At 40.5% G+C, this 288,358-nt stretch overlaps 9 protein-coding genes and 2 long non-coding RNA genes across 24 annotated transcripts; 7 read left to right on the forward strand and 4 right to left on the reverse strand.

The window, feature by feature from the left end:
- Positions 1–5,255: 5,255 nt before the first annotated feature.
- Positions 5,256–11,834, reverse strand: PSMG1 (proteasome assembly chaperone 1). The gene is made up of 7 exons (XM_040577684.1): positions 11,654–11,834; positions 11,450–11,559; positions 10,068–10,219; positions 9,614–9,676; positions 7,420–7,618; positions 6,432–6,568; positions 5,256–5,440 (listed from the first exon to the last, which is right to left on the reverse strand). Exons 1-7 carry the CDS (start codon positions 11,830–11,832, stop codon positions 5,366–5,368), a joined length of 915 nt encoding a protein of 304 aa, XP_040433618.1. The 5' UTR covers positions 11,833–11,834; the 3' UTR covers positions 5,256–5,365.
- A 2,693-nt stretch (positions 11,835–14,527) lies between these two features.
- Positions 14,528–71,238, reverse strand: BRWD1 (bromodomain and WD repeat domain containing 1). 6 transcript variants are annotated; one of them, XM_040577596.1, is made up of 41 exons: positions 71,034–71,238; positions 70,840–70,898; positions 70,582–70,611; positions 70,344–70,403; positions 67,130–67,280; positions 65,790–65,888; positions 65,057–65,217; positions 64,240–64,461; positions 61,135–61,235; positions 60,256–60,326; positions 59,171–59,271; positions 57,565–57,605; positions 55,004–55,102; positions 53,794–53,944; positions 53,034–53,168; positions 51,574–51,702; positions 50,073–50,298; positions 49,443–49,625; positions 47,940–48,123; positions 46,956–47,049; positions 46,024–46,164; positions 43,777–43,862; positions 42,705–42,900; positions 41,705–41,821; positions 41,496–41,603; positions 40,989–41,113; positions 40,802–40,884; positions 40,238–40,349; positions 36,025–36,086; positions 32,215–32,370; positions 31,810–31,930; positions 30,085–30,210; positions 29,610–29,688; positions 28,332–28,376; positions 27,604–27,747; positions 26,077–26,229; positions 25,615–25,784; positions 24,213–24,451; positions 23,041–23,232; positions 21,612–22,583; positions 14,528–15,950 (listed from the first exon to the last, which is right to left on the reverse strand). In XM_040577596.1, exons 1-41 carry the CDS (start codon positions 71,092–71,094, stop codon positions 14,806–14,808), a joined length of 6,930 nt encoding a protein of 2,309 aa, XP_040433530.1. In that variant the 5' UTR covers positions 71,095–71,238; the 3' UTR covers positions 14,528–14,805. The 6 variants fall into 6 exon arrangements, 5 of the variants coding, with proteins under 5 accessions (XP_040433530.1, XP_040433540.1, XP_040433550.1 ...); XM_040577606.1 differs by having other exon boundaries at positions 24,213–24,448; positions 71,034–71,224; XM_040577616.1 differs by lacking the exon at positions 70,582–70,611 and having other exon boundaries at positions 71,034–71,204.
- LOC121079919 lies at positions 71,180–74,692 on the forward strand. The gene is made up of 2 exons (XR_005825217.1): positions 71,180–71,401; positions 71,849–74,692. It is a non-coding gene; the product is annotated as an uncharacterized LOC121079919 (long non-coding RNA).
- HMGN1 (high mobility group nucleosome binding domain 1) lies at positions 74,084–80,725 on the reverse strand. 3 transcript variants are annotated; one of them, XM_040577751.1, is made up of 6 exons: positions 80,636–80,725; positions 80,075–80,107; positions 79,951–79,980; positions 79,803–79,853; positions 77,189–77,320; positions 74,084–75,059 (listed from the first exon to the last, which is right to left on the reverse strand). In XM_040577751.1, the coding sequence occupies exons 1-6, from the start codon at positions 80,708–80,710 to the stop codon at positions 75,012–75,014; spliced, it is 369 nt and encodes a 122-aa protein (XP_040433685.1). In that variant the 5' UTR covers positions 80,711–80,725; the 3' UTR covers positions 74,084–75,011. The 3 variants fall into 3 exon arrangements, with proteins under 3 accessions (XP_040433685.1, XP_040433693.1, XP_040433687.1); XM_040577759.1 differs by lacking the exon at positions 80,636–80,725 and adding an exon at positions 80,372–80,621 and having other exon boundaries at positions 80,075–80,103; XM_040577753.1 differs by lacking the exon at positions 80,636–80,725 and adding an exon at positions 80,376–80,620.
- Positions 80,726–80,748: 23 nt separating this feature from the next.
- On the forward strand, positions 80,749–88,220 carry GET1 (guided entry of tail-anchored proteins factor 1). The gene is made up of 5 exons (XM_040577739.1): positions 80,749–80,908; positions 82,337–82,502; positions 83,953–84,020; positions 84,902–85,016; positions 86,557–88,220. Exons 1-5 carry the CDS (start codon positions 80,819–80,821, stop codon positions 86,628–86,630), a joined length of 513 nt encoding a protein of 170 aa, XP_040433673.1. The 5' UTR covers positions 80,749–80,818; the 3' UTR covers positions 86,631–88,220.
- A 14-nt stretch (positions 88,221–88,234) lies between these two features.
- Positions 88,235–103,586, reverse strand: LCA5L (lebercilin LCA5 like). Of its 3 annotated transcripts, XM_040577665.1 has the most exons (8): positions 103,030–103,115; positions 102,804–102,935; positions 99,384–99,898; positions 97,720–97,857; positions 96,243–96,336; positions 92,319–92,428; positions 91,911–92,043; positions 88,235–90,381 (listed from the first exon to the last, which is right to left on the reverse strand). In XM_040577665.1, the coding sequence occupies exons 3-8, from the start codon at positions 99,828–99,830 to the stop codon at positions 89,804–89,806; spliced, it is 1,500 nt and encodes a 499-aa protein (XP_040433599.1). In that variant the 5' UTR covers positions 99,831–99,898; positions 102,804–102,935; positions 103,030–103,115; the 3' UTR covers positions 88,235–89,803. The 3 variants fall into 3 exon arrangements, 2 of the variants coding, with proteins under 2 accessions (XP_040433599.1, XP_040433590.1); XM_040577656.1 differs by having other exon boundaries at positions 102,804–103,586; XR_005825197.1 differs by lacking the exons at positions 88,235–90,381; positions 96,243–96,336; positions 97,720–97,857; positions 103,030–103,115 and having other exon boundaries at positions 102,804–103,026.
- LOC121079912 lies at positions 90,420–94,243 on the forward strand. The gene is made up of 2 exons (XR_005825214.1): positions 90,420–90,874; positions 93,637–94,243. It is a non-coding gene; the product is annotated as an uncharacterized LOC121079912 (long non-coding RNA).
- Positions 103,065–135,140, forward strand: LOC121079872 (SH3 domain-binding glutamic acid-rich protein-like). 4 transcript variants are annotated; one of them, XM_040577723.1, is made up of 8 exons: positions 103,065–103,179; positions 106,033–106,123; positions 112,956–113,141; positions 119,005–119,085; positions 126,782–126,895; positions 131,553–131,582; positions 133,579–133,698; positions 134,636–135,140. In XM_040577723.1, the coding sequence occupies exons 2-7, from the start codon at positions 106,121–106,123 to the stop codon at positions 133,654–133,656; spliced, it is 492 nt and encodes a 163-aa protein (XP_040433657.1). In that variant the 5' UTR covers positions 103,065–103,179; positions 106,033–106,120; the 3' UTR covers positions 133,657–133,698; positions 134,636–135,140. The 4 variants fall into 4 exon arrangements, with proteins under 4 accessions (XP_040433657.1, XP_040433642.1, XP_040433650.1 ...); XM_040577708.1 differs by lacking the exon at positions 103,065–103,179 and adding an exon at positions 104,660–105,481 and having other exon boundaries at positions 106,033–107,574; XM_040577716.1 differs by lacking the exon at positions 103,065–103,179 and adding an exon at positions 104,660–105,481.
- A 14,194-nt stretch (positions 135,141–149,334) lies between these two features.
- On the forward strand, positions 149,335–160,650 carry B3GALT5 (beta-1,3-galactosyltransferase 5). 2 transcript variants are annotated; one of them, XM_040577787.1, is made up of 4 exons: positions 149,335–149,582; positions 156,623–156,706; positions 158,034–158,223; positions 158,602–160,650. In XM_040577787.1, the coding sequence occupies exons 3-4, from the start codon at positions 158,131–158,133 to the stop codon at positions 159,556–159,558; spliced, it is 1,050 nt and encodes a 349-aa protein (XP_040433721.1). In that variant the 5' UTR covers positions 149,335–149,582; positions 156,623–156,706; positions 158,034–158,130; the 3' UTR covers positions 159,559–160,650. The 2 variants fall into 2 exon arrangements, with proteins under 2 accessions (XP_040433721.1, XP_040433731.1); XM_040577797.1 differs by lacking the exon at positions 149,335–149,582 and adding an exon at positions 155,199–155,280.
- A 13,859-nt stretch (positions 160,651–174,509) lies between these two features.
- On the forward strand, positions 174,510–205,213 carry IGSF5 (immunoglobulin superfamily member 5). Its single transcript, XM_040577806.1, has 9 exons — positions 174,510–174,648; positions 176,895–177,097; positions 184,176–184,496; positions 185,552–185,860; positions 190,209–190,337; positions 190,827–190,851; positions 193,451–193,563; positions 195,959–196,035; positions 203,759–205,213. Exons 2-9 carry the CDS (start codon positions 177,040–177,042, stop codon positions 203,825–203,827), a joined length of 1,101 nt encoding a protein of 366 aa, XP_040433740.1. The 5' UTR covers positions 174,510–174,648; positions 176,895–177,039; the 3' UTR covers positions 203,828–205,213.
- A 15,441-nt stretch (positions 205,214–220,654) lies between these two features.
- On the forward strand, positions 220,655–274,778 carry PCP4 (Purkinje cell protein 4). The gene is made up of 3 exons (XM_040530038.1): positions 220,655–220,756; positions 240,593–240,644; positions 272,339–274,778. Exons 1-3 carry the CDS (start codon positions 220,748–220,750, stop codon positions 272,461–272,463), a joined length of 186 nt encoding a protein of 61 aa, XP_040385972.1. The 5' UTR covers positions 220,655–220,747; the 3' UTR covers positions 272,464–274,778.
- The last annotated feature ends 13,580 nt before the right edge of the window (positions 274,779–288,358 follow it).

Genomic DNA, 288,358 nt, shown 5'->3' on the forward strand with positions numbered 1-288,358 from the left:
TTTCTATTTCTCAGAAGCCGCCCCAAACCCCGGTTTTATAGGATGATCAGCATGAAGTTTTTTTCAGCTGTGCCATCACCTTCCTTTTCCATACTGGCTGCCTCTGCTCTCACACAACTGCAGCTCTTCTACCCAAAGATGTTTAAGCAAGGCCGTGCACTCACCACTCATCTGTTCGGCTGTGACACTGCTGCCCATGGTGGTGGTCACACTTTTGCCTTCATTCCCCTGACTGTTAATTCTCTACAAAGCAGTAGATGGCTTCAAAGAGCTGGTGGAAAAAATACATATGTTTTTCGGTAGATCATGAAAAAAGGATACGAGTCTGAATCAGACCTAACAGAAGAATTCAAATATCAATCCCAAACACAAGAAATATAGTGCATTTAGCATATGAAAGCATTCTGTAATCCTCTATCAGAGGGGAAGAACCCAAGTTTTTTTCAGGAAATGCCTATATTTAGAAGCTGCCCTTTGAAGGTACACCACCATTCTTACAAAACACTTGCTGCTTTAAAGCAATTATACAAGCAAGTATATAACCTCCCATATAAAGAATATTTTTAGCATTTTATTATACCATTATTTGAAAGTTTTAAAAAAAAAAAAAAAGGTAAAACAAAAGAAACTATAGCCTGCCATTCAATCTTTAATTTTCTTTGCACATACACACTGTTTGGGGTCTATGGTTTTCTCCCCTCACTGAAGACATCTCAGGACACCCTGCTAAAAAGTGAAAGCAGTGCTTTATATTTTTATCCTGGCTGGTTAATTGCTTCCCACAGTATTTACTGTATGAAATTCAAGCCATTTTGATCATAAACTATTCTAGGCTATTTATCAACAGCATCTGTTTCCTGTAAAGTAAGAAAATCCGACCTCAAAGCTCTGAGCTAGGCAAGAGTGCCCATTACTGCTAGCAAAGATTTTAGTCTACAATTCTTAAAGAAAAAAAAAAAAAACACCACCTAAGGTTGTACAAAATGTTTTTTTTTTTTTTAAATTGTTTTCATTACCTGCAACGTTTCAACCATTTCCAAGTTTCACTACAATAATTCTGTTTCTACTTTCAGCATCCTGATCCAGATTTATTCCCACAGCTCATCTTGCAAGCGCTCAGGACACTGGCAAACCAGGTCCCAGGTAGCTCTGCTTGGCCACCCTCAAGAGAGGCAGACACCAGCCGCATGCCAGGCACCATTCACGAGACTCGCCCAGCATTACGTGGAAAACTTGCCTGAAGTGGAAGAAGAAACAAATTCCTCCTCCTTCAGCCTTGCCCATCTTTGACATTGGACCTTTAGAGTACTCACTTGCCTCAGTTATCGCTCCCTCCAACATGGAGAAAAAATGAAGCCAGGAGGGGAGGACCCCCACAGTGTTTTAGTTGAGCATCGCCCTTTGGTAGAGCAAGTTAATGCAGGGAAAAAGTGCTTAACTTTGTAATTAAAGACACAAATGTGTGATATGGTTTAGTGGGGGACTTGTTAGTGTTAGGTCAGAGGTTGGACTAGGTGATTTTGGAGGTCTCTTCCAACCTAAATGATTCTGTGATCGGGGCTGAACAAGAGTTTGCACAGGCAACCTTCTAGGATTTTTCTGTATTTTGCCTCCTCCACTACCCCCAACAAGGTTCAGGAGCACGTTAAAGGACAGGAGACAGGCAGGCACTGAAAGCAGCCCTCAGAAGGTAAGCACCAAGAGCACTGCCTTAGTGCCACTAAAGGCTTGGGCTCATTTCTACTGATGAGCCACATGAAGGAGAACTTGTACACTATGTCAAATGAAAAAGGAATAACGAGATAGAGAAAAGGTCAAGGAGAGCACAATTTTTTCATGCTGCACTTTCAAAAGACTGCAGGCATTTTATTACTGGAGAGCCACTGCATTGTACATCACAAAAAAAAAAAAAGGAAAATGAAAGCAGATTAATAGCTGTATTGCTACTTAGGGCTTTCAAATATGGAGGTTTCATAATATATTTGAATAAAATCCAGATTTCTTGTATTGAAGACTACATTCTTAGTGTGTGTGTACAGTCCTGTACTCTCCATCTGTTCTCTGAACTGCACAGACACCAAGGAGTTACCGCCAAGAGCAAGGAGCCTCACTAAATATCCCTGCAGCTCCAAGAATCATGAATTAAGTCAGGCACATCACCTTTGTGTCAGACAGAGCCTTCGAGGAAATAAAGAACATTTCTGTCTACCAAACGTATTTGCAGCGTGATAAAGCAGACCAGACTTGAGAAAAGGCTGTGACCTTTGCTTGGAAGACAACATTCATCAGCAGAAGAGAGGTTGATGTTTACCTGAAAAAATATTGTCAGCAAGTGGCTTAGATGATGTGAAAAGTGGAAAAAGAAAACTCTTCCAGTCTAACAGTTTGCCCTATCTGATTTGATCACTTGCATTTAGCTCAATGCCCTAAGGAAACAAGTCTTCAGCAGTCGCATTTCAGACTTGCAGGCAAGAATCCACAAGACACTTCTTCCCCCAAAGCTTCTGAAGCCATCAGCAACATTTGATAAAAGAGTTTAATGTTCATACATTCTTGCATATATTACAAAAGCCAGTACCTGTTATAAACAACAAAAACTTATTGCAGGCTCTTATTTTACCAGAAAACATATTCAAATATGAGAAAAACTTTAGTCATTACTCACACCTTAGGAGATACTTGAATCACTAGCTCTGATGCTTCTAGGTGACTTAAGGGGGAAAAGCTCAGCTACTTCATACATATGGAAAAAAATAGAATTTTTAAATCAAAATATCTTCTTGCATTGCCCTATACTACTTATCATGTACCAGAAAAGGTTTCAAATTCACAGTGCAATCCAGTCCGCACAGATAAGGGACCACTATTACTTAGTGTCTTTGCTGTCTATGTGGACACTGGGATTAATTGCAGCCCTGGAGGTGCTCAAGGCCAGGCTGGACGGGGCTTTGGGCAACCTGCTCTGGTGGGAGGTGTCCCTGCCCACGGCAGGGGGCTGGAACCAGGTGGTCTTTAATGGCCAATTCCAACCCCAATTGTTCTATGATTCTAAGGGAGAGAGTGTGACTTACCATATGGTGTGCACGTGCCCAGACCAACAGATTCACACCAGAGAGAACTACCCCTGCACAAAGCTTGACCTCACCTGCAAGGTCATTCACAGAAACATACCCGGATGCAGAGTGAAACCACTAGCCAAAAGGTATCTTAACAGAAAAAGCATCACATCCCAGGTAAACATTCCCACCTATGGAGAGTGATCATAGCCTTGGGCAGAATGCTCCAAAAGTGTAATTATTCTAGCTTCAAAGTATACAAACTTTTCAGTCTTTTAATTGTCAAACTGCTAGAGTTTTGTTTGCCACTTTTGTTCAAGAGTGTTCTCACATCTCAGCATAAGCCCCAGTAGTAAAAACTGTATTCTACTTCAAAGGATAACATTTTTAAACATTGCAAATTGCATAAAAATATATTTACAGTTCTATAAGAGCCTGCATATTTTTATTAAAGATTTTTCTTGTTCTGTACTTTATTTTTAACCAAACACGTTCAGTATGCAAGAAAACAGCTCATCCAACATGCAACTCTTTCAGAGCAACAGAATTCTCAACTTATATTACGTGTACAAACAGATTTTAATTAAAACGCTGTGCAGAAATGGAGAGAACAGCAGGAACCATGTCCTGCACTTCATGCTTCAAGAGCTTATTTGAAAGTACAGTACCATTTAAAGCAACAGTTTCTTCATTAACTAGTTATATTAACTGAAGTCGAAATCATGTTGTAAGTAATAATCTTTATATCCATAACAAGAATATCCTACTACAGTGGAAACTGATACAGTGTGCAGTTAAAAGTTTCAAAAAAAAAAACAGAATTCATAGTGGGCCTGCTGAAGCCAGGAGTGGACATTCAGTGTACATCGACTAGTGGACATTGACTTCAGCTTCAGAGGACATTGACTAAGCTGACCATTTTCAAACCAGAAGGGATGACAGCCCCACGAAGGGAACATGCTCCGTTCCAAAATTTCCACTGGACATCCAGTGTAAGTCGAAGTTAAATGAAGCAGAGAACTCTGAAGCTGCTACCCGTATTGCCCAAAAGGACAGGCTATGTGCAATTTGAAGACCTCTGTTCAGTGACTACGCCAGTGACGCACCTGGTAGCAACAGAAATATTTTCTTAAGCACCACATACTTAAATAAAATGTTGAGTTAAATACCATTTTCACGAGTCAGAAATACATGCCAATCCTAATAAACATCTTAAATACATTGTTGAAATCGTCAGGAACTTTCAGGGTTTTTGGAACACTTTAGAATTTGAACTTCTACTTTCCTCTGAAAATCACACATTCAGCATAGAAGACTTTGTACACTTCCTACTATTGACAGCAACTAAAATTATTAAAGTCAAAAGATGAAATTTAAAATTTTCAAGTTCGCCCTGGTGAATCCAGATGAAGCAGTTTGCAAGCCCACCACCCAGTTTCACCAGAAGTTCCTGTCTCTGTCAGAGGTCTGGCACAAGGGATTGCCTGCTCCTGCACCTCTGCGGCTCCAGCTCAAGGTCTGAAGCTGAAACTGCCAACAAAGGTGAGCCTGCGGCGAGATACTGCAAACAGGAACAGCAGCAGCTGAATGCAGGCACGCACCTCTTCCTGCCAGACTTGTAGGCAGTGTCATCCTCCTAAACTGCAGTGGTGATTTACTCAGTGAATCCAAGTCACAACCCTTCCACACAGGTCAAAAGAGCTCTGTGTTCCTGTCTCTTCTCATCTGTAAAGCAAGCTTGTTGTCCACTAGCAAGTCTTTAACAGGTATTTACCATACTTTACTTACTGTATTTTGTATCACTATATATAAAGTCTGTATATGCACATGTACATATATATATATATCTTTTATATATATACACACAATATACGTGTAGAAAGATGCAGAGAATATTTGCTTCACCATAGACAAATCTTTAAAGAGGATATTAAAAAAACTTGTTTCAAACTGAAGTAAAAAAAAAATAGGTGCCCTCATTAGATACAGACAGAATATCTTAATTGCATTTCCTCTTTTGTACATAGGGGATACATTTAGATAAGACAATTCCTTCAGGAAGAGAAAAAGATTGCTTTTTATATACCAGATATCTTTCCTACATAAAATTGCTCCTGAAGAAAGTCTCCCATCCCCTGCAGAAGAAATATACATTTGTACTGATGAATTAGAAAGTACCAAAAATGAATTCAGAAGTACAAATTGAGCAGAATTTATTCCACTTTTAAGGAAAAACTACAATTCCAAGATGTCCTCTGCAGAAGAAACAGGAGTTTAAAAAAGTGCAGTCTGTGTTGTAAGCGTCCTCTTTAGATATAGATATTATTGTGATTTTCATTGGTTGTCAGCAACTTCTTCAAACTCTTCGTGCTTTCAGATACATCCTAGGAAAAGGAAGAGATGATCAGCATTAGCTACGTTACTGTTAACGACAAAAGCAAACCAAACAAAAAAAACCCAAGCCCTCACTATCACCCATTCCAATTTTCAATACCATGAATAACAGTTTGGTTAACGTGTTAACTGTAAGCAAAGCTCATGTCTTCTGAATGAAGGTATCCAGAAAACTGCTAAAAGGCTCCAAAGGAATTTGTAATTTAACAATGCAATGGGATTCCTCAATTTGCGTTCCCTCTCTCTCGTATAGTGGAGGGCCCGCATTTCCGTTGTTTTCCTCCAAAGCTTAAACTACACACTAGCCTGGTAGGCTTATTTAGCAGACCTATAACTCCAATTCCTGCACTTAAAGCCGAAGTACTTCAGTACCTATAAACCTCTTCTGTCACTGAAATAGAAGACCAAGTGGCAAAACTGAGGAATAGATTTTGAATCAACTATACTTCAATTAAAAACACTTCAGAAAGCAGCAAGACATTTGCTTTAGTAGGCAGAATGCCACAATTTCAGAGCTGTTTGGTTAGTGCAAAACTGCAAAATCATCTTTATAGATTCAGTCTTGTAAGTCTAGTAAAAAGTTGTAGGTTAAAAATTTCTTAAGCAGCTTTCGTGCATCACAAAAGGCAGTTAGTTCCGTTTTCGCTCTGTATCTATCTTCCATACGCATGTAGAATGTCAAAAAGATACATATACTGAGACATTTTAGACACTTCCAAAGGAAGCTGTAGCTTGAATAATCACAAGAAATTACTCCTTGATACACCAATACCACTGCAAGAGCCTGAAAAGTTGCAGCGAGTACTATTCCAGAAATCACTTCCTACATTAAGGAATTCTGTCAGTAAAGCCTGTACCTTTCTGCACAGTACACACACTCAACTCTTTACTGGTGGGTCACATCACCAGCCAAATACAAGAAATGACAGACTGAACAAGACAGACCAAATCTCCCATTAATTTTACAATATGGGATCTTACCTTGACTAAATTCTTCAGGGTCTCAGAAGAAAGCAGAGGCTTGAACGCTTCAATTGTAACCGTGTCCAGTTTGATGACATCAGTGTAACACTGGTACAATACTGCAGGAATCTGCCATACTTGACAGTAACTCAGAACTAAATACAAGTGAAAAGAAAATGCGTATTACATCCAGCAGCGAAGAAGCCTTACTTCTAAGTATAAAATCACATTTGATCTTGCCAGAACTTTAAAAGCATGAAAATTTATAAATCAACTACTCAGGATCCTGACTGCTAGGGAAGCCATCCCTCATTCCCCAGTTACACAAGAAAATAAACTAACAAAAAGCAGTAAAATGCAGTTCATCTTTCTTTCTGGTAAATACCTTCACTGGAAATCACATATTATTAGTAAACAAAAGTAATATGAGTTTCTGTTAAAACATAATCAAAATGCAAATGAGATAAATTTTCTTTTTCTAGAAAAATCATCTGCTTTCAGCTCTTGCAATGCAAATTTTTTCCTCGTGATGCTTCCATTACTTTGGTACTCCATAATGAGTACATAATAGAACTAAATTTAACTTTTTCATGAGGTCAATCAGTAGCATTGAGGAACCTATTTTAACTTTAAAAAGGAGAAAGGAGTTTATAAGCCTCAAATTGGACACTCCCAGAGGGAAATAACTTACCGGAACATGTTTATTTCACAAGAAACTAAGATACTCCAAAAAACAATATACAGTACACTTCGCATAGTTATACTGAATAATTTGCTAGTACTGATGTCATGCACATAAGTGGTAAAAGGAATTGCATGTGTTTTTTAGATCTGTCCTTATTTTATGAGGCAACAAAAGATGTTGAATAGTTAAGAATTAACTTTCAAAAAGATAATTATATGAAGTGTCTAGCAAGTTAACTAAAAATTCTAATTGCAATGGGATGCTCTTCAAAAAAATTTATATATTGCTACCAGCAGCACAATAAGTGAGATTGCAAAATACCAGCAGCAGGAAGATCTCGCACTATGTTTGGTTGTTCCAGCAATGGGCAGCAGACCTGCTCTTTGAATTCTTTCGTCTTTAAGGCTTTCAGAAATGGAGATGGAAGTGTCAAAGTGGATTCCTGAGTTTTATAGTCAGCTACAGGACACGTTGAAAGAATGGTTACTTGCAAGCCTTCCTTTCGTATATGGCCAAAAACCTGAAAAAAAAAAAAATGTTAATACATCAGCCAAATTTATCTGCTCACAGTAACTGTGTAAAAACACAAAGACGAATTTCATTTTCAGTTCAGGTAGCAAACAGCTGCCTCTGCTCCAGACACTCTCCTCTCCAGGATCGTGCTCAGCAATGAAACCAAGGGGAGTTGGCAGAAGGGCTGCCGCTGCTCAGAGACAGGCTGGGCATTGGTTGGCTGGTGGTGAGCAACTCTGTTGTGTACCACGTGCTTTGTATAGTGTTTTTGTATTTTTTTTTCCTGTTTCTCTTCCCCCCCCCCTTCCCCCCCTTCTTATTAAATTGACCTTATCTCAAGCCACGAGTTCTTGCACTTTTCAACTTTCTCCTCCATCCTGCTGCAGAAGAATAAGGGGTGTGAGGAAATGGCTGTATAGCGTTTTGCTGTCTGCCAGATTAAACCACAATGGTTTATTTTGTTGGAAACACCAGCTAGTACACACTTCTGCAAAACTTCACTTTCTGCGTTCTTACTTCGTCTGTGATCGCTTACTGAGAAAGCACAGGAATGAAAAGATCTGATTCATGGAGACTGTGAGGATGCACAGTTAATGAGAATTTACACAGCATACAGAACAGGTCTGTAACTCACGCTGAAAGCTAAAGCACGACACTTCAGCTGTACGTTTAAAACTAACAATAACCATAAGTTCTAAAAATACGCAGTAACACTGGCTCGGTAAAAACTGTGTAATTCTTCTGTTCAAAACCACCTATGCTTGTAATAATACACATGCAAACAGCTGCAAAAAACAGCAGCGGAGAAGACAATGAAGCCACAATAATCTTTCTTTTCTTATACCAATTTAAATGAAGGGGAATATAGCAAAACAAAAACGTTTAAGGTCCTAAGGTTTCTAAACTTTGAAGTCAACCACTAACCCCCAAAAGTGAATTAAACTTTTCACTGAGCCACGGAACGAAAAAAAGCTCGTTTTCCACAAACCTCGGCCTGAAATCTCTAAATCACTCAACGAAGTTACCCCAGCTTTTCATCCTCTTTGCCCTCCCATAATCTCTCTGGCTGCCTCACAGCGACAGCCTCCTACAGCTCTACCCTGCTCCCAAGGTAATCCTTCTCTGGTGCCAGCTGCCCCAGCTGGCAGGCTGGACAAAGCAGGCATCGCTTAGCTTGGGCTGAGGCCTTGGCAGACACACTGCTCTGATCTCACACCACAGACCTGCACAACTTCGGCATGATGTAATGGCTTTCAAATCAAAATGCTTACTCATCGGATCAGTACAGATTCAAAGGAAGGCAGGTTAGCAAACAAGCAGCAATACAAAATAAGTCCTTCTTGCCTGAGGCTAAGATGTGACCCAAATTCACACAGAAAATCAACAGCCAGAAAATTCCCCCTGGTTTTATGTTATTAAAATCAACGTGGTGTTATCTGGGGCGATCTGAACAACCAGCAGCATTCGTGTACTTGAATTTGTGTACGTGGGACAGCCCACGTAGCAAACAATATATGAAAAGAATGGGATAGGTACTGCTTTGGAGGCAGCTTCCTTTAGAGTTCCACCTTGTGAATGAAACAGATCACACCCATTAGTAAGGACACTTTCTACCACGAGTTTCACAACATGTTTATCTTGGAACTGTACATATTAGGTTGTTATTTTTTAGGGAAGCATTCTCCCACAGCTGCAATACAGTTGAAACAAGCCATGGAAAGAGATCGGAAAACAGAAAGGGAACAAAATTGGAACTCTCCAAAAGATGTAACTGCACAGTGAGTTACAGCAGATATAACTGGCAGCACTAAAAAATTAAATCAAAGGATTTGCAAACAGATTTGTTCATTTATTGAGTACTCAAGAAAGAAAGCCACAGTAGAAAGTTACTTACAATACTGTTGTGTTTAGAAGAGTAGAGAGAAAAGAAGCAAATGCAGTAACTTAAAGACCCCCCAGTCCTAAGATTTCCTTGCTCTATAAATTGTTTTGACAATCATACCTTTTCAAGCCACTGGAACTGTTGATCCTCAGCAACGTAGCAACTACACTGACACAACAAAACCTGAAGGGAAAAAAAAAAAGGTTGTGTGAGCAAATGGTTTAAAGAACACAACAGCTCATGATCGCATATAAAGGTGGTACGACTGCAGCCAACAACTTGTTAAATATTCTTGGGCTTCTTCACCTTTATTTCAACATGACCTTTTCATTCATAACTGGTGTTAGAACATTCAGCCGTGCAATGCATCATCTTTGTACTGAACTTCCTAGGACAGAACTTCAGGTGATTTCAGCAAGTGTAACAACCCTTCAAACCTTCTGTGAGTTTAATCCAAATACAGCACCATAATCCTTTGTGCTCAGTTTGCTCCTGGCAGGGTGGGGGTTGCAAGGAGGCTGCTCTCTTTTTCAGAAAGCTAAAATACAGAAGAATTCACGCATAAGTCACTTACTGTTGGATCTGATATTAATCGATAGAACAGGCAGAAAGAATCTGTTGGGAGGACGTTTGTTGTATTGGATGTTCGACACCATTCATTCCACAGTTTCACAGTTCCAACTACTTCCCAACACGTAGGATCCAGAATAAAAGACGACAGGAAAGCTGCAAAATAAATTATGTTAATTTATAAAGAATAAAATCTCTGTTCTACAAGTAAGTAGCTGAACTAGAGTATTTCTTTACAACCTCCTCAAATTAAAATGTAACAATAGCGTATTTATTGATCACATCTAGCAAAGATCAAGAACATGAGCAATCTGAACGATAAATGTATCGAAAACTTAAAAAGAAAACTACAAAAAACTTTCTTTATATCTACAGGGAAAGAGCTACTCAGAAGCTCAAGACCATGGTGTGGGGAGGAAGGGGGAAGGGAGAGGTTACCTTAAGACTCTGGACCTAATGAGTAAATAGCCACCTCAAACAGGACATTATGAACAATCGTAGAATTAAAAGGTAAAAAAAAAAAGGACTGATGAAGAAAAAAAGATGTGCAAAACGATCATTGTTCATTAGTAAAGAAAGAAGGTGAGGAAGAACTAAAGTCAGAAGTATTCACATTTAAGCTAGACTGTGCCAAGGATATTAAAAAAATGAAATGGACTTTACAGGAGGACATGGAAAATTTCCAAAATTCGGACGATAAAACCTCAGAGATATTCTTATACTCACATAGGAAGAGTTAATGCACATCCAAGAACTTTAAAAGAAAGTGGTGAGTGAAAGAACATTTGCAATTCTAAGAACGCTAACCAAAATATTTGGTTTAGTCAGTTCTAAGCGATCTGAGGACAGCAGGGATGAAGGCAAGTTCATGTAACTCCAGGCCATCTCACATTTATTTTGAAGTATGGACAGAAACGTTACGGCTTACTGACATGCAATTTTATAATGTTGATAGTCACCTAACTTGTAAACATTAGACTGCACTGAGCAACCTGTCATCACTGGAAGGAAACTTTTCCAAATTAACAAACTATCCAGAAGAGCTTACCAGACACAAATCAGTTGAAAGAAAAGGGGCACTGTCCCCATTAAGGTCCAGAGAGAAAACAATCTCTGCTTTCTCCCTCTTTACTAAGAAGAGATTGTTTTTCCACGTAAGCTGCTGGAACAAGAACCGTGCTTTATAGGCACAGCCTAACTCCGGCTTTCTCTGGACAGCTCAGCAGCCTCGGGGTTAAACCTGTGCTTCCTAAACAACGGGCTGGACACCCGTGAGGGCCGCAGCACGCAGAGAAACACCTTCCCCAACTCCTCGCTTTGTGAAGCTCACACCACACGCCACCCCGTGAGGACCGACCGGCCGGCTTCCCGGCGCGCACCGCCTACCTGCGGCGTTGTGTCCCACGGCGACGACGAACCTGGAGCAGGGCAGGGGCTCCGGGTCGGCTCCCGGCGCGGCTTCTCCCGCGGGCAGCGCCCAGCGCACGGCCACCTCCCTGCGACACAGCCGGAGGGGCCCTGCAGCAGCCCGGACACCGCCGCCGCGGACCCCTCCCTCCCCCCCCCCGCCCTGCCTCCCCTCACTGCTACCTCTTCTCCTCCACCCTCCTGCGGATCTCCCGGTCCTCCGGCGTCTCCTCCAGGGCCTCCCCCGCCGCCTCCTCCTCGTCGTCGTCCACGCCGGCCCGGGACGGCGCCGCCACCACCTCCCCGAAGAACGTCGCCATGGCCGCCCGCCCCCAGCCTCTCCCCCTCACCGCCCCGCGCATGCGCGCCGCGCCCGCAGGGCTCCCCTCAGCGCCACCGAGCGGGCGGCCGTTAGGGCCGTTACCGCCGTTAGGGCCGTTACCCCCCTCAGCCGCCCCCCCCCCCCACCCGCACACCCCCTCAGCCCGTTACCAAGGGTGGGGGGGAGTGGAGGTGCCAAGCGTTCGCAAATAATACAGTGAGGTTAGGGTTGAGACGTATAGCTTTACTTTGGTCCGCGTCTACATGTACAGCGCAAGTCTTCGGGACTAAGAGTGATTTTCGCCTAACGCTTTTGGCCTGCGCTTTTAGTATTGCCCGCTGTTGGTGCTGTTAGCCTAGTCAGGTCCTGCTCTAAAAAGCAAAAAACAAAACAAAACAAAAAAACACCCAAAACACAGAAAACCGGCATCACACATTAAGCAGCTTTAAATAAAGATACTACTTTTTTTTTTTCAGGTCTACTTAAATCACTTTACTTCCCTGAGTACAGCTAGACCAAATAAATAGTGTTGAATGATTGCGGTCACCAGGAAGAGGGCAAGGGGGGCTCTCTGCAAGACTCGGGAGACCCAGTTCTCAGAGTAACCGTGCCCCATTCACAAATAAATAAATAAATACATCCAAACTCATAGGGGGTGAAAGAGCAACAAAAATCCCTTTACCGTTTAATTGTCTCCCCTCCTCCTGGCTCCGCAATCTGGGTATAAAAACAAGAAATACAAAACAGTATTTGCTTTGCTTACAAAAGAAAGTGTTACGACCCCTAAGCTAGTAATTTGCTCTCGGACAGACAAATACAGAGGCCAGAATCTGCTCTCAGCGGTCTGGGATCATCACGAACATACAGTGCATGAGTGCAGTATGACAGAGAATACAGCATCTGAATGGCAAGAAAGAAAAACTTCTTTTTAAATCTAAGGCTGAATTATAAATACAAACCTAGCAGCCCAATTTTAGCTGTTTGAACTTAATAAAAATTGTGATGATCACTTATAAAAGCTCTTATACCAGTTTTTATCCCTATATTGGAAGTTATATTTCATAGAACATTACTCATAAGCAGCTGCTAAACAAAGTACTCAATTTATGGATAACACAAAAATACCAGTTGACTTGTTCTTTTTAACAGAGATGCTGATAAGAGATAAAACACACAAAGCCACTTTGAAGAGTCAGGTTTCATCACTAAACACAACTGTGTTCATATTTTATAAACCAACTTAAAGATTTCAAATAAACATGTACGTTGAATGTACAAAATTCTGCTATTATATTAAAGACTATGCACTAAATAAAGAAAATTCCTGGGGCAAGAATGACAAACTAGGTTAATCTTGGACTTCATACAGAAGTTTTAAGGAAAAAAAATAGTACTTCTCTATACCGAGATGACATTCTAGATCCAAAATGCTGTGATGGTCAATGCACCTTTTGGCACAATGTCAGCACAACTGCTGGAGACGTGGTTCTCAATAACTGCTGATAGGCAGCACTTGGTCCTCCTTTTTCCATTACTTCACTGCCATTTGCATAAGCACTTGTTAATAAGTCTGATTATAAAGCTGCACTAACATTTTTTTTTTCCCCCAAAGCCCTTCCAGATACTATCACCTGTCCAATCTGCTAGAAAACTGACTCACAAGCTTGCTAGTTCAGTTAAAATGAGCTGAGCTAGGACAGATCTAACACTACCGTATCCCCTATTGAACAAGGAGATCAGGAATTGCATACATCAGCTGTGTGAGAAACTGAACCAGCAGAGGAGAGGCAGGAAAACCTATAGCAGAGTGGGACAGGAGCTGAGATTGCCAAGCACCTCATGTTGGATTGAAGGCAGTGACCTGGTGGCTTCAGCCAGCACAGCTCCAGGAAAAAGCAAGGGAAGAATTTAGAGGTGCTACACATTCTCGTTTGATACACAGGCCAACCAAGAATTTATACATTTTTTCCCTGGAGAAATTTTCTCTGATCTCCTATGCAACAATTATTTCTTGACAACAGGAGCCACCTCAAGCATTTCAAAAATCGGTAGATATACTGCAACAGTCCAAACTGGTATGTTTAATCAACGCAAAAATCTAACATTAAAGCACTTAGAAGTTTAAATATGGAAGAACAGAGATATAGCAAAAAGGTCTGGAATGTAAGAATCCTGCACCTCAAACTTTTCACGCATAAAAAAAACAGAACAAGTGTTTTGTTGGTTTTTCTATTTTATAAAGAAAACACACAAAAACCCTTAGGCCCAAGAGTTCACCTGCATTTCATATTCTTAAGTTTAGTTTACAGGATAGAAGTCACATTAATGATAGTACTACCTGTCAGCATAAACTCTCTTCACCAGCACCAATATGCCTTTTTAATTGGCAAATACACTTTTTCACTGGTAACTGGTTCTAGTTGTATGTTTTCAATTACGAATGTACAGAACATTTAGCATCTGTACTAATACAAGCTGTAATGTTGTTACCTTAGTGACTGCTCATTATGCTTTTGATGCAACACTAGCATCCACCGGATTTTTATAGTGTACATTATTATTTATAAGCCTGTTAATATTGTATATGATTTCATACAGCATTAGAGATGTTTGAAATCTGTTCTTGAATGTTGTATGACCTAGGTAGTATTCCATTGCAGCACCCATAACAATAATACTCAACATACTGCTATTAACCTGTTGCGCAGTGTTTTAACTTTGTTTTTTTTAAACTCTTGTTATATGTAATAAAATACCAGTAAAGACAAAAAAATTGCCCCTATAATGAGGCACATTTTGGCATCTGTGCTAAATGCTGCTACATGGGCAGGCAAGTGCAAGTCAAAATATGAAAAGGAGAAAGTCATGATCTAATCACATTCATAACTTTTTCATAGAAAAATATAAATATATTCCCTGAAATGTAGGACAAGGAAGAGCCAGCATCCGTCGTGAGTTCTAGTGCTATTACCATAATAAAAAAAAAAAAGTGGGCTGGCTTTTCCTCTTAAGGTTACGTTTCACGAACTACGTCACCTAAACCTCTGTCATCGTCGTCGTCATCGTCACAATCGTCGTATCTCACAGTCCGTCTACCCCTATTTCGAGTTCTTATCTTAGAACGCCGGTTAGCTCTTCTATATTTGGTGTAATCCAAATCTTCAGAGTCATTTTCTTGATTAGGTTTCCAACGTTTCCTTCGCTGGGGTCTTCTGGAAGGCTTAGACAAATTGGAAGTTTCTTTTCTAATGACGTCTGTTTTTCTTTTTCTCTTTTTTGTTTCTGTGGCATCACTGTAGATACTGTTATCAGTTCCAGAGTCTGAATCAGAAGAACAATTGAAACTGGCTTTTGAGCTTCCTGCAGTCTCAGGTGTTTCCATGTTCTCCGATACTGAGCTTTTTTCATCTTTCTTCCCCCCCGTTTCAGATTCTGGTGTTTCTTTTAAGTCATTTGATAATTTTGATCTTTTGAAGCGAGCTCTAGACTTTCTTTTTGGTACTTGTCTCATATTTTTAGTTTCACGTTTACCTAACTCAGAATCCACCTCCTCCTCAGAGTTGCTCATATGATGGTTGTGAGCTGAAGTTGACTGACCAGAAGTTCTCCAGTTTCTCCCGTTTTCTACCTTGTGGTTTGTGGAATCCTCCCCTGAAGAGTGGCACGTGTTTTTAAGAGCTGCAGCACGGACAGTTCTGTGCGTCTGCTTGTTGTTACCATCATTCTGCTTCTGAGTCACTTCTACCTCCACCTCAGATTCCGATTTTTCGTTTTCAGACTCACTAATATATTTTCTCTTAGGAGCAGATGATTCAGGGCAAGAAAGCTTTTTTCTGCCAGAACACTGTTCTTTCTCATTTTCAGACATTAAGCTAACATCTACCTCCGAGCTGCTGATCGGTTTCTTCCTGGACGCTGCAGATACACCGCCATGAAGCTGCCTCCTGTTCTTTTTCACTGTGTAAACACTTTCTGAGCTTGATAACTCTTCCTTTGTATCACTCATTATCTTTATCTTATTAGCTGCCAAAGTGGCACACCTTCGTGGATTTTTTTTCTCCATCACATTAGACAGCTTTGTATGTTTCTTGTAGTTAATGATACACGTCCGGCTCCTGAGCACTTTTCCACTTTGTCCAGTCTTCTCAGACGTTGATTCTACAAAAAAGATTTAAAAATGCCTTTTAATAACTTACATTCCTGCAACAGCTAGTTCATTAAGCACAAACACTCCCATGTTTAATGAAATACACAAAAGCATTTTTTGATTTCAACTGTTACGTGCAATTTACCTTAAGCCTTTATTAAAAATACAGCCACCGAGTCCCGAGCATATTTTTAACTCTCAGGATTAGTCTTTTGCTTTGAGATGATGAAAGGGTTGTAAATTAACATTCTTTAGCATCCCTCTAGAAATTAGCTTACAAATTACCTAGCTTAGCAAACACCTGCTTTCACACTACTAATACTTCCATCATTAAAGCTGTAATTTTCATACCAAAATTACTTTTTAAAATGCATTATTACACTTTTTAGACTCTCTGTTCAAAAAAGAGATTGTTTCATGCAGATACAAGCCCTGGATAGATTTCACAATTTTAAGTGCTTTCACATACAGAGAAAGCACTTAAACCGTTCAGTTCCTTAGAGACTGAAACTGCAAGATTGTTTCTAACAGGGAATCTTCCAATCAGTATTTTTACTTTTAATACAGCACTTGCTTCTTAAGCTGGGCTTTAAAACAGATATTCGATCAGTAAATACCATGAATGATGCTACCAAAATAAATGCTTTAGACATTTTGCATTCTAATGAAAACAGAATTGTTGATAAGATACTGCCAAAAATTAACACCAGAAGTTCTTAAAATAGATTTGCATAGATTTGATTTTTTTTAAAATCGCTGTTTTGGTAGAAGTGTCTTTTGCAAAGTTCACTTTCCTCAAAATTGATGTCCATCTCCTATTTCTTTGGAGCCATTACTGATTTTTTCACCAAGATGGGTAAACATGGGCACCACAAAATCATCTACATTACATTATTTCCTGATAACAGGACGAACAGCCAATTTTGTTCTAGCTCGGTCTCATTGCTTTTCATGATTCTCTACCTGTACTCTGCAAACAGAGGGAAAAATCACAGCAGCTCCTGTGTATTCCTTTGCAGAAAGGTAGGCAACTAAACATTTTTTCAAGCAAACGTTTAGGGAAGAGGAGGTTTTAAAGGGAATGCTCTACTTTCACAGCAGATGAAAAAAGCTCGTCTTGCTAATGCTGTTCAGCTGTTGGAACTAGTGGCCCAATGTCTTTTGAGAATGACGGCTCCTCAGGCACTGGAACACCGGCCCGAGACAAACCTGAGCAAGGTTCAGTTCCTTGCTCCTGGCCAGCTTACTGTGTTCAGCACTGGTGAGGCATTTGGTCTTTTTGTTCCCCAATATATCACCTGTCAAGCTAGGATAGGGCAACATTTTCCCTAAATTCTGTCAAGGATACATGCAATGAAGATGTATTCTAAGAGACTGGGAAATTATTTAAGTTAAAAAAGAAGCAATAGGACAAATCCAATATGTCCAACTTGAATGCCAATATTAAAAATCCGTTCAGATGCCAAACCTGGTCTTTATGTGAAGGTTGATCCTCTTATTTACTGCTCACATACAGTATTCCTCTTTTGGTATTTCCAAAAGTTAATTCATTTACTGCCTGTTTTAACAGCTTCCAGAAATTACACATGAATGTTACTATTATTTGTACTGTGTGATTTTATGGCCGAAATGTAACACGCTGCTGAATACTGCATAAAAGCTGAATTAATTCACATAAAAGAAAGTGAAGAGCTGAAACTTAAATTATACACTTTCTTCCAATACTATCACATAGACAAATGGCTGCTGCTCATAGCAGTTATTATATGAAGTAAGGCTGAACAGGCAGATGCAAGACATTTAATGTGGTAAGTTATACCTAAACAGGAAAAGTATTGTAAATACTTGTAACAGTATATCATAACATACTAGTGGCACACAGGTTACTGGTTCAAACTGATCATTTTGACCAGTTATTAAGTGTGGATGAAATTGCATAACCCAACCTTAGGATTAAGATCCCCCTTTAACTGCTTTGACACACTCGCATTCTAGAAGGGCAATACGGAAAGGTGCAAAGGACAGCATTCAGCATTAAGGTTGAGCAAAACTTAATCCCCTTTGGCCACCTGAAGAAATGACTGTTTAAAAACTTAGATATCATCTGGAAATATCCCAATAGAATCAGCTTTAAAAGAAAAAAACTGCACACAAAGATTTTAGCCATTTTTCCACATAGAGAGGTGTTTATAGGTTCATTCTTTTAAAACAAAACAACTTTACCATAACAGATTATGCATATTTTCAAAGTTTCAGCAGCTCATTCATAAAACCAAATGCAAGACTAAAGGATAGAGCAGCATTGCAATCTACTCAAGAGAGGAGTCCAGCCTTTCTGCAACACCCTACGAGAATATTAAACCTATACTTTGTACACAAATTGGCAGTAAAATAGTGGAAAGCTCTTCCCCCTCCCCATTCTTTTTCTTTTAAATTAAAGCTTCTTACTAGAATTAAAATCTGCTCTGGAATAACTTCAACATCCCCCCACGCCACAGTACTAAAAGAAACAAGCTCGCATCAGCTTAATGAAACTTAAAAACAAATATCCGGAATTACATGCTGCAAAGGCATAAACAGATTGCATGGGCAGGAAGAGGGAGGATCAAATAAAAAACTCCATTTATCACATGAACTGGGAGAGCATTTACAAGAAAGGCACCAAGATATGAAGGCCTTGTCCATCAAGTTTACTACTGTGACAAGGAAGGCTGGTGTTCGTGCTACCAGACTCCAAACCTGGTAGTGTGGGCTGCAGCACTGGACAGAAATATCCAGCCATCAGTCATATATTCAAATATATATACAGTCATATATTCAAATAAATGTATTATATACATACGTAAGTATTTAAATAAAAGCATGCATGTACTCCAGCAGCACCTAATGAGTAACTTTCACAGGTACAAACAGGTTTAGCTTCTTATTTACAAGCAACTATCAGCCTCTCCAGAAAGAGGAATGCACACACCAGTTTGGCAAACCACAGTAAACTAGGCTGTGCTAGCAGCATGCCTGTTGTACCTATTATCTGTTGAGGATTAAAATGGGCATCTGCTAATATAACAATAGTTATTTGACTACCTGTGGTAGTATCCCAAAATAAGGATGAGATAAACGGAAATGGAAAATAAATGTGGTTTAGTGTAGATATCCAAGTCTATGTATCAGTTCGCACAAAGGACAACAGTTCAACACCACCACGCAGGGAACATCTCCCAAAGTAAAGTAAATGCCCAGAAGTTGCTTGTACAGACAATGACACGTTCCTCTTTCACATGAGAGGTCTTCATTTCAGCCCGTTGTCTTTAACCATCCTGATTCTGCACATATTGGAAACAATGGTGTGTTTTTTTTTTTCTTTTCCCCCCTAAGCAAACAGTTCACTGAGCCCTCTTTTCAAATAACCATTCTTACTTAACAGTGATACCCAAACAATGCAAGTATTCATCACTGTATTTCATCCTTATTTAAAGAACATATTTCATTGCCTTGTAGAAGTTTAATGATACTTGCTCTTGCCCCATATTTATCTTACATATAAGAATTTTGTAACTTTAGATGGGGCCTCTTAATTTAATGTAAGAGTTTTAAAAGGGCTTCACCTTAAAAATGTTGTTGAAAATGACAAAAGAATAGTCTACTGCATGTGCACCTCACCATTTGGAAGGTTCGACATGGCAGAGAAGTTAAACATTTCTGTAGAAAATAAGACTGCTCTATAAAAAATGCAAAAATATTAAAGTATGTCATCTATGCGCTAATTCTTATATAAAAGCCATTAGTAATTTTATTATAATCATGTAACAGATGCAGCTCATTAACTACTAATACATCCTTGACAGTGGCACCAGTTACAGACTGAAAATAATGCTGTGTTTTTATGATTGGTAGTTTTACCTAATAGATGAACATTGACTACTAATGAAGCTAAAGCATAAAGTAGAAAGAAAGCATTCGTCATCCAAAGGAACAGGATATTCACTCTAACCTGAAAACTGATGGAAGAGGAAATCATCGAGGAAGTTTAAGAAAATAATAATGTGAGTAAGAGGAGTTCTGCTCCAAGTTATAGCTAGAAGACAATATAACATCACACCCCCAGCCGTAAATGGTACAATACAAGAGAAGCTACAATTTAACCAGTGTTAAAAAGCTGGCAGGAAAAAAAAAAATAAAAAAATCACATTTTCAGCAAGCTTTAACCACTCCAATAAAAACAGTTAAGACACCCACGTTACATTCAAGGGACAACCTAAAGAGACCAAACCCTGCAGTTCAGACACTGGCTACTCAGTGTGGCAGTTTCTACATATTTCATGGAGAAACGTTTACATTAAAAAAAAAAAGTGTAATGAAAGATTTGTAAGTTGACCAGTGCTGATTTCCCCTTAGAAATGCTGTGTTGGACAAATTTGGTATGGAAAATGTTACTGACTACCCACTTTTAAAAAATACAAATCTCCACTACATGAAGTATTTGAACAGAAATACCTTCTCTCTTTGCCATATTAAAAATCTCTTCAACCTCAAAGTAAGGATGCACGTTTAAAAAAACTAGTTAGAACAGTGTCGTATGCTTCAGTTAGTTACAACATTGCAAAGACATCTATAAACCCATGAAACTAGAGAAAGCAAGGAACAGAAGAGTCACCCCTGTATTTGGTAACAGAACCCCATCCACACGCTCTCCAAAAAAAACCACCCAAACCTCAAATACTCCTAATCTTAAATGGGGGAAAAGCCAGACAAGCATCAGAACATTACCATCACAGCATCAAAACATCTCTACCTTGAAAAGGAGACTACGCATCACTGACAATAAATTCCAAAAGGCAAATTAAGTTAGAAATTCCAGTATATGCCATGGAAGTAAAAAAAAAATAATTAAAACATCTATCAATTTTATTTTGAAAGATTACAAAGGTACTTCAGATGAAAATAACGTCTGTACATCTGCTTTCGCACGGAAGTTTGTCAACAGAAAAAGGCAACAATCTAAACAAAGAACTACTATCTTGAGTTTGTGGGTGAAGTAACAGAACTACAACTCAGATTTTCATTACTGAAATTCTCCAAACAAGCAGCAGGCTGATGAAAGAGAATGAACTTTTCCTTTTGAGATTTTCTGGTGCCTTGACCTACATACGATAGCAATATTCTGAAGGTTGCTGTGAATATGACTTTAGTTTTGTGCCAACACCCTGAAAGCCAGTGCTTCTTTAATTTATCTGTCAACACACACAAAGTAATGCTACTTCAACAGAGGTATTTTAGCATCACTTAATATATACTGCTACATAGGTAAGGAAGTGCAGATTAAATATGAAAACAACAATCATGATTTAATGACAACTTTTACACAGAAAAATGTATTCCCTGTATTGCTCGAGAACTGCCAGAACCCCTCATGAATTCTAAATACCAAAAAACTGTCACCATAGAACTGTAATACTTTTCTCTCAGTGCTGTTTGGTAACTCCCCAGTTCTCCTGTCAGCATCACCATACCTTATAATTCACCCTCCCCGATATCTAGTTCGGATTTTAGAACAGCAAGAAACGCTATTACACTGTACAGTTCAAATCCCCCCAGTCATTACCCATTTTAATCCTATTTTGTTTTCTCCTAGTCACCATTAGAATCAGATGCATTAGCTTTAGTAATTTTACCTTTTCTGAAGATTTTTGTTTTTCCTTTCCTTCTCCTCTTTCTTGTTTTTGTAGAAGTGTCACAATAATTACTGTTATTGGAATTTGTTTCAGATTCTGTATCAGAAGAGTTGTAACTGGTACCAGGTCCAGATTTTGAATTCTCTGCAATTCTAGATGGCACCAAAGTCTCCGAAATAAAACTTCTCCCATTCTCTCTGCCTTCTGCTTCAGATTCTGCTGTGTCCTCTAAATCACTCAAGACTTTTGCTTTCTTTAAGGGAGCAACAATCTGCAGACTAGTCATTTTTTTGTCATTCCACCTATCTGATTCAGAATACACTTCATCCTCAGAGTTGCTCACTGCAAGCTTATGTGCAGACGTTGACTCATCAGCTTTTCGACTGCTCCCACCCTCTGAATTATGGCTTTTGGAATCATCTTCCGAAGAGTCTTGCGTGGGACTTCTCACTTTAGGAGATGCAGAATGGAGTGTCCCACGTAACTGTCTGTGGCCATTGCTTTGCCAGGTTTTCTGTTTCACCTGCATGTCTATCTCAGAATCCGAACTTCCATTTTCAGATTCACTAACAAATTTTCTTCGTGGAGCAGATGAACCAGGGAGAGAAAGATTTTTCCTCTTGGTAAGCTGCTCTTCATTTTCTTTTTCACTTTCAGACTTCACACCTACGTCATCCTCAGACCCCTCCAGTAACATTCGCCTGGCTGCAGCTGAGGCATTTCGGTGAGGCAGTTTCCTGTTTTTGCACCCAATACCAATACTTTCTGAGCTTGAAACCTCTTCTTCCACATCACTCATTAGCCTTAACTTATTAGCAGCCACAGTAGCACTTCTGCGTGGAATTTTTCTGTGTCTACCAGTACTATTACTCAGAGACTCAGATGTCACCACTGAAGTATTTTCAGAATCACTTCCATATAACCTTTTCCTGACAGTTTTTCTTGTATTCCCATTCTCTGGCAGAAGTGTTCCTGTAAAGTAGAGAAGGGATTAAAATCTTAAAAGAGTAGAAGCTTATTAAGCCTTGTCAAATCTGGAACAGATTCAACCTACAGACATGACAAATGCAATACACCCCTAGTAGTAGTTACATGTTTTTGTTCTCTGGCAAGAAAAAAAATGTCAAATTTTGGATTCATTCTAGCTCTGTGAAAACCAGAACTGCTTTATGAACTACTGCTTTTACTTTAAGATATAAAAAGTTGCAAGACATATCCTCTCAGCAGGCTCTTGGCTTCTGCCCTCCTACCCTAAGTACTGAAAAGGATCTTCTGAAAAGTTCAGAAAGTAGTATTTTGAGAGCAACAGAACTACTACTAATCAAACAATACCACATATACAACAATTAAAAAAATACTGATTACATTTAGTTTTATACATACACGCCTGGATTACTGGCCATTTGGAAGAAGACTGTTTGAATCATACCTGTTTGTTTTCTTTGAGCAGCTCGATTCCTAGTTATCCTACAGTTGATGTTCTTTCTCCTACATACGCCGTTGTGTAGTGGAGGTGACACAAGAGCAACAGAGCTTTCTTTGCTCTCTTCCGAGCTACTTGTAGAGGATGAAGATGAAGAGGATGTAGATGAAGAAGCTAAAGAACCTTCTATTTCACTTTCTGTTAAAAAAAAATAATTGTCAATCAGAATTCTAACCATGCAGTTAGCTTGCAGTTAAGGGCTACATTTTGCTCATCCAGGAAATCTTCATGTTTCCTCACAATATTATCTTACAGTACACTGGTTATCATACTGTAATGTTTTGCACATATGAAATTGATAGTTCTACAAAATATACCACTCCACATTTATGAGATTTCTGGTGGTAAGTTTCTTTGAGCTGCATTTAAGTTTCAAGTAAAATAGCAGAGCTGCTCCCAAATAGCAGATTTAAGAGAAGAGCATGTTAAAAAATCCTGAATCTGATAAATCCCTTCTTTTACCAGGACTTGCATCCTTGTTCTTTGAAAGGAGATGAAGTTTTGCCAAGGTAAAGTGTAGGGGGAGAAAAAAAAAAAAGAGACAGGAAACATTTTATGACTCCGGGAACTTTTGCCATTTGCTAATTTTGGATTTTAATTTTTGTGACACGCATGGGTGTATAACCTGTATTTTATATCAAATACAACACATTTTCCTCTCAGATAAGAGGCATCCATTCCCCACAACAATTTTCCTAGAAGATCCACTTGAAGAAATTCTATTACTGTATTTGGTAAGAGTTAAGAACATCAAGTAATCATGCAGTTTGTATGTCAGTTTATGCTTATCATTAGTCTTACTCAATTCAGCTTTGCTGTGAATTCCCACACAAAGCTGTAGAAAAGTACACTTGACTGCAAAATGGATATATAACCAAGACAGCTCTGCCTCCATGTAAATTATGCTAGTGATAAATTTCTGCTTCGGAGCAGGCTTTATCATTAACAACATTAAGCTAATTGCATTCTATGTTAAAGAATGTTAAAGCAGAGCATTCTTTAGTACACAGAACTTTTTATAATATCCACATACATATATAAACAAACATTAGTAGATAACTCACAGATAAAACAGATGAAAATCCTCATCCGAAACAGATTTTTCAAACATTTCTTACCTGATGACAGTGCAGAACAGTTTGTTAGTGTTGTAGATCTAGCTTTTCCATTCCTTTCAAAAGATGCTAGGCATACAGAATCAGAGGATTCACCAGAGGAACTATGGTTGTAATTACTAGCATTTGTTTTATGGCTTGCAACACAGGCTGCTCTGCTTGAGGTAGGTTGACTAAAAACATCTTCCTGCTCAGATTCAATTTTTGCCTGAGACTTTAATGGTTTCTGCTTCACATTTCTGCTGAAAGGGGAAAGAAGTAAAAGCAGCATGGGTTGTAAACTATGAAAAAATATCGGCAATTAAGTATTTCAAAAACGACGTTCTCTGAAAGCTTAATTAACCATATACCATATGATTTTACATTTATGGAATGGTAGTTAGGTTTGTGAGATAACATGGTATGGGACAATTTTGACAAGGATAAGCATTAACTACTTTCATTAAAATAACAGTCTACAGTCCTAGCAAAGTTCCACAAGGAGAGACTTTCTATCTCTAATGAAAACCAAAAAAAGGTAACACTGAATACCTTTTAGGTCTATGTCCTCTTATTGTTTACCAAGATATTGCAACAACAGCCTCAACTTCTGCTGAATTCAGTCTCTTGTTAATTGCACATAAGCCTCAAAGCACAAATTAACATTATTCCATGATAAACTGAGTTCTAAAGACATGAAGGTAGCACATTTTTCAACAAAGTCTACGGTCTAAAATAAAATGCACATTTGGAGAGGAACTCACTGATTTGATCCTTCCTTTAAATGCATGCTATATGTAATCCTGACATATTTGACTAAAGTAAAATAATAGTGATCTAGATGGGATTATTCCTATCCCTTCACTATCAGACAAAAAATCTGGACAGCAGCAGAAAAGTATACGCTCAGTTCCAACAATTTAGCATGTTTAGTTTTTGTATTTTATCTCACTTAACCCCATATGCAAATTAACAATAACAGTTAATCATGTCAACCAACAGTGGTGTCAAGTGTGTGTTTTCCTTCAAAAGAGGAGATGCATACTAAATTACCAACAGAATGCCACAGTAAGTTAAAATCCACAAGACTACCTTTCTTCTGCTCATAGTAAAATAACTGCAATACATGCAGCAAGTTTTGCTAATTATTACAGTCAGATTAAACACTGATTTTCCTCACTGAAGTATTTAAAACAAAGCAAACAAAACAAAGCCTATTCTATTTTTCAGTCCTTCCACTGTTCCATGGGCAGTTTTACATTACAAAGAACTTTTTAAGCATGTCTGTCCTACTGAAAAAGAATTCTAAAAATTCTCACCGAAATTAGCTAACCACTTAATAAAACAATTGTTTTCTTCTTATATGTCAGTGAATATGAATATTAGTCAGCTGTGATAAGCCTCCACATCTTCATAATTTTGGTACCTGAGCATTTTGGTAGGTTGCTGCGTCGAGCTTTGATTCTGAAATCTTCTAGTATACCTCTGGTTTCTTCTTAGTTTTTCATTCTGTTTTTGACCATTTTTGAAATCTGAAACAATTCTTCTTATTTTCTCTTCAAATAATGCTGACAATCTCAAGGTCATACTGTAAATCTAGGCAAGAAAGTGGCTTACATTAACAACCAAAATTTTCATGCAAGACTAGCATTTCTAAAATGTAAAAATGTACAGAAAAAAGATAGAAAAAGTCTGGCACATGATGGACTGTAGCACTAGATAAACAAGACATGCCATGCGCAAACTAATGTTTAATATAATTTATTGCACTTCTCACCTGTATCTAATCAACCAGAAACTTTATTCAAAATATCGATAAGGAAGCTAATTCCAAAATAATACCTAATTGCATTACAAAAAAACATAAAAAAACAATATTAACAGCTACCTTTGACTTTTTGTTTGGAGTATAAGACTTGGCATTACTAAATATTAGTCTTATATCTTTGCACAGTTCCATTGGAGTGTCATAATTTCCAGCTTCCAGAGTTTCTTTCACTGTACCGAAGTCCATTGGAGTGTCTATAATATGTCTGTAATCCTAGATAAAATATGAAAAGAAATAGTTCAAGAAGTTAGAGGAAAAACACTTTTGAATTTTACTTCTAGAATTTAAGAGGAGCTCAGATTATCTTAACCATCAGCGCTCAAGACACATCAGACACCTACCACAGCAGAGAGCTAAGCTGTTGCAGAAACTACTTGACTTAAAGTCTCCACTACGTTACCCCCTATAAGACCTCGTTTATTTTCAGTGTCACCTTCAGAATTTATTAAAGATCACGGTTTAATACAACGTCATGTGCTTGTACATGCAGTTTTGCTGTTTTGTTTCTCCTGATTTACCTCAATATCTACCGACTAACAATACCATGCAGGTTGACCTTTTTATTGGTAATCAAAAAGGGAAAGAAGATTCACTGCAGTCTTAATTTACTCACTTCATTGATGCATTTTACAATGAGAAACTGATCTGGCTTTAAAAAAATTATAATAATTAAGAAAGCACTATAACACTGTTATATAACCTCTTCTCCCCTGTAAATGAGTTTTAGAGAACCCCCAACATGTTCTTAAAACCTGATGTGAAACCCAAACTCAAGACGTGAAGCCACAGGAAAACAGCCGCATGCTTATGCTTGTTAAAAAGTTTTTTCCCCCCTTAAGTTTCTTTTTCTTTTGGTCTAAATGCCCAATAAAGGGCTTGAAACCACTACTGTAGCAAAGAATAGCAAATTTTACGGAAGAGAGAAATGAAATTCTGATATCAGATAAATTGCTGAAGAAAGTACACCATGAGGCTGCAGAAGGCCTTCAGCAACAAAATATTTTATTGATATGGAAGAGGAGCCATTAGAGCACAAAGATGTTCTGAGATGCATTTTAAACAGAATTTAAAAGAATATGCAAACCAGATTGGACAGAATCCATACTTCAGAAGTATATATGAACCAATGCCTACATTCTATCTAAATGTGAAGCTTCAAAGTGGGGACAGATTCCTAAAAACATACAGTGAGCTGAAGAGCAGAAAAAATAATAATGGCAGCAGTGAAAACAGGAAAACTAGAAAGTCATGGGACTACAAATAAGTTCACGTTTGACTGCAGTCTATTCTTTTTTTTTTTTTTTAATTTTATTGTCAGAGTTAATAATTAGAGGCAAAACAAAGAACTCATGTAATGTATCAGGACCTTTGTAGACATTATACTGCTGCTCTACAATTGTTTTGTGCTGTCTCAATACTTTGATGGATCTTACCTTGATGCAGTCAAGCATCAATGGTTGGGAACTGAAACCCTAAAGAGAACAAATAGCTCCAAGAGAAATTTGGAGATCTTATCACGATACCAAATGCTAAAAGAAAGAAACAAATTAACCTTGTAAGATATAAATAATTATAAGAACAACTTACAGGATATTGATCCAAATCAACTGGCTGCCTAAAAGGTTCAGAATCTTCACACTGGAAAATTAAGTTCACAAGTTCCATACACTGCTTTTTCCAACAGTTTTCATCATAGCCGTTTTTAATGCCTTTTCCTTTTTTCCCCCGTCCCTTGAAAAAAAAAGTCAAAAAACATTACTGAAACCCAGCCTGAAAAACTAAACCTAATAGTCTTTCTGGAATTATTTTCGTATTAGAAAAATGTGCTTCCAAAAATACTGTTTTGTAACAAAACTTTGCAACTCTACTACTAGAAGACTTTTTTACTGATGTTTATTAATAACACTAACAAATCACACAACTTTTTTCAATTTGTTTTTAAATACTAAATAAAGCACACAAAAAGATACCTCCTGATTTCTTCCACATTATTCTTAAGAGATCTGAATAATATCTATCGCGCAAAATACTTTTTCCTCACATCTCAGCTGAATAATGCTTTTACTTCAATATCATACATATAATTGAAACCTGTTAAACTGAACAGTATTGGTATCAAATTTGTAAGTACAGAAGCATTAAAATAACAATGAACTATTTAGGCAAAGTGTATAATTCCTTTTTATCATCAAAAAAATCTGTTCTATCTATGACTATTAAAAAACAAAGCATCACTCCCACAGAATTTCAACAGTCTGCTAACCAATCCCTCCAGACCTGAACTGGGTATATATGGTAAAGATTAGCCAACTCACTCTTCTCCTCCTGTATGACGTTCTTGGACGACATTTTTCATCATCCTGCATAAAATAAAATTTATGAAACAATAGGCAATGTTTGCTCAAAGCACCATTGAATTTTACACCACAGTTAAAACAGACTTTTATTCTAATTTCTCTCAATGAAACAGAACATGAGCGTATCAAAAACTACAGCACAATGATTGAAAAACTAGGAAAGTAAGATCCTAAAGATGTCCCATCACTGAAGACTCTTCACTCCAACTCTTGACCTTAATACAAAGGAAAAACCACCATAAGAAGTTGCAAGTTCTCTTTTTGATAAGAATTGAGAAGACATCCACTAGCTTTGAATCTCAATGACTAAAGACCATCAGTAATTCAATTAACATATAATAGAAGTCAAAGAACTCTTTGAATTTTGCTTGTCCTGAGTTTAGGAAAAAGAAATCTTTGTGATCAATTTACTTCTGATAAAAGAACATTACAATATGAAAGTAATAAGATAATGCTGAAGTAGAGCGACTGCTCAATGTAATTTCTTCCCTAAATATTACTCTGAAAGAGAATGCTGCCACTGTGATTTTCAGAAGTCTTGCTGCTGAATTAGAAATCAAAATGTGTAAAAGACATTCAGATTAGGTAGTTTGGGGTACATTGTTAATAAATGTAAGATATTGTAGACAACATGCACTGTTATGCAGTGAATGCTACCTCTCTCAGATTTAAGATAAATATACTTCATTATATTCTCAATGAGGCATGCAAAACTGATGCATGATCATAGCTGGGTATACAAAGAAACTGCAGTGTTTGTTACTGCAAAGCACCACTGCAGTAATCATAACTTGCCAACTTTTAGCATTTACCACTGCATGCCAATTTTACCCTTAGCAATAACCAAGGGTGCATATAATTAAAAATATAATGAAAGATATATTCATACACTCTTGAAATATTACATTACTGCATATTAATATGCTTCAGAAATGTATCACTCACAAAACATCAAAGTATTGTTCTATTTGATGGCAAATAGTCACAGTAGAAAATGCATGTTTGTTGTACTTCTGAACAAGTATTGACAACTCAAATGTTTTCATTAAAGCATCTCCCCATATCACTTCTCACATTCCTAGTATATTAAATGTTTGTATTAGCTACATAAGTAGCTAAGTACATGCAAGGATCTTTATTAAAAAAAGAACAATTTTACTATAAATACTTGAAGATGGGCGTTATTTTCTTAACGCTGCTAATGCATTATTGCAGTTATTCACAAGAAAAGCTTACCAGATCATCGTCATCAAGACGATCTTGTTCATCATCTGTTGTGCTACATAGTTCAAAAATGTTTGTACAGTCTTGATCACTGTAATGCAATTAGATCTGTTACTGGAATAGCAAAAACATACCTATCACTTCCTAGATTAAATCCAGACATGACCAAAAGCTACATATAAACTTAAAGACAGTAACAAAGAACTAACTGAAATATAAATTCACAAGGTGATTATAGTAATCTTTGTACTATAAATACCAGTGAATGCTACTATGAGAAAGTCAAAATGTCTCTTTGCAGAACATTTCAGTATTTTCCCAGTTAAAATAATACTCAAGAAGAATTATACAACTGTCCTGCAGTGCATAGAAAAGAGTAGGAAATCAAAGGAAGCAGGATTTTCAAAGGGATCTTAAGATGTTCATGCTCCCCCACAGTTTAAGATCACAAACATTCAAGCACTATTTAGATTAAAAAGCCACTCACTTGATAAATTTTAAGAGCTGCGTAGTGATCTTTTTTGCAGCTCTAGCAATAGCACTCCCAGGTTCATTGAAGGTCCTGGCATTGCTTTCAATGTATCTTACTTCCCAAACCAATGCAGAGATTCTCCTTAAAATTAAAAATAAAAATGCACCTTTAAACTAAGCTGAAAAACTGTAAAGTTATTCTCTTAGTAATTATATGTCTATTTTATATATATATATATATATATACACATATATATATATATATATATATCCTAGTTCAATGTCCTTTGTTTTAATTGAAGTTTTATTACACTAGACTCAAACTTCTCATTCACATGGAAAACTGAAGTGTATTCACATATACACAAGCACACACAATTCAAGATAGTGAAATCAACAATGGACACCTTTGTTAACTCATTTTCCAACTAATCACTGATAATTCATCTTCAGAAAGGTTGCGAAATTCTAACCGTCTTTGATTTCATTCCTAAAATTCTGTTAATACAACTAGCCCAGTAAAGCACTGGCTTTTGATACCACTGAATTATGAGATACCACTGAAATAATTTAACTAGTGAGGAATTCCTTGGGTCTTTAAAAATCCATGCATTTTTATAAAGCTTATATTTGACCCTAATCAAAATGGGAAGAAAAACAGAAGTAGTATTTAACCACTACTTTAATTTACAACATTTGTTCTGGAAACATCTAACAGCAGTTGCCTGTGGAATTGTCCTCTCAAATGGAACACAAGTTGTGTAGTACACTAATAATTCTTAAGAACAAATAAACACAAGACACAAGCAATTAAAAAAGCAGTGAGAAAAGGCCTGACCTAAATACATTTTTATATACACCTATGATGATCTTTTCCATCTCCCCTCAAATACTTTTCTTTGAGACCAACTGATCAGTCATGAAGTAGTTGTCCTCTGTAAGACAGACTTGTAGAAACTGCTACAAGCTAACACTACGGAAGTGAGCTAGCACAACTGCATAGCTTTTCTATCATTTCAGTTTCCAATTCCTTGTAATTTTGAAGCCATAATACCCCAGGTTTGCAGCTCTTCATCTAAAAAATTTCAAACCATTTCCCAAGTCATTATTTCAGGCTCGCTGAGGAGGAAAACAACCATAAATATATTTTCATTTTATTTACAGACACTCTGAACACAAGTCCAGATAAGGAACACCCTTTAATTTCTATTATCAAAATTGATAAGCTGCACATCCAACAAATCAGAACTTTATCAACTCCACACTGAAGCTTTTTCCCCCTTTCTTTGTGGTGTTTTTATCATTTAAAGTGTTGGTGGTAATATTTAACATTTCACCTCTGTGTTTAGACTTGTTTCTGCAAGTACTAAGTGTCTAAGAGCTGAACCCTCTTCAAGTTCAAACTAAGTACAGCACCTCAAAACCTGAATGAAATTGAAAAAAATAAGACAATCATTGAAGTACTTACTCATTTCAAATAGCAAATTTCACAAAGAAAATGTCAACGTTCATTGTAACTCTGAAAACAGTATCAATATAGGCTGAAATCAATTTCCTTGAGAACTAAGAAACTTAATAAAATGTATATTAATGTTGCTACAGAGTACTAGTAATGCTGAATTCAGGTACTGGACTGCTGGTTTTCAAAAATGTTTATTAAAGGAAAAAGAAAAGTTTAGATCTTCTCATAAGGTACAAACCTAAGACCATATTCTCTCTGGTTTCTGCTGCTAGTACTTACCTGTAAAATCGGTTAGCCAGTCTTGTTCGAATAGTGTTCAGGTCTGTTGGGTAAGCAATCACTGTACAGTACTTGGGATATGTACACAGGTCAACTGGACCAGCAAAAGCTGCTGAAATGTCTGTTAAGAAACAACAAGATTAACTGAACTATTTTGAAGCTTGTATGCATACGAAAATTGAGTCAGACATTCAATTGCTATGCATAATTATTCTTGATAAAACCAATGATGTACAAAAACAAATCTGAGCACAGAGACAGTGAGAGAATTGCACATAAAAGTGTGTAAACATTTACAGTACTTTATTATAGGACATTTTTAAAGGATGCCATGTATATTCTGGAGACCTGTTTATAAATTTAATGCAAGGAGAAAACTCTCTAAAGCTTAGAGGACATGCTTACCGAGAGTCAGAAGCTGATCAATACCGCTGATAATCCGTTCACAAGCTTCATCACGAGACCGCATCCCCCACTCCCCTTCTTGGGGTTTGTATAGTAGCTTCTCCATTTCTTCAAAAGTCACGGAAACACTAGCTCCTAATTCTTCGGGCTGGTCAACTGAAGAGTGACAGCAAATAGGAAAAAGTGTGAGCAGGGAGAACATGAAACAAGACAAATTGTTAAATATTCATGATCGTGTGAGTATTTAACAAGCATAACCAAGAAAAAATATCTTGCCTTAAGTGAAGTTTGACACTAATACCATGGGGAAAAGGAAATACACAAAGAAAATACAACAACGATATCCCTTATTCTCCTTTTGTGCAGTTCTGAATTTCCTGAAGACTTTTTACTCTTTTGATTTAATTACTAGCCTGAAAAGAAGACTTCAACTCTGAGTTAATCACACACTTTTGTTTTAAAATGCATGCCTCAGACTTCACAGTATCATAACTTAGTTTAATGAGTCCATTTGTGCCCTCAACCATTAAACACGTGCAAGATAGACAATACACTGTGTGATGTCCTTCCCAGAATTACTGTGACCTTTAGGGCATTTTTAAAAAATGTGTGCTTTGAATATGGCAGATCAATTGAATTTCAAAGCAAAAATTACTAGTACACACGTAAAGCTGTGATGGATGGTTCCACAGAAAGTCACGCTTCCAAAGATTAATGCAACCCAGCTAATGCAGAATGACTGAGTAGATAAGGTTTTACCTCTGGGTATCTTTCCCCTCAATTCCACAGACTGTTTTTAGTACATCTTCAGTCTCAGTTTCTGTACTTTATTTTTGAAAAGCCAAGTTCCTCATTTCGTTTGAGCACTTGAAAAGGAACAAGATCATGAAGGCTCCTGATCAGACACAGTAGGTAAGTCCTTCAGTACATCTTTGTACTGATTAGGGCAACTGGAATAGCAGATTAAATTCAGCAGTCTAAAGCATATAGGCTTACAGCTAGAAACTAACAGTAGGAGCTTCTATTAGCATCTGAGGGTCTGTCCATTAAAATGAAAGCAAGAAAGATGATAGGGTACTTGCTAGCATTATGAAGACTGCAATCCACAAATAGGTTACAAATTCTAAAACATTTCTGCTCCAACTGTTGTAGAGACCAAACCAAAACAAAAAGATCTAAACAAGTTTACCGGGGATCTTCTAAATTTATGAAAAGGACTGTTTTTTCCTTTGGCTGAACATGTATTAATAACCCAAAGTCTTTTCTAGTTCTTTGTTCATTACTGCATTGACAGAGCCCTAACAACATTTGTTATCCATTCAATACCAAAGATGAAGCAGGTCTTCAAAAAACAAATGGATAAATAACAAAAAGGCACTACGAAAAGCTGAAGAGAAAGAGGTGACTCACTTGTATTCCTTCTAACTCATCTTTGAGCTGAAACACTTCTGCAATCAGACTTCCTGAAGACAACACTAATAGAAAGCAGCAAGTAATTCTTCTACGCTTACACTTGTATCAAGAAGAACTCTACATCGTACGTGGTACTCCACTGCATAAGCGCTCAAGAGGGACATTCTCCTGCAGGAGTAACATCTAAAGGAGAATGACAGACTAAAACAAATCTCTGTCCTACTCAAGAGGCACGGGAAGATCACTGCTTTGTGTTTTTTTGCAGCACCCTGGTACATGCGACAGAAGACTTGTCATAATTTGTAGCACATTATATACATAGGGTGACCATATGGTCCACTCTTCAGGAGTAAATGGGTCACAGATAGCTGAACCCTCCAAAGGAGGGTTACAGTGCTCACTGTACAGATCGGTAGTACAGACTACAGACAGTCCACACCAGTAACAGTTTAGTAAGCAGGCTGCTGAAAACTGAGTTTTCATATGCACATTTATCCTGGTCTTGACAATGTTGTGCTTGCCAAGACAAGGGTTGGACATCTCATACTCTATCTCGATAATCATGAGACAGAATTTATGCCTGCAGGTTAAAAAAGGTAATAAATTAAAGTTGTGACCTGCTAGTCAATCCAACTTCAGTGTTGCTCTTGTCCCACACATTTATCTTAGTAAACCGAATAAAGAAAATTTTGAGAGAAGAGTGGCAAATGTAAGATGCAATTTCAATTCAATTTGTAAGTCATTCAATTGAAGAAGGAACAAAAAGCAAAGGAGAAGGGGTGTAACCTGTTTTATATTATATTACTAATATAATAATGCTTTCTAGGAAAGCATAAAACTTTTCCGTAAGAGCCTTATTTCCCTACTAAATCAAAGACAGAAGTTGCAATTTGCCTCTGATATAGCCAGTAAATGACAATGTACATACATAATACTACCCAGATTTAGATAAGTGTCTGTAGGATGTCTCTATCGTTACATTGTCACTGTAGCAATTTCAGAAATTCTGGTTCCTTATCAAACTTAAGTGGTTAGGAACGCTACATTTTATATTTCAAACCACAGGAGGGAGAACTTCATCATTAATACTCTCATAAAAAGCAACTTAAACCACTGTATAGAATATTCAGAAGAAATTGATGCTGTTTGTCCTGTTAGCAAAACATAAATATTCTGACCAGTTCACATGTAAGGCTTGTTATAGAGCCTCTAACAATCATATATGGTAAGCATTAACCAGATCATGATGAATAAGAAGAAAACGGAGCTTTATGTTTGAAGGAGACGGATGTTGGTGATGATAAAATGGAGTGTTTCAATTAAATTTGTGGGGAAAAGAGAACACAATCCTGCTGATTCCTTGTTTTATATGAACTGAAATGTATAAAAATTTTAATTCCATATTTTGAATCCAGACTGTTTTGCGGCATTCCTCATCACAAGATGCAACTGAAGCAGCCAGCTCATACTTCAAACATTGGATGGTCAGGTGGCTACTGAGAACATCAAAATGTGTGCAACATAATGGTACTTTATTTATATATGTATGTATGTGTGTATATATATATATATATATATGTATATAAATAAATGTATATATATAAATATCATAAGCCTTCATATAATACTATCATATATAAATAATTATCATAAGCCTTTCTGGCATTTGGGAAACAAGCTAACTCCTGGCAAAGGTGATTAGGAAAATGAATAAACATCCTTTTGACAGCTTATTCAATGATTACTCTCTCAGTATTTCACAAACTTTCCTCCCTTCTCCCAGCTCTTATCACTATCAACAAGCATTAGAAAACTGAATTGAGTAAGAAACTAGGAATCCAGTAATTTCATTTAGAATTAATTTGGGTTTGACCAGTAAACCTTGCAAACCGCTGTTTTTAAAGTAACAGTTAAAATTTGCTGACTGGAAATTATTTCATATATATTCTTTCCTCCTCCTCCCTCCTATACTGTACCATATTATAGCTAACTATTTTTTTGTTACTTGGGACATTTGCAAAACTTTGCTTTTAGAAATATCAGGCTTTATTGTATTTCAACTATTTCCTTCAAAACTACTTAGGAAGATGGAAAGTTTCAGGGGAAAAAAATAGAGATATATTCAAGATATTTCACCAAACCTGAAGTGAGACTATCTTAATGAGCATTCTTGACTAAACACACATAAAAAACCTGCTGATGTTCTTGACATTTCAAAGATAACTACTGCAATACCAGTTCCACCTGTTACATAGACGTGCAAAATGGATACTGTACTCAGATGATTCAGTGGCAAGAGTTGCAAGAAAGTTAAGAATCATCTAAGGTCCACTACCCACATATAACGAAGGGTCTGGAAAGAGAGAGAAGCATATAATTAAGTGAATTTCTACCTACCATTCTCAGATATTGGTTCCATGTCCCATGGACTAAGCTTTTCAACTTCACCGTTGTCCCATCTGATTCACCAAGTTAAAAAAAAAAAACATACAAGTTAACATTACCTTGAGTTAGAAGTATTTCCTCTGAGCATATTTAATGAAATTCTCCATCACTGCTATTTTTAGGCATTAATAAAAATAAACTGTATGAGTGTACATAAAAAAGCATTAGTTAGTAACCAATTGTGACATAAAAAGGAAATACTCTTCATAATGAATTTCCAACTAAAATTGTACTCCTGATTTTGGCTTTGCACAACTTATCCAATATAAAAAATCAGTATTACAAATGCTATATCAAGAAGTGTAAGAAAAAATAAGCCATACACTTGGAAAAAATGAAAACAAGCAGAAGACACCAGGAAAACAAAAGGGGAGCAGACTTTTTTCCCAACCACAACAGTAGTTGTGTAAGTCTGTGGAATGTTTCAGAGAAAGGAAGAATAAGAATTGAGGTATTAGGCGTATTAATATTTCATTATCTAAGGCATATCACATTAAGACAAAGAAGAATAAAACGTAGAAACTAAAGTTAAGAAACAGGAAGCAAAAGCAGAGTTAATATTAACAGAGCAACTGCATATTCACTCCAGTCTGATCCAGGTACAAGTGCATTCTACTCATACATTCAATATTCACTATCACTGCATTCCTCTAGGCATGTTATTGAATACGTTCCACATTATTTCCTTTAGTATCTATTTTTTGTCTAATACCTTTACCAGCCTGCTAACACTGCCTGTTTCTGTCAATGAGTACCTCAACACTTCCTTCCTCAGCTGTAGCTACTACGAAGAAAAAAGTCACAAGCATAAACAAGACTACTGTTCCCCTCAGATGTCCCATCTAACATACCTGTGCTGAAAATTACGTGGAACTTTTTTAACTAGTCATTCATTTTTATCAGGTCTTTGTTAGTCCTTTCTTTTAGCATTTTGTCTGTCTTCCTTGAAATGACTTGCATCTTCTAGAGACTTGGGTAGTTCACTATTCATGCTCTACAACAGGCTTATGAGGACTCTGGGTAAAGCTGGTCCCAACTCTGATTTGTGGGGGAGCCCATTACCATTGCTCTAGCTTTAAACATAATTGTTAAGAACCATTCTTTTGCTCCCTATCATTTAACCAGTTTTCAACACAAAAAAAAACATTTGCTCCAATGCCATATCATCATAGTTTCTTTAACATCTCTTGGAGAGAAATCCTTCCAAGGGCTTCTCTTAAAACAAACAGAAACCAACAAAAAATGAACATACAAATACTATGCAATAAAGTTGATAATGTAAGTATATACTTACTAAAAAGTCACAGAGTTGCAAAAGGGCCAGAGGCAGAACCTCCCTATAGAGATGCAATGCTAACTCTCTCCTACATCTGGGTTTAACCTTACGCTCAATGGTATTATCATACACATTCTGTATATTATATGCATATACCAGAAACTGCAGTCAAATACATCAGTCTATAGTTCACTGATTTCCCTCCAGACCCTTTTCTGCTGGCAGGAGCTACAATCTGCTTGCGTACCAGTGCACGATCCAACGGTAGCATAGGTTGCAACTTTGCCAGGAGTTTCAAATTAGAGTTCTTCACATGCCTGGTTACATGCCATCTACTTTTGATGACTTAATACATCTAATTTAGTATTGGTCTAATACTTCTTGCATATTTATTTCAAACAGAAACTGGAAATTTAGATGATAATCTTCATAATATTTATTAACTGAAAACTCTGCTCATGTAAGAAAACCTCTCCACTATTTTGGACAGTCCATTGATTCAGGAAAACTTTGCTGCATCTACATTCAGCCTGTTTGATTATTCATGAACTAACAGACTTCTGAAAGCTTGTCTACTGAGTTCTACTCTCAATTAATTCACAACACCTCAAAAGTTATTGTCATAAATAAATGTATACACTACTTCATAATATTTTATGAAAGACCTGTTCAGTTCCGCTTAAGCGCCATTCATCCAGACAACACAACTTACATAATACACGGAGCTACTTCTATATAAATACCTATTTTTATGGGGCCAATAAAACAAAACGTTCAATTTATACAACTTCTATTTATTAACTATACTACAGTGGTGATGATAATTTGAGATGACGCCTGTGTGTGATGACCTGGTTACTGAGAAGACTGACTTTAAATCTGTTCAGAAGAATAAATCAGGAGTAAGCAATTTGAAGGTATGCGTCAAGTACTCCCTTTCATCTCATTCAAATGAGGTTTCCAACATTCCTTGTCATTGACTGTTCTGAAGCCATCTTTTGAAGGTTGTTTTTGGTATAAAATAAAAAGCACTTCTATTGTAATAAAGCTCTGACTCAGAAGCAGTGAACAACTGCAGATGCCCAAAATCTGCTGGATTATCAAAATTATGCCAGTTTAGGAAGCACCTTAACCCAAATCCTGCATGACAAAGACAGACAACTGATTGCAGTTTTTCCAAGACGGAGTTGCCCCCCGCCCCCCACTTTAAATAGATGTAAAATGAAGTCAATTAAAAAATTTCTTTGCATCCAATTTTAAAAGCCTGTGAATGCAAATTAGGAAGCCACTGTTACTGAACCAGATGCAGATACTTTGACAGACAAGACATAAGATTCTCTAATAAAGGATCATATTTACAAAAAGAGCCAAGAATCCAGCCAAGTTACAAAATCTATCTACACCTGCAAAACACTCCAGACATTTTCATACAGTGTTTACCTATACAAATGTTAGAAATCTTTTCTAGACAAGTTGTTTGAGAGTCACATTCTTGACAGAAGTACCACAAATTTTGGAAGAGCTCTCTTTTGAGAATGATCTTTAAACACCACCGAATTTCTTAACTATTAAATTTTTAAGCCAACTTCAAAGCAGCTCTGGACTTTGCTCTGTTAAAAGCTAGTCCATTGAAAATACTGAAATATCCTTCAGCACTCAAAGAAGAAAGGAGTCTAGGAAGTTGGCTATAGGCTCTTTTTCCACAACTAAAAATGTTATTTTGAACTAGCCAAAAAAGAATCCAAAAACTCATCTGAACTTACTTATAAGGAACAACTGTAATAATATAACAAAACACATGAAAGGTTTACTGCATGTTCCCCACTGCAACATATCAAAGGGTTTGAGCTATCTTGTAACAGGTAAAAATCCTCTGAGTTCAGATACCAGAATGAAAAGTATCACTACTACCTTTTATTTCAGAGTACTATTTTTTGTTTTTATTTTTTAATTATTTTGGAGTACTTTTCCATACTGGGGCCTAGTAGGGAGCCATTTTTCAGCACATGCCTACGTCCAAGTATCTTGCTACCAGTTTGAATCTGATGTTCTAGCCTTTCCTGTTCAAGCAGGTTTTTATCCCTACTCTAATATCCCCATATTTGCCATATTTTGAACAATGCATTTGACACTATATGCCTTCACCTATGCAGTATTATCTCTTGACAAGCAGACCAGTCAAATGGATTTCTCTGTCAGACAGTAGCAGGGGGCTACTTTACCTGCAAGTTCTCCTGCTAAATATAACCCAAAGAGGAAAATGCAGGAGAAACCACAAGCAGAATCTGCATAATAGCAAATATGATGGAAAACCAGTAGGCAGTGAAAGGACAAGTTCTGTCTTCATATTCATTTAGCAAGCATGAGGATAGAGCAACACTTAGAATCATCCTTTACACGAGACTCAAATGATGGCTTGAAATAAAGTTACAGTTATACTTGTTCCTGTAGACTCACAGTGCTAATAGTTCACATAATACACGAAAGACAGAAGTGGGAGAACTTGAAGTGTAAGAATCATGATGTTAATAACAGGAAAGATTCAACATGTCCCATCCAAAACCAATTATCAATGAAGAATAATAATTTATATACGTTGGAAATTGCATGGCTTGCTTCATGGAAGATATTCAACAGTAGTTGTTACAGATCGTTTGCAGTTGTGAGAGGTCAATAACTTGTTCTATCCTGTTATTCTTCATTTAAAAAGTTGCTTCAAATTATTACAAATTCACATTATGCTAGATTAGCAACTTTAAACCATTAAGAAGTGATAATATGGCCAGTAAAATCATTAAACAACTTTCATATTCTTATACCAATAGTCTAGCTACATAAAAGGCAATCCACACTACTAATATCAGAAGTCCAAAACCCTTTTATACTTACTTTACACTGTAACACTGAAAATGACTATCTGGATATTGATGCTGATACGGTTCTTGACCCAGCACTGTTCCAAACCACCATGCATCATCAATAATGGATCGGAACCTGTCAGCTAGAACAACACCAACAAAAAAGTCTGATCCTGTATTCTATTAACAATAGTTACTTAAATACACTTCTTCTGTTTGTAATTAAAACCTTTTTAACAATGTATTTCAGTTTAAAGTCCTAAAAATACTGATACTCAGTAAATATGAGACAACATATTATGCCACAAAATGTTACGTTAAAACTGCTTGCTACTTACCTACAAAACAAGAAAAGACAACACTAGAACCTCATTTTATGTTTTAAAGACTTTATCTTAGATCTGTGGTAACCGCTCCAAAATACTTAGTACTAGCAGTAGTAGTTTCATAGTTCAAACAGGCAGAGGAAACTTACCTAACAGAGAACCCTTTGAAATTACAAGCAAATAACTAGCATATCCAGTAATTAGACAAGAATAATTTTATTTTTATTTATTTCAGAGTTCTTTTGTCAAACATCAGAGAACAGACTTACAGGCTTGCCAGTTCCTTTGCCGTGCTTCATCATAGAACTGACGTAATATAAGGAAGTCAATAACATCTGGCATATCATGGTATCTAGGTTAAAAAGAAATTGCTTTCAGATGTGTACCTAGGGGTTTTAGGAAGAAGCTTAAAGAAATATTTTTGAATACTTTTCAGGAAAATAAAGATGCACATACTTGATGGAGAATGATTTGTCCGTATGTTTTCCAGTGGCATGATCTATAAAGGCAAGCTTGAGGCAACACAATGTGGGAGGACCAACCTCGTATCTAATTCCAACAATTTTTACCAACTCCTGATCCTACAGGCAAGAACGAACAGTTTCAGAACGTATTACCCTCTGGTCTATGCACAGAACTATTAATTTAATAATAGTTTAACCAAACACATGATTTATACCCACATCCAAAATGGCAAAAATATTGACACAATTTTTGAGATTAATGGAACACGCCTATCAGATTCAGAAATATTAGAAGAACTATTTATAGTCAGGCTTCCCACGTGTAACTCCAAAGCTATTCTGGTAACTGAAGACAATTCTCCCTCTTGCTTTCATAGGAAAGCATTATAAGGCAAATGGCATAACCTCAGAAATGAATATTTTGAAACAAATTTAACACAACACTTTTCATTCACAGACTACTAGTACTGAACTCACAACATCTTCAATGCAGACCTACCCTAAGGACTACTTTTCTCCAAGGCTCCTTGTGGGGATTCAGTTCATAAATGTTATTTCTTCTAACTGCTTCAATGTAAGCTTCATGTCCTTGTCGAAAATATATTACCTTAAAAACACAACACAACAAAACAATAGTAAATGTTTCTCCATATTTGGCAACAATAGTAATATGTGAATAGCATAGGAGATTTTAATAAATATTCTTACCTCATCACCCATCTGAGGGACAAATGGAGATCTCCGAAGAGCTGTGTCTGTTATCCAAACTGGAGGATGCCAGTCATATGACAGTTCCGAGTTTACTGGTTCTGATGGAGCATTAGCCTTCACATTTAAGAGACAGCAAAGTTAGACATGAAACCTTGCTGACAGGACATCAAAAACAACAATTTGGCAGATAAAAGCTTAAGTTATGAAAGACAGATGTACACTTCTGAAACTTATCAAAATTCCTTCAAGGCTTTCCTCAAATTGTAACTGTATTTGTAGTACTCACACCACGTAGAAGATTTGAGTGAGCAAGATAACTATTTTGTAGCTCTCAAAAGAATCAAAGCCTTATAATTTAGATGGCATTCTTGGTGCCCAATAAAAATCTTATCAAGCTGCAAGAAACTATCTGAAGATGGAAAATTATGAGAGAGATCACAAAGTCATTTTAAAGGCCTTGTATACTTACAATACTTGACAATATACATCTTCAATTCATTCAGTTCTGGGGGCAAATAAGTTACTTCTGCCCACCCAGAGCATCTTAAAATAGAGATATAACCAGATTCTTTTGAAGCAGCATTAGCCTAACATCAGAAGCAGCAGCGTAATTAAATAAACCAAGTACTTATTCAGTAAATATTAATATTAAAACAGTTGCAAATAATTTAGGGAAATATCTTGAAGAAAGTGAAAGGATTGAGAGAAAATGGCCAAAAATAATTGTTTCAAATTGAAAAAAAGAACAACTATTTAACTTAAAAACTTAAGGAACTTGAAAAAAAAAAGTAATTTTTGTAGTTCACAAAAAATAAAAATTCAACTCAATCAGTAAGTATCCTGGATTTTGAACGTTATCAGATTAATCAAGAGCACACTATTTAGTGATAACAACATTCTTGTCTAATGGCAAAAGCCATTACTTCACAAGTTTCCAGTGATAAAGTCTAAAACCTAACAGAAATCTATTAAAAAATAGAAGAAATCTGTCGCATACCCCCTCCTGCTTTTTTGGTCTGGGCTTTTTTCTCCTTTTTCTTCTTCTTCTCTTTGGAGGAGATGATTTCTCTGCTGACACTTCATCTTCTGAAGTACTGCAGTATCTGATAGCTTTCCGCCGAGAAGTCCGTACAGGAGGTTGCAGGTTAATCCCTGCATCAGCGATCCAGTCAGAGTACCTGCTTGAAGAATCACTGAGAACAGTGGACAGGATCAGGGAAGAATACAAACGCAGAATTGAGTTGTCAACGCTTTAGAACACTAAATTCTCTCAGACAAATATCTGCCAATACAGATTATTTTAGAATGTAATATCAGAAGAATTATCAAATTTCTTTGAACTTTTTAAAATTATTTGATGTTTTACTTAATTTTCTGTGAAAACAAATTTAAAGCATGTTTTCCACAGTAAAGTCACCCAGTAAATTCTAAAATTAGAAATTTATTCAAGAAAGTTGTGCATTGACAGTTTCGGGGACTAGTTAAACGCCATCCCTACAGAAACATTAAAGCCAAGAGTTACTCGAATTTTTCAAAGACAGTTCAGTTATACAAATCTCACAGGTTCACGTTTGTGTTTACCAGTATTTTTTAATTCTACTACTACACAGTTCTAGAAAGAATACTTAGAAAGCCATATTAAAACCATTAAAAATGCATCTGCTACTTCAGTTCTAAATAAAATTATAACCTGAAACAAAAAGAAAAATTTTGGTTTTGATGAATATTTTCAACCAACCATTTTCTTAAGCACAAGCAACTGACTGTTACTAGGTTCTTCAAAAACAAAAAAATAAAACCAAAATCCCACAACATTAGAAACATGCTAGTTCATCACCATTTGCCTTGCCATCTAGCAAGAAAATCCAGCAAGTGAAAGGATTAGAAATTACATTAATAGACAGAAGTGTTTGGGCAAAACAGAAGACTAAATAATGACAACAGTGACACTGCAATATTGTAACCTAGAAGTATTACATATGAATCACACTAGAACTTCATACAACTTTAACTTGACAAAATCCATGTGAAATTTGTGACAGTAAAAGCTAGAATTTGTTTGCTTTTACCTAGAGCTATTAGTGTTGCTTTTCTTGTCACTTCTCCATTCTTCCTCTTCATCAGATGAGCCAGAGCCCTCACTTTCTTCAGCTTCCTGAATTTAAAAATAGACATCTGAGTCAAACACAACTTTCTCACAGCACGTTTTAGTGGTTAAACATAAAACAAGTTCTCCACTCATGTCTGACTATTATCAGGTTAGGAAGAAATCTAGTAAAAAAGCTGTTAAAATGGAAACAAAAGTACTTCCTTCTTGTAACTTACTCTACTTCAACTTAACCTATTAACCTCAAGACTGCACTATTAATCATTAACTTCTATACATTCACTCATATTTTATTAGCCAAGAGAGGATCTACCTGCTGTAACCTGTTTCACAAAGCAATGCTTTCATCCCCCTACCATATGATAGGCCTATTTTTTACTAATCTAAGTTCACACTGTTTATCAGAATGAACTAGATCGTGATTTTGATTGTTTTGAATTGCAGACTGACGCCGCCACCAGGTCATGTAAAACATACAATAAAATCTAACTCCCTAGAATGCAAAGGAAGAATTTAACAATTGCAACAGGAACAAGTCAAGGAAAGCTGTCATGTCTCCCATCCAAACACAGCCTGGGTATATTCTGTTACAGGAGAAACATTTGTATATTTTTCTTTAATTCAGGTGTTTTTTTTCTCATTTTAGTATTAACTGATTGGTTATTTTCATGCATACATTTAAATGCAAAACTAAGTAGTCCAGATATAGTAAAATATATGACAACATAAGCAATATCCTGACTGTTGTTAAACATCTACATTAACTTCACGTTTAAATAGTTTCCATAACTGAAGTGACTAAATATAATGCATTGCTCATGTCTCCAGCTGTATACTGTCAAGAAAAAAAAAAAAACAAAAAAACAACAAGATCTGACTTGCAAGTTCAAGTTCAATACTGTTTGAACTAGTCCAACATGACAGTTTGTTCAGTTTGTCAGAGTAACTGAGTCAACAGTTTCCCCCGTAAAACCAATGCTGTTCATACAGCATATAGGATCTTTTATCCTACAAATAGCAGGATTTAAAAAGCAACCCTTTTTCCTACATTTACCAAAGCTCATTTTTGTATCGTTCATTCTTTTCTTTTTTTTTTATAGACATTATTTTCATAACGTAAGAGATTTCAAAAATCGATTTCTCTGCCATAAGAAGGTTGTATAATAATCATGTTACAAATTGGAAAACTAAAAGCACAGAAGACTGGATGTCAGAAGTTTTAACTAACATCACTTCAAATATACTTAAGTGTATGTAGTATTTACATGACAGTGCATATTGCTCACTTACTTGTTTGCAGTTTGAGTGCTTAAAATTGGTCAGGTGCCAGAAGTCTCCTGTCAACTCCCCTTCCACCCACTTCCCAAATTAAATAAATTTAATGAAAAGTTCAAGTTTCCCTTAATGTTATTTTTGTTTGTTTGTTTTTAAACACACTGGAGTTCTTCATTAAGAGGCCAAGAAAAGAGTCTTTTTCCAAATAAAAACATCTTTCTTACAGCATTATCTTATCTCCTGAATGGCCCTGCTTCATTCACCATTCTCCGCCACAACAGAGACTAGCCAAAAAAATCTGTCCTTGTCAACTCCTTCCCTCTTTTCCAGTTTGAGACTATTTCCTTGTGTGCAAGGCAAAACAACTGCAGTGCAAGCAGCCATAGCACTCATTGACAGCATCTGATACCATAACAGTCAAAACCTCCTGTTATTCACAGCAAAGCTGTGCTTCATCCCTTAAACTCTGAGCCAGGACTCAGCCAATATAAACAGACTCTGCAGAAGAATTCCTAGACCATAAAAATTCTTTAAATTTAAAACTTTGCAGTTTTAGGTATGCACACAAATTTAGAAGGTTTTCACAACGAAAAAGAAAAAAATTTAAAATCCAAATCTCAGCTTAAGCCAACCTCAGCACTGTACACTGGGTTTTTTTGCATTGGTCTGTAGATTTGACTTAGAAGGTTCTCAGCAAAAATAGCTTAGCCATTTCTGAAGTGACGTGAAAGATTATCACTATTAAGGCAACAAAGAACTAGGTTCGAGAAATATTACAGTTTACATTAACAATAATGTTGCTTACAAAAATTATTTCCCTAAAATAAGAGGAGGTTTTGTTACTTCTTTGTCTTAAGAGAGAAATGACATTTTTATGAAACCTCACTTATTAAGAAACTTGAGTTCACAATACAGAAGTCAAAATAGAACTTACCTGCTCCATCAAACCAAGGCAGTCCTCTCTCTCCTCATCAGAAGAGTCAAGTTGTTCAATGTTATTCCGCGTTCGGTAATTTGGATATTTCCGTCTATGCAGTCTACGCTTAGACTGTATTAATGAAGACTCGGAGTCACTCTAATTTATGTAGAAAGTACAAAAAAAGTTACACAAAAATATATACTTGGCAAACATCTTATGGGGGTCAAAGGGTGTATAAAAAGCACTGATTAACATAAAAACTAAAATGGCCTCATTGCATCACAGCCTTATCACATCACAATTCTTTTTCACAAGAAATAATTTTACTGTAAGCCATTTGTTTTAAATTCCCAGCTCCCAATTTAAGATTTGAAAGCTCTTCTAAGAAATTGCTCTTTCTAGACTACTGCAAGCAACAGGTCAATTCGCATCACTTGACAAATATCAAGAATCAAGATCAGAAATCCTCAGCTCCTCCCAACTACGGGAATCACGCAGTACAGTTCTCGTATCAAGCTGTTCTGTACTGCAAGACACGGTGAATCAGGCCACAACCTTATAAAGCCAGGCCAGTAACCAATTTTTCCTTCTTATTGAAATCTTCCAAAAAATAGAAAATGAAAAAATTCTTCAAAGTAGGGCAACTCTGATAAAAATTAACCATACACAAAACATGGTAATCTAAAGTAAAACTGCATAGAGCATCACAATATAGCCTATAATTCTTCTTCAAACATAGGATCTTGAACACTCTCGCTTGCATGTCAATGCTTTAGCGTGGACCTGCACAATTGGAAGCAAACCTTGACCTGTAATGAGTGGAAGATGATTCAGCAGGAACCTTTGAAGACTATACCTTCAGGAAGTGTCTGCTTTCATTTTTTTTAAGAGCATGATTTGTCCTAATCCCATGCAGAACACCTGTTTTCCTAGAAGATGCTGCATACCTTTTCGAATGACTGGAATGACTTTCTTTTCTTCTCTGCCGCATAAAGATCTCTCTCTTCTTCCCCTTTTGCAGTTCGATATTCTTCCTGCTTCCTACAAGGATGTCAAGAAAATCTAATTCTTTATCTCTTTTAAAAATATTGAACTTAAGCAGTCCATTCTCTTAAAAAAGAGCTATGTAAAAATAAAAAGCCCTAACACCTAATTCCATTACATTAATTCCAGCCATTAATTATTGTTCGAGTGCCTAAAACATAACATAAATCCTCTCACTTCCAGATAGGGTAAAGAAGTTGGATATTAAAAAAAAATTCTTCCTCACAAATATCAGAATATAATTAACTTCTGCAACCCCATTTTGAATCTATATTCTTCCTTTTGTAATCTTTCTACCTCCAAGTATTCAACACTGGGAAGGCTTTTTAAAAACTTCAGCATTGTTGGAACACGTGGTTGTATCATTAAGAAGAATTGTTTACATATCAATATTATTTCTCCTTTTTCACAGATGTGGACTGATAGTACTTTTGAAATCAACCTAACTTCTTTTCCATTGAAGAACCTGTGCTGTTCTGAATTTCACAGTACACCTCTTGGCTTTAGCATATCAAGTGTGCAATGTTGCTTCCGGTCATAACACATTGTGCTTTTCTGAGACTTAGCAATGGCAATCTCTCCAAACTCCTCCACGTATATGAATTTAACCTATACCCCTTTCCTCTGAAAAAAGCAAGAATCTTGGATATCTGTCCTCTGAGATGACTCAAAATATTGAAATGTTGGCGAATCACTCTTTAATAAACTAATTTCCATTCTTTTTGAATGGACTTCACAGTTAAGAGCTTTAATCACAGCTGTCCATTAAATTATTTTAATTCATACCATATGCCTACTTCAATTTAGTTAATAACACTAGATTTAAAAATAATAGCATGATACATTCTCTCTAGTCATGTCAGCAGCTTAGTCAGCTGTCTACAGACCTGAGTAAGCTTGGTGGTATTTCTGGTACAACAACTCTTCGTCTCCAAGCCTGAAGGTCTCGCTCAGTAGCCATCTGGCTTCGTGGAGCATTTTGATGCATCTGACGCACACCTTCAACTTGCCCACTACGGCGCAGACCGATATTGGGAGGAGACTGGATGTCCAGACTTGGTCTTCTAAAAACTAAAATGCACAAGCAAAAAACATTTCTTTTAGACTACACAGAATGGGAACCTTAGTTTTTATCTCTAGTAAGAACAAACAACACTTTACTTTTTTTTTTTTTAACCTCCATGATCCTAGAGCATAGGGATCATATTTAGGAAGTTATCTGTCTTGTAGAACATGCAGTGAGTGTACACATATGCTTTTTAAATGGTTGTTTCTACTACTACTTTAAAACAAGTGAAAGTAAGCATAATGTGACAGGTGTTTTTCTGAACTATTTCAGGCAGTGACATTCAAAGAAGCAATCTTCCTGTAGTTGACCGTATGTAATTAAAAGTACATGGACACGCATCATTAAGTTTCCAGTTTAAATTTGCAAAGATGGAAGAAGAGACCTCAGTTTGAATAATAGTAAAATACTGGTTCTCTTTTAAAGTTTTCAGAATAAATGTAGTTCTTGTAAATGACATCTGCATACTCTACGCATATTGCTAAAAGCACAGCACTCTACAATAAATATAATTAATGTTTTTTAAAAGGAACAGTGAAAGGCTTTGTTTTGCAATTTAATCACAGGAATAACAGTGTTTTAGAGAAGAAAAAACATCTTAACCAGACATCACTGTTAAGGGAAAGTTGGTCACCAAAACAATATCCAAGTTAAAGTCCTTTGGAAATAGAACAGAATAATTCAGTTGGAAGGGACCTACAAAGATCATCAAGTGCAACTGCCTGAGCACCTCAGGGCTACCCAGAAGTTAAAGTATATGAATGAGGGTACTGTCCAAACATCTCTCGAACACTGAGAAGCATGGAGCAACCACCACCACTCTAGGCAGCCTGTTCCAGTGTTTGACCACACTCACAGTAGAGAAATGTTTCCTAATGTTCATCCTGAGCCTCCCCTGGTGCAGCTTGGTGCTGTCACCACGTGTCCTACTGTTGGTTCCCAGGGAGCCAAAGCAAGCAGCTCCCTCTCTGCTTCCCCCCTCAGGGAGCTGCCGAGAGCAACGAGATCACCTCTCAGCCTCCTTTCCCCCAGACTGGACAATCTGTGTCCTCAGCCTCTCCTCACAGGACATGCCTTCAAGCCCTTCTAACAACTTTTCTGCACTCCTCAGGACACATTCAAGTATCTTAACATCCTTTTTATATTGCAGAGCCCTGAGCTACACACAATATCCAAGGTGAAGCCACACCAACATTAAATACAGTGGGAGGATCATCTCATGATTTACCTGTCCAGAAAACTCTAGTGGATTTCTAATCCATTTCACACAGTAATAAAAATGGAGATAAAACAAGCAGCTAAGAACATATCAGCAAGTACTAACCTCTTCTAGGCGTTCCTTCATTCTGTGGGCCACCTGAAGCAGATTCTTGATCTGCTCCAATTCTTTGATCTTGCTGTAGCTGTAATTGTCTAATCATGCCATCAAGAATGCTGGGCTCCATGCCTTGTTCATCCTGATCAACCGTCTGTTGGCCTATAACTTGTTCAACCACTTCTCCATCACCTTTCAAGTGTAACAGAATGACAAAATGAATGGGTTACCTGACTGATGATGGCAAATGATTTAATCTTTGTTCACATCACAGTGAGACACGTTCTGCAACTAAACACAACAAGAACAACTCTGGAAATGATTCAACTTACTTATTCTCAAATGAGACATTTATGGAGCCTAAAACTCAAACACAGTTTATGCATGCCAGCTCCAGGAGAAAAAAAAAAAAAAAAAAAGACATTCACTTGAGTTCCTTTTTTTTTTTTTGGTTGTTTAAAGTAGTATTCACTTTGGGATCCTTCAGCATCCCTAGTGAACAAAAATACACGTGATAGTTGTAAACATGCAAGAAAAACACCGTTTTTATATCACGTGTCATATCTACTCTCTTCCCACGCAGAATTACTGCGGCACGACTAAGTTTTGGATGTACATCTTTAGCAAGAACGTTCTTACTTGTTGCTACATATCCAAGTTGAGGAATCAAATGTTCATCTGCACAATTCTCTCTTCCTGGCACCAATCTTTGATATCTTGTTGGATGAGGGTTTCCATCCACATCTACTAAGAAGGGAGGGGGCATGAGATGAGGAGCCTGTTGAGTCTGCTCATCTAGGACATAATTGTTAGAGTCTCGAATAAGTGGCCGATAGTCAGTGTGGAAGAACATCTGATCAGGAATCTAGAAAGAAATGAAGGTTTTATGTTGTCAGTTGGAAAGAAAAAAAAAAGAGGTGTGCTAGAGAACATAAAAGAACAAGTGACACTAATTGAAATATCTAAAGCCACCTTAAAAGGTAAAAGGGTAAGTTCCAAATTAGAAGAGTTATGCATCACTACTATAACCTGTGTGTTGCAGTACTCTCATTTTTGATAATGCAAACGCTTTTAGAACACGATAAACTGTGGTAACTTTAAACGGCACTTAAAACCTCTACACTTTAAACTCAAAATATTTTACAACCCATTCTAATTTTTTCCACGGAATTAAGAAAGCTTCCTTGATTTCCATGCAAGGAAATCATCATCTCAAGTTCAACATAAGTTCTCAAAGTAAAGTTCTTTCTTAATCATGCAACGTCCACCAGAAAAGTTTTCTGCAACTGAACAGTCTGTTAAGTCCATGCAGCTGAAGGAAAACAGTTACACAAGTATTAGATCATAGTCAAAATCTTTGCTCCCAGAGATGACAAGCAAGATGAAGAGAGTAAGTTTCAATTTCAGCTAAGAATGTAAAACAAGAAAAAAAAAATCTTTAGAATGACAAACATAGAATTACCATTGCAACTTTAAAAAAATTGAGGGGGAAGTGAAGAAAAGCATAGGCCAGAACTGCACTTTTGAGAGCTATTTCAAGAGAACAGAAACACATGTTGATACATTCAAAAAAGCAAAGCATTCGATCCTATATACATTTTCCTAGTATTTCAAAGTCAGCAGCGTTGGCTGCGTATTTACTTTTGCTTAGACTGCTACAGTGAATTTGGGTTTGAGTAATAAAAGGTCTAAAGAACTGCAAGTTCTAATAATGAAAACAAAACAGCACATTATTCTTAACATAGAAACATTCTGCTTTTTGTTAATTTGGTAGGAGTGCGGTAAACTTTGTGATACATTCCAGTCTTCAAACATTATCCTATTTTGAGAAATCAGAAATAACAGTAATACGTCCTCAAACAATTAACATGCAAATTAGGTGGCTGGAAGATGAATAGATTTATTTCAGGAAAAGTTTACTAGCTACTCCCCAGAGGAATGTTATGACACTGGTTGTTTCTGCCATGCCAGGACCGTATATATAAGAGAACTCACAGACATCAAGAAACATGTTATATTTAGATCCACTACACATATAAAACTTTTTTTTTTACACGCGATGTTTTAGAGAAATTAACATAACTAATCTAATTTCAGTTAGAAGCTTAAATAAACAGTTCTAATAAAAAGCTGAACTTACCTTTTCATAAGGCCTGCTACAGCCAAAACCAAATATCAACAGATGCCCATGAGAATCTGTACATGCAAAATGTTGCCCATCTGGTGAAAATTTACAGTCAAAAACAGCACCGTGTCCTTGGCCTTCAATCTAGATTGAAGGAAAGAAACTCAAGACGATTTTATCAAATTTTTTGAGCAAACAATAATGCAGCATCAAAAGTTAGTTATTCTATCAAAAGCAGCCAAGCACTTCTCAGATACCTCCATTAAAGCACAGATAACGCTCTGTCACTTCAGTTTATTTCGTCTCCCTGGTATATCAAGTTCTGAATTATACAATTTTAAAAGATGTGCACTAAAGGGTATGGAAAACCTACTGTTTAAAAAAAAAAATAATCTTTTTGAGGCTTTTTAGCTGTTAGTATACTACTGAAGAGTAAATTGTAGCTAATATAAACTGATTGTTAAACCACTTTGAAGAAAAGTACAGGGAATCTTAAAGCTTAAGAAAAAATCCCTTCCTATTGACAGTAACCAGAAAAAAAGATTAAAAAAATTAATACGAACACTGGATCGTACTGAAGCCTCGGAGACGATAACCTACTTATAAGTGTTAATCATAAAGCTGTTAAATACAGTGAATATCACAGGAGCTCTCCAAAAGCACTAAGGTTTATGGTAATAACATTATCATTTTTAGAACAGTTGAGGATACCAATACATGTCTGTATGACTCCTGAAATGATGGTCTGAAACAGGACCCTTTCAGTCTTTTTGTGGAATCCACCTCATCTCCATTAACAACAGTTACTATGAATGAGGCACAAAAAGGTCTCTAGGTCAGTAGTAACAAGGAATGGAAGAGTCCCAGTGTTAACTATCTGCAGCACTCACAGATTGGGAAGTGCTGAAGAACAGGTAAAATCAGAATAGCTGAGACCTCAACTATGATGAGAGCAGTATCTTACTTTGCTCCCTCATGCCTCACGTTCTTCCCACCTGACTACAAATTCTCACAATTCATCTTCCTTGACTCAGAAGCTTATCAGAGCACCCTGACCTGACTCAACTCAGAAGCCCTAGAGTAAAGAGGTAGTACAAGAAAGAGGGAAATACTTTTCTAGATTAGTGAACTGACTCAACTTACTAAATGGTCCAGTGATAGGCATCTTATTCAAGGTAGAAACTGGAAGTTGGGAGCAGACAACGGAGGCTACATCAGCCTCCTTTTCTGCCACATTATACTATTAGAACTGGCTTTTTTTTTTTACACTGCACCTGTAGTTACAGTAGCCACGGAATTCAAAGGTAAAAGTTCTACAAACAAACTGAACTGAATTTTTGCTGGTGTTGCTTTCTGTTTGATTGTTTTCTAAAACGGTCCAGCAGGTATGCCTGTTGATGACGATTAATTCTCTAACTAGTAACCGAACACAATGCTGTGTGCTGAGAAAAAGTGGAGTTAAAAAAATGTCTTACCATGTTAAAATAATGCTTTGTTTTTGTGCCTTTTGTAATGTCCCATATGAAGATGTTGCCGTCGTGACCTGCAGATAACATTATCCTGGAATCAAAAGGATGGGTCTCCAAGACAAATACTTCATCCGCATGCCCCTAAAATTCAAAATTGCAAGTCACATGCAAACAAAAGGACAAATCCAAATCAACAGGATATTTACAGTAGAGCCTAAAACACTGTACTATCCCCCCCTCACGCTCAGCCTTTTTGAAAGTGAAATCCCTACAAGCTGCCTCCAAAAAATATATGGACTTTTAGAAACTTCACAGCAATTCCACAGTATCTGGATCTCTACCTGTATGATTAGAGTAGCATGCAGAAAGCAGGGCAGAACTCCTGGCAGCCAGAAACTTATCATCATTTGAAATTTAATCATTTCCTAGATTCAAACAAACTCTGGAAATATGGAGCTTCTGCCAAATCAATGTGAATTACTAAAAATAGGCAAGGCTTTTTATTTGTCTGCCTGTTTTTTTTTTTTTACTCATTTTAATGGAGAGGCAAGTTCAACACAGCACCTAGGGAAGTCTTGTTCAAAAGCAGGAGAGAGCAGTTAGTTTTGGTTAAAAAAAAAAAACAGCTCCAAGAAACAATACACTTGCCTTACCATTCATATAGAGCTTTCAAGACAAATCAGACTTAATAATGAACTCAGCATGCACATGCCATTCTAAGTACGGAAAGACCATCTACTTCAAAAAAGCAAGTAAAATTACATACCACCAAATCATGAAGCAGTTGCCCTGTAGAGGAATTCCAAACTTTGAGCAGATGATTATTTACAGCCGTAACAACATAGTTATCATTTTGGTTCCAAGCTATCATGGTTACTTTTGGCTTCATAAATTTGTCCTCTTCTGAACATGTGTCACTATTTTAAAGAGTTACACAGGTATGAGATATTTTTATTAGCCTATCTCAATCTCAAGCTAGAGAAAAATAACCTATTTTTCAGTGTTAACAATCAGGCAAACTATTGTTTCCTTATTTTTCTCACCAAACTACATGTATAGGATACCAGGCAGTTCCTCTCAGCATCTTAATTATCTGAAGGAATAGGCTGTCTTTGAAACATACTTTCACACAGAATATTTATATTCCGCATCAGCTAAGTAGCCTACCTTACAAAGACTCTCTCAGTCATACACAACTATAATTTTACCTACTATGCCAGAAAGATGCCAGTCAAGTCTCAAATACTAATAACTCTATTTCTACCAAAACCACTTTTTTTTTGTCTGCATGACAACAAAATCTTACGTTTATCCTCCAATTACCTAGGAAAACCTAGGTATCCGCCCCCCCAATCTAATCACCTCCAAATTAGTCTCTACAAAAGGTGACTGAGCTTTCATCCACCCTTCAGGTTTATTCAGTGCTGTGTAATATCCCGATCTTCATCTGTAATGATACTATTCAAACTGCGTGCCACCAGCATACTTCATTAATATGCTTTTTAAAACTGCAAACAGTCAATGAAAACAGTTGGCAAGATCAGTCCTTGATGAAATCCACCTATTATCTTTCATCACCTCTCCTAGAAAAAGCTTATCAAATATATTATTTTTATAAATTTAGTAAGTTCCTCCTCTGACACCGTATCAGATGTCTGGCTGAAGGCCAGCTACAGAAAAGTCCTACTGCATTTTCTGTTAACTTTTTGCCTTAACAAATGCAGGCCTGTAATTAATCTGGTTCAGTGTACAAGTGAACAGTGTACAGTGAAAGCTATACATTTGAATGCATATTTTTATGCAAGCATAGACAATAATTTAACAAGTTACTACATCATTGAACAGACGTTTCACCCTCCAGAGACCACACCACCCGATCATAACGCTGTTAGGTTCTAATTTGTAAGTGTGCTTCATAGTTCTCCAAACTTTCTGACCTCACACAACAGATTAAAACAAGACAACACTTCACCTACCCTGGTAATCGATCGGACATATCCAACAAAATACTCCTCCATTCTGCTTGTTCAAAACGCCAGATCCGAGCTGTTCCATCTCTACTGCCACTTATGAACCTTGAAGAAGTATTAAAAGATAGTTAAAAGATTTTGTTTTAAAGTATTTTCAGAGGTACACGATGCTACAACTTAAAATATCACAATGAAATACTGGTAAAAGTCGTATCTTCGATTTAGGCATGAGAACTCTTTACAGTTACCTGTTATTAGCTTTCTTTCCAGAACCCCAGGAAAGCCCCCCAGGGCTCAGCACTGGGATGGATTCTATGCAATATCTTTGTCAAAGATCTGGACGAGGGGATCAAGTGCTCCCTCAGTAACTGCAGACAACACCAAGTTAGAAAGGAGTGTCGATCTGCTTGAGGGTAGCAAGGTTCTGCAGAGGGAGCTGGATAGGCTGGATGACGGGCTGAGGCCAAGTGTATGAGGTTCAATAAGGCCAAGTGCCAGGTCCTGCACTTGGAGCGCAACAACACCGTGCAATGCTACAGGCTGAGGAAATAGAGGCTGGAAAGCTGCCCAGTGGAAAGGGACCTGGGGGTGTTGGTCAATAGCTGGCTGAACACGAGCCAGTGGTATGCTCAGGTGGCCAAGAAGGCCAACAGCATCCTGGCCTGTATCAGAAATAACACGGCCAGCAGGACTAGGGAAGTGATTGTTCCTCTGTACTCAGCTCTGGTGAGGCTGCACCTTGAATATTGCTTCACTTGGGGGCCCCTCACCACAAGAAGGACATCGAGGTGCTGGAGCATGTCCAGAGAAGGGCAATGAAGCTGGTGAAGGGTCCAGACAGCAAGTCTTATGAAGAGCAGCTGAGGGAGCTGGGGCTGTTTAGCCTGGAGAAAAGGAGGCTCAGGAGAGACCTTACTGTGATCTACAACTACCTCACAAGGAGGTTGTAGCAGGGTGGGGGTCAGTCTCTACTCCCAAGCAAGAAGGGACAGGACAAAGGGAAATGGCCTCAAGTTGCACCAGGGGAGGTGTAGATTGGCACAACGTAAAGGGTTGTGAAGCATTGGAACAGGCTGCCCAGGGAGTAGTGGAGTCATCTTCCCTGGAGGTCTTTAAAAGACTTGTAGATGTGGTGCTTAGGGACATGGTTTAGTGGTAGACTTGGCAGTGCTAGGTTAACAGCTGCACTTGATGATCTCAGAGGTCTTTTCCAAGCTGATGATTCTGTGATTCTATAAAGAGTTTTTCTGAAGTTGAACAACTTGTCAAAACACTCTGAATAGAGAAGCAACTTCCAAAGCTAAACTCAATTCACAACTTTATCCTCAACTCCTTCTCAATTACAATTCTCTAAGCATGTATTTTAAGTAAACTGTTCTGAAACTGCAAAGTATCAGATACTGATGTAGAGGAAAGGACAGGTCAGCATAACAAAAGCTGAGATGTTCACCCACAGTTGTGCACAAAAGAGAAGACCACTAGTGGTTTTCTTTGAGATACTGAGGTGGAAACCACAGTTCAGGTTTCCATTTCATCAACTGCTGAACTACCAATATAGAAGAATGGAAGTTCCTGAAGAGAGGAACAAAAAAAAATAAAAAAAATCTATCAGACATACAAATCACCTCCCTAGTCCATGAATTACAATCCTGAGAAAGACCTCCCACAGAAAAAGTCTGTGTCCTGGGTATATCATGACTATGTTCTAATTAGCTAGAATTCACTTTAGTAATATTTTAAAATCCTAAACATATTCCATAGAAAGAGTCACCACGAAAAAGTGCAACAGGGCTGGTGTCCTCAAAGCTAATCCATGCAAGTGAGAGGGATCAGTGCAACACAATGGTACCAAAGGTGAGTAATTATAGAAAACCACACTCAAAAGGAAGCCACAACAACAACTTTTTTTACAACTTCTAAGCTGAATACTGACTGTTAGCCTTCTTAGTCATAGATGCTTGGCTTTCAAAAAGAGAAAGGACATAAAAATATAGCTGCAACTGACGGTTGCAAATGGAAGTCTGCCCTGAAGGCTAAAATCCCTATTTTAATTTCTGATAGGCCAATGAGAGATCATTTAAGACATTACTCTGAATTTAAAGTATGGATGAAGATTTACAAATGGAATTTACACAACTTTTTTTTTTTTATCCCCCAGATCAGCTGTAAAATTGTTGAATTCATTTCCATAAAGAATAATAGGAAGCTTGAAAAAAAAAGAGCATTAAAACTTATTTTAGACAATTTGCATTGCATTTTCATTGCTTCATATTTTGATCCAATACTTGTTGAAACCAAAAGGGAAGGAGAAGGAAAAGGAGGTTTACGAAGCCACAAATGCATCAGATACGTTAAGAAGTGGCAATATTCCTCCAGATAAGTACAAATTCAACTAGTCCGAAGAGACTGTCTAAAAAAGATCAATAGAAAGTTGAGGTGCACAGCTGCAACTTAACTATACTCTCCTGAATTAGTCCAAGCCTGACCTTTAAATTCAAATAAAATAAAAACGTTATTAATTCCAAAGCAATGTATTATCTGTTTACATTTGAGCATATTTAACATACCTATCACCACTGTTAGAAAACTGAATGCTGTCAACTTTGTCCTGTAAGAAAAACAGTTTGTTAGAAATTATAAATATGAAATACGGTTTTGACAAATCTAAGATTAGGAAAATCTGAAATGATGAAAAATGCATACTGTACAACTTCTAACAGTTTTACTGCAGCTTGAGCCAAGCCAAAAGACTTACAAGAACTCACTAATCATTAATGCTATATTTAAAATGCAAGCTTTACAAAAACGTTTCTTTTAAATGTGACGTATGGACAGATTAAATAACTGTTCTTTAATAACTTGGCAGCTAGTTAACTTGCATTTGAACATATACTTCCAGTCCTAAACCTATTATAATCTAGAGAAACCTGTTGCTCCCTCTCCTACTTACATATTCCTCAAAGAAATATAAGATTGTATTTATTTTATCAAAATAAAAACAACAGGAAAAGCAAATACCACATTCAAATTAGTTTATCTTACAGAGCTGAAAGTCTTCTCTACAGACAGAATATGCATTGATCAAATTTTATCACTATAACAAATGGTTAAACTCAGATTTGGTATTAGAAAAAACATATTAAAGCAAACAAAATAAGGGGAGTATTTGAAAAGCTGCCTTTGAAATAGATTTTAGAGTTCAACTAAATCAAATTCCCTGTATTAAAGCTGTGTGGAAAAAAATTAACTGTCTTAACTGATGTTCTATCACAAAGAACATCTAAACAGCACAAAATTCTGAGGAGATTTTAAATCATGTGTTAAAAATATACCTGGCAGAAAAGCTGCCTTCTCATATGAAATACAGAATCATCTTACCAAGCTACACTGACCTACGAGCAGAGCAATAAAAATAGGTGTAAATGACATTATCCAGCAACCTAAGAACCCTACTAATGATTAATTTTACATTCTTACGTTCACATTCAAAAATGATAATGGGGAGCAAGATTAAAATACATTAACAGTGACAGCTGTAAGAAACAAAGTTAAATGCTCCAGTTAAGTGAGAAAAATCCAAGCATAAAATTATACAAATGTAAGGACCCAAGTCCTATTCATGGGAAAATTCACTGTACTGACTGCATAAAAGACATTAAAAAATATTCCTTAAAGATTCTTTGAGCATCAAGTACTGGAAAAAAAAAAAAGTGACTCAAACTTCATCATGTGAATGCAAGCCAAGTTTGCCTTAGATTCTTTAGAAGGCAGAATCTGCTAGACTAGGCTTCAGAAAAAAAAGTAATGGTTCTGGAAAACTCTGGAACCTCAATTCCCAATTAAAGATTTAACACAAAAGGTGTCAAATCATAAATACCTACATAATGAAATTCATATTCTCAGTATATATACTTCCTGTATACATCATATAATATGTGGCTAGGCACACTCACATCATAAAGGGAAACAACTGCGCAAGCCACATGCTTTAAAATCGGAGATTCCTGACACCCTTTAAAATGGTCAAGTCACATTGAGATAACTGGCCGAAATATATGCAAGTTCTAAAAATATTTTCAATAAAAACATTGTTAAACATTCACTAACAACATTAATTTGCAACTTTAATACTGCTTTAAGTGACTAACCAGTAGATTTAAAAATCTTACTTACAGCATGACTCTCCAATTCAGCTATTTTCTCAGGTGTTTCGGAGCCAAAAAAATACATCCTTATAACATGGTCAGTACTGCCAGTTGCTAAAAACATGCCACCTGTGAAAAAAATAATCAAGCTACCATGTAAGAAATTAAAACAGATCACATTTCTCAGATCCTTAGTTCAAATAACTAAAAACTTCCACCGACATCCAGATGTGGAGCGAAATCCCCCCCTCTCAGCCTAGAAAGCCTTCTCAGACATGGTAAAAACAAACAGTCATGCTCAATGTTACAAATATTTGTAAATATGTAACTAGGGGAATGCTGAAACATCTACCACCACTGCTTGTGCACACGGGTGCTAGATTATAAGGAATATAGCTAGTCATCATCAGAATTATCTATATGATTCTTTCCCTGTAGCATGTGTCATTTGTGGCCTAAGAATCGCTTCACAACCGTGTGGAATTACAGGTACACCAGGATAAGCAGACCAGTGCTTAACTGTGGTACAAAAATATTATCATCTGCTTCTTGGCTCCTGCAAGTGTTGTCCAAAACATTTTGTTGTGAAGAGCTAACAAGCTACACTTTGAGTTGCGTTTTATTTCTGTTCCAAGTTCCTTCTGACATTCATGCTGTCTGGTACAAGCAAGCATTCCCACAAAAGTCACCCACGTGATTAGAATGAAAGGAGACTTTCAAGGCCAGGACTGAAGCACTTTTAGAGATACATTTATGAATTCTTAAGTAAGAAGGGATCTTTATGACAATCCTTGCATACAACCGGCACAGAATCAGGAGTCAAATATAAAAATCCAGTAAAGACACGCAAAGAGTAAACAAGCGTCAGGTTGACTTTTACTTCAGCAAACCACCAATGGCAGTTTGAAAATAGCATCACTTAGTTCCACAGTCCTTCACCGTCAGCTAAGGCAAGACAATTATGTCCCAGGCTAACAATACACCTATATGCAATTACATAGTACACGGTGCCTGTTCTTGTATATTTTAAAGCTGTCACAAGAAGAGTATTATAGTATGTGCTCATGGAGGAAGAGAAGTCACAGTGCTAAATTCAATCTGCGTATGACTTACCTACGCTGAATGAAGAACAAAGCATCTGAACTCCTGGTCTAGGCTTCTCTGTGAATTTCACTGGCCGATTGCTACAAAAGAAAAAGTTGCTTGAAACAGGACACGTCACACAACTTGGCTTTTCACATAATTTCAGAACATAAGAGTGTGTTTCTTTGAACATCTACATGACAGGTACTTCTTAAACATCTGGGCATCTTGTGCAGGAGGATGAGCAAAAAGGTTTACTTTTCAAAATTCCTGTACACACGCAAATGGTATTTGAAGCCCACATACCCAGCAGCTTATGACTTCCTGCAAAATGTTATTACCTAGCAAATATAAGATGACATGCCAAAGAGCATGTATTCTCTCTCATCCTTTGATTTGTATGACTTATCCCCTCCAAAATATATCCACGAGGTACTGAACTCGTGTTTTTGCATTACAAATCACCAGTGGTACTTCAAATAAGGCCCACTAGGTTCTGTTACTGCAGAACACCAGGCAAATTCATAACATTTTACGGCAGTAAATACAAGTTTTGCAATACTGCACAATGTGATTTAAAAGACTGGTTTCCTGTTCTGCCAGTCATGTGCATACTCTTCCAGTTGACATGGCCATAATCTCACAAAGCAGCTACTAAGAACAACATTAAGCTGAAAATCCAGCAAACTCGATTAATTTTCCCGGACAACAGAATAACAAGTTTGTAAAGAACATAATTAGTGATCATGCTTTAAAGTAATCATGTCATAGATTATTTCCACAACATTTTTTTTAATCACACAAACAAATTTTTGAGCTAGTTAAGCCAAAGTACATTTGCCAAAGCACCCAACTTATTTTAATTGGAGTACAGCATAAGAGGATGTCATCAGCAACCCAGTTACATACTTGAATTTCATGGAATCTGTATCCCATTGCCAAAAGCAAACAGTTCCATCTGCACCCGTAGAGACCATGTAACGCATGGAGCCTTTTACCATTGGACTAAACTGAAGGGGGAAAAAAGCAGAAGTCAGAAACATACAAAACCAGATATTTTAGAACTTTTCAGGAACTTTTAAAAATGCTAATGTGAAATATTGCATTAACTAAAACTGTTGAGATAAATTTTTCACTAAAGCAGTTGTTGATAACTGACAATTTTTTTAATGTTTCAAAAGTAACACCTCCTATACTCTAAAATAAGTTTGGGTTGCATGTTCCAATTATTGCATTATATAACAATTCTCTTGCTGCTTTGTTTTGGAAGTTTTAACTAACCACAAGCACTCACTCAAAATTTTTGTCAGAGAAGTAACAAGCAGACAGAGCACTGGAAAAAAATGAAAGCAGATTTCACTAGATAGGCTTTCTTTTTAAATACTATAATTAAACAGAGCCTAAGTTATGAGATAGCCTGAGTATGCGTAACCAAGCACATACGACTTCATAGGAAGTCCTCATACACGCTTAAGACAGTTTTATTGCTGTGCACAAAGCCACCCTTTCAGAAAACTTTACATGACAAAGTGATTAAATTGTTCATCAATTACTACTACCACTGGAATCAGCCATATAAATCTATTTCAATTATAGCCTTACCAAGAACTATTAAGAAAAAAATCCAGCATACTACAATAAAAGAAACAAGTGCTTTGCCAGAAACAAAGAAAAAAACAACAATGAATACAGCAGAAACTGCAAATATTAAGATTGCTCTTGAAGGCAGTATTTTTTTTTTTTTTTTGAGAAAACTGCGAAGTTGTATATTTTTTTAACTGAACTGCAAAAGCTGGCAGGTAACCCCTCTTCAGCCCTCCATGTAAGCCTGTTCGTCTTGAGAAACACAGCAAATCTGGATAATGAGCTGCTGGTTTACCTGATAAATAAGGAATTAAAAAGCCCAAAACGAGACTGAGTCCAAAGGGCCACCTTTGGACTGGCACAAGTATCAAAACGCTTTCAAATTTAAATATGCAACATAAAATCACAGAATCACTAAAGTTGGAAAATGCCTTCAAGATCAAGTCCAACCATCAACCTGACCTACTGAGTCCCATCAAAAAACGATGTCCCTCTTCGCCACATGTCTCTTCAATACCCCCAAGGATGGTAGCTTCACCACTCCCCTGGGCAGCCTGTTCCAATACTTCACAACCCTTTCTGAGAAGGAATGTCTCCTTGTTTCCAATCTAAACCTCCCCTGGCACAATCTGAGGCCATTTCCTCTTCTCCTATAACTTGTTGCTTGGGAGAAGCGACTGACCCCCACCCTGCTACAGCCTCCTTTCAGATAGCTGCAGAGAGCAATGAGGTCTCTCCTCAGCCTCCTCTCCTCCAGATTAAACAGCCCCAGTTCCCTCAGCCACTCCTCAGAACTTACTGCTTTCTAACATATTACACTAGACATCTTTGCACATTTGAAATTACATAGTTTTGACAGTAAGACAAATATCCGATCACCGAAGTTGTAAGAATGACCTACTGGACCAGAACAGCCACCCACATAAACCAGCACACCACATCTCCAGGAACTGACACCAGGAGGGCGCAATGTCACCCAGAATGTCACCCAATGTCACTCCAGCTCCAACAACTCAAACAGTACAGGTAGAATGCTTGGTGGTTGCCTGGGAACAGCTCTCTTGAAGTATTTTAACAAACTGGCTTTACATGTCTTTCAACATCAACGTAGTTCATCTATGAAATTATAAAGGTTAACTTCAGGGGGATTCAGCACTACCATCTTTTATTTAGTGTCTCTAAGTGAAGATAGATTCCTGTCTTTACATTAACCATTCAGGAACTTCACGGAAGCAAGGAACCTATTTTTAAATAGGTTGGTTTCTCTTGTGGTTTTAATTTTTGGCATCAATATTTAAATGTTCAGATCTTAATATACACGGTAACACCAAAATAATTTGAGTCGTGTAAAAACCACAGAGACATACGCAGTGAAATTTATTTGCCATTCACGTGCCAACTGTCATGGCAAACAGAACATCAGTTCCTTGCATTCGGACGTGAAAAAGTAAGATAGAACAATTGGTGAACTACTTCTTAACCCAGTAACAGCAACCACAAAGTACTTTTCTCCACAAACTGAAAATGAGGCACTAATTTTCCTCTCAAAGAAGTAATGACACAAGGACAGATGGCTGTATTCATGTATGGCTTTCATGTAAGTGTGTTTCCCAATATAAGTAAGCAACCAAGAAAAGTGGTTATTTCCCTACCAATATGATAGCTAGCTAATCTTAGGGCATCCCACCAACCTAAATCCTACTACCACACCTGACTCTAAAGTCAGGTGCAAAAATCCCAGCCCCCTCCCCCAAATGACTTCAAACCTTTCATACCATGCTGTCAAGTGAAACTTATCTTTGAGTCTCGTGACCTAGCTGCTTCTTATAACCTATCCCCATTTTAAGAGTTTCTACATGCTGAAGCACAAATAACTAGGTTACATGCATAGTCCTCAAGGCCAAGAGGACTTTTTAAGATTTAAGCCATGCACAAGAGTTTTCTAAAAACCTCTCTAGTCACCCAGTGGTCTGGCTGTCCTCACAGTACATTGGCACACTGGTGCTGGGTAGAAGCGCCAAATGAACAGTAAGACAGGAGGAAAATAACTAAGCAAAACCCCAGAACACCCAAGGTGTATATTCAGTCAGAGCCAAAAACTTCACATTCAATATTAACAAAACAAAGTACTAAATTCTGCTTATGGACTCCTCTTCCACTTCCGTAAATTTACCACTCACTAATTTGTATGCAAGTACTGATTTTTACTTAGAGAATCTGCAGTACTTACTAAAAGAAATAAAGTTAGCACTAGGTCAAGTTGCATACGCCGTTTTATTTTACAAGCCTGAAGCTTTATTTTCAAATGTTCATTTTTAACATCCATTTTGTTCTACATTAAGAAAGCAAGCACTGTTTGTTCAATACAACCTCTAATACTGCACAAAGTATCCAACAATCAGAAAATGTAAGCATTAATGCAAAACATACCTGTAATGAGGTAATGGACCCTGTGTGTCCGTGGAGGACAGCAACTGGTGCACAAGTCCTCAGACACCACACTCTGATCATTTTATCACAGCTTCCAGCTGCAATCATAGTGTTCTCATAATTGACAGCCATATCAGAAATCTCTGCTGAATGTCCACGTAATGTGGCAAATAACCTGCCATTATGAGTTGACCAGATCTTTACCAGACAGTCATCTGAACCCTAGAAAGAAATATTTATTATGCTCAGCAAGGAGTTTAAAAGACATTCAGGGTGTTTAGGTGTTCTTTAAAGAACCTGTGCTTTTTCAGAGCTTGGTAAAATTACAAGTCTGTTTAAAATTCTGTATACTACTTAAACTGACAAAAATAATGTCATATGACCCACACTAAGAAATAAAATTTTAATCATGGTTCAAAATTACAGATCTATGCCATATAAAGCAAAAAGTCTGGACTAAATTTGAGGAGATTCCTTACAGTAATGGCAAGGACCAAAAAAAGGACTGTAAAACAAATTCCTCTTCTACCATTTTATGAAGAACATGAAAAATGCTGAACACACAACTATGTCACTGAAGAAAGCTCCTGCATTGGTATCTGGTCAGGTGCTGACATGAAGTACAGATATTTCTTAGATGCTTCTGACCTTTTACTTTACCAAATTGTCACACTTGAGCACTGAGATGGAGCTCATCAGCTCTACTTTAACAGTATTGATATCCACCTCGAGAAGTTTTAGCATAGCCTGCATTTCAAAGTTCTTTTCCTAGCATCCAACTATGATTATTTTCAGACTCGGATTTATTTCAACTCACAGTAAATATTCTATGTCCAGTCCTATCGAATGCAACACAATACACAGCAGAAAGATGGCCAAGAATCCGTCTGTGCATCTTTACGTGCTGATACATACTTCCTGGAAACGAAGTACTGAACTTTGCATATCCAGTTAATTGCTTTGCTCGATATACTTCCACTAGAACACAAAGAAATCAAAGAATTAACATGTTAACGTGTAAAACAAGTCTACTCTAAAACATCATTATTTACCTTCATTAATGCATTACTTAAGGATTTACTAAGAGTGACTTTCATATTTCATGAAGTCAGGGTTGTTGTTTCTTTGAATTTCCAATTTTTTTTTGTGTATAAGCAAGACAGTACTTTAAATTTGCTTGAATCCAAACTTCTGCCTCTAAATATGAAGTGCTAAATGTTACCTTTATTTTCACTTGGCTTTCTATATGTTAAATCGTACGACAGCCCTTCCATCCAAAGGTGAATGATTCACAAATACATACTTGTTGGTTTAACTACTTAATACACAGGCTTTATTAAAAGAGACAGACCTCACCTAGAGGCTACTATCTCACAAGTGCTGTGGGCAGGCCTTTGTACCCATACCTAACTCCAGTGAAGGCATACAAAGTTCTCCAGATAAGCCTCCAGATCCAGCTGAGGTGCAATTTTCAGTGTCATAGCAAGACCTGTATCAAGATACACCTCATAAGCTCATATCAATAGAGATGGGTGTTGAACAAGGCTTACCAAGATTTGGTGGTGTGCCATAGTTTACAGGAACTTCAGGAGGTCTTCCTCTATGAAGAGCAGCAAATGCAGAGCCCTTCCAAACAGTGTTCCTGCAATCTTTAAAATCAAGTGGAAGTTTGTCACAAGCACATGTTAAAAATGCTGTTCAACTGCGGTTTCAAAACGTGGTAATGAATACACCTATAGATAGTCTTATACACAGTACTGAAATAACTTAAAAAAAAAAATCAGAAGACTGAAAGCCCCCAAACTTTTAATGAACAGTACAGCACCAGAGAAAGGGAGAGAAAAATTGATATAGTAACGAAGGGGAAGGGGGGGCGGGGAACAAGCTTAGAACTACTTCTGAATGGTGATGCCTCTGCAATTCACATAACACAAAACTAACTTTTCATCTGAAATTTTCATACTCATTTTCAGAGCAAAGTATTTAAGACAAAAACAAAAATCATGCAAAATATACAGCACGTTTATTAATGCAAAATTATCAGACTAGACGATCTCAAGAGCTCCCTTCCAACCTTGCAATTCTGTGATTCTTAACTTTACCACAAAGTCATTTTGACTGACTCATGTTGAAATAACTGCAATCACAACTCTAAGGATAAAACAGTCGCTGCAGTGCACATCCTTTAAAGCAGTTAGGACAGATAACTGAAAAACAACTGCATCCAGTAAACCAGTCCCACAACATAGTATCTAGCTACCCAACAAAACTTTCTACAAACACACGAACACACCCCTCTCTCCCAAAATGTTCAAAGAGGGAAATTTTAAGCCAAAATCTACTCTGTAAATATCAAATAAACCACATGCTTTTGTATTGCCAACCATTCCTTTAAATTATGGACATGGACTTTCTTTCTGCATACGTACAGAATTTGCATGTACTAATTTTGATGCCATTTGCATTAACCAAGAAAACTTTCAGAAAACTGGTTTTACTGCCTCAGATTTGCACTGAACACAGTACAACAGCAACCACAATCAAAAACCACAGGGGCCAGTGCACTACTCAGGATGCTGGGGGAGGGGAGAGAAGTAGCACCTGCCCCCTGATGGTTCACTATATTGCGCAAACACTGAAAACTGGCAACATTCAGCACTCAGAGTAACAGTAACTGTCGTGATACAAGCTAAAACTTCCTTTTCACAACAATCAGCATGTAGTTATTCTATTAAGATATAAATCACTGCTGTTTTGGTTCCTTAAGCACAATGCAGAAGTAGCGTGGGCCGCGTTGGTGAAAACTCACTGCCTTTAAATAATCCAAAAATCTTTACCAGATACTTATGAAAATGTATCATACCCATTTCAAATAATAAACAAACCATACCTTTTGCTGTACGTAACAAGGACTGTCTCCCTGCACCAAGCAAGGAATTCACTCTCGAAATGCTGGGTGGTATCTCTTTATCCAGTATCGGGCCAATACGCTTGCAAATTTGTAATAAATGGTCTGGAGCCACATGTTTGTTGGATAGCACCTGACAGAAATTAAAGTTTTAAACATGTATACGGTACATCCAGAACAGATTAATCTAAAAGTATCAATATTCACATAAATATTTAAACTATGTTTAATATACCCAAATTCAGATTACAAAAAAGCAATTCTGTAAAACTCTCATCTACTGAGCTAAGCAAGTGCTCTTCAGGAATGGGAGAGCTGTAGTAAAAACACCTTCAGTAAAATTACCTACTGCACATCAGTATTTTACTATGGAAAGTCCTCAATATTCATGCATATGGTGTCCATTTCTGTGGTACCCTACAAAGGTCGTCTTTGCCTAACTCACCCAATTATTTTTTTATTAATAAAAATCAGGCACTTGTAACTCAGTATCATGGAAAATTTTGTTGTAATCAAGCATGAGAATTCATGCAACTAGTACTTCAGCACACAGTACTTGTTCAGTAAAGTGCAGTCTAGTAGGTTTGAGTACAATATAGTTTCCTTGAAGAACCAGCACTACACAATATAAGACTGACGTGCTTCCTTAAACCAAGTGGATCAAAACAATCACCTGTTGAGTCAGGGAGATCCCACGTTATTTACATCTAGCAGTCTAAAAAAAAAAAATACTTCCCCACGTACAATCAGATGCCTCAGTCAAGAACAGATGTATGGTTTGGGGTTCCCCCACCTGCCCCGGAGGTCAGTCAGAAGAACTCCTAAACTAGCGATGAAGTCAATCACAGTAATGCAGAAGTTAAATGCACAGAGTTTATACAGACTTCAGTAAACCAAACCAAGAGGATGATAAATTTAAACTAGTGGCAGGTCTGAATCAGCAGGTACAAACATACCCATGCTCACTGTACTCTGTGAACGGGCCACATAAGAACCAGCCAGAGCCAGAAGCCGTGCTGCTGCTCCAGCAGCGAGGCAATTCCCTGACATTGAAGAGAGGCAAAGGGCCACAACAACATCGACATGCGGCCTCTTGCCCATGTTGTTGAAAACACAGGCAGAACTAGTTCACGATGCTACTCCCTCAGCCTTGTGACTGAACATAAATGAGAAAAGTCTTGATAAGGCTGATCCCACAATCAGAAGGGCAGGAAAAAAAAAACCGTGCGCTGCCAAGTAAGATCTGTTCAACAAAAAGTTGCCCAAACATAAACAGAGTATTGAGAGCAATATGATTTAAGCCACAACCCAACGTGCTTTAAGAATAAAAATCCAAGTAATGTACAAAGTTTGTGGGGTTATCGGGTGTATTCTTTGGGGAGCGGCTGGTAACACCAGTGAAACAGTTAACATTACTACACAGCCAAACATACTGAAGTAAATCAGCTCAACAAATGGTTACGGCTGATTATGAGAACAAATTTAGTTGGTAAGACTACAAAAATGCACTTTTTCATCATTTCTTTCTAAATTTTGCCTCTTCAACTTGCACAGAGTAGTACCAGCCAAGATATTCAGGACAGAACGCTCAGCATAATCTATGTCAAGTATTATAAACCGTTCTGCTTGCACGCCATCATCAGGAGTCACTTACAGAAGCACGCTTACCAAACCTAGCATCTTTTTAAAAGTAGCTTTACTCAGATTTTGGAAAGATGGTTATTTTAAACTCTTGCTCCAGTTCCACGATGAACAAAAAGGAAAAGAAATAATCGTACCACTTGATTGTTATTTATCTGCAGTCAATGCAAATTCAGAGTGAGACATGCAGGACAAAAGGTTCCCAAAGCCCCTCAGAAGCAGAATCTAAAAGCTTCAGAAGACGAATTTTGAGTATTCTGAAATACAATTATCCTGCATAGGTACTTCTTGTAAATTGTACAGGAAAAAGAGGTAGAAGTGGCACACATTAAAGAATTCATTTGAGAACTTTATATGCATGAACACAGAAAACTCCTGAAGTCCCAGAAGAATCAGGGTCAAAAAACATACAAACAAAAAACAGACAGCCCTTTTAAACTCAATGCTACTTTCATGTCTGCTAAATTCAAGTCAGAGCTTGAAAGTATTCCTGTTTAGCAAGACTTGGCCTTTTAGTGACTTAAAGCATTAATTTAAGACCTCATTTGCTCAACTGACCACACTGACAACTAAAAGAAATGGAATCCAGTTTATCATTTTAAGCAGCAGTTAAATAATTAAGAAAACGTTATAAACAAAATATCATTCTTTCTCTACACAAGCACTACCCGGAAGTGTTCAAGAAGTACACATGAGGGACAACGAGGGGATCTAACTATAACAATACACAAGCTGACAGGTAAGGGAGAAGTCCATTAACCTGGAATGCCTAACCCGGGTGGGGGTGGGTGGTGAATAAACATTTGTCTAAAGAAAACATGACCAAGAACAATAAACCAGCACAGAACTACAGTGGCCAGGCACCACCAGGCCATCACTTCACAAGGTTCAAACTGCCAAATACATTCTGCAGTTTAAGAAGCAGTAAAACAAAACGCCAAGATAAAAGCAGCTTTCCATTCTAAAACGGGATGGAAGGAAACATTTGGTGCAAACAATATCGGCGGCAGAAGGCATTCAAGTATATGCCATTGAGAGGTCACTCGTATCTTTGTAATGTTTAGAAACAAAGCTATGACCAGTGAGTGGCCAGAGAAAGAGCGCACACTCATAGGAACCACAACTGCCAAGCCTTGATTTTTGAACAGCGATTTCATTTCCTAATCTGTTGAAGGGGACCGATGAAGGAAGCCAAGCAGAAAATAAATACCATCAAATCAAAACGTGCTTGACAAACTTGCTCGCGAAACTCTGAAATGAAACCGTGCTCCAGATTGGCTCCTGCCCGTCTGTAGGCAGCGGCATGTACCAATGCACAACGCCAAGCTCCACCTCTGCTATGTAAACAATATCCTCAATTTAAACCACCACTTGTGTTTTTGTTAGTCTAATGTAAAGACATCAAACGCCTTTTCCAACAGGGACTCCAGTGCCTTAACAGAACAGGAATGAATCTGCAAGTTAAAGCTTTGGGCCTAGCTTTAAAGGTTAAAACGTCTTAACATCAGCGTTACCATCCTAATTAAAAGGGTTTTTTAAAGAAAAAAAGTCTCACCAATTCTTCGTAACTTCTGTAATGTTCATTTCCTTCCCAATCCAACCGTTTAGGAAGTAACTAAACAGAGAAGGAAAAAGATAAGTAAGTTAGAGGGGAAGGAGGGAAGAGATCACATCCACAACGTGTGTGGAGGGGGGGTAAAAAGTTGGGACGTGGGAGCGGAAGAAACTTGAGTGACTTAAGAAGCTTTCTACTACAGCGAGAGGGGTGAGACCGGCGGGGATTCCACACAGACCTGATGCTGCTCCAGCTCCTGCACCAGCACCTGCGGAGACACGGGAAACAGAAGAGGAAAAAAAAAGAGAAAACAAGGCATCAGCGGGGACGGGAGGCCGGGGGCTGGGGCTTGTCAGGCGGCCGCCGAGGGGCCGGGGGATGGGGGTACCGGCCGCTCACACCTCCCCTGCAATCCTCTCCGCAGCAGCCACCGAACGGCCGAGGGCTCCGAGCGAGCGTGTGCGCCCAGGTGAGCGAGCGGCGCCCCGGTACTCACCTCCAGCGCTCTCCTGCAGGGCCCGGTGGTCAGGAACCGAGCTATGAGGAAGTAGAGCTCTGCGGGAGAGACGGGGACAGACAGAGAGACACGGGGTGGGGGGTGGGGGGGGGTGAGGCTGAGCGGCGGCGGCGGCAGCGGGAAGATGGCGGCAGGGAGCGGCGCCGGCTCCCGCCGCGCCCCGCCGGCGTTACCTGATTCAATGAGCGGCACGGACGCGCCGCCGGAGCTGGAGGAAGGCGAGGGCTCGGCCATGGCTCCCCTCGCTTCCTTCCCTCCCTCCCTCCTGCGGGCTGCCGGGCTCAGGCGGCGGCAGGCGCGGGCCGGGCCCGGCTCAGCAAAGCCCTGTCAGCGCCCCCTCCCCCCTCCTCTGCTCTCCCCCGCCTCCCTCGCTCGCGCTCCCCCCCCCCCCCGGCGCCTAGCGCAGCCTCAGCGCCGCCATCGCCGCCTGCGCCACCCGCCGCCGCCTGCGCCGGGCGGAGGGGAAAAGTAGTCCCCGCTCCCGGTGAGGGTGGTTGGCCGGGAAGGAAGGGGGTCGGCGGGGACGGAGCGCGTCGCCGCGGTGAGACGTGCGGCGGAGGGAGCGCGAGGGGAGAGCGGGACGGCGCGGCGGAGGGGAACGAGATGGCCGGGCGCGGAAGGATCACGGCCGCGGGTTTGCGCTGGGTTGGGCGGCGGGGGCCGTTCCGTCAGGAGCGGGAGGGGCCACGGCGCGCGCTGGGACTGTTACGGCCGTTGGGGCGCTGCGCTCGTGCGGCCGGTAGCCGGCGGCCTGTCAGCCCCTCGTCCCCTGAGGGCCGCCCGCACCGCCCTGGGTGTCGCAGCGCAGAGCTGAGGGGTGCTTGGCGCTGGAGGAGGAACGGCGGCAGAGTGCTGCCGCGGGGAGCACGTTCTGGAGATCAAATAACCTCGTGGAAATTGGGTTTGCTCTCTAGACGTTGAAGTGGATGGTTCCCATTATGTGGCGTGTTACGTGCGGATCTTCATTAACCGTCACTCCATTCTTCAGTCACACAGAGCAAACGTACCTGCTGTCGCAACAGGAAGGAATGCTATTTCCAAAGTACAGCCCTGGAAATTGTTGTCAGACAATTTATTACGTACCTCCCAGTCCAATTCTCCACACGCAGGACTGAGATCTCGTGCCAACACACACAATTCCTCACTCTCCCAGTAGCTGAAGCATTGGGTTTTGCTGTAACATGCTGACATTTCAAACCATGTGGAGAAGGGCCATAGTAGCTACTGCTTATATCACCTTACTTTTCATGGGGTGTGACTGCCTAGCTTGAAATTTCTTTCAGCTTAAGTGGACTGCTTATGATGACTAACAGTGCTTCTTTGAGAGCTATCATTTTTCTCCCCCTCTTCTCCCAAGTCTACCCCACCAGCAGCTCCCTTCGCAGGTAAAGCTAAGAGGATCCTTTCAGGCCTGAGCTTGTGCTGCTCCAAGCAGACGTAGGGTTTCCGTGTTCCTGACACAACTACTCTCGTTCCTTTCCTTCTTTCAGTGAGAATTTCTGTCCTGTGAAAGGCAGGCTGCCCCTGATTTACCTGACAGCTGAGTCCTTTCACTTCCACGATAAAATGAGAAATAACTTTGTCCCCAAGAGTAAATATTAGGGAACAATTATGATTAATATATGTTAGAGACATGTTGGAAGTCAGCAGGATCTCGACATTAGAGATTCAAACCACATGAGAAGTAGGCATTCAATAAGAAGGTAAAAGAGGTTATTTCAGGATACTCACTTGCAAGTTTATTAGTCATTTAACTGTTTTTGACTTGGTAAAAACACAAAGAAAGCAAACAGGCCACATAAGCAGCCATTGCACCCTACTACTAAATTAAACTAACAAATAAGATAATGGAAGGCATTGGAGGTGTTGTAGAAAGAGTGGCATAAACTTAGTTCAAGCCTTTTAAAATACCACAGAATTCGAAGTCAAAGCCAGGTGTGTTCTGCTAGAAACACACCTGTGTCAGGATTGGACCAGCAGCACTTTGTGGTCCAGTGTTGGAAAACATCCTCTGTATAAGATGAGGAAAAACTAATCTTTTCATAAATAGGTAAGAAGTAAAAAGGGTAAAATGCTTTATTACATGAAAGCATATGAGAAATTACTCAGATGAAAGTATTCTTTGAGAAAATAAGTTAGAGGTGAAACTTGGGTATCTTTTTAGAACTATTAGAAGTTGAAGACAGCACCAAAAATGAAGAGGACGCAGATACTGTACTTCCAGGTGTTAAGAGCATAAACATCAAAGTGAAAAAAGAAGAAACAAAGGCAAAAACGTGTTACTTTTTGATCATGACTCCTCCCAAGACAAGGAGGACAGCTGACTGGCATCACGCTGATAGGATAAAGCCCTGCTACTACGCACAGCTGCGATACAGCAAAAATGAAGTATGGCGGGGGGGGAACAATTGCACTCTGGGGGAGCTAAAGTGATACTGTCATAGGTTCTCCCAGTCATAGGTTTCATTTTTTAAGATAAAGTAACATATAAAGTATATGTCCCCTTCTGATGAAAGGCTGTTAATATTTATTTTTTTAATACAGTGAGTGAGAATCAGGACAGTTTTGTACTACATGAAGGAGCTCTCAGCATGGTTAGATTTTACTTTTGTTTGAAACCATGCTCTGTCAACTTGCAATCCTATATAGCAGGCACAGCTGCTCACAGCATGGTTAACTTACCTAACAGACCATCAGCATGAGAACAGAAGTCTTCTTGCTCTTCCCTTGCTGCTCCTGCCCGCACTGTTTCCCTGCTTTTCATCTATGGGTTCCACTGCATGACCCCAGCTAGCTAGCCAGGGAAGTTCACAGCCTAGCTTCATTTCCCTCATGAACAGGGAAATCAAAAAAACATCAGGTGTTTTAAAGTCACAAGTCAACTTTCCCCAAAAGTTGATTGGGGAAATTCCAATGCAGTTCCAATACATTCCAAAAGAAGTTCCAATACAACAGTTAACACTCAAGAGGATTGTTTTTACACATCTTCCTCAGAGCACTGTTTCCACACAAGCACACGTGCCATCTCTTAGATGCCAGACAAGAAGATCCGATGCTGTTTTTTTTTAAAAGCGAAAGCAGCACCACTACACTATCAACTTTCCATCTCTAAGTCCACTCAAGACTGCAACTACGCTTTTCTACTTGCCGCTCACTGCCTGCGTTACCACCCATCTCTTGGAAAAGTATGGGTTTTTACCAACGTTAAGAATACAGTTAGGAATCAAAACCAGTAGGTATTTATTTATTCATTGTTTTCCAACAGGAACACAATGTGTTCAATGACTACACCACTTATACTGTGAGTTCTCATAGTCAATGCAGGAGCTACAGAAACATCCTTTCTTAATCAAGATTTATTTGGCTTTTGTTTGGTGATCACAGACACTACAAACAATTTTACAATTGTTTTTATTCACATAGGGTTTTTTAATCTAAAAACTATGGTTTTATTTTTTTTTTAAGCCTATTTCAAATATTTTTCATCTGATCATTGTAGACAAGCTGTCCTTTAAAATAGGATGTGAAGTACCAGCTGCGGTTAAGTCTACCAATCAGAACCTTTTACCTATTCAGCATTTAAAGTAAAAATTTCCAATCTTTCACACCACAATTACAAAGTTGTTGAGAAAAATCAAGCTGTACCTACCAAAAATAACTTTGTCACAGATATACATCACTCAGCAAGAAATCCAACACTAGGGAGCAGTTTATTAGGTAAGCAATTCTACTGATGGTACAACCATAGATAAATAACTACAATGTTAAGACATCCTCAACATATCATTACGAACTCTAAAGTCCAACCTGTATTATGCGTCATTCAATAGGATAAAAAAATTGTCCCTCACCATCTATGGAACGTGAAGCCTCATCAAAACTTCAAGAAGCCCCCTCCTTTATCGAACATTCCAGTAATTTCTGGTTTCATAGAAAACAGACAACCAGTACATGATTTTACCACTTAAAAAAAAGCATTTACACTTATCTAAATATGTAAAAAAATGGGTTGGGATTCTCTCCTTTTTAAAAATGTGTTTTCTACAACTACTAAAAAACTTGCATTTACAAAATAGTTGATAAAAATATTCCTCTGAATTGTACAAGAAGAAAAGTATAAGGACCACCAATCGAAGACTTGGTACCAGACGTTAGTCAGACTTAGCTTCTTTCTCTACTGCTGCATCAGATGCTTGGGTCTGCAAAGGGAGAAAACAAAACACTTCAACGCGAAAAATTTCTAAGCAATGAAGTCTTTTAGTTCATAGCATTCTTAATGTGCAATTGAGTTAACTTGACATACAGAACAACCATGCCTTGTTTCTACACACCATGCTTTGTAGTCTTAATTAATCGGTACCATGATCTGCTTACTTCTCTTGGACAACAACCTACTAAAACCAAGCTTTCTTGAAAGGCCTTTTATCTCCTCAGATGCATCAGTATGGATTTCAGAATGTTGATATTGTTACTACTCAATATGTGCTGAAAAGGATTTTTTTTAAACAAAGTCTATTTCAATAATTACTGCCTTTATGAAAGAAATTTTTTTTTTAAGTTAAAATCATTGTGTAAAATTGTGCTTAGAAAAAACATTATAGATGCATTTTATGCACCCAAGTGCAGCACTGAACATTTTCAAATCTTAGTACATTTTGAGGCAAGCAAGTTTTAGGGACTCAGTACTGCACTGAACTAAACATCACTTTGTAAAAATACACTGAACTTAGCAGAGCTACATCATTTTTAAGTCAAGCTTCTATATATTGTACTTCAGAACAAGTTCATACAAACTTAATTGATTACAACTGTAACCCCATTTGGACTGGAAAACTCACTGCTTTTGCAGCATACTTTAAAAAAAGGAATGTAACATTATTATCAACATAAAAACTATGCTTAATTTAACTATTCCAAGGCTTTGCAGCACCAACAGGAGAAGGTATTATTTAATCACAGTACAACTGAAACAGGAACCCTAACACCAGCTGTCTTCACTGCCACCTGGGGGAAGGCTTTGGAAGGATGAAGTACAGTAGCCATTTTTCCCCATGGGCATCACGCTCTTTTTACCGTAAGAATTCACTGTCTGTCCAGGAGACTGTGAATTAACAACAGCATCACTGATTGTATTGGTTTATAACAGTAGTATCTAATGTCGAACAGGACAGACTGCCTTGTCTAGGCTTGGGTATTCTATTAGTTCAGTGATTTTGACTGGGGTGACCAACATAAGATAAACATGAAGATGTGCCCTAAAAATCATCATCCATTCCTTAGGTTTATGTCATCTTTACACCAGAGTATTAAACAGATGAGGAACATCACCAAATTTCGATTTGTTATTACTGACATGCCACATGCACAAATTGAAGGCCTGAATCATGCAACGGTGATAAACAACGAGAGCCACATACAAACTCCAGCCTACCAATGAATTGCTACTTATAGCACTTTTTCAAGAACATCACACCGTAAGCTTGCAAATGAAAAAACATTACTCCAAATAAGTTGTCCTGCATGCTCAAATATCATCCTGTACCTTCCTTGCCCACAAAACCCCATCATCTACCTAAAAAACAAATACACTTTTCCCCTACTTGAAAATACACGTGCACACTGAAAAAAAGAAAATTTAATACACAAACCAGACAGGAAAAATAAATCACATTTAAATTTAAAACAAAGCCTCTGAAGATCTGACCAAACTCAACTGACTAACTGAAGCAAGCAAGGCAGTCAACACTGCAGAAACCTCAAAGTAATTCTAAGCCTACAGAAAAACCTGCTTTATCCAATTGTTAACAGCTGCCATAGGAGGCACTACTGCTCCCTACAAATCTCATCCTGAATTTAAGAAGAAGTGATGCCCATCTTCCAGAAAAGGAGTAGTGTAAAGGATGTTTTAAGTTAAATGATCACTAACTCCAAAAAAAGAACCACGGCCATTTTAGCAAGGTATTACCATCAAGACTAATTTGGCACATTCCTCAACAACTATGAGTAGTTCTTGCAACTTTCTCTACCATCCCTGCACCAGCCTTTCCCTTCTTCCAGCTGGCAAAACAGCTTCTTGGTGAAGGACATTACTTTAGTAAAATTCTCACCTTTTTCCATAATTTCAAGGACTGTTACCACATCACTGCAACTCTTTTTGGAGCAACTAGAATTTACCTGGCTTATCTACTAGTGTTTTGATAACCTTTATCTTTCTTTGCACAGAAATAGAATCTAGTAAAAGAACTGCATGTGTTTCTGACAGATGTTTAGGTAACTAGTACAGTAAGTTATCCAGCTGTTTTAGAATAAAGAATACAGACAACTTTACCTCCTCACTTTTCGTTTCCCCATTTTCTGCAGGCAAGTTGTCCTTTGTCTGTTCCTGGTTTGTCTCTTCAGTCTGTTTTCCTTTAGGCCCCTTTTTCCCCTTTGACTGAGCTTTCTTGTCCTCAGACTTATCCTACAATTAAATCAATTTTCAGTAAGTAAGTTCATATAACCTACAAGGTAAACTTTGAAAACAATTAAACAAAAACAGGATGGACTTGCCAAACAGCAAGAGCTGCTACCAACAACCAGTGAGCTAATACATAGTTGAATTGCCAAAAAAGCCTCTTCCAAACTACATACAGACAATCCCTATTTCGTGTAGTCAGTACAATGAGAGAATCAAATCAGGACAAGATAAACCTCTCCTTTTCTCTTCCATCCCTCAACCCTGAACAGCACGCATTATGACAATGTTAGGCTCACAGAATCTAAAACCACCACATTGTACAGTAAATAAAAGCACTGCTTAGAGTGGTACAAACCCATCTGAAAAAGCCTATCAGAAAGAAAAATGGTAGTACTTAATTCTAGCAGCAAGGCAGAACAATTTGTCATATGTGCTCTAAGTTCTTGTGGCAGAACTAAAAAAAAAAACCAAACCAGCAGTGAAGTCCTTCCACTTTGTGTATCACATCCTCTCTACCTGGCGTCACTGTTGTTAAACAGACTGGAGAAAAGTATTTGCTCAGAGCTATTTTTGTATAAACCTGTAACATATCCTCCCAGATACTCCTTACAGCAACTAAATGCTACAAAGTTTGCCTGTCCCCCAGCTGATCCTCAAAATATTTATGTCAATGAAGATTGACATAGGAGCACTGTTTTTGACACCACCTGTCAAACATTAGCGTCACAGTTTAATGACGCTAACAGAAGTCTTCCGTAAATGACAAACTAACACTTTTTCTGGGCAGGTTCAATTTGAGTAAGTGACAAGAGAATGTAATGCATTTATACTTCTAAGCTGAAGACTACTACACTGATCTCCCTTAAGGTGTGTGTAATCTCATTAAAAATACTGCATGCACTCAATGGAAGGATATTCTTCAACTTATGGCCTAATTTATTGTCTCTGACCTAAAATTCACTCTGAGAAAAAGAATTTTCATTTTTGTTCATTCCATGTACTGTAGAAACACGCAGTTCTGATTAGAGACCACTGGGTCAGATGTATTCCATACTTTGTGAGGAACACTTGGAGCGAAAACAACAAAAAAGCATCAGGCTACTGGGCTTACACAACTTTTTACTAGCCGTTTAAATACATTTCCTGTTCTATATGAATGCATATGCAAAATATTGTCTTCATCATACAATCTTGCCAAATGATTTTAACTATTGAGCAAAAGTTTTAAGTGTTTTACACAGCTGGACACAAACATGCAGTAAGATATGCACATATACAGAGGGCGCAATGTAAAAAAAAACAAAAAAACACTGCAGCATCTTCTATCCACTAACTACACTGTCAACGTCCACAGAACTTCAGAAATGCTTTTGTACTGCTTTTAGAAAATGATTTATTAATTTTAAAATCCCCCAGAGCACAGAGATGAATTAAAATACACTGAAGAAAAAAAAAAACACCTCAGTAGAAGTAATAAATGCTAAGACTCAGTATCACAAAACCAGGTAACGATCTCACAACATGCAGACCTCTGTGTTTCAATTTTCAAAATAGCAGTCTCCAACTAGTGGCATCAGCAATTAGATGCACTGCTGAGAAAAACACTTGAAAAAAGGAACTGAAAAATTGAAAGCTTTCAGAAACCTTTAGGCTGTAAACTCAGAGAATGGGGGTACACCAATATTCAACCCATTGGAATGAAGGTGTAGTACTGATCAGTTGAGGACTATAGAAGTGAAGACATCAGAAGGCCCAAAAAGCAGAATTCTGTACTAGTGTCTCTGAAACACTATAAGCCATACATTTGACAACAAAGTCAAACCAAACCCCCTTATAATCACAAACGAACACACAAAAATACACCAACATGCCAATAGATACAGAGCCTCTTTATTTCTTTGAAAATAAGATTTTACACCTCAACTATTGAACTGCTCAGGCTATACTTAAAATTTGGATCATTATTACTAAACCACAACACACACACACAGACACGAAGCTTGACTACATGAATAGAAATGTGGATCTTTTTCAACAGCTTGTGTAAGTACTTCAAATAATGTTTTCCTGCTGTAAGACACTGCTTTAATTTGAAAGCATATTCTATCCCCTTCTGTTAGACAGCAACAAAATCCAATTCTGTGCACAGCTGTCATGATCAGCACCAAAATATCACCTAACAACCAACAAAACAGCGCCTGTGTTTCTTCGCAATACTTTTGATTACTTTGCAATTATTTTGAGTGTTTTACAAGGGCCTAACCAGGCAGGGTGGAACAAAACTCTCTAGTACACCTGCAGGTCCCAGTACAAGCATGCCAAACCTATCCTTTAGCGAAAGGAGCACTCCCACACGGAACAGGAGAAGATGAATAAAAACGTTCAGACACCTGGCATCCGTGCTGCGGGGCGGGAGGTCCCCAGGCGCCTGCACAGCCAACCGAACCGCCACCTCCCCTCCCTCCCCTCTTCCTCGCTCTCTCACCTTTGCCGCCAGCTTTTTGGGTTTCGGCTCCGCTTTGGCAGGAGCGGGTTTCTGAGGAGACACAACGAGTCAGGGCCCGGCCGCGAGAAGACGTCAGCCCTCCCCTAGCCCCGTCAGGGGCCGCCTCCCACCTCGCACCCCTACTCACAGCAGACAGCCGCGCCGATCGCCTCTTCGGCTACAGGGAGAGAAGGACAAAGACCGGCGGCGTCAGGACCGGCACCGGGACCACCCCCCTTACACCCCGCGCCCCCCCCCCCCAAATGACTTACCTCCTCAGCGGCCTCCCCTCCCGCCGCGCTCACCTGCCAACACAAACATCGCGTCAGCCGCGCGGGGGCGGGGCGCAGCGCCACGAGACACCGCCCCCCGCCCCACCCCCCTTCACCCCCTTACCCCCTAAACCCCCCCCCCCCGCCCCTTCCCGCCGCTGCCTTCGGAGCAGAACCTTCCAGACGCCGCCATTGGGTGCTGTTGAGGGGAACGGGCGGGGTCGCTCCGCTCCTCCCTTAGCCGCCTCTCCGCGCCCCGCTGCCCCCTCCCCGGCCCCTTTCTCCCCCCCCATCGCTTCACCTTTCTCTTCGGCATGGCTCCAGCCGCGGCCCTGCGGCGCCCGCTCCCTCCCTCCCTCGTCCCCTTCCCCGCTGCGCGCCGGGTGCCTCACGGCGAGCCGCTGCGGCCGCCCGCTCGCCAGCCGCGCCGCGCAGGGAAGCCGCCCCCCCCCATCCCAGCAGCGCCAGCGGCGCCGCAACAGGATCCAGCCGGATTGGAGGCGGGGGGGGAAGGAAGGGGAAGGGGGGCGCCCCGCTCCCCGCCCTGCCCGCCGGGCTGACCCGGCCCTCCCGCGGGGCGCCCCTCAGCGCCTCCCGTCGTGTGCGCGAGTGTGTGAGGGGAGGGCGGAGCGGCATGCTGATTGGCCGGCGGCCGTCACGTGGCCGCGACAGCCGTTCGCCCCCTCGCGCAGGCGCCGTTGGGGTTTCGGCGGAGGGAGGGGAGGGGAGGGGCGTGCGCGCGGCATGGCGGAGAGCGGCGCGTGGCTGCTGGTGCTGGGCGCCGTGCTGGGCTGCAGCGCGCTCAAGGTCCTGCTGCCCTCCTGCTCCTCCGCCGTGAGTGACGTCACCGCCCCGCCCCGCCGGCTGTTAGCCGCCGGCCGCCATGTCGTTACTGAGGGAGGGCTGGGGAGGGGGCGGCCTGGGAGAGGGGGGAGGGTGGGGAGTCCTGAGGTGTTCCTGTGAGGTGTGGGTGCCGAATAAAGCTGTGTGTGACAAACAAGTGCCCTTCTGCTCGCTCACGTCAATAAATCGGTGTTAGGTGGATCGTTGCATGCTGTTGGATAATGGATAAAAGTCCTTTAAAGCATAAAGTACTGATGTCCTTTTGGGAATCAACTTGGTGTTACCATCAATGAGTAGTAAAAACCTCAACTTTCTGCAGCGGTTGGTGACAAAGTAATGCTCTCGTTGACTGTGCTACTGATAACACAACTTTTAGGAAAAATGGGTAACTGTGTTGAGAAAGCTGGGAGTATTTCCTAAGTAACTGGAGGGGAAGAGATGTTATGTCCCTTGTGTTTTTCTTCCCAAGATAAAAGAGTTCACGAACCAACCTCATGAAATTAAAGTGGAGAAGTTTCTTTTATTTAAAAAAAAAAAAAAAAAAAGAGAAGATGCTTGATAACATGATGCATAATTGCATTTCTACACTTCTGCTACCGGAAATTAATTTAAGAAAAAAAAGTAGAAAAGTGTTACAAGAAGGTTGCATTTACCTGCATGGGTAAGATGTAGAAATAGCAAGTGCAAATTCATGTTTCCGCTTTTGAGACAGCGGTGAGATGCTGCACTAAAAGGATCACAGCTCCGGTTCAGTCCTTGTGCTTCCAAGAGCCCAGGCTGTAATCTGTAATCGAGAGGAGTGATTCCCAGTTTCTGAGCCTTATGTTATTGATGAGGTCTGAACTGGGCTCCTGTGAATAAAATTTGGCCACGTTAATTAGTTAAGACTCTTGCTGCAGCTCCTGAATCTGGAAATGGGAACAATGAGTGTAAGAGGTATTGATGGAGCTGGGGAGAGTAGCGATGAAAAGGACTGTTTCCCTGGTTCTCCTTCTGCAAGTCTGTGATCCAAGAAGTGCAAGATGAGAATTGCAAGGAGGGAAGACAGCACTTTGGCTCAGGATGCAGGGACAGGGTCCTGCGCAGTTCAAAAGGTTTCAGAAGGCAGCATCACTGAGAGTGGGGAGATGAAGGTAGAAATAGAGACAGAAAAGGCAGTTAACCACAGTTACAAAAGTTGAAAATCACTGCTTTATGGGAACAGTTTCCTTTGACCCTTTTTGGTTTGTTTCTTAGCTGAGAAAGTATGATTTTTTGACTCTTAGAACATGTTACACTTGTGAAGGTTTTCATATGCATTGGTAAAAGGGTCTTGTTTTATGGGGGTTTTTGAGTATGTAAAAGGGAGATAACGCTTTATACATATTGAAATCAGCAGAATTCTGGATAAATAAGGGGTATTATTTCTTTACTTTTTAGATATCCAGGTTGTTACAAAAGGATGCAGAGCAGGAATCCCAAATGAGAGCTGAAATCCAGAACATGAAGCAAGAACTCTCAACCATTAGTATGATGGATGAGTTTGCTAGATATGCCCGTCTGGAAAGAAAGATCAACAAGATGACTGACAAGCTTAAAACTCATGGTAGAGTGCAATGCTTACTCCCTTTTCTACTTCCTGAAAAAAGAAACAAAAAAAAACAAACAAAAAAAACCACAATAATTTTACAAGCATGTTTACATTTTTAAGTATATTTCTCTTTCAGCTCTCCACCTCCCCTTATCCATCTCCAGTGTTCCCCCCCCCCCCCTTTTTTTTTAACCTTCAGTAGTGCATGGCTCTGTATACATTGGTAAGGGATTAATTTAAATACAAATTTTTTCTTACAAGGATTTTTTTCATCTTTCTCGGTAATGCTTATTTCTGAATCATGTTTTGAATACTTTGGCAAAGTCCTTTGCCATTAACAAAAGTAGTGTAGTAAGGCTGCATATCTTCATTGCAAAAGGATGAATTGCTTGGTTGGGGCTGTTTGGTTGCTGTGCTACAAAATTCTGGAGAGAAAGTGTTGATCTGTAAGGTAACCAGACGAGATCTTAGCTGTCATTTTGCAATCCCGTTTGACCAAATGCAGTGGCTTTTATGATAAAGCTGTACTGGTGTGTCTCCACTGGGATGATCCATTATGTGATGGCAGAAAGTGCACGTAAACCGCTTGCACCAGGGCTTTTGTTCTTGTCTTTGTCCAAACTCACTAACTGAACTTAATAAGATAGGAGAATGCTTGCTTTGTCTGCCTCTTCAGTGGAGAATGCCGGGATGTTTATATGCTTCTTGCTGAGCGAAAGGACAGTCTTTACAACTGGCAGTTTTGGATTGTTCTCAGTAGCATTATTCTTTACCAGTAATTTCAATTAAACTAGATTTGAGGAGTATACTTAGCAGCCAACAACATTGTTCAAGAAAACTTCAGGGCACCGTTATGTTTGAAGACGTGCTGTCTTCACTGGGCTTCTCTATGCTGGTCTGGGGTTCTGCCACAGAAGACAAGCAGGCATGAGAATTTTGGATATTGAATCTGGCCAAGACTCATTCAGTGCAGGAATAGTCTTCTTGTGAATGGTCTTTAACTGTGTTCCTGAATGAAATAAGGCAACAAGTGCATCTGCTAAAACCACCATTCTCTCATTTTGTGAAAGGGGAAAACTTATATTATGCTCCATCTAAAGAAGGGTCTTAAATTAGAAAACACAGTGACTACTCTCATTTGGGAGCAGCATTCTTTATTATATGTGACATTTCTCTGTCTAGGATTTCAGTGTTTTGCAACTTTTCATGGTATCTTTAATAAAAAACTCTTGTGTGATATGGACTTAGCATTTCCTTACTTTCGCTGTACCTATGAGTCATTTTAAAAGAGATTTTTAAACAGGTATGTGATGTTTAACAGTAACGTGATGGGATGTTTAAACAGGTATGTGATGTTTAACAGTAATGTCCTGATTTGAATACTGTAATATTAACAATTTACTAGTTTTATGTAAGTATAATTTACTATTATACATAATGCAGAGTAATATTTTTTTTTCAACAGTGAAAGCACGAACTGCCCAATTAGCCAAAATAAAGTGGGTTATAAATATTGTATTCTACATCTTACAAGTAAGTAAATATTTTATTATGGATACAAGCTACTTAACTAAATCCTTGGTAGTGTTACAAATCTCTTCTGCATTTACTGGCTGTATGGTTCTGTGTCAGTAGTTCAGGTCTTTGGCATCCCAATGACACAATTCATACCAAACTGAAACAGTTTCTTGGATGTAGAAGGGAGAGATGCTGCTGATATGCTCTGCTAGTTGTGGATGAAAGAAGTTTGGGATTTTCTTGAAGCTCTGTTTTTCCAGTTTTGAGATGACAAAATAGGAGTTTGTCGTAGCTCTTTTATCACATTTGTTTTGTTTGTTTCATTTATATGTAGTGTTAGACGCAGGAAAGTTCTGATACGTGTATATGTATATTTTGCTTATGGTTTTGAAAACATAAAATGTGCTTCAGCTGGGGACGCAAATCTCCTTTTACAGCTGCCACACGTTTACGCACAGTGCCTCACCAGATTATCTTTGTAGTTCAGACTTGATGCCAAAGAATTGTCTAATAAGGAGAAGAGTGCTTAACCTGAAAATGTATTTTGGGTAACGTGAAAGCCAGTTGGATTCCTAGCAGACAAGGATTAGGGCTAAAAACAGTCATCAGAATATAACAATTTGTATTACTATTTTTATCTATGCTAGATTTGACCCAAGGTCTCACAAGAAAGCAGTAGTTTTCAGTGTCTGCTACCTCTTAGTATTGTGTGTAAAGTTAAGGTCATACCCAGTTCAAAATGTTTTGAATTTGCTTGAGGACGATATAAAGTATCAGAGAAGCTATGTTCTGTCATTAGAATTTGAGATTTACTGATTCAAAATAGCGGTGGAAATCTACTTTGATGTTTTGATTGCTTTGATTGTTACCCAAGCTAATACGAATCTCCACTCTAGGCTGCCCTGATGATCTCTCTCATTTGGAAATACTACTCTGAGCCAGTTACAGTGCTTCCAAGCAAATGGCTCGCTCCACTGGAGCGCTTGGTAGCCTTTCCTACTGGGGTGGCAGGTAAGGACATTTTATGGGGTATTTTACAGTGGAAAACATATTTCCCAAGCCCGTATGGATGCCGAGAATGTAATGATAAGGAGCACCCATGGACTTAAAACACTGCTTCTGTACATTTCATAATAGCAATGTGGCGAGTTTGAGACATTCTTTGCCATGTGTTCGGCTCGTGTTTAACTCACAATGAAATGGGATATCGGTCTTTTTCATCTCTTCTCAAACAGAGCAGCTTTATCTTAATATGGAATACACCCTTGAGAAGACTTCAGAAGTATGTTTATATTAAGGAATCCACTGAATTAGCAAAACTGGGTTTAAAAATGGGCAAATACCTCATAGGTCTGGATCACTTACATGCGTTTCTTATAAACTCCAGAGGTTTCATAGCGGTGGGACCCTAGAATGATTGAGGTTTGCTCTCTGGTTGGCACTTTGTCTCCTCTGTTCCAACCCTTTTTCTCATTGCGTTTTTGTTGCATTTTTACTTAATTAAATCATTCTCTTTTGGTCAGTTTGATGGATTAATGATCAGAAGAATATTATGAATTGTAGATGCTGGTTTCTGAGTGAAACGTATGCTGGCTGTATGCCAACAGGATAAATAGGCAGAATGACAGGACAGTGTAGTAGGGAAATCTACCATGAAGCTAAAATGCTGCTCATGAATCTCCGAATTAGGCTTTTAAGATCCAGCTGCCTTAGAATGAATTCCATATTACGCCGTTGTTGTACCGTCTTTAATAGCTGTCTAAGGAGTCGTTTGTATCCAGCATGCTGGATACTGCACAAGATGAGTCTGCTTCTGTGCAGGGTAGAGGAACAGTCCTTGGAAAATACTTATTTAGGTAGCATCAAGGTTGACATCCTTGTCTGCCTTCAAATCTCCTTTTTTCTCCCGGCTGATAATCACAGTATGACTCTGTGTAGTCTGTGACAGATACACTGCGTGTTACGGTTAGGGTGCACCCTCTGTGCCGTCACACCGATAACAATTTCTGCGCTGGTCATTTGAATGATAGCACTCTGTACAACAGAAGTGAGAGGGGTCTGGGACAGCAGTGAAAGTCTCAGTAGGGGTTTTATGTAGCTTTGGGAGGAGCAAGGGCAAAGAACAGAAGTATGGACTTAAGACTCTTTAAAAATACTGATTTAAGTTTCTGAGAAAATTTACTTTTTAACTTCTCTAAAGTTTCTGAATTTAGGTTCCAAAGTGTTCTGTTATTTGCCATGCCTTTGATTTCAGTGACTTATACATTTTTTCTTAGGTACATAGTGAATGTTTTTAGAAGTTGTAGGTTGTGTATACCACACTTTGGCTCACATTCGTGTTATTTGGTGCTCTTCTGCCCAGACAGTCTTCAGGCTTTCTCAGAACCACTGTGGGGTTAACTGCTGTCCTGTGTATCTAGACAGAAAGATGTTCTGTTGACCTGATAACTCTGCATTTCATTTTTGACACTACGGGGTTGTTTTTACAGAAGCTGGCATGCTTCAGGGTTATTGATGCAATAACTTCAGTCGTGTTTTGTATCTCTTTCAGGTGGTGTTGGAATTACCTGTTGGCTTGTGGTTTGTAATAAAGTTGTCGCTATCATGCTTCACCCTTTCAGCTGAAGAAATCCCAGTAATTCATGGAGTCCTAAAATACGTTTTCATTATTGCTGTTTAAAAAAAAAAAAAGTTTGTCTTTCATGACAGACCAGTTCTGAGATATGTTTTGTTTCTTCAGTCAGGTATCAGTCAGTATTCCTTTTGATTTATCTTTCCTTAGTTTGTTTTTCAGTTTTGTAATCAGCAATGTTCAAAGAATGGCACTGCTATTTATAAAACCTCATTTTGACAAGTATGAACATTTATGGTTCTGCCATGAATCAGACTTGCCATGGCATATTCACCAAGGTCTAGAAGAGTTTGATTTTTATAACTGTTAAGGTGGAAATGCACTGGCACTAGGAATTATTTTTGGAGCTTTGTTCGTTCTGTGCTGTATAATATGGCAGTTTCACTCAAAGGTGGGTTTATACTTGGTGATGTGGTTCTAGGTAGAAGTAGGTTATTTGGTTGGCTTAGAGCAAAACAGAATTTATTTCCTCCTTGTTGTTGGTTTCTTTTTTTTTTTTTTAAGTCTAGAATTGGGGTATTCTCAGACTGTCTTAGAAAATATTACTGATATATATGCAGAATCAACCTTTTATCTCTTAAGTGACTTTCTCAGTTGCCAAATACAGAACAGCTGGCTACTTTTCCCTCACAGAATTTTAAAATTCATTGAACACTTGAATTTCTTCCTGCTTTTATTGATAACTGACCTTTTGTTCCTTGACATTTCTTCTGCTTCCCAAGTGGAGTGAATATCAGTGATAGTGCTTCCTTCCATGTTTTGGGAAGAAAGGTCTGGCCAACCTTCTCAAGCTCCACATTAAGAAAGTAAAAGACAGTGCTGTTCCTGCATTCCTAGGAACTACATTCCCAGGGTTTTGGTGCATATTAATGACAGTCTGGGACAGTCCAAAACAGCTATGTAAATGTAAAAAGGCAAATGAGTGATTTAACTACCTGAAGTAGTAACAGAATGCTAGCGAGGAAGAGGAGGGAAAACAATTTTCTGTTTTGCAGTAAATGCTTCTTGCTGTATATAGGTAAACAGCCACATCATTTTGAATATAAAGGAGAACAAAATTTTTCCTGGTACCACGTCTGTAGAACAGGGACGAAGCTGTGCTACCTCCTGTGCTGCAGTGCTGCCCACAACTCTGCCCTTGGTGTTCCGCAAGACAAAGCAGTGGTTTTATAAAGCTCTTCTGCGCCTCCCTTTTCTGATGTGAGCCTGAACAAAACTCTCGATGGGCACCCTTCCCTCTTCTGCTGGGCTTTGGGATTCTGGTTCAGCTTCCCACTCTGTACAGTGTTGTGTTATTCCAGGTCCTTTGCCTTTGTGCAGGAAGGCATTAGGGCCCCTCCATAATTAGCATTGTGTTTAGAAATTAATTCAGAAGGTCATGACACATTTTCTGTGTCTGTGTATATGTACATGAAATGTGTTTTTTTTCTTAAATGTTAATTAGATTTTTTTTTTATATTAAGGATTACATTTAGCCAACAGAAAACTGAATGCATTAAATATCAACAAGAACAAAATGTCAGGATTCAGTCTGTTATGTATAATGGTGTGTTTATTCATGAAATAAAGCTGTTCAGTCCATCTCAGGTTTTCTATTAATGCTTTTTTAATGTTACAGTTTTCCTAAACAAAACGAAACACAAATACAACCCACCTATGTTTTTGCCTAAGGAGGTACTGTTGGAATCCACAGATTTTTTTTTTTTTTAAAGTATTCAGAACAGATTTTTCTAACTGTGACATTGACGTATTTCTGACTCTAAAGATGTGAGTAATGATACTTCCACTTAGCTTGTTAGAGAGTTTAACACAGTGAAGTCAAGAAAAGCAGTATCCTTTAAAATCTTCTGAATGGTGTTTGCTCTGTATCCACACTTAGCATGAGGTAATCAAATACGCAGTTTGGTGGCAGCTCTAGTCAAACATTTGAGTAAAGGCAGAGAGGCTTTTTGTGATTTAGACAATATAAACAGGATTGTTGCTGTGCTTGTTTACACTTGACTTTGGTGGCAGCAAGAAAGGCATTATGGAAGTGTTAATAGTACATAATGCAGTCAGAAGAGCGTTTCTCTTTTAAATCATTTTTTAAATCTGTCCGCTGCACAGCTGAAGTACTACTTGAAAAACTTCAAAATTGAAGAAAAGTATGCTTCAAGGAGGTTCGGATCAAAATATCTTAATAGCCTTTAAAAGCTTTTGTGGTGTATTTTTTTTCCTTTATGTAAAATTCAGTAAAAAAAAATACACTTTTTTTCCTAGCTTACATTTTAGCAAACATCTCGTGAGTTACTATGAGGAACAAGACATAATCCTCCTACCCTCACTTACATAACCTTGAACACAAGATTTTTAAAGGCTTTTTGAGAATTGGATATGCCTGACTTCTCCAAAACAATACTTTACTCTTGCACATTCATCTGTGGATGTCAGCTGTGGAAGTTACCAGGCAAACTGCTTTGATAAGTTTGAACAGTGGAAAAGAATGAAGCTTTAGAGCTTCATAATGCTAGTGAAAACAATGTAATAGCAAATTATTATGTGTGAATTCTGGAAGCTAGTTCAGGAGTGAAGAAAATAAAAAAATATTTTCTTTTAGTGCGCTGTTGGTACTAATCCAATAAAGAACCTTCTGAAAGCAGACTGCTTGCTGCAGCTAGCTAACAAATAGTCAACTTCAAAACTCAGAGAAAACACACACACAAAAGTGAAATTTCCCAGAAGGGACCTACTTGGACACCTCTTGATAACAGGTAAACATATTTGGTAAGGCACTCCTAGTTGCTAAGGTGCATACACATGCACAAAAACCAGAATAATGTTCTGCTGTGACAACTGATTTGCCTGTCATTTTGGAAGAATCATTGAAATAAATTCTAAAAAGTTATAAGATTTCGTATGTGTTTTATGATGTTAGAAACATTGTTTCATTAGGTTTAAAAGATTTAAAGTGCTGTATATTTTAAAAGGAAAGATAAGTTGATATACTTACTGAATATCAAAATAATTATTTGTGTATTCTTATGAGGTTATTCACAATGATTTCATTGGTGTTAGACACTACATTGTAAAGTAGTGTTGGTGGTTTAAAATTTGGCTTGTGTAGTCATGCATCCCTTCACTGCTTTCTCTCCACTCCTCTCATGCTTGAACTTGAATGGTTGTCTTTTCAAACACAGCTTGGCCCAAAGAGCTCTTTCATAAGACTCTTTTTCCTCTCAGTGAATGTCTTGTAAGCACAGCCTTCTGCTTCAGCTGAACTGTCCCTCTGCCTTGTTTTTGTGGCTTTACCAAAAGATGGTTCATACAGCTCAAACGAATTTTTCACTTTGGATTCAACTCCTTCACTGCAGTCCTGACGTCCATGTCTGTGGTTGCAGTGACTGCACTTCCTGGGTTTTGTACCTGATGCAGGAATCCCATGGTGCAAATTTTCAGTAGCTTCTGAGAACATGTATTGTTTTTTCAGCCTAGTGGGTGATTTGTTTTTTGGACCTGGAGTTACAAATTTACTCCCTGCCTTCCCACTGTTACTTAGTTGTTCATCTAGCTTTTTTTCTTTTTCATATTCTTCCACTGCATCTTGCTCTTGACTGTTCTCTTTTACACTGTCAGTTAGAGGAGTTCGTTCAGTTTTTATCATCTTTTTCAGTTCCTCTTTAAGGAAGTCTCTCTTTCTTTCTTCTTGTTTCATAAATTCCAGACAAGTGTGTTCCTCTGTCAGTGGTTTGTCTTCCTCTAAATATTCTGAAATGGAATATTGTGGTTTTTAGAAATGTTCTTAAATTGGCTAGGATCATAAACTGTCATGAAGCATTAATGAGAGCACATTTTACTTCGTTATTTCATTTCTTAAGTTGTTATTGACGGCTCTTCAGCCTTGAGGGTTGTGACAGTGCTATTTCCTAATACATATAACAGGATGGAGCAAGATTTAAGCAAGATCATTTTCATTGACCTTTTCCATGACACTTAAATGAATTAGCATGCAAATATAATCCGTATTGAATATGTTGCAGTTTCTTAAAGGCTAAATATAGTAGCAGTATAGTTATGTACAAAGTGTCACGAAAACTACATGAGATCTAAACTCTACCTGTCATTTTATTACTATAAATTGGAACTTAAATATAGGTATGGTTTTCTTTCCCTTAGTCGACAACATGCTTCTTGCAGAGAGCAGAATATACTGCAGTTTTCTAACATATAACTGAGTTGGATCCACTTTTTAATGGAAAAGGTATGTGTCTACTGAATGCCTGTAAAATGCATTTCTCTGCTATAGGGGACAATTTGTAATAGCTCTGTGCTTTGGAGAGACTCAAAGAGTACCTGCAGAATAAGACAGAGTCCAAGTTTAAAAGAGAAGTAGGTAGTTGCAATACTGAAAATAACTAAAGACTTCAATAAGTCAGTCAAATACTGGCAGTGGGAGAAAGCCAGAGGAGAGACTGGCAAATGGGAGTTAGGAGAGAGTTTTGCAGGCAGAATCAAAAGACCTGAGTTTTCTGTCAGTTTTAACGGGATTTGAAACACATAGGGTGACTTCGGCTATCTGTTTGGGTTCACGGGTGGGCTCTGGAAAGGCTTCAAGCTGAGAAGATGGAATACAATGTACAGGAGTTAAAGCTTTCCAGGTTACTAGCTCTGTTACTGACTGATCTAGTAAGTGACCTCACCAACCTGTTAGTCCTCTATAAATGTGTGACATTCTGGTCACATAACGTCTACCATTTGCGAAGAATTTAGCATGACGGCACTCAGATCTCAGTTGTATATAAAACCCTCACTATAAAAATATGTATAAAAATCTATTTACTGTGATCATTGCAATGAGGAGATACTCCCAGCCCTTGAAGAAATTTTCCTTTCTTAGCAACTGATCCTGAGACAGAATTATCTGTTGACATTCACTATGATGAAGATTCACAACCAACAATTTGAGATCAGTATTTCATTAGTGGGGAATTAACAGGCAACCATTAACTAAAGTGTATTTTTACAGATGAAGCACTGAATTTTTACCAACATCATCAGGAACTGCTTTTAGAAGTACAGCAGTATAACGATGCCTTATACTGTGGAGCTCATCTGCTGTCAGTGTAGCACAACCAGCAGCTGGGTGTCAGCAACTCAAAATACTGCTTTATAGAGCTAGTTACTGACACTCGGGTGCCAGCAAACGGCTCTCAGACCCGTGTAACTTACCAACATCAGCAGGTCATTCAACTTCTGAAAAGATCAAAGGCATTTCTGAGGAAAATGTTAAAATGTACCTCTATGCATTCTATTGAATGGTTCTGGCTTTGGTATTTTCTTGGCTGATTGCTTCTTGGTTTTCTGTTGGGCATCTGTGTAAGCTTCATTTGCTTTAGCTTTTTGGTTCTTATCTTCTGAAGGCTTTTTCACCTACAATTGACAATTAAAGGTAAAATACTGGGGAAATAACTTTAGTGACTTTTTAAAGAATACAATCAGTGCAATACTTATAAAAAGACTGATATTTTCTGTTAAGTTCTTTGTATCACAACTTTTGTCCTAGGTATTTTCTGTAATAATTATATTCATACAAAATGCACATCATAAAAAGATAAGATGACTGATAGGTCTGTTACCAAAACTGAGGAAGAACATACAATTTAGTTGAGAGTTTAAGCAAGGGATTGGATCCAGATCTTTCATACCTCCGATAGCAGAATTTGACTTTTTTCTGTTTCCTGGGTTTGGTGCTGTGGCAGCAGCAGTGATCTAAAACTCTGTTTATCTACTTGCACTGATGTGTTTCTGCTGAGACCTATTGAAAAAAGACAATCATTAGAAATACAGCAGTTTCTGGAATTACATCATTGGTATAAATAAAAGATATGTTTGATGACTAATAATATTGGTATGTGATCTAGGATTTAAGCATCGTTTTGCTGCATGTCTTAAATGCCCTTTAATAAGGGAACTCTTTCTTACGAATCTGGCTGAAATTGGAACCCACATATAGTATGAGTTAGGTTTTATTAGTTAACACCTGATGTTAATGAGAAGTTTGCAGTTTAAGTGTACGTCAGTAAATTAAAATCCCACAATGTATCCCACATTTTGAATATATATCCTTGTCTTTATTGCTATGCAAGAGTGCAAACAAGGAAATAACTAGCATAGCTAGTGCACTCTTAGCTGAGTTTGAGGTACAAATGTTGTGGCTTTCCTTTCCAAGGATGTAATAAAGTTTCATTATCTAAGTTTTCTTGGAATTTTTATTAGAGATTTTGAATTCAGCTACCTAGAAATCCAAGCATTTTCATCAGTATATCAGTGCACTGTAAATATACTTACATTTTAGATCGACAAAGACATCATGATCAGACAGGACACGTGAAGTCAAGACAGATGTGTCTATAGCCTAAAGACCATATTGGCTTAATTTGTGTGGTAACATGCTAATGTAGATTTAACAGGTCTGGGAAAGGGCCTCAACTTTCAGGCTCCTACATTCAGATCTTACAGAGTATAACAAGCATGCTTGCTTTCATGCCTTCCGACTTGGTTACTCACCTTGCTCAAAGTTAAGCATTTCTATAAGGCTTTGTAGAACCAAACTTTGGTGGCAATACTTCACACTACCTGAAATATCACTGCTATTTGAAAAGGGATTCCAAGGGAGTGATTGAATGCTCCGTTCAAAGAAATATCTGAACGGAGATAGGACAGGATGACAAGGGCAAGGCCAGTATATTGTTCTTTGATTCTATTTTTAGAATAATTTGACATGAGTACAATAGCTAAGAAAGTTGCTAGCACAGGAGCAAGACTGTGATCTTACCTACGTCAACATTCAACCTTACTCCCAGTTTTGATATCTGAAATCAGAAGAAGAGTATCCACAAAATGATGATCTTCACATGTTTGTAGTTTGGTGGTAATAAGGATGTTGATAACCAATTTGAGAATAACTTCTGAAATAATGGCACTGATGATGTGAAGGGGAACTGTTTTCTTTTTCTGAACCAGTAAGTTACTTCAGAAGCCTTTTCAACAGAAATCAACAGAACATTCCTCAGATCCAGAACTAGGGGGAGCTGTACCTCTAGATGAGCTGGTGTGACCTTCCAGCAACTGATCAACGTTTGTTCTCACGGACAGCAAACAACATTAACTAATTTGCTCAAAAGAACAATTTTATTTATGTATATAGAGCTTTCTGATACCCTAAGCCTACCTTCAGTTCTTCATCTGGAGTATTAAAAAATGCAGCCCCACAGTTTTTTTTTCTTTCCTGCTAAGTAAAAATTTTTACAAACGCAGAAAGGAAAATAACAACTTTAAGAGGTAGCTCTTTCCACATCTGCAAGAGGAAAATTCAGGCCAACAGTGAAAAGGAAAAACAATTCTAAGTAATTCCAGTTCTGGGTTTCTAAATCATCTGTTTCCATTAACTGGCAGAGAATGAAGCACTTACTGGGCAAAAATAACGTAACACCAGACAACTTTGCTGAGAACCTATTCACATTGCAAAATACCAGGTCTCTGTTCAGCTAAGCTAACTTAAGTAGTAATCAATGATTTAATAGTGTAATTTAAATAACAATATTATAAACATCCACATATGAGTAAAGTTTAAAAAAAAAAACACCACAGAGGGTGATGTGATGCAACTGATGTTGGAATTCAGTGCTTCACAAAATAAACTTGTCTGATTTGGAATGAGAAGTAGGAATTTCTTTCTAAATCTTAAAACTTGAATTACCAACTTTATCCCTGTAGTTCACTTATCGCTAATGCACAGTAATGGATTTGCAAAAACAATATATTAGGAAAGAAATAAGCATCTGACTACAGTAAGACTTCATACTGATATCATATTTCTAAGAATTCTGGGGGCATGTGCAATATTTCCAGAATTTGTTTGCTACCAAGTAAAATTTAAGTGCTCTTATGTACCCTTGCGAAGAAAGTTCCAATTTCTCCTTTAATATAGAAGCAGGAATATCTAGTATTTTAAAGAGGTGCTTAACGCAGGAAACTCAATGTTCAAATCATTATCCAAAAGTAAAGGGTATTAAGGTGGCTGTGCAGAAAGCTCTCCCACAGAATAGTGACACGATGTTTACAGTCCGGAGTAGGAGACAAAATGTTACTTTCAATGTGGGGAAAGTACTTGAAATTTGTTATTTCCTGTATAAAACACATTTATTAGTAAGTGCTAGATGCTACATCTAAAGCATATGTCAATTATTAGAAATTTATACGTGTTTCAAGAAAACTATCTGCTTCAACATTTTTGTCCCTGAAGAATACAGTGCGCATATGGGCAACAAAGCAGGTTTTGGATTGTATGATTTGTGATTGTTTTCAGCTGCTGCTCCCTCAGGTCAAGGGGTCAGATTCACTTGTCAGAACATAGGTGCTATTTGAGATGCCCTAGAGTATCCAAGGTATCCACATAAGGCTGGCCAACATTACCCAGGAGTGATGGGACACCCGTGTCCTTCTGGAACAGCTACAGGGCCAGGCAATGTGCTAGGACATCTCAAATGCCACTAGATACCCATAATTAGGCAACTGAATCCCACAGAATGTACCTACTCTGGGAATGGTTGATAGACAAGATTGCGTATGGTAAATAATTCTCTCTGATACCTGTCTGAGTATCCATATGAAGAAAATACTGTTTAATAAAGACTCTTCTTCCTGTTGATAGAATTAACTTTCTATTATTTTATTCCGTCTTTCTACACTATTCTAAATGACATCGATTTTGTCGATGGAATTAATTGAGAGGGTATCTGATTACTGGGTTATTGTAATCTCTGGTTGCCCATTTGAATTTACTTACACTAAATAACCAGAAGACTACTAAGGATAAACACTCTCTTCTCTCAGATATGCTGACAGTATAACCATCAGACTAGCCTTTAAACTTTCTAAACCTTGTATCTGAAAACAACTCCTTTCCTTGCATCCCAACAAAACGAGAGTTGCAGAGGCTTCAATAATGGGCATTGAAGTCTCTCTGCTATTTATAAGCTACAGGGTTTAAGAATTTTAAAAATGAGTGAACAGCTTTTAAAGACCCAACTAAATTCATTATTTTTGGTAATCTAAGGGCACTTTGAAAGTCTGTACTAACACTAGCAACTTGCTACAGGAGGATTGGTCATGAGGTGCTTTGATTTAGTGAGGCATGTTGTAGGAATTTTAACTCTAGATGACCACTTCTTGCCAAATCAAAATGAACAGCCTGAACAAAAATTAGTCTTCAAAAGCTATGTGGAGTGATAGCTTCATGCTCTTAAAAACAAACTGGCAAATGTCTCTTGATGCAAATAGACACTTAAAATAGCAACACTACTTCAGTGTCACTGTTAGAATACTAAACCTGTGTGTATCCTAAAGGTTATTCATGATGAAAATTGGGTTATGTATTAAAAACAGGTCATGTATTTGTATTTATAGAATAAATGAGCAAAAAACAAGCACTTCTGTCCAAAGTGTATGTATGAGAATATTTTTAGCCTATATAAAAGTACCATATTGGCTTTTATTTTGGCATACCTGTCCCAGTTATAAAATAATACTAAGTTTCACATAACTAAGGAAAATGATTATACTCTTACGCTTTTCATGAGGTACTGAATCACCTCTGTCCTTTGGGATTTTAGGCATCCGATTTGCATAGATATTTTTTACATAAAGTTGCCGATCCTTTTCCTAAGAAGAAATGAATACTATTAAGTTTCTAGTATGCATTGAGAATTACTTTTTACCAAACTAATTTTCCTATGCTGGGAGAAAACTGACATCAGTTTTGCTTTGTGCCAGATCATTTGGTGACTTTGTCATTTAATTAAACATGGATCAATCATTTTCTTTCATAAGCCAAATCAAAATTCTCCATTTTTAAGGCTAAGAGCACATCTTAGCCTTATAACACAATATTCAGAAGATGGAGCCTTCTGTAACATGACATAAACTTCAGAGGCACACTTTTAAAAATTATTTTGCAAGAGTCCTGCTTCCATATTGAAATCTATCTTAAAAAAGAGAGATTGCAGTAACATTCTCACTAATCAATTCTTAGTGTACAAAAGGACCTGCGTTTAATTTGGACATACAGACTGATCTGAAAGAGAATTGTGTGTCTGGACACCCTGAATGGTCTGAATAAGCCAGCTGTGCAAAACTACAAATGTGTGAGTATAAACTCCATTCTGGCACAGAAACAAGGTTAATAAGCATGATTGCTCTTTGTGTTAAAACAATAGAAGGCTTGGGGAATCTAAACATAACATTAAGAGAACTGAACACGCACAGAAAACTGGGGAAAACACATGAAGTAGAAATATTTAGAGAAGTCTTAAGGTGTGAACTATACTTTAAAATAATTTGCATTCTCGAACAGTTTTACATTAGTGTTCCTGGGACTGTAGTTATTCCCATCTCCCACATTTCCACACGTAGAACAGACTCTGTGGCAGGGAATTAGCAAATGCTGTTCAGGGCACATTGGCACACTAGGTACGGCACTGTATATCTTCCTCTCCCAGCAGTTCACTGGTTGCCCAGGTGCAACCCAGGATATTTGTTCTACTGTACGTTTAGTTTACAACTGTTACAGTATGTGCTGAACTTGACATATTTCTCCCCAGAACATTTGTGTAAAGAACGAGCTGGAATTTGAAACAAACTCTTGAAATATTTACATAAGACTTTTTGTTAAACTGTAGTTTTCCAGATCGCAATATTTGGCTTATTTTGATTGCAAGGTGTTTCTGTAAAGGAGCTCATAAAAAGTTATTAGATGGATATATTGGCCTACATCTATCCAAACGGTAACAGGTTGCTGGGGGTTGTGTGTTCAAATTGTGATACATTAATCTGTTCCAATTAGCTACTGAACTACTTTTAACTTTTGACAAATAGACCCCACAACAATCTCCTTGTATTTTGACTTTTTTTTTTTTTGGTAGACTATAGACTCAAACAGGAAACAAAAACTCTGTTAGTAAATAATAAATGAGGCAAAAAGAATAGATAAAATTAAAGACTTGAATCTTCCTGCAGCAGCAGAAACCTCTTTAGAATCTGGAATACCTTAATTTTTTGGTGAAGAGTGCTAATTTCCATTTGCAAGTTCTTTGTAATTATCCCAGCTTCAACAGCTTTTTTACTCTCCTCTGCCAGCTGACGACTAAAGGTGCTATTGTTCAACTTCAGCTGCTTTTCTAGGCTCTTAAAAAAAATTACATATTTTACAACATGGATATACTCAGCATGACCATTAAAAAAAATCAATTCTTACCAGATCTAGAAAATAAGCACACTAATATAATGAAAAGTAAGCTTCTAATTATTGTAAACAGTGAATGACATTAAGGAGCATCTCAAAATTTACTTTAAAAATGAGCAAAACTGGTTTAAAACCTCATTGTATTAAACAAAAAAATAGATATTTGGCATTCAAACATAAAAATTAGGCCCGTACACGAATTAATGAAAACGATAACTTCTGAGACATTTTAAGACATTTCTGTTCACACTGAGATGTATTAACTATGGCAGCATAAGGAGGTGTAAATGAAGAGTAGGTACTTTACTGAGTACTTTATCACCAGAACCCAGTGCCATGCACTGAAGTGATAGTTACTAAAATTGTAGGGTGGGAACCCAATCCTGCAAGCTTTTTATAGCTTCTCACTGGGACTTCTGTAAATAGAAAGTTTTCAAAACAGTGTCTGAATTCAGCTGTTTATATTTTCTTTCATGTAATAAAAGTATTTCAGACCTAGCTGTTCAAATGGTTGATTACCTGGCTCTTTATTTAATTCTATGAATAATGTACCCAATAGAAAATAGAAATTAATTCCTGGAGGACAATGGAAATTTCACTCTTCTAGTTTTGTAGTAAAGAGTATCTTCTTGTAAAAGGTTCGTTAAGACTAAAGATGCATGAAATAAAAAAGATAAAATGAATTAACTCCTCTTAAACTCCGACCTGGCTTCTACTGCAGTTGCATAATAAATCAGCCGTAGAACCAACCCTAAAATCTACAACTCCGGACTGTTGCCTCATGCAGCAGCTGCCGTCCAGCCAACTGCAGAGAGCAACATTAATTAGTGAACTGGGGATGTAGTTAAGCCCATGCTGCCCACAAACACTGCTTTAAAGGCAAAGTGCATGTTCCAGGTTAGGCAGCTTCGGCTGTACAGGTAGCTCAGCAGCGGGCAGGTGTGCTCTGCCTGTCACGTTAACCCCAGGTTTCACCTGGGTGAATCAGGGCTCGGCGAGGTCCACACCATTGCAGCTAGACTGCCCAAGCAACGCTGGGTAACTCCATGCTGCTAGCAGGGAGCAGAGCAGCAAATTTGGGATTAAAACAAAAATAATTTGAGGTTCTCTACCTTCGGCAAATAGGCATTGCCTGCTCTACTGAAGATCACATGCTCTATTGAAGATTGCTCTCCAGCTACGTGCTATGCTTCTCACCTAACAGGGGCAAGACAGAGAACTTAAGTCTTAAAAATCGTTATTGCCGGATTTAATTCAGTCACTCATTACTGACAGATTCTAAAATATTGGAAGGGGGTCCTACTTCCATTTTTAGTACCTTATACTTTGGATTAAAAAGAATGCTCAGTGTTAAAGGACTGTATCAAAATCATCAATGTGACAAGAAGCAGCTAAAAAATTTCCACTGCTCATGTACAGAAACCTCTCCTATTATACTTCTACAAATACAAACATATGCACATATTACCTGTATTCTCTTATTATTCTCATCCATTTTTTCTGTAAGGTCTGATAATCTGTGATAAAGTTCCTCTCTTTCTGCAAGAGCCTCATCTTCTGAAAGCATATGCAAGGCCTGCAAAGCATCTTTAGTTTTTAGCAGCTCTGCTTCAACTTTTCTAAGCTTCATGGATGTGCTTCTTTCTTCCTTCTGAGACATCCTCAGATGTTTCCTTAAAGCTCTCACCTCACTGTAATGCCTTGCTAAAAGATCGGGCAAAACGCTTTCTGAATTTTCATATCCACCTATGGCCTTCAAGTGCCGCCACTGAAGCTGTTTCAACACCTGGTTTTCTAAGTTTGATGCTCTTAATTTCTGTTGTAAATCAAACATTTCATTCTTCAGCTCTTTAATTTTGTGAAGTCTTGCTGATAATATTTGCTGAGCCACTGTATTTTTTTTCTGGGAAATCATATTATTCTGCAGGCTTAAAAATGCAGGATTCTGATGTGGTTTCTTCTTAGCTGGCAATTTATTTCCCCCTGCATTCAGACCAAAGTAAATTGACATTGATATATAGCAATCATCTGAGACAGCAAAATCACTGTACTTCTTTACTGCCCACATAAGCTCCTATACTACTCATCCAGGCTACTTACACATGGTACATTTCACAAAATGCCCAAAACCTATACTAAGACACCAATGTTCAAATATTTCATAGATAACTCCATTACAGATTTTATACCTGTGTGTATGCATTTATGTGGCTGTACTGGGCTAGAGCTAGCTAAGTTCTCTCCTTTCATTCTCAGAAGCCATTTTCATTTGAGAAATGCCATTAATAGCATGGCATCATGCTCACTTTCCTTTAATAAGGGTAACTAAGTGGGTGTCGTCTTCTGGGGCAAACACTAATAAAACTCTGTGAATAATTTAGTGAAGTATGCTTATAAAGTACACATTACTCCAGTATCAACAGAAACAGTTTTTCCTTCTCGGTAAATATTCACTTAACTAATGTATTCATGATTTGGGGATTGATGAACCAAATGCATCCCATCTAGAAAGATTCCTACAAGCTTCAAGAGTGGGACCTATGCCTTGAATAAGGGTGTGATAGAAGAAAAATAACAGTAATCTACAGGTCTGCAAGAACTCAGAAACACGATGTAGTTAAATTTCTCTGCAGCTATGACTTCTAACCAGCATTCTAGAACTTTTAAGTCAGCTTCAAATTGAATTAGGTTTTTAACCCTTACATGTTTGTAAGCATAGAACAATTACACAGTTGTGTATGCTGCTTCTATACAGTAATTTAAAAATATCTTTATTGCCTTGCTTTCTAAGTGTATCACTGTCATTTGCCTTTCTGTCTGGCCAACATTCTAAGTGAATTATTTTCATTTTCCTTTCCTGAAATCTAATTAGAATTTGAAAATAGTCAAGGCTGTAAATCCCTGTGTGCTCTTCTTTTTCAGGCACATACTCAGTTTCACTATAGTTCTCAAGACATTACAAGCTGTATTTTGCTGAAGTTTATAATAATAATTTATAGATCAAATAACATTTTAAGTATAAACCACACAAGGTCCTAACCCCAAAAATGAACAATTGAAAAGGACAGATTTTTTTTCAGAACTTCTGTTGAATTCAAGGGGTTTCTGCACACAAACTATTTAGAGGAGCAGGCCCTGACTAGAACGCCCTGTGGCACAAGGGAAGCAACATCAAAGGCATGGCAGGAAAAGGCAAAGTAGGACACTGCCTCTGGCAGCAGAAAGCCACAGCCTCGCTCCTTCTGTGACCGCAGCTAGAACAGTGGAAAGCTCTGGAAGGAGTGTTACCTAGGAAGACAGAGGTGAGTGGGACAGTGGCTTCTTTTGGGGGAAAGGTTCTTCCTGCAGCAGCACTTACTCCTATCTTTCTGCTTCCCTGCTGGGGACAGCCAGAACAGCCTTCCTGGTCTCTGCAGCTTCTGTCCAGCTCTGGCACTCACCTTCCTAGGATGTCTTGGCTTGGACCTGACACTGATACCTGATTTTTAAGGCAGGAAGCTAAAGAAAAGTATTGAAAGTGGTCAGCTATATAATTTGGATACAATAAGTAGGCAGATGATAATGGAGTTGGAATGGCAGGAGAGACTGTGATAGGGGCAGGGCAATTTATTTTTTTACTTGGGCTTTAAATGAATTAAGAAGGATTACCATGGAGATTCAAGTAAGCAGAGAAGAAATTATAGCAGTGACCTAACATCAGCGATGTTTAAGACCTTCTGCAGCGAGCAAAATTAACAGGTGCTGTGAAAAAAAACCTCATCAGATGTAAAAAACAAAGCAAATATGCAATTATCATGCCTGCATGTTCTCTGCAATATGATTTCACTGCAGAAAGACTACAATAAGACCACAAATATGGTCATGCAAATATTTGTAAAATGAGAACAACCATTACAGTACTATCTTATTTTTCCAGAATATAATGACAGGATGTGAATCAAACTGGAAAATACCTTCCTGAAAAAAAATGATGAAAATGCTGTGAAATCTGTACAGGTCATACAGGACAAAAAATGTGGGTTATAAGCATCTTCTTGGGAAATTGACCATACCAAGTAACCATGAACAAACAAAAATAATCACTTAAAATATCCTACACAGCAGTTAGCCAATAATAATATTTCTGCTAAAAAGATTTTAAAAACTGGTTATTTTTTTTGTCCTCTAGTTTCATGCCTGTCTGACTTGACACCAGCACATAACTTACATAATAGAAAGATAATCAGTGTTTCTTCTCTCCTTTTTGGTAGATCTAGATGAAGTTTCAAAGCTTAACAGGAAAAAGGTCAATGGTTTGACAGTCATTTTTTGACCTTGTATGGTGGGATTTAGGAAAGTATAGGTCTAGAAATGAAAATACACAGGATAGATTCTTCACTGTTAACATGTACATAGAGGTAATATATTTGTGCTCTGTGGTCATTCAGTTAAAGCATAAATTTAATTTTTACATAATACATTACGATTAAGCTGGCCAAAACATGGCGTTTTGTGTCAAAAACAACACATTTGTGCAGAAATGTCAATTTTGAGTAACCTTCCTCAGGAAAGGCTTTTTCAGATTCGTCATCTTATGAATGGTCAAAACCAGAGCAATTGGAATATTTGCAGGAGAGCTGTTTTAACAATGAGGAATATAGACTATAGAGGTGTTCTTGCATCTCAGGTGATTATCCTGCCTCTTGGATCACTGAACTTTGTGGAATAACATGATAAGGAATCCCTACCTCTCTTTCTCCCCTTCCCAGTGTTCGAAACATGATTATTATTTTTATTCACTGTCAGAACGTTTCCCTTGCCTTTCTGATTACTGAAAAAATGCCAAAAAGGGGGAACAGCCATATTTCTCAAGACAGTTTCATTTGCCTACTAACAGAAAACAAATTACCATTCTGGGAGAAGTTATGCTGTCCTTTTTTCTTCTTTTTCTTTTTTTCATCCTTCAGTGTTTTCTTTTTTTCATCTTTTGGTGTTTTCTTTTCTTCAGTTCCTGATAGTTCTAAACAATCACTGCTTCCAGCTGTTTCAGAGCAAGTCATTGACAAAGCCCTCAGAGTAGTTAGCGTGAGGATTTTTGCTTCCGTATTCTCCACTGCGTCGCATACAATCATTACCTCTGCTACAGCTCCTGCTTCTGATACTTCTGTGCTTTAGGGAATCATGTGTCCCTGACTTCTCTGCCACACACTGACTTCCTATGACTTAGTATCTTCTTGCACTAAAATGGGGAGGAAACAATCATCCGAGTTCATCACTGTGTTGAGGTAGAAGTCTTAAAAATTAACCTCTATAACCTACTAGGAATCATAACGTTTGTGAGTTGTTTACACTTAAATAATACTAAACAGTATGCAACTAAATTAAGCAGTGCTAAGAAACACTAATCCATTAAAATAATTCTGTAGTCTGTAGGAAGCAGCAGGTTTATTTACAGAAAGAACTGCAATATGAGATTCAATAGTTTTTATCTCAGAATTTACTGTAATACTGGCATATGTTTTCTGAAGGTTTAAGAGAAGGTTTTCTAAAGGTTTATTACTGTCCAAATGTAATCAGATACCATAGTTTGTTTCCAGTAATGTATACATTTTCTCCATGATTAGCATAATTTTAAAAAAGTGCAACTGTATTTATGTTCAATGTCTAAAAAGTGCTTTACAATATTTAAAAATAATTGTTTCTTAAGTTGCTAGATGCCGGATATTGATAGTATTCTTATATTATTTTTAGCTTTCCATTCATATTATAAAAATATCATTTAGTCATATTTTTCAATACTTAGATCACAAATCAGATCACAAAACTAAGTTATGCATTAAAATAGGAAAAAATCTTAACCGGCCCAGTAACCCTATAAGTCGAGGATGTAGCAGCACATAAAGCTTTACAACAGAGTATTTTATGACTGAAATAAAAGTCTTTTTGAACTCTTGTGTGTTGTTTATTTTATCTATTTTCAAACAAAATCAATCAAACAAATAAAAAAACTTTCTTAAAAAAAAACTTCCCCATGTAATCAAAGTATTTCTGCACAATTTCAGAAGAACCAGTATGGAAAACTCTACTGTTGCTTAACGAAGGCAATTTATTCACACTCTAACTACACTTAGTACATTTGTTTGCTTTTGAAAATGCTGTAAGAAATTTGACGAGATATCTAGGCACTCACATAACTCTGAAAATACCACTTGTAATGCACTGTTGCTGTCAAAGATGTGGAGATCTTATTTTGTCTATGTTCTAAGTAGCATTGCTGCTTCCTTTGGAACTGTCTTTTTTCAATAGTCAATTTCAAATAAAATGATTTTTCCTAATTGTTTAATTTTTTTAAAGAGAACATGATTTGCATAAAATATAAAATGCTAACATTTTATATTTCTTTGTAAATATGTTATACCTCAATTTTTTTGCTTACTGAGTCTACTGGAGCATAGAAGAGATCAGTTTGGCAACATTATTTAAACACTGTAGTTCTGTTAAAAAAAATATTTCCTGGGATACACTTCAGTCCCTTTCTTAATATGACACAAAGACCACCCAGACCATAGTTTTACAAATGCAGAATTCTACCCGCTGGTATAATAAGGTGTATATTTTGGGGGGATTTAGGACGGAATATCAATTACGTAAAAGAAATTTGAGGAGAGCTTAAAATGATATTCTAGTTCAGGTAAAATTTAACAAGTAGCTTCATCTTAAAAAAAAAAGGGGGGGGGTAATATTTATAGTACATTCTAACTACTTGGTTGACGTTTTTGCTTTGTGGTGGCATTTTATTTTTAATTAAATTAAATTTCTTAAGGGGAAGAGGGGAACCACCTAACCCCCCCCTCCAAAAAAAAAAAAAAGAAAAAAAAAGTGTAATTTAGGATTGAACAAAATGTTTTAGGTCAAATCAACACAATTTCCTTACTCTTCATTCCCTTATACAAACTATTCCTCGTTATGGAAGATTAGGCAGTGCCCACGGTCCTGCTAAATTTGAGCCACTGCCATAAGCCCTGGCTGATGGGAACCCGTATTTTGAGGATTAGACAAAGGACAGCTTGGTACACAGATTTGTAGTTCTGTTTCAAATTGATTTGGCACTGTCAACACTTTCTGGCCAAAGTGTGTTTAAATCAAATAAGCTTAAATTAAACTTGAAATTACTGCTTTAATTTGATTTGATGAGAAGCGTGGGTTGAAACTCGCTATCCGACTTCAAAAAGCAGACATTGGGAAGTAAATAGAAAAGAAGAAGCCAAGAGGCGACCTGCTGACCGCCACCCTCCGTCCAACCCCACCGCTCGGCCCCACAAGCCCCAACGCCCCTCCCGCCTCCATTACCGGCCTCTTCTGCCTACGGGGCGCCGCCGTTGCCATGGGGACCGGCGGCGGCCGCAGGGCACCCTGGGACTCGTAGGCTCAGGCGGCTCCGCCATCTTCTCTCGCCCCCGCCCTGTGCAACGTCCCCAGATGAATCCCCCTTCCCCGGCCCCCGCACATATGTGAACCCCACTGATGGGGGTACTGTCCCCACTTTTAGGGGCAGCTGCTCCACGTTGGCCGCTGGGGAGGCCCAGTGTGCGTCCCAAAACAGCACAAGGCCTTACGTGGAGGGGCGAGGCTGACGGGGGGAAAAAGGGAGATCCGAGGGGGAAAATCGCCTAGAAATGAAAGCAGCCGTGCTGCGAATCGTGCTCTAAAATCTTTACCTGTAAAGATTTCTGGGGACAGAGGCCTTGGGCCGTATCCTCTTTTCTCCCCATCTGCTTCAGGAGGGGTTTTGGGTGCAAAGGACAGGAGAGTGGCATTTACCAGTTCTGTCCCAGCTCTGACCATGTGGTGGTGCAAATATTTAGCACTTTAAGTATTAATTATTAATATTGCAATATTTGCAACAGTTTATCAGTACACTTTGAAGCAAATGACCTCACCGTCCTTTCTTTCTAACTCTTCGGGGCATTACTATCCAAATTAACTAATTTGGAAACAGTATGTTCCCAATCGCTTGTCATTTTCATTCAATTTACTAGAGTGTACTTACGTACAAATTTTCCTGAGAAACAGTCAAATATAATAATGCCTGGCAAAAATTTATGTTTTCAGACTAAGTTGTTTATCTTCCTTTGCAGGTAAATACTCTGTGAAAATACCCGATTCTAACTGGCTTTTCTTTTTGCTGGACCTCCTGTTGCCTCTTAAAAGAAGAAAAAATGACAGATGGTGAGCTACAGTAAACACCGCAAACTATCCATAGCATTATTTTCAGTTTTCACTAAGGTTTCTCAGGATTCCTGTTCAATATAAGAAATACCACATTTGCTGCATTTTCAGCTTCATATAATGGTTCAAACATGCAAAAAAAAAAAAAAACACAAAAAACCTTAGTTTCAAGGGTAGCACTGCTAACTATTGTGTTTTCAGCCCTAATCAACCCTAAAATGGAATTTCTATTTAAAGGATTTTTAGGATTGAACACTGCAATGTTCAATCTTAATAATTACTCCTGCACGAACACTTTCTGAAACCTAGAATTTTCATCTCTGACACCAGGTCAGCTTGCTGAACTCAGTATCATAGTGCTCGTTTACAGCAAAACCGAACTTGGCCCTTAATACTTGAAAGTTATCTGTTAACGTTTAACATTCTCAAAATAACTTTCATGCTCAGAGACCTTCTTAAGGAAATATGTGCAGGCAGACACTGAATTGTGACCATCTCTGGGATAGAAGGCAACAACCAGATGGAAAAAAAGAGCATCCTGCATACCACAGTAGAACGGAATATTTTTTACCAAGAGTTCTGGACCTCTTCTTGTGCCTTGGGAGTTTTCACTGATGATGCAAAAAGAAGGAAAAAAAAATCCAATAATAGAGACTGGATACATACAATCGACAAAATCACCCTCCTCAGTATCAGGAAATATAGTGACATACTCATTTCAGATAAGCGCCTGAGCCCTGCAATTTGGATCATGATCTGAGTTCTTTACAGCTGAGAGCGTTTGTTACAGAGGCTTATTTCAATATGATCTCTACTAGAATTACCTCTGATCCTATGCTCCCCCTACTCTCTCTCCTCCCCTCCCCTTTTTAAGGTAAAATTTGTATCTACCACTCTGAAATCTCTTTGTTGTTGTCAGGGAGAGGTACCAGCCCTTTTATGCAGGAGGTGGCTGTGACAACACCGATGCAACTTTAAACGTTACCCTACGGCTCTGTGATCCTGTCCCCTGTTCCCAGTCCCTTCTCCCTTGTCCCTTCCCCCTCTCCCAGACGTTTCTGCAGCCTGCCTCATTGGTGCAGGACTCTCCTTTGCCTTTTACGGACTGCCATCCTGTCAATCTAATGCAATAAGGCCAGGGGCAGGTGCAAACCTCTTGCTATGGCTCCTCTTACTAACCAATCCTTTACTGGCCCCTCATCCCAAAATACCTAGGAGCCAACTGAGTGGGAAAACCCGGGACCCCCGGGGAGAGGGAGACGCCAAAGCTGGTGGATTGCTGTGGGGTTCACCCATTTAGGATCCGGGTTAGCCCAGGAGCTGCCGAAGGCTGGGATTCCTATCGGGACTTTGTTGACTTGTGGATAGCAGGCGTGCTCTGCTGATTCCTTTTCATCACTGTCAAAATGGTGATCAAAGTCTTTGTAGCCACATCTTCGGGGTCTACAGCGGTAGGTGTCTCATTTAACATATGTCTCTTTCTGGATCAGGTTGGTAAATTAGCCTATAAGATCCCAGGACAGCCTGAGTTTGCATGTAAGAGAAAAACACCAATTTTCTTCTGGACTGTATTTAACACTTTATTCTTGAAAGCAACTCAAAATGTAGAGAATTCGTGTTAATGCAGGCTTGCTTGCATGCTATATTTTACTACAGGTATAACATTTCCATATAAATTATTTGCCAGTTAATAGATTTAATTCTGTTGAAAAGAAAAGAAAAGAAAAGAAAAGGATGAAAGAAAGAAAGAAAAAGAAAGAAAGAAGCAATATATATTCCCTGAAGAAGGAAAAAGTGGATATTGTATCTGCACAAATACCAAGGTAAATTGTTTACAGTAGAAATTAGTCTATTTATTTTTAAAAGAGACTTTAGGACACTACACCTGCTGAAGGGGAACAGTGTCTAGTAAAGAACCTGCAGTCAAAGTAAGCTGAATGAAGTTATGCAGATAAAAATGTCTTCCCATCCTCCACCCTTTCCCTAGCCCCCTTTTTTTTATATATATATAATGCCTCTTGAAATGGTGTACTGATGGTTTTTAGTATTGAGCTCTACTGCTGTATCTGTCAGTATAGTGTATCAGCTGAAGGAAAGGGCATGTGAATAGTAAAGAGATTGGAAGTCTGTGGGAGGTGGAAACCGGGAAAGGACTGTTTCCTTTTATATCCAGTTCCCATATGAGCTCAGATTGCAGCTTTCCTTTGGCGGTCATTCATTCCCAGTGACATGGCTAAACAAATTGGCTGGTGCTTGCACATAGCTTAACTACATCTCTGTTTCTCTGACACCAGCTCCATGTCTTTAAGAAGCTTCCAGAGTTGAACAGTTCCAAACCATCCCCCCCCCCGTTCACAGGGCTACCATCTCTAGAAAATGAAATGGGAAACATTCACTAAAATTCAAACTGGAACACAGCTAAGGAAAGTTTGCAGTTCCCTCATCAGCTTTTTTTTTTTTTTTCTTTTCCTTTGCCAGCCTATCTGTAAGCCTGACACTCTGAATTTACTATTGACATTTTCCCATTCCTCATTTTTTTTTTTTTTTTTTAATAAGAAACCTGACATGCAAGGCAGAAAAAGAAGAGGAGGAGGTTGGAAACTGCAGGTTTGGTAGTTTGTAATCTAACAGTTACTGCTCAAACAATGTTGTAAATTGCCACACATCATGCATTGGCAGTCTTTTCTCTCTTGTTTGGTCTCCCGTTTTGGTTTCCTTTGGTTGACCAAACAAGATCCTTACCTGCCTCCTTTGCCAGTCATCCATTTCTGGGGAAACGCTGTGACCGTGACTGGAATCCCACTGCAGACATCCTGGATGTGTGTCTTGTGGCTATCACCTTGGTTCTCCTTCAAGACTGATGCTGTGCGACGAAGGCATGGATTGTTGCCATTGCAGCTACAGGAGTGGGGCTGTAGTTCAGCAAGTCAGTTTTTTGCGTGCTTCGATTAAACACCGGCATTTAGGAGATCGCTTATGCAACTAAAACTAAGTGTATTTAGCACTAGCCAAACCCAAATCTTTCCTATGCCGTACATGCTTCTTGTATCTCCCTCCCAGCAAGCAGCTATAGCTAGCTCCTTTCCTTTTGGACTGCAATGAAGGGATGTGTATGCTATGCTGTGCAACATGCAAGCTTTATCTGGTCATTTTGAGTTGTTAAGCATTGCTACTTTAGTTTATTACTGCAGAGAAAGATAACTAATGTCGGTGAACTGTAATAGGTCTTAAGCTTATCAATGCCAATCTCTACTACATGTTAGCAGCCTACAAAAGCTGTCAGTGGGATCCTAGACACATACTGGAAGGAAGAGTATGGCATCTTTACATGGTAATGTGCCTCTATATTTCCTTCTTCCTTGTGCATTGGGTGTATGTATAGCTATAATAATCTGAGTAGGTAGCGTGTGTTCAGCTTATTGATACATAATTGCAATTCCAAGTAAACACCATGTTCAGCTGAAGAAGTTTTCCACATTTACTGATGAAATAGATAGAAGGTATCCTTTCAATGAACCTTTAATGAGTTTTGATATATATAAAATAAAACTCACTCCTGCAAGGAGCCAACACAAACCCTAATATATCACTAAAATCCTATTAAAAACAAATTTTCTATTGGCCTTGTACAGCTTCTCCCTGAGAAGTATGAATTTCATCCCTGTGAAGCTTAAATTGGAAGACTAAATTGTCCTAATATCACTCTTCATTGTGGCTGATCTCCATCGAATACATGTTGTTCATTTTGAATTTCAAAATACGATGGGCCTGTATCAGCAGAGTATCATTGGTAAAGAATGAAAATCTTTTCTATTTTATGTACTGTACAATTGCACTACTAATTGCAACTGGTTATCACGTTATTAAGTACTTTTCCAAAGTGAATATAGTGAACCCAGTAACATTCTTGTGCTCTGGATCAGTTGCTTGAACGATGTAATTCGGTGTTGCTCTAGAGCAAACCTGAGGTCTGTATTTTCCCTCTCAATGATTCAGAAATGTATTTTAAATAAATTTCACTTTATTATCTTTGTGTGCCAAACATAGCTGATACTGAGCTATGCATTAAGACAAGCAGAAGTGGGGACACTCATAGCCTAAAAGGGTACTAAATGGTTGTCTTGAAATGTCTTTAGTAAAAACTAAAATAATTTTGGTACTAGCCGCAGAGGTGTTTAGAAAAGGGTAATGTCCTGTAAGGTTCTAGTCTACCATAAACCATGAGAAAATTGGGTCTTACACAGAGGATGTCTTCCAAAGTCTTGCTTACTGCTGCTCATGGTTAGGACACCTCTAAAATCCCTTTTTATTCTCAGTGTTTCTGCAGTCATTTTGTGAACTTGCCCATGTTCAAATCTGCAGGTCTCAGTTTTCGTGCAATCCGTTCACATCAGAAAGATTGAGCAAAACACAGACTAATGAGACTAACACCTCACTAAATAAAGAGCCATAGCAGAAGTTAGAATCTAATAAATAAGAATAGTGATCAAGAACAGGTTGTCTCTGTCTCAGAATTGAGAGCTGGGGCAGCTCTGCCTGTTGGCATTAACGTTCCTGCTGCGGTAAGCTGTTGACTAGATAACATTTGCTTCTGCCATGGGCAGCTGGTCAACGGGAATGATCTGAATTGCAACAATATAGAAGATAATAGCCAATTATGCATTAGGTGAAATTAATATTAGCTGTAGCTCTTACACTCTAGCTAGGTAATATTTATTTAAAACAGTTATTTCTTAATGTAAAGGACTATCAGCCATGGGGGAATTTAAGCTCTGTTGAAAGCCAGAATGGCATTGATGAAATAGCATCGTGCTCACCACTACTTTCCAGGGAATCTATGGCCAAGTTATCTGAATTCTTCCCATGCCATCAGACACAAGTGAGGGCACAAACAAGCTCCTGCAATCTCATCCATTCTGGGAAAACCTTTGCATGTCCTCTGTGTTGTTTCATCCTGGAAGATTTCCCTCTCTGAGTGCTGCTTGCTGGAGATCCTTTCAGCTGCCAAGCTACCTAGTGCCAGCCATGGCTTTATGGTTTCATACTTAATGTATGTCCCAGAAACTAAATCTTTTTCTCTGCTTAAGCCCTAGTAATTGTTAAGACACAGCTCATCTTCTGCATGGTTTATTATTATCATCATCATGAGAAACATCTTGCCTTATCTTTATTCAGCATAATTACATATAACTTTATTTTTCCTCAGCATTCATTTTTCTGGTGCTGTCTGAGCCTCTTGGGTATTATGAACTTCAAACTGAAGAAAAATTGTTTATCCAGTTTTAATGCTACAAGCTATAGCTGCAGCCATAAGCAAGGGAGCTCAGACCCAGTAGTTCCATTTACCTTATCTCCTCAGTGACATTATCTGTCCAGGCACTAGCTATTCCAGGAGCCGTATCTCCTTCAGTGCCTGTGTCCAAAGAGACAAGCTGATGCTGAAATTGCAGCTGACAGCACTTGAAAGGACTGGCTTTCAGAGCATGTGGTAGCACTCTTAGTACTGGTTCAGGCAGATTTTTTTAACTATTTATGCAAACATTATCCTGCCACCTCCTCCAATGAAGTGGGCATGTGCATTCCTCAGGCAATCCTTTCTGACATCTGAATGTGTTTGGCAAATAATTGTGCAGCTAAATGGCCATTAGGAAAATGACCTCTGTTTAAAAAGTGAAAATAAGAATATATATGAGATCTGTCAGCTGCGTGGCTTGTGAACACATTAGAGTAGGATTTCCATTCAAAGTGATTTGCTTTTTCTAGCTCACAGTAAGCCTCTCCTGCTGTCTTAAAAATGTACAGCATTTTATGTGTGTTATTTTTTGCAAGCAAACGTAGCTGTATGGATAGGTATTTCCTCACTTAAACAAGAACAAGAAATTGTATCCTTAATAATAATAATGAAAATTAACTCCTCCAATATAACAGGCTATCATTCTACTTCTTCAGCTTTTCAGGTTTATTAGATTGTAGAAATACATAATCCGTGGGTTATTTCTCATCTCATTGCATGTCTCAGACTGATTTACACTGGTCAGGTGTCACTTTAAATTTAGGTGTTCATATTTCTGATTTGTGGAAGACCTAGTTTCAAGTCATAGGATCAGTTATATGTAAAAACTACATGGATACATCATGCTGGCTACCATCTCTATATGACACTAGCAGGCTGCATGGAGTAACATAACTGGGAGGAGAAGGGAGTCATCTCTGAATTGTGCTAGGTAGTAATGTGGTTGTGTGTGACCAAAGAGAAACGTGAGAAAGATTGTACAGATCAGTTAAACAGCACTTGCTTCAAATACAAACAGAACGTTGCTGTCTATAATGTGGGACATATTCAAGCATAGGAATTAAGCTGTACTGGATTTCCGTTGACTTTATTTAATTATGCCTAGCATTTAAGAACAGGGACGGAGAAACAAATGTGGTTCAGTGAAATCTAAATGTCACATGCAAAGAGTAAGAAAAAAGTGTGTATCGTATATTGGGGAGAGTATGTACATATGTAGGCAGGATTAGTTTAGCTGTTTGTACGTGGCACTCACAGATCTGTTTCAGAGTAGGAGGCTTCCTGCTGAGTTTCTTTTCAAAGATGGAGGTACCACTGCTTCCAGGGAGGAAAGAAAGAAGGTGAGGGAAAGAGAAGTAGTGGCAGTGGTCTGGGTGCTGAGAAGCAATGTTGAATCTCAGTTTCAAAAGTGTGGGGGCTCCTGGAGCACTGGATCAAACTTGACATACTTGTATTAGCTCTGCTCATAATAGTAATCACTTTTAGAAAACATACTGCAATTTTATGAAGCAATTCTGTTTTCTTCTCTTTCCTAACCAGATCAAAAAGAAACAGCAAGAAGTAGTGGGATTTTTAGAGGCCAATAAGATTGACTTTCAGCAAATGGACATAGCAGGTGATGAGGACAACAGGAAATGGATGAGAGAGAATGTCCCAGGTGAAAAAAAGCCTCAAAATGGAATTCCTCTCCCTCCACAGATCTTCAATGAGGAGCGGTATTGTGGGGTAAGAAGCTGTTTGGAAATTTAATGCCTGCAGAGGCACTAAATGTCTTCTTTCACAGAAAGTCACTCTTTTCCATTAGTTGGAAATGTCCAATTTGAGATTCAGTTTGAAAGAACAATTGTTAGAAAGTGTTTTTAGGCACAGAAAGGAAATTAAAGACAAAAATATTCCTTTTTAAATAAAAATACGGTTGGAGGGAAAACTGACTAGAGAAACTCTGCTTAATAGGCTGTATGTATTATCCCCCCCAGACCCAGAGCCTGTGCAGGACCCAGAGCTCACTGCAAGGTGTGGAGTTTGCTGCCTGTGAGGAGCTGTGTGTTTTTCCTCTCACATTCTCCTACCTCCTGCTGTGTAGCTCACTCACAAGTTGGCCTGCTGTTGGCTCACTGCCTACACTCTCACTTCAGCTCCTGAAGACCAAAGGCAGTACTGGCTAGGTGATACTATAGCTTCTTCACACAATATCACAGGATAACCAAATGTAGACTGTAAAAACAGCTCAACTGCATTTGGAGTAGTAAGTGCTCAGTTGTGTGGTTTAACAATACCGACTTATTCAAGACTAGCTGTATGGCACTTCCCTTCTCAAACTTTCAGTTAATTTTGCATGCTGTGTGTTGGTCTTTTGTCTGTTTGACACAGAGCCATCTGGGGTGCTGGGATGTCTGAGACACCAGAGGCCATGAACAGGCATCTTTCTTTTCCGCTATGTTATAAATATAAATAAATAGGAAATGCATTTGACTGGAATAACTCTAATATGTGGTTTGAGTTACTGAAATTATATTGCTTATTCAATAAATCCAACTCTTTGTAACAGAAATTTTAGCACATTTTCATATATACTTGTAACAGGTTATTCTCTTGAAAAAGGTCAGATCAGTGGCACATAATACTGCAAAAACATTAATATTAGGACTTGGAATCAAAGGAGATATCAGAGACAGATTTTTGCTCATAGTCTGCGTGGAAATACAGACTGGAAAGTACTCTAATATGATCTCTGAAATGAACTTGCAAAGTACTATGAAACGCAGCTCACATAGTGAGTCCAGTTTTAGGTTACTCAACAAATCCACTGTGAACTACTGTGAAGGTTGTTTGGGGAGAGAAGGGATTTACATGCCACTACGTTTTCAGAATTAACTTAAGTGCTTTGAGAGAAAGAGTTGCTAGTATGAGTAAAGAGTACAATAATTTCCTCATTTTATCATAGCAATCTTAAAAGAGAACTTGGTAGGTTAGAGTTCATGTAATTTCAACATCTAATCGGTACCAATAAAATGTATCACTTGATATATCTTACTCTGGGTTTCGTGGCAGCCAATGTTGCCATAAATATTTCTGAGATTCCCTAGAGAGGTTACTTAGTGAATTAAAGAGTTGTTGCCTTGCAGAGCATTGCAGCCAGTCAGCCTTGTCAGTAAATGATAAATATACAATTTTTACTCCATGTGTGAAGCTATTTCAGGAAGCCAAATAATCTGCATCTTAAAATAAAGCTATGTTAAAGAAGAGTCCTTTGCAAAAACACCCCACATTGGAAAGGGGTCTAGAAAGCGACTGTAGCTACTGTTTTAAAGCTAATTCAAATTTATAATTAGTTTGAAAGTCTCCAGAGTTCTCAAGTGGCCAGCTCTCAAAGCTCATAGCTAGTGATCCCAGTGGGTGCATAACGAAGATTCATTTTTTGCATAGTATCTCAGCACACTTTCCAAATAAATGATGTAAGGATATCAATACATGATCCTTCCCCTTCTACACGAGAAGAGGTGCCTTCAGGGAGCTGCACAGTGTGTGTGAAGTGGGATTAGGTGGGCTGCTTGAGAACAAGGCAGGTGGCTGGCAGACTGCTGCAAAATTCCTCAGACATTCATGATGTCTTCCACAGTATATCTACAGCACAAAGCTGGGGATTTGCATTCTACTTCCCTGCAGAGCCTTTGCAGGCCCAACAGACCAATCATTCTGAAATCAAGGACTGTTTCACCCTGTTTGAGGTTTATATAAGGTATATATCTTAACTCTTCCCCTGTGTCCCAATTCCTTTGTCATCGGCCACTTTAGGAAAAACAGCATTGAGGATAAAGAAGATCAGTCTAGGTCACAGACTCCAGTTCTGTGTCCTGAATTCATGAAAGTCCCTTTAAAATATGTTGTTCTTGTTACAACAGTCTTCAGAGGTCTCAGCTTCATGGCATCAGGAAACCTTAGTATTTCTAGTCTGGATATATGCGGCAAATTTATACACATTTTCTTGTATGACAAAGTTGCCCTTTAGCATAAGAAGTTCACATCCAGTGTATTTATAACTGGAAATTATATCTTCTTTTAATATTATTTTTGCAGTGTTAAACAAGTCAAGCTCTTTACGCCATTTTTACACCTCTTTTTTTTTTAAGACTTTTTTTTTCTTCTTCCTACTAAATTTTTAATTCCCAAATAGTCTTTATTATTATTATTATTTTTTTAAGGTTAGAACTTGTTACATTTCATTTCTGCTCATTCTTCGTTCTGAGATCTGCCCTTTCCCTCACTTCCTTTCCCATTGATCGTCCTATATGTTTTGTTCCCATTCACATATATGTAAGCCTATAACATATACATATAAGCAACATCCTGGTCTGGGGGCAATGGGGATATGAAAATTGAGGATAAAAGGTTTCTTTCCTCACCCAAAGAAAGAGAGATTTGGAGAGAGACACGACAACCTCCAAACACTTTAAATGCTGAGCCTGTAGCAAAGAGGAATTCGTTATTGGTCTGAATTAAGTAGTGAGCGTGCTTTGAGGAGGTTGGTCTAGATGGTCTCCTGAGGTTTCTCCCATCTGAATTACCATGTGGGTCTAGGATTTTGTAAAATATGTTCTGTTCCATACCCAGTAGAGACAGAAAAGATGTAATGGGCAAAAAATAAAGCAAAAGAAGTTTAAATCAGGCACCAAAAAAAAAAAAAAAGAGAGAAAAAAAAAAGTAATGTTATCTAGTAACCACTTGAAGAAGCAGATTAGAAACAGGTTCGCTTTCTGTGCCTGGCTATAGCACCAGTCTCAAGTATCCATTCTAATCCATCAGTGTTGGCAATTAAGTTCTTATCTGATCTTTTTCTTAAGCTTCTTCTTCGCTCATGTCTAGACAGACGTCTGCATCTGTGTCACTTTCTAAATATACTGAACACTCTGTTGCTCTTGTCTAAATTTCGCTAAAAAAAAAAAAAGAAAATAGGAAAGAAATGTAAAGTAATCTGATTTTCTCTGTAAACTGAAATCTATGATTTTCTCCATAAACTTAAATCTATAGACTAGCTTACATTGCATATCTTATAACAAACAAACAAACAAACAAACAAAAAACAACAATGCACAACTGTTTTTTAGGTAAGACTTTTATTTCATGCCTTGCATAACTGCTAAAGTCAAATATAGAGAAATCATAGGAACCTTTGGACTCTGTGGTCCACCCTCCTGCTCAATTCAGGGGTAGCTGTAAAGTTGTAGAGTGTGTTGCTTGGGGATTTGGCTGTCTGAGTTCCCAAAGGCGCCAAGGATGGCGTTCCCACACCGCTTCTGTGCACTCTGATCTGGGGCTGTACCGCTCACTCTGGGAAGAGCTTTCCACTAATGTCCAACTGGAGTTTACTGTTTTGCTGTCTGGCATTTCTACAGTGGCCATATAAAGGATGATATGTAGATGGTATGTGTGCTCATTTCATAAATTTCTTTGTTTTGTTTTTATTTTTATTTTTTATTTTTTGGGGGGAAAAATATATGTTTTGCTGTATTTTTCAAAGACTCATTCCAAAGACAAATGACACCCCCACCCTCTGCATAGACCATTTATGTCTTCTTATACAGATATAATATTATTGCTTATCTGAAATAAACCGTTGCTGCTTTTTTTTTCTTACTGCCTGCCTTGGGAGCAGTTATCTTCAGTGGTTCAGTGAGTGGTGATTTGAACGAGTCACCATTAAGAAAGCAAGAGTGCAAATGTACAACACAAAAACTGTTCCACAATCACTGTAATCCTGCTTTTACTTGATTTACCTTACAATTTACTGTGAGATACCACATTTACTCTTTCATATTGTACACTGCCTCTTGCCAAGGAGTACTTGATATGCTGGAAGATTGTATCCTTCACTGATAAGGGGTTCGTGTGGTCATTCGCACGTCTTGCTTGTGACCTCAGGTCTTGTTATCTACAAGGCTACGTGCCTCTGGAGATTTTTTGTGCCTTTGCAGTCTGCTGCTTTTCCTCTTGGGGAGAGCTAACAACATAAAATATCAAGTCCACTTCATGGCCATTCCTTGTTACAGTCTTCTCCTTATTTCCCACCTATTGATACGCTGTGCCATAGTTTGCTTGGTCTGTTTAATGAGTATGTGGTATGCAGAAGGGCACAAAGGTTTCATGTGATTGTATGGCTTGTCAAAGGCCTGTGTCAAATTCCAGCCTTTCGAATTGCAGAAAATCTTCATGCTCTTGTTTGCTGTAGCACTCCAAAATGTATGGGTCTTCAGACACTTAAGAGCAGCAACAGGTATTCTGCCTGGTCAGGGCAAAAAGTGTTCTGGGGCTTCTCCCAGATCGGGCAGTTCCCACTGCCTGTAGCCAGGTCTGTGTGAAAACCAAGCTGTCCCTCCGATAAATCAGTGAAATGGGCTGTCATTTAACCTGGCTGTTAAGCTATGTTGCCTCTTCCAAACTGGACTGAAATGTCATTGATTCCAGTCTTGTTGATGTTAGAGTGGCTTCTAAATCATTTGCTGCAGCCTTTCCCTAGGATAGCCTTCGCCAGTCATTTATGGAAATACCAAAACAGCCCAATAAAACAACTCGGGTCCTAAGTCAGCTTTACAAACAAGTCTCAGTGATGAGTCATCACCTTCTTATTTACAGGGTTCTATTTTTGGAGTTATTTGGGATGAGAGGAAGGATGATAAAGTGGTCATGGCAGTAGTCTAGGACTCAGCAGATGTATTCAGTCCCCTGTCCTATACAGAGCTGCCTTGTGATCGTGGACCAGCCACTTATGACCAGAGTTTCTGTTAACTTCTTGCACACGTGTTGACTTTTACCTGCCTGAGATGTGAGTTGTGAACTCCCCAGCAACACACTAGTGATAGCAGAGTTTCCTTACTTGATAGGAAGGTTGTACAGATGAATACAGGAAAGACCAAGTGAGTTCTAGATGGTAGGATAGGAGCCATCCATTCCATCTTTTCAGTTAGTTTTCATTTTTCAGCACTGAAGAGAAAATGGACATTTTTGATACTGTCTTAGCTCTTCAGCTCACATATGGACAAGACATTTTGGCTGGTACATATATGTCAGAGGGAACAACAAAGCCCTTTGCTAAGTTTGTCTGAAAAGATACTGCATTTTCTGATTAGAGTGCCTTTCGTTAAAATAGCTTTCTCATTGCCCTTTCACCTGTGCCATTATGTTGACTGTTCCCTTTTCTTTGTCATAAAGCTGTCTAGGGTTTTGAGGGCCTATTTTGTGTTCTTGCAGCAAGGTTTATTTTAACATTTAAATGGGAATAGCTTTGCTTTGGTGTGTATAGCTGAGGCACATTAAAATGAGACGCTTGGTTTTATCTGATTCTGACATAGATGCGATATAATTAAAGTGTAAGTCTCTGGAGAGATTTGCCCATTTGTTCATTTTGCCAGCCAGGATGAAGCTCCCTTTATCTGAATATTCTTCCTGGGGCTTAGATAATGCAGTCACTGCTGCAAATGCATAGTCATTCTCATCAATATAAGAAAGATGTGCCTGTACTAGTCTCTTCCTCCCGTGCTTTTTGTTTTATTGTTGTTACCAATTCTCTGTTGTTTGTTTGTTCCATTTTTAGGACTTTGAATCCTTTTTCTCTGCTAAAGAAGAAAATATTATTTATTCATTCCTGGGTCTTGCTCCTCCTCCAGGCACAAAGGTAGGCACTGCTGTCCTTCCAAGGGAGACATATATTTTATTTTAATAAACGATGAAGAGAAGCAATGACTCAGCATGTCAAATAAGGGACGGTGACAAGCATTACATTAGACACTGGTGCAGCAAAGTGTTCTTAAGGGAAAAAAAAATATTGCTGGTTCAGTACTAAAAAAATACTTTTCTCTTCCCTTCTTTGACTAAAAGCTTGTTACCATGCCTCCAGCTGATGATTTTCTCTTTTCTTTTTCCCCTCTCCTCTCCTCTCCTCTCCTCTCCTCTCCTCTCCTCTCCTCTCCTCTCCTCTCCCCTACTCTCCCCTCCTCTCCCCTCCTCTCCCCTCCTCTCCCCTCCTCTCCTCTCCTCTCCCCTCCTCTCCTCTCCCACAAAACAGTATTTTATCATGTTCAGCTTTCAAATGATGCAGAATTTCCAAATGAAATTTATAGATTGTGCTACTTACATGAAACATTCACTTCTCCCTGACTGCATCAAACTGAGCAAACCAAGTCTGTACACCAGCAGAGGGGCCGAGGTGCTGGACCCATTCCATCCTGAATGGGTGCACAAAGACTGGCACTATAGGGTTCCCTCCCTCTGCCTTGAGATAAGTTAGGGTCCTACCTAGGGCCTCACAAACTCTCTCTGGCAAGTCTACCCATTTTTCTTCATCCACTATCTTTTGAAAATGTTCTAATATATTTCTGGCAAAAGAATTAGATTTATTTTTCTTTTTCATTTACAGAAAGCAATATTTTGTCTTTCACAAAGGCTTTTCCTAGGTAGAAGCTTTGTAACTGGGAGTCTTATAGCCCTCTTATCTCAAGATCATGTTAGATCATAATCAAATGTTACCATCTTTAATACGGGTGATTCAACAAACAGAATGAATCAAGAGAGTGATGAGTCAGTGACAGCAGAGAACCTGCAGTGTTGTGGTGACCTGGCTGAAGAACTGCCCTGGAGCATGGGTTCTGCTTTCTGGTCTAACTCTGCTGCCAACTGTGTAGAACTCTGAGTGAAATGCCGTTGTAAATGCCTCTGTTCTTCCTCTTCTGTAAAAGCAGAGAGAAAAAACAAGCCTCTTCTTAGTGCTTTGAGAACTACAGATGAAGAGATACACAGGGGAGAGACACAGTTGCTATAAATGTTGCCTTTGACACTGAGTCCCAGTGTGATAAGGAACTAGTGATTTAAACCTGCTTCAGCTGTCCCATCACCCACTAAGGTAAAAAGTACTTGCCTACCTCACAAGGGTCTTCTGAGATTTCATTTAATTAACATCCACAAAGCCATGCAAGGCTTAAAGGACTCCAGGTATTACATATAATAATCATTATAAAAGATATGTGAAGTATCAATGAGATAAAGAAAATTGCATTTTTCTATCTTCCCACTTCATACATTATCTGCTGCTTCATGCAAGGTTCTCTTAGATAGCAGGTCTTGAAGCAAAGTAGCAATTTTTTAGAATTCATTCATTCCAAGATGTCAGCTCAGGCTGTTACAGTTTCTACTTCGTGACAACTTTGTAAATGTTGAAAATAATATGTTCAGTAACTTCTTCTGGGCAGGTAACTGTTAGTGCTATTGGTAGAAAACAAGCATGGTTTATACTGATTAATGGCTGCATTGGTTTGGTGATTGTTTCAGTCCAGAAAGGGGAAATAAGTGAGAGTGCTTTTAAAAAATCTTTGTAAAGAGTGAAAGTATGCTTCCATCCTTTTGGAATCTGTTACTGAATTTGAGAAAGACATATAAAATCTTTTAACATTTATTTCAGAAGTGTTTCTTAGCATCTTCACTGCATGACAGTCTGGCTGTGCTTTGTCATACAGATAACCTTGCTGCACTGCTTCTGCTTTCCTTTCATTAGGCTGTCAATTCAGCCTTAGCATGAAGTACAATGGGTGGCTCGTGACATTGCTTTTCAGCAGCATGAATCTAGGATAATAAGTCAGGTGTGAAAGAAATGCTAATGATGACACATATGAGAGGGTTTCCAACTAATCCCTTCATAATCAACCTTCCTTCCTTCCTTCCTTCCTTCCTTCCTTCCTTCCTTCCTTCCTTCCTTCCTTCCTTTCTTTTCTTTTTCTTTCTTTCTTTCTCTCTCTTTCTTTCTTTCTCTTTCTTTCTTTCTTTCTTTCTTTCTTTCTTTCTTTCTTTCTTTCTTTCTTTCTTTCTTTTTCTTTTCTTTCTTTTCTTTTCTTATCTTTTTTTTTTTTTTTTTTCTTCTCTGGAATATGGTGATAATTTAAAACTATAAAGCATGGAAACACCATAAAACAGCCAGAGAGCATTTGCTTTATAGGTGTTAATACTTCATGGAGTCATTGTGAAGATTAATATGAAGCTGATATGCCTTTTATATTGACTACTCTTGCCTCAGAAGATTTTCTTTCCTTTTCCATTTTTTGACTCGTTGCTCCAGCAGTAAAAAACCTCTTTAATGACCATGTTGTTTCACAGCACAGCCCACTAGGAACTCGACCAAAGGCTGTTCTGAACTCCATTTCTAGAGCAAGCAGAGAAACTTTTTTGCTACTCCCTCAACAAACTCTAACTTCCCAACAAAATAGTTGGAGTTAAATTCCTTGCTGTGTCAGCCTGCTGAGTGCAAAATATGTTTCAATTTTGCAAATTCTCTTTCTTGTAGCCTCGATGTCTCTCTGAATTAGGTGGCTACAACTTGTCAGCAGATAATCATCCAGTGTTTACACTGAAGTGTTACTGGTAGATGTTGCAGCTCTGATGGTGCCAGAGCCTAATGTGCAAGCTTACAACCTGAGTCTGATATGTCTGAAACACATCAAGACTGTCACCAAGGTGCAGATTGACAGTAAGACACATGTAAAGATTCTTTGAATACACAGGTACATAAAAAAGATCCTTCTCAAATCTGCAGCATGTTCAAATTGGTCTTCACGCACTTATCTAAATATCCTTTTACTTAAGAAAAAGCTTTAATTATTTCACTAGGAAACTGCAAATCAACATCAAAGTTAACCAGGCTGGTCAGCAAACAGTCTGCAGGGCAGCTGCTTAAGTAGGCATCTACTTCTCCCTACAGTCATGTCCTGACCTATGCTAAATAAAGGGTCTTGGTAAGGTACCACTGTGCAAGTAATGACTTAATGCTGATCTCTGTGTTCCCAGTTCCAATACAAGGAAGTGTTTTGATGCATGAACGGCACATGAAAACTTCTGCAGATCTCAGTGGAAAGGATGATGCTCTAATTGCTAAGTATTTGCTTATTCCACTGTGGGAGTTGGGCAAAGATCTTCAAACTTCTTTTCCTATAAGCCAAATATATTACTATCATTTTCACAAAGAGTGCCATGTGGCCATAAAACACAGTGACCCTACCAGGAATCAGTGCATGTTTTTGGTACTTCTGAAAGAGTCAATTAGCTCACACAGTTCTCTCTCCCCTGTTGCCTCGCCATCACACTGGTTACCATATTTTCTAAAGCATCATTTAACAGGAATGATAACACAGTTTTAAATCACAGAATATCCCGAGTTGGAAGGGACCCGCAAGAAGATCAAGTTGAATTCCTGGATTCACACAGGACCACCCAAAAATCAGACCCTATGTCTGAGGGCATTGTCCAAACACTTCTTGAACTCTGGCAGGCTCAGCGCTGTGATCACTGCCCTGGGGAGCCTGTCCCAGTGCCCAACCACCCTATGCCTAAAAGAAGAAGCTGGCAGGGTGTTTGTGCTATAAGTTTTTTAGTCTATTAATATGAAATAACTTCCCACTTGAAGGAAAACATGGACTTAAATACCTCTATTGTAATTTTTAAACATCTTTCAAGGCAGGCTGGCACTTATGCCGGACCCAAAGATCACTGGAGTTAGTGATAAATTTCTGAAGGATCCCATTTAATCTTGGATTAAGGGTATGAACAGATGTTCATGTGCCAACATGTGCCAACATGTAAACATATATACAGTTGAGCTATAATCAATGTACTTTGTACGTCTAGGGTCATGCATGTCATTCTCAGCTGCCCCCAAAGCTTTCTTTTTGAAACCCTAATCATGTTTATGAGCCTGAGACTGTTCTCAATGTTCTTGAAAATGCTCTGAAATACTGTTAATATATAAAAAGCCCATTAAAAGCAATAGCTACACTATTTATTTATTTATTTATTTATTTATTTATTTATTTATTTTTGGTAAAATGACACAGGTGAATTGTTCCATTAATGAGATGCATATTACTTAAACTAAGATGACAAACAGTATGCTGCATTATTACACCTTTGAGTATCTTAACAAGGTTTGAATGCAGGCAATTAATTGCTTTTTATTTTCAGGGACCAACAGTTTTTTTGACAATTGTATTAACCAAAACGCAATACTGCTTCCATTTCCCTGAACTCCAGAGAGCAGGTAGCTTGTACAGAGATCATTTACGTTTGCAGCTGTTCTCTGAACTCAAAGAAGCTGCTTTACTCAGACTGAAGGTCTTGTTTCAAATCTTGCATAAACTTAAATCCTTAATCTTAGTATTCTTAATCTTAATACCTAAAATCTTGATATCCCAAAACCCATAGATACTTGAGATTTAGTCTTTTAGTTCAAGAAGACTTCTACTAAGACTGCTTTGAATTACAAATTTACAGTATGTGTATTTTATTTGAAGGAAAAGTAACTGGTCATCCAATCTTAATGAAAGTGAGTTCATTTTACATTAATAAAAAAATAAATAAATTTTGTATTGCTCTGAAGAGCTAGTATGATGATGGTATTCCAAATGCCACAGTTCTCCATATAATCAATGAGAACAATGTGTGTGCATGTGTGTGTGTCCTTGCTAACAAAAAACTGCTTCTAGAGTTCAGATCTCTCAGCCATCACTTTTATTTGCCTTATGTTCTATGCCTTAAGTATATGATTCATCTGAGGTAGTTTTACACAATAGGTAAATTTGAATTAGAATGCCATCTTCACTCTTTATGTGTTTTATGTATCTGCCAAAAAATATCGACTGCCGGGATTTTGCAATGAAATGTTAAGATACATGCTGAAAATAGATTTCTAACCAATTCAGTTTTCACGAACACTAACCTTTTCATTTTAGGAATTGCTACAAAGAAAGGATCTGCAAGGATGTTATGGTTTTCTTACAGAAACAATGTATAAACACGGCATTGGACAAGAGAATTTCAATATCTTATGTGTTGCTACATATTTTAATCTTCAAATATTTTGTTATCTTTTGGGGGAAAGTAAAAGATAAATTAAGCCAAACAATTGTCTCTGTAGATCTGTTTTTCATAACAATGCCACTAGCATCAGAGTGCAGTGAGCCCACAGTTTTATGTACGTTTCAGATGAGACAGCATTGGCAGAAAAAGTAGTCTTTGGTCCTTCCTCTGTCCTCCTTCTCCTGTTTACTCATCGCTGGCCCCAGGCATCATCCACGTGCTGGCAAAAAAATTCATGTAACTGTGTAATGGAGGGAACAAATTGTGTGAGGTGCTGGAGAAGCTTTTCTTTCTAAAGCTTTAATCTTGATCAGTCTCCCACTACAGTTCACCGCACAGCCCCGCAGAGGTTTTTGCTGACGGTGGTTAAGGGACAGGTCAGTACTGGGAAGGGCTGCTGGGAGAGCCTGGCAGCTTCTGCAGTGCTGGCTGCTGGTAGTTTTCTTGCTGCTCTTCCCAGGGGAGAGGCATGGCAGCCTCTGTGCCCACTCTCTTTTCATTACAGGCTTCTTACAGACGAAACACGTTTTCCCTGATTCAGGAAAAAATTGACAAAAAGAGCATCAAATCTTACAGACAGTGAAGTTTCAGGAAGAAAACACATCTGCAGGATTATTTTGTCTATTTTCACTCTATCGTGATACCTGCTTCCAAACATTCCTGACCTCCTTTCTATCATTTTAATCCCAGCTCAGCAGAGCATCTGAGCAGGAGGACATGTATTGCACTCCAGATTTTGGGATAAAGATGTCAGAGTCAGAATTTACTCGAGTCTGCACTGGGGCTAAAAGCCAGGTAGATGCACTAGTGTCATGCTTCCACAGGCTAAGTACAGTGGCTGAGGAAATCGTACATGATCATACACAATAAGGACACCAGAGGAGGACCTGTGAAGCTTAAAGGCCAGGGGATCATGACCAGTGGATTTTGTGTAACACTAGGGACAGAGATGAAATTACTGAAAAAAAAAAAAAAAAAAAAAAAGAAAGAAAAAGAAAAGAAACCCCCAAAGCAATTGGGTGAATGAGTTGTAAGGGTTTGGTCACAGGGATGAGAAAGGAGCTTCTCTTCTGTTCAGGGATGTGCTGCTCTGCCCATAGTGTGTAGGACTTCAGATGGCACAGGACAGGATCTCTGAACCCAATTCTCTGTCATTGGAGGAAACCACACCAAGTAACACTTCTCAGAAGTGGTCAAATTCCCTTTTAATGAATGAGGTCCATTGCCTCCACTTCTCTACTAGAAACCTCTTCCAGTTTCACACTGCTGATGGTTAGAAATTTTATTTACAGCTGGTTTTACTCATTTTGCATCTACCTCAGTGCTCTTCTTTATCCTATCCCTACCTGATATTATTCTGATATATTTTTAGAGAGCCATCATGTCCTCTCACTGCATTGCATTCAATAGATTAAAGTAGTAAAGTTTTTTTTTTGTCACCCTTTCATAAGACAGGCTCTCCACTCCTTCAGATATTTCTGTGACCCTCCTCTGCACCTGTTCCAGGCTAAATGTCTTTCTTGAGCCTGAATGACTGGAATGGTACAGAGTGATCCAGAGGAGGTTTCACTTTTGCTTCATACAATGGCATTAGTATTTGCTTCCAGCTCCAGCAGATATAATTCACCTCATGCATCTGAGGATCGTGTTTATTACTGCTTTCACTGTTGCATCATGTTTGTGGCTCAGTTATTCTGTCATTACTTAAATCCATCTATCTTTTTCTTATTTCATGATCATCAGCTAACAAGGTCCCAAAATACATTATAAACATCTGTTTCTAATATCTGTCCCAGGACTACCTCTCCCAAATAATGTGACTTTGCAGTTAATGCTATTGCAGTTCATCCTATTTCTATTATTCCACTCAAGGCCACACAGGTCTCCTTTTGTCTGACACAGTGTGTGATCCAGTGTGACCTTTCACAGCTACTTCGCCTGGGCAGGACTTGAAAGGAAGAGTCTTCTGGGAGCTGCTTGGTCATGCTGCTGGAATAAATAGATATGATAGATTGGTGTGTGAATTGAGGGATAGTTACCTAATGTTTTTTTTAAAAAAAAAAGACTATTAAGAGACTGTGCATGAAATCCTTTATTACATCTGCTTTTCTGTAGCCTCCTGGTGAAGTTTAATTGGAGTGCATGCTGGCGAAAAAGGTTTTTTTCTCTGGAGCCATCAGGGTGAGCATCCGTTTCTACTAAACTTTCTACAGAAAAGTTAGGGGATCTGCTATGCTCTGAAAAGGAAGAGGTGCTTCAGTTCTTGTTTTCTGTATACAAACCCCAGGCCTTTACCAGCAAAGCAACATGCCAACACGCTTCTTTCAAAGGAAAATGTCCAAAAGGGTCGATTTTGATTTGACTGCTGAAGTAAAATTAGAAAAACACCTCCCCAGACCATGAAGTCAAGAGTTGTATGGAAAGGAGTTGTTGTTTATGTGTCCTGAGGCTAATAATGACTTCTTCTTTGCTGCCAGGAAACTGAAAAGTCTGATACCACTAATGAAGCTGTGGCACACACGGAAGACAGTGCAAATGAAGGGACTCATGAAGAGTCTCAGTCTGCTCAGTCACCATCAGAAGATCAACAGGTAATTTTTCCTTTTTCACTTTGTGATTTGAGGATTTCACCTGTGCTAAGCTCAAGAAACAAAACCCCACAAGCCCTCCTAATACATCTTAGGGTGGGAAGACTGATTGCAGAGTGCTCCTGCTTGTCTTTTGGATGCATTTTCTTTGACATCATGGTGATATTAAACAGATGAAACTCCAGGGAACCCTGCTCTGAATCATGGATAACAATTCTCTTTCTTTAGCAGTTTCCTTTTGCTACTTGCTATCATATGCCACTTGCCGCTTGCTATCATATGCTTTTTTTTTTTTTTTAACGCTCACTTGGATCTCAACTCTCATTACGGAGAATAATTTAGAACTAGACATCTGAGTCCTATCCATGTGGAAAAATTGGCTGCTGTCAATGACCAGCATCTGCAGTGCTCGTAAATCTATTTGTTAATGTTTGCTGTCAGGTACCAGCGTTGACCGCTGCCACAGCAAGCTGTATCTGACAGTGTCTTCTCTAGTCCATGCAGGAGCCCCTGCAGAAATGGAGACCACTGTTATCCTTCCTGCATGCCTTATGGTATGATATCAAAGTCAAACAGGCAGATCTCAAACTGCAGTGCAAGAGGTTCTTGGAAGAAATCGTCTGAGTTCCTTCGACTTTCTAAAATAATAGCTGCAAAACATAACATTTACATTCCCCTGCAGTTAGCTGACATCAGTAAAGTAGTTATGGTTGAAAGCATAGATGGATCGTGTGAAAAGGGGCAATTCTCTCGTGTAGTCTTCTTCCTCAGTGGGATGTTTGTGTCACTGGCCAGGGTCTAGACCTAGTAGAGACTAAGCAGAAATGGGCCCTGTGTCTGGAGATAGGAATCCCGATACTTTATTTCTCTTGCTGCTGTGCCAATTTGGCATTTAAGGATGGCTTTGGTTTGATCTTGCAGTATCAGGTGACTTCTTCCCAAAGAGGCAAGCCTACTGCTGAATCAAGCACTTACACATTTTTTTTTTTTTTTTTTTTTTTTTTTTTTTTTGTGGTTTCAAATCAGACATTCCTTGTGGAATATCAGTAACAAATGCATCATCTCTCACTATTTTTTTTTTTTTACATCCAGCTGCAATGTCTTTCCAGAGGAAGTACCTCAGTCTTCACAAATTTCCCCATTCCCATTTTTAACAAGGACTGAACCATTAGGTTGGAAATGCACCCTTTTGCACAGCCTCATGCAAGTCTCAGGCACTGGAAGTCCCATTTAACATTTCAAAGTTGATCCTACATGACGATGAAAAGAGACACAGTACTCAATGGGAACTGAAATTTCTCCTTAAATTGTATCTAAGCACTTTTCATGTCTCTATAAATTCAGCCAACACATGAATGCCATCAAATACCTTTTTCTCTCAAGAGAAATGCCAGCTTTTAAGAGAAACCCAGCATAAAACAGTAGTGCATCCCCTGGCTGGATTAGATTACCTGCTGTTCTGGCTGGCAGTCTACTCTAATGTTTTTCAAATGAGGACAAACTGCTGGAACACACCTGCAATATGTCAAGCAGCTATGTATGAGCAGTTTTGTGATGACAATGCAACGCCGCTTCTATACAACAAGCACCTTGCTCCATTTCTTTCGGAACAGATAGGAGCTGTAAGTGGAAAACATATTGTCCTTTAGTTTTGCAGGGAGGGGAGTGGCAGAGGAGTGAACACCAGGCAAGAGGGTGCATTTGAACGGATATTTCTGTTGTTATGAGGACATAAAACACGATTAGTCTTACAAATCCTCCTCTTTCACCTGCATGGTCTTGGCAATGTTGAAATGTTCTTACACGGTCTCACATAAGGGGGAGGAAAAGCCTTCCTGAAATTGCCTGGCTCTGATACCCACCTTCATTGTGCCAGAGGTGCACTAGCTCCTAGGGGAACTAAAAAGCACTTTTTCTGTTCCTGTCCCAGTCATTGTCAGAGAGGGTACTCACAACTGCAGGCCACGAGGTATTAGTAGCTCATGCCAAGGATGAACAAAAAAACATCTTTCATCCTGTTCTACTGCCCACTTCCCATGTCACATAGGACAAATCACTTCAGTGACGTGGCATCTGTCTGCCTTGCCACAGTTCATTGTAATTAGCACTTCTGTATGGATGGCATGAATCATTCTTTAGAAATTTTGGTATTTTCATTCACTACGGTGAGCATGCAAAGGACTAGTTTAGAAGAGAAGAATAACTTCGAGGTAACTACAGTGAGATGAATTCTGTCTTTTGTGTCTGAATCTCATTTTTTCCCCTGCAAAAGAGAGCTAGAATAACATTTCCTTACCTGGCCAGGGTTTTATGAAGGCAAATACATTTAAAGATTATGAGACTGCCGTTGGAGTATCTCCATTGGATGTTGGGCCCTAAAGGACACATCAATGCAGTATTTTTAGTATTTCCCTCTCCTCTCATTGTGCAGCCCAGCACGTCTTGTTTGACCACTTGACCACACTGAATAGATGTTTTCTGTTTGCTCTACCCACCGATGTTTTATTTTATTTATTTATTTTTCTTCTGGCTTATTAAAAGTTGGTCTCTGTGTATCATGTTCTGAAAGGGTGACCTTTTTATCAGTGGCCCATGGCGTTTTGCAGCCACACACTTTCATTTTTTGAACTGTAGTCATGTCCTTTTTGGAATGTCAACTTATTTTCAGAGACTCTCAGATCACATTGGGGCAATGTAAATAAACATCACAATTTTATGTTCTGCTTCTGAATTAATATATCGATGTGAAATTATTTGTGGCATTTTGGCCTTATTTAGCACTCTATTTCAAGCAAGGTTAAAAACGACTCTCCTGTGTAGGGCGTAACCCAGCCTGCTTTTCTCCAGTGACTCTGCAAGAGAATTGCAAGTGCTATGGAAAAATTCTAGAAGACTCTTGGCAATGTGAAGGTATCTCAGTCTTCTCAGTCTTTGCCAATGAACATATGACAGATGACAAAATTTACTGTGGCTCTCGCAATTGTGGAGCCACACGGAGGTCCCAGGTTTCAGAAGGCTTCTCCAAAGCCTCAGTGGCAGGGCTGGTAACCGGTGGCCAGTGTGGGTCCATGTGGAGGCTGCACCCCTCCCCTGCTGCTTCTGCTGCCCTTGCTGGGAGAAGCAGGAGTTCAGAAGCCCCATCTCTGTCTCAGGCAGGTAGGACTCTGGGAAAGACAGTGAGAGACCCTAACCCTCTGGAAAACAAATTTCTTCCATCAGAAGCTGCTTCCTGGAAGCAGAAGGAATAAGTGCACAGTGCAACAGGTTGTTCTTCACGCACCTCACGTTAGACCTGCCAGCAGCTTTTCAGACTGCCTAGGATTCAGGAGCTCCAGCTCCTCATTCAAATGTGTGTCCAGGAAAGCCCAGAGCAGATGTTGAAATAGAAAGTCCCTTACACAGGGACTGTAGTAAAGGACAGGAACAGCTCTCAGTCTGTGTTGCCAAGGGACAGGTGCACTTGGATTTCTTTTGATTATAATTTCTTTCTCACTTTAAACCTGTTGCATTCTTTCCTTCCCTAATCACTTCATCAAGCTTACCCTTCTTAATAATTAGGACATCCCCCTAATCTTTTTTTTTTTTTTTTTTTTCATTCCTAATGCCGCAGAGATGGAGAAGGTTGAGGAACCAATTTGCTTGGATATAGTGCCCCTTTCCCCTACTTTGTTTGTCCTTTCATTTTTGAGTTTTTGGAGGAAAAGGTTGTGACATTCTATGCACTTATTTTTCTTTATTTTTACTATATGATTTTAACTTTAGTTTTTAGCTTGGGGGGGTAGAATCTTTTTTAAAGTGGCGTCCCAGTTAAATCAGTTTGTGGTACAGATTAGGCTCACTTCAGGGCAGAATTATTTTAGAAACATGTTCAAAAATCATATTAAAATGCAAGTCTGTATCCTGTCTCCATAATTCCCCAGGCCATATATAAACCCTGGCACTGCAGCTCACTTCCTTATCTCAACTCATTCTGTGTAAAGTTGTAACAACTGCTCACACCTCCTGCATGGTGCCGCTGCATTTGCCCTTTCTCTTCGAATTTTTGAGAAAGATTAGCTCTTCTCTCCAACAGTCGGCTTGGTATCTAACATCAAATATCATTCACTGTACATTTATACTTTCTCTCTTTTATCCCTCTTCTCTTCACCACTTTGTCTCGATCTACAGTCCAAAGCCAGTCTGTAGTATTTTTTATTCCTCAGTACTGTTGAGCCAAGGCATCTGTTCCAGCCTACAACAGTTAACAGTATTGCAAGCCAGATCCTGAGACACAATATATAACACAGATAGATCTCTGTATAATTCTGATTTAACTTTGATTTTGAAGACCAGCTAATTACCACCACCACCACCACCCAATGAAAAAGCAAACAAAACTCAAGCTCTAATGCTTTGCTTGCAAATGACGCAGATTTAACTGGAAGTAATTGAGAGAAAGGGAGCTGTGTCTTAAGATTTTATGTCCCCTTTTCAAAGTAAATGCTTAGCTTAACTGTGCTTTGTGAGCTAATCTGGAGGACTTTATCCCAAAATAAATCCACTGAATTCCATGTAATTTCTGAAATTTATTGTTTACTTTCCCTGTGTTTTGCCTGTATGACCTCTGAGGTTTTCTTTTTGATCTATCTTTTAAACATTTTCTTTTGTATCTTTCACTTAGGAAAACAAGGAAGAAGATGCAGCAACAGGGGTATAGTATATTCTTTGGACATTTTGCTTTCAGTGTTTGTTTGTGTGCACTTCATTCCTTTCCAGTCTCATCAACGCTCAAAAGTTAGCAAATTCTTATTCATGAAATTGAATATACCAGTTATATATTCTGATAAGAGAAAATTATTGGTCATAACATAGTCATACTTGGTACCCAAAATAGGTCATTAATTGTTAAAAGCTGTATATTGAAGAGAAGTTGTCTTTCATGGATTCTTTAATAAAATTCACCAAGGGCTCACAAGACAGCTAGGTCTTTGGAAATCTCTAAATGACACCATGCTGATTACAGTGGTATGCTGACAGTTTAGGCAGTTCTGCCTACAAAGGGTATATATTCCTTGCCAGAGTTCATAAGGCCCAGGTACAAATCCTTATATGCTTTTCTGCTTTGCCCAGCATTGTGAGTTTATGCCTTGAATATTTCTTCAGTCTTCTCGGTAAAGCTAATTATTACTTTAGGCTGTTTTCCACTACAAGCTTGCAATTAGTGAAAGGGCACATTTAATCTTCCCACTTCCAAATGGCAATACATGCATATATACGTGGGTATACATACAGACGCCTCCTGTCAGAGTTGTGAATTGTGGGCCTGGAAGCTGAAATGGAGCTCCTGAGCCCATGGGCAGAGCGTGGAGGTTTCTGGTGGTGAGGCAGGTGAGGGCTCTGAAGGCTTGATAGTGCACCCTGACACCACTACCTCATGCTTCAAGCAAGAAAAATGCCTAGATCCTTTTGTAAAGGGTAATTGAATTCTGAACTAAAGTTGTTCATATTTTAAAAATGTTGCTTGTCTTTGAGCTTCCCAAGCTCCATTTCAAAAACAGTGAAAAAAAAATAAATCAAAGACAATTTTTCTGAGGAAAGACTCAGAAAGATAAAATATTTCACTGGAAGGAGAACTTTGGCTGACCTGTGTGGAAGTTCATATTACATTTCTGGTTTTGTAAGGAAGATCCCCTAGTGCAATAGTTTTCTCTAAAAACAACTACTCAAACCAGGATTCTGATTACAACAGGTCCATTCTCAAGCACATGTTTAAACAGGTTTTTACTTCAGTGACTCAGATATGATTCTCATACAGAAAACCTAAGTTCTGTGCTTATACACTACCAGAAGTCCTGACTGAAACTATTTATGAAATCTTTAATTGGCTGATTGTTCCGGGAGGAATTTCCCTTAATTTTTGTAATCAAAATAATAGATGTAAGTATGACATTTTTGAGATAAAACTGTTTATATTGCAAAGGGAGTGTCTTTAAGCAAGAGTTTGCCAGAAGAGAAGGAACAGAGAAGACTACAGTGCCATTTTTGTTATTTATTTTTTTTTCAGAGTAGGACTATACTTTAAAGCTTCGTTTGCTAGCTACTAAAAAACAGTAAACACAGACGTAACATCTCTGTTCTACAAATGCTACCATTCAGATGACTGTTCATTTAGTTTACTGAAGGAAAGGGCTATTGCCTCTAACTTGTGCCTTTTCTTCTTTATAAAACAAAGAGAAAAAAAGTACTTTAGAAACAGAAATAAAGCCTTGTTATCTGTCTCCAGATAATTTTTGGATTATTTGGGAGTTTAGTTCCTGTGCCATGAATCTTTATTTGTTTACTCCAAGAAAACATCTAATTCCAAATACATTGAACTCTTTGCCATATTTACATATATTTCATATTATCATTTTAATCCTGACCATCTATTTACAACTTAACTATGAACTGTGTTCTAACCTATCTCAGAAGAGGATTCTTATATTCCTTTTCTTGCCTATTAACTGCACAAGGCTAGAGCTGTGGCATGTTAAGAATAAAGACTCCATGCATCACTCTACTGTTCTATTTTTTAAGCTTTATTAAGATTGATTTTGCTAGAAACATAGCAGTTGCAAAGGCAGAGCTCTGCATTTCAAGACTGTTTATTTTCCTTTAATTCCTAATAGTTCAACTACAACTCTTTTGTTTAAAAAAAAAAAAAAAAGGAGGAAGAAAAGCAAGAAGAAGAAAAGCAAGAAGAAGGAGAAGAAAAGGAAGAGGTGGAGGAGCAAGAAGAGTCTTAGTACACTTCCTTAAGACACATTCTTTCTTGAACAGGTTTTCAGGTAACTATTAAGATTTCCAGCACAGTTTCTAAATCTTCTAAAAGAAACATCAACTTGAAAATTTTGTGTATGTTGTTATATGCAATGCCTGCAATACAAGAATGGAAAGAAATTACCAAAACCATACATATGCCCTAGTTGTCCAACTGGCAGGCCATATGTACACTTTTCTGCTTATTCATTGCAGCTTCTCTTTTACCTCAGGTAAGAATTCATCTCTCTCCTCTTTCTAATTTCACTGACACTTTTAAGAGCTTCATGTTTCAAAAGAAGTGCTCCCTCAGATGTAGTTGAACTTAGTCAACATGCTCAAAAAACATTAATGGGGAAGGGTGAAGAACCTGACCAGAAGTATGACACACTACAATCTATTAACTATGATTGCTTAGAAACTGGGCCAAAAGTGACTTTAAAAACTCAAAACAGGAAGCATCTGGGAGGCACAATTTGTACCCATACAGATGTACAAGCATCCAGCATAGCTCGTTTTGTCAGAACAGGTTTTAATCTTCAGATTTCCTTCTTCCTTCTACTGTCTCATCTCCTGTGCACAGAAATAAAGATCAAACAATCTCTTATTAGGGAAAAAAATATTCATCTACATGAGAGTTGGAATTTCCAGCAGATTTTCCTCTGGGTGGTGGGACACCCTCCTGACTGCAGTCACAAGGTGTTATAAGCTTTTTCTAGAACTGGTGGCTTTCCCAGCTAACTCTGTTTCTGAGTTAACTGCCATAGGTTTCAGCAAACGTGCTGACACCGATGTGAGACCTAGTGCCTCAACAGGACAGAAAAGGTCAGCTCTTCCACACTGCCTCTCCCAGATCTGGGCCTGTTTCATGGAAATTAATTCAGCCTAATGCTGTCCAGTGTTCAGATATGTAAAGTCACAGAAGGAATGCTAAACTCTGCTCTACTTTTCCTTATTTTTGTTCAGGAAGCACAAACTGGAGCAGCCCTACCAAAGAAAAAATCACCCTCTCAAGCAAACTGTCACTACCTTTCACACCTGTATACATGTGAACATATAAATATGTAGCAGCAAAGATGCCACCCTATCCTACCTGCGGCCTTTATATATATATTTGGTATTACAATTGCTTGTTAAAATGGGTCGTCTTATATCTGACTGATGATATTTCAGTTGATTGTTATATGTTGGAATAGAATTGTCCTTGTCATATTTTAGATTGTAAGCTCCTCAGGGCAAGAACCATGTCTTTCTCCATGTTTATGTACTTCCAAACACACTGCTGCCACTCAGCAGATAACTGCACTCACACAAGTGATGTTGTATTCAGAGAAAATGAAATTCAGCACTGAAAACTACAAAGAGGCTTCCTGCATGCAACCTATGAGTCACTTCTTCCCCAACTGACTTTTGAAAATGATTAAGATTTCCATTGTACAGCAGTTTAAATAAATATTTTCTGTCACATCTACTCTCTGTCTGTAAAAAGTATTAATTCAGTCCTAGAAAGCTCCACCAGCATCTGTAAAATTATGTTTTCTCCATCATTAGAGTTTTAGTTTATACAGTTTTTCACCTTGCCTCATGTTCCTGCTAATGTTTCTGGTGCTGTGTATACATTTACCTGAGTCCCAAAGGATGTACAAAATACATGAGCAGACTCCTTTCTCACCAGAGAGGCAGAAACAGATCAGGCATGATCAGAAGCTCATACAAAATAAGAGAAGAAAATAAGGTACTTTCTTCCCCTCTTACATGGTTGAACTAGGGTTAATATATTTATTTAGGACATGGAGAGCACAGGTGTTTATCCTATCTTTGTTTATGAAGGCATCAGCAGCCCACCTGCAGAAGACCCTAGCCACAAAGATACATGATCTTCTTTGTAGGAAAGAGACGTCCCAGCCTTGTCACTTTTCACGGATAGATCTGTATTCACTGGGTCGGAGAGGCAGAGAAAATTAATTCAGATTTGTGTTCTAACTGTTAGGTAGAAGTTCACCAAGCAGGATGGAGCTTGGATTTCATCCCCTTGTCCAATTACTTGCTAGGAGATTTATAATAACTGCTTACAGGGGAAGTGAGAGGATAAAAAGTACTTATTGCCCAAGTAGCCCATAGCTACACACCCAAAGGAACCATAACTTTGTGTTTAACTCTGATCCAGAAGAGGCTGGCTTTTTGAACAGAGATTTCCAGTGCTGTGTGTGAGCACTTTAAAAATAACAGAACAAATTAGGTAGAAGAAAAAAATGGGGAGGTTTCCTGAACTGCTTGAGCGGGTCCATTTGTTTGTTCAGGATACATCTAAAGTCTGCAGAGCGCTGGGAGGGGAAAGATGGGTAAGCAGTTCTCTGCCCACGCTGTTCTTATGCTTGTAGGTGATGCGGAGCTCAGAGCTGCCAGCTGCAGCGAGGGAAGGACCTTGGAGCCCTCACTGACAGCTCACCAAAATCATCAGCTCAACCTGCAGCAGCAGCAAAGACCCAGCAAAACGCTGGATGCCATCAGGAGACAGCATGACTCTGTTGTCATCTAAAGCCTTGCTGAGTTGACATCTTGAGCATTTTGTGCTGTCTGGGCTCTGCGTTTCGGGGAAGATGTGGTGATATAAGTGGTACAAAGAAAACAACAAAACATCTCGAGAGAATGGAGCAGCTGCTCCACAAGGAGACTAAAAAGACTCTTATATTTTGAGAGGAAGCCAAGGCATTTAGAAACTCATAAAGGCACTGAATAAGATGAATGCAGAACTGCTAGTCAAAAAATACTGCAACACTGTAAAGAAAATCAGTATACACAGCTAGGATGCACAATGAAATTAGCAAACCAGTGTGCGAGACACAAAAGAGAGGGCTTTTTTAGACTGTGGGTAGTGGACTTTTACAATTTGCTGTCACAGGAAGTTATGGAGACACCTGGAAATACAGAGTCACCCTGGAAATGAGATAAACCCGACACAGTGAGCTCGTGCTGTGTGACAACCTGCACATTTGCAGTAGCCTCGTTGCATCCCGGGCTGCAGAGCTTCGTGCAGCTGATGTCCCCATAGGCTCTGCCTTCCCCCTGCTGTGGTGCAGAGCCAAGAGCCCCAGCGTACCCAGTCCACTGGGCAGACATGACAGCTTCAGTCGTGAAACAAAACGACCACACCTCACATATCCAGGTATTACTTTTTAAGGCAGAAATACGGCAACCATCTTCTTGAGAGTGCATAATCTGGCAAGGCCCTCAGGGAATGTGAGGAATGCTAAGCCTCACCTACAGACGCAGTGCACTGACCCAGTCCTAGGACACTCTCAGTGCCTAGTGAGAAAGCCAGCGGTGCACAGCCGTACCTACCAAACAGACCCTCGGGGCTTTCCTTGGGATAACACTTTTTAGCATTTGCTGATCGTCTTTTCTGCCTGACGAAAGGAGGTTGTGAGTATGCAAAGGATAAACTCACTGAAAGCCAGCTGCTGCTCTGCAGGAGTGCCCTGTGATTTTAGCCCTAATGCTACTTCTGCTTGCGTAAGCTTAACACTTTCTGCTTTTCTAACAGCAAAAATACGTGAGCTAATGAATTAGATGCAATAGAAAACATACTGTCTGCATTATTCTATCATTTATTTTTTACTGGGAGAAAATAACCCCAGCTGGGTAGCAGGGACTGCCTGACACTGCATCTCACTGTGGATGCAAAATCATTTCTGGTGAACCACAGTTAAACACAAAACAGCATGCTGCTTTTGGTGACACTTAGGTATGTAGAGTATTTTCCTCAGTGATTGATGCTAGAAACATCTAGTATACTGAAACAAGCTAACATTAGAAAGGTTTCAAGCTGTGCTTCCTACAGACCCATGCATGCCATGGGGTGGTGGCTGTTTGCACTTTAAATTAATTGATTGCCAAATTTAACAGACTGATGAAATACGAAAAAAATGACAAGTATCATCACAAAGTACCTGGGCAGATATGGCTACTCAATGGCTTGTTTTCCAGGAAAATGAGTATTAGGGGCTTCAGTCTGTTGCTAGTACTGTAGGGGGTTGAATTACAGGTCCAGAAGGCAACCCGTGCCATGCTTTCTCTTGCATGAGAGCACTTTTGAGACACCAAATTGTGTAAGAGGTTTTCTCCTGAGAAAACTCTAAGGGAAATTTATTACAGAGAAACGAAACTACTTGGTAGTTCTGGCAACACTGTGCTAGCCTTCAGTGTGTGTTTCTGGACACATTTCCAGCCCCCTTGTCTGTTCACCTGCCTCCCATCTAATAATGCTTGCTAATAGTCTTCTGTGTGCTGTGAGAATATCAGTGTTAAAGGAGATAAGCTATTTATCGGCATCCTTTGACAACTTCAGAAAGATGGAGATACACTTGACAAACAATCTGGGAAGCTGAAAATTCGACAGAGTAATTTGTCCAGAAGACAGATTGAAAGTTTATGGTTTGATGTCAAATATCTCGAAGAATGAGGACTGTTCCTGCAGTCACACAGTCATTGCCATGCACACAGCAAACAAGGGAAACATCAACACTCAGCTGAGACTCTCATCCTTAATGAGTTACTGTCTCCTTTTTGCTCACGGGAAAATAAATTGCAGAGGTTGGATGATGTGCTTCATGCCACAGGTCAAGGATACCAGAGTCCAAATTAGATGTGGACTACCTGGTGTGTATCTGCCTGCTTCACAACATATAGCACACATGGTTTGAAGTAGGAGGGAGCTGTGCAATCCTTACCTCAGAGGGACTACAGATGAATCTGAGAACACCGGGACCTGCATTATGGTGACCACAGCTTCACTGAGGAAAAGTATCCTTCACTTTCAGGATGCTTTGCAAGAAATAAAGTTGTCATGACAGTAAACAAGTTTAAGAGAAGTTGAGTTTTGATACCAGCCTGTCCAAAAACATTTTGGACCACAGACTGTCCAATTAACTTCCTTACACTTTACCTTCCCTGTGAAAGCAAAAAAAATTACTGTTACAGAAAATTTATGGGCATAAAATCAAAGTATCAATATGTCAATCAGAAGATGGAATTATAACTGCATCTTCTTTCGTTGATAAGCTTGTATGTGTCTGAGTTATCCACTCCACATTAGAAAATACTCACTTCTACTTTTTTTTCAGTACAGTGTTACCTCACAGCTGTCATAACCACCTTCTCCTCCACATTGTATCTTCAATGCTTGCCATCACCTAACTCTACACAGCCTGCAGAATAAATGGTCAACTAAATGGTCATCAGGTGCTGCTGTGCTGGTGGCAGGGGGCGGCTCTTCGTGCTGTGCTGACTTCCAGGATGGCACCCTTGATGATTGTTGTTTTCCTATCAATGCCAATTTCCAGCCTTCTGGGGAAGTTTTTGATTTCTTTTTGACTTTGAAACTTGATGATGTTTCAGCAGAAACCCCCCAGCGTCCGCGTGGGCTCAGTGGGGCAGGGCAGAGGCAGAGATGAGCGCAGAGCAGAGCAACTGAGGGGCACCTGCTACTGCTGGCCTTAGCTTTTGGAGCCACACCACCCTGATAAAATTAGCATCCCAGGCAGCACAAGGCACACCAGCGGCTTTCTTTCTTGCTGCCCAGCCTGTACTTCCTTCTCCCACTATGGGGATAGGTTTTTTTTTTTCATTTTTGTTTTTAATTTTAGCAAAAATGAGTCACCCACACAATAAGCTCCAAAGAAACAAACAATACAAAGAGGACACATCCTCTTCCAGCATCCTCTTTAGCATCCCTCTGGCCAGGGAGGTCCACAGCAGCAGCCCCAGCTGAGAAGCATCCTCTGGTTATCCTATGTGTGTGGTTGCTAGCAGTCGAGGATGGAGCACAGATTATCAGAGTCTTTTTGGCTTCCCGTGTGCTCTAGTACTTTTCCATAAAGGTTGCAAGATCGCTGGATTTTAATGATGCGGCATGCTCTGTTAATGCTGGCTGCAGGCAACTTAAACGGGTCTGGTACCAGTGTCTATGTGCTCCTAATCAGATTTCAATGAAAGCTAGAGGCAGTGATAGAAAATGATATCCAACCTCTGGCCAGCCTGGGGCTGGTTTCAGCGAAGCAGCCGGTACATCCCATCATGGATACCTGCAGCAGCTGGAAGAAACGGCTCCAGCAGGACTGTGGGGGCCTGGACAGCCAAAATCTGCTGCCCTGGGGGCTGGACAGGATGGGGGCGAGGAAGAGAGGATCTGCAGGGATGGGTTTTGGGAACCATGCTTAGCTGATGGCCTGGCACTGGATGACGTGCTGATGAAGTTCAGCACTGGCGAGAAGCTGGGAGGTGTTGTGTGGAGGAGAACAGGGCAATGGGCCAGGCCGACAGGCCCTGAAGGATACAAACGAGGTAAAATTTGACAGTATGGAGAACCAGCATCACATGCTTTGGGGATAAATAAGATTTTCTGCTACAAGCTGGGTGCTTGTCCTGCTGGGGCTGGTCTGGGAAGAGAGGGGCTGCACATGCGTGCGGCACAGGTTCGTCTGGGAGCCAGGAGGAGCTGTAACGTGATGCAGTGGTGGCAAGGAGAAATGTGATGAGTGGATGTGCTCAGGAGCTATTTTCAGAAGCGCAGGGTATTACATACCAAGTAATGTTCCATAAGGCTGCAGCGGCACCTTCTTTGGGTATGGGGTGGTGTTTGATCCTCTGGTCCAAAAGGATGAATACACACTGGGCAATCAGGAAAAAGCTGTTCCAGATACCTGGGGCTTGCGCGGCCCAGTTTACCATAGGAGGCACCAGGGCCATGGTTGGTTCAGTCCAGCAAAATGGTGGGTGTTGAGAGTTGCTATGTGATTGGTGACAGAGAAAGGATGAAGCTGGAGAAGGAACTTGATGCAGAGAAAGGGGAATATGAATGTTCAGCAGATGCACCTGGTGCATCATGCATTGCACGTCATGGGGAACTGCATGAGAGATAAAGCAAGGAGAAGGTATGGCTGACTGTACAACAGCACATACCCAACACATAAGATGGGCTGCCTGACGTGCTGAAAAACAGGGTCTCAGCATGAATATTTCCAAAATCTGGAAATGTCTCTCACCTGAAGAGAGGAAGCAGATGGAGAGACACAAGCACGGGGAATGAGAGGCCTCCTTTACACTGCTACATGGCTTTTCTGTGCAGTGAGAGGGCCAATACTTTGCAGGACTTTGTGAGGTGGCCGGGAATTTCTCTTAAGCAGCTGTCTGCTGTTAGCAGCTGGGGTTTCATGGGTGGAAATCTGCCTGTGGTGCTACCATCGTGTCAGATGTGGCTCCAGAGAGTGAGCTCAGGCAGTGCAATATATCTGGTAATGCATTAGTGGTATGTTTTTTCACCCGTAGAGATCTCAGCCTGACTGTTGCTATTCCTAATGTCAGTACCACCATCTTCCCCCAAGTGACTCATGCAGAAACCACAGGTATCTCGGTGCATGATGTCTTGAAGGTGCATGTTGAAGCCTCGTCACTGCTGTTTGAACAGCTCGAGGGCCTGGCAGACACTTGATCCCTGTCAGCCTCAGCAGGTGGGCTTCAGAAATGCCCGGGGAGATAATCCCTGTCGAGGCGATCAGTCTCTTTGGGTTACAGAGGGGCCCGTCCTGCGGTCACCGCGGGGTCCGCTGGCGCTGCAGGAGCTGGCAGCCGGCTTTATCGCCGTGGCTGGAGTGAAGGTCAGCCGCTTTCAGAGGATGGTGCCTCGGCCTGCCCTTTGTGCTCCCAAATTAGAGGTGAGGCCTGGGGCAGGCTCCCCGTGTTGGGGCAGGGCGTAGCACGGGAGGCCAGGCAGCGGCTCCTGCCATGGGATGGGGGCTGCAGTGGGGCAGCCGCTGCTACCTAAGAGCCAGCTCCTGGCACCTGCTGTGCCGTGGCAGAAGTGGCATGGAGCAGGAACGGAGCATTTGATCCTGCACCATCAATGACAGACCAGTCGCTTGCCTCTGAAGCTGTTGGTCTGGCCCCTCTTGCTGTATCCTGAACCTACAAGTCCTCGGGGCTGGCTTGAGCCATTGTCTTGCTTGCCTTGATTTTGTGGCTGATGGTAACGAAAACTTACTGCCCAATGTGGGAATTGTTTTTGGTGCTGAGGGAAATAAGGAAGAAGAAGGATGCTTGCTGTTTTCTACAGGGTAGCAATGGAGGGTGCAATGGCTGTCTTGCAAAGTGGGGAGGGAAGTGATAGATGATGCTAAGGAAGTCACTTCATATTAATGTGCTGTGCTCTAAGTGCATTGCAGAGGGTGTGTGTTAACCTTCAAGATATAGCAGAGAAGTGCAGTGTGTACCTATTTAAAGTTTCTGAGCTATCTATGTTCAGCCATTAAAAATCTTCTTAGACATCTGAGAACATGCATCAATTTTTTATTTTTACTTTTAGCCCCAAGTGTCTTTTCCTATCGTAACCAGTAGCATGGCTTCATGACTACCTCCAGGACCACAAGTGCAACACCACGCACTGATGAGTTTGGAGGAGGCTGAAGGCAGTACAGGCATTGGCACATTTCTGAGCCCAAGGACCAAGGGGGAAAACATGAGCTGGACGTGCAGAATTACCCAGAAACATTTAAATAGCCTTAGCAGAAGGTGCCTGCATCTTTGGGAGATGTGGGTGTCTGGATGTCCTTGGCAAGCAGAGCTGGGAGCCAAAGCCTGGCTGTGCTGCCCTCGCTGGGCTGTGTGTATGGGACTGCTGCACAACCCCCGTGGTGTTAATTGATGGAGTAAGATGTTAGGGGATATGCTTTGCAGTTGTTAACATGGGGACTGCTTCCAGATAAAAAGCTTTTTTCTTTCTTAATTACAACTCCATTTCCTGAATCCTGTTCAACAGGAAAGAGCAGGGAGTGGATTAAGTGGGTAAGAGAAAAAAAGGCCAGGTACATTTATTGCTCCTCTGCGTTTCATGGCATGGTGCTAAAGATGAACAAGCTCCAAACTGGCAAGTGAGGAATCAGAAATAACACAACAGTACTCAACTGGATACCGCGTGCACTCCTGAGACACCCATGTCTAACAGCTAGCTGTAGGAGGGTCAAGGGGAACAAGGGCTAAAGCCAAACCACCAGTCACGAGCACCCTGGAGGCAGACAGACCTGCGCTCCCCAGCTGCCCTTGTGCTGAGAAAAGCTGAGGGTGCAGAGGCATGGAGCAGGAGGAGCGGGGCTTTTTGGTGTCATGTTTGAGCTGCCTGCTTGGACAGGGTAAAGAAGAGAGCAGGGTCTGCTCCTGGTCCCACTGACTGCTTGCTTTATGGAGAAACTCCTAAATGAGCTCATGGTGCCCCTTGTAAAGGCAAGTGCTGTAAGCACCAGTCCAGCATATAACAATGAGGGAAGTCTCTGCCCCAAGGAGACGTGCCTTAGGAGGAAGGAGTGTTTCTCTGCTGTGTGAAGGACAGACTGAGTGCACCACTGCCCTCCGCTTGTGTCTGTCAAGCAAAAAAAGAAGAAAAGTTGGAAGCTGTTGATGTAGGAGATGTAAGGCATGAGTTAGATACCTGGAAGTCAGAGGGAAGATGGACACCCATCAATCTAGCAATAGTTACCCTCATTCATCTGGAAGAAAAAAATGGAGAAGAACCTGTACAGTTTCTTAAGTATAATATCTAAATCTCTGTGAATGTTACCTCTCTGAGGCAACAGAAAGGGTCGGAGTGCAGCAGAGCTGACCTGTAAACAGGTGGATGAGAGAGAGCAGTGCTGATTAACAGGGTTTCCCTGAAAAAAAGTAGGTGAAAGTTTGCATTTGATTTCAGAGGCTTATGTGGCAAGGCTTTATACATCCATTACAGGTTTTTAAAGAAACAAGTGTTCGCTGAATGGCCTTTTTTTCCTCCAGGGAAAAACACGTTTCACTTCTTGAAATTCTGTTTTAAACCAAGCGGGAACATTTCAAAAAGGAATGATGTCAAAAATTATTCCATTTGTGTTGAGCTTTCAGGAGAACTTTTTTTTCTGAATTTTAAATCTCGTTAAAAGTAATATTGGGCCAGATTTCCCTTGAGTCCTGTCCATTGCTGTGTCTGACAGTAAGTTAGCTTAGTGCATTCAGCTGGATTTGCAGCATTTTGCTGCAGAAAAATAGTGTAGGAGCCACTTCTGCTGGTGCTGCAGTACCCCGGTGCTTTTTTTAAAGAAACCCCTGGCTCAGACCAAAACCACCTGCTGGGGTGCACTTGATCCATTAGGGCAAACACATAACAAAGCACCTGATTTCTCAGTCAGCTTTAAACTCATCGAACAACATCATACACTGGGGCTGGCTATACATAGCACCTGCTGGGATGGGCAGTTGCCCAGGAGGTAGGCTCACCCTGCCTCTGGACTGTCCCCGTGGACTGCTGTTTTTTTAAATGTGAAAGCTTTGGTATACTTGGTTTTGATCCAAATGAACAGAAACTTTCCTGTTGACAGCCTTCATTTTGAGCCAGATCAAAAGTATGCTCTTTGGATACATTCCCCTTGGCATTTGCTCTCTTGCTGGCCCAGCAGAGAAACAGGCTGATAATAAATAAATAAGTAAGAAACTGCATTAAACTCAGTAGCTCGGAGGGATCCATTTGTCAGAGGCACAACTGAGGGGTCGGCTTTCTAGTACCGCAGCCAAGCTCCATCCAAGGCTTCATCCCCAGCCACGTACCCGATAATGGTGCTCGGATCAATCAGCACTGAGAAAATGCTTGCAGGCAGATGGGTCAGAGGGGAAGGAGTGGGGGCCATGCCAAACCTGCTTCTCAATCATTTTTTCCTCAGGATCACACCTCTGCCTGGTGGCATGGTGACGTCTGGATGCCTACCTGGGCAACCTGCTCTAGGGAACCTGCTTTGGCAGGGGGATTGGACCCGGTGATCTCTTGAGGTCCCTTCCAACCCCTACAATTCTGTGATTCTGTGATTCCCCGGGGACCTGGCATCCTGGTCTCTCCGTTTCTTATCATCTTCTGGATGCTCACAAGTCTATGGCAGAAGGAGAACGTCTTCCTGATCAGGATGGGACCAGAAGGCAGGCAGTGGATGCACAGAAGGCCGGGTGGCGGAGCCACAACCTCTGGTGCAGAACAAAAGCAAACCCTCCACGTCTGCCCCGAGTCAGGCAGTGGGCTTGGGAGCAGAAATCCCTTCCTGAAAGGAAATCATGGAGCAAGGCACACACTTTGTGGGTTTGCAGCCATTCTGGCCCAGTCTCCTGTAGCTGATCAGGACAGTGTTTCAGTGTCTTTGTTTTGTAGTTTTTTTTTTTATTTTATTTTATTTCTTTTCTTTTCTTCATACTTCACTTTGGAGAAAAGCCTACAGAAACAAAAAAATAAAAAAGCTCCACATACCTCCCATTAATTACACAGTGAGCAAGGGTGAAAAAAATGCCTTTTCTTATTCCTGTCAGTTGAAGCCCTGGAGTGTGTGATTTGACTATCACCACTGTTGTAAAGCAGTGCTCAGCACCTGCTGCAAGACAGCCATGAGGAAGGACTCTTTTGGGGGACTCAGAGGGTCACAGGCTGCTGAAGCAGTGGGGCACCCCTGGCTGTGTCTCTGGAAAGAGCCCACAAGAGAGTAGCAGAAGCACAGTGTAGGAGGTTACAGTTAATGGGTCATAGAATTAGAGAATCACAGAATGGTTTGGGCCAGAAGGGACCTTAAAGACCACCTGGTTCCACCCCCTGCCATGGGCAGGGACACCTCCCACCAGACCAGGCTGCCCAAAGCCCCATCTAGCCTGGCCTTGAACGCCTCCCGGGATGGGGCACCCACAGCTTCTCTGGGCAGCCTGTGCCAGTGCCTCACCACCCTTTGAGTAAAGAATTTCCTCCTAACCTCTAATCTAAATCTCCCCTCTGTCAGTTTAAACCATTACCTTTTGTCCTACCACGAGGAAGCCTCAGAAGCCCAAACCTCCACACCACAGCCAGGATCCCATGGCCAGAGGTTGGAACCAGATGATCTTTAAGGTCCCTTCCAACCCAAGCCATTTCATGATCCCGCAGCCTACCATGCTGTGTAGACACCCACCAGGTGTAGCCCTCACCTTGACCTGTCTACCATGGAAGAAGATTGTGGGGAAAATGTTGTTCAGCTTATTAATAAGAAAATCAAAAGGCAGCTTCATTGCAGCCTACACTCTCCTTCTGAGTGAGTGTTGCTGTACATGGTGAAGGACCAAGCTCCAGACCTCAGCTGGAGGTGCTCTTTGGCTCTCAGAAGGTCTTTGTGCTTTGCAGGAAGGGATTAGACAGCAAGAGTTTCACTTAGCTAGCAAAAAATTTTTAGCAATGTATACCAAGAGAAATCAGAACATTTTACTTTTCTATATCTGAATGCAGTTCTCTTCACATATCACTAGCAGGCTTTCTTACAAAAAATGGGTAGAAGCTGGTATTAGGCACACAAACAAAATTAATGCTAAGAACACTACATACATTGTGAAGGTAAATTAGAGAAACTTTTAAATCAGTATTGGTTTATTTGAGCATTTATTGCCTTTTCTCAGTAAGTGACTTGTCCTTTTATTGATTACCTTAGCTCCTGTATGCAAAATAAGGTGTGAACTGCTGTGGGGCAACTTAAGATTTTTCCCTCTGAATGAAATTCCTATGGGAAATTATTTGTCAGAGTTTTGCATCTGACTGTTCAGTCTTTGGCATTTTCATAAATGGCTTCTTGTTATGTTGTGGTGTGCTCCGGCGGAGGTTCACGGGCCTGGGCTCAATCTGCATACAAAAATGTATGAAGAAACTGAATGAGTATAACACTTACGGTCATAGTGTGCACGTTTTTCAAATGGGATGCTTGCTTTCCATAAGCCCCCTTTAAGATGCACTTAAAACATTTTCATTCACATGCAGTGGGCCATTAGTGTATCTGCTGCAGCACTGACCCCAGCCCGGCCAAGGGAGCGTACAGTCCCCTCCCTCCCTGTCCCCATCCCTGTCCCTATCCCTGTCCCTGTCCCCATGCCACCACAGGAGCAGCTGTGCCCAGCAGAAATTAATGAAATGGGGGTATAAAAACAAGTGATGTCCTCTGTATTCCCGCATTCACCAGGCAATGTTTCGACAAGCAGATCCTGGACTGAAAATACTTTGTATTTTCTGGTTTGCCTGCAGACAGCCCCAAGCCCCGAGCTGCTGACTCCCTCGGGCACCGTGGAGAATCGGGGCAGGGCATGCAGCAGGCAGGCCAGGAGCAGGCCAGCAGAGGAGGAATGGCCCCGTGCCCGCAGGTGGCTGCGGGCAGCGATGCATGGCACAGGCCGCACAGGTAGGCGTTAGGTATTTAAGGCCTTGTTTGGACAAGTTGTGGTGAGACTTCAAGTATTTTGGTATGGTTAAGTGAGCACGACTCCCACCTTCATCTATCAGGGATGCCATTATGTAGATGAAGGTACACATATAGCGAGGTAACTGGCGTGCCTAGCCCACTGACAGGGCTTGCTCTGTCTGTCAGAGGAGCAGTTCTGCATCACTGGACTTACAATGCTATGAATATGAGGGTAGAAGCCATTTGGCTACTATACAAATCGGTTTTATTGGTACCGCTGCTCCTTGCATGAGGTTAAATTGCACTGCTATTAATGTCATTATGACAAAATTTGCCCCGAAACTTCCAACAGCAGTCCTCCTCCTGACTGAAAAAAGTCTGCACATAGATTCAATGTAGAAAAATGCTGAAAAGTTCAACTTGAAAATTGGATTTCATGTTGCATAAAGTGAATAACCTTGAAACTCCCAGTGCATCCAGTACCTCTTGCTGGTACACAGCCCGCAAACCACTCACCCTCTTCAGCTGCAAGCACTGCTCTGCTTCACCCATCTTATCAGCACATGCATTCAGAATAGCCCAAGGACATAGCTCCTATTCACTTTTTCATAATGTTAAAAAAAAAAAAAGCAACTACAAAACAACATCACAGCAAATCAAAGCTAATCCCCCACCAAACAACGGCACCTTTTGATAGGTGACTGCAGTTTGACCTTCCCTCTGCCTGCCTTGTGCCGCAGCGAGCTGCGGAAATATTACCTGTCACTTTTTAAGGGCTCTTCCAACCCAAATCACTTGTCCGAGGAGATGACAACACAGAGCCACCAGCGCAATCAGTGCTTCAAGCTCCAGTGTCCTGCTGGAAGGAGAAAGGAGCTATGGGGAGTGCTGGGGGAGATGGGCTTGGGGACAAATCTGGTTTGGAAGGCAGAGACTTTCCTTTTCCAAGCCCTCTGTGAGGCCCTCTGTGAGCTCCTCAGCCAGCTGAGCAGCATCCATGTTTTCTTTCCTTTTTTTTTTTTTTAATTTGATCTAGCCTCTTTTGATGACTAAGGGAACAGGAAGATTATAGTTTAAGTATATAATTTTCATTTGATGTGACAGGTTAAAGCTATGTGCTTTTCGAGAAGGCTGAGGATTATTTTAGTTCAACTACAATGCTGATTTGGGCCCTGACTCACTCTTTGAGAACCGATTTCATGTAGACATATGTTGACTTAAATTGAAATATAGGCATATGTTTACATTACTCTGCTTAAATGCTTTCCTGGCGTAGGGGGTGGCCCTACACACCAAGTGCAGTGTTGAATCAGAGGTAGGTTTTGCCTGCTTTTCCCAGCACCAAGGCTATGTTTCTCTGAGTTCCCCTTTATTCCTCACCTCTCCGAAAGACGCCAGCCTCTCAGCCTGCCATGAACAGAAGCCCTTCAACGTGTGACCCTTCCCGGGGCTGTGTGCGCCCGATCGGAGCAGTGCTGTCTGCAGCAGGTTTGGAAGTGGTTCCCAACCTATCCTCTTGTATTTCCCCTGCAAAGGAGAAGAAGGAAATGGTGTTTCGTGCATCTCCTACGTGACGTCTATCTATCTATACCCTTGGAGCGGAGGGGGAGGCGGAAGGGAGCTGCCAGCAGCCCGTGGTGATTGATTCGTCCCTCGTTTTTATGCTGCACTGGAGCAACCCATTTCAAAACCTGACAGTGACTAATCAAAGGGAATATTTCTTGCTGGAAGTTCAAACTCCCTGAGTTGTTAGTGGGAAGGCAGCTATTAAATGGGCCTCTTTACCCATAACATCTATCTGGAAGCATTCGATCCTGCTCGAGCTTGAAGCCCGAAGAAAGAAATGTATTTGCCTGAAGCTATTTGCTTCAGTAGCTGTTGTCAAGTGAAACTTTCCCTCACTGATTGCAGCCACGGGGGTCAATGTGCATCAGTGGAGGTAAAAATCCTGCACCTCTCCCTTTTCTGCCGAGGTCCCGGAGGTGGTCCTGGGGGCAGATATGGGGTGCTCTTTGCTCCTCCTTGCCCTCCTCACCAGGTTGTCGTGGCTCATAAAGGGAAACCTCATGGCTCAGAGGGTGCCTGGGTGCAAGATTTCCCTCGGGCTGTGAACACCGAGGCAGCCTTGCTCTTAACCCAGAGCACGGAGCCCAACTTTCCCAGCGCTGCAGAGGGCTAGCCCCGCTCCGGCAGAATTTGCGGCTCCGTTAGCAGTGCCGGCATCACCACGGGGGTCTTTGCCTCCCTCCCCCCCCCCCCCAAATAAATGCGGAATAACCCCTTTTGTGGACAGTTGCTAACTTTCCCTTCCCTGCCGATCCCACTGCAGTGGCATCGCGAGGCTGTTACCTACGGGTGGGAGGGAGAGAGGAAGGGAGGGAGGGAGACGGAGGAGGAGGAGGAGGATAGAGGGAGGGAAAGAGAGACAGGCGGAGAGCTCGGGTTTCCACCGCCGCAGCCCTGCCTTCCCCGTCTCACCCCACAGCCCACGAGGGGCCAGAGGTGGCCACGCAGCAGCCGCCGTGGGATCGCCGGGCGGCGCGGGGGGGGAGAGCGGAGCGCAGGCAGCGCCTTGCGACCGCCGTGGGAGCCCACTCGCCGCAGCTCCCGTGCAGCACGGCCCTGAGAGCCGGAGGATGCGCGTGAGGGAAGGAGGTGCGGATCTCCAAGCGCAGGTAGGATCGTGATCACGCGTGGGGCCCCCGCTCGCCTGCCAGCCTTCCCCCGCGAGAGCAGGGTAAGACGAGGCAGCAGGTGCCGTCACACTTGCCGGGGAGCCAGTGGCGAGGCTTGCTCCGAAAAGCGGCGTCGAAGTCCAGAGCCCGCTACCTGTGAAATCCCGAGCTGAGCCCTGTGCGACCTCAAAGCGGTGGGGAGTTCGTCCCAAGGCTCAGGGCTGCAGCTTCCCTCCTGGGGTAAAAGGGGCAAGAGGTGCACCGCGCTCCTTGGCAGGAGAGGCACGCCGATCTGACAGGAGGCAGGTAGCAATCACTGCTCTCATTTGCCGGAGCATTTAGGGTAGGTTTTAATATCGAGGAGTGTTTTGGCCGCACGTGAACCTTCCCCCCAGCTACAGAACAGGTTCGATTTGGGCAGATGAGGTGCGATGTTTTTCTCGCTGTCCCGTGTGTTTGCTGAGACCTTGGAGAAAATGCTTTAAAAGATCCGTGAGGTACAGGTAAATAATTAAATTGAGCTGCCTCTGTTCTGGGTGGGACTATATGGTGGTGGAAAGCATATGGATGTGGGAGCTATAGGATAGGAAATATATGATGCCCGGGAACATCCTCCTAAAGTACTGGTTTGCCTCTTTAGTACACACGTAAATGCAAAGACTTAGTTAAACTGTTGTATTGATAGGGGAAAAATTAAACTTCAAACACTGGTAAAGAAATGGTGCCAAGAGGCAGCATGAAAGGAAAGGGCAGAGAAAGGCAGAAGGGCTCACCTACTCCGTGCGAGTGCTGCCCCAGGTTAAAATAGAAAATAAAAACACATCTAAAGGGTAACATCCTGCAAAGTTCTCATTCTACAGTGGCACTGGCTGGGCTGAGAAGCACTCTGTTTGTAAAAGATTTGAGTGACGTTACAATGTCTTTATTGGTAATTTTTCTTGGTTCAGACATTTTTCTGTACAGTGTGTGTAGCTATTTCTTCTCTGCATTGTTCTTCCCTCTTCCTTCACGTATCTTGAGATTGCTTCTGAGGGAGAAGAGCAAGACCCTCATCCTGTCTCAAATATCATTTTCAGGTTTGTTTTTCAATTTCATTGAGATGAAAAATCCAACTTGTAGCGCTACTTGTAAATGAGGGTGCAATACGTAATTAGTTTTGGGGGACACAAACTCATAAGTATAATTTTTGAAGCACAGTGCTCCCACAGATCAGTGAACCAGGCTTTTGGAGTCACAGCACTGAAACCAAGAGCTGAAGGAAGAATTGTTGTCATTGATTTATTTCATTATGAAGGCAAGAGAGTGGCTGTGAGTTGTACATTACTCCTGTTCAGCACAATGAACCACATTGTCTCATGCTAGGGAAGGCTGCTCTGGTGCATCCAGATGTGGACAGCCATTAGCCTTTGGCATGATCAGGAGTTTGGTATGTAGCAAGTGAAAACAGTAATTGTATTACACCCATTGATTCACAAGGTAATAATAAAAAAGGAAGAGAGTGCATTGGCATTGAAGAGAAATCCAGAAAGGGACATTTGGCATGGAGGCTGTGAAGGGAGGACGGAGACAGAAAGTTTTCAGACCAAACTTTTGGATGAAATGACTACCAAGAAGGGTCTGTGAGGGCGAGGAGGCTGCGCCCAGAGGCGCCGCCATCTTCTCCATCCGCTAGGCAGGACGCCTCTCTGCTGGTTGCCTGCCAGCTCTCCATTGATCGCCCGTATTCAGTAAAAGCATCCCAATATGCTCCTAAAAATGAGGAAAAGTGACAGCTCTGGGTGCTGGGCTGCAGTGGCTGCCCCTGAGCTGACAGCCTGAGCTTTGCGCAGGGAGCTCCTGTCACAGCCTCTGCTGCCCTGCTGTCCTCCTGCCTCCTGAGAAAGGACTTTGGCCCCATTAACTGCCCGAACTGGTATTTTGGTGGGCTTTTTTCAGAGCCAGGATGTCATCAAGAGGATTTTGTAGGAAGCTTGGAAAAGCAAAATTACATTTAAAACAGAAGTTAGTTTTCCTACTTGGCTAAGTTCCCTGGAAGTGCATTTCTTTTTGACTCTTCAGATGCAGCATTTCTTTCCTGTGGTGTTACGGGAGCAGCTCCACTTCCTGCGAAACTTTTTGCTGGTTTTGAGAGCAACGCTGTGTTTTGGTCTGAGAATATTCTGGCTTTTCCCAATGAGTGTTACGAGCACATGGTCATGGCTGTGTCAATGAGGTCAGCGTGCATCAAGAGCACGCAATTCTTGGTGAATTTTTTAACAAGGAGAAAGATGCAGCCTCTGATGAAGAAGGTCCAAAGCTCTGTGAAAACATGCTCGCCCTGGTCTGTATTCTCCTGTAGGTATTGGCCACCAGGGTACTAAGGTGTGCACCTCTGGCCTGGGCCATTTCAGGAATGGAAATCTGCACATGTGGTGCTGCTGTGTCTGAACTGGGAAGACTGTGTCTGGCGGATGGGAGCCATGAACCTTTGTTCTCTCCTCACGCCTCTCTTGCTTGTGAATGCTGTGTGGCAAAATGTTTGTGTGCCTGGATGATGCACCTGAGAGAGCTGCCATGCTAAGGCTGTGCTTATATGCATGTGCTTGCTCCTTTGCCTACCGGTGCTGTAGTTCACCTCTAGTATATTACTTGGGTACTATGGGAAACATCATTCAGAGAAGGAATTGGCATAAACTGCTCCCTGAAGAGGTAAGAAGCGAGAAGGAGCTGCAGCAGGTCAGGCAGCTATTCTAAAACTGTCTGTGCTATAGCACAGGCATAGGAGATCTAGGGCAAGCAGGTGAAACCTTCAGAGGCTTTTCCTCCATTATTGAATTTTAAAAAGTTTTATACTTATAAGTCTCTCTCTCTCTCTCTTTTTTTTTTTGGTCATGTTCTTTCTTCGATTATTAGGAAAAAAGTTTCTCTACTTGTTACAACTGTAACAGTGTTTAGGCTGTATTGATCATGATGCTTAAAAATACAGCTGTATGCATATATCTGAATGCAGATCCTGTACACATAGAATTTCCGTGGGATGAGTATTATTCTAGAATTTAACACATCTCTCAAATCTGTTTTTTACCCTAGAACTACTTAATTTTTCAAAGATGGACTTGTTTCTACTCTTCATTTTTTAAAGAAAAAATGTTTTTCATTCCTCGTAAGATCCAAAGTAGTAAATAAAACAAGCGCAATCTTCTACGAAGGCAATTCAATTTGCTGGTACAGTTACATGGTCAATAGGTCAAATGTGCATTAGCAGCATAATGACGGAGAACAAGCCAGGCAGCACAGTAGGATTTGCAAATTGGTGACAATAACACTCCTTCTCCATCCGTCATGTAGCTGCTCACTTGCAGCATAGGAGGACTCTTTGGATAGGCAAGGTTAGGGGTGTCTGTAACTCTGTGTAGGACTGGTAGCACAAGCACCCTGGGTTGACGTGTGATCCTGCAGCACAGAAAGGGTTTTCGGCTGCCTGGCTCTCTCCTTCCACCTGCCCCTCAGGCTATTTAACCTGCAGTGCCACCTGCCCCACAAGGAAGAGTCTTCTTTAAATGTTTTTCCATTTAAAAATAATAGGAAAAGCATTCCTTGTGAGGGACCAGAGTCCACAAGTCTTGTTCACATGGCTTCTATCTTGTCTTGGTGGCAATCCCATTATGGTTACTACTGGTAGAATAAAATACTATTGTTTGTGAAAACAGAGAGAAAAACAAAACAAAAACCAAACTGAAACAAAACAAAACAACACCAGGATTTGGCTGTAAATAAAGTGTCTAGCAACTCCATGTTTCAGTGACAGAAACTGGCTTGTATGAAGCACAAGAACAATGTCTTGCATAGATTTGCTGATGGACTGACGAGGGGAGAAAATTCTGATATTGAAGGTTGATGACAAGTAGCAGGGAGAAAAAGGCTTCCTGTGATCTGACAGAAAGACCAAAAGACAGCTTTCCCCTGTCCTTTGCCCTTTTTGGTTTTCCATCTTCCTTGCCAGCCAATCTTGACTTTCAGTTTGCTGCTGTGCGTAGTTCCTTCTGAAGTGAAAAGAGATGTTTTAAAGCACTGTGGAGGAGACATTTAGCCACACTGCCTCAGTTGCTACCTGCGTTCAGTTGGAGGTGGCATCGTGGCCTGGATCGGCCACCATGGGTGGTGGCCCCGTGGGATGTGGGCACCAAGAACTTTCTTGGGCAGGGGTCAGCTGGTGCTTCGAGGGGGCAAGGCAGAGTTGTGCGTCCCTGGGCATTGCTTTATTTCAGATACGGGTCAGATGGGTTGGCTGGCCCTAGCTTCTGAGCTTGGCCTAATGAGGGAACCCAGCTGCCCATCAAAGGAACAATTTTTCTCCCCTTGAAATGTTAGCCCAGCCACTGCCTCGCCAGGGACCTTGACTTTGGGAGCTCAGAGCTGGCCCCCGCTCTTCTAAAATGCTTGTGTTTAGGAAAAAAATAAATGTTTCCTGCTGTACTTGACATTTTCTAATTATCTATGCACATTTAATCCCTCTGTGTGTCCTGCTGAGCTTCTGAGAAAGCAATTTAAAGGCTTTGTTCCAGTGAAAATCAAAATTTAGCAGGTATTAGTAGTGCTTACACCAGGACACACGCTACTTTTGCTTATTAGGAAAGGCAAATTGGCATTCCTCTGCTGGCTTTAGCTGTGCCTGAGGTTCCTACTCCCGTTTGCATGTTTCAATGACAGCCAGGCTTTTTTTTCAAGGGTCTGCCTTGTAGCAGCCGCGTGCTTCTCTCTTGTACAAGGTGGTGACTGCTGCTGATGGTCAGAAGTGCTTGGGTTGTCTTGTGCTTTGGGTCCTTCATGGCCACTGCCTGCAACCTCAGTGCAAAGCCAACGGTGATCACCCACTGCACTCAGTAGTATGGGAGCAGCAGCTTTGCCCCAGAAAAATTTAGCAACCTTTAGTTCTTTAAATTGGTATTTTGAATCTTTTTCTCATGGGGACTCTAGACCTACTTACCTTCTCTGCTGCCAGCCAGATGGCTTTCCCTGACCCATATGGCACGTAGCCCTGATCTCCTGGTGCTGTTTAGATAATTATACTGATTAACAGACCTCAAAGGGGTGATGGATTAATTTTGATGGAATAACTAGGTTCAGTCAAATGAGTTAACATGACCCATTCATGGCAGAACACAAAGGAATTTAGCAAGGGTCAGCGTTGTAGCAGACACCCCAGAAAATTTGCTCAGCATGGCAAACTTCCACCACACTTGGGAAACCTCCTGGGACAGCAAAGATGCATTTTCCCCTTTCTCCTCCTTTGCTGAGAGAAATGAAATTCAGGGAGGTTTTATCTTGGTGAGTGCCAGCGAGCTCCAAGTTGCTGTTTTGCTGCTTTCCAGATCACCCTGAGACTCAGGCTGGAAGTGGCTCCTGGTTCTCCAGCAAAGAGCTGCCACTTCAGGCCCCTGGGGATCTTCCCGAGCCGAACTGCAAAGACCCCCAATACCTAATGAGTTCAGCTGCTTGCAAGGCAGAGGGCGGCAGCTCAGCTGTCTGGGATCGCAGACCTACATTACCTTCTCCTTTCCTTCCTTTGCTCATTTTGGGTGTGTGCCAGGACAGTGCCCAGCTACAGGCTGCCGTAGCTCTGGTCCCAGGCTTTAGCACAAACCTGGCTGGATCTACCGGAGCCGTATCACACCCTGCCAGGCTGGGTGAACAAACCCCTCTCTAGGACATGAAGCAGGTAATTTTTTAGCAACGCGCTACATGAAAATATTTTGCAGTTGCAACAATAGGAGATGGAAAAAGCCTTGAGATAATTACAAACTGCAATTTCTGACTCAGATCAGAGAGAAAACTCAAATAGACCTTAATGCAAAAGGATTTTCTCTAAAGCCTAAAAGATTTATTTTGATGCGAGGGTGCTCTTCAAAATAACCTACGGAAAAGAGACTGATTGCTAATAAGTCTCCATTGTTTTCTAGACCACCTTCTGTAGACTTATTGTTCACTTCACATTAACATTTCCAGGACTCTTCCATAAAGATAGCTGCTCACAGGCTGGAAATCTTGAATCACAGGCTGTATTATTTGTCAGATGCAGACAAAGGAGAAAAAATACAGTGGAAGTCAAATTTAATTTAGCAACCACGTGTCTTGTCACACCTAACCCATGCTGTAGAACAATGCTTCAGGCTGGATGACTGCTAAATGCACTCGTGGCCATCTTGTGCTGTTTAAACATGACAGAAACCATTGTTTTCCACCCATCTTTCGTATAATAGCAATTTTCCCAGGAAATGAGGGAGACAGAGCATCTGCTTCACCCATTAAGCTAACCCTGCTGTTTACAGGTAGGATGAGGGTGAGATGGGGGCTCAGGAGCCAGTGCCGGTAGGATTTAATTCCCTGATAAGACATTTTACATGGTCCCTTGAATCTTCCTACCTCTGCGAGAGGGAAGGAGAGAAGAAGCACCTGGTCTGGGGCTTGTGGGGGTCTGCAGGGCTGGGGGCAGTGGCACGTTGCTGCAGCCAGGGTGAGCGCCCGGACCAGGGCTCAGCATGGGATGCAGACGGGTCGGGAGGCAGTAAAAGGTGAGCCCCCAGCCTGTGAATGCCTGAGGTGCTGCTCATACCTCTGAGGGATGATGCAGAAATTTCATTTGAGAAAAAAATAATAAATAAATAGTTCACAGTTCCACAGTTCATAAGTCTATATTTGCTTTTGGTGATTAAATCTATGACAAAAGCCAGCATTTCCCAGCTGTCAGAAGAGACTTTGCTCCAGGAAGTCAATATTTCTTATCAGAGGCCACTGACCCACTGGCAGTAGGCAGGGACCTGCTGTGATACTGCATGTTTACGTTACATGTGACTTTCAAAGTTTACAACTACCTTTCACAATTAACATAAATATGCAAACATTTGCATAGCCGGCACATCTATAGACAGCATGCTTCTTCTTTCAATCTGCAGATTGAAAAGGAGGATGGATACTTCCCAGGATACCTGCCAGGATGTGTGGTGGGGACTGCTCTGCCAGCCACCCACCCCAGGGGCTTTTTGCTTTTTTTCTTTTTGCAGATGTGTTACCAGTGACCAAACCCAGAAGCGACGTGAGAGGTAGCTGCAGTCAAGCCATCATCAGTCTGATTCTGCTGAGATCAGGTAAAGTGAGCGTGGTGTGTTATGGTTGCTTGCTTTTGAGGATTTCCGAAGAAGTTTTAATGGGCTTCCACTGAAGGAAGGGCTTATCTGAAGGGCTTCTGTTTGCAAATGTCCTGGAAGTCCTGCTACAGAGCAATGGCAGACCCTTGAACAGCCTCATGAGAGGCAGTGACAGGAGCAGACCCCTTCTGCAGTTCTGTTGGCATTCTCAGAACATCATAATATATATATATAATGTATATATATACATATATACACACACATATGCATATGTATATATACATATATACAGACATATATATGCATATATATATATGCATTTCCTGCTATCTACACTCTCACACAATTTTACACATGCATTTAGTTAAAACAACTTTTGAATTAATCCCAAGTAAGCTATATATACATGAAAAAAAAATCAGATTTGAGGAATATTCAATTTAAAGACAATATTTTCAATACAAGTGGCAGAAGAAACGTGAAATTTGTTTGCATTTTCAAAAATGATTAGTGAATCATTACAGAAATACATTTCACTATGGGAGGAGTATCAGGATCCAGGACTCCGATTCTGCTCATTTCATGCTTTTGTGGATACCTATCAAAATTAATGGGACTGTTCTTACAGGTAAGGTGAGCTGGACTTGGTCTCAGGCACACCTGGCTGGACTTTAAAATATATTTACGCCTGTAATGAAAAACCTGTTCATTGCATGGAAAGGGAATAAGCTGTGTCTGGATTTGTGCAATTTGAGGGCACTAGAGTGGCTTGGGGGAGTCCAGGCAGAACTGTCCTACTCAGAAGGCAGAGATCAAGTTTCCCTGAAATCTGCATCTCTGAGGCTTGTCAGCTCCTTCTTTTTTTGTGTTTTTGGATGTAAGGCCAGATCAAATTCATTGTTAGGGAGGGGGGGAAGAGGAAGGGAAAGCTTTTCCCCCAGTGAGAATTCCTGGTGTTCTGAAACAGGAGCTGGTGGGGTCAGGGACTGCGGAGCTCAGGCATCAGGCTTTTCTCAACAGGTTAATTTATGAAGGTATATAATCCTTTTTGGCACTGTGGCCTTTTTGGCTTTACTTCCATTGTTTTTGTCTCTCTTAGGATTTGTACTAGGTTTGTAACCAGTTACGCAGCACATTAATCTGTCACAAGGATGACCGAATGAGTGTTGTTGTTGTTGATGGGACCTCTTTCACCTAAAAGCATAGGAGCGTACAGACTACCCCCTTTTCCCCTCAGCATGCCCTAGTGAGTCACCTGAATTCTGCAAAAGGGGAAAAATCCCAGCAATCTGACCCACTGCTTTTTTTTTTTTTTTTTTACAAGCAGCTGACCCAATGTCAAATAAACGGCTCATGGCCCTTCCAGCAGCAAGACCGGGAGCAGTCTCCGGGTTGGTGCAAGAGTCCCACGGGATGCAAAGAAAATGAAGACGGGAGGAACCTGGTTAGGTCTGCTAATGGGCCAGGGCTTGCTGGCTTCAAGAACCAGACATTTTTCCAGTGAATGGATAAATATGGTATTTAAAAAAACTATTACTGTTATTCTCTCTCATCTGGCATGAGCACATATCTGCCTCTTCCCCACTGTCTGGCTTGTGAGACAGGTCTGAAGCATTGGTCAGGGTGGCCTGGTGTTGGTGAGCCCTCTTGTGTGGGTTTGTGAGGATATATGGGCTTGGGGCCAGGTTCAGGGAAGCACGAGTGCAAATTTGATTGCCAGCAGAATGCCTTGTAGGGACGATCCTCAGAGAAAAAGTATGTGGGTGAGTGCCCTGAAAAAGGTAGCTTTTAATTAGAGATGACCTGGCTTTAAATCCCTACGCAGGGAGTTTTGTATACAGCACTGAAAGGAACTAGATATTTTTTAATATGCCATTCCTTCTTGTTTCTTTCAGATGGATTTCACAAAACTCAAGATTCTTGTTTGCCTTGTAGGGCTTAGCTGTGCCAGCTTCTGGTTTTCTTACATGAATTTGACCAAACTCTGTATATTCTGTGAAAAAAAACAGAATTCCTTACTACCTACACAGACTTTTAGGAGAATCCAAGGAAGCTTCTTGCAGCTCCCAGATATAGATTGCCATAAGAACCCGCCTTTTCTCGTCCTGCTTGTGGCATCCTCATACGAGCACAGCAATGCCAGGATGGCCATCCGGCAAACCTGGGGGAAGGAGAGAATGGTGGCCAGCAAACGCCTTGTGACATATTTCCTCCTGGGAACCACTGTGAATCTCACACAGCAGGCTGACATCACTGATGAAAGCCAAAAATACAAAGACATTATTCAAAAGGACTTTATAGACACATACTACAACCTGACTTTGAAGACCATGATGGGAGTTGAGTGGATTCACAAGTTTTGTAACCAGTCCAGCTTTGTGATGAAAACCGACACAGATGTGTTTGTCAATGTTTTTCACCTCACTGAGCTGCTTCTAAGGAAAAATAGGACCACAGGGTTCTTCACAGGCTTTTTAAAACTGCACGAGTACCCCATAAGGGAGAGAGGCAGTAAGTGGTACGTGAGCATAGAAGAATATCCAGGAAAGACCTACCCACCGTTTTGTTCAGGGACTGGCTATGTTTTATCCACTGATGTTGCTAGTCAGATCTATAATGTTTCAGAGAGCATTTTGTTCATCAAACTGGAGGATGTATTCATAGGACTGTGCCTTGCCAAATTAAACATTCAGCTGGAAGAGCTTCATTCAGAGCAGACATTTTTTCCAGAAAAGATTACATTCTCTGTTTCTCGCTTTAAGAAAATTGTGATGTGCCATAAAGTAAAACCATCTGAACAGCTGAGCTACTGGAATCGCTTAGTGACAGAAGAACACAGAGGAGTGCTCTAGCACATTCCCTGATTTAATTAACAAGCTGAAATGCTCCAAATTTACAGGGCTGCTCTTGACTCCAGCAAAACTCCCAGTTAATTCTAGACCCATCATGTTAAAGACAATTTTCATGGTTATTTTAATCTCCATTTCTGCCTCAGAACACTGTAACCTCTTTCTCTCCTATTCACTCCCATATCTTTCCATCCCTTCTCTATATAAGCAATTACTAATTTTTTTTTCTAAGAGATGCAGGCACACAAAACTGTCCTCTCCATGGATCAACTCTCCAAATCTTGCTGCTACAGGACTGGGAACATATCTACAGTGAAAAAAAAAAAATAATCAAAGTTCCTTCATTCAGAGAAAAAAATTGCACTACCTTCTCTGTCTCCCTTGATAGATTACTGCATTTGCACTCATCTGTGCAGGCATTTAAGAAAAGGTGATTGCTGCTGTCAGGGCATTCCCCTCCTGGCACAGGGAACCACAGCTCTGCAGTTGTGCCTTTGCAGTGAGCTCTGCGAAGGCAAAACTGCATAGTGGCACAGATACTTCCTTCAATCTACACGTATTTTTTTTTTCAGAGATGGAAGAATTTTCCCATGCAGCACTCCTGGGATAACCCTAGGTATTGCAGACCACCTTGTGAACATGTAAGACTACACATGAAATGCGTAACATGAAATGTGCATTTGTTTCCCTGTACATGCCACCCATTTGAAATGATCATATGGTAGAGATGGATCCATATCACAGAATCACAGACTGGTTGAGGTTGGAAAGGTCCTCTGGAGGTCATCTGCTCAAACAGGGCCACCTAGTGCCAGTTGCCCAAGACCACTTGGGTTTTGAGTAACTCCCAGGAGGAGACCCCACAGCTCTCTCGGCAGCCTGTGCTAGGGCTCCCCACCCACACAGCACAGAAGTGCTGCCTGGTGTTCAGACGGAGGCTCCTGGGCTCCACTTTGTGCCCACTGCCTCTTGTCCTGGCACTGGGCACCACTGAAAAGGGCCTGGCTCTGTCCTCTTTGCACCCTCCCTTCAGGTATTTATGGACATTGATGAGATCCCCCTGAGCCTTCCCTTCTCCAGGCTGAACAGCCCCAGCTCTCTCATCCTCTCCTCACAGGAGAGGTGCTCCTGCCCCTTCATCATCTTGGTGACCCTTCACTGGACTCTTCCAGATGTCCATGAGGAGGGTCTCTGCAGACTGTCCAGGTCTCTCTATTGCAATAGACCCAGGAGATGCCATTTACATTTATGCCTCGCTTTGATTGATTGAAAGCTACTGTAAATGGTTTATCAAGGCTAAACTAGATTCCTTAAAGTGAACTAAATAATATATCTGAGATAGATGTTTTCCCTGTGAGGAACTGGGTGTGTATGGTGGAAAAGACAGCAGGATTTTTCTTTTATAAACGAGACCTAATAAGAGAATATGGCCAAGTAATCATTCAGGCTAGGAAGCTCATTTCTTATTTCATTACCAACTAAAGACTCAGGAAATCACTGGGATGTCTGTAGGTTGCATAGATAAGGAATTGAGTCCTTACAGCAGATGCAGAGAAAACACATTTGGGCAGGGAGGCAGGAGTTCATAAATTCATGAGTTATTCAATACTCCTATTTCATTTGATCCACGCAAAGAAAAGGTCAGTTTTACCAGCAAAGAAAGATCGAATGCCTGTGGAGTGCATGAAATATATTTTCCAGAGAGCAGCAAGAGTGGGGCTGCTCCCTAGGAGAAGTGAGCTGGGATCTGAGCAGATCCCTGCCATGGCTGGCAGGGTTCAGCCCTACACAGCCATGTGAGGGAGCAGAACCGCCAGGCCCAACCAAGAGTCCAGATCATAATGGTCATGAGTTTGGTCCTGAGATCAATGGTGGGCCATAGCGATGACAGGTGGGGTCAGGATTAGGACCGGTGAGGGGAAGCAGGGTCAGACACGGCCCTGGGATGGCAGAGCAGAACCCTCCCTACAGAGCGATGAGGTTGTGCTCCACAAAACGCCCCATGGTCCCAATCTCCATGTTACCCTGGCCCAGCCGGGCAGTGCTGGGCTCTCCTTCCAGCCCGAGCCTCGTGGTTTCCTCACGGTGAAAGCCAGGAGGGGTGGGAAGTGCACTTCTGGCTCTGACGGCTGCTCCTGGCCATATTTGGCCTTCTTGGAAGCAACGTGGTTGGCAGGTGAACACCACCCACGCTTCCAGCCAGGGCAAGGATCATGCAAATAAAGGTAGGTGTCTAACTTGGTATTTAGGATGAGTGAAGAAGCAAGAACTGCCAGCCTTTCTGCATCTTTTTTGAGGGGCTCACAAGGGAAGATCCAGCGATGAAGAGAGCAAGGAGTGGTATAGGTATTCTGGTCTTTCAAGGTTTTCTATGACACTCTTTCAAATACAGAAATTCTAATATATAATACTTTTATTACTTTAGTTTTATTTATTTTTATTGTTTCAGTTCTTTTTATTCATCCCAGTGACCATTGTCCAAGTGTCCTTTTTCACTTGCTTGTGTTTGAAGAGCAGGATAAATATTTTCAGCAGAAATATGTCCCATCCTGAAAAATATTTAATAAGAGAGTTATATTTATATAGATAATATAATGTAGAGAATAGAATATACATTATATTATTTATTTTCTTCTGATGTAAAGTAACCTGAGTCCACAGATTATGATGAAAGAAATACAGGAAAGACATTTTTTTTTTTTTTGATTGAAGAATAATCTCTATTTTAAGTTTCCCATTCAGAAAATAGCCACGCATATGGTGTTTACGGGGACATGGCTAACCAGGTGGTTGGGTGGGTGGCAAAGGAGGTGTTTGCCTTCCCCTAGCACATAACCTGTGTCAGCGAGTGTGGAGTCCAGCTCCAGGCTGAATGGCATCTCCCTGCCTCCCATACTAACTTTGCAGGTGTATCTGGCCTTGGACTCAAAGCTCTGCTGTAGCACATCTACTTGTGCTGCTGCCTTCAATACGTGCAAAGGGTCGGACTGGACAAGCCTAGCAACAGCATTTAAATCGCTATTCTTTCCATGTAAACAGCAGAAAAGTCTTTTTGCCATTCATTGTCATTGTACGTAAAGTGCAAGCTGGCAATTGTACTGCTTGAATTACTTCATTCAGCTCTGGGGTCCCCAGCACAAGGACATGGGCCTGTTGGAGTGGGCCCGGCGGGGGCCACGAGGATGATCAGAGGCCTGAAGCACCCCTCCTGTGAAGACAGGCTGAGAGAGCTAGGGTTGTTCAGCCTGGAGAAGAGAAGGCCTTAACAGCGGCCTTCCAGTACCTAAAGGGGGCCTGCAGGACAGCTTGGGAGGGACTCTATGTCAGGGAGTGCAGTGACAGGACAAGACAATGGCTTTAAACTAAAAGCGGGGAGATTTAGATTAGATATAAGGGGGAAATTCTTCGCTGTGAGGGTGGTGAGGCACTGGCACAGGCTGCCCAGAGAAGCTGTGGATGCCTCATCCCTGGAGGTGTTCAAGGTCAGGGTAGATGGGGCTTTGGGCAACCTGGTCTGGTGGGAGGTGTCCCTGCCCATGGCAGGGGGATGGAACTGGATGATCTTTAAGGTCCTTTCCAACCCAAGCCTGTGATTCTGTGATTCTATTATTTTATTTTATGGAAAAATACTGATCATAAAGGAAAGTTTTCTGGCCTCTCCTAGCTCCCACTCATGTGGGGCAGGAGGTGCTGTGAGCTGGGACAGCACAGTGCAGCCTGGTGCTCACACTGGCCTCTTCTGGTACTCAGAGAAATAATCCTTCAGTCCCTTGTGGGTCTCTCCTCCCCTTACACACCACGACATGTGCTTCACTTCCACCTCTGTGCCTGACGCCAGCCTTACCCCAGATGGCAGGACCAGTCCAATCAATGTGTGTGGGCAGAACAGCCCTTTGGTTACACACAGATGAGTTTACTTTTTCACCTCCACTAGGTGTTGAGATCCAAGAGGTATGGTGGCACCTGGCTCCTGGGACGGTGCCGCTGCTGGTCTTCTGTCAGGCTGAGTTGGTGGCCATGGGTAAAGTCTCCTTTCTGGAGACATTTTGTGTTGTTTACTGAAGGATGGATGTTCTTGAACAGCATTAAAATACGTCTTACCCTAGCTGTCTGTGGCCTTGCACCATCACGGAAATGTTACCCTTGACAGACAGGTTCAGCTAGCCTTATAGACTACGGGTTTAATTTTAGTTAGGAGTGTTCCTGCTTACCTGAATATAGCTACTATCAGGGAAGATGATTCTAGTCTCTGTTAATCACATTTGCAGATGCTAACCCTATATTTTTGGGCTAAATTCATAGCTGCTGTGCCACTGCTAATAAGGTCCTCGGGCCTGTTTTAAGAAATTGCCCCATTCTGGATGCTGTTTCCTGGGAGCATATTTGAAATTTCTGGCAACCTGTGCAAGATGACTACTTATTACTGCATTTGAAATATTTTGTCCCCACTGAATATATGTTGTTAAGCATTTAACGTCCTGCCTAACTGAAACATTTGGCCTACCACCACTAAATCTCCAATAATAAGCAAATGAGTACAGGCTGAAATGTTACAGATTCAGGTAGTTTTTTCCTCTCCTTTTTACAAATTGGCTTCCCAAGTGAACGCTTTAGGTTGCTGCACATTATTTTCCTCAACCTATGATTTTCTGTGTGCTCACATAAATTAGAATTTGATTTCATAAAGCTACCAGTTCAATAGACTACTTTGAACTAGAACATAGTAAATGAATAATTAATTATTCAAAATATAAGATTATACTGCTGTAAAAAGTGATTTAAGAGAAGTAGGTGATTGCATTTAAGGCAAATTTATTTACTGAAACGAAGCCACAAAGATAGTCAGTTTTCATGTATCAGCTAAATAAAATGAGTTTTTGCTGCTTCAACCACATATCATAACTTTTAACGCAATCAAAACTGTTCAGTGGCCTTTTGCCAAAATATGCGTATTTTCATATGATAGATGACCAGAAAAAGAGTGGAAATATAACCAGGATGGTAAACAAAATACTGCACTGTACATGCACTTATCTTTCTAAATTTTTTGTAGGCTAATAAGAGAACGTAGACAAATTCTTGGAAGCTTATGTGCATTATCCTAACATTTTTATGCTGCTTGGGTCAGTAGATCATTAAATCAATTTTCTATGAATAGCTTTGGAAAGTTACTCTGAAAAGTTACTTAAGTGCTTCTCGTTTAGTAATAAGGCATGTAGAAATCAACAGAGTTTATAGTGTCTTAGAGCTGGTTAAGTGCACTTCAGCATAATGTATTTCTTCCAATGCAAGATCGGTTTTTGAATACAGAAAAATGGATATACTTTTCACAATCCTAACTCCTCAACTAACCTATTCTTAATTTAGGTTAAGATTTTCAAAAATGTCCATGAAGGATTTGGTCACATACCTTGTCTGATTCAGCATTGCTGAAGAGGTATCACCCTTCCAAGATATTTTGAGAATACAGGATAGATTTTTGCAATCAAACATTTGCCTTATGTAAAAGCTGAGTGGAACACAAGGGCTAACCACCTATAATGGATCTGGCAGAGACATTGCTCTTCTCGGATTTGTGCAAGATACTGTGTAATGTTTATATAAAACACAATGTTTGCATTATTTGCATAGAACCTGAGAATGTTGAGCTAATTATTCAATGTATAATATTTTAGTAAAATATTTTGTTACCATAGATCTGTGTGTTCACTTCTTTTTCAGTTGTGAATGTATTGACATTTTGGGATGAAGTCAAGTCAGGAGGTTTGCTCTTTTTCCAATTAAAATTGATTTTCTTCTCTTCTCTAAAATACTTATTTTTCACATGCTAAAATAAGAGTTGTTGGTTCCTCTTCCTAAGGCAAGTACATAATTCCCATGAAAGACAAAGTGACCAAGAATGGGAATGTTTTCTCAAGTATTAAGCATGCAGTCCTGCCACATGACACTCTTGTCATTAACAATCTGCACATGGTACACTTTTAAGTCAAAGGCAGCTTAAAACAGAATCTTATAAACAGGCTGTGATCTGAAATACAGAATGGTTTTGTTTGTTTGTTTGTTTTTGCTTGTTTGTTTTCAAAAATGACAAGAATGTCAAGTACGAGATTATTAAAACCATAGAAAGGTAGCAATAAATAAATAAATAAATGCAGTTTTAACCACAGTTTATACCATTTTGAAGATCCAGATCCAGAAACAACACAATCCTGAAACTGTGTTGCCTGCGTCACAGTAGCCAGTAGTGTTTGACTGTGCTTGACTGGCATGCTTCTTCGGATCGGGAAGAACAGCTCTGCCCCCCTATCACTTACAAGGGAAATGTCAAATAACTTAAGCTAGTCAGATTGCCTGCCAAACACAAGCAGTTATGAAATAGGAACTGCAACTAGAAAAGTTCTCCCTCACTATCTATATCTTTTGATTTATCTTTTTCTTTTTTTTTTTTTTTTTTTCCCTTGTTTAACTTTCTGGAATGTTTTGCTTGTTTTTTTGTAGGTGGCCTTAACTTTTTTAGTTCACTCCAACAATAAATTTCCCAAGTATTTACAGATAGTATCGCACTACATAGAGGGAAAGCATCTCATCACAGGACAGAGATACGCAGGACATATGAGAACCAATCTGAAAAAAAAACAGATCTGTATTTTGAACATGCTCTGATGGAGAAAATAAAGATTTTTTTTCAAAGTCTAATAATACAGTGGTTTAAGGCTATCCTTTAAAAAAATTTACTCAAGTACATTTTCACTGAAAAATATAATTGGACAATTTCTCTTCTTCAGAAATGCCCTTGTTGTTGCCTTATGTTTCAGAAAATCAAAAGCTCATTATTTCTGTGGAAAAAAAAAATCCAAGTCACCTCTTTGGATTTCTCCAGCTGAACCACTTACATGATATCCCTTGCGTCTGGCTGCTGACCTAACCTGGCCTTGCTTCCTTTATGGCTTTGGGTGCAGGGACAGAGGCACACGCAGTCAGTTTCCTATTCTTCTGTCACCAAAAACACTTAGAAATCACAGCCGCCTTTACACTTAAAAAACATCAGCGTACAGCTGTAGGCACAGAATGTCATAAATTAGTTATGTGGTGTGATTTACACCTCCAGTTTGTAGGTCTTCCAGGCAGCTATATTCCCTTCATGTTTAATTTAATTGTTATTGCTTGAACAGTGATTGTAAGTAAATGTTTGACTCCAGTACATAAAGAGACCTGCAGCTTTTACACGTGCTTCTGCTAGCAAAGGTGCAACGAGGGAATTAAAGAGGGAGCAGAGCCAGGAGGCAGGAGTGGGAGTGAGCTGCGGTGTGCATGAGCCATGCAGCTTGCTCCTGCTGGGGAGAGGAGGCAGCCGAGGAGCAGCACTTGGTGCTGGTGTGAAGAACTCTGTGCCCGGGGTGAGGATGTGTGAAGGTACCAAGGCTGGGCTCACCTGGGCCCCCAGCCCATTTTGGGGGTCCCGACCCCTCATGCTGAGGCCAGGTCCTGCATGCATTGCGCGTTTATCTTGAGGGGCAGAAGGGTTGCTGCTGGAGACCAGTGTAGCTGAGCAGTACTGCCTTCTCCAGCTTTGCTGTAGAAAATAGTCCATGAAATAGGTGAGAAGAGGGACTGGAAACTTTAGCCTATAAACACATAAATCTTTACCATATTCTTGAGATCTTTCCATACTCATCAGTTCCCTAAGCTTCTGGGGAATCTTATTTTACATATGAGTGTTGCAAAAGTAATGGCTAAATATCAAAGTAAGTTTTACTGCTCCCATATAAGAGAAAGCCAAAATATAGCAGTGAACACAAGCATAAAGAGAAGCTGAATATCTGAAGCAACCTCTGCCAGGGACTGCAGTTTTCTTACTGCAAAAGGGCAGCTTTCAAACACAGACTCTGTATCACAAGTGCAGTGCATAGGAGACATATTTCAAAGTAAAAAACAAAACCACCAACAACAACAACCACAATGAAACACAAAACCAAACCTGCCTTTTATACATTGTGATCTTAACTGAATGCCCAAAAGGCATTCAGTTAACTGCTGCAAGATGTCAGTCATAAGGATGTATTTCATGAAAATGCAAAAAGGACAGAGCTCTTCCTGTACAGTGCCTACTTTTACGGTGATAATCTGCTCTCTCATCTTTGCAGTGTCAGCTTGGATCATGCGTGTAGGTCACTTAGGGAATATTCATTAATATTCTATTTTCAGAAGAGTAAGCATTAATGTTTCCCAACATTGCAAAAATAACAGCAAAAAAAGAAAAAGGATATAATTTCATACCCCATGGTAGTTTTCCTGGCACTGTCAGGGATGTCCAGGGGAATTTGGAGCCCTGGAAATAGTGCTTATGAATGCATATCACTGATGAGGCTTGTGCACTGTTCATGTGATGCGTGGAGTTGCACTGACTTATCCACAGGTATTGAGAGCGCCAGGTTTAAGGGAGCTCTGGGTAGAGCTGCACTTTACCCAAACTCCTTAAAGACTCTTGTTGTGCATATAAAACTCAGAAGGGAGTCTAAAATCATGACCCTAAGCAATAACGAAGAATGTAATAGTGATTATAATGAGTGTACAGAATGATGTTTACATTTTCTTGGCATGCTACCGTGCATTGAGAAGTTCCTTAGAATAAACTGAATGATAACCAAAGCAATTAAGCTAACGGTTTGGACCGGAGACAAAACATTTCTAAAGCTGAAGAAAATGTTGCTAGGGTAACTGATATATTAGAGTGCACTAAAAATTTCCTTCTCAGATTTACACTCCTCCTAACAGCAGCAAAGCTGCATCTTCTTTCATTCTGTGATAAACTTTCTTACTTACTTACTTATTGTTGCTTGAACTCCATGCTGAATGTTTTCAATATGTTTCCTAAATTATGACATTTTCATTTTAACAGCTACAACTCATCACCAATTTCAGTACTGGAGAGGAGCAATATACCTGCCAAAGGGGAAGCGAGGAATGATTTTCAGAAGTAATCCTGTCCAGGAAAATACTGGAAAAAAATACTGCAGATGTGCAGGCTTATTAAGGTCAAATAAAAACTGCAAGGATATTAATTCAAATAAAGTGTTTAATCATGTGGCCTCCTGTGTGTGAAAATCTGGGAGAAGATTATTTTTAAAGCTCTCCTCATAAAGGGTCCAAAGCAATTCTTCATTGAGTTATGGCTTTATAATAAACTCTGAAGAAAAAAAATCTAAATGAAAAAAATCAGATGAGCTATATTAGTGTGATGAGGACGTACTGAGGCCTAGAATTATGGTAGCATCACTTTATGAATCTTTAGGTCAAGTCAAAGATGACCTGCCTTCGTAGGCAGATAGGACAAGGAGAAGGAGGTAGGACAGGGTGCAACAGCCCACTTCCTCAGATCAATGGGAAGCATCTTCTGTTGGTGGGATTGGTCTCACCTAACTTTTGCAGTCTAAAACAGCATATCCAGTCCAATCCAGTCTTTCAAATTATTCTGTAGTCAAAATAATCTGGAAAATCTCACCAAGTGTGATTTATTTCAGGTTGGAAATTTCTTAGAAAGAGCAGTCAGGCATTGGGACAGGTTGCCAGGGAGATGGAGGAGTCACTGACCCTGGGGGTGTTTAAGGAAAGGTTGGACATGGTGCTTAGGGACATGGTTTAGTGGGTGATAGTGGTGGTACAGGGATGGCTGGACCAGATGATCTTGGATGTCTTTTCCAGCCTTAATGATTCTACGATTCTATGCTTCTTTATCTTACCTGCCTTAGAACCCTCTTTCAGGATAGAAGTATCAGCTGGTAGTGGTTTTCTATCTTTAGTGACTACAGAAAAATGTCCATGATAAATAGTTTAGGATAGACAGGTCTTAGCTGGCTAGTAGCAAAGGGGTGTCCTGCATGCTGTGTACTGTTACTGGTATTCATGAGGATTGTAGCTCCTCTGGAAGTGTCCACACAGCAACACTTTGTAGCACATCAGCTGTTCAAAGGTGGTGTCACAGGAAACAGCCCTGTCTTTCAGATAGTTAATTTATCTGTCCAGTAATTCTCTTTTGTTCACTCACAAAAACATCTTTTACAAATTGACATTTTATTTAAAATGTTTTTCCTCCAGTGCATCTGGGTTCTGACTAAGGAGAATAGTGAAACAAAGCTTAAAGCTGTTATTAGTCTTCAATATATTAACAGATGAATTAAAAAAAGATATTTAAAACTAAAGCTTGTGAGAGCAGGAGGGTGGGATCTGTATGTCTCACTTAGACTGCTATAGCTAACTAACACAAACAAAAACTGTTATGAATGAGAAACACCTTACAGAGGGCAAAATATTTTATCAAACAGTAGAAAAAATATGAGTAAGAGCATAGAGAAAAACAAAAATATAGCAGAATTGGAAAAGCCATGTCATAGCATCACTTTGTCCTGAGCAGCTACTAGACCAAAGGGTCATGCAGGTATCAAGGTAAGAGACAGCTAATTCAGTTCCTAGGTCAGCTTGTCTCCTACCCCAGCCTTTTCCAAAGGTTTCACTTCTCCTGTTCTTCACTAGAGAAAAGAACATGTATTTCTTAATATACAGATATTTCTCAAAATCTTTATAATGTTCAAACCAGTTTTCAAGCCAATTTCCATAGGAAAATGAAGAATTTTATTCCTGCTTTTAGCACTGATGTCAAGTCAGCTTTAGTGCTGTATTTGTAAGTGCCTCTTCCTTATTTCAGTGCTCCCATTCTCTGATCATACTTTCTTTGACTCAGCTAAATAAGCTAATGTACAACATGGAAGTGCAGGGACTGGTGATTTCCCCCACTGTGTTCTTGCTTATTAGAAGTAACTTACAAATGAAAGGAGTCTAACTGCTTTTCAATTCCCGTCATGACAATTTATCCAATTCTCCTGTGAGGAAAAAAAATTACACTTATGGCCACAGTAACAATGACAGAAGCCTTCACTAGGCAACTCTTAAAAAGTCCATTTCACTCAGAGTGTGGCTTGGCACAGCAGGCTGTATAGACATATGTTCCAGACTAACACACCCCAGAACAAAAAAATTCTGAGGGTTGCTCCAGCAGCTTACACATTTGACTAGCTGTAGAAGAAATGATATGGTGTATGAAAAAGACTTTGGAAAGGTTGGAAAAAATGGGCAAAAATCCTCCTACTCACAGGCAGAAGAAAAAGGGAGAATTGGAAAGAAGTGTCTAGAGAAACTGTAGTGGGAGGTAGGAATCTGCATGGTACACAGGCTGATGATTCACAAAATGATTTTCCATTTGCATCAGGCTGGCAAACTTAGGACTTGATCTTTCAAACACTCACGAGTATGGGTAATCTTGTATGTGTACCTTGTTCTTGGTGGCTGGGGGTTTGTACCCTTTACCATGCTGCGTAATGTCTTATCCCACGCACATACTAACCAATGCCAATGGCTGCATTCATCATGATATGATGGTTCATTAGAAAAGTCAAAGTAAAGAAGGAACTAACAAGGGCAGTGAAAAATAATAATAAAATACTAATACATGTGTTGGGTGCCTAAGCAGCCCCAGGGAAAACAAAGGACATTTGAACCCAGTCACTGTGCACCAGATGCACCCAGGAGGATTTCAGCTGATGAGACCAAGCCAGACAGTGCGTGTGTGGAGGTGACAGGTGCTTTTCTGATGACTCCCACTCAGGTCAGATCCAGAACCAGACGTGGTGGATGCTCTAGGTCACAATGCACCCAGTTCCTGCTGTGGGCTTCAACTAAGCCTACCTACATTGAGGGGGTGGGAATGATATGTCTGTAACTGAGGCCAGCAGGCTGTGTGAGGGGACAGCAAAACCAGTGAGGTACTGAACAGATGAAGCCTTATCTTCTGCATAGATGGAGGTGCCCCAGCAGAACTGTGAACATGGAATGTCGAGCTAAAAACCACTTTCCCTGAGCATGCTGGTGGTCTATTGTGCAGTAGTCATCAGGTAATTTTTTCATGAGGTGGGAAATGTGAGTCTTCAGACCACTTTGACCTGAAGAACTCCAAAATCAGAAGGAACCCAGCCTTCCAGGAGAGTGCCTCACCAAGGTACAACTGGGCCTTTGGAAGCAAAAACCTCCTCCCAGACCAGTGGTGCCCCCAGTACGTGACATCTGAGCCTGTTTGGAGAAATCTGGCAATGCTCAGAGTCCTGTGGGCAGTTCCTCCCACTCCCCATACTCCACTTCTTCCAGAATGGCTGCCAATGTATCTTCACCTCCTCTGTGCTGGCCCTAGTAGCATGAGTACTAAAGCTCATATAATAAGTCCAGACTGACTCAGAGTCTGCCTACAGATACAAATTTATATGTGTTGCATCCACCAGTCTGCCAGGTTTGAGAAGAATGATGGACCCTGATGCAGATACATGCCCAAGCTCCATGGACATGTTTCCAACATGGTCTGGCCAACTTTAGGTGCTCAGGCACGTCATCTGGTAGGTACTAACATATAAAGCATTCATAGACTGGGGACCGCTGCTCAACTCCTCCTGTCAAAGATGGGCCAGAGCATAGCAAATACCAGTTTGCTCATTTGTGGCTGTTTTCCAAGGCCCAATTAATCAGAAACCCTCCCTTTAGAAAAAGGAGATGGGGGAATGTTTTGTTTGAAAATTCCTTCCAATACTTAGGCATGAAGTAGTGTTTTTTTTTTTTCCTTAAAACTTCTGTATGAAGTCCAAGATTAACCTAGTTTATGTCATTCTTGCCCCAGGAATTTTCTTTATTTAGTGCATAGTCTTTAATATAATAGCAGAATTTTGTACATTCAACGTACATGTTTATTTGAAATCTTTAAGTTGGTTTGTAAAATACGAACACAGTTGTGTTTAGTGATGAAACCTGACTCTTCAAAGTAGCTTTGTGCGTTTTATCTCTTATCAGCATCTCTGTTAAAAAGAACAAGTCAACTGGTATTTTTGTGTTATCCATAAATTGAGTACTTTGTTTAGCAGCTGCTTATGAGTAATGTTCTATGAAATATAACTTCCAATATAGGGGTAAAAACTGGTATAAGAGCTTTTATAAGTGATCATCACAATTTTTATTAAGTTCTATTTGTAAATATAACAAACTATGTACTAGGTCATGTTCAGACATGAGCTGCCAGCAAGTTCGTAGAAACTATTATGCTCCTTACTAGACACATCTGGAAATCAGTGTATGTCTTCATGTCCCTCAGTTCAAGTAGGGCATGGAAAACCTAGAGAGGGTCCAGTGACAGGAGGTCAAGTGGCCAGGAATCTAGAGCACAGCACTGGTGAAGAGATGCTGAGGGGGCAGAGCTTTAGTCTGGCAGAGGAGAGGTTAAAGGGTGATCTAATAGCAGCTTAAATCTACCTGAAGATCAATTACAAATATGACAGCCAATCTCTTCTTGGTAGTGCCAAATGATAGTTTTGTACAAGTTCTAAAAGCAGCTATTATCCTTTCTGAAGCTTTTTTACAAAGAGTTATCTTTATTAATCTAAACTGAAAATCCAGTCAATCCATTTTAACCTTCTGCACTTTTCCCACTTGGGCAACCAGAGATGGAAACTGTTTATTAGATGTTTCCCTTTTTCTTACTATAGTTCTATTTGAATGGAAATCAAAGTATTCATAGAAAGTATCTCAAGAAAACTGTTATGAAATTAGAGCTTTTGGTTGAACAAGAGCGCAATATTTTAGACTTGATAAAAGAGACATGTTTGGAAAAGCAAAGAAGCAAAATGAAAAAAAATATATAATTGCTCAGAAAGTCCCAGTAGGTCTGCTCTTTGTTTGTTAACAAGTCAGGGTGATAGTTTTTCTAATAAGGTGAATTTTCTGAAATTTAATTTTGGAAATTGATCAAAATTCCCCAAACAGAATGTTTTGTTTCCCTTTGCTGAAGTGAATCTTTTCTTTTTGAGTCAGCATGGCATTAATTTCTACTTGCTAGAACTGTTACTGTGCTTAGTAGGAAATACAGTTCAGGAAAATCATATGTCCCTTCTTTATGATTTAAGCTTCCCGGCAGAGGGAAGTATCAGTATCTCCTGATGTGTCACATTCATTCAACTTACTGGCCAATGATGGTGTAACATGAAGGGTGCAGTTCAGCTCTCAGAGGAAGAAGAAGGCTGCAGCAGTTGCAAGAGCATCTCTCACAAGGCAGCACCGCAGCTTTGATGAACAGAAATGACTATGGATGTAGCAGAAAAAAGGTTTGGTTTAACCCTGCAAAGTAAATCAAAATATTTTAGAATCAAATAAAAATACATGAATGAACATTTTCTTGACATAGTGTTAAAAAAATCCACAAAATAAAAACTGGAAGGCAAGGAAGATAAAAAAGGAAAACCCAAATCACTTGGGGACTGTTTTTTCCACTAGAAGATGGAAAAACAGTCTAGTTTTCTCACCATCTGCTTATAAACTTGTACTTCACAGGAAGGGCCCATTTCGCCAGGTCCCTGAGGGCACTCCCTCAGCAGCCCCCCACTGCCCAGGACCCCATCTCAGCCCTTGGGGCCATCATTCCCTGCCCCAGCAATGCTACAGGCTGGCCCTGGCCCTGGCCCAGTCCCCTTGGTGCCATGTCATGGGTCTTGTCTCCAGCTCTATCCCCAGCCCCATCTCTCAGATGGGACCCCATGCTTCTGCTCCCTGCCACGTTGCATGCAGCACTGTGATGGTGGCACTAGCTCCATCCTGGGCACACAGCACCAGTGCACACTCTCGTGCCTACAGAATGTAATAAGTAAATGTCACCAAGTCTGTCACTGCGCCCTGTCCAGGCAGCCCAGCAGCCCTCTCCTGAGACATCAGGTGTCGTCGCCAATCCAGCTTTTCAGGTCGGGACGGTCTGCAGCTTACTGCTGCCAGCCTGCCATCAGCATGACGCCCTTCCTCCTGCAGGACCGGTTAAATATTAACACCACAATATGCATATTGGGGCGGGTGGGAGGAGGCTGGGGGGGGAAGACACAACCCTTCCCTTATCTACCGAAAGGACAATGTCACACCGGAGCCCAAGCCCAGCAGCAGAGCGGGGAGAGGTTGGCGCTCCTGGCCAGAGGTGGCGGCGGCTAGGCCGGGGCCTGGGGAAGGATTCCTCCAGGAGAAAAGGTGAGAGCTTGCCCAGGGCTGGGAGCGTGGCTTTGAATGCTGGAGGTCTGTAAGGGAAAGTGGGCGGAAAAACTCTTTTTGGCATTCAGGGGAGGTGATCCAGAGGCACTGCGCTGTCTTGGCAGAGGGAGTGGCTGGGAAACACAGCTTAACCCTGTCCCCGGCTCCTTCCTCAGTTGGGCTGGCGGTGGGACGTCGGCTGCCAAGTGTTTAGGCAGATACTGTCCCCTTCCTCTGCTGTGGGTAAGGGATAGGCTCAGGTCAGGGCAAGGCCAGCGATACCGATCACCAGTGCACCTGTGGACCAGGAAAAGATCACGACCGGAGATAAAAAAAAAAGGTGGCTGGGGCTAGCCCCAGGTGTTTAATTTACCGTGAGGCAAAATACTCTGCTTCAGAGTATTTTCCCTCTGTGGGGGTGAGATCATTTTTCTTTGAAAGTCCATTTTAAAATGTACAAGGTAAAACTGAAAGCTAGGGTTCCCTTCTTTTCCCTTGTCATTTTATGTTACCCCAGGTTATTTACTGATCTTGGCCTGAATTGTACGGAAGGTCCTAGCACATTTGTTTTCCTCCATAACAATTTGCTCTGCTGAGTTTATATGGGTGCAACTGAGTTTATAAGTGGGATTACGAGCCACGGCTGCTGGCTTTAGGGATATGCTGGCTCCCGGGGTGCTCTCTGGACATGCAGATCCTCCATGGGTTGGTGACTTCCTAGAAAAGGACACGACACTGTCTTTTGGACTTGCTTCCTGGTGTTTTGTTCGGGCTGTTTCAGTTAATACCACAGATAATAATAACACTGAAATGCCACCAGCTAGCGTGTGTACGTGCGGAAGGCTAGGGCAGTGAGAGAGAAGGGAGAAGCCCCTGCAGGTCACACACTGTGACCCTCCCCTCAGCTGCCTGCGCCGGGCTCCTCGGCACACAACCCTGCAGGTGAGCGTGTAGCCAAGGAAACACACAGGCTTTCAAAATACCTCAGGAAAACCCAAAGCAACCTGCAAACTAACCCCCTTCCCAACCTACAGATGAAGAAGTCAGTACACAGGCTCGGTTTAGAACGTTGATTAATTCATAGGGCTGCCCTTTTAAATTTGTGGGGCAAACTGAAAGCTTGCAAAATGGGGAAAAACAAAGCAAACTGCCAGCTGGTCACGTCACAGCTGCCGCACTCAGCTCAGCCAGACCCCCGTGTCCAAAGCACAGATTAGTGAACTGAGCTGTTGTGGTTTGTCCCTTGGCACAGTTTTGGTTTAAGCAAGAAGGCGATTAAACGTACACTTTTGACAGCAAACTCACAGTCTCTGTGGTGATACTAATATTTATGCACTGCCACAAAGAACACTTCTGAAATCAAAACCACTTTCCTGACAAGAAGTTTGAGCTGACCACAAAACCGCAGCCTCCGGGCTGCATCCCTTTCACGAAGGAAAGCTTGAATTTCCCAGCTGAGAAGTTTGTAAACCAAGCAGCGCAGTCAAACTGCCTCCCACATATTTTGAGGGGGAGGAGAGTAGTATCACAGAAGTGAATCAGAAAAGCTGGAAAAACAGAAAATGCAGAATTAAGGTGATGGCTCCCACCCAAGCTCTGTATCTTATTTCCGTCCACTGTGGAAAGCTGATGGTGTTTTGTTTTGGGGAGTAAGAGGATAGGTTTTGAATCCTAGTTTTGGAGTAAAACATACAGAAAAGCAATACAATATTTTTGGGGTTGTAGGGATGCATCGGGATGTATTTCTACTTCCCACCCCAAAGGTTGCCTGGCACGGAAGGCATTCCTTCGTGCCTGTTTCCCAGGTGGGAAACAGCCCCTCCATACACAGGTCTGCTCCTCTGCAGTCCCAGGGGAGGCTGTGGCCCTGTGCAGTTGCTCTGCGTGACAGTAAGTGATGGAGCACAGGGTTCATTAGCCCGCCAGGACACCGCCGCCAGCACAGGCAGGGCACCCACCACACACACGCAATTGCAGGCAACTAAGAGAATTATTTTCCCCGGCCGCTCCTGATTAACTTTAATGATGCAGATGGGGCTACCCTGACACAGTCAATCCTGAAGCAGTAGCGTTGTAATAGCCAGGATGGACTGGGCCTGAGGGATGCGAGGTCTTTCTATGCTGAAGAAAGGTCTGTGTGTTGAAAGCTCATCTACTTCTTTTCAAACAGTTGTTCTGAGAAAAGATACTGTTTTTCTCAGACCAACTGTTCTACTACTGTTTTTCTCCCCTTGTTTGTAATACAGGTCACATAAAGTCGCATTTTGTCAGAGGACACAAAACAGCAGCTGATTTCCAAATTTCTTGACAAGTTCTGTCCTTCAGCTTCTTCTCAAGCATGCAATGACCACCGGTGGCCTTCTGCCTTAGGGACCAGGAGAGAATGCTCCAATGGAGAGGTTCCAGAAATTCACTTTACTTCTTTTCATCGTATCTGCCTCACTAACAGGTAGGACACGTTCATAACCCTTGAAGTGAGCCACCGTGGACTAAATGTGTGAACTAATTTTAAAGCTATGTAAATGGCAGTTACTGGCAATATCAGACTAAACAGTAAGTCCCAGAGTGGGGATTATTCAAAGTGTTTAAAGTGGATAAGTTTGCATTTGAAGTCTGAATGTTTTAATGGCTTAGATTATAGTATGTATGAATTGGGCTTCAGTATACAGGACTGAGCAGTGGGTGGGTGGGGAGGCTGCCTTCTCACTTCCAGTGAGCTGGGATGTCCCCACTCATTTCTCCCTCTCCTTAGCTCATCCTTCTCCTGTCCATTCAGGACTGCTTTTGAGGGGGTGTCTGCAGAGAACTCAATATCAGCAGCTGATTTTGCTTCTAGAAATGCATGTAAATTATCATTTTCCTATTTGGCCTCCAATTTACATTTCATTTGCCTGAGTCTCATACTGAATTCAGATAAAAGATATCCTGGTGGCAGAGCTTTAAAGAAAATGTGAATATAAAGTGACTAGTTGGGTAATGGAGACAAGGCTGATTTGTTTCCTGTAGTCCGGCTGGGGTTTTAAGAGGCTCTGAAAGGAGAGAGCTGCAGTGGGATGAGAGGGAAGGTATAACTGGTGAAAGAAAACACAATGCAGCAATATACGGTGAGTTCTCTGAGCAGAGTGGTGTTCCCAGTGGAGTTGCACTGGGATGTGTGATATTCAACAGACTCTTAAACAACCCCATGAAGAGGACTACGAACTGTGAGGTGGCAGACTTTGCAGGTGGTGCAGAATTACTTGGGACAGCCAAGTGCAAAAAGAGACTATGGGGATTTGTCAGAAAATGTCACAATGCCAAGTGAGTAAGTAATAAAGGAGCAGAAAATATTCAGTTCAAAGCATCACTTAACTGAAGATGTATAGTGGGGGAAAAGAATAGATATCTTTGGAAAGAGAGAGCAAATTGCTGAAAAAGAGAAAATTTCACCACTTAGTGTTTTCAACAGGGGAAATACAATGATATTAGAAAAATCCACAGAAAGCTTTTATCTCAAATACTGGATGTTGTGTTAGCCCTTCCATTTCAAAGTGGACATACTAGGTCTGAGAAAGGAATAAAGTGTGACAGAGGTGATCAAAAGTATAAGAAGAGGATTCATTAAACTGGATTATTTTTCTGCTTGTGAAGAAAGAAATAGTAAAGATATTTTAAAATAATTATATGGAGGTGAATAGTGGAGTGGCTACTCACGATTTCTCATAACAAAAAGAACTAATGGAAGGCAGTAAAATGACTAGAAAGTAGATTAAGGCAAACCAAAGAATGTACTTTTCCTCACAGAATGTCATCAAGTAGTGAAGCTCACGGTCACTGGATATGGGTGATACCAAATTACAAATAGGCTGAACAAAATGAAATAATTATCATGGAGGGTAGATCCATATGTGCCAATGCAGTCGTTGTCTCGGGCAGTCCCTAAATCTTGTAATTTTGGATGTTGAGTAATTATTGCAAGGAAGCCTCAATTTTGTTCTGTTTTGCCACAGTGGGGTAGCAGGCGTTGCCCACACTGCGCCGTGCAGCCATGGGATCACACCCCAAAGCTGGGAGAAAAAGTGTATTGTGGGGAGAGAAAATGCTATTCTTAGAAGAAATGTTGCTGCTCTCGTGATTTGAGGAGGTGCAAGGCCACGTGATGTGGCTAGGCTGCAGAGATAGCTGCATGGCACAGCTGGTTTGAGCATCACCCTGGCTGGCACCACATGCTTTTCAGCATCAGTAGCACTGCAGATCGCAGGGTTGATGTGCAGTGCAGGGTCCCAGCTTGCTGTCAGGACACTGGAGGTGCTCCCAGCACAGGGACCTTCACGACTGGAGACGAGAGACTGTGCAAGAGGAGGAGGAATCCAGCAGCAGGGCTGGGAGAGGTTGCATTAGGCATCTATCAAGTAGCGACTGAGAGAAGAGATTGGGGAGACACTCTTGGGGGCTGTGGAGAGGTTTGTGTGGGTGGCAAAATGTGTCACTGAGTACCAATAGACCAGTGTTACTTGACAGAAACATCCTATATAAGCATTTTAAAGCCTTGTTAACATCAAAAAAAAACAAGCTAGTACTTCTCTGCAGGCTTTGACAAGCTCTAACCTATTTTGGTTTTCAAAAAGCTCGGCTTTGGGGCTGTTGGTTTGTGAAGTAAACTTGAGATGTGCTGAAGAAAAGTCTTACCAAATCCAAAACAATTTATTGCAGAGCTGTTGCCGGAGCAGTGGGCAAGCTGGGAGGTAGGGGAGGCAGAAAACAAGGTGTGATGAGCAGGAGACTAAAGAAAGAGTGAAAATAAAAAGGAATTTAAAACAGACTGGAAGTAAAAAATGTAGAAAAACAAATAAATAGCAGAGAGAGAAGGGACAGAGACTAGATGCAAAAACTGAAGGATAAAAGGCAGGGTTTATGGGAGGTTGATAAGGGTACAGAGGGGGAGAAAATTTTGGAATATGATAATGAGGCTAAAAAAAGGGAGTCATTATGGCAAAAGGATAAACCCATCCTGTCCTTTGCTGTGTTGCATCCAAATAGACCACTTATAAAAGGAGGAAAAAGTGACTCAGCAGAGAAGAGGGAAGGAAGAGAAAGGAGCCATGTCTCAGTGCCCTTGTTACTGAAACCTTCATCATGAAAAAGTGGTTCTTCGGAGTTAGTTCAGGTAGGGAAGGAAAAATGTTGGTGACAAAGGGCAAGGGTGGTTCTTCAGGAAATGACATTCCCTCAGTGCAGGCATCACCCGCCACGGCCCTGAAAGCTGAACAATGCACTTCTGTTTCTTCAAAACCCACAACGATGTGACTGAATTCATGCAACAGGAAGGAATAAGCAGTTCATACAGGCATTGATGTACATTCAACCTGCTGTTGGGAAGGACTGAGCAACAAACACTTGGCACTTAAACTTTTACCATTGGTGGCCCCATTCTAAGTATATAGTGATGTGCCTCAAAGAAGGTGTCCCAACAGAGCTCTGTGCTTCAAAATTCAAGGGGTAATGCAGTATCACAAAGACTGTTTGAAATTTCCCTACTGCAAAGACATCAGTGTGGTTATTTGTCTGGGTGGGATATTTTACTGGTTGTGTGTGGGAAAGCAGATGTTAAACCAGCTGTTAAGAGCTGAACACATAATTCCTGTAAAGTGCGAAGGCAGTCTAGCCTGAGGCCTTAATTTGTCTGAAAGCAACCATCTGCGAGATATTTTTTAAGCAGTATGCAAATGAAACCAGTGCTGAAATTTTCTCCCTAGTGCAGGAAGCAAAGCCCAGCAAAAGGACTTAGAGCACTGGTTTAAAGCACTGGTAACTGTGTTCAGATCACATTTCTGTCGTGAATGTCCTCTTTGACCTTACAGAAGTTACTTTATCAGTGTTTGTGTATGGGTTGGACAGTGGAACCCGCTATTGGTTTGGGACTTTACATGCTATTGCAAGATAAAAATTTAAAGCAAAAAGATAAAGAGGCAAGGTTATAATCACAAAAAATGTTTTGGCAACAGGTGGAGAAGGCTCATAAAGCTCCATTTTGGTTGTGCTGGGGCTTTACTGAGATCCAAATGAAGGCAAAGTTGAGCTACTTTTCATTTCTTGATTCTCTTGCCACCCATAGGATCCCCATCCAGGGCTTATGGATCTGTTCTCTAGCTCAGGAAAGTCATTGGAAAGCCATATGTTGCTCCAGCAGGTCTGGTTGGTGAAAAAAATGTAGATCCCACCATACCTATGGACTGATAAAAAATGATTATATTAGATAAATGAAGGAGTAACTCATACCTACCTGCTATAGTGTCCTGACTGTCTGAACAAGACAAAAGCAGTATCAGCCATGCATTTTTAGAGCAGATGATCCCTCACTGTTCATGTTTAGGGATAAATTTCAAGACTACAGTAGAACTCACAGACATGATCTCATAGCAAATGATTAATTAACAGCTAACAGAGTACTGAAAGTCATTTATTCAGAGCCATGGCAAACCATTATACTCCTTAAGAAGGAAAAGTGTTTACACAGGCTAAGAAATAAAATACAAATGCACAGATATCAACTTGCATTAAGGGGGGCAGTGTGAATAAGTACTGCAGCTCCTGCTTCATGAGCAACTAAATTCATTTTAGTGTTAATTCTAAGGGTGTTTGTGGACAGCTGAGTCTATCATCATGGTAGCTGTTTATGTCCACTTCAACCAAACAGGAAGAATTCAAACAAAGTGTGAGAGTCAAAAAGCTCAGTACATCAACTTCTCGTAGGCACCATAGATGTACAGGGAGCAGTATTGTAAAGGCTGGTTACGGTATCAGTCCAAAAATATATATATAATTCAAAGATGAATTTGAGCTTAGAACTGTGTCTCAAGCCCAGTAATATCAGTTATGAACAGAAATGGTGGCAAAAAATATCAAGGAAAGGGGGCGTATTATGTGATGTATGGTCTCATTGGAGTGCACTTTCTCAGTGCACTTTCGAAAGAGAACTGGTAGCTCTGTAAATGATGCCATCCACAGACGTGGGCAATCACTAACGTTCAGAGTGATAAAGAGAAGAGAGACAAAATGGCTTTTAAGCATTTTGTTGGGTTAACTGTTTATAAAGCAATGTATTAATGTATGTGTATAGATTTGATTGCTGAGTTGGTCTTCAAGCTGTATCATGATTTAAAGCATTTCGGTTCACCTTTACATGACTGAAGAGAGCTTTGAGTAAATGTTACTGGAAAAAAAGAACCATCTAAGTCAAACATTTAACGTATCTTATCTGGCTTTATTAACTATCAGTAGAAGTGAAGTTTGCTTTTTATTTAATGTTTTATTGCTCACATACAGATATACTTTGGAGAATGAGGCTCTTGACAGAGGTAACATAACCCAGGAATGTGCAAAATTTTTGTGAAGGTTTTTGTAAACAGGAGAGAACTCGGAGTCAACCATACAATGGTCCAGGGAGAGCTAGGTTTGTGTAAACCTGCAAAACAAAGAATGAAAAGACTCTTGTCTGTAAACACATGCGGTGGGTGGGAGGAAAGAGAGGAGCTATTTATATTAAAGAACGATTCTTGGCACGAAGCTGGGTAGATATAAACTCCCTAGGATTAAGTGAGAGCTGGGAATTAGAAAATGATGTTGACATTGGAGCAATGAGATTATGGGCCTTGGGTGCATGCTCCAAGGTTCTGTTTGCAACATCGTTAACTGAGACTGGGCTCTGGTAGCATTTATGCAAGCATTAAACATCTCTTTTGTGTGAAACAATACAGCATATTCTCCCCTTATCGTGTGAGCTAATGACCAAATGAAAAATTACTTTTTCAGTAATTTGTGAATTAATCCGTTAATAATTAAACTACCTAAAATGAACTAAACCCAGGTTGAATGAAATCTTTAAAACCACTTCATTGCCCTGACTTAGCAAGGGAGTAACAGCCATTTCACTCTCTCTTTCTCCTGGAAAATAGCTGAACACTTAGGCTCAGGCTGAATTTGCAGACAGGGGTTTTAATTACACTGCTATGGACCGTAGTGTCTAATTGCTGTAACTGTGCAGAACTACAGCTTGAATCATTAGGAGTAATGCTGGCAGTCCTGGTGCTTCTGTGGGATGAACATTTGCCAGTAAGTGATGTAAAACTTACTGGTGAGTTAGGTCTCACTGGCAGGTCTGCAGGGAGCTCTTGAAATCTCTGTCCTAGGAGACATTCAGCATTTTTGACTCCTTGAAAGCCATTGATATTACCTCTGCTTTTGCTCTACTGCACCTGGACATAGCATGTTCTGGAGAACCTAGCCAAAACCCAAAGGGAGTCACAAAGTACAAAGACCCAGAGAAGCAGGCTCTTAAGTTCATCCAGTGCTGCTCACTCTTAATCTTTGAAGGTTTGCGCCTCAGAGTATATAATGTTATCTCCTTGACAAATATTTAAAGATTTTCCCACTTCCCCTGGGTATTTCAGGGACTGAACTAGCAGCTGCCATTTTGGAAAGAGGCTTAATCCTTTACTTTCTGCTTAGTAGAAGTGCATGCTTCTGCCTTCCCACGCACACGGGATCCACCACCTGCCTGGGCAACAGCTGCACCTTCGTTCCTCTGAGGGCAATGAGAGGCCCTGGGTCTGCTGACAAGGAGGAGAAAACAAAATGCCTTGATTAGAAATAAGCTTTCATTTCTGAAAGATAGTATCTAAAATTCACGGTACCTTTTAAGGAGAAAAACTCATGAATTCAAGCAGCTCTGGTTAGCAGAAAGCCTGGGATGGTGGGAAACAATGTATTGGGTGCATGCAAGAGAAATAAGCGAAGAGGCAGGCAAATAGGGGAAAGAGTATGGAAGGAGGCACCAATTAGTGGAAATAAGAGGTTTGGAGAAGGGACTGGCTACATACTCTTTTATTCATTTAGCATCTAAAGAACTCATGTATTTTCTTATCTAAAAGTGGATTTTTTTTTTCCTTCAGCAAAATGGTAATTCTGCTCTTTAGTGAACTGCTGAAGAGAGAAAAGTAGGTGATTTCAGAATAGGAGGAGAGACAAAAAGTCACACACATCTTTAAAGAAAAGCATTTAATCTAAGACACAGCTGAAAGAGATCTCCATTTCTGTTGAAAATGTTTCAGGTTAAATTAAAAAAAAATCCTTGTAAACCTATACTTCTAGGTTTTATAATGACTGTTTTAGGGATCCATTAAAACAACGTAGCATTTGACCATTGCTTATGGCTGTGTGGTTAACATTCCTAAGCCACAATTTCAATTCACCATTAATGACTTCAACTATTTACTGCTGGGCATTATAGAAAATGAGATAAGAATCTTCTTCTGAAAGCATCATGTACTGTTGGCTGTCAGAGGGGAAGTGCTGGCTCAGTTGAGTCAAGAGCCTTTTCCAATATGTAACAAAGTGCTCAATACCCCAGTGCCTCCAATTAAAAATACTATTTCAACCAGGGCTCCTGGCTTTTGAGCCTTAAATTGCTGGAAGTAAAAATTAAGTCAGATGTCTTTGTTGGTATTTATGTATGATTGTTGTGTGATTTTTTTTTTTCTTCCTTCCAGGTCTTGGCTTTTGTTATTCTATTGTAAATGGCCCTACTAATGCAACAGTCCTTGCTGGTTCAGAAGCCCGGTTTAATTGCACTGTTATGAAAGGATGGGTCATTCTCATTTGGTTGTTTAAGGCAAATCCTGTCCTCACTGTCATTAATCCTCAAGGACCTATTGAAACATCAGACCGCTTCACCTCTCAAAATTATACCAATAATGATGAATTTACCTCAGAGCTGATCATCCACAACACCCAGCTAAATGACTCTGGAAAAATTGAATGCAGCACCCAGCAAACTGGTGAGAGCAGCTTTGCCTTTCTTTCTGTTCAAGGTGCGTATAACTGCCAATAGAAAGCTATTTTATTGTACCACACTTAAAGATATCCTCTGACAGACTGCCCAAATTATCTCTGTGAAGGAGTACATGCCCTCATTCACTATCATTTGTCTTCTTTCTTCTTTATCTTAATTTTACTGTCAAAGCAGGTTTCAGAGTCACATTCAAAGTGCCACAAACAAAGGTTTGAACTGTCCTGTCTTTTTTCCTGTTATATCTCTTATTCTTTATTGGATTTCATTAAAGTGCCTGGAGGCTGTAGCAGGCCCACCAGCAGTCAGTCAAAAACAATCTTTCGGCTAGAAACAGTATGGATTACTTCCCTCCACACACGTACGTCTTTGTGCATGAACCTTCACTGTCTTTTGGACAGATCTCCCTCCTGCTTTCTAACTTAGGGATCAGTCTGTACGCCACTTATTTGAGTTTGATTTAATGGTGTGTAGAAATAAATCCTTTGAGACACAAAGCAATGCTCTTCATGTGATTGCTGCTGCGAGCTACGATTTCCAAGGAACAAAAAGATCCTGCATATCAAGTCCCTGTGTATGAGACCTCTTCCTCCTCTCTGAAGCTCTAGTAGTGACAGAGTGCAGGCTGTAAAGCAGAATCTAACCATCAGACACCATCCATTTGTCAAAGAGGTGCTTAGTGCAGTGAGAACATCTCATCATCTGTCTGTAAACTTTTCCCAAGAAAACCCAAGAGCTTACTTAAAACTTACAGAGAAACATTGTTATTTCATTATGTTGTCCTTCAGCTATAAATATATAAGGATGCCTAAAAAGTGTAATTTTCTGCTTTTTATTGAAAAGATATTGAAAGCTGAGACTCATGCTGTAGACACACTGGACAACATATCTATGAAGTTGCAATATCTGCATGTTTATATCATGCGTATGGTATATCTGTGTTAATAATGACTGTTTTAAAATTCACATCTCAAGATATAGCTAATTTTGGGTAGCAAGGTAAGATTTAAGACTATCAGCAGGAAAGCAATGCAGATAACTATTCTGAAGGAACAAAACATCTTTTCCCTCCCACAGTTAATGGATCTTTATTCATCAAAAATAGCACCTTAACAGTTAAAGAGAATGAAACACTTGAAATTGTTTGTGAAGCCTTAGGATGGGCTCCAGCTCCAGACATTACTTGGATGACAAATGACTCTCTGATTGATAAGTCGAGGTATGTTACCCAGCAAAGTCAAGGATCTAATGACCTCCACAATGCCTTGAGCGTCCTGACTTTGACTCCAACAGACACTGAGATTTTGACTTGTTTAGCTGATATAGAAGCACTCCCTAGACCTCAGAATGCAACTATAACTGTTTTCTTTGTCAACTCTACTCTAGGTAAGTGAATGTTTGTTGTACTTTGCCTATACTATTTTCTCAGAACTGTGCATTATGCTTTGTATTGTTTTGAAAAGTATTTTATTTGCAAATTAAATACTGTGAGATATGCAAAAGTGATAGAATTAGGACTTGATAGTCACAGCCTGATACATAGGTACAGTTAATTTCACCTCTGTGAAACCTCTGGTACAAGTCTAATGAGCCACAAAGTCCACTTAGACCAAAGAGCCATCGTGCCTGCATTTCTTTATCTGTCATGTTCTTTTTTACATCCTAGAGGAAAGTAAAAATTGTACTACAGCAATATACATGGAATTCTTTGGGCAACACATTGGTTGCTTCTTATTGCCTTTTATTTAAGGAAATTCAGTGTCTAAGCCAAGCATGAATGTTGAGAAGTTCTTTCAAGAACCGCTAGCAAGACTTTGATAACCCTAAGCATTGTTACTAGTGTTGTCAACACATATATATATATATTTTCATAATACCACAAATCTTTAGCCTTTCTGACAACCTATGAAAATATATTCAGTAATTTAATACATTCACACATTAGTCAGTAGGTTCATTAGGAAGTTCATCAGTAAAAGGGTGCTTTTATCTGATTTGCTCTGCTAATGTAGAGCAAAACAATGACTATGGTTAAAGATCTGCTTCATGATCTAACTGAATCCTCTGAAAAATGTTCTTCTGTTCCAAACCATAACAAAGTAAGAGCAAGTAAGAGAAAGTCTCTCCCTGTGGGTTGACAATGTTTAGTGCAGATGAGGGAGACAATACCAGATCACCCTTAAGAGCATTTCTCTGTTGGGACTGGCCAAGTGTCTCAACTGTAAGGGAGAAGACTCTCAAGACAAACTGAACTTGGAGGACTAATCACGTGGCAGGGAGCAGAGGTTACTGGGCATAAGTACACTGCCACCGATGGTGACATAGTCCACCCTATGGTGACATCCTTTAAATTAGCCTTTAAATTAGCCTTAGCCTGTGGTATGGGAAATGCACGGGATGTATAGGGTTTGCAGTGAGTCTATACAACCCCAGCTGCCTACTGTGTGGAGTAGGGCCTAGAATCTAGATTTCTTTTTATGATGTGGTAAGCATCATGAACTTCTATAATCACATTGACAGCTTCTCTTGATGAACTGATTCATTTTCTGCAATGGGTGAATGTGACACATACAAAGACATTCTCATAGTGGATTGATGAGGGGTATGCTATAGAAGTTTTTACATACAAACAACTGAGGAGGCTGAGTAACTGTGCCTTTTATTTTATGGATGAGTCAATATTAGAGTCTTTCCAGAAGTACTTGCTTTGTAAAGCGGTTGAAAAAGGTCATTTCACCATTCTTAATATGACTATTTTGTAGTCAGATTGCTCCTAATTACTGACTAAGCAAAATAGAACTATCCTGAGGAAATTAATAAATTCCCCTGCCTACTTGTTTGTGAAGTACTGAGGTATCCACCCTCAGTTTCCATAGCTACTCATTGTAAATCAGAAGAGGAGAAAAACAGATGTCATGAAGCGCAATTAGTGTATAATTAGTGATTGTATAGGACCATCATTCATTGCTCTTTGGAAAAATCATTTTGCAGCATCAGACACTCAAAATTTGTCAGCAGTTGAGAATATGAAGTCTTCAGATTATTAGAATGAAATAAAGACATGACATTTATGGCAGAAGAAAATTTCTAATGTATGTCATGTGAAATCTCAGGGCTTGTCTGACTTTTCATATGCAGACTCAACCTCAGCTAGATGGTGTCAGGAACGAAGATTAGCTTTAAAAATTTAAGAAATCCTTCCCCAAAACTGTTGTATTATCAGTTTCAGTTGCTCCTACTCCAGAGGTACCTCACTCACAGCAGAGTTTTGCTGGGCCCCAGATTTGCGAACTTCTATGGAGTTATCCCAGCAGATGTATTCATAGAGCCATTACTGGAAAATGAGGTCCTCAGTAGAGTCCCTTAGCTGGTCCCAAGCTCTTTGTGGCTTCAGTGTTGACTGCATGCGTTCTTTGTACTGCAGAAGGTGAATGTAGGGAATCCACCAGGAGCCTGATCTTCTTCTGCTTTTTATCTTAGCCAGAAAACTCCAAAGTGTCCAAGAAGTGATATCCAGTTTTGTCCAGTCTCTCCTTTCTCCTTGGTCACCAGCACATGCCTGGGAAAATTCCCTTTTCTGCAGATACTTTGCCCAAGTAAATTCTTAGGTTGCTTTAGGAGGAACCAGGTGTCAGAACAGCAGCTGAGAATGGGCCCCATGGAATGAGGAGGTGGCTTTGTACACACCAAACACCTAACGTAATGTGGTGTGGATTTACTCCTACTTTCACGTTGAGTTGGCAGCTCCTGTATTCATACCTGCTGGTCCCAGCCCCAGTTTCTTTCTGGATCCTCCAAAACTGGGAAGAAGCTGCAATGCTGAAGAGCCAGAAGTGTTTGTGTTGCATTTTTTTCAGCTCTGTAGAGCCTCTTTGGACATGTAACCTGAACCTGGCAGAGTGGAAAATACCTTGGTCTGACAGCCAGCTTGGACATACGGGCCTGTGTAGGTGTGTTTAGCTCCACCCTTCATGCAGATGTTAAATTTACCTCTATATTTAAACAGCTATGTGTTTCATATCTTAGCCATCTTGAGACCCTGTGGCATGTTTTATGGAATGAATTAGGATAATATATATATGTATTTGTTGTGGTACTTCTGGATAAAAATATAATGAACAAGTTTCTCATCAATTGTAATCACAACTGTTTACAGCCTACGGATTTAACTACTAGTCTGCAAGTTAGTGAGTGCTTGTTTTCTCTAATTGTCAGAAGAAATTCAAAACATGCTGATTGTGCATTAGGATTAAAGAAGACTGGAACAAATTGCTTAATCATGATGACCTGAGCTTTGGATAACTCAGACTCCTAACAAAGGTCCAAGCTTTGTAGGAGGCTCTGCTCCTGTATCTTTGCCGTCTGAAGCCTCCAAACCTCAAGCAAACCAGGCAAATTCGTAGATAGAATGGATTTGCTTCTTTATTCCTTACCATAAGTAAAGCAGTGGGTACCCTGGGTCACGCATCAGGGGAACAGCTCTGACACTGTGCAGCTACCAGCCATCTACATGGCTGCGGTACCTTTCCCAGAGGCTGCCAGCTAAATATAACCATGCAGTTGTTAACTGTGACCTCTAATGAGGACATGACAATCATGAGCCCAGTGTGACAGAATGGGTATTGTTGAGTTTGGATGTGTTTCACACCTGTAATTTGGATTGAAATGTTTCTCTAAACAACTGTCAAAATGATTTGGGGGCTGCTTTTCAAAGGGTAGACAAATTAGATGTAGTTCTGAAATACCTGGTCAAAACCAAAGGGCAGGATGATGTGGCAGGGAGAACTGACACCTTCCTTATGCATCCATCTGTGTAAGAAACGTGGGGTATTTTTAAAGTTCTGTGATGTGGGAGCTCTCTTAGGAAACCTGCTCATAGCAACCAGGTTCACCAGGATGTTGAATTAGCTTGAAATCACCTCATCTAGCACTGTAGTTTACAGCAAAGACAAAAGAATAATTTAATGTTGTTAAAATGCCAGTAGTGAAGATGGGCTAGTAGCTGCAGTATCCCAAACTGTGCTACTCTTTAGTTTTTGGTCTTCACTGCTCTTTAAGTGAAGACCAAATAGATGAACTACAAAGTATGTCCCAAAATCAAACACCTGCTTAAATTAGTGGGAGAAATTCCAAGGTGGGATTCATCAGAAAGTCATATTTACAGGCTAGAGATCTCCACCTGTACTAGGCACCTGAGACTGTCACTGTGGTCAGTCGGGAAAAATGGACACTTCTTCAGAGCTGATCATCTTATCCAGAGGGACAAATACACATTTGGCCAGGTGAATTGTAAGCCAAAATACCTATTTTCTCTCCAGTGACAAATGTAATTAGGCAAGATGCTTAATTTCTTCAGTATAGATACCTAAATTGAATCTTAATCCCTATCCCCAGCCCAAAAGGTCTCCAAAGGATGATGGGAGACTCTGCATATCTGCAAAATAAAATTTTGGTTGGATATTACAGCTGTATATTCTTCTGAAAAAAATAGCTATCAGAGAAGTTACCATTGCAATAAAGAAATTTCTTTTGGAAACGTTTTGAGTGCTTGGCCACCACCCGTAAATAGAGACCAGCATCTGGAAAACACAGCCTCCTAGCTAAATAGTCAAGAAGCAGTTAATAGGTTCTCACAGAAAAGTTAAAAAATATTTTGAAAACAATGTTTTGAGACTCTGATAAAACAATATTTTTCCATTCTGATGAAACAATATTTATCCATTTAATTTAACAGAAAATGGTTACAGTGAAGACAGCATAAGCACATGGGTTATTGTACTTGCAGTCGTGTTTTCAATTGTTGGTTTTATTCTCCTGGTCATTATTATTGTGGTTGTCGTACGCTGCTGCTGCCTGAAGAAAGGTAAGTGGACCTTCACAATTGGCATATGCATTAAAAAGTATCTTAAATTAGGTATAAATCTACTACTTATGACAGTCCTTGTGTAGTGCAAAGACCTGTAAGCAGAAATGCAAGCAGACTAATCATGCTTTTAACCAAGACCTCCTTAAGATGCTCCTTTGCTCTTTCTCCTATAACTCGGTCCCAAAGTAGTCTGTGGTACAGTTTTGCTACCCACGTTAACAAGAAGGGCGTTTCAGGACCACGTTAACTTCCAATGACGTATAGTTCCTGTGCTGAGGTTCTCTGTTTAAACTCATCTTCAGGGCTGTGATCCTGATTTCCAATTAATTTGTAAGCTGTTCTGCTGGACTATTGCACAGTCCTGGAAATAAGGAGGAGAGATGCTCCCGTGGTAGCTGGAGCACAGTGCACTCTCGGAGAGGAGCTCTCCAGTAGGTCGCGTTTTATTTTCTAGCATTTTAAATACATTTTTCTTTCCCCCCTCAGGATCCTCGTACGAAAGCGAAGCAAGGTAAGCTGAATAAGGTGGGAACAGCAGGCTGCCTGCCTCCGGGTCCCGGGCGTTTGCCGTCACGTCCACAGGAGGTCACTGTGAGCCCAGCAGCGGGGCCCGGGGCTCCGCGGCACATTGGCAGGCAAATAAAATAATAAAATAAAACAAAACATAACAAAACAAAATAAATAAGATAAAGTAAAATAAAACTAAACAAAATAAAATAAAAATAAACAAAACAAAATTAAAAATATAATAAGCTGCCCTGCTGGTGAGTGTTGACGCTTAATCAAGTGATTACCAGGCACACTTGAATACCAAGCTGTTGGTACATCATTGCACAGAGTTGGAAAATGTTAAAAATCATGAGCTGATGAGTTTGAGTATTAAGGTCCTATCCTTCAGCGGTAGTGCAGCTCTAACAGCAATGTCAGTGGGGTTACCGGAGTTATTTTTCTAAGCTGTTAGGGAGCGGTGTAAATTCATGCACAGCTTGAGCTTGCAGGGCATTTATCTCCCTGTCTCTTAATGAGTTTACAAAATGTTACGACACCTTGCCTCTCAATTTGGTAATACCTAGCTTCATTAACGGCCTCTTGTGGGGAAATTTTGTGAAGGTCTGTTGGCAGATTTCCATTTATACACTATTTTTGGACATGAAATAAAATAAAAACAATACTGTTTTCTCCTGAGGAAACAATGCTAATCATACCATGCCATGCCAGTAAGCTTCCATGTGACTTCTTAGTTTATGATGCTTAATCGATCATTTTACCAAGTGCAGCTATATAAATAGGGCAGGACTACATCAGCAGGGAACGGGAGGTCAAAAGCAAGTGCAACTTGCATATCGGTTTTGGTACAAATACAACACTACAAAGCCTTTTTGCTTCAATTCTGACCTGGTTGTGCCAAAAGCCCTTTGCAAGGGTCAACCCTGCTACGACAAAATCAATTGTACGTTCAGGGAGGCATTTAGCCAGCCGCAGGGACTGCTATGGCCACGTCCGTGCCCTCCCTGGGTCCCTGCCTCGCCAGTGCTGCTCCCAGAGGGTCTGCACACTGCCTTCTTACAGGCAACATGAACAGGCCCAGAGGAGGGCTTAGCATTACTTTTTCCCCATGTCTTTGAATGTGGTCTAGAGCAAATATCGTTATATCCTCATGAAAAAATCTTAGTACAGTAAAGCTCCTATTTTCCCATTAACTTGAATCATGAGTTATCATTCCAGCTTCGTAAAAGTTGCTTACAGCCTGAGAGTTAAGCAAAAGCTAAAGCACATGCTTAAGCACTGGGATGAGTCCAGGTTTTATGGATTAGCTGGGACAAGTCAGTGTTGACAGTTGCACAAAGGCTTAGTGGTTTTTTTTTGTTTTTTTTTTTGGGGGGGGGCAGGAACCTACCAGCAGTAAAAAGAATTATGACTGTCCAGACTGTGGAAGCTATGTTGAGGTAGTAGTGAAGAAATAGTGAGACCAAAGATATATTGTTTTAATTCCTACAACGTTTATTTTTAACTTGGCTGGTTATTTTTCTGTACCTCCCACAGTTTTTTGTAACTGATTTTGGCTTAGCTACAATGCTGGATTTGTTGAGACCTAAAGATCAGATAAAATAGACTGAAAACCGTCATGTGGAGGTAGTACTCCTAAACAATTGCTATCTCCTATCAACCATGACAGGTTTCTTAGTGGTATTTAAGACGTCTATCTCCTAAAAAAAAAGCAACCATGTAGTCACAACTGGCTAGTCAGACTTCTGTGTGCATCAGAAATACTCATCTGAAGCTCTACAGACCTGTAAAGTGATTCTTACTGAACATAAATAAGTTGATGCAACAGTTTCCACAAGTACAGCTAACCAAGAATATTTCCCTCTTTCCCTACAAGTGGCTGGATCATCATAGTCCTGCCATCAATTTATGCTGGCCACGCTATAAAGCGAGGCAAAGATGGACCTGGGATTATCCCAGAGAGGAATCTGTGGTTAGAACAAAAGAATAGTAGCGTTTTTCCTAGCATAAGTTTTGAGTAAAATGCCCTCTTTTCTCAGTGTGTAGCTCTGCAGGTCACCTCTGCAAGTTCAGAGATGTGTAACTTTAACCAAAGAAGTTCTATCAACTTCCCTGTGACTACGTTCATGTGCACAGTAAATTAACTCTGGGGTGTACAGGTGAATCACTTGAGAGCCAAACTGTGTTGATGTGAGCTGGCATGCTTTCTTATTGCAATTGGGTGGGTTCAGTCAAAAATTATGACTTGCTGTAGGTGACTTGATTGGTGTTCCCTTATTGGGCCACTGACTATCCGGTCACTCAGAGATAAAAATTAATTTCCTACAAAGCCTGTGATCTGGAACAGAGTCTTCACTCTGACAACATTGCCCACTCTATTTTCCTTCTTGCTGGTAAAGCAGCTGATGGAAACTTTCTATCTAGAACTTCATAAGTAGTATTTATATAGGACAAGATTTGCAGTAGCTGAATATTTGTAAGGCCCAGATGTATTTTGCAGCTATTTTTTTAGAAGTAGGACATGTAATATTTTATCTGTTGCCTACTACCCAGGAGTTCTCATATGATAATGAAGTTCTAATGACAGTGTTTTTTTTTTCTAGGAAAATTTCAACTACAAAGAAAACAGATGGCCATGCAGAAAAAAGGCAAAGGAATGGTAGCGAAAATGAGGGATACATTCCAGAGGAACCACAGCACACAGAACAAATCCCTAGTGAGTGAATTACATATTGTCAAGCTGTTTCTCAACACGGGCACACGCATGTTTGGATAACGCATCATGTAATTAAATAACAAGATTCCACAACGACTTGTGAAGGACGTGTTCTCATAAAATTTTGGATCACTGGAGTACAGTCCTTCAAAAGTATTGAGAAAACATTCAAGTTCTTTGGAGCTGAATTTAGTTGTAATTATGTTTTGTTTTGTTTTTAATGACTTTGTTCTTCCAAATACTTTTGAGGGCAACTACTGGACTACTATGATTGTTGATTTAGGCAACATTTTGCACATTGGACTGAAAAACAAAAAAACAAAAAAAAAGCAACAAAACACAAACCAACCAAACATAAAAGGAATTAAAAAAAAAAAAAGAAGAAAGAAAATGAAAAAAAAATAATCCATGGGAAACACAGGAGACATGACAATTGACATTTTGAAGAAGTTCTTTTCATTCAGTTAGCTCCTGGGACTTGTGCTACATCCCTGACTACAGCTGAATCTCTGAAGGTTTTAATGCTCATTCATTATTAGTTTTTTTGATTTTTTTGTTAATAGCTTTTTCCTGCCCATGCAACTGAAAAATAATAATATTTTTGTTAGTTAATTGTCCTGGTTTCAGTTAGGACAGAGTTAATTTTCCTCCTAGTAGCTGGCAGGGTGCTATGTTTTGGATTAGAATGAGAAGAGCGCTGATAACATGCTGATGTTTTAATTGTTGTAGAGCAGTGCTTACACCAAGCCAAGGACTTTTCAGCCTCTCTCTGTCCTGCTAGCGAGCAGGCTAGGGATGCAGCAGGAGCTGGGAGGGGACAGACCCAGGACAGCTGACCCAAACTGGCCAAAGGGGTATTCCATACCATCTGACGTCATGCTGAACAATATATAGGGGTAGCTAGCCGGGGTGGAGGGGGGGCCGGCTGCTCGGGGATAGGCTGGGCATCGGTCAATGGGTGGTGAGCAATTGCATTGTGCATCACTTATTTCGTACACATTATTACTATTAATACTATTATTATTATTATTATTATTGTTGTTATTCTTTTCCCTGTCTTAATAAACTGTCTTTATCTCAACTCACAGACTTCACTTTCCTGTTTCTCTCCCCCATCCCGGAGAGGGAGGGGGGAGGGTGAGCGAACGGCTGTGTGGTGTTTGACTGCCAGCCGGGCTAAACCACAACATTAATTCAATCAGTTATTGCAAGGTCCGTCTGTGCAACATTATTGTCCAAAGTATTCCCTTTGGTAATGATATTTCAGGATAGCGTATCACTATCCTCACATTACTTTCAGAGAGTGTTTCCATATTCTTGGGGAATGATATAGCCATGGGTAAGAGAATGCATCCATTTGTTGTGCTGAGTAGCATAATGCATTGTCTCCAGCAGTTATACCATAACAAGACACATAACAGAGGAAGGAGGTCCTTATACATGTCTTTCCTTCCACTCCTTTCCCTGTCTCTAGCCCAAGTAATTCCACGAAAAAGAGAAGCAATGAAGCCCGGTTTCCAGTCTCACCTGTTGACATGAAAGACTTTGAATATGTCAAAATTTCTGAGACTGTCCAATAAGTTCAAATGCTATTGAGCTACTGAAGTGGGTGGAGATTTACATCCACAGTGAGCATAAGCAGATATTGTTAATTTCCTTAAGAAACCAGGCTTGCAACTACATTTTACGGCAATGGTTCTTACGAATTTTATTCATCTGTGGTCTCTATAGAATAGTTGCTGCACAGTGACTGCAGAGCCATGACAGGGTAGAACATACAGACAGATAGAGGGGCAGGGGTTGGAAGAAGTCTTGTTTTCAAATGGCTTATGTTTTCCACATGAAAAGAGTTGAGCAACCATTCTTTACAGTCCTTTTCCTCACATTGCTGACTTCATTAATAAAAATATGCTAGTGAATTATGATTTTCCTGATAAATGACTAAGGCATTATAAATTCTAGTCCTTAAGCACAAAGCCTCTTCAAAAGCAAATGTAAATCTCCACCAAATCTTTACCCACCACTTGCATTTAGAACTGCATTATTATCAAAACGTTTAATCAAACACTTAATGGCATAAAATTATTGTGCAGAGTCTATAATCCAGGCATATACCCTTGTCTCTCTAACAAATAAATTGTGAAGAAATAAGTACAGTGGAAAGATTTCAAGAGCATGTGGTATTGTAAAATGTAGCAGGTTCAAAAAATAAAAGGAAAACTAAGATAAACCCAGACAAATTGATTCTGCTGGCTTCTAGATAGGCTTCTTTCATATTCATTAACTAGTGTTTGGCTGAGAATATTAAAGCATATTTAGCTGTATTCCTGAATGGCTTGTGGTTCATACTACAGTGGATACTGAATAACAGTAATTTTGTATATTCTTATTACAGGAATTGTCCCTCCTCCTCCAATGTCTACAAAGTTCACTGTCCGTGATGCAGATTTACAAACCAGTTCTGTACTAAAGGTAATTGTAATGCTGATATCTTGATTTTTTTTTTTCCACACAGTGCGTATTGTACTTTAACCAAACATAGATTTTGGGTGGATGTAGATGTTTAAACTCAATTACAGCTGTAATTGGATAAGTGGAATGATCCCTTAAAGCATTCCTGAATCTTCTGTTTATAATGATGCATGCCTTGTGTTTTAGTCTTGCATTTAGATTGATTTATTAGTGGGTGGGAGGAGGGGGAGAAACAGACACCCCAGATATTTGGAAGAAATGTCTAATAATGCTTTAGCCACCATCTGTTCTCCCCAGATCCCTGTTACATCTTTCTCCCCACCTCCTAGGCTAAAGCTAAAGAGTCACAGACTGCTCCTCCTCAGTCTGTCTCCTTTTTCATTTCCACTGCTGCTCATATTTTTCTTCTCCAGATGTCAGGGAGGCCTTTCTCCCAGCACAGTGGGTAGCCCTGACTAGGACAGACTTGCCATAGGAAAAGGCAGTTGTCTTCTCATCATTTCAAGGATTAAAAAATCACCTTCTCTCTCACCAGTCCACTTGATACCACTAATTAAATCTTCCAGCCTCACCAGACAGAATAACTCTTGCTCAGCTTTTGAGATATCACCTCTGCATACATTAATGTGGAGGTTTGCTTTGCTCCAGGTGTGTAATAATGCTGGACAGCTGTTACACATGTACTGCTGCAAAAGTAGATGTCTGCAATGTTTTTTTTTCCCCAGTCACCAGGCTGGACAAGGTGTGGACATGAGATGGAAGCACAGTTGAGTGTGGAGCTTGATGTTCCTTTATAAACAAAATCCAGTGCAGATGCAGTCGATAAATGTGCTTTTTCTCTGGATAATTTAAAGATCACATTTTCCAATTGCACTTCCACACTGCAGAAGTTTCTTCAGTCAGGAACTTTGCACCCATCTAAGAGACCTTTGGTATCTCAGCAGAAAATGGTGGAAGGGGAAGCAAGGAGCTAACACCCAGTCCACTCTCATGTGTTTTCCCCTTTCCACAAGGCTAAAAGCATAAAGAAGCAGGGTTCAGTTTTTATTCCTCTACTTCTTTCATCCTCATCTGCCCCTATTCTGAATTGTGGTGCTAGGCTCTCAGCTTCTTGCACAACAGCAACATGGATCTTAATTTATGCCATACATTTGTAAAATAGATTTAATATCTTCATGATGCTTTTTTTTTTTTTTTTGCCAATATTCTCTTGGGAAAGTAGCAGTGATGTGGTACGAAGTTCACCATTCAACACAACGATAACTCGTTTATTTTTGAAGATATGTTTCAACATGTGCAATGCAGAAATCTGTCTTGAGATGACATTGCATATAAATCATAGCAGAGTATGTCTAGTTCTTGCAGCACACAATGAAATTTAGGAAGTACTCAATCCATGATTAAAGCAATGATCACAATAATAACAGTAAAAATAATAGGAATGATAATGATGTATCTGTAGCTGGTAGTTATTATGTTTGACATTAATTACTTGTTAAACAAAATATTATTAATGTGAAGGTGAAAAGCATGCACCACACAGCTGAGGGTTGAAACATGAAGCTGAAACACAAAGGTGCAGCCCTCTATGTCAGATGCTAGGTGGGATGGCCTAGGAGGTCCTTTGCAGCCCAGTATCTAGGGAAACTTTGAAACCCATCAGAGAGACACAGCATAGAGTTGAACCATTTCTGTTAAACCGCTTGTCCCTGGGCAATGTTTGGTACTAGTCTGCTAAGGGGCTTCTAGTTGCTTTGGTAACTGCATGCAGATTTTTGAAAGATATCGAGAGATAATTTGCAGGTGAAAATTATTTATATATTTTCTAATATGTTGAAGGAATATTTAGCAATCTAAAAATGGCTTGTGAACACAAACTATTTCTCAGTGTGAAAGGGCTTCTCAGCATTTTGTGATGGCACCGTCTTGTACATACAGGAGCTGATAAAGGAAATGCAAATATTGTCTGATGAATGTTTACCTAAAATTGTGGATTTACAGTCCATGATTTAGTTTTATGGGATTATATAGAAACGTAGTGAAACATTTCCCAGGCAAAATACAGTGTTTTTGTCTTTTACATTCATAACCTTCCCTGATAAATGCAAAAGCTCTCTTTTCTGACAAAGAGGTGAGTTACTGGATGCATTTTAATAAAGTTCAATCACCACTGTAGCGAATATATTGCATAATAAATGTTGTGGTGCTCCTTCATTATAACACATTTCTTGTCTAGCAGCAGAAATCAGGTGGCAAGCCATTTAACTGTTTGCTGATAAGTTGTGTTTCTTGGTTCCCTTTCCCTATATGGATACCGGAAATATTCCCGAAGGATTTTTGGGGAATTATTTTTTTGGATTTTTTAATGAGAAATGGAGGGAGAACCAGGGAGAACCAAGACAAAGAGGGATTGCTCAGACAATTTTCTGCAGTCAAGGAGGTTTTATAGGGTTGGACTCCAGCAAGTTACCATTCTCTCTCCTGGGTAATCAGGAAAAATGAGCAAACATCTGTGTGGTGCTTCCATGGGGGTCAATAAGAAGTGAAGAACCCAGGTTCTCCCTCAGGAGCAGTGTGGGGAGGGAACAAGGAGCCCAGCTACTGATGGAAAGAGTCATGGAGACCGAAGACCTAAATCTTTGTCTCTCCCTCTCCGGAAGGTGAAGTTAAGATTTCTGTATCTGGCTTCCTTGAAACCTTAGGGGATCAGGATTCACCACAGCAACAAGGCCAGAAAATAGGGCCAAATGGGCAAAATTTGAATGGAATTCAGAATTAAAATTAGAAGAAACTCATGGATGTGGGGACAAGATGGAAAGCAGGGCAATCATGGTGAATGAAGATTTTTCAACTTAGTATTTTGAATGGGCAAGGGCAAACATACCTACTACACAGTACGTTTCCCCCACCACCAGGAGAAAACTAGATGGAAAGTTTCAGCTTGTATAAGCTCCACCAGCACAGACTGGAGGCATTAGAAATCTCCCTGGGTCTCTGAGGGCATCAGCTTTAAATTTGATACCTTCTGTTCCATATGTAAAAGGATCCAGTTTTAAATGATTTGAGAGATTAATGGGGACTCAGTATCAAAGATTTTGCTCCCTCAGAAGTCCTTGCCCATTGACCCAACCTGGTACAAAGCCTGAAACACCTGCTGGGTCTCACAGTAAAAGGTGACAACAGAAATTCATGTAGGTGTAGGCCAATCAAACTCATTGAGTCAGAAACTAAAGCAAAATGTTCACAGAAGATAAATGTTGTCCAGTAATTGCACTGACAAATTCACAACATGAACAAAAGATCTGGCAAGTCTTCTCAGGGAAAAGTAATGCGTAAGTGAAGGAGAAGGGGGAAAAAAAAAGAAAAGAAAAAAAAAAAGATGTGCTAGACATTAAAAAAATGAGGAATATCGAACTAAATTATTGAGCTGAGGAAAAAATTACCAGCCACTAGAAAAGGAGGCCAGGAGCATCAGTCAGGGGTGCTGGAAGGTCCTCTTTTTGATTACATTAGCCAAGAAAAGGTCAAATGGAGAGTAGAGTTACCGGCTGCTGCTTAATTGCATATTTTGTTACTGTCAGCAATGGCAGGAGAGCAATCCTTGCTCCCAGTACCAGGGCTGAGCTGCAGGCCAAGTGCCCAGGGGGCTGTTTCATACTCCCTGACCCACTACAGAGAGCTCCGTCCAAAACCCAAGTGCAGTGTGGGGGATCCTTCAGCCTGCCTCCGGCAGATTTTGGGGTAGCCCCATGACCAGCTTAGCCTGAGCAAGGGCCATAGGGCCACCTCAGAGGAGTGGCGATGTTGCAAGTCCCACTGCTAGAAAAGGAGCTCTAGGGACTCAGGATCTTGCAGGACTGGACAGTCTCCTACACAAGAATCATAATTAGTCCATTTAATATGCCATAAATGTCTATGATAAATCAGACCATTTTGTTAAAGGGAGTGCTCGTTTACAGTGGGACAGACTCACCCCTGCTGTAATTCAGCTGACTTCAGCAGAGCTACCCAAGGCTTGGATTGACCACCACAGCCACACTCTTCAGTCCAGACTGAGTCACTGTTAATGGGGACGGATCTATTTTTCTCCTTAACTACTCCAAATGACACTCTATAAACTGCAAACATTATGTAGTTGTGGTTGTGGTTGTGGTTTTATACCGAGGAGGTAATGAGTGATAGATTGTAGCTACATTTATTGCATTGTATATAACTGCTCTGACTCCGTGGATTGTTTGAGAAGAAAAATTAAGCCATCAAAATTAAATTAAAAGACCAATAAAACAGAAATATAAACCATTGACAGCAAATAATTTTACCCTTACTGGTGAAATGTACTATAGAGTATGTCATGTTATGACATTCATTGGTCAGCATACCTTGATTAAGAGAGTAATAAATATTGATGATGCAGATGTGGAAAAGCAGGTGCAGCTTGAAGACTGAAGTATAATTTTTCCCAAGTGTCTGTGGCAGAAGGGGAGGGGTGAAGCTCCATGGGTGGGAACAAACGACAAAGAAGTAAGAAGGAATTGCCAGTTTGTGTGTCTGTTGATGGACAGGGAAATGTGCTGAGTGTACTAAGAGCTGACAGGATGGAACTGGTTTGCTATTTGAAGCAATGGTGTATCTAAAATATTTTGAGGATATCCAGAGTTTTTGGGTGGGTGTTTTCCTGTAAATGAAATGAATTTAGAAAGAGAATTAAAAACTGAGGGAAGGGGGAAAAATAACCTTCAGAAAGCTGTGCCTCCATGATTTTTTGTTCTAGCAGTTAGCAGAATGTGTGATGCATGCAGACACATTTGGAAGTACTCCTACCACATTAATTTCAGCAATTTGTTCTAATGCAGTTAGACTTGGATTTTTTTGGCTGGCTAATAGCAGGCAAAGCCTTCAGCTTGTCACATATTTCCACAGCGGCAGTGTCTGAGGAGCTGCCATCTGTCAAATCAATTTAGAGATCAGAGCCCTGTTTCATAATGCCAGATGTGTGTTCATCATTCATATCACTGATGTCATATGGGTTGCACAAATGACTACAACATGCTTGCAGTAGCAGAAGTCCTTTCTTCATTGACTGAGGAACAGTATCCAAGACATCATCAAAGGATTCAACCCTGCAATCAGCTGATACACACACTCATTTTGCCCTCTGATTCACCCATGTATTGCTGGAAGAGCTGAAAGAGATGGAAAGATCTGGGCATCTATTTCCCCAACCAAACCACCAAACTATGCAACACTTTTCCCAGTGTAATAGTTCCTTTATACTAATCCCTATAAAAAGGCATCCGGGGCAGAATGACAGTCAACAGGCAGGTTTTGAAATGAATCAGGAAATGAAGTTTAGGTCAGTGAACCAGCAGACCCAATTTCAGCAGAGTTATACATAGCTAACTATAACCTCAGTGAGGCTATACTACTTCAGAGAAAGCTCCACAGAAAATGGGACAGTAGCCATCATGAATTGATTGGAATTCATGAAATTCTTCATTAATTGATATCACAGCACAGTGAGAATAAAATGTAAGTAACACAGAGCATTTGCTCTAAAGCAGGTAACAATGGAAGACGGAGCAAGGCAGAGAGGAACTTGGTCCATTGTGGGCACAGTCCCCACCCCAGCAGCAAATTTGCTGCTCAGTTCCTTCTTTGGTGGAGAGGAGAAATGGCACGACAAGGTAGGGACTGGAAGGCTCAGCTTTGCAGATGAGATTTTTAAGGCAAAAGAGGAATACAGGGGTTACATTTTCCCAAGTGCTATCAGATAGGGAAGAATAGTGCAGTTTAGACCCAGCTGGTGCAAGTCCTCAGGCTGCCTCCTATTCATAAGCACACACAAAACAGGATCTTCTGTAGTATGGCCTCCTAGTGGCCATAAACACTGCCTCTTTCATCAGCATTATCTGATTGCCTTCCTGGTTAGTGTCTTTTTCTTCCTTCTGTAAATCTGGGTGCAAGAATATTTTTGTGCAACAAGTTCTTGGAAGTGTTCCCACCCCCATATTTTGTGAAATATAGGATTCAAATAATTACCTATGCCAGGAATTTTCAGAGACAGCGTTCAGTGAGACGTTCTTGGATTCCCTCTGCAATTTTCCAGTTATTCTGTATGTGAACTAGTTCAGTATACTTTATACTCAAAGGACAATGTAGAGTATCTGGGAATGCTTGCTTTCCACAAATATAGCACTTGCCTTCAGCTTTTTCCAGCTGTTCTTTTTTTGTTGTTCTACTCTACTTGTTAATTTTTCTGAAGGAGCGGTGGCAGAGAGCATCTCGAAACCTCTGACCTAGTGAGAATGCCAGCCTTAACAGACCTGGAACTGAAGGACCAGGAAATGCCAAATAACTGTTCTGCAATAAACGGAGCAAATCACATCATATATTAATCTCCCGGGTAACACAGACCAGAGGAAACTTCTCACGTGCTCTGGAAATGAATGAGTGATGTCTCTGTTGAGCACCACTAAGGTCTTTGGGCTATCGCTGAACTATAAGAAATTAAGAGCAGCAGAGAGATCTTGGAAAAGGTCTTTTGAGCAGAGACAGGAAATCCTGTTACTTCCCAGAGCACCGCTCCTCTCTGCTGAAATAAACAGTAAAGGAGGGTAAATTTGGAAAACAGCAGCATGTTCTTGCAACAAAAAAAGAGGGGGGAGGGGAGCGAACAGGGTTGTGTTTAGAACAGAAGGCATCTGTCTTATGAAATGTTTCTAGGATAGTTATATTTATCCCATGGTTTTCCTTGAGGTGCTGGGACTCATTAAATACCAGAGAAATGTTGTCCACATTTGTTATCTAACATTTTCCTCTACGGCTTATTCAATAATGTAGAGGTACTAGATACATTATTCATGATGTTTCATACTGGAAGAATACCAAGGCAATACAGGCTGTACATGATTAATGATTGAGAAACAAACTATATGAAGTTTGGTCAATAGTTGGGAACCAGCGTAGGCTTGATAAAAATTTCAGCTGGGAAGAAAAGCGAAATTTCCATTAATGTCCAAGGGACTGAGACCAGGTGGGAAAATGTAAGGAACAGTAGCCAGCAGCAGAAGCATGTAAGTAATCGGGACTGGAAAACCACAGCATTGATTTCAAATGAGGACAGCGTTTTCAAAACTGCCAAGCTGATCTCACTGGGGTCAGCTTGAAAACACTGCTGTCGGTGGAAGCAGAATGATGCTAGTCATGGGAACTTTAAAAAAAGCCAGCCTTGGATAAACATGGAGATGTTGAGAATGTTCTTTCAGGTGCATGAAATATTGGCATGCTTATTGTTGCAATTTCCAGTGTATTAGGAAAGCATGTTGAGCTTTTGTTAGATGTTACGTTAGATGTTGAGCTTTTATTACAGCTTATGGGTTATTTTCTTTAAGAAAACTGGAGGGGAAATGCCCAACACCATCTTCTGCTTGGAATAATAAAGACTGCAGAGCACACAAGTTCTTAGATAGCATAAGACCAATTAATGAATTCCCAAAACTGCCATCGGTGCGTTGCACGTGAGAGTTATATAAGTTTTTTTTTGGTTTTGTTCTGCCGTTCCTCCTTTTCTTTGTATTTAGATTTTGAGTGGGTTGCTGATGATAGATTTAATTTTGTCATAACGCTTTGGGGTGAGGGGTGGCAGGTAACCTCCTGAGGACCCTTGTGGGACTGCTTTTCTAGGATTTATTTTAGTTCTATAACTGCTTTTATTCTGTCCTAGGGGCAACCTCAAAGACGTAATGATCATCCGGTCAGCCCAAAGAAAATTAGAAACGTGACACATGTTTAGAATGGACTTCTGGAAATTCCTCTATCAGCTGCATTTTATACATTTGGACGGCTTACTGTGGCCAAGAAAGGTCACCACCAGTTCTCTCAAATTATAGATTATTTTTGTGTTTATTTATCATGTAATGAAATAAAATTGCAACCTCTGCAATGTAGCATATGATAGCTCAGCAAAATAATGGACACAAATGGCAGCCTTAAATTCAGAGACAATGAGTTTGATGGGACTCTACAACAACAAGAATCTGGTTTGGAACTCGAAGGAATCACCAAAACTCCTATCAGACAGAAATATCAGGTTATCCACAGCAAGTTCAAGGACTGGAACTGTTAGTGATTGATTAGCTCAGAAGAATACTGGTTAATAAACTATCTATTGCTTTTTTTAAAATTTACATACAGCTGATCATCTCAAGCTCATAGATCAACCGCATTTTTCAGTTCCTGTTCTGTAATAAAACCAAGGGAAGTTTTCATCAGGGCTGTTTCAAAATTTCTAACAAAAATATCTGTGGATCAGAAGTGATTTTTTTTTTTATAAATGAATACATTCTTTTGTTAAAGGTATTTGTCTTAAAAATGTTGTTCCAGTGTTAAATAAAAAGCAATTACCCATATGCCAAAAATCCTGTTTTGACTGAAAGGCAAAAATCTTGAGCTGAAAAATATGGATCTGAAAATCCTGATTTTTAAGAGTTGCTGCTTAATGCTTTATGTCTCTGTTCTACTTGTGGGCTGAGTTTGGCAGCCAAATGATGTGGGTCACAACAAAGGGTGGCTGTTCCCAATCTAAAAACTATGGTTTCATTAAAAAAACTCTTAAATATATCTTTTTTTTTTTTTTTTTTTTTTTTTTTTACGCAAAGACAAACTTCTTTCAGAAAAACAAGTTCTTTTCCAGTGTGCTCATCCTTCTACCCACTCAAGGCATTCTGAATTATTCAGCGTTTTGCATGCTAATCTTTTGTATGAACCAATGCAGGTGCTCTTTGAATGCTGAAAGAAGTTGCTGCATCTCAGTGATAATCTGTGTAATGAAAATAAGATATTTGCAACCTAATCTCAGGAAAAAAAAATGTTATTTTGCATGTTTAGCATTTAGGATCTCATTAAATTGTGACGGATTTTGCACTGCTAGTCACATTTTCATTCAGTCTGTCAGAACAAGCACTGGGACTAATTCATCATCTGCCATGTGCAATTGTATCAAAAGCTCTTTCAGATTCTGTCCATCTCCACTGTTTCTGTCTTGTTTGGTTAAGGAGGAGCTTTGAAATGTATTCCCTTTGAATATAATTGTACCAAAAACATGTTATGTAAATAACTATAGTGTTTTACAGAGAAAATATAAGTAATTTACACTGTGAAATCTTTTTTTTTTTTTTTTTTTTTTCTGAAATAACCATGCATTGAGAGAAAGATCTGTCATATTCTGGTATGAGTATTGGTATTGCTGACAACTCCTAGTTGCTCTTGCAGCCCAATGTAGCCTAAAAAAAACAACAAAAATCCACTTTATTACAGAAATACCCATTGCACAAGACAGACGGGTCAAGGGTAACACCAGCGTGTGACCTGGGGGTAAAAGCCATAGACCTTTGGCTTTCTGTGCACATGCATGGTTAGCAAGCCTCCTCTCATCAGAAGAGTAACTGTGCAGTACAGAAATGAAAACTGGATGGAAGCAGTTGTTTTCCTCCAGAAAGCATTCATTCATTAGAATGCATTTTGAAAAGGAATCAAAATAGACTGTGTTGCTTATCTCAGAGTCCTTGTTTTCAAGCTTAGCTTTGATATTGTTTGGTGCCACATTAACGTAGCCAACCTTGAACTGAAGACAATTTTTTCTCCATTTAATCTGTATCCTTCCACATTAGTCAAAAAATGGTTGCGTTGAGGACAGCAGCAAGAGGACACATGCTGTGAGCCAAAAGAGGGACTCCTGTGTCAATACCATGGTGCTGTCCATGCTGGTGAGTCCTCATGGAGACTTCCACGCTGGTACTTGAGGCTCCTTGGAGGACACCAGCAGTGCTTCCTGAATCATTTTTTTGGCTGTGGTTGGGCCAAAGCACCTCCCAGCACTGCTGTTGAATGAACGAGACAATGTCAGGTCCCTCATTTGGGAATTGTGTGGGAGACCCTTCCCCACCAACAGCTCCGAGCTGTCGCAGTCAGATGTCCAGGGCCCTCCAGCTGTGCACCTTGCTCCAGAGTGCCACGTTTGCCCCAGGGACCACTTGCCAGCAGATGATTGCCAGTGGATAACACATGGCATCTACAGGAACTACACCTCACTGACTGCACACCTCGATGACTATGGCAAGTGGGTGTTTTTTTTTTTTTTTTTCTCACCTATAGGTACAACAACCATGGAAACATGCCTGATAAACAGAGTCTGGAGCAGTTTTCCTTCCTGCGAGCTACAAGAAAGCATCCCACACAGCTATGGTATACTCTTAACAGAATTAGCATGAGGTTAAAAATTCTTATAGTGTCCGTGAAATTTATAGTTGGAAGGTTCCAGCATTTGTATGCTTCCAGATTTGTTTTCCTCAGGCATGCTATACAGCCTGTATATCATCTCCAGTACTAGCTGTTAGTTATGTTTGCAAATAGAGCTCTACAAACAACAATACATAAAATACAGAGACAATTTTTAGCACTGGGGGAATATGAAATATGCAGGCACTTTCAGAAGACAGAGTAGGCTAAAAATATTGAATTTCAGGCACTTTATGGAGACACCAATCTTTTGAACACATGCATCTTGATTTATAATTATGACTTGGGGGACATTTTAGTAATCTAGAAGTACCTAGTTTTTTACTGCTCACAGACTGTGTGCACAGTTTGATCGTATACAACCCTTCCACGTTCCCTTACAAAATGTTCTGATTTGAATTCCACTTGTGTGTACGATGAAAAAACGCATCAGAGACATCCAGCATTTCGTTCTGCAGCAAGGTTTCCTAAAGTTGTCCCTCCGGTTTTATATTTCACAGAGAATTCAGGCTACCTGAAGAGAAAGCCACTTAAAAATAACACTGGCTCCATGTGAAGGTTTCTTTTTACAATAAAAAAGCACCTCATGTGGGGTGAGCACAATCAACAGATGCACTCTTAGGAAAGGGTACGCACAATATTGACCAAACACTTGGTTTCTTACTGGTCTGATTGAATAGAGCTACTATTTTTGATATTTGTTTGGCAGTATATATAATATGTGCTGTTGCAAACCTACAATAGACCACTCTCAGTCAAGTACCTGGGCATCCCAGGTGGGTACTCCTTGCTTACCAGCCAACCAGCCTGGCTATCTCCTTCCTCACAAGGATGGACATCATCAGGAAGGACACAGCTTCTTACAAGCTCTCCTGAAACCAGAGTATGATCCCCTCAAAGTGTTGCAGATAACTCATCTTATTCCCCTGCCCATCCCAAGTGGGGCCCACCTCGTAACTCTCCCTCCCCGAATTTCTCTAAATCCCACACCTGCGTTCCCAGAAATACAATAAAATTAATCCAGTGGCCTCATGGTGCCTGTGTAAGTAAAACTAAGCAATCTGTATGCTCCAGAATGGTCTCTCATGGCCAACCTGTAACTGAAAGATTACCCTAGCTGCCAATAGGGGAACACTTCCCACAAAACATCTTTGGTATTTTAGTGCTCTTTTTCAGATCAGTCTCCAAAAGTCTGTGCTACAGAAGAGGCTGAGCAGAGAAATTCGTAGAGCCCCTTGACACGAAGGCGCACGCTCTCAGTAGATGTGACTGTCATGATTATACTCTCCTCCTACTCACCACGATTCGCTCTTGTTCCCCAGGCTGTGAACTAGCTGTCTCTTCCCCCCCTAGGTGATAAGTAGCTTTCTTTAACTTTCTAAACTTTCTCTGTCTCTCACTTTCCTCCCTCTTTACCATCCCCCCTTTTTTTTTTCCTCCACAGCTACCGAATACCTTTTCTTTAAACAAAGGGCTAATTGATACATATCTAATTAACATCTGAGCATTTGTTCTCAGCTTGTATTTAGCTTTGCAAATTGCTGCTTCTATTTCAGACCTAAGGAAGGGCTTGCATGTCAGAAAGCTTGTCTAGTATTTTCAGCGATGCCAGCTGATCCAATAAAACACACAACCTCTACCTGCATGCTCTGTCCTGCCTATGCACGGATGCTGATGCCCGTGTATTTCAATCATTGCACCCACTAGGATGTCAGGAGGACACTATGCAAATTTAAACTGACCTTCCTAAATTGCTGTTGGGAAAAAGTGGAGAGGTAACTGAGGGGATTTCCACTGTGACAGTAAAAGGCAGCCGGTCATTGATTTCTTAAATTCACCAAGGTGATGGAAAAGGCAGAGAGCATAAAAAAACTTGAGCTGGTTTCCCACATACTCAGCCCCTCCAATCCCAAGATATTTAGATTAACCAATGTAACCAATTAGATTAACCAGATGTAACCAATTAGAGAAAGAAGATGGTAAAATTAACCCAACATGGAAGCAAAAGCTTGTCAATAAAGAGGAAACAAAACAACATGTTATTGGTGGAGTGATGACAAGGAGGTGCAGGTTGCTAATAACTCCTTTGCATGATCCTAGAAATCGCTGATGGTTTATACTAGATTAGCACAGCTATTTATTTAAACAAGCATGGATATTTGCTGGCTCAGAGGCTATACAATAGGTTATTCCTTCTCAGTTCAGAGTGAATTTCAGTGTTCTCTCTCATATCAGAACTCATGTCACACAGATGCTATTTATGCTGCTTATTTGCTACCGTGGTATGATCACTCCCTTAAATGAGGGCTTACACTAAGTGCTTTTTCTCAAATAACGTTCCAGCAAAACACTCTGTTTGTTTTTGTTTTGGGGAAAGAATGCCAAAATCCATGGAAAACAATACTGAGATATTTTGACTCGAGAAGCCAGCCAGAGCCATCTTTGCTCTGCCCCCGTCTCATTAGCTTCTCGGCACAAAAAGCCCAGGGGCTGCTCTGACCTTGGATCGGCTCAGCTGTGCTATCGATCCCCTTCATCCCAGTGATGTCCCAGCTGGATACGGCTGCTGCAGTCTCAGCTCCACTGGCTTGGGCCACGTGCTCCCACTCCCTGGGTCCCTCTGCTGCACACACCAGTGTTGCTACCACTCATTTTAGACTTTGCAAGGGCAAAGGGAGACTTGGGAGTCAGACCTCCTGCCCCGTGGCTGGCAGGCTCTCAGAGATAGTGTCAGGCTGCATTTTTCTTTCCCAGGTCAGCAGGGATTCCCAAGGGGCGTTGAGCTGCCAGGTGTTGGGACTGCTTCATATCGCTCTTCAGAGACACGGGGCATCATTTAGATGTTTCCCGACTGTCCTTCCAAACAACAGGCAATGGATTTCCCTTGATGAGGCAACACATCTACTTGGTTTTACCACAAAGCTACACAATTTGATAAAAGAGCCCCATGCCCCATGGGTCTCAGCACTTCTCTTGCATGTTGTAGTGTTGATGCTGAAGCCAGTAACCACCATGAAGATGGCTAGTAGACAGCAAGAGTGGCGGGGCAGCAGCTCCTGCTGGAAAATTAGCCTGATGGATTCTCCAAGCTGGGCAGCCGCCTGCTTCATCACACAGCACGGGAGCACAAATAGTCTGCCACGTGCTCATGGAGGGAAGGATGAGACAAGCCATATGTCTTTATTAATCTGTGCTCTCTGAGCAACCTGTGTGTATCAGTGCAGCCCCTCACTCCTGTCACGCCGTGGTGCTGCCCTTAAACAGATGTCTGATGAAAATTGCTCACGTCCAGAAATCTCTCCTGTGCAATGCTCCCCTGCTGAGCAGCTATGGCTGTCACCTCTAAGCGACCCACATGTGAACTGTGCCACTGCAAATGTTTCATTTCCCTCAAGAAAGGTTTTCTCTTTCCTCTTGTTTGCAGATGTTTCTTCTCTCCCCCTCTGCCCTCAGTTTGCTGTCACCTCTCCTGGCGCCATGTGTTTAACCAGGAGCCCCGGGTCTGCTCAGCCGGCTGCGAAGCGCTGCAGGAGCCACATGGCATGGTGGAAATACCAAGGAAGGACATCTATATTTCTTTACCCTCAGTGGCCAGACTGCTGACAAGTTTTGCCCTGCATTGCAGATGCTCCTCAATTATTGCAATGAACCCCGTCACCAATAATTAATGAAGACTTTCTAATTCATGTTGGGAAGATCATCCAACAAACTCGGGGAGGTTTCCTTTCATCTCTTGCTACGCTCAGCAGCTTCACAGCTAATAAGTTACAAAGCCTTAGCTTCCTTAATTTCAACAGCTAATTCCTTTTAACAGAGCAGAGGTAGACACAATTAAAGCCAGACGATTATGAAGCTGGTGATGTTGCCCTGAAATGGAAGCTGTAAGAAGAGCCACGAGCTACGGTTACTGACAGCGCATGACTAAAGTCACTCTGCTTCTAGTTGTTAATTTTGCTGTTGGCTAAGATCTGCTTAGCAGACACCTATGTCCTTTGTGCCCTTTGTAGCTGCTTAATGGCCAAAGCTGACAGTGGGCAAGGGAGTGACAGCGCACGCTGCCTCGTATTTTCTGTACGTTTAGTCTTCCAGGGGAGCACTGCTCCCAGACATGCTCACGGGTCATTGACCATCTTAACTCGAAACACCAACTCAATAGCCTATAATTGCAACTATTTGCATGCAAGTGCTAGACTGTAGCTACGCTATTTTTTTCCTACTGTAGCTGCACAGTGCAGAGTATTCAGCTCGCACTGCCTAAGCTGATGTTATGCTGGAGACCGCATAGGTAAGAGTTCATTGAACTCGCTTTGCTCCTGTTGCCGTGTTTTCTGCTTCACAAAATGTTGTCAAATGAATAAAATTGCTAGCACAGGGTTGCCGGCTTTTTTCCTGTGAAGGAGGAAGAGGACTTTATGAAGGCGTAGTGATCTTACAAAAAGGTCAGTTGGCATAATCAACAATTTAAGGTTACATCTATTATCATGCTTTCAATTTCATTACCCCAATTAATGATTCCTCCCTCTGGGTTAGAACTGGCATTTCAGTGCACAGAGCACAGCGAATCTCATCAGTCAGGTACATTTTTGAATGTACTTTATGGCCAAGATAATTTATAATATGAAAACTCAAAAGGACATAATGGTTACTTTGTTCTCTAGGCATCAGTCATGCACTTCTATGAATTAGAAATGCATAAACTGGAACAAGGGGAATAAACATCTAATATGGAAATGGGCTCGACTTGGGATGTTTACGTACTTGCCCATCTTTTTACATTATATTAACTGAAACAAATAAGAAACATTCTGCCCGAGCTTTTAGCGACAGTCCAAAATAGTTCCCCCTCCTTTGCAGCACGGAGGGAGGAAAGTGAGCAAGGAAGGGGAGGGAAAAGCACATTTCAGCAGCAGAAAGCAGAAAGAAGCTGACTGTCATGTCTTTGCTGTTGCAAATCAAACCTCATTCATTTGAAACCATTTTGTTCAGACACTACACCGAAGATCCTCTGGAGTGACTGGGGCAAGATACCGGTGTATTCTGCTAACAACTCTCCCAAGAGTCAGTCATGCAGGACTTGCTTTCTAGCTTTATACTAATCATAATTGCTTTTTCCCATTGAACCCCATATATTCCTGATATGCTCTCCATAGGGCAGCGATAGCATTTTCTCACTGCTTTCTAATACAGAATTTAAATGTGGTCTAAGCAGATAAGTGGCGAACTGTTTATGGATGCAGAACAGAGAGCTCAATTAACCATCCTGCTTAATGAGGTACTACTGGGTATCACCCAAGAGCTCGAGGATATGTACAAAGTATGCTTTCACCTGCCTCTTACTCCTTGTCCTGATCAGTGCCTTGCCACGCTGAGCTCTCAAGAATGAACAACAACAACAAACCCCATTGGGAAGTGAGGCTTCAGGATTCATTAAAGACACTGAGTCAAACCACAGGCTAGGCAGGAGCAGCAGAGTTTTCTCACCGCACCCAGGACCAATATTTGGCAGCCTTTGCCCTCAGGGCCTGGGTTGGGAGGTTTCCTGCCTCCCATACAGCTTGGGCATGGGTCACAGCCCTAGAAGTGCTGTGGCTTCCAGGGATACACTGAGGGGCACTTCTATGAAACCCTTTGAAACAAGAAGCAAGGTAGGTTTCTGCTCATCAAAATGGCAACGCCCTCTGTAAAAGCAGTTAGCAAGTTTTTGGCCTTCCCTGGATAAGAGATATGTTATTTAATACCTTTCTTCAATATCAGGTGAGCTCTACAGTTGCATAATGTCATTAAAGTTTCAGCTTCTGAAGCTTCAAATACAAAGAGATGATAAACTAAATATTTAAGAGAACCTGGGTTTAGATTCCACTGACCTTCAGAAACTCCTAGTAATTTCTATAAACTGATCTACTAATTATTCATAAAAACAAAATGCCTGAAAAGAATGTAAATACAGGACTATTACTGAATTTTACAGCTGGGAAAAGAGTTAGTCTGCATGTTAGTACCCTGCCACTCTGCCAAGTCCGCTGAAGAACCTAACCTGCTTCTAATTGTCTTAAAACAACTTATTATTATTATTATTTCCTGGTAATATAGGATGTAGGGGGCACTGGGCTTTTGTTTTCGTCAAATCATAGTGTCGCAGGGTTAATGCCAGACCCTTCTATACTTCATCGCACCACAGCCGCCCAGGGACGAATTACAGGAGAACGCATTAAATATAAGGGTGCTTTTTTTCCTAGTGCTAAGTAACACGAGGCAGCTATTTTTAATTTCTGTGCAGCAGCAAGTGTTGAACAAGCTACATGTGACCTAGCTTGCATTTTTATGAGGGAGGATAAGAAACAAAGTTTGTAGAAACTGCACAGTGCCGGTTACCCAGACCATGAGGCTGGAATTGGCGGATCCCATGACTTGGCCTTCTTCTCACCCTCTCCCATTGCCATCTGTAGAAGTTTTTCATCTTTTAGGGGAAGGGTTTCGGTCTGGTTCCTAAGGGAACAGACACAATAGCTGAGAAAAAAGCTTGAGTGCTTTCTTTTCCCTCAGCCAACTAGAAAGTTAAAGGAGGGGGAGAGAGAGCAAAAGAGAGATGCTCTGCTGGGACACAAATCAAGGCCGTCACTGGTGTCCTGAAATTCCTGGAGGGAAACTTGTCCTCTCATGGTCTGCGGAGAGATACCCAAGGGCTCAGCCCTCCAAGCTTGCCATTGTTCTTTCTTCTGTGTTTTGGAAATGCCGCCGAGGAAAACTCTGTTCTGAATAAAACGGCACTGTGGTGAGTCAGGACAGAGAACCACGTCTCTTTTGTGTTCACGGATCTATTTTAGAGTTATGTTGACCTTTACAAGAACCTCTACTTAATAACACCTCAATTAGAGATACTGGGTCAGAGAGAGAGCGCTTTCTAGCAGATGTGGAAGGTAGACAAGGCCCTCCAAAAAGTCATCAGCCATTCAATTGAAATGTCACCACTAGCCCATAGGAAATGGCTGAACGAGACATTATTATTGATAACAGGGACATTATAGAAGAAAGATGAAGGAAACAGATCTAAGCATTTATTCTCTTTTAAAAGCGAGATGCTTTTGCTGAGAAGTCATTTATTCCCATTAGTTTGCTGTTAGTTCCTTTTATTTCCATCTCTATTTTAACATTTCTAAGGAAAACTAAACCAAACCCAAATAATTTCATTTAAAAAGACTGTCAAATGAGCCACATCTGCTCCTCTGGTTACTCATACTGGTAGCTCATCAGAGCTACTCATCTGGTTAGGTCTTTAGATGCTGAACACGCATAGCTGTTTTCTTCTCTCAGATTTTGTCTTCTTTCCCTTCCCTCCCTCATACTCCTCTCAGCAAACTAACCATTGCCATAAGGAGAGATTTAACTCAGTGACACGGAACGGGCTATGTTAAAGTGCTTGTTTTTGTATCTCTGAGTATGCCCGTTGCTAAATGGATATTTCTAGAAGCCAGTGCAATTTATCTTGGTCTGTTGTCGCACTTCACGGCTCAGAAATCAAAAAGTGCTGATCCTACTTTTTCTTTGACCAGCTCCCTTTCTGAATGGTAACTAAATATTCTTACTTTGATAAGTGGAACAGATCCTATTTCGTGAATAAGCTGAAGGTAGGAAATAGGCCTAAGAGAGACCTCTTGGATAATCGAGTCCGTATTAGTTGTGAATCCCTGGAGGTGCTGAAGGCCAGGCTGGACGGGGCTTTGGGCAACCTGGTCTGGTGGGAGGTGTCCCTGCCCATGGCAGGAGCTGGAACCAGGTGGTCCTTAAAGTCCCTTCCAACCCAAACCATGTTATGAAATTATCTAGCTTCCTACCTCCAGCCAACCTCTTATACAATGGTAATTTTAACTAGTTCCATTTCTAAACCAGGTGCATAAGGGTAAAAAGGCACCAGAAGCTAAAGTTGAGAACTCTAAAACTTCAGATATCTATAAATATACCAGAAAAGATATTATGCAACGGAGACAAGTCTTTCTTCTTTTTATTGACCTTTTTTTTTTTTTTTTTTGTGTGAGCCCTAACACAATAAGCTTTTCCTTATCCATCTAACTATTTACTCTTGATTCATGCCCTAAGCTGGAGCATCCTGCACAGCAGAGGCAGGCTCCTGCCCTCTGAGACCATGAAGAACCCCAATTTGTGTTTGTATGAGGTAAGAGCAGAGCTGGAATACATTTGCACTGGGATCTTCATTTTGGCAGCCACCAATTATGGATCACTTGACCTGGTGACTTTAAATTCCTTTTACTGGAATATGTTATGTATAATTACTATCAATACAGCACTAAAATGTTTCTAGGGCAAGTGGAAAGAAAGGCTTTGGATGTCTTGAATTATTTTATTTTATTTTATTTTATTTTATTTTAATTTAATTTAATTTTATTTTATCCTGTAAAATGTCTCACAAAACTTGGGAGTGCTGTGACACAAAGATCAGAGGTTGTTTTGAAGCTTTTGCTCTGTGTAAAGATGAAAAGCAAACAGCACAGAAACCTTTCTGAACTTCAGCACTACGCTGCGATAGAGAACAAGAACAAGGAATCCAGTGGATCCAGCAATCACTGTAGCAGTGCTGTGTGGTGCACAATGGAGAGGGTTGTACAGCACTAGCACCACCTTTCATTTTTTGGTCAAACCAGCTTTCTGTAGTGGGGGTGGGAGAGAAGACTCTGATCCCTGAGCACTGGTTACCTTTGCAATGTACCTCAGCTCTTCTGAAGCTGGGAGCCTTCTAGATCCATCCTCTGAGCAGAACAGGGATTTAGTGAGTACACAGAGGGGAAAAGGCTCCCTGAACCCTGGCTCCTGTGCAACAGCCCAGGACCAATGAGACCCTCCTAGATGTCTTATCTCACCTTGACATTTGCTGTGTAAATTCATATGTGTACATATATATGGAACGGCTAATGCTCTCAGCTTGTATTGCAACAAAATCCTTCATTTTTGTAAGACACTACTGAGAATTTTAGGGGGACCAATTCAATTTTTTTCTTTGCTTGTTTAATCTAAAGGGCACAGAAAACACCAAGAGTTTGCCCTTAACCTTAATTTCTCCAAAGTCACTGAAGTAAGGGAAGGAGGTATGCTTTAAACTTCCTTCTCTCTCCACACTGCAAACTGTAATTGTTGTGGATCTTTTTAATCACATTAATTCCTTTGTCTGTATAGAGATTGAAAATTGTTAACTGATAATTAATATGTCTTTTTACCATTTAATTAAAAAGTTAACTGCCATGGGTAAGTGCCAAGTAACACCTGAATACTATACATTTTCGTATCCTTTCTCCTCTGCAAATCAAAAGCCAATAAAAGAGTCAAAACGCACAGCACACTTCAGGCTTTGAAAGGTTTCGGGAATTTGACTTAAACTGAGAGAGTGGCTTTCTTTACACCAAAGTTCAGGACACTTCTAGGAATTACATCCCTCAAAATTCTTTGTCCAGACTGGAGAATTGACACTTATATTTGGGTATTTTTTTTTAATTTTTTTTTTTTTTTAGGATAGAAGATGACTCATACTGTACAGTAAGTCATGTCATGCAAATCTCTGGAGAAAAGACTCAATTTTTCAAGATTATGTTTGAAATTATACTTGTGACACCGACAGCGGTAAGATTTTGTTGGAGCCATTGACTCATTGCTCTTGCATGGGAACAAAGGCTAGATTGTAACAAAGGCCTTAAGGCCCAGATCTTCAAAGGTATTTTGTTCCTCAACTACCCACAGCCATTAGCTTCTTAATTAAAAGGTAAAAAGGCATACTCATGGGAGCTAAGCCTGTGGAAAGTGCTTTTATTCTATATTTGCAATTTTTTAGTTGGGCAAATTAGCTGATATGTATGAACGACCAGTCACACGGTCTAGGTCTATGCTTGTTAAATCTATTGCTATCAAGGAGCAGACCAAAGCCAATAATTACAGCATGTTCTCTGTAATAAGGTCATGTTCCAGATCCCCTTCTGTTTTCCAGTATTCAAATGCACATCTTTCTGAAACAAGACCTTCCCATTTGAAATCAGCATCCTCGATTTCAGCTGCAACACAGATTTCCTTTTCTGAAAGTTTGTGTAAAGTTGTTCTACCCATCTCTTGAAAAATTCATAAAACGAAAAAGAGAAAGAGGCACTGGTTTCACTTCTGTGTACCAATCTCAAGCACTTGGAAACTTCAGCTTCTGCAGTCACAATCAAAATTCAAATCTATTTTAGCACCAGAGGAATATGGAACACCTTTCAAGGCACAGTCATATTTTTTTTTTTTGGGGGGGTGGGGGATGATTTGATTTGAATCAAATTTTGACTGAAAAATAGAGCAGCCTAAGAAGTTATCTTCCCCTGTGTTTTCTATTACTGTTTCTTCTGGAGTGATCCTGCAGCTAGCCATACTTCTAATAAAGCCATCCCACTTCCTAGGCACCTCCAGTGGCGGGGTTTGAAATGAAGCAAGACTGTGCAGCTACATGTCATTGCCACAGACAAAGACTGAGTGTACAATTACTTGTTTTGTTACATATATGGAATATATGGTTCTCCAAGCAGGCCTCATTCACGCTTGCAGAGAAGAGCCGTCTTCAGTCTTCTTGCACAGGTGAAACTCCTGGGAAGTCTGTGAGCATTTCTGCTTCAGAAGCCAGCTCAGATGCTCTTCTCTGTGTTAATTCGTTCAGGTAAGTGGGAGTAAGAGGCAGTAAAATTGTAGTCATATGCCAGCAGACAAGATTGAACGCATAGCAGGTGCAGACATGATGAACAAGAAGGTGGTATTTTAATAGTCAATTTTCAGAATATAACGGCTCTGGAAAATAGAATAGCTTAGAACATTTTCTCTATTTAGAAGTGTCACTACTTGGCAGTGCACTTTAGTAAAAGCTGAGCTTTGGGGCACCTTTAAGGTAAAGTATTGCCGGAGGCTAGAAAGGCTGTCAGCGAAGCCTGAAAACTTAAAAAACTCAAAACTAAAACCTGGTGCCATCAGATAGCATAAATGACAGAACACAAATGAAAAAGAATATTAGAGGTATCTTTATTCTAAGAAAATTCAACTTGCTGCTGCATTTAAAGGTTGGACTAGATGATCGTAGAAGTCTTTTCCAGCCTACATGATTCCATAATTCTATGCTTTCCAGAGCAAGAGGAATGTCAGACTAAACTGGCTCATAAACGAACAAGTCAGAACTCAGGTCACACCTGGGATTAGGGTCGATCTGTGTGTCTGTGTGTGTGCATGTCCAAGAGCTGTGAAGTTCAGTAGTGCCAGGCTAAGAACAAGGCGAGGCACATTGTGTTTCAACCCCCAGTTTATATCTAGATTGCTTTGGTTGGCTGTGGAAGTTTTCTCCAGGGTATGAAAAGTAAATCCAGGAGGCAGGGACAAGACTTATTCAGAGAGAGAGAGAACAGGAACACAGCTGGTGCATCATATACTGGGACTGCACGCTGCAGTACATGCAAGCTGTCCCCAAAGCAGGGAGCTATCACATGGAGGACATTGCCATCCCCCTCAGCATCACTGCTGTGGAAGAAGAGTGCTGTATTTGCAAAGAGCAAGCTCGGCACCTGGCTATGAACTGCAATTTAACACAGTGCCCTGAGAAGCGAGGGACTGCCACCCTCCTCCACGTCTCCCACTAGATAATCTAGGCAGCTCATTCCTCAAAATGCCAGCTCACATCGACTCATGTCCTGAACTGGGACCGCTGGGCTTTCCTGGGTGCAGCTCAGTGCGCTCTGCAGAGTGCCCCTCTTGAAGCCTGGAAACTCCTCAACGCGAGTCAGAAAATAAAAACACTGTATGTTCCCACGCTGGATCTGGTGGGAAGTGCCTTCCCTGTTAGCACACTTCTCTGTGCATAGTGGAGTACAGCCTGAATTGTAACTCTGGGCTTTTCTGCTTGAATCTGACACATTTGTTTCGATGATGGAAAGACCAGCTCTCGGACAGAAATTAAATTTTTATGTCATATTTCACCAGCACACGTTACACATGCAGTTACAAAATGAACACAGACTACTTGCAACCCAGCTGGCTAACTGGCAACCACTGTGGCCAGTGGCTGTACCCGGGGAGGACATGTGGTAGCCTGTGTTTATGACCCACCTCATCATCCTGCTACTCCTTGGTGTGATTTTGTGGGATCGGATGAGCAAATATATGGAGGGGAAAGAAATGGATTCTGTTTGGGCATGATACAAAAGGAGGCTGTGCTATGCTCCTGGCATTTTTTTTTCCTCCACTGAGGAAAGCAGCAAGAGGATTTCAGATCCAGCTTTATTCTTCTGCAACTAAACGGGCTCCCAGCAGTGTCAGTGGAAGCTGAAAAGATTTTCTCTCAGCTGTCTGTATCACCTACCATGTGTTTGTGAGCTCTTTGGTCAGAAGTAACCCTTTAAGAATTTTTTGTTCGCATTGTGCCTTGTACCCATAAGCTCACAGACCAACAGCACTCTAGTCAGAATACAAGTACTAATGCAATGTGCCAATGATTACTTTTCACTGGAAAACATTGTCACATAATACAAAGCTGCTTCAGGGGCTGAACTTCATCATTTTTACTTTGTGTCCTCACACCGTACTGACACTCCTGAAGCTGCAGAACAAACTGCTACCCATGCAATGAACTCTTATTGTGGTTATTGCCCACTTGGTCCACTCACTACAAGACCTGGGACAATTAATGTCAGTTTTGTAAAATGCCAGATGCCAGTGGAAGTCCTGGTGAAATTAATATAACAAAAGAAGACTGAAGACGGTATTTTAAATAGGGTCTTCCCTCCCTTTTGCTACAGCCAGTAACCTGGGAAAGCCTAAAAAAATTAAAAAAAAAAAAAAAAAAAAGGGACCCTGCAGCATTGTGATCCCCAGTTGTAAATGGCAGGATTTATCCATGCATTTGGTGAGGTGATTCTTCTCCAAACACTTCATGCTGTGAACCGTTTCTTTTAAAGAATATGAATAGCTGCAAACACATCACGGGCTCAAGTTAAAGAAGATCGAATGAGAAACTACACAAACTGCAAATGCGCCACTGTGTTTAACAGGGCAAAAGAAAGCTCTCGACCTGGCGCTGGATCAATGCTGCAGAGATTGACGTAGTTCTGCTTCCCTGCAAGACTGGGATCCCAGGTAACCTCACTGAAAACCAAGACAGTGACAGCCCTGATGGCTGCCTGAGATTAGGAATCGACTCTGTGACTGAGAAGAGCTACGGTGCCTTTTACCTTGCTGGGAAATAGTAAGTTTACCCAGAGCATGGATAAATCACCATTTAGCATTTAATTCCTGCCCAGAAGTCAGGGCAGCAAGTTTCTGGGTTGGTACAAGATGACATTTATCAGTTCAAGCAAATGGATGTAGAAAGGCTTCCGTGCTCTCTGTCCTCCACGTGAAGGCTAAACTGCACCCCCGAGCCTCTGCAGGTAGCGTGGTGAGAGGCAAAGGCGGCCTCCAGAAAGGCCTCACCACATTTCTTCTGCTGCCTTCACCAAGGCTGGCCCTGGACATGGGTTGTGTAAAAAACCCTGGGCGTGCAAAGGTTGGCAATCCTGGGCTCTCCAAAATGCTGCTTTAACTTTTTTTTTTCATCGATTCGAGAGAAATTTGAGGGAGTTGAGTGCATTCCCAGAGCAAATTGAATCTATATTTCTTCGCAGATACATGAGTCAGAGCATCTGAAATGTGTATTGCCAAATATAGTAATTGTGCTCCATCAAAAGATGGATACAGGAGTGGAACCGCATAATTTCCAAAGTTTTGTCTTAATTATTTTTTTTTCTGAGTAAATTATCGAAAACACTCTTTTCCATCTTCTTTGGCAAGCAGCCCAATGAAGTAATAGTGAAGGTTTTGAGAGCAATGGCAGCGGGGCTCGCACCATGGCTGACCCAGCTCAGCTGTAAGAGGGGACAAAGTTGGGTGACAAGACAAGGGCCCTGAAACTTTCCCCGCCTCACCTCTGACAGGACTTCACATTTTCAGAGCACTCCGCCACACGGGCTGGGGAGCTCACCCCTCGCCTCCCTCTGCGCCTGGCAGGCACAAATCCAGCAGCCCCAGCTTCGAGACCCGTTTTGAGGACGGCGAGAAAACCGCCCCAGTCCCAGTCCCAGTCCCAGTCCCAGTCCCAGTCCCAGTCCCAGTCCCAGTCCCAGTCCCCCCTCTCCACCCGCCGCCATTTTGTCCCGGCCTCCCCGTCGCCACCAGGGGGCGCCGCGGCCCCTCGTAATGGCGGCGGGGGGGCGACGGTGGTGAGGGGGGCGCAGGGGGGCTCGGCGCGGGGCGCGGCGCTCATTGGCTGGGGCCGGGCGGGCCGGGCGCGCGGCGCCGCTTCTTAAAGGGCGACGCGGGGCAGCGGGCGCGCGGCGCGGTGCGGGGTGGGTGCTGCCGGCGGGGTGCGGGCGAGATGAGCGAGGTGGGTGAGCGGCCGGCGGGGGGTCGGGTATGGGGTACGTCTGCCGGGGGGGGCTGAAATCCACAGCTTCTGTTAAACCTTCTTCTAATGAACCTCCACAGGTGTCTGTGCGCCTTCAAGGCACGAATCAGTGCAATACTTCATGCTTTGAAGGAGCATGTGCACCGCTGGGCGATAACTTAACAAAAAACCCTATACTTTAAAGATGTATTTATGGCTTTGCACAGGGATGGGGTGTGTAATGAGTTGTGTGGGCTCACGGAGGAAAAATGCCCTGCTTGTAGTTGATGCAAACTTTGTAAATATTGTCCTGGGGAGGGTTATAAGTAAGGGGAAAAAATGCAAACAGTGCCAAGCATGAAAGGATTGCTGTGTGCTTGTAAATAAATAAGCTGAGAAATATTTTTTTTTTTTTTTTTCAGTGGAAGCATTCTTGGGACAAACTAGTACTTTTCTCTTAAAAGTGTATTCAGGCAGGATGGCTAGTGACAGTCAGTGGATCAAATGCCTGGTGGAAGCAGCTAGCAGAATCTCAAATGCTCTAGTGCACCTTTTTGGGGGATCAGGAGAGAGATCTACAATTACACCTTATCCAGCACCTGTTTCTAGGGGCTAGCTCCTGTCATAGAAGACCTGCTGCTGCTTTAACAAATGGATATTCCTTTCTTAGCAACCTGCAGAAAGCAAAAAGCAATGCCAAGTAAGTTCAGGCTGTAGTTACTGTGCAGATGTTATACTTGGTGTATTTTTAGGTAAGCGACTTGAAGAGTAAACCTGAGGCAGGTGGAGAGCAGTGTAGCAGCATGGTCTCTGGCTAAGAGATTTGTGAGGAGCAGCTAACCTTTTGGTTTGCCGGTCAGGCTAAATGGAGAACACGGAGGAAATCCTCACTGTGCTTTTCTGCTGCTCCCAGAGATCAGACAGTCCAGGTGTAATGCAGCATGCTGTCCGTGACCTCTCCTTGCTCCTGCCTGCATTTGAATCAGCTGGATAGAGTTCATGCAGTAGGCTTTTAATGTAACTATACTTTTGCCACTCACATTGGCTACTGCTTTAAGATAGGATTTGGGGGGAAAGAAATTCTGAAGAGGAATGGTAGGGTGATGCTGCTGTGCTTACTGCAACTGTGCAAGGCACTGTTAGGTTATAGTCCTGTGCCCGGCTGTATTTGCTCAGTAATTACCCCTTGATAGTTTGAATTATATTGCTCGCTTTGTGTGCGGTAAGTCCCAATAAACATCAAGATCACTGCTAATACCAGCACAGGGGTTCTCTATTCATAATGTGTTTCCCAGTGCCTAACAGAATAGTATTCCCAGCACACCTCCAGAGCCAGAAATGATGTCTCTCTGGTGCAGCACTAAGCCCTATACAGATGACACTTAAGAGTGCAGTCAGTGTCTTCAGTCCTATTGTCACTGTCATTCAACGGATAACATTAGAGTGTTTATTGCCCACAGCTCCAGTGAAGAAAAGCTTCCTTGCTGTTACTTGCCTGCCAGCTGTTACTCAAAAGACCATTCTGTTTCCAACGGGCAGGGGAAAGCAACTGGACCTGTCCAAACCACTTCAGTATGAAAGACTGCTTAAATACAGAGGCAAAAAAAGATCAGCAGAAAACAAGCTCCTTAGACATCTGTTTGCTGTATTTTGATGGGGGTTTTGGTGGATTTTGCTTGTAATGCTGTAACTGAAAAATATTTTGATTTTTCTCTGTCCTAATCTGCCAGAAAATCTGAGGACAGTGATTAAAAAGGGCTCCTATAGAGCCATGGAAAGATTACTTGAAAGTGGTGCTGAGATGGTGAGAAGGCTTTTGCTTATGTTAATAATTGTTAGGATTTGAGTGGAACTTAAAATGCGGTTGTAGAAGCCTCTGAAGGGAGCTTTCAGATCCCTTGGAAGTTACTTGCTGAGACTTTGCATGGATTCTTATTTTACTGCCTCCAGCTAAATTAACTTATTTCCTGTTTATGGACGGTGATTACCAGTCTCCTGATGGAGAAAGCTGAAGAGAAAGCAGCTGTTAATCTGACTATAGTACTTTATTTTTTAGCAGCTAACTCCTTTCAGAACAGATAAAGAATTTTCTTCTGCAGAAAAAAAAAATTCACTTCATCTGCAGTTTCTTTGAATGTTTAAGATGCTCTGACTGCTGGGCAAAGCTCTGGCACTGTAAATAGTTACAGGGAAGCTGAGGTATAAGGGCTTACCTAGTAGTATTGTGCAAGTGTCCAAACAAATTTAGTACTAGATGCATCTTGGTTTGAGCTGGAGATGGTTCACTTAGCTGCATGGGAGCTTCTCAAACTTCATTAAGTACTGAAATGCATTTTTAGGTGTTGAAGTAACTTGGAAAATCTGTCCTCAAATAACCGAGGAGCCTTTTCTCTAGGTCTGTAGGTGTTTTCCTTCATCTTTAATGAGCCTAGAGAGAACGGCAATGCTGTAAAATGTCAGCTACTGTCAGTGAGCATCTAGGAGACAGGTGCAGCACTTCCATTGAAGATCTCTGGTCACCTAGGATGAACTGGGGGAAGTGATCTTGGGTACTGGGTTCATAGAAGAATGCCAAATAACTATTCACAACCACCAGTGAGCCTCTATACTCAACAGTGGCATAAGCTTGATTCACCTCAATGAATCCTGTCATCTTGTCAGAGACTTAACTGATGCTCTGGGTATGATGCCTGGTCATGGTGAGAGTGCCGCTCACAAGAAGCATTTTTACAACTTCACACAAACATTTTTACAACATTCATTGCCACACCTACCTCCTGTGTTGAATGACTCTGGCTTTTGGAGTCAGATCTGGACCTGGGAAGGAGCACATGCAAGTGGTAGGGTATTAACAGCCCTGGATGCTGTTCCTGTGGTTCAGGGATGAAGCACATGTGTAATGAGACTGCCTTGTTGGATGAATTTGTTTCCTCTTGTTAAAGTGTTGTTTCCTAACAATTGAAGAGTTAGAGTGGTATTTTTGGGGCAGGGGTGGAGTTCAGCTTCAATGTGTAATCTGTGTGCCTAGCTTCAGGAGACCCATTCAGGAAAAATACCTAATCAACGCGTGCCCCAGGCTCCTGTGGCTTAGGGGAAGAACATGCCTTGGAAAAGCCTTACACGACCTGACTGACATGTTCTACTGATTACCAGGGTGCTGACGTGCCCACCTAAGGCAGGGTTTGAGACAGCAACTCTGTATGTCTGGGGAGCAGTCTAGCTAGCAGAGAGCAGCAAGAATATTCCATCTTGTCTTCTGCAGCAGACACCAAGCAATGGGGCACGTATAATTCACTGGGCACGTGTAATTCATAAGTCACCAGAAGAGAGCTATGGGGGTCTCACTCTGTAGAGTGCTTAGGTCTCTTAGCTGGGGACTTGATCTGTGCGTAAATGCTTTTTTGTCACACTTTGAATACAGACAACCCCAGCCTGTGCATCTCCCTTGATGTGCGGCAAACTTCACAATGTCTTACATTCCCTCTGGGCTCTTGAATTCTGCACCAACTGCTGTGTTGTGCCCACCTCCTAAAGGATCACAAAGGGGGTGTGTGTGGTTGTGTGACGTGCGATGGGGATGTGCAGGGTATTTCTGGCTCATCAGCTGTCAGTTCAGATCTCATGGGATGTGCCTAATGGCTCACATCTGCAGCCCGAAGCACTTAATTTGTGTGTTTTGGTGCTCAGATCACCTTCAGGTAGGTACCCAGGCAGTCTAAGTGGCAAAGATGGAGGCATCACTGGAAACGTGATGTGCCATTACACAGGGGTCAAAGACTTCTCAGAAATCTGAGCTTCACCCACCTTTGGGGTGGGAGGAGACACTTGCCACCAAGGCAGTCTCTGTGTCTGTCTTCAAAACTGGTGGTGTGGGCATGCCCCCGGCTTGGCAAAGCATCATAAGGTGTCTGCTTCCTTCCAGGTTGAGGGAAAACCTGGAAGATGTTTCCATCCCTCCAGACAAGTACTCTAGCCAAGAGGCTGTTACAGAAGGAGAGGAGTGTGGCCAAGAATGAAATGCTAGGCAGACGTGGAGGTTTCTGCCTGGAACTGTAGCTGGATCAGGTAGTTAAGTGGGAAAACTGTGTCGCCTTCATGGATTGCTCTCCTGAATGTGGCTTAATATATTCCTGAAACAGAGGAAAACTTGTGGGGTCTTGGGTTATGGGACCAGATCTGTTTAAACACTGAAGTGAGGATTTTAACACCAGTCCTGGATAGCAGTAAATCAAAAAACTGGTGTTTGTAGGGGGACAAGATGCAATGTTAGTTCAAAGCAGCTATTTTCCTCTGAGGTGCTTGCAGTCCTGGGGGGTGTCTGAGCAAGCCAGACTTCTATTGTATGTGCGGGAAGATGACACCCTTCTGTATGCATTTTTTTCAGATACCGTGGAGACCCCCAGCTGTTAAACTGCCAGCTTTGCTGAGGGTATAACCACAGCAGCTACACAGCTGCACAGCTCTGAAGTGCAGCAAGAGCACGGCAGGGTTGAGGAGGAAACTCTGCAGCTGTTGTAGGATGGGGGTGGGATAGGGAAGGCGCATGAACATTAGTTTTTAATTTTAGCTCAAATCTATTTATTAGCTGGGTGGTAAATTGCAGCTCGAAAGAGGAGGAAGAAGGGAGAACAATAAGTTTTTATCTGTCACTTTGCCCACTCCTTCCATCAGAGTGGATTCAGTGGGATAAGGCATTTTCTAAAATAGCACTTAGAAATGAGGTTGGAAGTTAATCTCCTTAATTTGGTGAAGCTGGCAGATGCACTCTTTAGAAAGAATCATGTTAGTATTCTTGCAATGTGTGTAATGCCAACAGATTAAAACAATGCTCTAATAAAGGACAGTTAGCTTTGGAAGTATGCTTCAGATCATATTTCCTTGTAAGAGTAACTTAAAAACTGCTGCACTTGTACAATGGGAAAGCTCCATCCAGCACTTCAGCATGAAGATTAATAGAATATTGTTCCAGGCTGCAAAAGCATATTACTTTCTAGTCAGATGTCCCTAAATCTAATATATTGGCTAGCTTACAAGAATCATCTTCCAACAGTTTCTATGCTGGATCATGCTCATGACGACCCGTGTCATATGGTAGTAGGCCACCACTGTTCCTGCTGAAGTTAACTGCTATCAAAGCTTGCTGGATATTTCATTATTGACTTTAATAAAATATTTCATTTCCAGGCCAATGTTTGCTATTGTCTGCCTTGCTTTTTTTTTCTCTTAGAGATGACTTGGAAGATGTCTCAGTGTTTACAGGTTTTCTCTATAACTGCACTACAAAAGAACTTGTAATAGAGTGGCTAGACCTAGACACAGGGTATGTAAATCATGAGACACGCACTTCTTGGCTGAAGAGGACTGGGAGAAGGCTGTGTGCATCATAGGAAAGCTATGCCTTCCTTCATCCTGTCAGTTGCAACAGAGCCTTAAAATCACAGAGCCATGTAGCACTTAAAAGGATCCTACGCCTTGCAGAGGATAATGAAGACGAGTAACAGTCTCGTTTCTCTAAGAAAAGGTGTTCTGTGTTTTTCTCAGTTGTTTGGACACTGGTTTAACAAAAATAGACATGCTAAATAAACAGAAAGCAGGTAAAATAACCAACATCCTTCTTCCCTTCTACTTTTAATAGTGACAATTATTCATTATTTCTGTTACAGAAGCAGATGCAAGAGAGATCATAGTCTACTTGTCTCTTGTTAGAAAAATGAATGGCAATCTTCATGGAATAAGCTCAGAGCAAGCAACTACAGAAGAGCTGCAATTGCAAAACTTGTTTTTAATGACAGGATTTGGGGGGCTCACAATTCATCCCCACTCCATGTCTCTAGCCTGGTCTCGGGGTGGTCTCCAGGTGGGGAAGCTGTACAAGTGTCACCTAGGCCAAGTTCAGCTGGTGCTTTCTCATCTGCTCTGTTCATACCCCATGGCATACAGCCTCATTTATGCACCAACATGGAACTTGGAGGAAGAAGCACAACTGTAGTCAGAAGTGAAAATTGTCTGCTTACATGCCTTGAATGCTAGTTAGAGCTGAATTGTCTTTCCTCTTGAAAAGTATTGTTTTACAGACACTGAGCGTTCCTACGTTACCGCCTTAGTATGCAGTGCATGAAATGTGACCCTGAGCAGAGGTGTAGCTGATACTGTGAGTACAGCAACAGCAGGCGGAATGATGGTAGGGATCTTTTGTTAAAGCTGAAAGTAAAAAACAAAGGGTGAGGAAATGCTGTTAAAGGTGGTGTCCTTCTGACTTCAGAGATTCCCAGATTAGAGACAGCAAACTGGTGAGGAGGGTTGTACTAGGTCATCAGATGGGAGAGCTGCAGATTCTCTCGTGTGGGGAGAGCGCTAGCTATGGCAAAGCGTGTGCAAGCAATTGTATATTTAGTGTCACAAACAGGGTCTTGGTGTCCAAGTGCCTGGTGGAGAGGAGGTGCAAGCTGCTTTGTCACCAGCCTTATTTGCTGCCCTTTGGCTGGCTGGTTTGATTCTAGCTGCACTGTGGAGCTAGCTGCCCAATAGCGCCAGCAGGACCAGGAAAATGCAGTAACAGAACCAGATAAACAGGAAACAAATGTTCAGGCTATAATGGCCTAAACTCAAAGGCTGTGTGCTGCTGTGCACTTGAGCAGGGGAAGGTCATGTGTTGGATCACCACACAACACGGCTGTCCTAAAAATGGAGAAGAGCAAAGATCTGCAGGGATCCTGGCTAGTTGTATGCTGGTGTAGATGCATTCGTAGGGATTTTAGCTGCCTTCTGTCGTCACCAGAAAAGGTGCAGTTCAGAAATGCCCAAGTAGACGCTGACCAGACCTATCCATGGAAACAGGACAACTCTCAGTGCAGTGTTGTGCTTCAGTTTGTTAATCTTGCCAACAGTTAGTAGGCTCTTTCCAAGTGAATTGGTGAGACAGCTGAAATGCTCCTGTTAAATCAGCATATCTAGCAGGAACTAGTAGGTTTGTATATCAGAAGCAGCATTTGATAGAAAGTGCTTTAGTTTTGTAGGGGATGGAAGAGTAGTTTGAGGGAAATTAGGGACCTGCACAGCTTCAAAACCCCTGGAGAGAGCACTGGAAAGCAGACAGTACCTGCTGCTCGTGCCTGGGGATGCTTTTCATCTGCATCTACCCCCTGAGACATCCAAAATAAGTTTTTCAAGACAGCAGATATCATGGCCATTAATCTGCCTTGACGGTGCTTTGTTCTCTACAAATCTAACACTAGAGGGATTACCAAGCGCTGAGATTGTAGTTGGTGGCATTCTGACTACAGAAGATAAATTTCAAGGAAAAGAGTATCGAGGTCATGGTAACTCCCAAATTGGTGCAAGTGTATTATGGGTGTAAAGTAGATGACACAAAGCTGAATAGATCTGAAGGCATCTCTTGATTCCTTGAGGATTTTCGTGAGATTGGACCTTTTCCTAATAACCTGCAGGACATGAAGGAAGACCAGTGATTTGTGAGGATCTTTTTATAGTTACGGTAATACTTTCCCACAAAAAGTTTGCCATTAGTGGATTAGTGTTTCCAAGCCAGAGGTATTCAGCTGATTCATGTCTGACCAGACCTACTACCCACATCCTGCTTTACATGCACATCTCTACAAAGAAGTGGTGTGTGTTTCAGCAAAGCCCTCAGTAGGCTCTAGGGTGAAGTTGTGCTGAAGAGAGGAAAGAGTGCCCTCTTCTACTAGAGGATGGGGGAGCTGGGGTTTGGATGTGCAAGGTAAGCTTATCTTTAGAAGGGACTCACCACTAAATCAGACAAGGTGAGAGTAGACGTCAGGAGGTAGCTGCAACGCTATCTTGTGAGGGAGAGAGGTTGGCCTGAGATAAGCCAAAATGTGTAATACCTACCTAAATATGAAAACGTGACAGTGCTCAAGTCCAAGTTTCGGGTGGAGCGGTAGGGGACAGGTACAGAGACAGAAAAATAATTCTTATAAAGATCACAAGCATGCCTTTCATCTGATTTCTCATGCTTTTTATCCTCTAGTTCTAATGGTATAAGTAATGAGATTACTGCTGTCTCTACCTTCCCACTGCAGAAAATATGCTTCTCTTTTAAATCCCTATGATTAAACTATTTTTAGTTTAAGATACTGAATATTCTGCATACTGAATTTTTAAGCAGAATTTCAACACTAGTTGAAATACCCTGTACAATGTCTTTTACTGGAGCTTGAGATACTGTGTGATGTTCAGGAAAGAAATCTGAGCAACACTGAAAGCCAATTCCTTGAATTCCTAACATGTATTAGTGAAATGTGAGGTGAAGGGAGATAGACGATGGAAACTGCTACAAATTAGGCTAGGCAGACAGCTTTCTGGAAATGGTGGAAAAATAAAACATGAAGCTTCATAGCTACTTCATACATATCACTACTCCACTCAGATCTGACAGATAACTCAGCAACAGAAAAGAGAGCAAGCACATTGTTGGCTTGGCACACTTTTGAAACACGTGTGCTGCAGTTTAAGCAGGTCAGCCAAATGCCTAAGGCAGGCCAACTTCATGCCGATTTTAATTGTCCAGTCAGACGTGGCTAGCTATCACTTCAGTTCATTTCCCAAGCTATGGGACAGCGCTGGCATCCAAGCCAAGCCAAAGGAAGCTCTCATGTAAGGTTGCAGGAATGTTTGCAGTGATTTCTGAGTGCTGCCTTGTATTCCTGGCTTTGGCTGAAAGCTCGGTGTGCTTGGTGGACATTCTGGAGCTCAGCTTGTGACACAGACCTGCAAATGCAAAAAAATAGTTAGCTAAGGATCTAGCATTAATGGTGTGAATTGCAAAAAAAAATAAAATATATATATATCTTGCAAATCTGAATCCTAACTATCTTTTGTGGTCATGTCATGTAAGAAATAAATAGATGTTTTTGTCAGACTGCAGCGTGTCAGACAGCACAAAGCTGGATCTAAATGAGTGTTGTAATCTGCTTTCTGTGTGAAACTTCTCTAAGGAATGTATTTTCTATCTAGTCACAGGATGGGTCTGTTAGGATATTAACACAATGCATGCATGGCTTTATTTCCTGGAGGAGCACATTGAAGTCCTCTTTTTAATGTCTTTGCATGATGGGTTGTCATGTCTATGTGTTAGTAAGGTGAATATGTCTAGTTGGGTAACATTGTTCTTCCACTTCATATGCAAGGCACAAAGTGCAGAAGGGACCCTGGTACATAATGGGAGACTGATGATGGAGTGACAGATAACTATTTGGAGTGCAGAAAATGCAAATTTTCATTGAACTTGCATTGGAAGTCATAGTACTGTAGAGGGGGAGTGTTTGAAACAATGTGGTGGGGAAGCTTTTGGTGAATCTGTTTGGCCAGATTTAAAAAAGTGGATTTGAGCCAGCAATGTGCACTTGCAGCCCAGAAAGCCAACTGTATCCTGGGCTGCATCAAAAGCAGCGTGGCCAGCAGGGTGAGGGAGGTGATTCTGCCCCTCTGCTCTGCTCTTCTGAGACCCCACGTGGAGCAGGTGGGTACATTTGGGGCCCCAGCACAAGAAGGACATGGACCTGTTGGAGCAAGTCCATAGGAGGGCCATGAGGATGCTCAGAGGGCTGGAGCACCTCTCCTATGAAGCCAGGCTGAGGGAGTTGGGGTTGTTCAGCCTGGAGAAGAGAAGGCTCCAAGGAGACCTCAGAGCAGCCTTCCAGTGCCTAAAGGGGGCCTGCAGGAAAGCTGGGGAGGGACTCTTTGTCAGGGAGTGCAGTGATAAGACAAGGGGTAATGGCTTTAACGTAGAAGAGGGTAGGTTTGCATTAGATATTAGGAAGAAATTCTTCACTCAGAGAGAGGGAGGTGAGGCCCTGGCACAGGCTGCCCAGAGAAGCTGTGGATGCCCCATCCCTGGAGGCGTTCAAGGCCAGGCTGGATGGGGCTTTGGGCAGCCTGGTCTGGTGGGAGGTGTCCCTGCCCATGGCAGGGGGGTGGAACTAGACAATCCTTAAGGTCCCTTCCTGCCCAAATCATCCCGTGGTTCTGTGATTTCCCGTGGACTCATTCCAAGGCTAGGGCACTACAGGAACTGGAAAACATTTAGTCCTAGAGCAGATGAACTTGGTGAGTCTGTGCTAGCTCCAGGGAGCTTGGGAACTACCTACAGCTACACTGAAAATTGCTTTCTTAATTTCTCTGCTGCTATTAATAATGAAGCTGATAGTAGCATCAATTTCACTGAGCAGATGCAGGGTCATGGGAACTTCTGATATGTGGAAATCCCGATTTTCCAGACAGCTCTTGGACAGAGCTAGTGATCTAGCTTTTTTTCTGCTTTCTGTGGATGAACACGTATGATTGCTGTCCCTGACGCTTGGCAATCAAAGTGACCTTGTGCATCACCCTGTTCATTCTACTTCTTAGTGTGGTGGGTTTATTTCTAATCGCTTGGCTGCTGTTTAGACTCGCGGTGCCAAGGCAGCTTTGTTCTGAGCTGTATCACACTCGGAACAAAGCAGCTCCCCCAAAGTCTCAGCGGGCCGGTTTCAATACGGGTTTCAACAATGCGGGACAAATCCTCCATCGAGCGCGGCCCAATTTCAAGGCTGCTTCAGCTGCCAATTCAGGGTTCCCCGTGCAGGGATTCCCTGGTGGCACAGGGCCAAAGATAACAGGTCTGCATCATCTCTCTGTGCAGCTGGCCCCTGGGCCGGGTGCGCTGCCAAGGCTGCTGCGTGCTCTCCGTCCGTGTCCAGTGATTCCCCTGCTGCTGGAACAGCCTGGCAAGGAGCTGCTGTCGTAGCTGCAAATGGCTCTGGGGATGCTTGTGGTAGCTGCCTGTGACCACGCAGGCTGCCCAGGGGGGTAAAGTGATGCATAAACGTCCGTGCTGCTTCCTCTTGCTGGCGTCTTGAAAAATCAGAAGGCTTTGCCTTATGGCGGGGGCAGAAAATTGCTTTGTATGGCAACTGGAAACTGCCGTAATTAATACCTTTTCAAAACCCAGCTGGCCAGTTCTAGCAGGCTGTAATAACATCTGTAATAAGACTGTAGTAACATCTGTTTACCTCTGAAATATATAGGGAAATGGAAAGAGAACAAATTTGGTTTGAACTGTACAGCTGGAAATAAAAAAGCCAACAGCAAAAAGACCAGAACTTCTGCAGACTGGGAAGACGCACACACAGACTGTTTTAATAATGTTAAAGTCGATATGATCAGATATGAAGCAATTTGTCAGCGCAGACTTTTGCCATTAATAACCAAGCTGTCCCTTGAAGACAGCCTCTAACTCAATTACAGCTGGGCTTGTATCTCAGTGAATTAAATTACCCTGAATTTCAGAAGGGTTTGGAAGAATGAAATATAAAGTAAATACTTGTTAAAAAACAAAACAAAACAAAACAAAACACATCCATAATCAGTTATATCATGCCTGAGCAAGGAGCCTGACCCCTTAATTGGTTTAGGGCACTCTTCCTATCCAGGGATGCTAATATTAAAGAGTACCCAGGATCCGTTCTGAATCCAAACACTCAATCCCCAAGGTTCTGAATTGCTCCTAATCAAGTGCCACAGTCAGCTGCCATTATCTGTCTGCTCTGCCTGCACAGACGGCCGAGGCTTACAGCTGAGGCATGCTATTTGAACACGACTAGGCTGCCTCTGTCTGTGAGCTGTTTTGGTACTGCCTGGCTGCATGGACGCAGCCCTTCAGGTACTTGTGTTGCTCTGTGTTTTGTTCCACTGCCAGGTGGAGATTTCTAGGAGGTAATGCAACATCACAGGGAGATGCAGATCCGTGTTGAGCTGACCAGTGATTAAATTTTGAGGGATCTATGCAGCAAACAAAATATTTCACATCAGGAACATTAAAATAATCTAAAATTAAAAAAATTTAATGATTCCAAACCATTTTTTGATTAGAACACCATGGCTTCCAAATCCTTTTTATCAGTAATTTTTGATTCATCTACAGTCCAGCTCTTTAGGAAAAACCCAGCTCAGAATAAAAGTAACTGCCCAAATCCTTGTGGGATGTAAAGAGATGCTTTCCCAGCAGTGCTGTAACAGATCTCCCAGAGAGGGTTTGGATTCTCTGCCCTTGGAGGCTTGCAGGACTTGGCTTGGCATAGAACTGCAGTGTTCCCGTTGGGGTGTTTGTGGGGCCAGGGACTAACGGAGGTACCTTCCAGCCCTGCTTACAAGACTGATATTCTGCTGCCTTCCAGCTGTACTCCCTCATTTTTGAGCTAGGGCTATTACATCTTCGTTCCCCTGTGGCCAGCAGCCTAAGATTATAGTGGTTCCCACTGTGCTTTAAAGAAATAGAGAAAAAAAGGTTTCTCGAATATTTCAAAGCAAGGTATGGTTTAGTACTCAGAAGGAAGCACTGACCCGCTCAGATTTTCGGTTCCCAGAGCCAAATTGTGGTGCTTTCTCCCCACGTTGCAGGCTGTTGCCTGTTCTGTTGGACTGAAACAGCTGTGGGTGGGAGATGTCAATTACATTACTGAAGTGATTGAAAGAGACAATTAAGCTCTATATTTATTTATTTATTTCAGCTGGACCATTTCGATGATTGTTTTCAGCACAGCTCTGCAGAAATCTTACTTTTCATTGCAATAATCGTAGTGCTGCTATTTTCTATATGACCGTGCAAACAATTGTGTCCATACAAATGAGGCCTTGGGGATGGAGAGGTGTGGCCGGATTGGGCCAGACGGGGAAGTGGGAGTTCTCAAGGCTGGTTTCCTGCCCCAAACAGCCCTTTCTAGGACTGCGGTACCAAATCTGATGCTACCAGTAGATAAGAAATAATAGGAGGAAAAAAAAAATAAAAGAGACCACCTTAAAAACCTCAGTCATTTTTCATTTATACCACTCAGCTTAATCAATCTATTTTTATATAATTGAAATACTCCTCTTGGGTCACCTTGATGTTTCCTCGTTATCACTTTGCAGGGTAATTAGGATATGGGCTGTATCAGCCTTGTCCAAATGAGAGCTGAGGTAATTTTTTGGCGATTGGTGTTTGAAGGCTTATTCCACAGTTAATTTTATTCTGTTTACCCTTTGCTTAACAAAACCTAACATGAAGTTTAGAGATTTCGCAGTACTGCAGTGAGGTTCCAGCTCTTACTAAAGCAAGTAATGCTGCTGAAGTAAAGACAAGTACTTGTCCACATGTGAGTTACCCCTGTAAATAAGCCTTGCAGGATCAAGCCCTATGTTTCCTGCAGAAAAGATGAGGGATTGCTTCTTATGGCTGGCATGGTAATTAACAGGATTTGGAAAATACATTCTTGCAGCTGCTTTCAAAATTAACTTCAAAGATTCCATTAATCCCTTCCTCCAAAAAAAAAAAAAAAAAGAAAAGTGATTACAATGTGTTTGGAGAAATATCTGCTGAATAATGTTTTAATTCAAGATATGCTAATAACCTAAATATTAAGCAAGCTATCGTTTTTGCTAATGATGTTGATTACGTTTGGTGTTGGTGTAAATACTCTGTTTAGAACATTATATTGAATTTGAATACAAAATCAGCAGGTTCTCACTGTGTTGATTTATAAATTGCAGCGCAGCGTTGGTGAAAGTGGGGCACAGGGAAAGTTCTCCTCCGTGCTATTAGGATCTATAAATACAGCACTGTAAGTGGGTTCCTGCATCCCAGGCAGTGATGCTCTGCCCGCCTTCTCTAGCTGCCTCCCTCTTTGCCCTGGAAGCGTGCTGGGTGCTCCTGCTCTGCTGTCCACGTACGCTTAGAAGTGCCTTTTCTGAGGGCTTTTCTCAAGCCAAAAAACCATCTCTCCGGCCCAAATTTTTGGTTCCCATTGCTTTTCTGTGCCTGGCTGTCAGTCCAGTGGTTCAAGAGGAGGGCCAGGACCTCCACCAGCATGCCTCCCTGTGCTGTCCCACGGGAGCTCTGGGTTCACTCCACGTAGGCAGTGCTTAAACAACCTGCATGTCCTCCTTCCCAGGGAAATGCAGCACCCCGTGCCTCTCTAGTTATCCACAGCTGTGTTGTTAATTTCTGAGGAGTATCTTCTTTGCTAGGATGTCAGTGTGCATGTGTGTGCATGCTCGTGTGCCGTTAGTGACTACAGAAGTTATAGAAAATCATTACTGCTCAAATGCTAATTTTTAGCTGCTGCAGCTTGAATCACATCACTTCATCTCAGCCCACTTGTGGGGTTTTAATTTATAAAAAAAGTTATGGGAGATCCTTAATAAAATTAAGAACAATCAAGAGCTAGTAAAGTACAACACTGCTTGACCCATGAAGACAACTACAGAAATAGTCAGGGTGCCAGGGATCATTTAATTTTGACAGCCGGTATTGAAAGATGGATTCTGGCACTCTTGCTCCGGCAATATTATACTGCCCTGGCAACACACGAGCCAGAAAGCAGCCCGTAGAGAATTCCCATTGTGTAAAGGGACACATGGAGAAAGTGCTAAGTGGGTTTCTACTCTTGCACAAAGAACTGAGATCCTAGGGTGAGAGCAGCCAGGAAAAAGTGGTAGTCTCCAGAAAGTCACTTCTACCGGAAACTGTTGGTCATAAAAAGGAGTGGACTGCTCTGTACTGAAGTCCGTGTTGATAAATGTTTTTCCTTTCTGTCAGGTGCACAAAAGATGATCTGTGATTTCTTGCGAAGATGTGTAAGAAGTCATCAGACTCACCCCTCATTCAGACAAAATATTGGCTGGATGTTCTGTACTTGGTGCTGTTACCTTAAACGTGGGCTTTGAAGGACGCTTTCATCTCATAAATATTCAGTACAAGGTCTGCAGTGGGGAAAAAAAAAGTGGGAGAAACTTGTTAGGGTCTCAAATAGACAAGTGAGGAGAGTTTACTTAACTTCTAGTGCAGTTTTCATAATGATATTCAGGCTTCTCTGGGATTCTTCAATTCTGCTTGTGTTTTTCGGTGATTAGCTGTTACGGATGTGAATGAACCTGTATTGCCACAGCAGTTTGTTTGGGATTTACCACCTGGCTATACCACAGACTAGTTTTGGAGACCTACAGTTGGAGAGAATGAGTGTGACAGTAGAGGTTGTGCATGGCTCTCCAGTAATACACCTTGTATTGCTCACCCAGTTGTTCAGCTTTATGCTTTTTTATATATAACACCTCCCCTCTCCTTAAAAAAAAAAAAAAAGCGTCGCTGCAATTTGGGCCCCATTATTAAGAGGCGAGGTATTCTCTGGGAACTTTGGTAAACAGAAATGATTCTGTCACAGAACCATCTTTTTTCCTATTCTCAACTTTTTAACTTAAGCATAGTAGTATCCTTTGTCCTTATTAGCAATGATTTACTGAGATATGGTTAAGAGTGGCAAAGAGTGATGTTTTTCACACCTAAATGTGCAAATGCTGAGTGCTATAGTTTCAAGCCAATATATGACCCTAAAAAGGTTGTTGAACACAACAAACCAGAAATGTCCAGTAAATAACAATGTAACCTAATTAGTTATATAAATTCCAAATACTGCAGAGTGTATCTCTACATGTTCCAGGTCGTAGCTGCTTGATTCTTGCCCATACTTAAATTCCGGGTCTTCATCTAGTTTCTGACATACAGTAGTTCTTTGCAAGAGCTTGAAAGAACTTTGTTTTCCTTCGTTCCCGGATGAAGTCCACACCAATTGTAATAATTCAAGGTACTGTACAGGAAATATTGAGTTCTGAAAACAAGCAGGTATCAATTGCTGTTACCTCATTCTGCTGAAGACTAGGAAAATTACAAGCTGTACTTACATGGAAAACACGGGAAGTCCTTAAGCAGGTACTTAACATGACATTTTTATTTGCAGAAAGGTTACAAACTTTATAAATTTTCTATAGTGTGTTTTTCAATACTTTTTTCATTCTGATGCTAAAACAGATGAACTCATTGATTAAAGCAGAAGGCTATGAAAAAAGACACTGATTAAATAGTTAGGATACAATTTATACTTTTTACAGAGGATTCTGTACAGAGAACAGATGCTACTGATGGTAGTACGGATTAAATTCTTCCTTGCTGGCTGACCCCTGACAGACGTTTTTGTGCTGTATTGTACTAACACGTATTTCCTTCTGTCACATACCTAATGACTTTTCTGTTAGAGATGGACCTGGTAGCAAAATGAGGCTTAAAAGCTTAGGATATCCACAGATTTCACTGCTGTCCCTTTAGTCAACGAGAACAGAACATCCTAATAACATATTTCATATGTCAGTGAAATTAATTATTTTTATCCTGAGTCAAGGCTACACCGGCCATTTCTGATATTAACTTTACAAAACCTTTCCACTGTTTTTAGTCTTTTAATTTTACCCTTGCGTGCTCTTTTTACTTCGATGCAGAAATAAAATACATCTAAAAATCTGCAGCCACCGCTTTGCTGGGATACAGCGTGCTATACCTTATCGTCTCTGCACTCAGATGAAAAAGTAGAATAATGTTATTACTGTAAAGCCCCATTTGTCAGGGCTTTCTGGCAGTTTCACCTCCCTGATCTTGGGCTTTCTGAAGCTCATCAAAAAACAAACAGTCCTTCTCCCCCAGGAAACTTAGTAATCAACACCTGGATTCAATCCCTAATGCTGAGGTGCTATAGCCTAACTGAAAAGGTCAAGAAATTTCAAGACGAGAAGGGAATGTTATAAGCAAAAATTAGGCTGGGGAGTACAGGATGGGTTAGAAGAATGAATTGAAAACCCTACTGCAGTTATTTAACTTTCTTATTGAAAAGTCCTCCTGGCTGAAAACTCAATGTTGACCTTAGTTTGTACACCTAGGGGACTAATTTGTGTAGTTGTTATACAACATTATCTAGCTGATGTGCATAGCAATGAGAATTTATCAGGAAAGTAACGCTGTTCTTCTCTTGCCGTGGCTTTTGGCATATGGTGGGAGCCCTTCTTCCTTCCTTTTCTGACAAATTGGGAGTGACTTTGATGCTGGAGACATTTTTAACGATATGCCTTTGATGTTCTGCAAAACCGCTGAGTTAAAAATTAATATAGCCCCAAGCAGTCATAAACTATGTTTCCTCCTACGCAACACAGCAACAAAATTGTTTATCCCGTTTTAGTGGGTAATCATTATGTTTTTGCCCTCATGTTCATTTTGGCTCTGATGTTTCTTTTTTCATACCTAATGGACAGTTTCTTCAGTGTTCCTGTCCTAGTGCTTGCCTTAGAGGATCTAGAAAATTTTAGAAGCTTTGAATGAGGGAAGCTGGCTACAAGTTATAGAAAACAGAAGAATTAGACTGCTTTTAGCTTTTAAAATACGGTCTGCAACTTGGAGATTGCCTGTTTAAAAACAAAACCAGAAATACAGAACAAAAACCAAAACAAAACAGAAATAAATATTGTTTTTCTTGTATTTCAGTGTTTTTAATTTGATCTCTTGGGTCTAAGGACAATATCAGTTATACCAGCTTTTGAAGGGTTTTCATCCATTGCTTCTTGAAAATACCCCCAGCAACTCCTCCTGGTGTTCAGTCCTCCTGTGCTTTGGATGACATTAAAAAGCTAAGCCTTGTTTTGCAGCCTGTGGTGGCATCAAGAAAGGTGATGAAAAGAGCAAGAGGCTCCAGGTGCTAATAATATCGGCATCTTGAAATTGTTTTTTAAAAACAGGTCTACTGAATGTACTGAAATAAAAGGCTAAAGGCTTTACAGGTGGATGACCATGCTGTATATGGCTTTTTCATAACAGTTGCAATGTCTTGTTAACAGGAAACTGATTCTTGCTTTCAAATCTGTTGCACTCATTTGGAAAACAGTACAGTGCTTATAGATAGAAATAAATATGTACGTGGCAGAAAAGGAAAGGCTTTCAGAAGCTTGTTCAACAGACTTTCGGGCATCATTCTCCGAATGTCCAATGGCCTCCAAACAAAGGGCTGTAGTGTGCTTAGACTGATTTCAAACTTACAAAACAATATTGACCTTATGCATAGAAAAAATCTTTATCGACTGAAGCTGAGATTTCATTTGTTTTCTTTATGAAAACTTGCCCCGCTCCCAGAGGGGAAATCCTGAGACACAAAATGCGTGCATCCGTATTCCAGCACTCCATAACAGCAGACCAACCCTGACAGGTATAGCCTAGGGAGGAAAGAGAAGCCTTCATAACAGCTAAGCAGCACAGCCTGAAACACTCAGGAGGACAGACAACCTGGAAAAAAGCATTTCAAAATAAATTAAAAAAAAGCAATATAGTTACCATTTTTTAGATAGTAAAAATCAGTTATATTATTTTTTAGGAAGTCTTGGTAAATTCGCATGATGAAATCTGGGTTGAGATATGGATTGGAACTGAAATATTGGAATATTAATCAAACTTTAAATAAAAGCATAAATGTTAACGTCTTTAGCAAAATTGTTTTCTGGGTGGATTTATTGACTTCTGGCTGTTCTTAATTTACACTTTTATAAAAATAAAATATTTATCCCTTTAGGATCCCATTCTTTGACATTATTAGCCAAATTTTCTCTGCTGTCTTAGGCTCTAGGGCTCCAGGAAGAAACAAAAATATATTTCCATTGCATGGGGAGACAGTAGCTGTGATGATGGACTCAGAGTTGTTTTCTGGAGGGATTCTGTCTCATTGCACAGAGTGTGAGATAAGAGGCAAAGGCAGTGGATCAGAGACATGCACTGGAGTCTGCTGCAGAGAGGAAGATGAGAAACCCCACCATGGGCATGTAGATGCACGATAGACCATATGTAGCTCTTTTCAAACCCCTCAGGAGGATAGCAAGAACTTCTTTCTCCTTCTGGCTTTCTTAATAAGAGCTAAGAGTGGACATGAAGGTTTTGTACTAATGCCCTGATTAGCTCCGTATACACAGAATACCCTGAAAATTCAGCCTCTGTGAGAGATGAAGGACAGAAACCAGATCAGTAGAGGAGGTTTTAACCAGCTATTCTAGAGTAAATACCGAAGGATAAGTCTGCCTGTATGATTTTTCATAGTAGAACTAATATGACTGTCCATATTTTGACACAAACCGTTTGGTTTGCAGTGCAGCTGCAGTTGTTAACTTCCCTGATACATGAAGATGTGCTGCCTCTGAATGCAGCTGGATTTATTCCCTGTGAATTTAATATTCCTGTTTTTTCACATGGACAGCCCTAGAGGATGGATTCTTTAATCCGTTTCTGTAATACACCCAAGTATGAATAATTTTGCATAAGAAATGCAAATTTTACCATACTAGTTTGCTAAAGTACCTTAATTCTACCTGCGAGATGCTGTCTCTGGGGGATGCAGCATAATTTCCATTGAGTAGCCATTCCTAAGCTAGTAAATTACAGAAGTGTAACCACACCAGTACAGTTTTGCCACTGTGAATGCCACTGTTTGGGGCCGTGCTGGTATTTGCCACATGTCACTTAGTAAAGAGACATCACAGTTTGCTTCATGGAAAGTCTTGGGGCTGTTCCTTAGACTTGGTGAACTTAAGTGGGAAGTTCCATCTCTGCTTGTGGACAAAAAGGGACAAATGCAAGTCTTCTGACCAAGGTCCGATCAAAAGAAACATGGGAATGGAGGCGCAGCAGAGACCTGAGGGAATGTCCTACTGCAGTTCATACCCTTGAATTTGACTACACAAACCCCATCGTTAACAGGTGCTAATTGAGTACAATTCCATGCACGGTTATACAGCTGTGCCGAGGTGGTACCAAGGATTTCTGTTCTGGCTGGTAGTTTTTCAAAGCAGCATTACATGAGGGTGAGTGACTATCCAAAGTACTGAAGAAAAATCAGGCTGTAACTGCTAGTAATTCCAAGGGGAAAATACACTTCCAAGTTTGTTCTAACCACTTTTTTTTTCTTATTTTTTTTTCTCCTCTACCAGAGACAAGGAACTGGAGCTACAAATGGAAAAGACAAGACATCTGGTGAGAATGGTAAGGGTAGGCTATATTTTTTGACGGAGAGTATTGAGCCAAAATGAGTCAAAATCTGGTTTTACTATAATGACAGATGTCAGACAGCATCAGCCTTGTTTTTTCTGTTATCTTTTGCATGTGTTTGAAAAACTAGAAGGACTTACTGGGATCTTGTCCTTTGTATATTCAAGTCATGTATTTAAGAAGAGACTTGATTCTGAGCTCGTACTATGGTAAACCAAAGGACTCTGTATAAGAGAGTGCAGATGCAAATGAGGCTAGAACAAAACACTGTTTGGTATGTGAGAAAAGAACACAAGAGATTAGGTTCAATACTATGAGCAGTTGCTATGTGGATGGGGAAGGTGAGCAGAAGTAAACTAATTATGAGGACTTACATAGTTTTTGTGGTCTCATTCATCCCACCTAATTTTGGGCCCATAACTGAGCTACCAAGGTTAGAAGCCACTTCCACAGGATCATTTGAGAGTTGATAGAGAGAGGCAATGGATGGAGCTGCTCACAGGGAGGGAACATATGGCAAATAGGCTCCTAACTTCAGCATTCCATATAGTAGGGTGAATCCAGATGTGTGCTCTGCTGTTATAAGAGGTGATTTGTTGCTTTTTTTGACCTCTAACAAAGGGGCAGGTAGGGATCAATTTCTGCCCCATAAATGACACAATCAATTCTAATTGGATTTTATTTTTATTTTTTCTAAGAAAGAAGAAAATCAAACAATTTTCAGTGGAAACAATTGTTATTTAGTTGAGAACTAATCTTATTTCCTATAGGAGGCAGAAACACTTTACATACAAATGATCACTTGATTAAAATCCAATTACCGTCAGAAACATTTTTCAAAGGAAAACATTTTGATCAGCTTTAATTATAGACTCAGCCGAATATGATGCAACATTAGTTTGTAGACATTCATGAACAGGATGAGGATTGAGCTATATAAATATTCTGTTTGCTTCTGTTTGATCATCTAGTTCTAATGAAGAGAAAATATGTTCTGGTAGTCTGTCTTCTCTAGTGAAAAGCAGGAAAAATGTAAGTCTCTTTTCTGAAGAGCCAAGGGTTTTCTGGGATGAGATTTCTGAGCAGTTGTTTTGAATATGCACTTTGGCCTTTGTGTTGGTCTGAACAGAATCTTTGGGCCCTCTGAGAAAACACATCCTAAAACATCAGCAGTCTTCTTTATGCTTAGTTTTCCTACTACAGAGAGGTGACTTTCCCATAAGGATTGTTTGCATAATGCTACAGTAAGTGAAATCAGTCACCGATGTTCCCAATATGATAAAATACAAATTAAAGACTGGAAAAAAGAAATAAATATTTTGGCTTGTTATAGTGTCTTGAATTAGTGGGAACAAACGTACCCTGACAGCAGAGCCATTTGCATCCTGATGTTAACAGGAAAGGAAAGCAGCAAAATTATGCCAGCCATTTGGGCAGCATGGAAAGCATGTTTTTCTCTTACTGTTAGAGCACATTATGAACTAAGCTCATTTACTTTGAATTTCTTTACAAATAAAATCGTCCTGTTGTCAAATTTAGCTAAGATTTACTGACCCTGCAGCCTTTTAGAGGCAAGTTCTTTTTTTTTTTTCTTTTTCCTTAAGGGGAATTTTGACTGAGAATTGCTGCATTATTAATTCATAAATATATGATTCTAGTTAGTTGTAGCATAGTTTTATGTATAGTATAGACAAGCAGATGCACACTGAATCTTGGACAAATAGATGTCTATCATTTTTTATAGTGAAGTTATAACCAAAAAAACCCTGTCACCTACTTAAAATAAAGGAGTAACAGGGGAGATGGAACAGAGTCCTCTGTTCTCCTAAATCCTTATGCTTGCATGAAAATGAAGCAGAATCAGAACTTTCAACCTGAGGTTGGATTATATATCAAAGAAGCAAAAAATGTATAGCTCTTTGTACTTATTAGCTGTGTGTAGTTAGAACTCAAGCAAAAGTGATTTATTCCTTTGGAAATTGTGATGTGCTATAAACCTACTTGCACAATGTAAATCCTCCATAACCTGTTTTTTGGTCAGAAGTCTGTGATATGTGCATGTCTTAAATTTCTATTGTGGTCATTATCATCAGGCACTTCTGATGGTCATTTCCCTATCAAAATGAAACTTTCCCTCTTGTTGAAAAGGGGGAGAGGGGAGGGAGGAAGAAACCAAATGCCCTTTGATTTTAGTCTAAAATAAGGAGTCATGCTACGAAACTGTTTGCAAAGTTGAAGTGGTCTGGTGACTGTCCTTGCTTTTGATTACATGTTCAGGAAAAGCTGCTGAAAGCTAGCCCTAACAACAAATAATGATGCTCAGTTGTTTTTAGGGTTGTTGATTCACACAGTGGAGACACTGTTTGTGGAAAATTAATTTGGGGTCCATCTCTAGGCTGAGTCAAAACTGGAGAAAATAAAACCAATGACCACTACAATCAGTACCCTTCCTCTTTGAAGGTGCGTATGGCATTGCTGTCACTGCAAAGCGTTTAGGGAAACTAAGTCTATGGAGACTTCTTTTATAGTAGTGGATGGTTTGGTAGACATCTATGAATGCATGTTCTTGTTTGACCTTTGTTAGGGAGCAACACTATATCCTTAGTCATATTTACTTCGTATGACCACAGCAGTGGCCTCTCTTAGTCTTGCTTCCAGCAGAGGTGTTTATCACACACAAAATGCAGGCACAGTCCCAACTTCTACTGAATTGACACTGCCTTGTTTCGGTATCCTTGCTTGTTGACTTAGGGGAATGTGCAGTGGGAAAGACTGAGCTTCAGAAAAGCCAGTATCGTGTGGAGCAGTAATATGCCACAGTATATTTAAGAGTTTGTGATAACTGGAGAAGAAAATCTGTGCATGAACTGTACTGGTTATGTTGATGAATGGAATGTACCTATACTATATAGGACCTTCATTCATCAGCAGTATTTTCCTTCAGCTGCCTTCCTGAATCTTCCAGACTGCAAGGTGGTAGCATCCCTCTTCTCTTGCAGAACACTGGGCATTAGCAGACTTCCATTGTATTTTGGATAGTATACACTAGTGTATCTTCCCGTTTTTATGCAGCAACAATCCAGTAGTTCTTGAAGATATATCTGGATTATAACTACTGAATAATCACTTGGGATGAAGCAATTTTCACTGACACTGAAGGTTAACAGCAAAACTCTCGATGACTTTTGTCTGTCCTGACCTTTTAAACAAGTTGTAGTTTGTCCTCTTACAGGTTTATGATCAAGACAAGATGATGATTCATTTCTTCCTAAGGAGGAACAACTATTGCATTACAGTGTGCTATCATGGTACATCCGTGGTTTGGAAAAGGCTAGTGAAGTCAGTGGAAAAGCTCCTGACAACTTCAATGGGCACTGTACAATGCTGAGTAGCTTTTCCATCCAATAAAGTATTATATTGCTCTAAGGAAAGTGTATATAATCTCATTCTGTTGTCAGAGTGGAAAGAACAAAAATATTATTAGGAGTAAATTATATAAACTAGCTTTCCTGGGCAAGAGCTAGTTGAAGGACTATTCTTACAAAAACACCACCCTAGTAGATTGTAATTAGCAGTAACAGTTTGCATATGGAAGTACCTATATGAAAACTTGTACATAGGAGCTATATAAGTATAGCTACCATAAACCTCACAGGGTCTTGAAGGACCTTAGTCTATCTGAAAGCTAAGTCATACTGTTGGTATGTGCCATTATGAACTTGGAATCTCTATTACATAATGCTGTTCTCTGTGGTCAAAAATCCAAAGGGAACCAAGTAGCACTATCCCCGCATGCCCCTTCTGTTACAAATCTGGCTTAGTCCAACAGAATCTGAATAGGATAAAATGCTGTAATTTCTTTTGTGCTTACCTAGTTTGACTAATCTGGCCCATCATGTTTGCAAATGCATTTTAAAGGAAAACAAGATGTTTCTACCTTCCTGTTCTTACTGCCTTGGCAATGTCACAATGTTTCTTTGTAAGTTAACATCTGTCACTTCTCATTTTGTTTTGCATTCTCCTTCATTTATCCTATGTAACTTGCAAGCTGGTATCATGCACTCTACTTTTAACAGTGTAGCACATCTAGCAGGGTAATGACTGCATCAGAACCAATTATTTTTGTCTTCAAGTTTAGAATCACCCCTTTTCCTATTAGTAGATTTCTTCTGAAACTACATAAGGCACATGGTTATTAGCTGATATTTGTGAATCATTTTCTCAGAATATTAGATCTATCATTCAGCAATATGAATATTTGCAATAAAAATATGTTTTTTGACATGATGAATTCTAAAACTTTCTGGGTCTAAATGAAAATGAAAGGTTTTGCATTAAGTTGCATGTCATGGTGGAGTAGGCCTATGCAGTAAAGACAAGATGGTCAGTTGTACCCAAAAATCTGAAGCCATTCTTTTCAGTTTCTACTTTGTTCTCAAGCATTTGTCCTGTGAGTACGTGATCTTGGCTTTGGGTGATCAGAAAACTATAAATGAATAAACGCTCTGGATTTCTTCCTCTCCCTAGGGTATACCATGGGTTGGCTCTGTGTAAGAGTTTACTTTATGAACTCCGTTGGTTTTTTATCCTTCTCCTTTACATCTAAAATGGAGGCCTCTGAACTCACTTAAATCTGAATGCTTCTAGAAAACATGTACAGTAACTGTAAAGAATTGTGTGTGTTGGGATAGAGATATCTCACTAGTAAGCTCTTCTGCTTGTGCATCTTGCAGGGCAGTCAACTGTGCATTCACCAACTTAATCTATTCAAGGAATTTGGGAAATTCTGCACTTTGTGCACAGTGCATGTAGAGGAGTAAAGAAACTTGATAGGTCCAGCAGAGTAAATAATTATCTTCATAGTTATTTATGTGGAGTGCTTATATCAACAGAGCTTTAATTCCTGGCCAGAGCCCAGGATCATTATTGTAGTATGCTTTAATATAAATATTTGTTTAAGAACTCAAAATCAGTTTTCCACTAATATTCTCGGATGACCATTTAAAAATATACTGGTTTTGGGAACAGCCCTATGAATGAACTTGTGGAAAAAAGGAAGGGAACACATGAGGCTAATTTGTATAAATATTAAAATATGCTCATGGAACATGGTTTGCTATATCCACCCAGGTCTAGAGGTCACATTCTTTAGTCACAGGGAGGGACAGTGACTGAGCTGTAGCATTGCAATGCCTTGTGTATTTTGTTTTTCCCACAGAATATGACTCGTGTGGCAAAAGACAAAATAGGTCTTGCAAGGAACTGCTCAATTTAAAACAAACAAAAACAAACCCCTACCACTACCACCACCACTACCAACAAAACCTTTCCAGAGTGCTTTTCTCTCTCTTTGATACTTCACCCCCCATAACACTAACCAGAAGTTACGAAGGGTAGCACTGTATGGAACTAATACTAAATTTTCCTGGATATTATATTGAGTGTTGGGAGGAAATGGCCTTGTCCTCTTAACTCTCTTCTCTATGGTACTCCGCAAAATACTTTCGTCCTTTGAAAGCAGTGCTTCACAGAATATAATCTCCCTGCCAGCAATCCTGTCCCCCTCCCCTATTTCTTTCCATCTATGCCCTGAGCCAAATTTTGTCTTATCTTATAAAACCCACCTGGTTCCAGTGGGGATTTAGGAAGTGTGAGAGGAGAATTATTTGCTGTACCTCAGCCCCCATCTCTTAAAATAGGAAGTCTGTGTCTCAGCAACATTCCTCGATGTATATGCAACCATCAAATAATGTAACACCTTCACAGAGCCTAAATACAAAAGTGTATGAACCCTTTGCATAGTTACGTAAGTTGTATTTCATCATGTACAGATCACTCAGGCTCAGATGAAGGTGTAAAAATCCTGTGTGAACTCAATGCCATGATCCATAGCTGAGGGCGTTTCAGATGAGTACTGGCAGAAAAAAGTTAAGTAGTTCTAGATGAATCCCATCTCAAAGGCATAGCTACACATGGCAGAAACACCGCAGGCAGCCTTATCCACTGAATTTCAGGCAATTTCCTGGGGATAGCCACACATAAAGTGTAGCCAGAATTAAACCAATTATGTCCCAGGTCCTCTCCTGGCCCGTGTCTCCTCCTTTGCCCAGACTCGTCTGTGTATCCAGGGGCCCAGTCATCTACTCAGGCAGCTGATGTATCTCAGCTAAAGACAGATTTAGCCTTTCATAATAAGGCTCTCAGATAGTTCACAGATCTTCCCTAGAGAAGATGCTGAAAGGAAAAGAGGGGAATTATACATGAACTTCATTTCCTCTCCTAGGTGAATTTCCATTTCTTGAGGCCAGGGATTAGTATAAGTTCTCTCCAGAGTAATGCTGTGTGCTTATTTTTCTGGAGCAGTGTTAACAAGGACGGTTCACAAAAAAATTTCATATCAGCAACTTCTGATGGTTTTCTAGCAACAAAAGCTTCAAAACAACAACTTTTTATGTGTTATTGATAAACTAAACACCTTCCATACTGAAACTTCACCTACCCCCACGTCTGCATACACACATTTGGCCATCTGGTCTCCTGGGGAGAATTGTCTGCTGGAATTCAAAGTAATGAATATACCTGACTGAAACTTAAATAATACTTGTGAGAGACTAGATACTATTCTCGTTCTTCTGTTGTCTGACATATCTGGTGTCACACCATGTATTACTGCTGCACTTCAACCGGTAAGCAGGAGCTTTCATTTTTAAATGTTTCTTAAAGCATCTTAAAGCATCTTGTTAAAAGTCTCAGCAATTAACAGAGCCAGCTGTGCTGATGCAGTCTGGCCAACGTCCTGTCTTTGGACTTCCCTGGTAGTTTTCATTTTGTATATCATTTATAACCACTCATGACTACCAAATAAGTCCATCTCCTGACACAAAGAATATGGCATTATGCACAAGCACGTCTGCGTGTATGTTGATACATAATGGTAGTTACGCAGCTTCTTTCTGCCATGTTATTTGGTTTTTAGAGATTTTTTTTTCCTTATATTTTTGTATTTTTTTTTCTCCTAGAAGAATTGCACTGAAGAGGAAAAGAATGGTTTCCTATCCAATGAAAGAGTACCAGGAAAGCAAATTAAATGCAGAAGTTCCCTAGGGAAGAAAAAAAAAAAGCAAACCAGCACAACCATATAAGAACTATTTCAGTTTTTTAAGCTCTTTTAAAAGACTGAAAAATATGAAATGATTTCAAAATAGATTTCTCCCTTTTTTCCCTTAGAGGCCCCTTCAGTCCCCAGCTAGCTGGCACCTTTGAGATGGAAAAACCCTCACGCTTAACACTCCTGCCGCAAGTGAATCTGTGTAGGTACTTATATGGTCCTCACCACCATAGTAACTGAGTGCCTTCCAAGTATTTAAAAATAGAGATAACAATAACAATTTCTGCCTCAGTCCATCTCTTTCTTTCCAGCTTGTTACAAGAATAGCTTGATTAATTTATGGGATCTTTGTTGTGCACACAGTGCCTACATACAAACCGGGAGACTTGCGTGTGTGCCTGCTTACATGTGATGTTCTCAAACCGAGTACACTCAAAAATACAGCTGCATTTCTGAAATGTGAAGTATACACATGTACATAAGCATATACTTATGGTCACTAATACAGTCTGGTCCTTTGCACAGTGTTTGCAGTGGGTAGAAATCAGTAGAGATGCAGCCATCCTGCAGCACTAAGGTTGGAAGTAGCCCAAGGAAATAAACATGAATTATGCTCACTGGTGACTTAGTTTCAGTAGTTACTAGAGGATCTTGTTTCTATTGTGTTAGTTGTTTTGCACATACTCCAAGAAAGCTTATACAATGTCAAATAAGCCAAGTTGGGTGAGGACATGGAGGAACAGTGAAATTGTCTGAAAGAAGGGAGCCCTGACAGCACTGTGTAAGTCCCAGACCCAAGCCTCTTCAACATACTACAAGGGTCTTGGTATGTTCCTGTGTCCTCTGGTTTTGAAATATTTGCACTAACTGTGCCCTTGACTTCTCGTACATTCAGGGTTTGGACTTTCTGACTTCCAGTTTCCTCCCTTAGCTGATGGCCACCACTTTCCTGTTTGGTAAAATTTTGTCTCGGTTCCTTTGTCATTGCCATGATGACAATGTGAGTTGGATCCTACAGCATTTAGGACCTCAGGCACACAGGGGGTGTCTAATTCTTGCATTTCGGTGGGCATTTGAGCACCTGAAAGGTGGTAGGAGCTCTAATCCTTTCTGAGAAGCTGGTGTGTAAAGATCAGGATAGGGTACTAAGGGGAAAAAAATGCCACAAAACAATGGTTGTAAATTAAGAAAAAATACTACAAAAGCTTTGGTGATGCTGGTGGTTTTTGCCTTTTAGATGACTCATAAATATGCTGGAGTTCCTGTCAAGTGTTAATGAGGAAAGGCAGAACTGAAATTATGCCTTTGATAAGTGCCATATTTCTTTTGGAAATCAGTCTGTAATTATCAATGCTCTGTCTGACTATGCACTAGGGAGAACGAGACCTCTTTCCATGACTGGCACGTAGCTGACATGCACTGGCTTGCTTCCACAAATGAGTACTCATCTGAAACCGTGCTGTCATCAATACTCTTAAAAGAGGAACATTTAGTTCTGCTTTGCTGCTGATAGGAACCCAAATGAAGGACAGAGGTCAAGCTTGTTCCTAGATAACCCTAGGAAAACCAATAACGTTATCTCTGAAATGAATCTATCCGTACATCACCAAGGATGGTTTGGTGTAGTATCAGTGTTAGAGTCAATGGCATATGAAGGCTGGCATATTTACACTGGAAGTCCATGGAGCTAGGCTGATGCAAGTTACAGATCTCTCTGTGTTCCCAGACTCTAACAAGAGGTGATTAAAAGGCCACAAGAGGTGGATGTAGCTCAGCAGCATGACTTTTTAATTAAGTGGAAGCAAAAAATGAAAGAGGAGCACAATCAATGCACAACAGAGATTACCAGAATTTACTGTTATGGAAACATCACTTTTCTTTTTGACTACAAATTATCTGCCTTACTTCCTATGATAGATTTTTGTTTTGTTCTGTTGTTTTTCTTTTCCAGAAGACTTGGTTTTGCAAATGAAATGAAAATGCTTTTCCACTTATGAGTTCCTTGCATATGACTAGTTCAGTAAAGTATTAATAATTTTCTTCGGAAGGTTTTTAAGATTTTAATTTATAGCACACGGCTTTCTTAATACACTTAACTTGATGCTCCAAAATTAGCTTGCAATTTGGTATTATCAGGCTCCCTTATGCAAGCAGGCACCAGAATGCAGAACAGCAGGAGTGTTACAGGCATGATTAAAGTTTGGTCCTTAGCTGAACTAGTTACCAGAACAAAGTAGTTAAGGCTACAAAAGTGAATTTGACACTACAGTGTGAACCAGTGCAACACTGCACCTCCAATCCTGGCACTCCTCAGAGTGGATTTCAGGACGTTATATAAAATGCCTAGGAATGCAAGAGAATTTTTTCAGCCCATTATATCTAGGGTTCCTGTGCTGAATAAGAGCCATTAGAATCAATTAACAGTAAACTCTTTTCCTCTCTAGAAGTTAGGGGTTGAATTCCTCTTGCCTGGCTGTAAACATGTATGTATGAGAGACCTAAAGCTCCAGTTACTGACATCAGAGAGAAACAGATTCTTCTGTGACATTACACTATTTGAATGAGCTTCTCTGGAGAGCTGGGTGTTCAGAGATCCTAATCTCGTTTAGGTATAAAATGGTTTCTGACTTGCTCAGCCCTGTCAAGGCTGAAGAATCTGTGGATAATACTACAGAGCCTGTGTGTCTCTGGGATTAAGTGGATGCTAACCAGGGTTTTTCAGAACGTCAGTTTTGGACATGGGCTTTTAATTTCTCCTCAATCCTACCTCAAGCAATTCATCCTTATTTAGATTTTAGCTGACCTTAGCTTCTTCATGCAAGCTCTTCCAGACATTTTCTGTATGGAAATCTGGATGTGAAAACATACAAATATTTCCTGGCTTGAGATCTTTTATTAGCTAAGATACTGGATCTGAAAGCATTTGCTTTGGTCAAGCACTCTTGGTTCATTTTTCCCCAGTCTGCACAGCGTTAGGAATAGGAAGGACTGAGAAAAATACATATTTCCAAGGAGGAATTTTCAAGAAAAGAAAAAACTTAAATAGCACCAGATACGGAAAAGTCATTTCAAGAGTTGCAGTGGAAAATAGGGCAGGGTGCTCTGGCAGCTCCTGGGAGATAGTACGGGTAGTCCAGGGACTGTAACTGAGCTCTCAGCACTTCTGGGGTCTCGCAGTAACATTATTTAACAGCAGCTGATGAATGAGCACTCTAACTGCATTTTGAGTATATCATCTTTCATTCTAATTTATACCAAAGAAACCGGGAGACTGCTGGTTGACTCTAGGTAGGGAAAGCATTAATTATTTGTTAGGTATTAGTGAAACACTGGCACTCCACAGCAACCAATTTACCAGCTCCTCTAAAAGCTGCCAATAAAGAATGGACATGTACAAATGTATTCATTAGTGGAAACTAATTAAAATCCGGGCTAATAGCCAGAAAAACAATACATTATTGTAGAATTTTGGAATTCATTATGTGTCTGTACTAATCTAACAGTAACTATCCTGGCTCCACAGTTTCTGATCTTAGTTACAGATCTCATGCTGATAGCCAGACCAACAGCTAAGAAGAATTAGCCTTTTGCATTGCTAATGACCTTTTTACTCCAAGTCATTTCTGCTTACATAGATATTTTAGAAGCTCTCCTTCCTGAGAATATATTGCAACAATTGTCTCTTTCAGACACAAAGTGTAGGACAGAGTCTCTTGTCTGAGCATCTTTAGTTTGATTGCACAGTGATGGTGCATTAACTTCTGATACACTTTGACTTTTATCTCTGTAGGTTACAGCTTAGGTTAGCCTTGATCAGCTCTTTACTTGTGTATTTTTAAGGGCTTGTCCTGTTCATTCTGCCTGCTTGATACACGTGCTGATTTCTTCAGCTATGTAAATGATTTTTACTAATAATTTTCTATTTCAGTGTTGATAGTATAATTTAATTCTCATTAAGATTGGCAGAACCTTCCATTATTATTTTTCTGACTTCCTCAATTTAGAGATTTTAAATATATACTTCAGACGAAAAGGTGCTTAGATGTGAAGAGGATACTATTCCTTTCTCCCTCACCCCTCCATCCTTTCCTCCACATGCTGCAGCACGAGCCTTGTTTTAGTGACAGTCCATAAGCTGCTAATTGCATCGTGTCACTCCCATGGGAAGGGAGGCAGAGTGGAGAGGAAGGGGCACTCTCACAAATATTGCAATTACACCAGGGCCTCACCCCATTTCAGGGTGAGGGCGCAGGGCCAGGCAGTACCGACCCTGAATATTGCACCCAACACTGCCCTGTCTGTACAGTATCACCACAGAGTGCATGAGACATGTCTCAGATTAAATTAAAAACATCAAAACTCAAAGCAAATGACAGAAGTTCTGAAACTGATACTTACCATTAAGTTCAGGTAAAGGGATGTTTACTTTAAGGCTTTGGGGCAGATGTCCCTTTAGCCACTGCAGAGAGATTCTGACTGTTTTTAAGACAGGAAGCAAAAATTAATTATGGAGAAATTTTTCAGTTGGATTCTCTGGTTTATGGCAGATGTGGTACAACTAAACAGAAGGGTAGGAGGGGAGAGATTAATATAGCTTGAAGATATGCTTACTCTTCTGGCCTTGGATTTCACCGAGTGAACACTGAGGATGATGTAGAGTATCAGGTGTGGTACCTTTGAGAAAAGATGCTGATGTTGAAGCACACATGTAATAGCAGAGCTTCAGTTATGTCTGGGCTCCATCTTGGGGTATGAAGGGGATGCACGTACCCCCCATACTGGTTTACACAGCACAGATGAGAACCAGATATCCCCTTTCCCCCTCACCCCAGATAATGAGGGAAAGAAATCTAGACAGAGCCTGAGGCAGCTGGATTCAAGGCTGTTTGGCATCCTGAAGCAGCTACCTCCTGGTCTAGCAGCCAGCAGACTAATTATTAGCAGACAGTGCAGAGCACAGGTGTAGTATGATCTCATCTAATGATTTTGTTCATAAAGCAGACAGCAGGATTTTTCACTAGCAAAAATTTCTTGGTGACCTTTACGATGGATCTATTCGTAACTAAACCCTGAATATCTCTTGTGAGGTCTGCCTTTGGGTGGCAAAGATGTGTTGTGCTACTTAGCAGAAGTTGAAAAAAAACCACCACATTCCTGGCTTCTCTTATTCAAGAGGGTAGGAAGGCAGATGGAAGATGGCGTGGTTTGGGACCTCTTTATCAGCGGGTGACAGATGCTGTCAGTGGAGGGCACAGACACAGGCTTTGCCAATCAGTCACGAGTCATTCTATCAATAAGCACCACTTTAATCTCAGACAAACTTAAGCCCTTGGCTTAAGTTCCTTTCTCTATTGAATTCAGGAGAAAGAAATAGCTCTGCTAGACTCCAGTGCAAAGAGCTCTGGAGATTAAGGATCCATAAACAGCACTGCCAGCACACACTGGCAGACAAGCCCAGTGGGACCAGGTGTGTGACTTGGAGCTCCTCTACCCACATGCAGGAGGTCTGATGCACCTAGCCTGTAATGACTATTGGACCTCTTTCAAGCCCTATGCTAGAGAAAAGCATCATAACTGTCTTTGAAGTATTTATGGTTTTCGAATAAGGGACCACATAAATAAAAAGCAAGAGACTGAGTCATAAGATGGAGTCCTCTGGGGTCTTTCAGCTAAAAGCCATCCCGTTACAGAAGAGCCTCAAAAAGAAACTAATTTTTAGCTATTCTCTCCATACCTGACATGCCACAGGCAGGCCTTGTGAGCAATGCAATCTAGAGGCTGTTCTCAGATGCAACAACATTACTATAGAATTTTGGTGTTTATTCACCCCTTTTAGATTATTGCTGCTAACGTTAGCATTTTCTTTATTACATGGTGGACTGGCTGAAGTCCAGAGTAAGTTTGAATTAGAAAACTTTTTTTTTTTTGGTCTTCTCACAGCAGAAAGTGCTGCACACAAAAATCAGTGAAGTCAGTTACATTAAGGGATACTAGTGTTTCTTTGTAGTTTCTCCTCTATACATGTTTGTGTGAACTTCTAATTCCCAGTGCATTTGGTCCTAAGTTTCAGGTTTTAATGAACCTAAATGCAAGCACAACCAAAGCTGCCATGATTTTTGGAGTGGGCACGATGCGTTATCACTAAGAAGCGATTATTTTCCTCTCCAAAGTATAAATAGATCCAAATTTACTTGAAACTTGGTATGGAAAGATGGTGTAACTACCATAAATATGACTTCACACGACTCTTAGGAAATCACAGTAATTCCAAGCCTGTAAGTAGTTTTCTCCAGGATTAAATAGTACCATGCAGCATATTTAAGGGCATATCTCTTGACTGAACTTTCAGAATAGAAACTAGCATCTAATTAACCTGAGCTGAAATAGAGAGCAGCTGGGTCCGTTCTGCTGTGTGTTTGTGAGGTTTCTGGCCTAGAAGCAGGAGGCCGGGTACTGCTTCCACCATTGTTCATCACAACTTAACATTTCAGTGTAATTGCTGAGTTAGTGAGTGATCTGGCTAGAGCTGTCAGCCTCCTCTTCAAGTGTCAATTTAAAACGACCTTTTGTTGTTGTAAATGATGCTGCCTGGATGTGACAAAACAGTTGTTATGCTTGACCAAGCATGCCAAAAAACAAAACAAAGAAAAACAATGTAGAATTTCAGTTCAGTCAGTCCAAGAAAAGCAAAGGTGTTTTGTTTCCCCCTTGGCAGCGGCTTGCTTCAGAGGAAAGTCTGATCAATTTGGAAAAACAAAAATGTTCTACTAGTCAGAAGAGGTTGCATAGATTGAGGTAGGCAACAGAAAGCAGGATCAGATCCTCGGTTGGTGCAGATTGCCACAGATGTGCTGGCTTCAGTGATTCCTGCTGGTTTACACGAGGTCCTAGAGGCTTTCGCCATCCTGAAGCTTTTTACCAGTCGTTGTCTTGTGTAAGCAGATAGCTTTCTGCCAGTACGTCCCCTTATTCTCACGGGGAACATGAGTGTGCCCATGAGAGTGGGGTGAAGCCCGTGATGCAGTGGGACATCCTGGTATGATTCCCAGCTACCGGTCCCTACTGCTAGGCAGACCATGCTGCTGTGATGGGTCAAGTTAGTTATTCCTTACTTTATTCCCATCTCCATAAAAGCTGAAGTTTCCCTTTCATTTTTTATGCAAGCTGTTTCTTTTCTGGCATACTTTCTTACTGTCTCCCTGTGAGAGGGAGACTGTATTTCTGTCTCATTCTTCATTCTTTTCTCCTCGCCAGGGAATTTCTTGTCTACAGCACAGCTAGGTCAAGTGCTACTTCTTCCTCTAACTGCCTAATTTTCCCTCCCCTTATTTTGCCAGGCAAGCTTCCTGTTTGGGTCTGTGATGAGGAACACAGATTCATCAGAAGAGGGTAATTGACCAATGCTCTAATTTGGAGTCATGGTCGATCCTCACCTGAAGCCTGTTATTTCTCTTCACACTCACAAAACATTTACTGTTTCCCAAACTAGATTTAAGCAGGGCCCAGGTGGGTAAACAGGAAAGAAATATCTGGAAGAAGAGCATCACATTTAAGGAAGAGGCAAAGCAGTCTTTAAAAGTGGAAGATCAGAAACAAGAACACTTTCAATCGTCCTCTCTTTTCTTCCTTGTCAGCTTGGGAAGGAAAGAAAGAAGGAGTAAACACTTGGTTTCCTGAGGAAAAGAGGAAAAAAATATTTAATTTGTCTTCTTTACACTCAGGTCTGAAATTCAAGCAGTGTAGAAAGTAGAAAATGAGGTGGTTTTAGATGGGGCAATGGGGACTAGTTCTGTGGTGTGCTATATACTGCATATACTGCATTCTGCATATGCCAACACTTGAGGTGTCAGTCAGTGACATGTCCTAGCCTAAATTTGTTATTGCACTGGCCTAGCTTGTGTTCTCTAATGCAGAGGAAAGGCATGAAATTTCTAGTCATTCTTCTAGATGTTGATGTTGTAAGCTTATGGGCCTTGTAATCCTCAGAAACAGGGGAAGTAAAAATACATTCATACAGGTTAGAAAAACATGGGCTGGAGTGATGATCTGTGGTTCGTCAACTGTGTGTGTCAGCTAAGATGCTGGTTTTGATTGGTTTTATTGACAATCTGACATGTCTGTAAATCCAAGCAGAACTCAAAAAGTATTTGTCAAAGCTTATATTCATACAAGGGAAAGTGATTTGTATACAAATTTCAAATAAGCAGCAGAGTTAAGTGCTAGAGTAATCCTCAAACACAAAATGTATAAGGGAGAGCTTTGATTAACTTTTGCCTTCTGTGTAATCATTCTAAGTTGCAAACTATTTTCTATTTTTTTCTGAGGTTAAAACTTCACGGAATCATTGGCAATTCTCAAAAAAAAAAAAAAAAGCACAAGAATATTCACGTTCCATTTTTGGCACATTTAAAGATTTTCCAGCTTTCTGTAACTTTTATCTTTACTTCATTTAATTTACAACATTTTACTCACTTTATATACCCTTATTTTGTTTGTTATTTTCTGGACTGGTGGCAAGGTCTATTCATAGAACTGCTGAACTCTGCTGGTTAAAAGCTCCCTTTTCAGTTGTATATAGCCTTGCCAAAATTTTGCTAAAATTTGTCATGTTGATTGCTTGCCTCAAGCAGAATTATTTTGGAAGAGTTCAGCAAAGTCATTCCAGTTGTTTCCAGAAATGAGGCTTGAACAAAATGCTAGAATGTCTACCAATTAAAAACAATTTCTGGTGGCCTTTTTTTTGGATTGTTCTGAGCCCTTGTCGTTTTGAACAGAAACTTAAGATTTACCATCTGGGATGTGACTTTTCTATCTTCAAATGTTGCCAAGTTATAAATGCTTGGAAAGACAAGCCTTGCGTTTGATGAAGCAGTTAATTTTTTTTAATGAAAACTCAACATTACTGAGCCAAATACTACACATCAAGACAACTAAACCATTGCTGTCTTTGCAGGGCTTGAGAAAATTACAGTTTAATTGCTGCTGCTTGCTTCTGTAAGCTAGACTTTGGCCAGGAACTGGAACTGAGAGCATGGTGTTCCCAAGACACCACGGTTGCTTAGGAGGAAATGTACCTTCTTCCTTGAATCCAGAGAAGACAGAAGATAGAGCAGGAAGGTCAAAGGATGTATTGATGATGGAGTTCAGTAAGTCTTGTCAGGAAATTACAGCCCCAGAATATTAGGGAGGGATTGGTACTTGTGAATGGAAACTTGGACTGGGAGGGAGGAATATGGAATGGGATGAGAGAATTGGAGGAGACCAACAGCCAGCTGGTGTGGGAAGGGGCCAGGATGGAGTTCTGAGGTTAGGGCATGCCCTAGTACAGTTGTGGGGACTAAGACTAACCAGATAAAGAAAATGCATTATTGAGATCTACTGGGAACCATAATGAGGATCTAGGCTGGGGAAGATATGGGGCTAGGCCTGAGTTATACAAGAGGTAGAACGAAGAGGGCCACCACATCTGAAGACATCAATAAGTGAGGAAGTCTCTGTCTCTGATGCCCATACCCTTCATCGTCTCATTGTTCCTTTCCTGTTAGCCACATGAAAACCAGTGGCAAAACATGCAACTCATCCCATTTGCTGCTGACTCAAGTAGAGGACAACAACCTACTGCTCCTGTCAGCTACCTCATTAAAACAAGAGGTCCGTGGGGTGGATCTAACAGTTCCAAGCAGTCATGCTGACAAGCCATGTGGGTGTCCATATGTTGCAGCAGAATATATATATATTTTCTTTAAATCTAGGAAACACATGCTCCTAAGACTATAAAGGTTGCAAAGTCAAGAATTTCAGACAGAATTTTCCGGAATTAAAGTCATCTATGCAAAATTAACTGAATTAATTGCACAGTAGTTTGTCGTTTACTAACTTTTTTGTGCTCAACTTTATAACCTTAATATTCTTTCAAGATAACTTTATGTGTGCAATAAACACACAACTTAAGCAGGAGGGAAACCTTAATTCCCTGGCCTCAGTTAGATTTTCACGTCAATTAGACTATCTGGCACTGGGTTTAATAACTGTCTAATTGCAATTGCAGCACTTGGTTAAATCAATGCCCACCCTTCCTGATAAAATTGTTTTTAAATAGCAGTTGTTAAAAGGCATCAGGTGAAAACTTAGTGAGGTGAAAAGAAAGGTAGACAGAATGGGAAGCCTTCTTGTTGTCCAATCTCACCTCAGTAAACTTTTTTTTTTTGTGTGTTTTCTTTTTAATTTAAAACATTTTGTATTAAAAAGCAAACTCCTCTATCACCTTCTGAGTTGCAGGGAGACTATGAATCCACAAGGATATAAAACATTTAGTATAAATTTATAGCAAAGAAGTTCTTTTTGAACCTTGCTGAGGTTTATTGTGCTGGCACTTCCCAGTTCATTGCTTGGATGTTGGTTTTTTGCTGTTGATGTTGTTTGGTTTTTTTTGTTTGTTTGTTTTAATTATGCTTGAGATATGGGATCATGCCTCCCTCCAATATGTAAATATTTTTATTAAAAAACAAATAAAAATCAAAGTCCCCCCTCGAATGAATGAACATGTGCAGTGGCCACCTGCTGAAATCTGTGCACAGCTTAATGCCCTTTCCCTGTCTTGCTGCGGCTGCAGTTCCTTTCAGCACAAGGCAGAGATCTATATGCAGGGGGGACAAAAGCAGTCACAGACAGATCACAGTTGTTGTCTCAGTCTCCTATTCCTCCACTTTGAGGCCATGTATACATACTCTGTAAAGATGAATGGGGCTACGCTAAGGGTACTCTGGTAGGGTGGTCGTGCTTTAACCCTTTTAGCTGGGACTGCCAGGCAAAAGGAGGTGCTGCTGGATGAGGATGGGAAGGAGAAAAGGGAGGACAGTCCCTCCTGGAGAAGGAGGCAGGGAATACTCCAGGTGACAGAAGTCTTTAGCTGCAGCTCTGAGGGCAGGGAAATGGCTTTGATTGTAGGCCAGTGTAGTACTTCATAGCCACTGCTTTATTGGCAGCTCAGGAATGCACTGTGCTTTAGGCACGTACAACCTTTCCTTGTGTCCTCGGTGTACTGCGTTGGTTGTTAAGTGGACCATCTGTCAGGAAAATGAGAACATTTTACCCTCCCTGCTCCACAGTCTACTGATATATATAAAATGCTACAAATACGGGCTTACCTTCTCCTTTCACAGGGACTTTATTGGAAAACCATGCTTGCTTCTACCAACATAAAAAAAATAAAATGTTGGTATGGTTACAATAAGCCCACTGCAACCTAGCCTTAACGATCTACACATTAGTTAGATGCTTGTCAGAACATATAGCTATGTTCTAATGGGAGAAAAAAACCCTCTACCCTTTGTCTGAAATAGCATCAAGCTCAAAAAAGGAAGTTGCTGAGTCGGTGCCTGGGACCTCGAAGGTTTGGAATTTTACTTTTTTTATGGGATGGTCAAAGGAAAAAAAAAGTAGAAGCAGGGTTTGAAGTACTGTCTCATGCCTTTGGTGCCCAACCTTGCTCATTAATCTCTGCTACTTTGAAAAAGCTTGGAAAATTACATTACCCTATACCATCAGTCCTCACTCAATAAATACAGACACTAAAGTCAGGAATGAGAAATCCCACAGAGCTTTGGTATTGACTTGTTAGAATTCCAGGCTTCAGCCTTGCCGTACAGGAACTGTCTATAAGTAATGAGCAAGCTGCTGAGGACAGTTTGCCCTTCTTGATTTGTTCCCCACTCTTTCAGAGAATCTGTTCATTGCCGTTTTTTACTCCCTTATGCCTAACAGTATTGTCCTATGTGCCAGTAAGGCCTTTTCTATTAGTCTATGAAAAGAAATCTGTGGAAGAACAGAGCTATGTTCTGTCTCAGAGATAACAGTCATGTTATTAGCCTTAGCATCAGTTTCTACAGTAGGAAACAAAAATAAAAACAAAACAAAAGAATGAAAAAACCAACAATGATGTATGATATTTGTCTATTTCTTCCATTAAGGAGTGATGAAGGATTAATTCGTGTTATTTGACATTTAAAGAGCATAAATGTATCCTTCCCCTGTAAAATCCAAATTCTCAATTGAGTGCTCATCAGCTAGGATTTCAGTGCAGAAGCCGTGCCTCCTTGTCACCCACAGATGCTGCATGGGACTGAGGAGGAAAGGAGAGAGGATTTGTGTTGGGGAACTGCACAGGGAGGTGGTCCCTACGGTTTTGTGTGTTCTTGATGCAGATGACTTCATGTCAGTGAGGGCCTGCCTTGGCTCAGATCAGCAATGAGAAGCGCTGCTAGCAATACCTTTAAGAAGGTACTTGTCTTCCTCAGCACATCTGACTCACCCATTTTATTTCTTCTCCTTTATGTGGTCTCATCCCTGCAATCAAGCGATGGCTGCCTTTGACACGTGCTAGGTGTAACAAAGTTCCTTGTGAGCATCTCCACTCTTCGGGAGAATGGCAGCAGCCATCACTTGGCTCATTAGCTAAATAGCAGAGCAGAGATTTGGTGTTTGCAGAAACTTGCAAATTCAATTATAGTTCTCACAGCAACTGTCATTTGTCTGCTTGTTCATATGAAGTATTCAATATTGCTTGTCATGGTGTTAACTGTAATCCCTTATTAGGGAAATATAAGGAGTCTTAATGATGTACACTTAAAAAAAAGGCTTTTGTGCATGAAATAGTCTCTCCCTAGCACACAGAAGCACATGCATGCAAAAAAAAAAAATCCACTCTTCTTGAAATTAATGGAATGATGGCAAGTGGTGCTGATACAGTTTCTTTCTCTGTTCAAATATTTATCTGTAAAAAGAGGAATGTATGCAGACTGTTCAGTCAGCTCCTGAGGGATCATGAGAGGATCCAGATCAGTTGCATGACTGGCGGCTTCACTGCAATCTCAGCAGAGGGAACAATGCTATTTTGACCCTCTGTTGAAGGTGAGCTGTTCTCTGCTCAGTGTCAGTGAGATGGAAGCACACAGATGGAACAGTATGAGAAGGCTTGCAGTACTTCTCTTTATTTGTCTTCCTTCCTGAAGCGATAAGGTTTCTTAGCTGCTACAGTTTCAGCATAGTACTGTTCATTAAGGTCTAAATAATTATTTGATGAGAAGGAATTTCGTGTGAAATAGCAGGTAAGTTTGTCCATATGAATTTTGACAGTTGATGTACCTCTCAAAGTCAGGGAATGTGATCCATTTGATTAAGTATCAATATCTACATTGGAGCTCATCACCATGAGCTCCCTTTACAGCCGATAGAGGAACTAGATAACATAGGAAGAGGATTTGAGGGTGAGATCGATGCTATCCTAAAATGGATGCCTAAAGTAGGTCAGATGAATTGCACCCTCTGAGTGCCTGTTCTCTCTCAGTGGGCAGTAGGTTTCTTTCTAAAGCAAGCTGCTGATGAGCTCTGATGTAAACAATTGCAAGTTAGGTTAGGCACATTCTGCTCAGGAATCGGAGAGAGCTTTTAATCTAGAATCCATTTTGTAAATGTTTGGCCTAATGAGTTTCTGCATGATGTGTAACAGGGCTTTCCAAATGGCTGCTGGGCAAGACAGCCTGCAGTACGTTGACAACACCTCCAGCATATAATTCTTTCTCATCCTCTTTCAGAGCCATATTGCCACAAGATCTCCATTTTTCTCCCCCTTATGTCTATTCAGTGCTATCATATATTCTCCTGAGGTGCCCCTCTCTTCTTTAGAAAGTCAAGCAACCAGCCTGCAGGGGAAATAAACATATAATGCAGCTTTCTGTGTTCAGTGGAGACATAGTAAACTCAAAGTAATGATTCTGTTCAGATAACAGCCCAAGCAAAAGAAAACAGTGGAAATTCCTAGAACTCTCCTGCTACAGAATTGCTTTGCTTTTATGGTGGAAAACTACATCTGGGTAGCAGCTTTCAGGAGCCAGAGGAATTTAAATTCTGTACCCTTTAGTGAGAGAATTTCCTTACATGGCACATTCAGCAAAAGACTACTTCTGGCCGAACTGCATCAGTCCAGCACCATACTGGTTGTGCTTGTGGATGCTGGAAGAGAAGTTACAAAGCCACCTGCTGCAGGAGTGTGTAAGGTCTACTGGTGGGTGACGGAGTCATCACAAGCCCAAGTCTCTTGATAAATTCACGTCTATCAGAGTATGCTGGTCTTTACTCAGACTGTGACCTTGGAGTTGCTCCAGACTAGAGTTTATATCCATCACATCTCTGGGGCTCTACTGATAGCATGTGTTTGGTTTTATGGAGGGATGACAAACTCTTTTGCTAAATACACTCCTAAAAGAATCTCTCTTAGAGCAAGACTGTTCAACTCTGTGAGCTGGATCAGGTACTCCATGACAATTTAGTGTCTCCAAAGGACACCAAATACCTCCCGGGGCATTTTTAACTTTACGATATCACTTGTACCTGCAAGACTTTGAGAATGGCCCAGGCACCCCCAAGCTGCCATGTAATGCAAGATGTTAAAAAACACTGTACATACTTGTATTAAGCAGTGGCTTTTTCATGGTGAGGCTGTGTCAAAGTAATTATCCTATTACCAACACAGAATAGTGCCTGTATTTGTGCAAATAAAAGTCATAATGTTTGGACATAATTCATTTCTTTTGCATTTAATTCCGCAGTAAAGTAAAGCTTCTTACAGCTAATCTTATTTACAAGGCATTTCTAGATACCATTGTGATAAGGCACAGAAGATACAAAGGTACTGAAATGGCTCCTTCACTTAAGTGTATAATGTTGAATGGCAAAAGCTCAGAGTTCCTACACCTACGCTGCCATTACTGAGTAAGCAGTTAAATACTTATAATTAAAATACGACGATGAATTTTCCAAGAGGAGAATCTCTTCCACTGTGACTTTCCAAGCTCTCATGTAACAGTTTTTGTAAAAGTTACTGTGAAAACTTAAATAGAGCTCTCATTAGTTGCTAACAGAGCTCTGCTGGTATACAATGATGCCGGAAAATTGCCTCATTTTACACTTGGAAGATGAGCAGAGCAAAATCACTGTCTTCCTTTTCCTTCATTTTGTGCGTGAAGAGAAAACACCTTCTGACTCCCTACCGTGGTTCTTTTGATTGACTCCCCTCCTTCTTCTGATTGACAGGTTTTCTTCTGTAAACCTATGCCAGCTTCCCCAGCTGTCTTACTTTGGCAGTGCATGAATTTGAGCCCCTTTTTTGCTGCTTCTGTGTGGCATATTGTGAAACACTGCCATTTCTGGAGCTTATTCCCTAGCTAAACTGCAAAGAGAGAAGGATTAAAAAAAAAGAAAAAACATTCCTGGAAAGTGCTGCCGTTACGCAATGCAAGGGAGGCAGTGTCACGTTTGAGGATGAACACCCCTCTTTTGCATTTTCCTTGCAAGGGCTCTCAGTTACTGTCGGTCTTCATGCAATTAATAGCATGTGCCAACTCATTTTGAATCGGTTCCCAAGTGGTCTAGAGCTACAAAGCCTTTTGAAGTGCTGGAGGCAACATCTCTATTAGAAAATAAAATGGGCTAGAGCCTTTTCACTGATGCCAAGTGGGGCAGCACGGCTCGTATCAACAGGGCTAGACCTGTGGCCCTGGGTAGTGTGCTGGGGTAGCCACGGCCTGGGTGGCAGCCTTGAGGAGGTTCTCCAGCCTTTGTTTTAAACATTTGCAGCTGAGGACGCTTTTGGGGAAGGGGTGGTGGAGGGGGGAAGAATTTATCATTCTGCAATTGTAAGCGCCTACCACATTAGGGCTCCTATCTAGGACTTGGAGTGCCTGAATGCTACCATAATAGGGAAGTTGCTGATCATATATTAATCAAGCGGTTGACTAGCGAGGCAAGAGGGCGGTTTGCTTCACACGCTGCTGAAATGCAGCTCTTTCCACAGCAAAGCTGTTTAAAGACACAGTGTTGACTGACATGGGAGAATTGGAAATTGCACAGGACATTAAAACCACATCACAACGATTCACTTTTAAAACCTGACTGGGACGGGACACTGGGAATCACATTCAAGCAGAAACTCCCGTAAATTTGGGATGAATTTGTGAGGAGGATCGTGGCACTTTTTCCTTAAGGATGGGACTCGGGGCATCCCTGCTGGTGGGGCATCATTCTGCAGTGAGACAGGGTCATGGCTGTGCCATCACTTGGTCCCCAGCACCACTTCATTTTAACTCCCAGAGATTCCCATTGGATTTGGCAGTCAGTCTAGCACTCCTCAGATGCAGATTTAGCTATTAGAGAGAGCTAATGAGATTATGCAGCTAAAATGGACATTTTAATTTGCACTGTTCCTAGCCAAACTTCCACAAAGTTTCATTTCCCCATGAGAATGTGAATTATGGCTTATATTTTCATAGCCAGAATACCTTCTAGATCCCCATTAACACTTACATACCTATCTGTGCATCAGTTATGCATTTGTAAGCCATTTTCAAAGTCTGTAAATGCTACGTAAATTATTTTGGAGATGAGGAATGATTGTTTAATATTAACATTTAAAGAAAAACAGTATTTGCTTCCATATTAACTGTTGAGCAAAATCAATTTATCTGTAGTTTGCTACAAATTACTTGAAAATACAATTTTTGTAAATTGAATTTTATTACTGTTCCTTTCTGTTTCGTTATATTTTACCCCAATATGCGTAATTTTGCTCTACTTCATTTATCTTATGTCAGAAATAATATTTCTGCTCTGCCACATTATTAGAGCTAGGAAAGAAGATTAATCAGACACTTCAGAAGCCTCATGCTGAAATAACATTTTAAATTTATAGAAGAACAACCACTATTTTATACAGCAAAACTAATTTTTCAAACTTGAGATAACAACAATGTATTACAATAGTAAAGGTCAATTTGAAGAAGAAAGGATTATGGATTTTCTAATGAAGTCATCTTCTTGATACCAAATTGTAATTTACAGTGTAATAGAAGGATGTTAATTCTTCTCTAGCTTGCTTTGAGTGACATTAAGGGGCTGGTCGGTGTGGTTCAGATAAAAATAGCTGTTACATTTAATTTGATCACTAATGATAACCTTTATTTTTCTTCATAGTGTGCTTTTGAAGTCGCAGGAGCTTGCTGAGCTCCAAGGTTTGCTCTTTGGTTGCAGAGATGATTGCTGTGTGGACACTGCACTTCTCCAGTACCTACCATCTTCAAATAACTGACTGTGAAAAATGAACACCTTTGTATAAACTCATAACCTCCCTCACTGTTGAGTGCCTGTTTACTGATACAGAACAGAAAGCCTTTGACTTTGGAAGGTGGCCCTTGAATATCTGAGTTCATTACGAAGTGAAGAAACAGGAATGAATGTAGTGATGCCTTCCGTGTCACAAAATGCATACCTCACCCTGAGGCATTTTTAATGAGTAAGAAGGAAAATTAAGATGTTATTCCTAAGCTAATTTATGTCCTTAAGAAATGTTGTAGCTGAACATGTGAGTTGGATTATCTATATGAGGCAGTCGGTGGTACATGGTTGTGCAGACATGGATAGGAAGGGGAAGAAGGCAGAGTTGCATAGTGTCATGGTCACTGCTCAGAGGACTTCAAGGGGATTGGGCTTCTCGTGGCTGAGGAGGCGATGGGGCCACAGAGCTCATGTGGAAGCAGTTGCACAGAGGCCTGGTACTGTGTTGGCATTATTGCTAGCATGTTGGTAAAGCAATTAATCACAAGAAACATTGACTTTAAACTGCTCCATCAGTCTAGGAAAGTTAGACCAAAATTTCGTAGCTTTGTGTCATGACATCAGCAGCATGCATGTGAAATTTGTAATCACCAAGTGGTTTGTACCTAGGTATTAGCTCAGGAGGCAAGCAGAGCTGACTGAAAGACCAATAACATCCTGATCTTGGTTCAGTAAGGTAGTTCTAGGTGACAGGAATTGAATAATACCAGCAATATCATGGAGGTCTGTCCCTCAACATGAATAGGTACTGTGCTAATAAACTTTCATCAGCCCACCGTGCTGTAACAGGCTTTGCATAAGCAAACCCCTTTGAATCATCATCATTGGAGGGTTGCTGAGGCAAAGACCTCACAGTAGCCTGCCTCAACAGTTGCAAGCTGTTTACACTAGGCTAGCAAGGACGTAGGACTGGTACAATGCTGAAGGATCTGGGAGATGTTTGTTCCTGTTATCACAGAGAGCAACAAGCCGTAGCGGCTGAGCTGATGATCTCAGAGAGGCCTCGATTTGACATTTTATTCAACAAAAGGAGAGGTTAAGATATAAATCAATAAAAGGAGGCAATAGCAGATTAAGGCTCTCTTCCGCATGCCAGTACTACCTTCCTTTCTTCTCCTGGGCTTGGGCAACATCCACTCCCCCAGTGTTCCCATCTGTTCAGATGCTCTGTGAAGTGAGAGCCTGCCTGGGAGCAGCCGGGTGACCAAAGCAAAGGCTCAGAGCCAACTGCTGTGTAATTTGGCCCTGGCAACTGACTGGAGAGGTTTTGTTGTTGAGAAGTAGGCTGTCCCCTTAAATCAGCCATAAGGTCAGTTTTGGTGTTATTTTTCCTCATCTTGCGAAGAAAAGACTAGGTTGAGTCCCCTAGCTCTCCCTCCCTTTTGTCCCTCTAAGAGAAGACAAGACCCCATCTTTCTCTTCTTCACCTCTCAATTGAATATGGAGGGGAGAGAATGACCACGTCAGCTCTTGGCTTTCAAACTGGCAGTTACATGGACTAAAATGTGGCTGTCCATACACCTAATCACCCGTGTTTTCTGTAGCTGGCTGGTTGCTTTGTGCAGTCATGTTGGAAAAAAAAAAGACTCTTCCCATCACATAAAAATAATGCTCCACATGAATGTCAATATCCATGAGATTCCTGCCCATTTTGGTCCTCTTTAATTAGGGACTGTTCTGCCTCATTGGGCAGCCTGGTGTAATAGCTTGGGATCAGGGTGGCATAAAGACTGTCACAGCTTGAATAATCTTTTGAACAGTGGGAGGTAATGATCCTGCCTAAGGCAAAATACTGCTTCCAGTGTTACGGGGCACTGTGATTCTATCCCACACTTCACTTAGTCTTTTTCCAAATGCTGCAGTTTACCCCCTGAAAAATGAAGTGTTTTAAGAGTATGTTCCATCTCCAGCATAGTCCCGTAATTCCTATTGGATGTGGGCCGGGTGAGCAGGGGCGGAGGATAGCACTTAAGATGTGAAATGCCACTTAGAGACTCCAGCCCATGCAATTTTTCATGCTGAATATTTTTCCAGGCAGTGACAAACAATCTTTATTTCATCTGGAGGATGGAGAAATTCTGAGTATAAAAAGTGAGTCCTCTTTTCCCCCAAATCCAGCCAACCAGCTTTCATCCATCAATGAACACTTCTAGGAAACATTAATCTCTTACCCCTTTTTTCAAAGGTCACAAAAAACTTCTTCAGGCTTTTGGCCCGTAAGGAATAAGCCATGTTTTCTTTTTCCAGTGTTGTCATAGTTCGTTTTTCTTTATAGTAAAAAAGTGAAAGAAATAGCTGAAGGCATACTTGTGAATAATTACACTTGCACCATGTCTCCAGAGTTTGCTGGGTAGATTTGAACGTGTAAGATTTGATCGTTTTCCTTGTTATAGGCAGTTTGATTATCCATCCAATGTTTGCAATGGATTATGAGGCACTGTGGCAGATTACAGAGAGAGCTTTCTAATGTTTCATCTAGAAATGGAGTTAAAATAGATCTTTTTCAATTGCAACGCTGTGAAATGAGCTTTCAGGGTATTAGATTTGGAAAACAGCTAATTAGATGCAGTTTCAGGCTCTCCTGCTGGGACGACTATTGCATATACAGAAGTAAAATTTGGACTGTGCAAGTTGTCTCAGTCTGTAGTCCTACAAAGTAGCTGGGGCACGGGTGCTCATTACGATGGTGGGGCTCGTCAAGAAGTTCATGTTGCACTCCTTGGAGTTCATTCCACCAGAGCTCAGATTTGCCTGACATGGCACATGGCCAGAGTTATCCTACAATAAATACATGATTTTGAAAAACTCAGCAGATGATAGACTTTTCTTATGGCACCCTGTGACAAGGGCTGGGACTGTTCTTTTCACCTCCACTGTTGGTGGTGATCAGAACCGTATGGGACACTTTGTATAAAGGACTCCCTGTTTCTTACAAACTAGTCTCTACCAGTTTGTCATGGCCCGTTCATAAGAAAAGTGGAAGTCACTATCTAAAAGAGGGAATTTGGACCAAGTCTGAAGAAATCTTCCATGGAAAGCCTTGAAATAGCTAAGTGTGGTGAGAAAGGTTAGGATTTTTTTTTTTTTTAATTATGCTAATGAAACCAAATCCCCTTAGTAAGTGGAAGGTGCAGGCTAGTGCTTATCAACCCTTTTTAATTTCTGAACCCCTCAAAATCATGACTACCTTGTGAATTGAAGACTACTGAATACAATCTTGTTCATCCTACTTTCCTCATGTGGGCCTGTGAAAGAAGACCAGAGATCCTTTGATATCCAAGTGGAATTTGCATCTAAGTAGAAAATTATCGTTTTCCTAATTTTATGTTTTCCACCCAAATGGAAAAATCTACACCTAAATTAGTCTAGAAAGTGTGGTTATCAACAAAAGTGTGTATGTGTGACAGGGAGGGGAGAGAATTCAGATCTACCTTTATGGCTTTGTAAAGGTAGCGTAGATGAAGGTGGCTTGTTATCAAACAATTGTTGGCCCAAACTGGTACAAATGAAAAAAACAACAACAACAACAAAAAACAAGTCCAGCTGTAAACTCTGTGCAAGAGCTTGCCTATACTCTGGCCTGCTGAGGGTGAAAATTGTCTGGATTTGCAGATCACTTCCAAGCTAATGATCCCTTGTGAAAGAAGAGCTAGGAGTGAGAGATGGTATATGAAAGAGGGACATTTGTATGGGCTTGCGTTCAATTCTCTGCATAAATTCCATGATTTGAACGTTCAAACTTAGCAGCCTGTATGTTTGAAATTTATAAGCGCTACTGATGGGTAAAGTTAGTGTGGCATAAGTGCATGTATAGTAAAAAGGGTACAAAAAGGCTTCGTCACTCTTACTGGTGAAGTGAGGTCATCTCTAATCTGTTCAAGTCCCACGTACAGGCAGGGTTTTCGTTGTAATTAAGTGGGTCAATTCTTAACTCCTGCTTTTATCTCTGACCATCCAGTAAAGCAGAAGCAGTGGAGTTAGTGGGGTGTGATATATTTTGAATCATTAGGCTACTTTTAGTAAAGCAACTCAAGCTAAAAGCTAAAATCTTTTTCCCGTAGCATAGACAAAGTCAAAGAAGGTACACCGCTTCATTCTCTCCCCAGATTGACAATCCATCTGTTAAAGTGTCTGTGTTTTGACGGTCATCAATAGAAACTATTTCGGGGAGAATTGCAAGACAATCCACTCCCACCATTTATGGAATACCCCATCTAGCTATTTTCATTTTAACACGGGACTTAAAACTCTTTAAACAAATATGTCTGTGTATTTCTCTATAAATTCACTTATATTCTCTATATATTCAAATGTGGATATACACATATATGCCTATAGAAAGATAAGGATGGACATAGGGAGAAAGAAAACAGGTATGTCATATTCATTATGTCTAGATGATATACATGTTGTATAATGTACATTATGCATATATGTGTGATCATTTTTTATATATATATATTTTTTTTTCCGCCATCTGTAAGCAAGCAATGAAAATCTTAATTAGCCATATAAATGTCTCGACCAGTGTTGATTTTTTAATCTATAAGTCTAAATCATGGTTGAAAACAAAGGGTCCTAACATTCCTATTTATTAATTGGAAGAACAGAGATACAGAAAGAATTTGTAAGGATTTGGGGTTTTGATTTCAACAAGAATGAGCCCCAAAATAAAAGGAAGTAAAATAGATCTTCAGGTATGATGAATTATTGTAGCACAGTTAATTTCGATGCAATAATGATGATTCTGATCAGGCAAAGATTATCTCATTAAAAATTAAATTATATAGAAATTAAAAGATTAAATTCTAGGGAAAAATAATAATAAATGCCCTTTTTTGAGTCTGTAAGATCTTAAGGTAAGATTGCTGAGTCACTACTGCAACATACTGCCAAGACCAGGCTGTTATAGGACATGAGTTGTACAAGCCAGATTTCAAGTGATACGAAACCAGTTGTGTCTACTCATCCATCCATCCAGCTTTCCCTATTGACGTTTCGAAGTGACAGGAATTTATATACTGAAAAACTTAAATTGATGCATAAACTCCACTTTTGTTTTCCACTGTTGAGACTACTACTGTGTCTAGTGAGCTAGGGCTTAACCTAAAGATCAAAATGTTACAGCAGAAATGAAAATCATGAAGCAAAGAGATAAGTCTCATTTCAAAGCTGATTAAATGATTTTTTCATTGCTAGTATATATTTTTTTGATAAAATATATCAAGAATATTTCTCTGTAAGTGATACTCTTCAGTATAAGACTAAGTTAATAGGCCCCTATTAATTGCCAGAGAGATTTTGACGTATGAAAAATAAAACAGTTTTTATTATCTTATTGCTGATATCACGATGTGGCTACTGTTAGAGCTGATCATGCTATTGATATTTTTTACTCAAAAATTTCAAATGAAAAGTCTATATTTGCATGTTCTGACTGCAGATTCTTAGTTTTTCACAGAAGGATTTTTAAGTACTTTTTTTGAATTTGTTTCCATATAAAATGTTGTGATTACTTATCTTAGTTCCCTTCCAACCCACAAATACCAAATCAAAATAACCCCCCAAAATACCAACTAAATGTTACTATGTCATTGTGAAAATACTGCTTCCTTTTAAAATGTAATTTAAAAATAATCTTGGTTTCTGTAGTTGCATACACAGCAATGTGGAGGAGGATGGTATCTGGCAATAGGAAAATTTTCACAAAGCATGTTGCTGTGTTATCGGTATCAGTTTAGGCACTGGTACAGACGTTTCTGTTTCTTTAAGAAGCCACTTTAAGTTTCAGTTTATATCATGCCTTTTAATATGAGAGTTCATTTTCCTCCTTGTGTTGTGTCAACAGCTTGCAAGCACAAAGAATTCAGTTTCTGAATAAGGTGATACTTTTATTTCTGTACTTAAGTTGGTTGTGTTGCGTGAACACTTACACAAACCATAGAGATTCCTGGATTTAATTGCTATGGAAGTTTGTTATTAATATCAGTATGATTCCTTTTCTTCCATAAAGTCTTAGTTTTGATAACTACACTTTCCTTTATACCTTGTAATCAAAGTTATGATAAGCTCTCAAGCTATTCTTCCTCTCCAGACTTTCTCTTTCTTGTTCTGTTTTCACCGTTTCTTCTTAAATGTTCTTTTAGATAAAACAACATACTGAGCAAACATATCTTTTACATTACATAGCTGCGTTTATTTGGTTATAGAAGGAAGAGCAAGGAATACTGCAAGACGCATGCTAACATCATGCAGTGTTACTAGTGGAAAATGTTTACCTGTTTCTAGTGAGAGGGAGAAAAAGAGTAGGGACTAGTTTATTTAATTATCCACTTGAAAGTGTTTCTCTTGATTTACATTACAGTGCTTGGGGGGTGGGCATCCTGAGGTATTAATGTCAAGAATAAAAAGAAAAATGGTTTAAAATAAGTGAAATTGCCACACCTATTTAAAGTGGAGCTGTCTGCAGACTCTTAGCATGACATTCACTGCAGTCTGGCATACAACAATTATATAAATGAATTCAACAAACAACTTCATAGAGAAGAGAGAAATGCAGTGGTACGATGAGGTTGGTGGAGTGAATATGTGTTTCTTGCCTTGCTAGTCCCAGGTAGATTAGGGTTATCTCTGCAATGAGGGCAGGAGTTTTCCCACAGCTGCACTTTAACACATAGGTGGATGAAACAAAATTCAGCAAAGTCAGCTGGGCTGTCCATTTGGAGATTGAAAGCAATTGAACAAAAAGCTGAGGACTGGGAATAAAAGAGGCAAGAGCCAAGGATCAAGACTAAAAGGCAATAACAGAGCCTGGAGAGAAGTGAAGGGGAGCAGCACAGTGGCAGAAAGAGAGATTGAACATAAATGATTTAGAGGGGAAGAGCGTTACGTGCTGAAAGGGATGAGGCAGGAAACAAGTGAAAAGGATGGAAATTAGCCTTAGGAAGTAATCTCTCTTCCTCTAACACCGGAGATGGAATAGGAATAGGGTCTTTATCGGTAATGTAAATATTTTAATGTGCCTTTTGTTCTGAAGTAAGATGGGGAAGTGAGTAACTTCTGCCTGCTAGAGGCACAGAAGGGTCCCTCAGCCCCCCACTGTTAATTAGCCGAGCAGAGAAGGACTTCCTCAGATGTCAGGGTGATGCTCGGTAACTGCTGAGCAGAGCACTGCTTGGATGTCACTCCTCAGTGCCTAACTATAAACAGGCAGTCAGAGATGCTGCTGTTTGGGGGAGAGAGGATTTGATAAGCTATGTTTGCCGAAACTGGTCCCAGGGTTTTTCTGAATATACTCCCCATCATCATGTCTATGTTTGTGAAGGAGAGAGGGACAGGGTTTTTCACACGTGCTGTCCAGTGATTACTCTGTTTGAAAAATATATTGATGTTTTGTTTTGCTTTCCTTGGGCAGATGGACAGAAGAAGGTTCAAGAAGAATTTGACATAGACATGGACGCACCAGAGACAGAGCGGCGCGTGGCGATACAGTCCCAGTTCAGGAAATTCCAGAAGAAAAAAGCGGGGTCCCAGTCCTAGTAGCTACCTCACAGCTTAAATCAAAGTAATCCTGAAATGATTTATCAAGAAAATCAGAAATAACGCAAAGATGCATGTACAGAAATGATCAATATTTAAAACCCCATTGGCAGATAACAAACATGAGCTTGTGTGTGACTTCATCCCAGGTGCTTCACACCCATTATACTCTGTAACCTCACCATTTTACTTGATGTTGTAATAAAAAGTTAGGGTGAAGTAATTAAAGTGTCTGCCTTCATCTGTCTTTTCACATTAATCCAGCAAGCATGGTGTTACAGATGAACCCGGCCCAGATGCCTATTTTCCTCTTCACTTAAAGCTTGGAGACATAACAGCACCGTATGTTACAAGGCTTTTGCTGAGGGACGAAAGCACGTGCCTCAGCTGTGCTTACCTCATTTGAGAAATTCCTGCTGCCAGCCAAATGTGACACTAAAATTACTTTTCTGTAATGAGCTTAAAGTAAAAAGTTGCAGACAGAAGCTGGCACGAAGAGAAGAGGTGTAGGAAGCCATAAGCTTTTATTTTTGTCTTGCATTATGTCAATAAAGTGGCTTAAGTGAGAAAAATTGTCATTTTCCTCCCTCTTTGGATGATGATGTTCAAATTGCCCAGCTTGGATGCGCATTGACTTATGGAGAAGAAAAATAAGCAAAATACAAAAGCAAATCCAATTCCAGAAAGCTTTGGAAGGCTTTTTTTTTTTTTTTTTTTTTTTACACTATTAGTAAAAATACCAACTGCTCCTCTAAACTGTTTTGATGCAGCTGTTTACCCTCTACATACTCAGTAATTATTTCTATGCCATCTCTGTCTTTTCATATTATTTCAGTATTTGATGAGTAAATCATAAGACTCCCTGTCTCTATCTATGCTACTTGTAATTTAAAGTGATTTGTATGAGCCCCTTACTCTATCACTATGTTAGCCCAGTTTCTGATTAATAGAAAACAGCCACAACAATTTCAATTTTCTCCCTGCTGCAAAAGAGCACAGACCAATTCCAGACAGAACCTATGTAAGGATCTTGCCTGGCTTCAGACGTGATCAGGAATTAGCTGCCTATATAGTGCACAGGAAGGTTCAGAAAAGATTTTAAAAGTAGCTTTTACTCAAGAAAAGGGAGCTATTTAGATGGAGCAACTTGGCATGCACTGCACAGATACATCAAAAATCCCATCCTCGCTTCATCAGCAGGTTTAGGGGGGTCCAATAGGCATCTTCATCCCTGGGGAAATCAGAGACAGACATGTTTTCTAAAGGACTGGAGTTTATAGCAGTTCTTCAAGATAGCAGCATGAGCCTCACCTCTAGGCTGGTGGAGGCAGGCATACTGGCTGAGCAGTGGCAGCCTGCCTACCCTTAACTGAACAGCCTGAAGTTGAGATTGCTTCAAGTGTGGAGAGGTTAAGGTATAATTCCCAGCTGTCTAGAGGCATTCATTTCCTCCTCTTCCCACCTCCCACAGGCATATTCTGATCACCAGGGACAGATCGTCAGGCCTCTCGTATAAATTGGAAGCTACCAGTAAGGGGTGGGCATAGAGGGAAAGGAAATATCTCATGCTGGTGGCGATCACTTTCTATGAGAACCCCCCATAGCAGCGATACTGACAAGGTGTAGAGCTGTGAGTGAAAGCCAGACTGCAAGATTGCGGAGGGAAGGCCCTCAGATTTACACAGGTTAAGGCACTTATGGTGCTGGGCAACAATTTAGTGAGAAGTCAAAATGTGATGGTCAGTGTTAGGAACTCTGGTACCATGCTGGGTAGGGGGTCCCCTCAGAAATACTGGGCAGAGGAAGTCTGGATGGATCCCGTGAGCAATGCAGAAGGAATACGCAGAGAGAGCATGTGAGGTATTTAATACACACAGCAAAATGGGGCAGGAATGGACAGGACTTTTAAGATCTTTGTTCAGGGATAAGACCCTAAGTGCTGCCCAGACCCTGCCTTAGGCACCTCTGTCTGTTAGACCCTGGCCATATGCCTGACTCACTGCACAACACCTGTGAAGTCAGCATTCTCCAAGCTGCAACTGAGTGCTGCCACTCCAGGAGCATATTTTAGCATCGCTGTTGCTCTGCATTTATGAATTTCACAAATAAATCTCTAACAACACTGCTGCTGTGCTCTAAGTGTAGTTTCTGGAGGCTACAGATTCTCCACTTACCTTTCACAGAGACTGCTCACCATCTAATAATCACCTCAGTGTAATAATTTAAAAATTGTAATGGGTTTGGATTGTGTTGGTGCCATTTTGTTTAAATGAACATATGTCTGTAATAAAGGACTACATTTGCGTTCTGCATTATGTCATGTGAAATAGCATGAGCTCTGTAATGGCTACTTAATTGAATAAAAAGTATGGGTAAGCACTAGGCTTTTATATTTGATCTGACATTCTTTGGACTTAAATTTCCTACACAATAGGAATAATCATATGGCTGGGACACAACGAAAACAATTACATTATTGAAGCACAGCAACAAGGGCTGTTAGTAAATGAATTATGGCTCTTTCAGCAGCATGGCTATTCTTTAATGTGAAGTTCAGAGCACATCTTACAAATACAGTCTTAATATACAGTGAAACATAATGAGGAAATAGTGAACTGGCATGATATTCATATTAATTGTGGCTGCCCTTGCCAGACAATTCCCTTTTTATAAAATGTTTGCATCACAGATTCAGCTCATCTTTCCAAAAGAGGAGAGCTTTCTTGCTCCCAAGTCTTGCTTTTCATCCTTTGTGCATATTGAAGGTGGCAGTTTTTAATTTCCTTTCTTGTCACTAAATCATACTTTTCAAAGACCACTCTGGGTGTTACTGAGGTGAGGAAAGGAGTTTGATTCAACCAGGAGCTCCGCTAAGATGGGAAAAAGAGGACATTTACACATTCCAGGCATTAATTTGGGTCTTTAACTACCAAACACTCAACAAGCTCTCTGTTTAACTGGCACTACATAGATGGCAGTAACCAAGTCATGAAAAGCAAGATTTAAATTAGGTGGATATCTGCACTGAAATCCCATGAGTTTCTCTAGGTAACATGAAGGATTATTCAGAGCAGTATGTGTTACAGAAAACAGGGTTATCACTCCCACCACGTACACCTACATCCTCCCCAGACACATCTGCTTCTGCTCCAAATTACCTATCAGATTGTCCCAAAAGAGAATAACCTATGGTTGAATGATCAGAACAATTGCCTGAGCATTAGAAATCCTTTGTTCACATTGTTGCCTGGACCATGAAAATAGCCTGTAGAGCTAAACAGCAAAGGAGACTATTAGAAGGAAAGAAACACTATCAGAAAGAACAAGAATGCCCAAATGAGGGGAAAGAAAAAAAAAAAAAAAGGCAAAAGTTGTGATTTCTAACAAATTAAATGCAGAAAGGCAAGCCTGCAGCTTGCTGAACATAGAGTTATAAATGAAACTTTCTTCAAGCCCTCCTCAAACTGGTAGCCTACTGAAGGACTGTGGGGATGCAGGCAAGCTGAGGTCTTGCAGAAAGTAGAAATTAATCTTGCATTAACGCTCACAGCAGAGGTTCCCACAACAGGGGTCTTTTTTATAATGCATCAACCTGAGGAATTCATTGTCAAACTGAAAAGTCAGTAGGAGAGAGTTTGGAGTAAACTGACAAAATGAATACTAACAGATTGCTGGGACTGGGTGGGATCCATCCACATCTTCTACAGGAACTCAGATACACAGAAGCTGTCTTGTTTAACCCTTCACACTGATCTCAATTCTAGGGGAATAAGCAGTGGCAAATAGCAGATTTTAAGAAGAGTTCTAGGAGGATTTGTGGATTTATAAAGACTGTCTTTATTAGGTGGTTCTACAGAAGCTATGGTGTGCCATCATATAACCATAATAGAGCAACACTGGCCTGAGAGCAGTTGTAATTCACAAATCTTTTGGTGGTTGCTGATGGAGTAAACAGAGAGGTGGCTGATGACAACCCAGGTGCATCTGGATTTTCAAAAAGTTTAGAAAAGGTCTCTTAAAGAAATTAGGGAGTCTTGAAATAAATGATAAGGTCCTCTTGCAGTGAAATAACTGGTTAAGGAACAGGCGGCAAAAGGGTTTGATGGTATGCCCAGCTCTCACAGGAGTGGGCTTTTGCCACTGGAACTCCAACAGCATGGGTTGTGCAATATCCTTACAAATCCCCTGAAAAAAAGGGATGAAAAGCAAGGTGACAAATTGTGTTATCAATCCTTTCTACATGAAAAATCCGATTCCTCACTTCCTAGTTTTACAGAAGGCTTGCTGAGAGGACCCATGAGGAAAGAAAGATCACGTCAGACCATTAGCCCAGCCTGTCCCTGCCCACCCCAGGGCTCTCCCACCTGCCCAGGACCCAAGATCATGCAAGGCCCCAGGGCCGTCTGCCTCTGCCCAAGTGAGGTTGCAGCAGGGTTGGGGCTCCAGCTCCCCACAGCCCTGCCCTGCCCTGCCCGGCCATGGGCCTTCGATCCACCAGAAGGTCGCAGGACCTATATAAATAAGTGGCCTTCACCTCCCCTTCCTTGCTGCTGCGCCCTCAGTCACCCAAGCTGCATGCAGTGTGGATCAAAGCAAGCCTTGGCCAGCCTCTGTGTCTGCATTGCGGGGCAGGGACACTCCAGGAAGAGGGCAACCCATCTGAGTTGTGGGTGCTGTGTCTTGTGCCCCAGTGATTGCAAAGATCACCCCAGGCAGGTCCAGGGAGTGTGTGATGAGTTCCCTGATGGGTTCCCTGTAGGGCAGCGTTTCCACCAGGCCTGCTTATTGGAGTGGATGTCAGCACAGCTGAGTAATCTGCTTCAGCCAAGGAGCAATACTTCAGCTCGTACAACAGCCTGCTTAAAATTGTTCCAAAGACCAATGGCCACGTGCAGCCTTGCAAATATGTCAGAGAAACCATTTACAGGAGTATGAAATGAAGAGGGAAGAGAGGCAGGGAATTGTTGGAGAAAAAGAGGAGTGCATTTGGGAAAGGACTGAAAAGAGAGCTCTGCTGAAACTCCCTGACTCCCTGACTCTGAAGGTGATTTTTATTCAGCTCAGGTAATTTTTTTTTTTGGTTCTTGGATTGTTTCATTTGAGTCTGCAAGCTGCTCTCTGCCAGCTTCTCCCCAGTGTGCCACACACTCTGTCGCAGCCATGCCATTGGACTTAGCACTGACTGCAGACCTGCAGTGGCAACGCAACAGTCTGGGAACCCTCAAAATCAAGAATCTGGGGGGGTTCACTGAACAGATGTTGTTTCCATGTCCATGTTACACATCCCCTGCTCCCAAAACACAGCACCAGAAGAGTGCGCAGTCTCTCGTAATGAGCCCTTGCATTTGGGTTGTTTCAGGACTACAAAGAAACAAGGGCTCTTCGAAGCAAAGCTGGCTGCTGCCAGAAGGTATGTATGTACTCCAGTGAATCTTACCTGTCACGTAGTGTTTCCCAAACACTGGTCCCATTGGATCCAGAGGAAAAATGCAGCAGAGTGGAGGCATTCCCAAGCAAGAATGGAAGCCATCCCTACAGCTGTGGTCCCTGCTCATCCACCTCAGAAGACCAGCTGGAGTGTGTCACAGTTTCTCGGTCACAAAAAACAAAGTTTGAGGAATATGTGTGGAGGAGGGAGGAAGTGGTACTCAACCAGGCTGTATAATGGTCCACTTCTGGGACATGGCTGTGGTGCACATCTAACCCTAGGTGGTGGTGTTCTCATTTAGACAGAACCGGAGGCCTCTGCATCTGAGAGGTATCTTAGGTGCCTTCTGCTACCCTCAGTTATTACCTGCCAGCTCCCATTTTAGACCTGGCAGCTGACTGTGGAAACTTCCAAAAGAAAGTCACGGCGGTTCAGCTGAATCACCACTGAAGGCTGCTTGGGCTAGGTTGCTTAATATGTCCGTAAAACCCACAAGCTAGCAGATGCCTTGCAGCATGGAGAAACTTGCTAAGGTGTGTCCTGAAAGTCAGTGGTTTGTTGTGAGGCTAAAAGAGATGCTCAGACTCCAGTGTCATCTCAGTGCCATAACAGTATGGCAAAGCAGTCATGGCTTTATATCCATTATTGACCATTTACTACTGACCAGTTTCGACCTGATCTGAAATCTTTTTAAATGTGAAAATCATTATTTTCTTGCAATACTAAGAGAGATGACAAACTGCAGGCTTAACCTGAATAAATTATTGTTTTTTTTTCAATATCAGCTTTAAGGTACACACTATACACATAAGCAAAGCATGATGGGGAAAAAAAAGGAGTGTGTTCTTGCTATGGTTACATTAATATTTAGATGTCTATCCCCTCTAAATACTCAAATACCCATCTGAAATCGACAGAATTGACTTGTGCTGGTTTATATGATCAAGGCAATCTTCACAGTGAAAATATTTAGGAAATTACCCTAAAAAGAGTACCCATGCCACTTCTAGTCCATTATGGTCTAGTCATGAATGGGTTATTTAGCCCAACTCCTAAATTGTGACAGCGCTTTTTATTTTTTTCTTTTTTAATTATCCCTGAACTCTCCCTGACAGATGGTCTCCTGCCTTTTAGTATCTCTAGTGATGGTGAGTCTAAAACCTTCCTTGGCAGCTTGTTCCATGGCTGAACTTTCCTAAAAGCTATAAAGTTTGTTTCTATTTAACCTAAACCTTCCCTCCTGCCATTTCATTTGTTCCAGACCACCTATACTGAGTTTCCCTAACCTTATCTTGCAGGTCTTCTTTTCCAAACCTTTTCATCATTTTTGTTATTCTCCTTTGAACTGCCAATTTATCCGTGTGTCTGAAATGAAATGTAGCCATCCAAATTAAACTTAACTAGTGTCAAGCACAGTAGAATAATCATCTTGACTATTTTACAAGTGACAATCCCCTTACCACAAATTTACATCTTTTGGCATTTTCCATGACAACATTATTGTTGGCTTATAGTCTAAACATAATTTCCCAGGAATCTGGAGCCTCTCTGAGCTCTCTGTCTAGTCAGGATTTTTCCTTTCTTTATACAAATATATTTTTTAAAAAGAGACTATACTGATTGTAAAACACCTTTCTTAATTTTATAGTCCCACTGCACCTCTGCAATACTGAGATGATACAGAAATCCATGTAAATGTCTTTATCTTCAATTCTTTGGCCTGCAAAATGGGCTGGAATTGTAACTGGTTCAGACTTTTTAATGCTTTCCCCTCCCCCATTATTAAATCATTACAATCAGGTGCAGGCTTCAGTGATCTCCAAATCAACCTTTATTTTTTGGAAGCTCAGGAAAGGTTTTAATGAATTCCTATTTTATTCTCACAAGCTAGTTTTTCTTTACTTATGATGTCTAATTATTTGACAAGAAAAGTCTGAGTAAGCATATCTAAATATAGCCCTTGAAATAAGCCTGAGAACTCTTGCCCCTTCTCAGTGTGTTGTGATTTAATGCTCTTTCACAAAGGCCAGCTGATACTATTACTCACATTCAGTAGCAGTTTCCACCATAAATATTCCCACTGAAGTCTTCAGGACTAACGTGACACAGAGAGAGGGTGCTTGGGGGGATGACACATTGGCTTCATCAAGAGCACAAAGTATAGTGACTTTCTGAACTTATTTTGCAGCTTTTGGCAAAATGATGTCACTGTATATTGTTGTGGTGGTTTTTTTTTTCTCTTTTTTTCTTTTCAACCATTGCCATTTTTACTTGGGAGCCACGTCCACATTTAAATTAATGAAAAATGTAAAAGAAAAAAAAAAAAACGAACCTTCACAGTATAGTGGCAATAATGAAACATCATGATAATAATAATAATTACAGCACAGGACAGACCAGCAGAACACTGTGGCATTTCTCCCAAATGCATTAAAATGGCTCAAACCATGCACACGAGCCACGATGAAATATTTATGTGTGTGGCATGGCTGTACCTTTAATCCTCCTCCTGGTGTGGCCAAGCTCAGTTGTCCTGATGGCATAAAACTGTTTGCTTTTGTCACCAAGGACCTTGGTGGTCCTCAAGAGCACTTGCTGGCAACAAGCCAGACATGGGAAATGTGCTTGGTCCTCACTTAAATGCCATATGGAGGTACATGGGTCACCTTTGTAGGAATATGGCATTGGGTTTTGTTTTATCTTGGAAAATCAGATAATTCATCCCAAAAATTTCATCACAAAAATTTTTGTCCCAAAAATTCATCACAAAACTCATCCCAGTCCTGCACAGCCTTGACGCAGCGCTAGCTTGGAGGGTAATTTGGTAGCTGATGGGAGCACACATCTGTCTCCCTGGCTAGAATTAGGCTAACCCAAACAGGCAAACCTCATTGGCAAAACACCAGGCAGCTCAAAAATAAGCACCACCACTAGACCTTTTGGTTGGGCAGCCACAAGGCTGTGGAGTCAACAAATTTCCTTTAAGTCCAGAGTGGACCCAACAGCAATCACTGCTTCTTGGGCTACGGCATCTGGGGAAGAGGCAGAAGTGGACACTCTGGTGGGAGACACCAGCAAAGCATGGTGAGCAAAGGGCTTTGCTATATTGGAAAGTGAGCTCCTGTGGGAAAGGTGGAAGGGGCATATATAACGACAGTGCATTAAGGAGGAGGTGGAAGGTGTAGGTAGAGAATTACAACAGAAAAGGTGGGTGGAGGGGGAATAATGGCAGGGAAAGGAGGTGGTTGCCTGACAAAGAGCTGGAGTATTTCATTCCCCACTCACTCTTTTTCTCATATGATGAATTACTTAGATATTTCCCATTCAGTTATGTAAAACTAAACAATGCAGTGTTGTCTTTAGGGGATACCTGGGCAACGTCGCAAGTGCTGAGGCATTGCAATGTGTTCAAGTTATGCAAGACAATTGGCAGGCTTTAGGGATCACAGCTGTGCTGTGTGAATTTTGTCTTAGAGTTAAAAATAAAAATCTCAGTGTTTGATCAGACATCTTGCAGTTTGCCCTCTAAACTTTCCTCTGACATATGGTACCTACAGTCTCTGGAGAATCTGTGAAACATCTCTTGGATCTGGGATTTAAAAAGTGAATTGGAAGGCATTGTATTTAGAGAAATTAAAATCATTGTTTAAGAGGGAAAGGCATTTTTTTTCCCACTAGAATTTTTCTGCTGTCAGTATTCCCCTGACCATAGAGGCTTTTTCTTTATAATGGATAAGTTAAGGTAATCAATTGTTTTTATCTAGTAAATGAAAAGGGATAAAATACAATTTGGAAGTAGGTAAACAGAGAAGTCATTTTCCACTCTGCATTAGCTCACATCTCAATGGACATTAGACCTGTGTTTATTGAAAGATGGGTTATTGCCTGGGACACTGGGATTTTAATAGAATGGACAACAAAGTCCAGTTTATTGACATCTACTGCATAGCAAAAAGATCTCTTGGTATTACAGAGGTATCTACATTTGCTCCATTCTTACAATTGTACATGAGTTAGCACCCCTCTTCTGAATCGAAAGTCCCTTATCCCAATTCTGTGCTGTGCTTTGCAATTGAAATCCTGCAAGCTTTGTATTCAATAAGACTAATTTAAATGAGTAATTTTCAATAGTATTTATAGTTTATAGCTGCCAAAGCTTCAAGGTTAGGGCTGGCAACAAAGAAAAATGAAAGAGAATAAAAGAGTAACGGAAATCCTGAAAGCATCCAGTGAGAAGGCAAATTCTCTTCTTGCCTGCACAGAAGCTGATTTTGATGAAACAAACACAAAATGCTGAACATCCCTTTTTTCATCTGCACAGCATTCCTTCAGTGCCAACGCACAGTCAGAGCTCTAGCTCAAACATGTAGCATAAATGTGCAGCTGGTACACAGGAAAACAGGAGAACAGCCCTGTGTGCACCAGCGTGACTTACACTTAGACTATGTCTGCCCTTGAGTTTTAGTTGCATCGTGTGTCACCACGCTGCACAAGCAGCCCAGTGGCATGGAGCAGGGGGCTGGGCTGCACAAGGGGACTGCAGCACAAGGGAGTATGTGCAGGCACATAAAGGTGAGGCATAACCTTGGGGCTGGATCTGCTTCCATGCAGCTGGTACTGAGAGTTATCACCTCAAAATTCATCACTCCATGTACTGAATGTCCCCTAAAACTCAGAGTACCCACAGCCCCTTCTTGCCCTCATGCTCACAGGCATGGGTGGGCAGCCCATGTGCAGATGTGTCCCACCAGCCAGGGTTCCTCAGCCTCCCTAGGGTGGCAGCTTTGGTGAGGTGTATCGTGTTCCTGAATGATAACAAAACAGGTCACAAAGTGTGCGTGTGTGGGGAACAGATTGCTTCATTCAAATGCATATTCATCAGAAAACCTTGAAGACGTAACACAATGCCCTTTGCAATTCCTGTCACTGCCGAGCAGCAGCCTGCTTGCCAGTTCTGGAGAGTCCTTCTGACTCTCTGCCTTGGAAATAGCTGACAATGCACAGGTGACAGATTTAATGCTTGCAAAATGCCACTGAAAAATGTTTTTTACCTCAAAATACAAAACCACATGGCCAACGGAGATGCATTTACACAGAAACATGATTTCTCAGCTATTGCAAAACTTTCAGGGAGTGCCTGAACTATTGTGGCATGAACAGTCATGCATTTGTGTTGCTTTTTCTCTGTACTAGCAACCAGATTTCATTCCCTCTAGATTTTCCTGCTGTTTCTTGCTAAAACACTCTCAGACGAATAGCTTTTCTGTTGATACACTACTGATAACGCTTGATTGGGTTGCTGGAGTCAACATTATTATTTTTAGAAAATAGGCCGAGGACTCTGATGCAAATCAATGTTAGAAGTTTACTTTTGTTTGCATGCTTTAGGCTACGCTATTCCCTCTTACGAATCCATTTTCATGTGGTGTCAGCAGTGGTATTCATTAGGTGAGACGATTAGTCTAGGTCAGTTAGCTCCCTTCTCTTGCCTCTTCTCAGACAGAAAATAACCTGTTGATTTCTACCTGCTGTTTTCTTTTAGTAGTTAAGAATACTTGCATCAGTGACACTATCAAGCTAAATATTATTCTGAAGGTTATTTTCCAGTTTGATAATATGTGAAAAAGCAGGGGTTTTTGTCTGTTTTCTTCTTACAGCATCAGTCAAATTAAAACAAAAGCAAGACTTGTCAAACTTATGTAAAGCTAGATAGCAATTCAGACTGTTTTTTTTTCTTTTTTTTTTTTTTCCCTCTTTGTGTGTGTGTGTGTCTCATTATATTTACTGTAGTCTCGGGATTAAATTCACAAAAGCAAGTACCACTTGAAGGCATTGGCACTTATGCACTTTAATCTCCTGTGTGCTTTTGAAAATCTTTCACAGACTGGGTAAATGTGCTATATTCAACTGCAACAATTTCATGTTGGATGAGGATTCTGCCAACCAGGGTGAACGGCACCTCTCTTCGTAGTGCCTTTCAGTGTTATTAGCAAGCTCTCACCTAGAACAAAATCAATCTGACTTAATTTGTGCCAGCTTCCAGTTGTTAGCCATCCATTTATAAACATAGCTGCAGTGCCATCTGATTGTTTTCTTGATACATCTGTTGCATTGAAAATGAAAACAGACAATTTTTCTCTTGTTATGTATCTGTTTCTGCTAGCAGTTGTGTAAGATTTACCTGCAAGGAGACGTCTGAGAAAGAACTAGTATTGTAGAACAGGTATTTTCCTCACTACTCTTTGAATTAATCTCAGGTCTGCTCCTTGCCATGAAAGCTCCCAGCTTGTGAGGCCAGGCAGAGCTCGATCAAAGCATTTGTAGCACAGGTCAGTGGATCCTATCTAGGACAAGATGCCCAGCTCCAGAAATCATCCAGTCACAGACAGAACCCTGATTCTGCAGTTTGTGCAGATTCAAAGAAATCTTGAAAATGTGCACTGAGCACAACCAGAGCAGTACTGCTTGTAGTTCCTGGCAGGTGCAAATAGCATTGCTGAGGTACAGCTACTAAGCACATCATTCTGGGATTGCAAAGTGCAAGATGGATGCGAGGCAAGTGCATTCATCGGGGAAGAGTACAACAGCCTGGTAATCCTCATGCCTGTAAATGTGCTCCTCTGATCTCCTTGCTGCTGTCTCTGCTGTATTAGAAATGGCTCTGACAGTACTGATGAGTAAAGAGCTCTAAGCCTGCTGTGGTAAGCCATGCATTGGCCATCGCCTTCCATGTAGATACCCCCAATTCATTCTGTCCATTATTTATTTATTTATTTATTTTAAATTTTCATTGCCTATCTGGAAATTAGCCTGCTTCAGATTCCTCTTTTTTGGTATTTCACATAATATGGTAGTAATGGAATGGGACTTCCAAAAATAATATATATATATATTAGCAAGCTCTCTCTCTCTATATATATGTAGATATATATATACACACATATCTACATATATATATATATTGCAAGCAAGCTTTCAAGAAAATCAGATAGGCCTGTGTGTGTGTGGTCAGGGGGTGAGATGGTCCCTCACAACCAGTCCTTTTTTCCTGTGGAGGAGAGGGCTCTTATGTGCTGCTGCTGTTGTACTGTGACAGCTGAAACACAGGGTGCCAAAAGGCGCCCTGTGCTACCACCTCCCTTGATTGACTGCATCCATCCCCAAGGCTGAGCTTGGCTGAGGAACGTGTACTTCTGGGCTTCTGCAGTTGAATGGGACACATCTGTTTGGTCCAGCCGAGCTTCAATGTGGCAGTCTGGGGGGATACAACTTTTTCCTGGCACTGAAATTCCTGTTCCTGGGGGGCAAACCAAGCTGACCCATTGCCTATTGAGGTCCTGACACACGTTTCTGTGGCTGCGGTAATCTGTCTTCCAACACAGCCTTGAAAGTATCCAGCCTCTTTCTCCAGCGAGAAATTCACCTTGGTTTGGTCCTTTAGAAAGAGCTCCTGCCTGAGGTAGCGAAGAGTTTATCCCATTTCCAGACAGAGCTGATCCAATTCACTACTCCTTCATTATTTATATATCACCTACATTTACTCCTGGAGTGCTTATGTTAGACATGCTTATGTGACACCAAATGTAAATAGTTAATAAACTAGAAAGTCACAGTTAATGGAGACTTGGAAATCCATCTAATAAATCCCTCAGCAACAGAAGCCAGGTGCTGAAGACAGACTGCTTCCAAACCAGTTTTCACGTAAATTGGAAAAAATGAGAAATAAGAGAATGGTACTAAAGGCATCACTTTTAGTGAGAAGAGGCTGTTATATAACCCAGGAATTTTATGACTTCATTTCATAGCATTTTAGGGACTTTTGTTCTAAAGTCAAATATCAGTAGGAAGCCTTCAGTGGGAAATGGATAATTCTCACAGATTCTTTTTTTCCTCTGGCCTGAAAAGAAGGAAAGAAAAGGAGCTCATTGCTACAGCCCAACACTGTGCTTCTGTGACCAAATACTTGAGAGAAATCTGTTCCACACCTACATACAATCAAACAAATTAATTGATCTAAGAGAGATTTATTTTTAAATACCCTTTTCAGGAAAATAACTGTATTCCCACTCAATGCAACACAAGCTGCTTTGCATCATTCAGCTGAAGTTTCAGAAAAGTGTACTGCTTCTTGCCTTGGTAACAGCTGTATTGCTAAAATAAGATGCTAGTCCTGGTCTCTGGGGTTAAAAAATCTTTTTTCTTTATTATTTTTTTCCCCTGAAGTTTACAGTGTCACGTAAAGGCATTATTTGTCCTGGAAAAAATGCGTATCACTTAGAGGAGCCACCTTTTCAAATTTTGTCAACGAGCTGATGGATGATTGTCTTTGTACTTCAGTAATGGAACAATTGAACCAGATGGGATTTCTTCTGGGTGCTGGGCTCTAGCCATCGTCTTTTGTCTTGAAACTGTTACATTTAGTGAAGTCAGATTGAAGAGAAAACCAGGGAGAAAACCTTTCCTTAGCTGTGGCATTTAACTTCAGGCCTTTCAGGGCTGTCTAGTTAAGGTCATTAACTAAATTGTCAGTTAGAGAACAAGTTATCTTTAGCTCTCTTTTGTGGACAAGTGGCCAATTTGAAAACATGCTGGATAGGAGATATTTAGGTACGAGGTGAGTTTCTGGCTATCATATGCAGCTGCTGCATTTAGCTATATCTATTGTCCATATAGGTGCAAACGTGTACATTTTAAAAACTCTGAAAGACAAAAGCATTTAGATTTGATGTTTTGATGCCCACAAAACCTGCATTTCACGTAATAGCTCTAATAATTCCTCCCTTGCAGTTCAGTTCTTTCAAAAGTGCACGCGTGACCTTTAAAAGAAATTACTCTTTTAAGAACCCTCCTGAGTGGGTTATTTCTGTTTTACAAATGAATCTGAGCTCAAGGTCCAGGAGAAGCTAATGGGAAGCATATTCACCAGGCAGTCGTTTTCTCTAATTGAATTCCTGGAGAGGAATAGTGAGAGGAACTGGTGGCTGATCTGTTTGCCTTGGTGTCTGACTAAAGAGAAATGAGTGACAGAGGTCTTTGGTAAGACAGCTCCTGCCTTTCCTGGGTGAAAGTAAGGGACAACATGAAAAATAAGGGATCGTTTAGAGAAGTATGTTTCCCTTAGCACCCTGGGGTGTTTTTCTCCTGAATTTTTTTATGACTGTGACACGCAAAATTCAGCTATTATAAACTTCAATTTCTTGTTTTAAAATATTATGCAAGTCCAATAAAATCATAATACATGTTGTATTTCATAATCATTTGAAACTTCTTTGCATGTGTGAGTGAGACATAAGCCTTACAGGATTTAATGTTTAGCATATTTCTGCAATCTGGCAAGGTCGCCTTTCTGCTAATATATTTGAGTTAGGAATTTACACGATAAATGCCATTACTATTAAGCATGAGAGTTAAGCTAGAATTTTGAAAAATAAAAGTGTTTAAAAATAGAACAGGACCGTTTCTAATACTGGGCTCCTGACAACCTCCCCCCACACACACACACATTTTACTTAATATTTCGGTTCACATTATACATTGTATGAACACAAGGCAATCAGAAGTTTCCCTCTTTTGCTCGTCTAGTTTCCAAAGTCACATTTTCTCTTTCTCCAGAAAATGTAGTTCATTCAGTGAATAAAAATTTTCCTCTCAGAAATCAGAATGTGAATTCAACTACTTAAGAACAAATGTGAATTCAATAATTTTTCATTTTATTTAAGAGGAGTTACTTTTATGAGCAAGTAATTTGTCATCTGTTCTTTGTTGTAATTTACTCTTAAGTTAATACATTTTATCAAACCTCAGCAGATGCAGGATGAGATTGTTCTAATTTTGTCATAGTTTCTTAGAGATTTTGTATTAAAAAACTGTGCTCATCTTTCTCCATCTCACCATCTTCAGGTGACTTAAGAGTTACAATTTAGCAAATATAAATTAATATAGGAAAGTAATTTTTAATATCTCCAGAATATTTCAGGTTTCTATATGCTTTCCTGTGCAGAGCTGAGTATTCTCAAAAATTCCCCGTGGCCAAGGCTGACATGAACAGTCTGCTCCTAGATATGGTAATGTGACCAAACCCTCCTGTCCTATAGGATTTAAAGATAAAATGATGTCTTAGTGAGAGCATGGTTTGCTGTTGCTGCAGTGTATGTGACAAGGTTGAAAGTAGATTGGTTTCTTCCAAAGTTAACTTCAGTGTTACCAGCTGCACATCATGATACACTGTCAAACAGTTTTAAGGGCAGTTTTATGGTAGCATACTGTTTATATTTACAAACATTGCTAATGATTGACCTCAGTCTTGGAAATAATTATGCAGACCTGTTCCCTTTCAGCTAATTGCATACCAAGAGATAAAGCTCAGAAACATTTTGATATTGCTTTAGCTTGAGTGGCCACAGAAAAACAAATACCACTCTTTTTAATAAATCTTAACGTACTTTTTCAGCTGAAAAAGGCACTGAT

This window comes from Cygnus olor, chromosome 1 (assembly GCF_009769625.2).
Source record: "Cygnus olor isolate bCygOlo1 chromosome 1, bCygOlo1.pri.v2, whole genome shotgun sequence".
Classification (NCBI taxonomy): domain Eukaryota; kingdom Metazoa; phylum Chordata; class Aves; order Anseriformes; family Anatidae; genus Cygnus; species Cygnus olor.

Coding starts and splice junctions, on each gene's coding strand:
- PSMG1 (XM_040577684.1), bottom strand. CDS start 11,832: ATGCGCGGGGCGGTGAGGGGGAGAGGCTGGGGGCGGGCGGCCATGGCG. Junction 10,220..11,449: donor CGTGGGACACAACGCCGCAG/GTAGGCGGTGCG, acceptor TTTATTTTGCAG/CTTTCCTGTCGTCTTTTATT. Junction 7,619..9,613: donor AGTTCCAGTGGCTTGAAAAG/GTATGATTGTCA, acceptor TTTTTTTTTCAG/GTTTTTGGCCATATACGAAA.
- BRWD1 (XM_040577596.1), bottom strand. CDS start 71,094: ATGGCCGAGCCCTCGCCTTCCTCCAGCTCCGGCGGCGCGTCCGTGCCG. Junction 41,114..41,495: donor GGAGAAAAGTAGTCCTTAGG/GTAGGTCTGCAT, acceptor TCTTGCCTGTAG/GATCAGGAGTTGGTAAAAAT. Junction 32,371..36,024: donor GGAACCAATATCTGAGAATG/GTAGGTAGAAAT, acceptor GTCACTCTTCAG/TTGACCAGCCCGAAGAATTA.
- HMGN1 (XM_040577751.1), bottom strand. CDS start 80,710: ATGCCGCTCCGCCCTCCCCTCACACACTCGCGCACACGACGGGAGGCG. Junction 80,108..80,635: donor GCGCCCCGCGGGAGGGCCGG/GTCAGCCCGGCG, acceptor TTGTGTTGGCAG/GTGAGCGCGGCGGGAGGGGA. Junction 77,321..79,802: donor CCAAAAAGCTGGCGGCAAAG/GTGAGAGAGCGA, acceptor ATTTAATTGTAG/GATAAGTCTGAGGACAAGAA.
- GET1 (XM_040577739.1), top strand. CDS start 80,819: ATGGCGGAGAGCGGCGCGTGGCTGCTGGTGCTGGGCGCCGTGCTGGGC. Junction 80,909..82,336: donor TGCCCTCCTGCTCCTCCGCC/GTGAGTGACGTC, acceptor TTTACTTTTTAG/ATATCCAGGTTGTTACAAAA. Junction 82,503..83,952: donor TGACAAGCTTAAAACTCATG/GTAGAGTGCAAT, acceptor TTTTTTCAACAG/TGAAAGCACGAACTGCCCAA.
- LCA5L (XM_040577656.1), bottom strand. CDS start 103,026: ATGATTGTATGCGACGCAGTGGAGAATACGGAAGCAAAAATCCTCACG. Junction 99,899..102,803: donor GCATAACTTCTCCCAGAATG/GTAATTTGTTTT, acceptor GTCTGAATGCAG/GGGGAAATAAATTGCCAGCT. Junction 96,337..97,719: donor CTCTTCACCAAAAAATTAAG/GTATTCCAGATT, acceptor ATTTCTTCTTAG/GAAAAGGATCGGCAACTTTA.
- LOC121079872 (XM_040577697.1), top strand. CDS start 109,380: ATGTTAGCAGCCTACAAAAGCTGTCAGTGGGATCCTAGACACATACTG. Junction 109,455..112,955: donor GAGTATGGCATCTTTACATG/GTAATGTGCCTC, acceptor TTTCCTAACCAG/ATCAAAAAGAAACAGCAAGA. Junction 126,896..131,552: donor CACCATCAGAAGATCAACAG/GTAATTTTTCCT, acceptor TCTTTCACTTAG/GAAAACAAGGAAGAAGATGC.
- B3GALT5 (XM_040577787.1), top strand. CDS start 158,131: ATGAAGACGGGAGGAACCTGGTTAGGTCTGCTAATGGGCCAGGGCTTG. Junction 158,224..158,601: donor CCAGTGAATGGATAAATATG/GTATTTAAAAAA, acceptor TGTTTCTTTCAG/ATGGATTTCACAAAACTCAA.
- IGSF5 (XM_040577806.1), top strand. CDS start 177,040: ATGGAGAGGTTCCAGAAATTCACTTTACTTCTTTTCATCGTATCTGCC. Junction 190,338..190,826: donor CTGCTGCTGCCTGAAGAAAG/GTAAGTGGACCT, acceptor TTCCCCCCTCAG/GATCCTCGTACGAAAGCGAA. Junction 193,564..195,958: donor GCACACAGAACAAATCCCTA/GTGAGTGAATTA, acceptor TTCTTATTACAG/GAATTGTCCCTCCTCCTCCA.
- PCP4 (XM_040530038.1), top strand. Junction 240,645..272,338: donor CAAGACATCTGGTGAGAATG/GTAAGGGTAGGC, acceptor TTCCTTGGGCAG/ATGGACAGAAGAAGGTTCAA.